Source organism: Megascapheus bottae, chromosome 4 (assembly GCF_031878675.1).
Source record: "Megascapheus bottae isolate mThoBot1 chromosome 4, mThoBot2.hap1, whole genome shotgun sequence".
NCBI classification, from domain to species: domain Eukaryota; kingdom Metazoa; phylum Chordata; class Mammalia; order Rodentia; family Geomyidae; genus Megascapheus; species Megascapheus bottae.
In genome coordinates, this window is record NC_143512.1 from 68,787,710 (window position 1) to 69,076,067 (window position 288,358).

General features: G+C 34.9%; 1 protein-coding gene across 2 annotated transcripts; it reads right to left on the reverse strand.

The window, feature by feature from the left end:
* Nucleotides 1–232,645: 232,645 nt before the first annotated feature.
* LOC150064623 (DNA-directed RNA polymerase III subunit RPC9-like) lies at nt 232,646–233,084 on the reverse strand. Of its 2 annotated transcripts, XM_090331179.1 has the most exons (2): nt 233,046–233,084; nt 232,646–232,955 (listed from the first exon to the last, which is right to left on the reverse strand). In XM_090331179.1, exons 1-2 carry the CDS (start codon nt 233,081–233,083, stop codon nt 232,646–232,648), a joined length of 348 nt encoding a protein of 115 aa, XP_090187305.1. In that variant the 5' UTR covers nt 233,084. The 2 variants fall into 2 exon arrangements, with proteins under 2 accessions (XP_090187305.1, XP_090187303.1); XM_090331177.1 differs by having other exon boundaries at nt 232,646–233,084.
* Between the last annotated feature and the right edge of the window lie 55,274 nt (nt 233,085–288,358).

The window sequence follows — 288,358 nt, forward strand, 5'->3', positions numbered from 1 at the left end:
GGAAAGGGGGACAAAAACATGGGATAGGGTACAAGATTCAAGAAGTAATGTGCCCATTACTTGACGAATGTAACTTTAACTCCTCTAAACATTATCCTGAAAATATATAATAAAAATTTGATTTATTTAAAACATGATGATAAAATATGGTAAATCTTGATTTGGTTAAATCTGTAGCTCTTCGAACAATTGAGGACATTTTGCTTTTTGCTTGGAAGTAATATTGTGAAAAGCTAGCAACCCTGCTGAATTCTGCATATACTGTGAATAGGCCGTGTTTATCTTGCTCTGATAAGGGTAGCTGCTCCTGTAATTTTCTTCTCTGAAAGGGCACATATGGGAAAATAGCATTTATGAACAGTTTATTGGCTTGGCTCGGGAGTTGCATTATTAGTTCTGACGAGCACTAGGAAAAGCAAGCAATAATTGTTTCAAAATTCTGTTGTGATGCTGTACTGGACTGATGTGCTAGTTTTTGTGGGGGCTATGCTTTCCTGAGCTTTCCATGAGCTGTTGGCTTCTATTCATTTGTCCTTGTTTCATTTGACACTGTCATTCATGTCTACACTGGACTGTAAATGATGGTCTAATGTCACTTCTCTAATTACTTGGCATCTTGCACTGAGGTTTAATCCTCCTGGGTCAATAACTGCTCTGGGCTTTGGCATTCAACAAACAAGTATAGATGAGTATGACTATATCTACAGGGGACAGGAGTTTGGCTGGTGTTTTAAACCTTACTAAGTGCACATCTTTGATAAATCCTGAATGAACAAAATGTTATTGATTTATTAAGGGCCAGTTTTGAAAAAAAATTACTTGAATACAATTGAACTAGATTGTGCCACAAACAGATGATTCATGATCACCTAATGTGTTGACACTTTTGGTTAGTTGAACCACACCCAATTCCCTGAAAGGAAGATTTTTTTTATTGTTTCCTTTTAGTAGATGAGAAAAGTGAGATGTTAGGCAGTTTGCCCAGTTCCACACCATAAATCACCAGTAGGGCTGGGATCAGTATTCAGTGAACTTGGACTCTATTCATAAATCCACATTCCTGAGTCCATTGGACTGATGAAGAGCTTTTAGAAACAGTTATTACTATATGTGCAAAGACTGCCTATCCTTTTAAATTACATTGGCTTAAGTTCTCGAGCAAAATAAAAAAGCAACCCAAAGCAGTTGCAGAAAGAATTTTAGATGATCTCTTCCTGTTTCGGGGAACTTTGTTTATAGTCTTTCTTAAAGATTAAAAAATATATGTAAGAGAAAGAGACAAACACACATAGATTACCAGGACCCCTAATACCAGCATTTTAAAACTTCTTTCTTTCTTTCTTTCTTTCTTTCTTTCTTTCTTTCTTTCTTTCTTTCTTTCTTCCTTCCTTCCTTTCTTTCTTTCTTTCTTTCTTTCTTTCTTTCTTTCCTTCTTTCTTTCTTTTTACTTTAAATACTTTGTTACATGTTAGCTAATTTTCTTTCTTTCGTTCTGTTTTTTTTTTTTTTGTTGGGGGGGTTGGGGTCAGACTGGGGCTTGAACTTGGCTTGGTCACTGTCCCTGAGCTCTTCAACTGAAGGCTACAGCCCTACCTTTATCTAAGCCCCACTTCCCTTTTTCAAGAGGTTAGTTGGAGTTTCAGGTGCTTTTGTTCCCTGGCTGGATTTTAACCTTGATCCTCAGATCTCAGCCATCTGAGTGGCTAGGTTTACAGGCTTGAGCCACCACACCTGGCTAATGTTAACTAATTTTCTTTTCTTTTCTTTTCTTTTCTTTTCTTTTCTTTTCTTTTCTTTTCTTTCTTTCTTTCTTTCTTTCTTTCTTTCTTTCTTTCTTTCTTTCTCTCTCTCTCTCTCTCTCTCTTTCTTTCTTTCTTTCTTTCTTTCTTTCTTTCTTTCTTTCTTTCTTTCTTTCTTTCTTTCTTTCTTTCTTTTTTTTTGGCCAGTCCTGGGCTTTATTGTTTGTCTCTGATCATTTCAGTTCCATTCTGAGTTGGATGCTAGAGAATGGTAAACTGAGATGCTAAAAGTACTTCTGTTTGTGGCAGGAAACACACTCCTGATGGAGTGGTGGTGATGAGTTATTAGAAATCTTTTTGTGGGATTATTACAGCTCAGAATTTGGACCTATTTTCTAGCAAAACATATAATTTCATATTTTATGGGCTGAGTAATAGTCCATAATAGACAAGTACTATATTTTCCTTATCTTTTAATGAGTGTTTGGTCACCTCAACTGTTTCAGAGTTTGTTGCTTGTGAACAAAGCTGCAGGACATATGCATATCCAGGTGTCTTTCTTGTGTATTGATTCTGACACCATTGGAGATATGCCAAAATTTGGTTAGTGGGGGTCACATGATTTTCACAACGATAGTACTGAGTAACAGTCCTACATCTTTCTCACCGCCTCTATAGCACATGTTTTTTTTTTTTTTTTCTGTTAAAGATGATGGCTTTTCTTACGGAAGCAAGATGGAATCTTAGTGAAGTTTTGATTTGTACTTCCTTTAGGGCTAATGATATTGAAGGTTTTTTCATATATTTATCAGCCCCTTGAAGCAATTTTTTGAGAACTGTTTTATAGAGAGAAGAAGAAGCAGATGCTCAGGCCCATACCAATTATACATAATCATGCCTCAAAACTTCTGTGTAAATTGGATTTTCTTTTTGAGAAGTTTATCTAAACTTTCTCATTCTCACCTTAACATCAACAGGAGATAATGTTGAAAGGAGAACTCCATCATTTGTTCTTCTGGAACGACAGAATACTTTTGCATTATAATGATTTCAGCCTGATTGAATTGGAGAACGACCTATTAATTCAGCACAGGTTTATTCCAAGATAAATGATGGAGAGCATCATTTATGTATGAAAATTAAGAAAGCTGTTTGTGTGTGTTAGTGTGTGTGTGTGTGTGTCTATGTGTGAAATGTAAAATATGCATGACAAATAGTGACTTTCTACCACAGAGCAGATCATAGTCCTATATAATTACCCATATAAGTTTTTTGAATTGTTTAAGAATCTATATTCAGAGAATATAGATTATTTGTAAAATTTGAGATTCAGTACAAAAACATTTTATTCAAATTTGAAATTTTAAATGTTTGAGAGATTTTCTTGGAAAAATACTTTTATATGTTTTGGAAAGCATTGGTGTTGCTCTCAAATTGGGAAAGTGATATAAAAAGCATTTCATTCCAGTATGTAAAGGTTTAATTGAGTTCAGTAGGCATTGAAACCTGCAGCTATTAATAATACTCTCATATTGAAAGTGGTTTATGTGTAAGCTGAGGTAAGTAATTTGCCAAACTGATCTTTTTCTGTTTGTAGGCAGGAATTTTAAGATATTATATTAAAATTTTCCCCTGGAAGGTACCTAATTAAAAATCTATATAAATATCACCAATAGCTTAAAGAATTTGACTCAAAATCACTAATTTCTCACCCTTATTAATGTTTCTTCCAGATTTACCATTCTCCAGACAAAATTTTACAAACTACTATAAAGTATAATTTTAGTAAAATTTTCATTTCCTATAAAAATATATGCCTTGTATAACTTTATCCACAAGTCTAAATTTTCCTTGTTATGTCTGATTTTAAATAAGCTTTTATCTAAAAAGTATAAATATCTGTCACGAATGTTATTTGGATTTTTTTCAGAAAACAATAAAGAGCTATGGCTTCTTTTCTTTTTTGTCTTCTCTTCTCTCTTCCTTTCTTTTCTTTTGCAGTATTGGCATTGAACCCAAAGCCTCTTGCTAGGCAAGTTTTCCATGCTTGAACCATGGCCAGGAATACATACCATTATGTTTCAATCTTCTTAAAATGGAAGTGGCACTGTGGCTCAAAGGGTAGGGCTGTAGCCTTGAGCTGAAGAGCTCAGGGACAATACCCAGACCCAGAGTTCAGGTCCCACAACCAACAAAACAAACAAAAAAACTCAGCTTTCTTAAAATTCTTGTGATAACAAATTATTTTTTTTCTTTAGCTCAGTTTTTCTCTCATTTCCTAAACCTCACTTTGGCTTCATTTAAGTTTGAAAATGTAGTCAATGAATTAATTTGGGGAAGTTTTAGATATGACTGTTATAAGATGAATGTGATAAGTGTACACTTGTTTATTATGAAAATGTCATAATGAAACCCATTATTTGTACAATTATATACACTAATAAAAGTTATAATTCAAATATTAATTCTAAAATCATTATTATTTCAGAAACGTCGAGTAATATTTGATGTTGATAGAAAGGATGCTGAGATCTGAGGCTTGTGGTTCAAAGCCAGCCTGGGCACAAAAGACTGAGACTCTCAAATTGGCAAGTGGGGCTATGGTTCCAGGGGTAGGGCAGTAACCTTGAGCGGAAGAGCTGAAGAGCAATAGATCTGAAGAGCAATAGATTATCAGAGATTATCATAGGTTAGCATAATCTCCTGAACTATGTGCCAATGAAGGTGGAAACATTAGCTAAGAAAAAAGGGAAAGAGAATACACCAACTATCATGAAGAAGGTCAATGAGTCTCTAAGAGAGAAATATATAAATTCCAAACTCAGTTTTAGAGATTAGCCAGTGAAGTATGATGAAAACATGGTTCAAATCACATACTTCATTTTTTCATGCATTTATTGTGTGCATAATCATACCTTTTGCATTTTGTTATGTTTTTCTCTTTGCTATTTTATGAATGCTTTTTAGTTAATAATTTAAAGGTTTTTAAATTGATGATATATGGCCTACCAAATAAACATTGAAATGTGAATTAAATTAAGATTCTTCAAAGCCATTGTATTTTGTAACTGCAGAAGAAAAAAAAGTTTATCCTCTTCTTTGCTGAGTGGAAGTCATATCTCTTCTAGATTGTTCCTTGCAGGTTACAACCTCAGCACACTGGGATTTACAAATGTTGAAGAGGAACGATAGCATCCGAGGAAAGACAATATCACAAAAGATTAAAAGGGATACTGGGACCAATGCAGTAATGGCAAATAATTATAATAGTAACAACAATAATTTAATAATAATGATGATGTTAATGATAATTATGCTAATAGCAGTTTCTGTTTATTGTGCAGAATGTGAGACAGGCATTTTGCAAGGCCTTTCACATAAGTTATTTGATTTAATTATCAGAGCAGCACTGTGCAATAGCAGTTATTGTCATCATTTTGTATATGAGAAAACTAAACCTCAAAGTAGTGAACTAAGTTTTATAAGATAACACAATGGATTCGGAAGTAAGTCACATAGGAGCCTGGAACCCTGAAGAACATAGTACTAGAAGTAAGATAGAAATGCCTGAATGATCACTTTGAGGTTAGAAAAAATATTTACCAAACATATAAGAAACATACAGATGCATTTTTAGCAAAAAATTAAGATAATGAGCATTTTAATGGAGTTATAATTTTCCATCCATGTAGAAGACAAGATAATATCCTTTGTTTTATCACAGAAAAGTATTTATTAACCTTGCTGTTTATGTCTTCTTACTATGTAAATTTACGTACCATAAGAAATAAGGTTGGAAAGTTAATTAGGACTGTACCATTTAATAGAATTAATAGAAAGTTTTATGTATTCATGTATATTATCATGAGTGCCACAATAATTCTTTTGGGAGAGCTCTTTTTGGAGTTACTAACATCAGGAAAAGAAATGAGAGCGAAAAATCACCCCTGAGTTAAAAAAAATATATTATTAACCACTATGCAATGAATTCAATTCTATCTTCCTGCCAAGAGTTTGTTTGTTTAGCGACATGATCTTCATTTTTGTTTTTTGCCAGTCGTAGGCTTGAGCTCAGGCTCTGAGCACTGTCTTTGGATGTTTCTCAAGGCTACCACTTGAGCCTCAGCACCACTTCTGGCTTTTTACTATGTATGTGGTACCAAGGAATTGAACCTGGGTCTTTGTGCATGCTAGGGAAGCACTCTACCACTAGGTCAAACTCCTAGCCCCTGAACTTCATTTTTAACAGTAGTTTTCATGTCCGTAGAAGAAACATCATTCTAATTATCAACTTCAGAATCTGATCTCAGGTTCTAATATAACAAAGAGTTTGATGTAATATTAAATGTTGTTAATTTATTATTATGGGATAAAAGAAGGAAATGATAAACTCATAAGGGAAGTAAAACATACTTGTCAAAAATTAATCAGTCTTAATTGAAGCCAATGGTTATTGTTCACATAGAGGCATTAGGAGAAAGCTATATCCCTTACTGTCATTCAGAATATTAAGCCTTTACAAAATGACTCATTAAGAAATACTGATTTCAAATACATTTTTTTCCTTGAGGTTGTGCAGTGTTGTTTATCATGAAATTCTTGAATTCCTACAAGTGTGTGTGAAATGTAAATGATGAAATTATCACTATTTATTATATAATTTTACTTAGGAAACTACTCAATAAAATAAAGGAAAAGCAAAATATGTAATAGTCTTTTAGGACAATTCTGATTTTATTTGCCCTTCTTGGGGTTTTACCTCAGGGCCTAGGTACTGTTCTTCAGCTGCGAACACTCTATCACTTGAGCCACAGTGTCATTTCCAGCCTTTTCTGTTTATGTAATATTGAGGAATCAAACCCAGGGCTTCCTGCTTGTTAGACAAGCATTCTGCTGCTAAGCCAAATTCCCAGCCCCTAATGAGCTTTTTCTTTTTAAATGGGGTCCTTGCAGAATTGCTCATGGTGATTACCAGCACAAGGTTTCAGCCTTCCACCTTGCTGAGGATCTAGGCATGTACCATCTCCCCAAGCTTGATATGCCTGTATGCCTTCTTGGGATACCAATTTGTTTCAGATGGAATTTGATTCTGTTCAATCCATACTCTTTCATTCATAGGAATGAAATTCTTTCTCAATATATTTCTCTGGAGAACTCAACTTGAGATACCATTATAGAAGAACATACAAACTAACTAAATGTGATGCTTATAAACCTACCCTTTTAGTCAGGCCACTGTGTCATCTTCAATGATTTGCTATTCAACACACACAGATCTACTAGAAGCATAATGGTACATTTCTTTGGGTTATATATTTAGAGGTGGGAATGTTGTATAAAAGGGTATTTGCTTTGCTATAATAAACCTATAGCAATGAATACTAAAATGAGCTAATAAAATACATTGAAGTTGTTCAACTTATTCACCATTTTTAGTCCTGTATTTTGTGTCCTTTTGGTGATTGGATGGTGCTTTCTTACTGCATTTTAGGGGCATTTTTCTGATGAACAAGAATACAGTAAGCTTTCAAGTGTATTGGGTTATTGAATATTCCCATATCCTTTGTGCATGTATGTATGTATGTGTGTGTGTGTGTGTGTGTATGTGTGTGTGTGTGTAATAGGCCACTAAGACAAACATTTTGAAATTTTTAATTAAGCTGCCTGTTTCTTTGTTTGATTTTTGCACACATACTGGCACCTGAACACTATCCTTGGGCTTTTTCAAGGCACTACCACTTGAACCGCAGCATCATTTCTGGCTTTTCTATTTATGTGGTACCAAAGAACTGAACCTAGGTCTTTGTGCATGCTATGCAAGCACTGTCACTAGGCCAAACTCCGGGCCCCAATTTGCCTGTTTTTTTCTTATCAAGTTTAAATTCATTTTTTTCTACATGCAAATCTCTTTACATGTATGTTTGTTGTAATGCCATCTGTCATTTACTTTTACATTCCCATAATGATAATTTTGTTTAAAAGTAGTTCTTAATTTTATTCTTTTTTATCTTTTTATTTTTGCCAGTCTTGGGGCTTTTACTCAGGGTCTAAGCACTGTCCTTGGGCTTTCCTCAAGGCTAGAGCTCTGTCACTTGAGCCACAGTGCCACTTTTGGCACTTTCTGTGTATCTAGGACCAAGGAATTGAATCCAGGGCTTCATGCCTATTAGGCAAGCACTCTTCCACTAGGCCATGCTCCCTGCCATATTTCTTAATTTCAATTGGGTTAAATAACTGTGTTATTTTTATGCTAATTGTATTTATGTTCCTTTAACAAATGTTTCTTACTCAAGGCAATGATGGTATTGCATTGTTTCCTATAAAATGGAGAATATTTAGTCTTCTACACACTGTGAGATCAGCAGAGTCTGCATTTTCTCCATGTGGAGAAGTTCAATAATTTTCTTGAACCAGTTGACAGTGCTAAGGTAATCAATAACCTGATCTCCAGGTAAGGACATTCCAATTAGGAAATTGAAATAAGAGGACTGGTGCCAAAAAATGGTACTGGTTACTGTACAAATATGTTAAAAGAAGGTAACCAGACTAACCCCCCCAAAAAAGATCAGATACACACACATATATATTTAAAAAGTGCTTTACAATTTACCTTATCGTAGCTTCAAATAATAAAAGCAATCTATACTTCACTATGAATTTTTCCCACAAGCATTCACCAGATACTCAAAGGAAAGTTTGAAGGAAGAATGCTGCTGTGAAAAGAACAGACACAGGTTCTGTAGGAAAGACATAAAATAGAGCACCTCTTTCTAGATATTTTTTTTTCTTTTTCTTTAGCTTCACTTTTTATGTAGAGGAAAGAAAAACTCTGAAACCACTGGCAGAGCGACAGCAATTATGCCCAATATTGAACATAGATTCTGGCTAAGAGAATGATAGAAGAAAAAGATATAGACGTATTACCAAAATGGAATTTTTTCCTGGAGGGCTATAAAACTAAGCTTACAGCCATGATCTCATATACTCATCATAAGAAGACACTCTGATTGAAATAATGTCCCACTCAATAACTGACACAGAAACAAATGAAGGTTCACTGTGGAGGAGTTGTAGAAATGTTATTGAGAGTATTGTCCAGGAGCCAAAGTTGGTTGACTGCATCCATGAGGCTGGAGAAAGGACAGAGGAGTCTTGGAAGCCTGTTTTGTATTGTCCTTAGCAATATTGTCTCAGATTTGCCTTTCCTTCTTTCTACCCAACTGGCCAGTCAATGCTCTCATGCTGTACATCACTACAGCAAGCCACTTCTCAGTCATGGACCAGCATATATTCCAGAATGAGGCAAATAAGTGGCATGAGGGCAATATGTATGCATAGGGCATTAGACCTCATCGTGTTGTAATTATAGATGACAGAAGTTGTTCCCTGTATTGACGGGGACTGAGCCTTCCAGACTGCAAACTAAGAGCTTTGGTACTGTACTGTATCCAGTGTTCTTTATCCATTACTCTGAGGTAGTTGCTATTCTTTTTTGGCCATGTATCATAGTCTTATTTTTTCTGGAGAGTTAGGAAAGAAGCTCTTTAGTCCATCATTCTCAGGAATGGAACTTTTATTATCATTCTAATGCCTGAAATGACTAGAGCAATTCAATTCCTCATGTCTAGGTTCTATGATGTGATTCTCCAGTTTATTATATCGCTATATTCATTCACATTTAGTTTTTTTTTACTCATAATGTAATTTCTTGGATAGTTTTAATAAAAAAACTAAAAATTTGAGGACATTTTCTTTAGAAATAATGCTTAAGGAATTGCTTTCATCCAAAATTTTTCCATGTTCTCTCATCTCTACTCTTATTTGCCTTAAATTGGGAAGCAATCATTAAGGGATTTACTTTTCAGCAATTAATTTAGCAAATGGCCCTAGGTAATGCTAGTAAGGAATGGGGGATGGGAGGGGAAGGAAGAGTAATATGCAACACACAGCTGCACTTCTGGGTGATGTCCCAGCTTCTGTTCAGCTATATAAATCATACCACACTTTTTCTTCCATGTTCTGGCAGTGTGATCTGGATTTTTACTTCTGCATTTATCATTTATTGACTGAGGAGTATTTCTGCTCATTGTGCTTGCTCAAGCAAATATATGCTAGTATCTAAAGGGTGGCATTTTAAAGTGTTTCATCTGAGGGCTTGTTTGTAAAGTCATGATCAAGGAGAATGTCACATACAAAAGGAATGAAGGCCATGAGATCTGCCCTGGCATTGTTAGTTTCCCATTACACCATTCATAGCCATCCAATTTCCTCTACATTGAGTTTGATTACTCAAATGCTAGAAGATCATTTTATGGCTATTTCATCTTTCATAAAATATATGTAGAATACTGATTTCAAAAAAGTCTAGTATATCCTGGTGCAGTGGCTCACTCCTATAATCCTAGCTATTCAGGGGGCTGAGATCTGAGCATCAAGGTTCAAAATCAGCCTGGGTACAAAAGGACCTGAGACTCTTCTCTCCAATTAACCTCTATAAAACAGGAAGCAGGACTTAGCTCAAGGGTAGGGCTATAGTCTTGAGCTAAAGAGCTCAGTGACCGATCCCAGGCCAAGTTCAAGCCCCATGACCCACGAAAAAAAAAAAGTCTAGCATATTTGTAAGTATAAGTATTTGAATTGCATTATAAGTATTTTTAATAGATATAATGCCATGCATGTTTATAATACAATGTGCAAATATAAAACTTGAAATAAATGCCAATAATTTATAAAGTATTCTGTAATATTTTAGCTGACATTGCTGCCTAATAAGGCACCCAAAATACCCTAATATTTTCAGTTAAACAAAATTAATTTTATTTTAAATAAAATGAAAATTCAAAGATCTAGAGCATTTGATAACATGCCTCTGAAGAGAACAACTGATTAGTATTAAAGTCATTTTTTAATTGATAGGATTATGTAAATTTAGTGAGCAATTTTATCCGATGTTTTCCTACATTCCAAATCTCTTTTTTTCAACTGTCACCTCCTAAAATTCAACCAAAGAAGGTGTTTAGTTGGTGGGGAGTGGGGAGAGTGACACATAGGAATCAATGACAAAATATGCTGATCTTTAAGACAGAAGTCAGTTGGTTTATTGTATTTTGATTAGAATATTCCTATGTTTTAGTTGAGTGAAGAAGAACTTTATGTTATCTATGATGTTCCAGTCTCCATTGAGATTTTTGAAATAGAAGCAGTAGGATTCGCTGGAAGTATTAAAATTCTCTAGCCTACTTGGAGTAGAGTTTGATAACTCAATAGCAAATAAGGGAATTTTCCTGTTAAGATAGTAATCATTGAGAATTTAACTGAATTTCACAAAACTATGAAAACTTTTAATTTTAAAAGTAGGCCAAGAATGTCTCAAGATTAGATTTTAATAAAAGACTGCAAATGCCATATTCCTCTAAATTTTGATGCAGCTAGCAAAACTATAGGAATGTGAAAATGAAGAATAATTCCAAATAAAGCTATCTGATTATTTTCAAAAGTATAAGTAAAGAAAGTGTTGCCCTGAATACATTTAAACTTTTTGGGAAGAAACTTATTTTTACCTACACTACTCATGTATTTTCAGTTTTTATTGGATATTACTCTTCCTAAGGGAGAAATAAATTTATCAATTTTTCAAATGCTGATTTTTACTCATTTACCTGATTTTAGCCTGGGTTAGAATAATAAATCCCCAAGTTTCCCAAATGGTGATGGTCCAATTTAACTCACTTAAACGGTAATGAAGAAGCATATTTTTAGTTCTATCAATGAATTTTTCTACTCTTTAGTTATTGCCTCTGAATATAACTGATGAGAATCTTTACAAAGTATTTTGGTTATTCATGCTGACTATGGACCCATCAGTTGGAATACTAAGAATTCTACCATAAGTGTTTTCATCATAATCTTGCTGACTTGAGCTAATTAATTCTGTTAGCAAATCAAATCTATTTGAATTTTCATCATTTTTCCCATGAATTATCATCTTAGGTCCTTCTTTCGGCCATTCCACAGTTCATATAATACAGCATTCAAATTTCATTATTTATTTCAGAAGGATGAGAGGCTCTGTCCAATAATTCTGAAGAGAATGACCAATATGTGATAGATACTTGTGATAGAAGAAATTACACAGTAAAATGTGTTACATTTTAACCAAGTGTGTAGGAAATGAAGCACACTCACTTTACTGGTTATGGAAAAGGAGAGAATGCCATATTTTTTAGGGATTCACATAGGTGATCATGTTGAACAGATGTCTGCCTAAGATTAAGAAAGGAAGAAAGAAAATCTCTTGGTTTTGCCTCAGTCTCCATTTTCATTGCCAAATAAATTTTCTACAAAAATATTATCCAAGAAAAATCAAAACTGAAAAGAAGAAATGTGAAACAAGTTGCATCATAAGGGAAAATATGAATAAATTTATATAAAGTTTATCAAAACAGATGAACATAAAGGAAAAATCATAAATAAGAATATTCTTATTTGGTTTCTTGTGGAAATTTTTGGAGCAAAATTTTATTAACAATGAAAAGACCATGAGACAAAATCAAGCTATGTGAAATAAAGAAATAACTAGAAAAAATCCCTCAAAAGAGAAGAAATCCAAAGAATAAGTAGTTGTGTAAAAAGACATGGAAAGGAAAAGAATAAAGAGTAATCTGCAGGCATAGCCAATATCTATAAAATCCAAAGAAGTAAATTATAATAGTTGAAAATAATAATTTTTAGAATAATTTTAAGGTTCTTTTGAAGTTTTACAGAAAAATTAATTATTGACTTGGATTTCCACTTTGTTCTCTAAAACTCCACAATGGGATATTTTCATGAAAGATGATGTTTCTCACACCATTTCACTGAAGTCGAGCCAACGGGAACAAATGTAAATAGGCTGAGGATTCCTGCCATGTGTTCTTGTATCACTTGCCTAAAGCTAACATAACGCAACTGAGAATTCAGCACTTAGGAAGTAGTTGTATGTCCAAATAAAACATATTTTTATAAAAAAGAAACCTAGTTTGGCTCCTGAATGGGTTCTCTCATGATGCATTAGAAATGTCTGTACAAAACGATATTCATTGCAGCACTATTTACCATAGGAAAGATATGGAACCAACCTAGATGTCCCTCAGTTGATGAGTGGATCAACAAGATGTGGTATTTGTACACAATGGAATTCTATGCTGCTGTCAGAAAGAACAACATCACCCCATTTGTAAGGAAATGCAAAGTCTTAGAAAAAATCATATTAAGTGAAGTAAGCCAGACTCAAAGGAACTTAGGCTCAATGGTTTCCCTCATTTGTCATAATCAGTAGAAACCTTGGTTTCTCCTAGCAGAGATTTACAATAGATACATAAGGCCATACAGTATGATGCTAAATGAAAGGATCTCTAGGATATAGAAACAAAAGCCATATAATGAGTGATTGTTGTCCTTAATGTATTATGTTCTCTCTCATCTCTTTTGCTGTCCCTTGGTTATCTCATATTGTTACAGTATTTCACCTTGTTATCTGATATATTTTATATATGTTTATTTGGTTATTTAAATAGGATAAGGAAGGGAGGAAAACAAGATGAGGGGACATGAGAAAGGGTATCAATGCTTGTGAAGTAAATGCACCTTTTATCTGTGAATATAATGTAATCCTTCTATTATTTACAATAAAAATATATTTAAAAATGTCTGTGCATGTGGGAGTCGTTCTCCGACATCTAGGAGAGGGGTAAAATGGCGACGGAGCCCACGAATAATCCCAGGGACACAGACTCCGGAGACCAAACTCTCGGTGCAGATCTAACTTTATTTTAGAAAACTTGCTCCGTAAAATATGGATTGAGCAGTGGCCAACAAGTCAGCAAATAGGGACCTCCCTGAATACAACTGTCAGCCAATGGTGTCCTGAGACATGCCCCACTTGCTTTGAGCTTCCTAGAGCTCCTGCTCCAGGCAGGAGGAGCCAGCGCTCTCTGACTCCAGACTGCTTAAGTCACTGGGTGAGTCCAGGAGAGTAGGTGCTGAAAGGCAAGGAGTGGGGGAAACATAGATAGCAACCTGGGCTATTTCGCCACTACTTAGTAATCCCCACATGTGCAAGCAAGTAAAAATACATGATAGACCTGGAGGAAATTAGGAGGGGAAGAAAATGGTGGAAATTAGAGAGTAAAAAAGGCAGGGCTTTCACTAGATACTTTTATTGATGTTTACATTTTCTTAATATGTTACTTACACCCTCAAAATATTTGTATAGGTTTTGTGATTGAACTCATACCAAACTATCAACTCAGTATCATTAGTGAATATCAAAGCGTATGGGAACATGGATGGGTACATGGAGACACACACAAAGGATGGATCCATCCCTAGTATTTAGGAATATCTAGTGGTGGAAAAAAATGACTTTAAATTTTTCTCTTACATTTATCATTTAAGTAAGTTCTATATTCTCATTTTGCTTTGATATGCAAATATATGGTATCTATTCAATCAGAAAACATGAGAAAAATTAAGATAATGAAACTTTTAAGTCCAATGTAGTACTAATTGTGTGACCACGTATGGGAACTGACAAGTGACTTTGTTGTGATCTCTGCTTTAGCCTAGCTTTGTGAACAAGATGAACTGGGCTAATTGTTATTCTCAATAAGTATGGCCACTGGGGCAGTGGGAGCAGATTTCAATTCTTTTATTAATACAATGAGACTAGCCTCATTGTTTTACATTCTCAGTATTCCCTTCATTTTAGCAAGGAAAACAGATTAATAGCATATGAATTTCTGCAAAGACATGAAAGAGAAATACACCATAATATTTTATCAGCAGTTGCATGTATTTAAAATCTGTGCTGGATATTTTTGTGTGATAATTTGGCTACGCTGTATCATTCAGATGTCTGTTCAAATAGCAGTCTGCCTGTTGCAGGGAAAGTATTGTTTAGATAAAATTCACATTCACATGAGATTTGGGTGTTAAGATTTAACTATTCTTCATATTGAAGGTGAGCCTTATCCCATCCGCAGAAAGCCTTGAGAAAAAACAAACTAAAGACTTTTGAGCAAAACAGAGTATCTCTGCAAACACTGTTTGAATTAGAGCTACCAAGTCAATTCTTAATTGTATCATCAGTCTGGTATCCTATCCTTTAGATGCTGCACTTGCACTTTCTATAATTATGTAATCAATTTTCTTAAAATAAGTCTCTCACTCTCTCTGTCTTTCTCAAAAAGCAAATACTTTACAAGTAGACTCCTCATTGTTTCTGTATCTCTAGAAATGGCTTATAGAATGCATAAATACTTATATGAGATCATAAGAGAAGGAGGAGGAGGAGGAGAAGAGGAGGAGGAGAAAAGATGAAGACAAAGATGAAGAAGAAGAAGGAGGAAGAGGAGGAGGAGGAGGAGGAGGTGAAGGGTAAATACAAAGCTGAGATTTATGAAATACTTTCTTTAAATGGACATATTCTATATTTAAGTCATTTTTATTTTGTCTTCAATTTTAATGAATGGAAACATTCTCTACCCATGCTTAAAGTCAATTTAATTTATCCCATTGTAGACAAGAAGATAATTCATTTTTTTACAATTCCGTATCCTTGAAATGTGATTGGTATGCTCATGGTACTTCTGAGATCTTTGGATGATCTGATATTTCAACTCCACCTCACTTCTAATACAACAAAAGCCACAACTGAAAAGATGGGGCTTGTTCTAACAATGTAGAGTTTTCTCAGAGCAGATATTAAACTCATGAAAAGAAGTGAAGAATTAAATAACACCTTAGGCCTCTTGTCTCCAAACATTATTATTTTTTTGTAAGAAAGGCACATCTTTGGTTTGCATAATTTTTAGACTCAGAGAAACCTTGAGTTTATTGAGAGGATTTTTAATAAAAAATAAATGACTTTTAGCTCCACTTAAGAAAGGCAGGATATTTTTGAAGAAAAGAGCTTTAGGAAGGCTCTGGGGGACCGTCAGTACCTGCCCGTGAGCAATGGAAGTGTCGTTTTGCATTTAAAAAACCATGATGATGGCTTTGCTGTGAAATTCACAAAACCTTTTCTGGCTGGGGAAAACTTTACTTGATTAAGTGGCACCAGGCACAAATGTATATCAAATTATAACTATAGTGCCTACCAGAGAAATGTTCTTTGACATCAGAGAAGGCAGGCCCCTTAATACTGTAGTACGCGGCGTGCTCGCTCTTGAGTGGGAACACTCAGTAAGGACCCAGCCATTAAATGCTGTCAGCTCCTGAACTGTAATTGTCTGCATGTTAAGCAGTGTTTCCTAATAATAGCTCAAAAGAAAGCCTGTTTTTATTTGTAAATGCTTTTCCTTTTGATGTCAATACATTATTTCAGTCCTAAAGGAATATTAACACCCATTTTTAAATTCTGTTCTCCCCATGGTATCTCAAGGCTTCGATTAGGAACAAGAAATTAAACAGTTTGATGTAACTCTGTGTGCCCAAAAGAGAGTCTTTCTTCTCCTGGACACAGAAGCCTAGCTATTGAGTATATTAATGACTAAATTGAGTACATTTTAAACAATTTTTATTCACATATTTTGATTTTCACTAATGTGTTTGTTGTCAATATTTAGCTTAATGCTAAATACATCTCGTATTGTTTTGAAGACCCCCTGTGGTTTTATTTAAGGAGTATCATGGGGTGCTAGAGAAATGGCACTCACTGTAAAATTGTAATATTGGTTAACAAGAGGTTAACAGTCAGTGACAAAAGATGGGTTACCATTTTCTAGTTGACAAGTATAGTAAACTTTATAGAATGATCCAACATTGGGATATGGTCCTTTTTTTTTTTATTCTAAATAAGAAACGCAATAGGCCTTTGGTGCTATTTAAAATAAATGACTACAACTTCTTATTCCTTGACAACATTTTTCTGTGCTTATGGAAAAAGACTATAAATTTAAGAAATTGTCAACATTTTGTTTTCTATTCTCGCCAATTAGGACTCAGCTAGGACTAAGAAATCTGGACCGGAAAACCTGGCTAGTTTAATGCTTACTTCCTTCATTCTCCCTTCTTTCCCTCTCTCTGTCTTTCATTCCTTTCTTCCTTCACTTCCTCCACTTCCGTTCTTCACTTTCAATACAGGGATATGAACTTAGGGTTTCTGCCAGGCATGCAGAAGGCATTCTATTACTTGAGTCAGACATCAGATGTCTAACTCTCTTTTTGCTCTATTTACTGTGCAGATACAATCACATGCTTTTTTCCCTACAAATCTGGCCTTCATATACAATCTTTCTACCTCTACCTCCTCCTACCTAGCTGCCTCCTACTTTGTTTCTGGTTTTACTGACTTGCGCCTGAGCCAGTCTTAATAGTTTTTAGATCTCAGTCTCTCCCGTAGCTGGGATTAAAGGTATGTGCAAACTCTATCGGCCTGGAAAATACAGTCTGTCTTTCCATGGCTTCCCAAATGTTGAGTTAAGAATCTATGTTGGTTCTGGAAGAGTGAGAGGACATGAATTTCTTTGGAATAACTTGGTTTTCTGTTAACAGTTTCTATAAAGTTATTGGTGATACTTTATGATGATCACTGCAATGATGCTTTTTTTAAATCAGTTCCCCACAATTCTGTTTCTTAAAATCTTGTGTGTCCCCCAGTGCCCATCCATGCATGCATGCGCAAAAGTCCACTGAATTTAATTGATCCTTAGTACTGACTTTGAAATAAAAGGTTCCGTAAATAGTTGATGGAACATATTTCAAACATTTTAATTAATAAATGGAAAGTGGGACATTTATTCCATCAGTAGTATGGAGAGTCTCTAACAAGAGTGCTATAACAAATAATGTTTAACTCTTCCTAATTTTTTGATGATTTCTACCATTCCACATGAAAAATGTACTGAAATCCCTAATTCTGCCCCCACCTCATTCTAAGCAAATAACACCAACAATAGTTTATTTAGTTTTATCCTTTCTATGAATTCTATTGATACTATACCTCATTTTGCAAGGAAAAATTCCTGTTTGCAGTAGAGGTTAGTGGTAAAGATATTAATTAAGTTCTGCAGTAGTAAGGAAAGAAAGGACCAGAGGAAAAGGTGTGATGAAGCATTTATTTATTTGTTTGTTTATTTATTGCCAGTTCTGGAGCTTAAACTTAAAGCTAGAGCACTATCCTTTCAGCTTTTTTGATCAGGGATAACAACATACCACTTGAGCTGTACTTCAATTTCTTTATGTCCTTCATCTGGTTAATTGGCGAAAAGAGGCTCATAGAATTTCTTTCTCCAACTGGGTTCCAAACATATCCTATATCTCAGTCTTCCAAATAGCAAGGATCATGGCAGGCATATGAGACAATGGCAACTCAACCTGTCGTGAAGTCTTGACAAAGCCCCTTGATATGTGCAGCTACGAGGGTGGAACAGTCTCCTAGAGTCTCTTTCTAGATAGCACTTTAAAGTATAGGTTCCTTTCTTCAAATGATGTGTTGAGTGATGTTTGGCCAAGGGTGTGGTGGGGTTTGATACCTCTGAAGGCTAGCAGCTGCATTCAATCCTCATAGTGAGGCCAAGGAATTTTTCACCACTCAGGCAGAATCAAAGCAAGGCCCCAGACAGTCCACAAAAAATATTAAATTATTTCATTTCAACTTCAAGTAGATGTTCTTGTATTAGTTAAAATTTAAAAAAATACCTTTTTAACACTTGATTGTAATTTTTTGTTGTCGTGGACTATGAACTTTTGTAAGCTAAAAAGTGAATTCTCAGTAGAAAATGTGAAGTATGCAAGTTTTCCAAGAAAAGGGATGAGCCAAATAAAATGTAGAGTAAAAAGATAAAAACTAAGAATCAAAGTATTGAAGGAAGGATTTCTCCAAATATATGAAAGGCTTTGTGGAAGGATACTGATCAATAGTCTCTCCTACTGAAAATAGAACAAGAGAAATGAGGCTCCATATTAAGTATGACAGATTTACATTAAGAAGTAATAAGACACTTTTTGACAGCGCTGTGAATCTCTTCGAAGGTCCTTTAAGAATGGATTCTTGCCACTCTGTGACTCTTTATACTTTACCCAAGAGATGATTCAGAACTTCAGCGAATGAGTCCATTTCTGAACACGTGATTTCCAGTTAAAACATGGGTTGTGTATGAAATATATCAATAAAAACCCTCTCCAAAAGTTAAATTAATCTTTTTATATGATGTTTATTTTACAATGATTTGAAAGCCGATCATTCTGGTTGTTATGATTCTATATGTATGCTCTTAAAATTTGGAACATTAAAAGAGCTGTGAAGAGACAAAAATAAACATGAGCTCAAAAAGTTGGCATTGTTTAACATGCACGATAATAAAGAAATATGTTAATAATTTTAGGGAAGCAGTAGAAATATATTCATGAGTTTCTTTCTTACTAAAAAAGGAGTCAATATAGACTACCAATAGGTCTAATGACAGTGAACACTTCCATGTTTTAGATAGAATATTGAACCTTACCCCTACCCCTGCTTCCTGTGTGGCTGGGATGAAAGGCAACAGACTGTAAACAATTTTAAACAACCAAATTAATTAAACATAATAATAAATTAGTAGTGAATGATTGTAGAAGCTAGCCACAGAGTTGGGGACTTGTGGCAAAAACTAAAAACTGAGGATAAAATCAGTTCTCTGAGAAAAGAAAAACAACTTTAATTAAGATTTTAGCCAGGTTAGGTAGCCTATCAAGGTCATGGAATGTCACAATGAAGCAGAAAATTTATAAAGTGGACCAAGTTCCACGTCAGCCAGCAAGAGCTTCAAGGAATGAACAATGTACAAGTAACTGGTCCTCGGGCTGATAAGTGAAGCATGCAGAAAAGCCAGCCGGAGTTCTAGGGCAAAGTGCAAAATGTGTGATGCATGAAGGGCTTGACTAACTCCATGACTGGTCCAAAAATCCTCTTGAGACCTCTGGCTGCCGGTGAGTGTTGCTTTCCTTCTAAATGAACTCCAATACTTTGTTCTCCCTTCTCCATATTTTCCATTCTCCCAGTTCTTGAGAAGAGTTTTTGAGTACTATTCCCCTAAAATTCAAAGCAAGCTGTGTCAATGAATAGTTCTAACAAAAAGAGCTTAAGTTTACCTAGGAAGCCTAGAAAGAATGCATTAGCAGTCAAATATAATTCAGTAATCCCAACCTATTGTGGAATGGCAACTGTGCCTGAGTAGTCCCAGAAGGGACCAAAATACTCACATACTCACATTTCTTTCATTTTCTCCCCCCTCCTCTCTTTCTTTCTCTATCTTTCTTTTTCTTTCTTTCTTTCTTTCTTTCTTTCTTTCTTTCTTTCTTTCTTTCTTTCTTTCTTTCTTTCTTTCTTTCTTCCTTTCCCTTCCTTCCTTCCTTCCTTCCTTCCTTCCTTCCTTCCTTCCTTCCTTCCTTCCTTCCTTCCTTCCTTGCACTGTAATACTGTAGCCACAGCTCTACGGCTGGCTATGGGGGTTAATTAAAGATTACAGTCTCATGGACATTCTTTCTTAAATTCACTTTGAATGACAATCCTCTTATGTCAGCTTCCTGAAAAGCTCGATCAAGGATGAGAATCACCTGTACACCTGGATGATCCTCACAGTTCAAGAGTATTTTTTTTTATCAAAATAAAACTTTTTTTCTATTCTTTTTATAGAGATGGGTCACTCTCAGTGGGTCCATTGACTCTAGGCCTTCTTTTCCTAGTAAACTTTCATTTTCATTTTAGTGTATGAATTGCAAAAGACCTACATTGATTAGTTACACAGACTTTCTGGAAACAATATGATTGTGTGAACTGAACTTTTAAAATTCACCCTTCATAAAGAAAGATTCTATAGATTACAAATGTTAAAAGTGTTGGTGACATATAATGAAAATCTGTACCTCTTTCCAGCTTGTTCAAAGCATATCGTTCCATGTTCCATAGACACACTCATGAACTATTCTCAAGAAACAAAACTGGCTTTCTCAAAGATCTTTCATGTGCATCCACCCACATAAGCTTCCAATGTTGATTAAACTTTCTAAAAGCAGGATATCCCTGAGCTGCCTTTATAGCCATAAGTTTCAATAGTAAAAAGGACAGGATGAAGCTCATCATTATTCATCCAACTTAAAGCATAAATGATTCTTTTTCATTGAATTTTCCTCCCAAAAAGAAAATATATCTTTTGGTCCAAGGTCACTGAGAACAAAATAGGCAGGATGGATATAAAGAACAAGAAAATGATTCTTTTTAAGGCTAATAGTTAAATTTAAACTCATAATGAATTGCAAGACTTTCTAAAGTGAAGTTAGAAGACTGTAAATTGAACACTTGAAATATCTTTACATATCATAATTGCATGGAACATATTTCTCAGACTGTCTACAAAGAAAAATCATTTTGTTTATCATCCTCAGGCTAAGATTGTTTTTTTATATTTCCCTTTTGTTAGGAAAATTCTCATAAGCTTCCTATTCTGACTTAAAGAGCTTTCACAAGATTTAGGCTTTAGGAATGATCGAAGATGCTTCAAGAAACTGGATTTCATCTGTCCTTATAATTACTTCTGAAAAGCAATGACTAATTATATCAGCTTCCCAAGAAGGTAGAAATCATACTGCTATCAATAGTCTGGTGCAAAAACTTGAGGAAAGTAAAGCAAAGAATCTACTTTTGGTTTCCTTAGAGTAACTTACTTGCAATCACTTACTCTCTGTGGTTCCTGGTCTATAAACGTTAGTTCAAGTAACAAAATCATTTTTAAAGTAATACTCAAAGTAGTTAGGCAAGAACTTCAAGATAGATCGAAAGTGGATCATCTTCAGGGAAATTTCTAGCCTGGCACAAATTAATATCGAAAGTATAGGTGATTTGCTGGGTGCTCTGGCTCATACCTGTAATCCTAACTACTTCAGTTTATGCCTGCCCGGGCAATAAAAAGTCCATGAAACTCTTATCTTCTATTAATCACCAGAAAACCAGAAGTGGAGCTGTGGCTCAAGGGGTAGTAGCCTTTAGCTGAATGGCTCAGGGACAACACCCAGGCTTAGAGTTCAAATATATATAGCGGACTTACCAACAGCTAGTTACTCTACCCAAACAATTTTCCTCACTGCAGGACTGGAGCCCTTGAAGAATTTTCCCTTTTAGATTCACTGTGCATGTCAGTTATAGCTAGTTACCATCATATACTCTCAAGAATTGGGCATATTGAAATAATTTACGGAACTAAAAACTGAAGTCAATCCCACGTTAACATAAAGGGCACAGAATTTTTTTTCTGTTCTGTTGATTTTATCAAAAAATTTTGATCCCTGAGGAAACGGAGTGCAAGTTCATTTGCTTATATTTAGACCTTTTAGGTAACCATGCTTTATAAGCCTTCTGGAATGCAAGTGTAAAAGGACCAAATCAATCTATTGTCCTGCAAGTTAAAATTGTTCATGATGCTAACCCTGTGACATATTCCTGTATTACTGTGTTGTAACAAGAGCTTAATGATACAGTGCTGTCCATCTTGTCATTGATCGCTTTTAATTCTAAGCCCTTACAATAAAACTACAATCACTGGCATGTAAAAAAATCTCTAGAATATGAAATTATATAGAAAAAAATTTCTATCAAAATCCTGTGAAGACGCACTAAAAATGGAAATAAGGACAATATAGCTATTATTGTTAAAAGCATGTGAGGAAAAAATTAAGGAAATAACTATCTTTCACAGACATCTGTCTGTATCCACTTTGGTTCCTTTGGAGCAGCGAAGACCTTGTTTAGCTCTAAAAGTGCCAACACAAGTCTAAAACTCCATGTTTCCTACATTTGGATAAGGGAAAGAGGGCATTAACTGAACAGAAACTGGGTTGAGCATTCCTTTGCTGTCCCTCATGCAAGGTGGCTATTGCACAGATGGATCAAGTTTGTGCTAATTTCTCAAGCTATATGCTTTGATTTGTTCATGAGTGGATGATCTTGACTACATAATTTATGCCTGCATAAAACGCTTGTTAAGCTCTCAGTATCGTGATTTATACCCTAGTGAAGAATTATTGAGAGTAGGAGAGTAGCATTTGTGTGCATTCAAGAAAAAATATCACTTTTAATTATTTGATTTGCAAAATTTAGTGGGATTAACTTTTTATTCATATGAGCAGTGAATTTCATCTAAAGAAGCATTCAGTAATACAGTTACAAACTAATATAAATATAAATTATTAAAAGTAAAGATTTTTTCTATCTCACAGTACATTATTTTTGGTATGTAAACATAGTCATGATTTTATGTGACATATTCATGAGTTTTTGAGCTTTGATGATATTCTATTGCTTAAATGTATTGAATCATCCATTTGATGAATGATCAGATTAGAATATTGCTGGTTTTGTCTACTGTGAAAAAAGTGTCTGTAGACATTCTGGTATTTCATAGAGAAATATGAAATGCTTCAAGCCTGTGAAATCTTTTGCTAACATTAAAAGAGGTCAGTCTAATGAGTAAGTGAAAAACCACCGTGAAACTACTTTGCATAGTTTACATACACTTAGAAGAAAATGAATGAAAGGATTGTAATACAGATTCTTATGAGCTGTGAGTTCCACCAGGAGGAGAGTGTACATTTTGTGCATATACAAACATTAAGTTTCTGGCAGTTAATAGATGCTCATAAAAATGTGGAAAATGGTGGATATTTTCCAAATGATTGCTCATACTTTTAGTGTTTTTGAATTCCTTGTGCTGTCTTTTCTGATACTAATATTGTCAAGAATTTCCCACTACTTTGTCAGTACAATGTCAGCTGTATACCTTTTAATATTCAGTGACTGACTCAAGATTATTATAAAAAATTTTCTATAATATCCTGTATGCTTCATGTAATTCATGTACTATCCTGAATTATTATATGATTTTATTTAAAATCAGTTTATTTAGCTATTTCCTTGTAGGAAAAATTACTTTTTTCTTCAGAGAGTTTAATTCTTGGGGTTATTTGTACCTAATTCCAAACTTCAGTAGATTAAACTAGTACAGTAAAACAACCATGCTAAACAAAACTTTTACCAATAATAAATGCATTATGACTTAATAACCTGGATTGCTCCCAACAAAAGAGCAGGGCAGAGCTCTGCCACACGATATAGCTCCTGTACGGCAGATTTCTGCTGATTGTCATTATTCACAAAATCTTACTAACATAGCAAAAATATTTTTAAAAGTGTATGAGACCAAAATAAAATTAAATATATTAAGTGCATATATAAAAAAAAGTCTCGATTATTACAAAGGAAATCAGAGTAAAGTAATAAGACTACCTGGGTTGATTAAGTGTGTCACTCAGGGGAGAAAATCATTGTTACAATGTTAGAGATTTCTTTGTCAGTAGATGCTAAAAATAAAGACTTAAAGGCTTTTAATAAGAGTGTTTTACATAAAGACGTGTACAACAAATATTATAAATATGTCAACAAATTTGATGTGTAATGGAATACCATGACATAAAGTAGGAAATGATGCCTTTTATATTTAGCTTTTTTTGAAAGAAACCAAATAGATATGCTTGTGTATAATAAAGTTATAGAAATTTAATGCTAATGGGTAATGGAATAACTTCAGTACATCTGAATATACATTCTAGTTCATTCTAAGGCGATGATAACTCCCTTGAAGCCAAAAATGTCTTCAGTGTCTAAACATGTACACATAGCCTGGAAACTGTATTCTTTCATTTTTTATTTATTTATTTAATTTTATTTTATTATTATTTTTTGTAGGTCATAGAACTTGAGCACTGGGCCTGGGTGTTGTCCTGAGCTCTTCAGCTCAAGGCTACAATCCTATCCCTGTGCCTCAGCTGCACTCCGATTTTCCAGTGGTTAATTGGAAATAAGAATCTCAGGAAATTTAGTCCCAGGCACTAAACCACGATCCTCAGATCTCAGCCTCCTGAGCAGCGAGGATTACAGGCATGAGACCCAAGTTCTATAATAGATTTTTCCCATATCATGTGAATTTAAGCAATTAATATAGCATATGATCTCCCTGTGTCACCTGCTGTTAATCAGGAACTTGCAGAAATACCAAATGATATTAGACAATAAGCTGTAAAGCCATGACTGCATATCATAAAATTCAGATACCTTAAAAACTCCACTCTGACAAAGAAATTTTAATTCTTCAAGTTTATATACAATGAGTGCATTCACCACAGCATAAACATAACCCAGAAGGCATGTTTTCTCAAATTTTTGCCATATGATCAATGAAGTCGTTTCACTTATTAGCTACAAATTATGTGAAATTTCTTATAGTAAAAGGTGTATTTTATCGTTAGTAGTCTTTGCTTTTCTATTTTTGTGTGGAGCATAAGCTTTTCATTCCTAATTATGACTTTGCTGTAGTATTTACACATTACTATAGATTCTTAGGACCAGGCAATAATTGGAGCTATAGTTTGATTCAATTATTAAAACAGGTGGGATAATGACAGAAGTTAATCAGCACAAATAAGCTAATCAGAGATATTCAACCTCTCATCCTAATGTTTAAAATTCTTCTTAAAATGACCCTGCTACCCTACAAATAATTTCCTGGCCAATCAGATATTTTCATGTTTTAAACTAGGCAGACTAACTGCTTTTTTTTTTTTTACTGGAACTTGTGTTATGTGCATTACATTTGCAATGTTAATTTCCTCTTGCTTGTCTTTTCCATCTTCCATTTCATAAAATATGCTTAAAATGTGCCTGGGACTCCATGTCACAGAGGTCTGCTATGCTTCCTGCAGTCTGTGCCTTTGAGTTGCCCTGTTCCAAGAATGAAAGACTTGATAGCTGATGCTGATCAGCTTCAGTTGTCTTCTCTGTAGATTTGACGTGTTTATCACTCACTCTTCTTATATCTCAGGAATTACCAAGAAAAACAATATGTGTTAAATTAAGTTAAAGATAGAAATAGTGATTTTTTTGCCTATTCACTGAACAAGCATCTTTGCAAATATAGTAAGATGACTGGAGTGCCTCTATGTGGTGTGTGTGTGTGTGTGTGTGTGTGTGTGTGTGAAGTCCTGGGGCCCTGGGTACTGTCCCTAAAGGCTAAATGCTGGCACTGTACCATTTGAGTTTTTCCTCTTTCTTTTGTTTCTTCAGGTAATTGTATTGAATGGATATGGGGAAACTGAGGTACAGAAGATAAAGATGCCAGACATGTCATTTGTGAAGGAAAGACTAAGGCTAAAAACTGCTTCAATAAATACTTTTTTCCAGATAAAAAAATAGCATGTTTACAATTCAGTAATGTATTATCAAGAAAGATGTTTTACAATAAAATATGGCTGGCCTTGGGTGAGTAAACTACTTTAGACTCATGAATTTACTCAGGGATTATTCACAATGGTGTTCATGTTTACTGGAAATTCTATTCCCTGATTCCTTAGGGGTGAGTCAAAATTGATTACCCTCATTTAGGGAACAAAAAGCAATAGATTTGGAGAAGCCATTCTCTTTTTAGAAGCATTATGTCTTGGCTGAATAAGGAATTCACGAACACTGTTAAGGTTTTAGACAGCTATAGCATGATAGACCTGCTACCTCTATTTTTCCAACAAACAAAAATGCTTATATCTTTTTTCAAATGGCTTCAAAATTTAAACAAATTTTTAATCTAATACATACTCTATACTTATATGATTTTTGTGATACTTTAGATTAAAAACAAGTTTCATGAGTGCTAAGTAAAGCTGAGTTATACTTTAAAGCTCTTGATATCTTTATATCTAATATGATATGAGGTACTAACTTCATATCTTATATAATAGAATGTGTTATGTTATTCTTAACAAAAATAAACACAAACAGCTTTCATCTTTTTCTTATGTACTTGTAAACTAACTAAACAAAGCTTTATTTTTTCTACTCAGAGATTTAACCCAGTCAGACTGTTGTAAAATATGCTTCCACCAAACCACAATTCTGACCTTTGTTTTGATTTTGTTTTTGTTGTTGCTGTTGCAGCAGAATCTATGAAGCCCAGGGCTGTTCTTACACTCATACTTCGCTTACCTCTGTCTTCTAGGGTGTGTGCTGTCAGACTTGGTCTAACCAAAATTTGAAATGACAAATGATTATCAATGAAAAGTTACCAGCAAACCATGCAAATGCCTCTGTACTTTACTTAGCAATAAAAGTTGCTTTCTTCAATATGTTCTTTATTACACTGTAATAAAAATCTTTCCTGCAAACCAGATGGTAGATGACATGATAAATTAAAGCCTCACATATGTGTGAATAGAAAAAACTAACTTGCTGCTGACATAAATGACATTTACAATATCACATATGTTTTTCCTAATGAATATAAGATGATCTTGATATTGCAAAAGACCTTTATTACAGAAATTAACTACTAGAGAAGAGAGAAAAAAACAGTAAAGCAGCACCTTGCATTTCTATACAAATAAAAAAATGCTGTGACCTATATTCCAAGCTGAAAAAGAATATTGGAATATAATGAAAAATTGGGACAACGAGAGAACACTGATTACTTTTCAATTAGGCTTTTTTTCTTTATCTTCCATTCTTATTTGTCAGGCATGAAATTGAAAAAAAATTAATTTATGTCTAATCTACTTACTACCTGCCTAAGTACCTGAACCATGGCAAAATGTGTTCTATGTTATTTCATTATCATATATGTTTGTATTACAGTTTTACTTAACAACTTATGAAAACTCCCCAGTAAGTGTTTATTAGAGTATAATATTCTATGCTAATATAGATGTAATATGAAATATTTTTCCATCACATTGTAGCTATGTGACTTTTGGCTTGTTACTGAACTATATGAATATTTTGCTTTCTTTTATTTTAAAATTAGAGACTTTGCTGTCCTGTAACATGATGTTGGTGAATGGTTAGAAAAGAAGTAACCAACTCGTAGACTAATTCTTGTCATATATTAAACCCTTAAAGGATCAGTAATTATTAGAGTTCACAAGTTAAAAAGAACTCAGACCAATGCAAATTAAATTCTTCAATGCTAATTGAAGGCCATTTACTCACTCAATTGAAAGTCTCATTTCCTCATCTGTACTGCAACCAGCCTTGGCAAATCCTTAGAAATTGTTGCTCTCCATGCTTCACGGTAAAAACATTACTGAACAGATCCTGGTAAACTGTAAACAAAATATATGAAAATTTCAGGAATTATTTTTCTCACAAACAGACAACAAACTCCTTATTGTTTTGCAAATATTGAAGCCAGGACATTCATGCTCATGCTATATTTGCAACACACTTAGGGAAGTGGCAAAGGCCCCTTGAATATATAAAAATGGAAGGATGATAGGAAAGACTGATGGCTTGCCAAATCTGCCTGTTGACATGGACATGACAAGCTAGAAAACTGTGGAGAGATTCTGAAATGAAAGAATAACCTAGGGGCCGGGAGTTTGGCCTAGTGGTAGCATGCTTGCCTAGCACGCAAGAAGACTGGGTTTCGATTCCTCAGTACCACATACATAGAAAAAAGCCAGAAGTGGTGCTAAGGCTCAAGTGATAGAGTGCTAGCTTTGAGAAAGTCGAAAGACAGTGCTAAGGCCCTGAGCCTAAGCCCAGGACTGGCCAAAAAAGAAAAAGAATAACCTATATATGCTTTGATAAGTTTCATTATCACTCTAGAAAATTTCATAACTACAGAAATAAAAATACCTCAATGGAAATCTCCTATCTACTTCATCAGATCTCAGTGGTAACTCCTTTCCTCAGCTAGGCATGGGGGCAAATAGCTAAATTTAGTTGTAGTTTGCCTATGTGTTTAAATACTAGCACGATTGAACAAGCATTGTCATAAATTCTTGACTGAAGAGTTAATAATATGGCCTAAGCCATCATGAAAATTTGAACTCAACGCCTTCACAAAGTAATTATATACTACATTGTAATTAGTGCCTGATGAGTTAAGATAGAAGGGGTTTTAGCCTAGAAACTAATCTCACATATTATATTTAGTCAACAGTTCATTTGTTCCCTAATTGAATACCATTTATGTCTCAAATTGTATATTAAAGACACATAAAAGAAGCCAATTCATAAATCTGTATGGATGATGTACCAGTTAAGGTCCCAGCAGGAAACAGATGGCTCTTAAAGTATTTAAGTGAAATGAATTTCAGAGAGAGCAAAAGAGAGGTGAGGATGAAATTAAGGACATCACCAAGGAATAGAGAAATAGCTGGAAAATAGCAATCACAAAAAGCTTGGACAACCTGACCTGAAGGAACAAGGAGAGGTAGAAACAAAATTCAGTGGAGGAGAAGCAGCCTACAACCCATTGGTGCTCAGGAAAGCAATCATTTCCAGAATAAACAAGAGCCTGCTAAGCATTAGCACACAGACATTTTTTCGTGGCCATCTCCATCAAGTGCTGAATGCAACAGAAAGGGAGAAGACAAGGATACCATAATGATCCAATCACCAAGGTTCAAACTCAGAGCTACAAACTAGGGTAGAGAAAAAGTGAGAATAAATAAAATGGACTGGGGTGTGAAAAGGCATAAAAAGACAAAGTATAAAGGATGATTGAATAAAATGTAATTGCACTGCAAACTTCACTTTTAAAGGGCTTGAGACTGATAATATAAAAGAGATGGTAAAACTTCTGTTTATGGGGGCTGTTCACTAGATGCATGAAACTGTTTCATCCACCACATTTCAGCTTTAAGTATTTTTTAATTCATACAAATGCATGCAATAAAGTGCAATTACAACTCAATTAAAGTTCCAGTGCAATCAAAGCACACTGAAAATAAATGGAACAAAACAAATCTTTCGTGTTGTTTTTGTTTGCATTCACTGGGATTTTGGCTGTGTAAAATACCAATCTGTTATCAGAGATAAAAGGAAGTATTTGTGTTTGTTATGTAGCTTGCCCAATGGATAAATTATAATGTTATCAGATTATTTGCACTATTTCAAATAGTGGAAGCTGAATGACAGAGAAAGTAAATAACAAAAATGTAACTCTTAACGGAGGGATATGTATAAGAGTAGATAGATATGTGGGTGGTTATATGTGTGTGTGTGTGTGTGTGTGTGTGTGTGTGTTTGTGTGCATGTGTGCATATTGACTTCCATAGTGGTTTAGGGAGAAAAATTAAAAGAGTTGTAAAACCCTTAGAATGTTCAAAGTTGTCCTGAAAAGCAAAAATCTGTAACTGAACTCAAGAATGAAAAGTAATATTCACTTTCATTTGCTACTGTTTTATGAATGTTACTGGCCCATTTATCTTCTACATTCCACTGTATTTGAATTCTAAAGAAAGTCAGCAAAAAAAACGCATCCTACAAAAATAATTTTTGATTCCTGCTAAGAATCAAAAATTGATCTTTAAGAACACCAGGAAGATTGCATTGTTGGCTTCTATTTTTAATATTTGTACTTTAAGGATGTGAGACTTCAAGATATACACACTTTCAGTTGTACACAGGTATACACACTACATGTCCACAAACAAGAAGTATGAGTCTTTCAGAACCATAAACTAAATAATAAATAATCACAAATCATTTTAAAGTGTCATTTTTATATCAATCATTAGCTAAGAAGAGGAAGAGGAGTCTCAATAAATGGAAAATAGATTAAAAATAAAATTAGTTGAGACACATGCATATATGAGTATCCTAGACATCCTTTCATTTATTCTCATCCTATATGACCTTATGGAGCTAGGTTTTCAGCTATTGTAATCCTTTCATAGGAGAGTCCGAGATGTGTACTAATAATAACAAATGAAGAAACCAGAGCTTTATCTTATGTGATTGCTGTTCTTAATGTACTATGCTATTACTCTTCTCTTTTTTTGCTCTTTGGTTAATCTCATATTGTTACGGTATCTGACTTTGTTACCTGGTATATTGTACATAAGTTTATTTTTTTATTTGAAATATGAAAGGGAAGGGGAGGATACAAGAAGATCAAGGGATGGAGGAAGGGAAATGGGGACAAAAACATGAGAAGGGTTATCAATGTTTGAGAAGTCAGGCACCTACTACCTGACAAATGTAACTGTAACCCCTCTATACATTACACTGACAATAATAAAATAAAATAAAATACTTCTCAAAACTTTACGCCAACAAATTTGAGAATCTAGAAGAAATGGACGAATTCCTAGCCAATATTAACATACCTACACTGAACCAAGAAGAACTAACTCAACTAAACAGGCCTATTTCAAGCACAGAAATAGAAATGGCAATAAGAGAACTTCCACCTAAGAAAAGCCCAGGGCCAGATGGATTCACAGCTGAATTTTATAAGGTCTTCAAAGCAGCGCTCACACCAATACTCCTCAAGCTCTTCAACGAAAGTGAAAACGAAGGCTCTTTACCAAACTCATTCTATGAAGCCAGTATAACCCTCATCCCTAAACCAGACAGAGATTCATCAAAGACAGAGAACAATAGACACATTTCTCTGATGAACATCGATGCAAAACTTCTCAACAAAATACTGGCCAACCCTCTACAACAACTCATCAAAAAAATTATACACTATGATCAAACAGGATTCATCACAGGGAGGCAAAGCTGGTTCAACATACACAAATCAATTAATATAATTCAACACATCAACAGGAGCAAGGACAAAATCACGTGATTGTCTCAATAGACGCGGAAAAGGCATTTGACAAGTTCCAATACCGTTTATGTTAAAAGCTCTGGAGAAACTAGGAATCCATGGAACATTTCTCATTATAATAAAAGAAATCTATGACAAACCCACAGCTAGTATTATACTTAATGGTGAAAGGCTAAAGCCATTCCCTCTAAAATCAGGAATGGGATAAGGATACCCACACTCTCCACTCCTCTTTAACATAGTATTAGAATTCCTAGCCAGAGCAATAAGGCAAGAAGCAAGCATAAAGGGGATCCAAATAGGGAAAAAGGAAGTAAAACTTTCCCTCTTTGCAGATGACATGATTCTGTATTTAAAGAACCCTATAGACTTCACTCCCAAGCTCCTTGAGCTGATTCAAAACTTTGGAAAGGTAGCAGGGTATAAAATTAACCCTCAACAATCAACTGCCTTCCTCTAGGCCAACAGTGAGAAGAATGAGGCAACAGTCAGGAAAGCAACTCCTTTTGCAATAGGTTAATTATCTTTAACCTTTTTGGTGAAAACTTTAAAACCCTGAAAAAGGAAATTAAAGCAGAACTGAGGAAATGGAAAAACCTCCCATGCCCCTGAGTTGGAAGAATCAACATCGTGAAAATGACAATCTTGCCAAGGGATATCTACAAATTCAACGCAATACCCATCAATATCCCTATGTGATTCTTTAAAGAAATAGAATAATAAAAGACCCGTAAAACAAAAACATTGCTTAGCAGAAAGAACAGGCAGGAGGAATTTCAATGCCAAACTTTACACTCTATTACAGAGCTATAATTATCAAAACAGCTTGCTATTGGCACAAGAACAGGCCTGAAGACCAATGGAATAGAACTGAGGACCCAGATATTAAACCACAGACCTATGCCCACCTAATCTTTGAAAAGGGAGCCAAAAAAATAGAATGGAAGAAAGACAGCCTCTTCAACAAGTGGTCCTGGCAGAACTGGTTAAGCACCTGCAGAAAATTAAAGTTGGATCCTTCTTTGTCACCTGCACTACAATTAACTCCAAATGAATCACAGACCTTGAGGTTAAAAGCTGACACACTGAAAACTTTACAAGAAGGAATAGGAGATACACTAGGCCTCCTTGGCACAGGTCGAAACTTGCTTAATAAGGACCAAGAATCACAACAAATCAGAGAAAGGCTGGATAAGTGGGATTGCATTAAACTGCAGAGCTTTTGTATGGCAAAGGACATAGCTAGTAAATTAATTAGGAAGCCTACAGAATGGGAGATCTTCACCAACCATACAACAGACAAAGGCCTCATATCAAAAATATATTAACAGCTCAAAAATTGAATCACTCCAAAACTAATCTGCATAGAAACAACCATCCCATTCAAAGATGAGCCAAAGACTTAGAGAGTCTTCTCTGAAGAAATAATAAAAATGGCCTACAGACACATGAAGAGATGCTCAACATCTCTGGTCATAAAAGAAATGCAAGTCAAAACAACTCTAAGATTCCACCTCACTCCAGTTAGAATGGCCAGGATCAAGAAAACTAATAATAGCAGATGCTGGAGGGGATGTGGCCAGGAGGAATCACTACTACACTGTTGATGGGAGTGCAAATTCATTCAACCACTATGGAAAGCAGTGTGGCAGTTCCTCAAAAGACTAAATATAGAGTTCCCCTGTGACCCAGAAATTCCACTACTTGGCATTTACCCAATTGTCCAGAAACAAGGACATACTAAATCCACTAGCACAATGATGTTCATTGCAGCAATATTTACCATAGCAAAGATATGGAACCAACCCAGATGCCCCTCAGTTGATGAGTGGATCAACAAGATGTGGTATTTACACACAATGGAATTCTATGCTGCTGTCAGAAAGAACAACATCATCCCATTTGTAAGGAAGTGGAAAGACTTAGAAAAAAATCATATTAAGTGAAGTAAGCCAGACTCAAAGGAGCATAGGCTCAATGGTTTCCCTCATTTGTCATAATCAGTAGAAACCTTGGGCTCTCCTAGCAGAGATTTGCAATAGAGCAAAACCTATATACATAAGGCCATTAAGTATGATGCTAAATGAGAGGACTTCTAGGATATAGAAACAAAAGCCATGTAATGAATGATTGATGTCCTTAATGTACAATGTTATCTCTCATCTCTTTTGCTGTCCCTTGGTTTTCTCATGTTGTTACAGTATCTGGCTTTGTTACCTGATATATTGGATATATTTGTATTTGGTTATTTGAAATTGGATAGGGAAGGCGAGAAAACAAGATGAGGGGTGAGGGGAGGGGGGAGGGGAATGGGGACCAAGACATGAAAAAGGTATCAATGTATGTGAATTAATGCACCTTCTATCTGTCGAATATAATGTAACCCTTCTATTCATTGCAATAAAAATATATTAAAAAATAAAATAAAAATATACTGAGTAGATGCTTTTTCTAGAATAAGAAATTTTAAGGGATGCTGTTTAGCATATAGAGATTCTTTTGTATTCTCTAGGTCCATTCATACTGATACAGGGGCAATAACTTCTGGTGTTCTGAAAGCTATAACACCCAGTAAAGTAAATGAATCTGAAACAAAAAGTAGTTTAACCCACGTTCATTGATTAGAATCATTACTATTGTTTGGAAGTCAATATTATTGAAAGAAATCTGCAGACAATGCTATCTTTATCAAAATTCTAATACACTTCTTCACTGAAAATAGGAAAAACAATTATAAATTTCTGTGGAACCCGAGAGGACCTTGAATAGCCAAAATAATATCAACTTCAAAAGCTAGAGGTATCATATTACTAGATTTCAAAAAATATAATAAATCTGCCATAATTTAAAATGCACTGAAATTTTATTAAAATATACACATAGAACACTGAAATGGAGTAGACTAAAAGAACTCATATGTCTACACTCAGCTGATTTTTGAACAATAAACCAAGAATAATCAATCGTGGAAAATACTATTCCATACTATTGGAAAAAATGATGCCCATTAGCATAAGAATGATAATGAAGCATCGTGGTATCTTTATATAAAATCCAAATAAAATAGATAACATCTGATCACCAGTGGCTAATGCCTGCAATCCTATTTAGAAGCTTAAGATCCAAAGGATCATGATTTCAGAAGAAGAAAACACAAAAATAATCAGCAAAACAAAAACAAAAGAAAATAAAACAAATATTATTGGAGGCAGAGTTCAAGCAGTAGAGCTACAGCATAGGAAGTGGGAGGCCCTGAGTTCAAACTTTAGTAACACCAGGATGAAAAAGATAACAAACAAGTACAAAACCCAGGAAAAAGTTCTATTGCAATGCATTCAGTCAATATTCTTTAGAAATATGTTTACACTTTGATTCTGTTAATCAGTGTACTGATTCATAGGGCTAGGTAATATAGAAGAGTAAAGGTAGTGGTGGTGACGGTGGTGGTGGTAGAATGTGTTTTACAGATAACCTTATTCAGAGTTTTTTATATCCTGAATATAAATCAAACATTCAAATTTTCCCTTATATTATACCTAAAAGTTATCCAAATTTATAAATTCTGGAAAGAAATCTTTTAATAAAATAAATGGCTCTGTGGCCAAAGGCTAAGTCTAATATAAAGACTTTCAATATGGGTAGCAATTATGAATCTGAGGACTTTAAATGTTTTAAATTTCACTGCTTTGAATGGATACAGGCCAAAATGAAGACTGAGCTAAACCAAAGACTGTCACAGGAAATCACTGGCCAATGAATGTGAGTCTAAACAGGTAGAGATTCAACAAGAGAAGTTGGTTTAGCAAAGCCTGGGCTCTGGGCCCCTGAAGTTGCAGGTTGGGTATAAAGACTATGGAATAAAGAGGAAAGATGGAGTGATATTGAGAGTTGAAGCCACTGAAGAAATGCAGCCAGTGCAGAAATGCTGCTTGAGGTGGAAGAGGTGACGAGAGAAACACTGATTTTTTCATTCTTCTTTATTCATTTTTTATTAAAGTTTGTTAGCAATGATGTATACAATCATATCTTAGGAATCAGCCCAAACACAAAGAGAAGGTAGAGACGAGGTGAACAGAAGTTCCCATCATAAAGGGGTATTGGATCTTGTCAAATGCCTTTTCCGCATCTATTGAGACAATCACGTGATTTTTGTCCCTGCTCCTGTTGATGTGTTGAATTATATTAATTGATTTGCGTATGTTGAACCAGCTTTGCCTCCCTGTGATGAATCCTGTTTGATCATAGTGTATAATTTTTTTGATGAGTTGTTGTAGAGGGTTGGCCAGTATTTTGTTGAGAAGTTTTGCATCTATGTTCATCAAAGAAATAGGTCTATAGTTCTCTTTCTTTGAAGAATCTATCTGGTTTTGGGATGAGGGTTATACTGGCTTCATAGAATGAGTTTGGTAAAGAGCCTTCATTTTCGTTGAAGAGCTTGAGGAGTATTGGTGTGAGCGCTGCTTTGAAGACCTTATAAAATTCAGCTGTGAATCCATCTGGCCCTGGGCTTTTCTTAGGTGGAAGTTCTCTTATTGCCATTTCTATTTCTGTGCTTGAAATAGGCCTGTTTAGTTGAGTTAGTTCTTCTTGGTTCAGTGTAGGTATGTTAATATTGGCTAGGAATTCGTCCATTTCTTCTAGATTCTCAAATTTGTTGGCGTAAAGGTTTGAGAAGTATTCCCTCATAATACTCTGGATCTTGGTAATTTCTGTCGTGATATTACCATTTTCGGCTGTGATTTTGTTTATGTCAGTCAGTATGCTCCCTTCTTTTTTTGTTAAGATTTGCTAAGGGTTTGTCAATTTTGTTAATTCTTTCAAAGAACCAACTCCTTGTTTTGTTGATTCTTTCTATAGTTTTTCTGGATCCCAATTCATTTAATTCTGCTTTGATTTTAATAATTTGCTTCCTTTTAGTGGGATTAGGGTTGCCTTGTTGCTGTTTTTCCAGGAGCTTAAGGTGACACATTAAATTGTTGGTTTGCGATTTTTCCAATTTGTTATTTTAAATTTTCCTCTGAGTACTGCCTTTGCCGTGTCCCAAAGGAGCTGGTATTTTGTGTGCTCCTTTTTGTTAAATTTCATAAACTGTTGGATTTCTGTTCTGATCTCTTTGATGACCCATTGGTGATTCAACAATGTGTTGTTCAATCTCCATGAGTTACAGGGCTTTCATTCTTGGAGTTGAAGACTTAGAAAAGATCATATTAAGTGAAGTAAGCCAGACTCAAAGGAACTTAGGCTCAATGGTTTCCCTCATTTGTCATAACCAGTAGAAACCTTGGGCTCTCATAACAGAGATTTGCAATAGAGCAAAACCTTGATACAAAAGGCCATATAGTAGGATGCTAAATGAAAGGATCTCTAGGATATAGAATATAAGCCATATAATGAATGATTGTTGTTCTTAAGGTACTATGTTATCTCTCATCTCTTTTGCTGTCCCTTGGTTATCTCATATTGTTACAGTATCTCACTTTGTTACCTGATATATCGGATATATTTGTATTTGGTTATTTGAAATTGGATAGGAAACGGGGGAAAACAAGATGAGGGGTGGGGGTGGGGGGAGGGAAATGGGACGAAGACATGTGAAAGGGTATCAATGTATGGGAATTAATGCACCATCTATCTGGAAAATATCATGTAACCCTTCTATTTATTACAATAAAAAATATATGAAAAAAGAAGTTCCCATCAGACAACGGAAGTTGTCTGAGGACACATTATCGTATATTGAGAAAATAACTGGGATGAATATAAACAGAACCTTAAAATCAGTAATATTATATTTATCTACCTTGTTTAAATACATGAACAGCCCTAAACATAAATAAGACCTGTCAATAAAACATCCGTATAATTATGAAATTCTCCTTAATCCTTGCAATAATTCTTTCTTATTTAGAATTCTATTTTATTTAGATTTAAGATTTTAGTGTCCTAAACTCCTTCATATAACAAAAACCACATTACTGCTAAGTAAAGAAATTCTTTAAAACTAAAATACATTTTTTATCAAAGATTTTTTAGAGACTTTAAATTTGCTGGCCTTTTTGTAGACTGTAGGATTATAACTAAAATACTGAGAAGGCAACTCATATTTCCATGAACTGCAATATGAGGAGTAAACAATAATCCAATCAGAAAGAAATATGTATGGGTTGATAATTCATTGTAACATCAAATGTATCTTTCCTACCATTTACTTTTTAACTGACCTATAAAATCATATTTCCAACTGTATTTATGAGATACAGATTTTGTTGTGTCCAAATCATAGTAAGCATAAGAACATACTAACATCATTTCTTTTTAAGAAAAACATTCAAAATCCTTGTAGTTTTTTAACTAAACAGTATATTATCATTTAACATGTTTTTTAAAAAATTGCAGCCCACACAATAGCATTGTTAATCAGGTTAGCTTTTGATTATCTGATATAATTGTAACTCCTATGGTCCTATTGAAAAATGTATAATAAAATTCTATAATAATAAAAGTGTTACCAATTGCATGTAAACAAGTCTTTTAGTTAATATATATCATGCCCTACAGTTAACCAATTGCTAAATATAGACAGTTTTATGATCTAATCCCACAATAGTCACAACCTAATGAAAAAATATTTAAAGCAAAATATAATAAATTTTTATGGAGGTCAGGTCGGTACCACAGTTGCATTGTGAAAGAGGAATTTATGAAGAAGAGGGAAGTCTGATTAGAACTGATGCCAAATTATTAATGTTTAACAAGAGGCAAGAAGAGAACTTCAGGAAAGAAATAACATTGAAAAAAAGAGTTGCCAACAGAGATGAGAGCCTGGGGTAGAAAGATCTCAGGCAAGCCAGGCACTGTGGCTCACCTGTAATCCTAGCTACTTTGGAGTCTGTGATTTGAGGATCAAGGTGCAAAGCCATCTTGTGCAATACAAAGCCCAGAGACTCTTATCTCCAATTAATCACTAGAAAATGGGAAGTAGGGCTGTGGCTCAAGGGTAGGGGGGTGGTCTTGAGCTGAAAAGCTCAGGGACAACACCCAGGACAGAGTTCAAGCCCTATGTCCCCCCCCTCCCCCAAAAAGAAACAGAAAGATCTCTGGCACAGAGCACACAAGGACGGTTGATGGGGATGTAGCATTAGGAGGACAATGAGAGATGGGGCTGTCGACTTTTACACATCTCCCTAGATGTTCTCAAGTATTTACAGAGCCATAAGGAATTCATTACAGTAGTATTAATTGCAGATAGCTTGATGTATAGTGACAAAATAAGACAGTAGTCTTGTGGTCACCTAGGCTACATGTAAGTGGAATAAACATGTCAATTTGCTAGAACTCTCCACCCCCTGACAGAAGTACACAGTGAGCTTAGATGTGGACCTTGTTCTTGCTCAGCTTGTTTGCACACATTGGTACTCACATTGATACTTGATGGATTCATGACAGATTCCTATTACATAGTGATTCATTTATATATAATTCTGCCATATATATATATATACATATAATTGTATATTTATGGCTACATATATATTTTTATGGTTTTAAATTTTAATAAAATAGATAATTTCATATTATGTAGCAAGTCATCCACTCATTGTTGATAAAATTTTAGAAATGTTCTCTATAAAAAGCTTAGTATTTGAGTTATTCCATTTCTATAAGTACAGAGCTCTCACCCTCAACCTTATTCTTACTAATTTGGAGAAAAGTTAAAAATACAGAAAAGTACAAAAAATAAGACAAGGTTATTCTTATACCACAATCCAGAATGAGCCACAATGGCCATATATTTACTTGCAGTCTTGAAAGAGAAATGAATGAGTCTATGAAAACTGAGGCCCTCCCCACCCAAATTCCCATACTCCTTCACAGGCTGACACTAACAAGCTTGGCTGTATCCTTCTAATTCATTTCAGCAGCATTTATATACATACATACATACATGTATCAATTACCAATATAAAGAACTAGATTTCATAAAGGAATGTAGAATTCAAATTTACAGTCACTGTGTGTGTGTGTATGTGTGTGTGTGTGTGTCTTTGCAACATCATTTCAGATGACTTTGTTCCTAGATATATGGATGTCATTTGTTGCATTGGTGTATTTTGTCCTGATGCCATTTCAGTTGTTCCTCCTATTTGTCTACCATGTAAAGTCAAGCCATAGTAAGTTTCCTGGTATATAAATTTCCTGAGCATACAAAGGGAACTGCAATAGTATTCTTAAATGTTATAAGGAGTTATTTCCTACTTCCAAGGTCCTATTTCTGTTTTCAATCTCCATGGATTTGACTTATGGCTACATATATTTTGAAAAAAGGTATATAATAAAATTCAACTCTTAGACAATTTTCCAGGAGAAACTACTGAGATCTAGTTAGGGTTATTTAAAACCTCTGTACAGAATCAGAGGCTCTCATCATACAAAGACCACATTTAACCTTTCTGTTATCTCTAACAAAGCTTTCATAATTTGAGTAGAAGAGATTTTCACAGCCCATTGCCTATTCATTTCCACCAGTCCTTGGATGATGATACCAAAAACTGTAGATTTCAACCAGCTGAGTACCATACAAGCACTCAATGCATTTTGGCAAATAAATTTTGAATGCTCAAAGCAGCTGTCCAGTTGTATTTTGAATGGGTCTATTGACATATCTACTGGATGACCTTGACCAAACTGATCAGATGTTGAACAGTGGCAGATATTCTAAAATACTCTAACATACTCATATATTCTCACTGCCTTAGAAAGCAAGCAATATTCATGTCAAAATACCTTTATTTTGTTTTAAAGTACCAAGATGAAATTAATGAATCCAGAATGGCCTCAACATTACTATTTGAAAAGATACATCTTGAGCATTACCTCATACCAGGAATTTTAGCTACTTAGGAAGTTGAGATCTGAGGATCATGGTTCAAATCTAGCTCAGGCAGAAAAGTCCATAAGACATTTATCTCTAATCAGCCACGAAAAAAGCTTAACTCTCCTTGTAGAGTGCCAGCCTTAATACCCAGGGTCCCAGGACATACATACACACACACATACACACACACACACACACACACACACACACACACACACACACACACACATACATGCACCCCAGTCATCTTGCCATATTTGCAAAGATGTTTATTCAGTGAATAATCAGTGACCCTGACTTTATTATTGCTTTGTAAAGGTGAAATAAGGGAAGAGAAAGCTCCATGTTTGAAATTTCTGACAAGTTTCCCTACTTCTCATTTGGTTTCAGAACTGGAAGACCTTGAGACAGTTGGACAGACACTGGTGGACCTTTGATCTCACTATATTGGGAAACCAACAGAATCTTTTATGTTTGGAGGCCAGTCGCATGTAAAAAGCCATGTGTACTGAAAAGCCAGACAAATTCTGTTGAGTATTTTTGGACAACAGATCCAGCAGACCTTTTGTTGTCTGTATACTGTCAGCTTTTGACTCAAACAGAGTGGATAAACATAAAAAGAGAAACCTCTGTTCTTAGGACATGCCTGCAAAGCATGAATCTGCTTCTTTTGATTTTTTGGAGTTTTTAGGGTTTTTTTTTTAGCTATGTCAGATAAAATATAAAGCCATCACAATTTGTAGGCTTCATTTTAAAAAAAGGCATCTGATAGCTATCTAATCAATGCCTTTGTCCCTAGTGTGAAACAATATTTAACATTTTATACATATAGTGCTCTTTCCAAGATTAATAATCTAATTCTCTGAATTTCTCAATTATACTATGGATTATAACATATTACATTTTACTCACATAAAATCTCCAAGAGAGACATGAAAACTATATTGTACAATCTTACTAATAATACTACTAAATACATAATTTTATGTAGCTTTCTATAGGTAAAAAATTGGTAAGCCGCTTCTTCTTCATGATTTATCCTTTAAACAAATTGCCTCACGATTTCATTATAACCAACCATGGCCCAGCCTTCTGTGATGTGAGAAATACAAAAGTTTTTCAGGAACTTCTTTATTAATTTTTAAAAATTAAGTAGTGTTACAAAGGAGTTGTCATTTAACAAAGCAGTTTAGGAATAAAATAAATCTTGACCAGTGTCAACCTTGTCAGCATTCTCATCCATTCCTCTCCTGCCCACACCTTTCTTCACACTTTTTAATTGTTTAGGGTGTACCTTGGATGTTTTTACTGCTTTTTCCCTCTGTTCTTCATTCATTTTTCCCCCTACATATCAACTCTCCTTGTCAAGTATCTACTTTCTGGTGTTTTGTTTTGCTGAACTTTAACTTTACCTTTCCAAGGAATAATAGTGTTGGATTCTCTTGAATCTACCATGCTTTAGTTAATATGTTTGTATACAATTGCATACTACCTAACATATTTACTTAGAAGCTAAATCTAGTTTCGACATATAAGGGAAACTGTGCAATGTTTGTCTCATTGGGCCTGACTTACTTCACTGAACATATTTTTTTCTACGTCTCTCCATTTCTGTACAAATGTTACACTATTATTTTTTCTAATGAATGAGTAACATTCCACTGTGTATATGTTGCCCAATTTATTGATCCTTTGAATGGCATCTGGCTGATTCCATATTTTGGCTATGGTAATACTGTTGTGATGAATGTGGTTGTGGCTGGTGGCTTAGCTCTATCCTGGTTTGTACTCTTTTGGATCGATTCCCAGGAGTACTCCTAAATTATTACTTTCAGAATGCCAAACATGCTCATGCTTACCACCTTATTTTGCTAATTGCATCAAAAAAAAAACAACCCAAGCTAAGTCATCCAAGATTTCTTTTTTGACTTCTCCTTACCACTATACCCAAGGCACCATTAATGCCTAATCTTTCTTGGTATATTTCCCTTTTGTGTTTGCCTCTCTTTATCAATGCTATAGGTTTTATTTTCTCTAATTATGTGAATGATACTCTTTCTCATCTTCCCTCATCTCTTCTTTTTCTTAATCTTGACTTATTTCAGATTTTCAATATTTTTAAAAAAATATTGGGGCCGGGAGTTTGGCCTAGTGGTAGAGTGCTTGCCTAGCATGCACGAAGACCCGGGTTCGAATCCTCGGTACCACATGCATAGAAAATAAAAGCTGGAAATGGTGCTGAGGCTCAAGTGGTAGAGTTCTAGCCTTGAGAAAGTCCAAGGACAGTGCTCAGGCCCCAGGACTGGCAAAAAAAGCATCAACTCTTCTCATATCTTTCCCAATGAGATGTTATTTAGTTCAATTCAAGGCAAGTTTTAAATTCTCAGCCCATGACAATTGATTTCCTGTGCTCCACAGAATATCTCTAGTAGTTCAAAGCCCTTCTTTGATCTTGCTAACCAACTAAAATGACCTTATAGATTCTTTTTAAAGTTTTTCAGTCTCCAAATATGTTGAAGTTCAATGTTCAGTATTACCGTTAAAACTCAACCCATTACTCTTGGAGTTTAGGTCATACCATCAGGAAAAAAAAATCTGCTGAAGTTCAGTAATGAATCAGTTATTATTTTAATTATCTGTACTTCACATGATACAAAAGTTGTATATCGCACTATTTTTCTTTCAATTGCTGTGAAGGTTACATTGTTAGATCTGTTGTTATTGCACTAGTCATTCATTTTAAGCTTCTCTAATTTGTCATTTTCACAATTCTCCTTGGGACTCATTTCCTCACAGGTCTCTGTCCCTCTGTTGCACTGATTTCTTCATCTAAACTGGTTTCTCTAGTTTGATTCCTTCCTTTCTTCCTTCCTTCTTTCCTTTCTTCCTTTCTTGTATCCTTCTTTCTCTGCAGATTGATGTTACCCATGATAGGTGCATACTCCTGTTGTGTTTTTATTTATTAAACAAAACTTCTCTCCCCAGTTACTGAACACTAGTTTTGTTCTTTAATGATATCATGAACTCTTAAAACTATAGGTCTTTACTTGCAATTTAATGGCATTTTAAAATCCTGCAAAAATTACATTCTTCAAATATATAAAGATGTATAAGATTATATATTATAAGTAAGATTATACATGTTAATATCATTATGCACATAGCAAGATGTGGATGCTATTATAGCAAAACAGACAAGACAAAAGATACTTTGGATTCGGGCAGCATTTGAATTCTGACCCTAACACTTACAAATTGACCATAAGGGAGCAGCATGATAATGGTAATTTGCTAAATGGCTTTCTATTCTTTATTTTTCAAAATATTGTACACATTAGCAAGAAGAAACATACAAAGATCTAGCTATGCTTTGTTATTAAGAATATAAAAGGTACTATAAGGAGGTATCAAAGAAAGAGGAGAAGGAAGAGGAGAAAACAGAAATATTGTTAGTTTATGTGGTCTCTTGCACCATTATATCTTAGGGGAAAATTCTTGTTTTTTCTTTGGTTGGTTGTGGAGTTTGGACTCTGGGGCTGGGTGTTGTCCCTGAGTTCTTCAGCTCAAGGCTACTGCCCTACCCCTTGAGCCACAGCACCACTTCTGCTTTTCTGGTGGTTAATTGGAGATAAGAGTCTCACAGTTTTTGGTATCCGAGCTGGCTTTGAACCATCATCCTCAAATCTCAGCCTCCTGAGTAGCTAGTATTACTGGCATGAGCCACAGTGCCTGGCTAAGGGAACATTCTATTAAGATAATTCTAGTAGATTTTAACAGTCTAGATATCTCACTCTGTTTGTAATCATCAGTAACCTTGAATGAGAGAGCATGCTCATGTGGCAATACTGAGGTGCAAACTCAGGAAGTCATGTTGGTTATGCAGGTGCTCTACTATTTCTTGTGTTACAATTTTAGCTCTTTTTGCTTTGGTTATTTCTGAGACAGGGTTTTTGCATTCAGGCCAGCTTAGGCTTTATCTTCCTGTTCATTCTTACCATTATGTCTGGGATAACAGGAGAATACCACCACACTTGGCTTTTTCTGTCAAGATGGGGTCTCAGTTCAGGTTAGACTGGAACAGATATTCTCCAGGTCTGAAAATCTGAGTCTTCTTTGTGGCTGGAAGGACAAGCATGTCTGTTAATATGCCCAGCTATAGTTGAGATTGAGATGTTGTTCCACAGTCTGTCTTTTTGCCTAGACTGGGTCTCAAGCTTCAGACCTTCTGATTTCTGCTTCCTGAATAGCAAAGATTACATTTTCACTATAGCCTCTGTGTGTGTGTGTGTGTGTGTGTGTGTGTGTGTGTGTGTGTGTGTGATGTGGTGCCAGGAAACAAAATCCAGGGAACATGTTTTATGGAGATATGAATCTTACACTGTATAACATACAGTGTGTACATAACTGGTGTTTTAATATTCAGAAATGCAATTAGTACTGACTGGTTCAGATAAAGGAGTATGTTTATCTTTTGGTTGTCTTAAGAAGAAGCTTGCACCAGAAGATCAGCATTTCAGCAAACACAGTTGGAAGGATTTATCTTCTACATCACAGCTCTGGCTCTAGATTTCAGGAGTAAAAATAAGCTGACCATAAAACAGGGGGTGTCTGCTCTACCTGTCCTTTAATACTGATCCATAGCTCTTAGAAAATGTATTTCTTAGACTTCTTAAGGGAGTGAAATAAAATACTGACTTGGATTAGTAAAATCTACCCAAACTAATACTTGAAGAAAAAATATGGAAAAATAAATCCTTTAGTTACGTAAGTTTCCATAAACAGGATTACTTTTAATGGAATAAGTTATTGCTAAATCTAGATTTAGGTTACACTTACTTCCTGCAAATATAATGGTATAAGACTGATGCATATATAATATGAACTTTGATATAAGAGTGTGACATTTTTCTTGATTGTAATATTCTTATATTTTTATTTAATGAAATTGGATTTATAGAAAATAGCTGTGATTAATGCATAGATCTCATGTTTAATACCTTCAAAATTTATTATGTTTAAGGAGAAATTGACATATAATTTGAAATATAATTGTGTTACATGGATTAGATTTTCCCATTTACAATCTACTTGATTTCTGTGTGCATTTTAAGGCTTCCAATGTAAAGGGAGATCATTAAAATAATTTCACCTAAGTTAAAACATATTGAATTCCAAATTGGTTATGCTCTGAAAGCAGCATATTTGTTGAATACATTATGGGAAATCTGAATAGATCATATATAATTAGATACATGCATATGTATGTATGTATACATACATATGCAATATTGGACATATATGTGTATGTATGTATAGTAAATACTGCCCAATACATCCATATCTATAATACTATGCAACATATGTACTATAATACATTGGGCAAGTCAAAGACCTGCTCTTTTTTCCATATTTTTAATTAGTATCAATTAGTTGTAAAACACAATTTCATCTTGATATGTTGACAACACTTCCCAAACAACACTTCCAGAACACTTAGTTCTAAAAATGGAAAAAAAGTGATTGAATTAATGATATGTTTAGTTGCTAATTTAATTTTACATTTCATAATTTCAGTTCTATTTAGTCAGTGAAGACTTTCAGCTTCATTGTGAGTATTCATATTTTGGAAACATATCCAGATTAACCTTTTGTACATGTTTATGTAGGATTAATTTTAAAAGCATGATTAATGTTAAGTGAATATTCTTAAACAAAATACCAATAGTTATTTTCTTAACTGATTTTTGTAGTTTGTCCATTATTTTCTCAGTTATCACCTTAATGTATGTGAATTAATGCACCTTCTATCTGGCAAATATCATCTAACCCTTCTATTAATAACAATAAAAATATATGAAAAAAAAGAAAAAAAAAGAATGCTGTGAGACTTGGTATTGAGGGTTGTTGGAGGCTAGCTGTGAAGTGAAAAATTCAAGATACCCAGTTCTCAACCAAGAAGTAGGCACAGTGGTGACCACCTCTCATCTCAGTTACAATGGAGAGATGCAAATATATATATATTGTGATACAGGCAGGTGTCTAGGCAAGAATCAAGCCCCTGTGTCAAAAACAGGAATATAAAAAAAATGGTTGAAGTCATAGCTTAGCTATATAACCTACTTGCCTAGCAAGTCCAAGGCCCTTATTTCAAACTCTAGGACCCTCCATACCTCCCCCAAAATAAAATATTCTGAAGAAATATCTCTATAAATAAAGTATGAATTCTAAGTCCAGGCTGGTTAAATGATCTGACTAAAGCTGTGTAAGCAATATGTGTCAAAACTCAGACTTGAAATGCGAACCCATACCTTAATGGAACTGATTTTTTTGTCAGTATTTAATTTATTCAACAATTCCTTTTGTGAGCCAAGAAATACTTTAAACATTGGAACTCTATAAAGGAAACCAAACAGATGAGGTCAATGCACTCATGAAATTTACATAAGAGCTAGGGCAAAAGACAATCAAAAATACTTTCAAGTGGAAAACAATTCTACAGAGCGATATGATACAATACGACTTGCAGAGAGGAGAGTTATTCTTGGATAAGAGCCTTTAAACTGTGCAGCCATTAATGGAAAGGAAAAAGCCAACTACAGAACATTCTAGAAGCAGGAAAAGTCCCTGCTTTTGCACAGATAAATATTCTGTAAACCACTAGCATATTTTTCTTTTTCCTTTTCTTTATTTAATCAATATGAAGGTAGGTTATACTTGGTATACACATGGGCAATAGTATAGAGCACACACCTTAATCTTGTGCTGAGATAGGATCTCTGACAAAGCTTTGCTGCATGTTAGTGACAACTAAGTATGGGAAACCCCAAAACTGAATTAGTCTGCTTTGTGTCAAGACTCCAACATGCCAGAGATATTTAATTTTACAGAGAGGTTAAGTCTGTTTAGATCACATTTTTGGATATTTAGGTATTGTTATTTCTACCCCAGATCAGTACTAGTGGAGCACAATGACAAAAGTGCCTATCAGAAACAAAGGTATTAACGTTTGTTAATGAGGTTAATACCTCATATATAGATTTACAAAGACTCCTTTCCATGGACACATCCTCAGCAGCCTATGACCTCCAATGAGATTTCATTTCCCACAGGTTCTACCCACCCTTTAATCCTTGGGAAACACTTAAAACATTCCAGAACATAGTACAGGATTCTCAACAAGTGTCTCTCATTCCATTTATATTTCAAAAGTAGTAACTCCTAGCTTGGCAGCAGTGGCTCACACCTGTAATCCTAGCTATTTAGGAGGCTGAGAACTGAAGATTGCCATTCAAAGCCAGCCCAGGCAAAAAAGTCCTGTGAGACTGTTATTTCCAATTAACCACTCAAAAACCAGAAGTGGCTCTGTGATTCAAGTAATTAAGTGCTGGCCTTGAGCACAAAGAGGCTCAGGGACAGTATAGAGCTCAAGCCTCACATCTGACAAAAAAATGTGTTAACTCTGAATGTGAGTAAGTGAACAAGGGAGCTAGAATAGATTTGGAAATAATGAGGGCTAATGCATTAATTTCTAAGGATTATAAAAAGTGTAGAGGAATATGGGAGCTGACAACAGATATCGGTCCATTACAGAACATTTTGGAGGGAGATGCAACAGAATTTGATGTTTAATGTAAGAATCAAAATTTACCAGACAGAAACTCCTGACTACAATCTTTAGTAAAATAATGGTGGTATTGGTGTTCACTGAATTGCCATAATCCTACTTTTGGGGGGGTCAGTACTGTCTTCAACACGAGGTTCCATGACCTTCCTTAGCTAGCGCCCTACCGCTTGAGCCACACCTCTACTTCTGGCTTTTTTTGCTGGCTAATTAGAGATGAGAGTACCATAGGTTTTCCAGGAAGTCTGTCCAGGCTAGCTTCAAATTAGGATCTTAAGATCTCAGCCTACTGAGTAGCTAGAATAATAAGCTTTAGTCACCTGCACTTCCCAATTTCTGAATTTCTGTACTGGTATGTTCTCAGAAATTTCAATGGAGAAACTCATAATTACATTGCAAATTGTACAAATAAAATGTTCTTTGTATTTTACAAATTGAAAAAAATTATGTAGAGATGTTAAGTTTGTTTCCCAGTTGAATTCTGCTGAGAAGTATCAGGGCTTGGTTCAGGATCCAGTTATTTCATCCAGATCGAAATCTCCATTTTCACGGCAGTCAAAATGAGGTATATATTTCTCTTAGTTACTTATGGTGGCTGTTTGGAACTTCACACGTTTTAGGAATCTCTCGTGGCTTTGAAATCATGAAAATGGTATACAGAACCTGGGATGTATGGATACTGTTTATAGTGGTTGGCATGTGAAAACAAATAGTGGTTTGGCTTTAGCTTTCATTATTACCAGTATTTCAAAATACATTTGAAATTTGGGCTCTCATTTGAAGTGAAATTTGGGATACCACAGGGTGAGTTTAATAAATGAATATGAGGAAGCTGATTCATGGGGTGTCCGAAGGAATGAGATATCAAGGGGAGGGGCAGACAAATGAAGACAGGAAGGCAGATGCATGCTGTCATAATATTTGATGTAAATGTGAAACTGGAACAAGGCAAATTGAGAGAATGGGTGGGGTTGGAGAGGTGGGGGAGGATGATGAAAAATGGGGTGACACTGATCAAGATTCCTGTGCTCCTGTACTGACGTTACATTATCACCCCCTTTTACAACTACTTAAGGACAATAGATTATAATTGAAAATGCAAAGGGTGAATTAAACAATGTATAATTTTTCTCTTTAGCCCCAAGCAAAATAAAATAAAGTGGAAGGATGTTGATTTAAAGGTCTTATCTGAAATATATATTTTATTCAAGCAATTATATGTTCACCTTACAAAGAGAAAAAGCAGAAAGAGTGAGACAGGGGAGAGAGAGAACATGACATTTGTTTTAGCTGAAAAGAATGGTTTTAAAAGTTCTATGACTTTGTCCATTAAAATTGTGTACACACACATACACATACATACACACACATATATGCAAACACATACACCATATACCTTCTAGTATGATAAATATTGTTTCCTTTTATTGGAGAATATGCTAAGGTAAAAGAAAATGTAATCTGTTTTCACTTTGGTCATCTTTGACCAAATTCAAGACAAGTCATCTTTGAGCAGCTCTGTTGTGTTGTTGTTGTTGTCTGATGGCTTCCACAACAGCTCAATGGTCAAACTCAATACCTTGATCCAGACTTCGTGACTTCCTTATTGCTCAGTGAAACCTTTGAAAAATAGGCAGTCACATCCTTCTCTGTGTGGATTCTTGAAACTTGACTCCTAGTGGCAACCTGAGGACTGAATGAATTTTCACTAAAGGCTGACATATTGTGACATAAAGCTGGATCTCAGAGGCAATATCATCAGACCTAAAAAGGAAACACATTGTTTGGAAGAAAAAGCTGTGTTCAGTACCTACAGAAAGTGCTGGGCAGTTATAAGACTTATCAGCATGCTTGCAATTCAATTTTGAGACTTCCGTGTCAATGAAGACTGAGAACATTCCATATCAATGCCTTCACTGTGGAAACAGAGCAAAAACCTTTCTGTCAGTCTTTTCAGATCATTGTAATTTGGGGGTGGGGAGGAAAGGGGGAGGATGATGATTTTGTATTTATTCATCCCTTGTGATATTTAGACTAAAGCTTTTTCCTATCTATATTTAGATAGCACATAGAAGTATGGTTGAAATGAACATCTTTATTTTTCCATAGAAAGATAGATGTCCACAGCGTATTGATTTTTCTGTGAATGTAAAAATGTCAAATATTCTCAAGATGTATATGTTAAGTTTGAGATACACATGCTTTGAGCTACACACATGGTACACATGCTTTCTTTGTGTACCAGTTGTCCCTACTTTCAAGAAAAATGTCACTATATGTTTATTTTACACTGAAACAAGAATCAATCGAAGTACATGCAACTTAGTGAAAACATACTTAGAACAAATATATATGATATATGTATATAAAACTAGTATATATAACAAATAGATAGCATATGTACTACATGCATATTTGATATATACATATATAAGACAGACAGACAGACAGACAGACATAGATAGACTCTTTAAGTAATCCGAAGCTCAGTATAGACATTTAGAAACTGTACAATATTAAAACCTCAAAAAATTGAAAGTCTATAACTTATTACAGCTAGTATTTATTTTTCTGGCTGGCAATGACATAAAACTTGTGTTTGTGATGGACTTAGAGACCAATCTAGGATTATGTAATTTTGTATACTCATTACATTGCTTTGTTTCATTTTTCTTGTGATGTTTTATCTCTCTATATTATGTCTGTGCATATATCAACTGTATCCTACTTCACAGTATATGTAAAAGTTATTTGCTACAAGATAATCTTCATTACTCATTCTGGTTTTTTTTAGGTCTTATATGATAGTCTCCAGTGAGATCCATTCATATCTCCAATACTGTACTTGAGGCTGTTAAAAAGACAGGGCCCAGTATGTGTTTTTAATAATAACTTTCATAGAACGTCAACACATTTTTGGATAAATTGTCTCATTGAGACTGTGCAAGTGTTATTAATTCTAAGTATTTGCTTATAGATCTAGATGGGACCAGGGATAAATAAATGCCATGAACAGCTTTTAATCTTTGTTATCTTATTTTTGTCTTTATAAAACAGAAAGAAAAATATTAAATGTGGGGTGAGGATTAAGGGGCTTGAAGGAATATGAAGGGAAGTAATAAAGTTTACTGTTACATTGGGCAGCATGAACTAGAAGAGAATATCAATTCAGTTGAGTTTGGTTAGTGTGTTTTGACAGATTTAATATTTCAGGTCAATATATTGGACCATGAGATCTAAGTATCCATCTAAAAGTTGTAAGGCAGCCAAAAGTTATATCAACTTTGGTGGTGATATTTCATTCTTATTTGAGCAGAACAATTACAGGGCTACAAAGATAAATTACAAAGCATTCTTATATTAAACTGTTTTCTGGCTGGCTGTATGGCATAAACTTTTGATTTGTGTGATATGGTTTCTTTTCTCAGGAATCTTACAACAATGTGCCAAGGAGCTTGATAGAAGTTGAAGGTTAGCTGATGCTACAAATCTCACACATTCATGATTGGGCCGGTTCAGTCTTATAACCATAAAGTGACAAGGGAAATATCAATAAAAGCAGATATACAAAACTTATTTTCTGTCTTATTTAAAAGCAGCAAAGGAATTTATTATGTACTTGTTTGGTTCCACATCCTATTGATAACTTTCCATATATTTTGTTATTCTATTAGTAAAACTGTGATTAAAGGAGTCAATGTCTTTCAAGAACTGAGCTAAGCATCTGATATATGAAAAGGAATATCCACCTAGTGTTCTCTTCTGTTTGCTAGTGTTGTTAGTTTATTCAATGAAAGAAGATATTGAAAAGCACAGAGTTTAAGTAAGTTCCCATAGATTGAATTGTTAATGCACTATAGTAGGAGCATACATGGTCACGTATACTTTTAAATAATTATATTGGAATATCTCTGTTAGTAGGTACATTTATATAGCAGTCCTATGAAACAGCAATGAGAAATATTATCTATGCTTTAGAATGAGAGAAAACAGCCACATTGCTTTGTAGTTTTTCTTTTGTTGATAATGTGATGTTAGGAATAGTGTTTCAATAGTGTTTCAGGGCCACAGATTTATAATGAAGATACATTTACATTCATGTATTCATCTATCAACTAGTGGCTAAGCCTGCTGCTGATCAGCTTGTGTGCAAGCCTGACTAACATATGATTTGTTTTTTATCATGCAGCACACTGACAATCATCTGAAAAAAATAAATTCAAGGTCTAGAAACTTGGTTAGAAGAGAGAGGGTAGGATATAGTACATGACAGATTGGCACTTTGCTTCAAGCAGGAGATTGATTAACCTACAGATTTTACTCAAAACACTAATGTGCAATGCTGCAGGCATAGAGAAGCATTAAGTTATCAAGATGGATGGGAAGGGAGTACTTAATTTCCTTAGACCTACTTTCTTCAAGATAAATGTAGTAGTGGAGAGGAAAAGAACAATGGGCATTGAGCAGTTGAAGGAAGTTGAATTTGTCAGATTTTAGTTAAGAGAGCTCCACAGGCTGACTTCTGAAACTCCATTTTCCTCTACACCTGTAAAGAAAGTCTTTGATATGTATATATAATTGTTTTCCTTGATATCCTAAACGTTTTACAAATTGTTTTGAATATGAATATTCCTCCATCATGTAATAGCTGAATTGTAGATGGTAAGGGGAATTCTATGTTGTATTATATTATTTTGCCAGTCCTGGGCTTGAATTCAGGGCCTGAACACTGCCCATGGATTTTCTCAAGGCTAGAGCTCTGCCACTTGAGCCTCAGCACCACTTCCAGCTTTTTTCTATGTATGTGGTGCTGAGGAATCGAACCCGGGTCTTCATGCATGGTAGGCAAGCACTCTACCATTAAGCCAAACTCCCGGCTCCGTATTGTATTTTTTGTTTTTTAATAATTAAGATGGATCAGTTTAAAAAAATAGTGTTTTCATTGTCTAATAATATCAACTATCACAAAACCTTGAACTGATGATTTAAAGCAGTAGACGGAATATTTTGCTTATGAATGTATGGATGAGGTAGAATCTTCTTGTCTCATTTGAGATCACACATATATTCACAGCCAGCAGAGTTAAAGTCAGTGGTTTTGTTTTACTTGGATAGACTTTCTTACTTGCATGGGTTCCATTGTGAGATTCCTGTTCATGCATTATCTCCGCTTTGCAAGACATCATGTTGCATTATTCAACAGACAGGTTGAAAGCAAGAATCTATTAGGGTAAGTGTGGAGACATTGAAGGCTCCGAAATCCACTGTAGAAATGTCTACATAATCTCTTCTGCAGCTTTCCATTGACTAAAACAATTCACAAATTCCTCCCAGATTCAAGGAGGAGAAAGATGCCTTCTGGTGGATGGAATGTTAGAGCCTCATTAAAAGCCTACATTATGAAAGAGTAGGCTGGAGCAGATTTTATAAATAAATATTTCATATAATTTAATTTTTTACTTGATTGTTGATAATTATCAGCATTTAAAAAGTAGTAATAGGGGCCAGGAGTGTTGCCCAGTGATAGTGCTTTCCTAGCATTCACAAAGACCCAGGTTTGATTCCTTGGAATCACATACGTAGAAAAGCTGGAAATGGTGTTGTGGCTCAAGTGTCAGAGGGCTAACCTTGAGGAAAAAGCCCAAGGACCTGAATTCAAGCCCCAGCACTGGCAAATTTTTTTTAAAGTAGTAATAGTAGGAATATTGTCATATTTGTCTAAAAATGATAATGATATTTCATTATTATGAATAATGAAAACAACCTATAACACATAATACAGCTTATTTTTATATTTATCTATTTTATTGATTTGTGTTTTTAAATATTGATCTATGCTGTTAAAATTTTTATTGCAACTGATGTCAAACATTTTTTCATGTATCTACTGACTATTATTATTTCTTGGTAGGAAAAATCTCTTTTTAAGTCTTTAACCCATTTATTAGTTGGGTTGTTGTTTCTTAGCGGATTTGTTTTGGGGAGATCTAATATTTTGATCTCTGAGTACATTTGAAATATAAGGCCCTTGTCTGATGCACAGCTAGTAAACATCTACTGTTCTGTGGGCTTTTTATTTACCTTGCTAGCTATGTTCTTTGCCATGCAGAAATATTTCAGTTTGATATCTTTACTTGCAATTTTTTTCTGTCAGTCATGGGACTTGAACTCTGGACCTGAGTGTTGTCCCTGAACTCTTCAGCTCAAGGCTACCACCCTGCCCTTTGGGCTACAGACCCACTTCCGGTTTTCTGGTGGTTAATTGGAGCTAAGGGTCTCACCTACTTTAGTAGTGCCGGGGCTGGCTTTGAACCACAATCCTTAGATCTTAGCCTCTTGAGTAGCTAGGATTACAGCCACCATGTCCGTCTTTATGAAGTATTTGACCTGTGCCAAGGGGTCTTAGTATTTCCCTAATCCCTTTCTATAGCATTTCCAAGGTATATATGGTCTTACATTGAGGTCTTTGATAGACTTGGAGTTGATAGTGGTGCAGGCAGATATATAGAGATTTTCTGCACATATATTGCCAATTCTGCAGCACCATTTGTTGAAAATGCTGTCTTTCTTGCATCCTGTGTTTGTTGATCATTTGTCAAATATAATGTGGGGTACGGTAGTTCGTTTCTGATTCTTCTATTATTTTCCATTGGTCCTTAGGCCTATTCTTGTGCCAATACCAAACTGGTTTTTTTGTAATAGAGTTTGAAGCTTGGTATTGATATTTTTTCTGTACTGTTCTTCCTGCTAAGGATCGTTTCTAGCTATTGGGGGTCTTATATTACTCTGTGTGATTTTTTTGGCTTGCTTCTGTGAGAGAAGTTGCAAGTGGAAAACCTGGGAGGAATGAAGGCAGGATGATACTGTTCATTACCTGACTCCTGTAACTGTCACCCATTTGTATATTGCCTTTACAATAAAGTTAAAAAAACAAAAGAATCATTTTAATAGAGTATCTCTCTTAGAGAATAAAATCTGAAAATAAGTAATCTCTCAGGAGTCAGACAACTCTGTTTCCCAATATTGGTCTTCCTTGGTAACTTATCTGACCTTGGTCAAATTACTTCACCACTGTCAATTTCAATTTCCTCTTTCATGAAACTTCTCCTAGCTCAGAGAATTGTTGTTATAATTAAATGTGACAATATATGTTTATCGCTATCCTGCTATCCTGGTTTGCGACATGGAACAAAAATCAACAACAACAACAAAAATATCCTGCGCTGTCCGAATCAAATGCTTTTCCTCTGCCTTTCAAAAACAAGTATACACATTACAAAAAGTACCACTGGATTGAAATAAAGGCATGATTCTCTCACCAAAAAGTAAATGTTATGTCCTCATTATTTTCTTTATTAGCTTACCATTATAGACACAAATTTGGTACCTTAACTAGCACAAACATATTACCTTAGATTTCATAGGTCAAAAGCCCAGTACAAGTCTCAGAACGCAAGGTCAAAATCTACATTTCTTTCTGAATGCTCTATAGTATCTGTTTCTTTATCAAGCATGTCTTTGCAGTTATGGGATTAAGCTTGCCTGCCTGCCTGCCTGCCTGCTTGCCTGCCTGGTTTCCTTCCTTCCTTCCTTCCTTCCTTCCTTCCTTCCTTCCTTCCTTCCTTCCTTCCTTCCTTCCTTCCCTCCCTCCCTCCCTCCTTCCCTCCCTCCCTCCTTCCTTCCTTCCTTCCTTCCTTCCCTCCCTCCCTCCCTCCCTCCCTCCCTCCCTCCTTCCCTCCTTCCTTCCTTCCCTCCTTCCTTCATTCCTTCCTTCCTTCCTTCCTTCCTTCCTTCCTTCCTTCCTTCCTTCCTTCTTTCCTTTTTCTTCCTTCTTTTGCCAGCTTCAGAATCCTTAATTGACTCCTGGCACCTTTCCTGAATTTTGTAATCCTTCTCAATTCACATATCTGTACTTTGGCCAGCAAAGATTCTATGTGATTATACTGGAAAATAGCCAGTCAATCCAGAACAATCTCTTCATTCCTAAGTCCTTAAACACATCTTAGCTTTGAAGACCTTTATAACAAATAACATTTTCACAGGTTTGGGATGACTACCTTCTTTCCTTTCTGTCTACCTCATCTGCCTAGAGCACAGTCACTTGCTCCTAATATATTGATCTGCTAATATATTCTGTTTTGGTTTTTGGATCTATGCTTTGTAAGAGAGATTGGTATTCGTATTCTATTTTATTTTAAGCAACTGTAATAAAACACATGTATTAGTCATCTTTGCTTCACTGAACAAATACTTGATGAAATTTACTTCTAAAAAGAAAACTTCTGTTTTGAACTCACAATTTTGGTGTCTGCAGACCAAAACCAAGGGCCCAAGCTTCCTTTGACTGTGACAATGGAAGATAGAGTGTGGTAAAATGAAGCCTCTTATTCGTGCCTGAGAAGCAAGACTGAAAGGGGCCAGGGTCTTATCAGTTCTTTCCACTGGCAAGAATCTTTTATTTTCTGAGAGGGACCAGAAATAGAGGCAGACATGTGCAATCTCTTTGTGGACCATACAAAATTATCAACACATATAGAGGGCCATGGGCATACTACAAGAAGCATATGGGAAGCATATATATCTGTGGTCATTCACCTACTAAATTAATTTCAAGGTCTTATATCATCATTGGTGTGGAGATTCCTATCTCTGCACACCCCTAGTCACCTGATCATATCCCAGAAGGCCCCACCCTGAAAAATTCCCATCTTTCTGAATTCCAAGTAATTTTATTTAAAAGGCAAAAGTCATTCAAGAACTATACAACTAGTACAATATTTTGATGATGTGATTAGATTGCTCTGTCCTCACAAAGAAAGAAACTAAAATGAAATCAATATGTGTTGAGAGGCTAATGTAGTTTTAAATTTACTTGGTTAAAATTTGCTTGGCCTTAATTTTATGGATCTATGGAAGAGTCCATAGGTCTTACAAATAACATAGAAGGACATGCAAGTTATTTAATTGGAGTGCAGGCACTAGATATTCATCAATGGAAAAAAATTACAACAATTTTTAAATCCAGTTTTATCATGGATGTATACAATATGGACTTGAATATGTTATGAGTATAATAAGTTTTGGTAGTTTTCTATAGATCTTTCTAAGATCATTTCCTCCACTCACTACATGTTTTTGACTGTCCCACATATGGGTTCTTAAAAATTCCTTTTACAAGAGGAAACTATCATGTCATTAAAACTCAGATCAGAGAAAATTATTTAATTTAAGAAATGATAAACTAGAGGGCCAGGAGTTTGTTCTTGTGGTAGAGTGCTTGCTTAGCATGCAGGAAGTCCCAGGTTCGATTCCTTGGTACCACATGCATAGAAAAAAACTGGAAGTGGTGCTGAGGCTCAAGTGGTAGAGCTCTAACCTTGAGAAAGTCCAAGGACAGTGCTCAGGCCTTGAGCTAAAATCCAGGTCTGGCAAAAAAAAAAAGAAATGATAAACTAGAGAAATGAAAACATGAGTGCATTCCTGACAAACCTTCAGCTTAAGGTGTTAGATAATCTTTTGGATTATGAAAAGTGTTTGTAGATTAATATTCTAACTATTTAATAAAAGAGCCACTCAAATCAGTAAATAGTGGATCCTAGCTTAATGAGAGCACAACCAAATACACAAAATTAATTTCAAATCTCAATTTCCTTTGCTGATGGCAATGGCAAAGCTAAAAAAATAAAATAAAAATTACTGACATTGAGGCTTGGGGAAAATAGGAGCTCCCCTTAATTGTTAATATATTGATAGATAAGACACATGAAAGAGATATAAGAAAGAGCAAGTGTTGATGTAAAACTTTCTGAATATAATCTATTTACATAAATAATGGACAAGTGATTTCAAGTTAGTATGACATTCACATGGCATGTCAAATTGTGTGCATTCTCTGCATGTTGATGACTTGTATGTCTGGAAGCTCACATGCCTTTGAAAGAGGAATTATATTATATATGTATTTTAGAAGTAGCTAAGATTTTGACTATTAATAATCAGCAAATAAAATTTAGCCAAAAAGTTCAAAATTATTTTTTCTTAATCTCATACATGTGAAGAAACTTTTTTAAATTAGAGCTGCCAACCAGCAAACAAAACTGTTACAATCATTCCGAAACTGTGGAATTGTTTACATTTCAATATTCAAGCTGGAAAAAAAATCTTATTTCTCCTGTATAATAACAGGCAATAAAACAGAGATAATCATTGGCAATGTAGTAATTTTATGTCCTTTCTCTCGGTAAGGAGATACCGAAGAGACTTTGAGGGAAGAAACAATTTCAATTGACTAAACATAAGCTATCATTGTTTTTGTTCCAGTCTTTTCTTGAGATCTACTTTACTGAGCTGTTAAATTCCATGTGGCTGACTAGGTAATGGATACAAAATATAGAAACTGAAGGTAACAGGGGTTTGCAGTTGTCAGCATGGTGATAAGCTAGTGCTTTATCATCAGAAACTCAAGAGCACTTAAATGATACTGGCTGCAGTGGTGGTCATAATTTATTGGCCTCAAGCATTTCTTTGCATGTCTGTCTAGCTTTGTTCCTCTCAGTTTCAGTTTTGTTGGACTTTGCACTATAAAATCCCAGTGACCCTCATGTACTGACTATTTCTCTAACACTGAAAGAATCAAGAGCATATGGCAGGACTCTGTGGAGAAACAGACATTTCATTTTAGAGTTTGCATAAATAAAATGCATCTAAAAACGCTATTATGAATAACCATTCAATAGAAAATTTGTCTAAAGTAAAACTGTGAAAGAGATGCTTTTAACTAATAATCTGGTTTTAGGTTGCAGCAGGAAGGAGTTAAAAGGGTCATTCGAAAATATTTTATTTATTTGTAAGCTACATAGTAAAGGAATGGATTATAAAATCTACATTTAGCAGGTCAAGGAAAGTTTAAAACCTTTAAACTTTAAACATTAATAATGAGATGTTCAAAAATTCTTTCATCCTTGCAATAAAATAATAGCTACAAGAGCTGATTTATTTTCACTATGAGTCAGATTTTTTGCTCACATTCTGAAGTCCTAAAATTGCCATGGAAGGAAGTGATTTCTGAAAAATAGGAATGAAGGAAAGTGGAGTGAAATACTTTTCTATATAAAGAGTAAATATCCTCATAACTCTAGTGCCCTCAGAACATGTGTCCCTAACAAAAACAATGCAATGGTTATATTGTTCTTCCTGTTAAAATTATGCCAAATAAACACATTATGCTAAACAATAAGAGAAGAGTCAGAACTGGTGACCATGGTAAAAGAATGGCTAAAACATGATGTTAATTGCAAGAGTGCACATGCATGTGTGATGTAAGAATTTAACAATCATGAACATTCTCTGAATGACTCATTCTCCAAAACCTTCTTTTTTTGTTATTCCTGGGATTTGAACTCAGGGCCTGGACACTGATATTGGGCTTTATCAACACTAGCATTCTAAAACTTGAACCACAAACGCCAGTAACTGCATTTTCTCCGTATGTGATTCTAAGGAATTGAACCCAGGGCTTTGTGCATGCTAAGTGAGCACTCTTCCCACAAAGCTATTCTCCCAGCCCTCTCCAGAAGATTCTTATTACAAGTTGTGTAGCTGAAGAGTTAGAAGCTATAGGTCAGATTGCCCCAGAAACAGATGCAGAGATGGAGATTATCAGGGTAAAGTTTACTGGGGGAAGGATGTCATTAAGCATCCCCTGTATTATTTCATATCAGCCAACCTAACTGTAAGCAATTCTGGTCTTCACTATGCTACTGCTCGTTTAGCAAGCCATATTTAAAAATGTCATATTGGACCATGTTCAGTGGCATATAGCTATAATCTCAGCTACTAGGAAATCAAGTTTGGGGAAACCATAGACCAACCCTGCCCAGGGAAACTAGTTTTAAAGATTTATGTGAACAATGGCTAGACCTGGCACACATCTGTCATCTCAGCTATACAGGGAGACAAATTTGATAATCACCATTCAGGCCACCTCAGAATAAAGTAAGACTTTATAAACCCACCACAATAGTAGTCCCCAATTTCAAACTCTGGTACCACTGAACTCCAAACAATCTAAAAGTCTGGTCTCAATCAACAAGCAAATCATGGTGGCTGCAATACCAACTAAATGGGAAACTATGCACATAGGTAAGAAGATTGTGGTCTGTGGTCAGGAAAGATTGCCAGGAAACATAACGGATTGGAAATGTGGCTCAACTGATAGAACTGGTAGAAGCTGTGAGTTCAAGGTCCACCCCAGCCATCTCTGATGGGATTCAGATTTCTCTGAATCCTTTTATGGACACAATTCTCCAGGGATTCTTGCGCTTTATCTATGTAAGACAGATTACTGTCTGAAGATTGTTTTCCTGCATGGTAGCAAGCTTGGGGAAGAGAGCTACCTGGGGAGGGACTCAGGATTTGTTGGCGAGTAACATGTTCTGCTTGTAGGGATTTGAAGGGTGGACCACAGTCCTGGGCACCGGGTTCTAAACTCACCTAGGCAGAGATATCTCTGTTTTATCGTCTATCGTCCATTCTGCTTATGTGCATTGTAAATATGGTTTATATACACAAGAGAAGAGGAAAACAGGGATGTTATTACTACTGATCATATTTCAGTGTGGCTTTGATGGTGTTTCCAGCTAATTTTTTAGTATATACATTTTGGAAGGGACATGGAATAGAGTGGGTTTTTAAAAACTATCTAGACTCTTATTGAAAAATAATTGATAATGGAACATCTGTAAATAAATTGTCTCATTAAACAAATGGCAATCTAGGTTTCCCATGGGTAGATGATTATGAATTGCAGTAGGCCTTTCATTAAATTTAAGACTCTTCCTCCCATCTTCCTTCACTTTCTTCTCTCTTCCTGTTTTCTTTCCTTCCTTTTTCATTCTCCCTTTTGTCCTTTCTTCCTTTATTCTTTCCTTCCTTTTTCTCACTCTTCACTTTCCCTTTGTTCCATTGCCATTGCTCTTTCAATCTATTTTTAATTTACCAATATGCTTTTCTCCATTCTCGTTTGTTTTTCATATATGTCAGAAGCAAGGTTATATTGTAGGCACATTTATGTTTAGATCTGTAGTTCAGGTTTACTTGATCCAGAATTTTGATGCAATGATGGTAGAGTAACATGAAACAGAAAAACTTACAAAGTAGGTAGCTATTTAAAAACTGGGAACAGTAAAACTCTAATTTTAATTAAAAAAGCATTTTTTGTAGATTTGTGTATGGACTGGAAAACTAAGGAACGAATGAGAGAGACTTTCAACAGGTGCTCCAGCTACATTCAGTCCACAACAAGCACTGATGACCCCGTGGTGACAGAACTACTACTGCGCTGCATAAGGCTATCCGTGCCTGTACTGGTCATCCTGAAAACCCACAGTTTCATCTTACAAAGGAAAGTCATCAATATGCATACACTAAAGAACACTTAGAAGAACTGTGTGATGAGAAGTCTCCCCACAGGGGAGACTTAGGATAAAGGAAAGATCATGGTATAAAGAAAAACAATCATATTGTTACAATATTTCATCCTGTTATCTGATATATTTTATATATGCTTAATTGGTTATTTGAAATTTGATAGGGAAGGGGGGAAAACCAAGACGGGGGGGTGGGTGGTGGGGGGGTGGAGGGTAATGGGTACCAAGACTTGTGAAAGGGTATCAATGTATGTGAATTAATGCACCTTCTATCTGGCAAATATCATGTAACCCTTTTATTAATTACAATAAAAATATTAAAAAGAAGAAAAACAATCAAAAGGCCTCAAATACTGGAAAAAATATAGGAGGATTTGAGAAAATTTAGGAAACATTATTACATATTGTAGTGTGAGGCTCTAGATTGATAGCTACAACACATAAAGGACAGTAATGGATAACAGATCATTTCTAAATGGAATCATTATTACTGGTAATGTAATTCTAATTGCTAAGTGTTGAGCACAGTGCTGAGGGTATGTAAAATGCCACCCTTATGTCACTAGTCACATTAGGGTCTATTCCTATATTATGACGTCAACTCAGTTAAAGAGGTAAACAAATGGTGGCTGAATGTGATATATTCCAGTAAAGGTTAAATCAAAGAAGTTGATCAAATAGAGACTAATAGATGGTAGATGGATTACAATAATTAGATAAGGCATTTATAAAAACCAAGCAGTCTTTTCAAGATTATCTCCATCATTAGGACAGGAATGCAAGCCCTAAGTCAGTCCAGTCCAAAAAGGAATATAATGAGCAACTGGTAGTCTGTGAGCACAAGCTGATAGTATAATCTACAAGCAAAGTCAGTACTGTGAGACTAGAAGTGGAAAGGAAAAGGTAAATGATTGTAACCCATGCAGGGATCTTGCATCTTCTGTATGGGAATGAACATACATTCCATTCAGCCTACAAAGTCAGAAAGAAGTAGGAAAGTGCTAAGAGCAAGCAAAAGAATTTCAGGCCATGAACTATGTTTCTGGCAGCTAGGGCAGTTGGTTGATCATTTTGTTTTCTTTATTTCCTGCAGACTGGCTGTTAACTTCCTTCTTGGTCCCTTGACAACATTATTCAACTTTAGTTAATAGACTGTTTACTTAAATTCTGTGCTGTCTCTTTGCAACCTTGTTTCATTTAGCAAATGTTTAGTTTCTTGAGTATTCTGCATTTGTATCTAAATATATGCACCCCTTTCTAGTTTCAGTCTGGGAAAAAATAGGATAATGCAAGTCATTTAATTACTCTAGCAATTTGTAGTTTGCTTTTTATTAGATGGAGCAAGGATGTTAATAGAGCCCTTGATATGCTTACTCCTTTCATTAAATATGAAATGTATATTTATAAACATAAATATCTAGCATAATGTGTTGAATATTTATGCACCGCTTTGCTGCCAAAGTCCATATGTGTATATCCATGGATTGGGAGATAACTTTCCAAATTGATGTACTTTTTCTTTTAACCGAGAGGAGTCTCTGAATTCCCAGTCTTTTAGCTATGAAATGCTCTCCTTTATGAAGAAGGAAGACTTAACTCTCAGATAAATTTTCCACAAAAAGAAATGCTACTACTTCTTTTGTTCATATATTTTTATTGTAGTTAATAGAAGAGTTACATTATATTCACCAGACAGAAGGTACATTACTTCACAAACCCTTGTTACCCTTTCTCATGTCTTGGTCCCTATTTTCCTCCCCCTACCCCCACCCCACATCTGGTTTTCCTCCCTTCCCTACCTGACTACAAATAGCATATATACAATATATCAGATAACCAGATGAAATACTGTAACAATATGAGATAACCAAGGGACAGCAAAAGAGATGAGAGATAACATAGTACGTTAAGGACAACAATCACTCATTATATGACTTTTGTTTCTATATCCTGGAGGTCCTTTCATTTAGCATACTATATGGCCTTATGTATCTAGGTTTTGTTCTATTGTAACTCTCTGCTAGGAGAGCCCTCTCTTTTGCTGTCCCTTGGTTATCTCACATTGTTACAATATTTCACCTTGTTATCTGTTATATTGTATATATGTGTATTTGGTATTTGGTTATTTGAAATTGGATAGGGAAGGGGGGAAACCGAGCCAAGGAGAGGGGTGAGTGGAGGGAAATGGGGACCAAGACATGAGAAAGGGTATCAATGTTTGTGAAGTAATGCACCTCCTATCTGGTGAATATGTAACCCTTCTATTAATTACAATACAAATAAATGGAAAAAAGAAAGCAGGATTTCTTTTAAAAAAAAAAAGAAGGGATTTAGGGTTTGGGTGGAGAGATCTGCTGTAATTTGAGCTACTCAGGAGGCTGAGATCTGAGGATCAGGGTTCAAAGCCAGCCTGGGCACAAGAATACCTGAGACTCTTATCTCCAATTAACCTCTGGAAAACAGGAAGTGGGGCTTGGTTCAATGCTAGGGCAGTCAGTAGCCTTGAGCTGAAGAGCTCAGGGACAGTGCCCAGGCCGAATTCAAGCCCCATGACCCACAAAAGAAAAAAAAAAAAAACCAAACCCAAACTATTCATTGAAATGAACTCCAGGAAACAGAAACATGGGATTTTTGTTGTTATTGTTCTTGGTGGCAGTAGTGGTTGTTTTGCTTTGGTTTTTTGTTAGGGTGGGGCAGAAAGATAGGGAGGAAGGGTGAACAAATGCAATCCTGCTATTTAGTATACACTATTTGGAAAGTGAACTGTGTAACTTGTGGGCAGGGACAGAAGGGGAAACTAGGGTAAAGCAAAAGAAGGGTTGATATTGTTCAAAAAAAGAAATGTACACATCACCTGACTTATGAAATGGCAGTCTCTCTGAGCTATACCTTAATAAGAACAATAAAATAATTTTTAAGGAAAAAAAGAAGGGAATGCAGCTATAAAGCTACAAAATCTTAAGATTTAGAGCACATAGATTTTTAGTTTTGCTGCCAAAGCAAGTATAAATTTTTATAAATATTCCATTGATATATTCCAGCAGAAAGTTATTCTTACATTAAAACTTGAGTAGCATAGAACAGATCTGAATTAAGATAAGTATTCTTATTCAAATATCTTACATGTAGTCATAATAATGGTGCCTTGCAGTCAACAGTGATATTTTAATCCTAAATGATGTCTCACGCCTGCTTCAAAGGCAAAGACTAAAAAAAATGAACAATGAACATTTTCTATTTTTATGTACTCATGTGAGCAAATGTAAATAGTTAATTGTAAAGTTTTTGGTATTTTTGATTACACTCGGTTCTAAGCTTATAGTTAATGCTACTATTAGTTGTTAAGGACACATAAACATTATACATACAAACAGTATACAAATGCATACCAGTTTGTGTGTATATTTCATTGCATAAACAATTTCAAATAGATGACAGAAATGGCAATTACAGAGGCCTCCCACACTTATCAGGGAAGAGTGGTACATTAGAAAGAAAATAATAAGGAATATTTTCATAATACAATATTCAAAGTTATTGTACCTATGTATGCTGTACATCACAGGGAATCATATATAATGATACCCTTGATTAAAAAGACATACATTTTAAACATAATTCTATTGTCAAAAATAACTAGTTTGGGACTAAGAAAATGAATTCCGTGAACTTTAGATAACTGTCTGAATTTTCTGTAAAGTGTCAGAATGAGGATAACTTTAAACCCATACAAATCGCATTGACCTCACATACAGTTCTCAGAGATTCTGACCGTAATACTACCTACTGTCTAGCTCAAATCGTTCCTTCCAGCAATAGTCCTCTACCTGTTAAAAACTTGATTTCTATTTCAGCTAACCATTATACCATTAATATTGATAGTTGCCTGAAGCTCACCTGGATAACACATTTTATTAGCCAAAATCTGATCATTTCCAACAATAAAATTATGTTTAAAATATGTAAGTGTATTTTAAAAGCAGCTAGAACAAGGTAAAATAATTTTTCATGCATTTATCTCCTCCTCAGTGACCCACCAGTCTCATAAAGATACTTTTCTTGTTATACTCACAACTACATTACCAGTATCCAGATTGTACACTGGTACATACTGGGATCATGAATATTTTAATAATAATAATAATAATGATTATGATGATAATAATAATAATAAATACTTGGAATTTATTTTCAATAGTAAAATTTGAAATCAGGACCTTGAGAGGCATAGCCACAGACACTGATACTGATTGAACAAAACAGTAAAGTGAGGAAAAACAATACTGATAATGCAGAAGTACAAAATTCAACAAATGTAATTATCTCACTTTCATGTTCACTTTCCCGTTTCAATTTTACATGTTCAATTCTGTAGTAATCTTGAAATATGGTTTTTATTACAAACCTTCTTTACTCAAGAGAAAGGGCATGATAAAATTAAAACTCCTCATTTTGCAAGGCTTGCTAAAATTGAAATGTGAATTCCTATTTTCATTATATATTAGGTTACATAACCTCAGGTTACATTCTTGGCCACATTAATTCCTTCATTGTTTCCTTCCCATGGTTCTCCTCCTGGATTATTGCTTATTTCTCATACCAAATGTAGTTTTAATCTGATCATGTGAAAATTCTTCCGTGGGGAAGGACTTGAGGTACTAAGTATGTCTAAAAGTATCTTTCCTCTGGGTTCAATTCCTAGAATGTGTCCTGAAATAGACAAATACAGGGTGAAATTAATGTCAATATTTTTAAGCTTTACAAGTCTAAAAATGTGGTCAAATTACTTTGTTGTGACTGGTTTGGGATGAGAGGAAGGGAATGAGAAAAAGAGAGAGAAGTGGTGAGTTTGATCAAGATGCATTGTGTGCATATATGGACATGTAAAAGTGAACTTGTACAATTAACTGATTCTAATTTTAAAATACGATCAAAAATCTGAGGATATAATCATAATACAGAACAAAATTTTGACCTTTTTTCTTGCTACTTCTATGTTAGCCATCTTCAGAAGCCCCATGAAGTTTGGTTAACTTCCCATTCTACCAATTTCTATCTACCCTGTAATCAAAATTATTATTGTTTACAACAATTGTTTGCATTATTCATTTCCTTTTAGACACATTTTTGGAATATACCATTCCTTTCTGTATTCTAAATTGAGTCTCAGGAATAATAAATGCTGAATGATTTGGGTTAATTGGATGAATTCCATGTCACCTGAGGAATGCCAATTCAATTGTTTAACCTGTCTTTACAAGACAGATACTGATCCCATTAACAGAATTGCCTATGTGGCAATTAGTATCATTAAGATAAATTAAATGAATGGATCAGATGTCCATTTCTTTAGATTTTACAAAGGTGGCTTTAATGAATAGAAAACTGCTTTCAAATTAGCAGACTTTATTAAATTATGTTTGCATTTCTTCAAAAAACAAATTTATGTAAAATAAAAGATTAGGTCAGTCTAAGAGATTTTGCGATTGTTTTTATTACTATTACATATATTTTAACAAAAGCTTCTATAAAATTTTTAAATGAAATATTTCCAGAAATAAAATAATATGCTTATATTATTATTAACATGCTGAGTTTTATTTACGTAATTACCAATTTCATTAGTCATATTTCACTGTGGTTAAACAAATATAAAAAAGAACCTCAAAGATAAGGCAACAGAGGTTCTCTCTTTAATTTGACCTATCTATTTTAGATGACTCTGTATTCTCTACATCATACATGGTGAAAATATGTGACATCTGAAGGAAGGTGTGAGGAGGGCACAGAATCATTGGAAAGTGGTTGAAAAAGTACAGCACCAGACCCGTCTGCTGCAGTAGACATCGATGAAAGTGAAATAAGCAACCCCAGGGCAGCAAGGTGAGAGAGGAAATGGAAGATAAAACAATGACAGAAGCTAAGTAACAGGAAAGAAATGTACATAACACCTGATCAAGAAGAAATGATTTTATCATTAGCTTTCAAAGAGTTATAAAATTTTCCTAAGTAAAACTTGAAGTCCTTGTTTTATTAGTAAATTTTGTAAATCAGAATGATGATCTTTATCAGTGTGAATGTAAAAATTATAATTTAATAACTCAACATCAATAAAGGAATATAATTTTATATACATATATATGTATATATAGACATATATTTCATAAGCCAGACACTGGTGACTAATCTCTGTATTCCTGGCATTTCAGGAGGTTGAGATCTGATGATGCTACTTTGAAGTCATCCTGGACAGGAAAGTTTGTGAGATTCTCTCTCTCTCTCTCTCTCTCTCTCTCTCTCTCTCTCTCTCTCTCTCTCTCTCTCTCTCTCTGTGTTTTAATATTATTGTCTGGGGTGATGTAAAGAGGAGTTACAGTTACATTCATCAAATAGTGGTTACATTACTTCTTGAACATTGCTATCCCATCAAGTATTTTTCTTCTACTTCCCCTCTTCCATTCCCTACTACTCATCTTGTTTTTCTTTACCATCCCTATTTCAAATAAACAAATTAGATACAATATTCAAGGTACCACAAGATACAGTGACAGAATGAGATAAACCATAAGGGAAAAAGAAAAGAGATAGCTTCACATAGTACATTAAGAACAACAATCACAGAGACAACCTCTTATTTCCATATCTGGGAGTTCATTTTGTTTAGTCTCATCTTCTATAGTGATGCGTATATAGCTTTTGAGCTATTATGATCTTCTGCTAGGAGAATCTTAGACTTACATTAATTGTTATAAATGAGAGAAACCATGGAGCCTATGTTTCTTTAGGTCTGGCTTACATCACTCAATATGGTGTTTTCCAAGACTTTCCATTTCCTTACAAATGGGACAGTGTCATTCTTTCTGATGGCAGCATAGAATTCCATTGTGTATGTATAGCACATCTTCTTGATCCATTCATCTACAGAGGGGGATCTGGGTTGGTTCCATATCTTAGCTATGGTGAATAATGCTGCAGTGAAGATGGTTGTGCTGATAGGTTTAGTATGTCCTTGTTTCTGGACATTTGGGTAAATGCCCAGTAGTGGGATTGCTGGGTCATAGGGGAACTCTATGTTTAGTCTTTTGAGGAACTGCCATGCTTTCCAGAGTTGTTAATCAATGGCATTCTGTTTGCCAGCCATGAAAAGAGTGAGGATGAAATCAGGAAACAACTCCTTTTGCAAAGTAAAATACTTAGTAATACTTAATCAAGAAAATAAAGTACCTCTATGATGAAAACTTTAAAAACCTGAGAAAGGAAATTAAAACAGATCTAAGGAAATGAAATAACCTCCCCTGCTCCTGAATTGGAAAAATTAAAATCATGAAAATGAAATCCTGTTAAAGGCTATCTACAATTTCAGTGCATCAGTATTCCAAAGTCATTCTTCAAGGAAATAGAGATTCTTATTTCTAATTAACCATCAAAAGGCTGAGGTTAGACCTTTGGCTCAAATGATAGAGACTCTAGCCTTGAGCAAAAACAAAACAGCAATATGAAAAAAATAAACAACCAAACAAAATAGTTTCCAGGCCAAGGTTAAATACACACACACACACACACACACACACACACACACACACACACATTCGGGTATATACGTTTCATGTTGGTCATTGCTATTATCTTTTCTTTACTAAAATAGTAAAATTAAGATAATTACCAGAAGTTTTGTTCCATAAGTAAAGAGCCAAATTAATTTTAAGTTACTGATAGAGATTAAGAGTTTCTCTACCATTAAAATTATTAACAGCAGGAAAACTATTATGAGTTTCAAGCATATGAGGCTGGAAATTCCCTTTTTCCACTGAGCATTTTCACAAATTTTCCTACTGTGTTGTTTAATTTCATGAGTACAATAAAATTTAGTATTAGCCAATATACAAAACCAATCCAGACCATATATGTAATGTTTAATTATACAAATATTGTTCTTTTTTCATTTCAGTTTCTACTCAAGAATTCCTCCTGGGAAGATAAAATGGATGGGATTCTTCACTATCTGACTTTTCCTTGTTGCTATCCAGAATCCTTTAGATCTTGTAGCAAAGATTTGGAAAAGAGGCATTAACTTGCGTGTTTTGTCTTCATCTTCTTTTCTTAGAAAATGTGGCCCTGAGGTCATACTACAGCTTTTGAAAAGCATGTAACTATTAGTTCTTTTACAAAGTACTCTTGTTCTTAGTCCTACTTCTCCTCAAAATCACAGCAAGGTTTGATCCACTGTCCCTGCCCCAGGCAGCAAAGATTTCTTGACAGAGCCCTTCATGCTGTGCTGCTTCCTCCTTTCTCTGGCACAAAGCCTCACAGACCACTGTAACCTAGTTTTTGATGTTATCAGGGCCCAGTTTGTTTTCTTGAATTAGTTAAACATAATGGCTCTTTTCTTGTTTTCTAGAAACTGAAAAACAACGTGGAATGTACTTGAAATTTTGTCTCTTATGATGGACATAATTTATTTGCACTCCATCTTTGTGGGATTATTTTAGTTGTAGTAGTACTATTCGTTTTTAAAGACAAAACTGCGTTCCTAAATCATTTGGTGGCTGCTCACGGTATTTTCTTGAGTTACTTTTAAGTAATGCACTTGAAATTATTTCATATGTATAATAAATTCAGAGAGAATTATTCCTGCTTTCCTGAGAAAACTTTCATAACTCATATTTGAATGATATTTTGGCTGGTTATAAAAGTTGACGTTTGAAGTCTTATATGTTGGAAATACAACTAATTTGTCTTTCTACCTGATTAAAGTAACTGTAACCCTTCTATATATCATCCTGACCACAAAACACAATAAAAAATTTAAAAAATGAAATATGGCTGAAAATATATTATTATCATTATTCTATTATCATTGAATTTTTACCCATTCTTTCTCTCTGAGAGCATTTAAAATCTTCTTTATCTTTTATATTTGCATTCTTAGCATTTCCTTTGTTATTTATGGTCACTTTTAATAGTATTTGATACATCTAAGAAGTAAATCCCTATTATGTCTTTTCCAAATATTTCTTTTAATTTCTATTTTTTTCTGAGATATTCATTGCTTGGTCATTAGTATTTCCCTAACTTTTGAAATTAAATTTGCTATGTGTTTATTCTTCTCTTCTTTCTTCAGATGACTATCACAATATTTTTCTTCCAGTGATCTAATTTGCTGCTCAATTGCATTCAATCTCTAATTTACCTAACCTTTAAACTTAGTGGGTTAAAACATCACACACAACAATCTGTGCCAAGTTAAGTTTGAAGGAAGATGGTCAATATCCCCTGAGATCTTTCCATCACATTGAAAATTCTCTTTGTACCTAGAATTTACATATGCAGCAATAGGTTCCAAGAGTCACCACAGGGGAACCACCTAAGATGTTTTGTAAACACTAGAAAATTAAAATCTATGTCACAGGATTACTTCACTTAGTTCTTGGATTCTCAGAGCCAAAATATTCACATAAAACTTTGGGTTTCACTGAATGTGGATTCAGCATCTCTCAGGGATATCTGCAGCCAAGACACAAGTATCAGTGGCAGACAGAGAGAGTTGTCTTTCCACACCACCGGCTCCTTTACCTATTTTTATTTCTAGCAACTAAAATTTGTATTCCCTGATGCTCTGTTATTGCTATCATTTTTAATATTATTTCATTGCTTTCAGTTTATTAAACTAGTTTACTTCTTTGCTCTCTCTATTATAGTGTCTTGCTTCAGATGGCATACTTCATTTAATGTTTATCACTTGAAAATATTTAGTTCCCCAGATTCAGCTTATTTAGTTATGTGAGCTGAGGGGTCTGGGAACTGGATGAATGATCCTCAGGTCAGACTTCTCAGTGAGTTGTACCCCGTGTACTCAAGTTTAATAGGTTGCAGCCCTACAGTGAAAATCTGTAGACAGGACGCCAATTAATCTATCCTCAAGCCAAGGAAAGAATCCATTCAAAGCTTTACCCTCCACCATAAAGAAGAAGTAGAGGTGGAAAAAAGACTCTGACCTTTTTTCTTCAGTTGTGGGTATTCAGAAAAGTAGGCTCAGGAAAGAAATTCCAGTTGTTCTTCAAGCCCACAAATGGTTTTATTATTGTTGTAGTGGGGGGTTTTTTCCTTGCAACATCCCCACAGTGTGCATTCCTGTCATTATCTGCCTTTAAAGTCTGACACTGACAATCTAGACATAGGATAGGTATGAGGGAGGAATCACAGAATCTATTTTATGTTATCCCAGTGGTTGCTGTCTTCCTCTTGTTAAAAGCTGGAGCCATGAAAGCAAGTCTTTTAAGTAATGACAAACATTCTCCCAATAGGTTTTCTTAAGTTGGTGTCTCAGATACTAATTCCTCTTCAGTTGTTTTGGGGAAAGTTGCCAGCAAGTTTTGCTAGTTCAGCATAATCACAAGGACTCTTGATTCTTAAGTTTTTAGATTAAGAAATTTATTGAGGTTTGCTTTTAATATATATATATATAATATCAGCTGAAACAATTTAATCTCTGTCATCAGTATTTGAAGAGCACTCTAACTTGTCACTAGACGTTTGGAAAGAGTGAAACATTATTATCTGAACTTTAACAGTCAGTTAATTTTTTCCTATTACTGACTCAATGCTGAATTTCCCTTGAACTTCCTTTCATCTTTGCTTTATAAATTTTGATGAGCGTTTATTTGGTGAAGAGAGATTTATGGTACTGGCATACTTGGGGATTTTATCCCTTTTTATGATTTATAAATGTTAATGTTTGAATTTATATGGACCTGAGAGTCATATTGAGGTCCAAGCTTAATGTCCGTTACTTAATCATTTGAACCCAGTTTTATGAATACTTCCATGAAAAATTAAGTGTGGTCAATTGTTTACTAATTTTTACATGATATTCTGTGTTTCATGGGTTTGGTACAGTGGGTTATACTTATGTATTTATTTAATATTTTATTATTATTAATATTGTTGGCAGTTTATTCACTTTAAAAACCAAACAGGTGCTTCCAAGTATATTGCCACTAGCCTACTTTTTTTTTTACTTCTCAGTGACTATTTCTAAAATACATATCAGATCAAATGGATAGAAGCAAAAAATCAGCTATATATAGCATGATTATTAAATAGAGGCCCATCAATTTGAGGTACAAACAAGTGGACAGAAATGTATATGAGATTAACATTTTATGTTAACATTTTTATAGTTTGGCACACTAGTATACATAATATATAATGTATAATGTTAACTATTACTAAATTTATAGACTGTAGCTCTATAAAGTCATCATTAATAAGATCTGAATTCTATTTTGCCAAATGACAAGGGAAGTACTTTTCTTCTTGATTAGGCTAACTCTTTGAAAGTCAGTGTTTTCTATATAGTTTTAGTTCATAAAGTACTACAATTTTCAAATTTGAGTAAAACCTATTTATGTACCTTTTGGTTAGGATATATATTTTTCACAGTTTTAATTACCAAATAATTAAGAGTTTAATTTTAAAATTTCTGTATATGTGTATGCTGTGTTTTGTTCAAAAAAATTATTGACCAAATTTACCAAATATTATTGTTGTATCTCCCAATCCTGTTTTAAAATAATTTTAATGTTTTTATTTTTTTCATATATTTTATTATAATTAATAGAAGGGTTACATTATATTTGCCAGATAGAACGTGCATTAATTCACATACATTGTGTTTTTAATTTTTTATTTTCATACATGAAAAAAACATTTCCTTACTCTTAATTTTCCTGTCTTAGAATTTTATAATTTGGTTTGATAACTTCATTAATGTTTTTAGTTCCAATTATTGACATGTTACTAATGTCAATGGGGTTTGTTTCCTGAACCCCCATAGGTATGAAACTCTAGTGATGCCCACGTTCTTTATATAAAATTATGCCACATTTGCATTGAAACACCCACATGTGCTTCTGCATACTTAAAATTATACCTAGATGGCTTGTAATATCTAACAAAATGTAAATGTAATGCAAGTGTCATATTTTATGTTGGAGAGAAAAATGGCAATAAAAAGTAGACTGTACTGTTCAGTAAAAATTAAAGTATTTCCTCATTTATTTTCACTCTGCCATTTGTGGATGGCCAAATACATTGATGTGGAACACAGAGATATGATAGATGTAATTCTACTCTTTTTTTTTTTTTTGCCAGCCCTGGGCTTGAGCTCAGGGCCTGAGCACTGTCCTTGGACTTTCTCAAGGCTAGAGCTCTACCACTTGAGCCTCAGCACCACTTCCGGCTTTTTTCTATATGTGGTACCAAGGAATCGAACCCGGGTCTTCATGCATGCTAGGCAAGCACTTTAACCACTAGGCCAAACTCCCAGCCCTAGATGTAATTCTAGATGGCATTTAAGAAAGTAGAAAACATTTAAAACAGCTAAATATAAAACAAAACTGTTTTAGTGAAAACTGCTTATGTTTATTGCAGTTTAACATATCCATAAAAGTAAAAATATTATATCAAATGGACAGAAGTTTAAGTTCTTGCAAAAAAAGACTAATGTTCATGCTTCAATTCTCACTAACTTTTAAATTAGTGGGTTCTATTCAGCAAGGAGATAGTGTTTATTTTGTATCTTCGTAATTTGTTAAATATGAGAATAAAACAATAAAATAATATGAAAAAATCAAAAGCAGAGTAACTGTGAATCAAAAGCAGATGTATGCTGCAAGTAGCATTTTAAATCACTGTAGGTAATTTCATACTCATATACATATAAATATGTAATTTCATCAACAAGAATTACATCTCTATATTCACCTTAGTTTCATTATTGGCTCAAGAAACCAGAAATTTGTCCTTATAAGATTTTTACCGTCTAGATTTAGTTGAATTTTTGTTCTCAAAATGTCATTGGTCTTGTTTCTTTCTTTTCCTCCTCACTGGTAGGCAATAGAGCCTTTAGTAGACTGAGAGCAAACCATTGAGTAAAATTGCTGCTTTCTCAATGTTGCTGTGTATTTCCCATTGTGTTACAAGGCACACAGGAAAATAGTGAAGTCTTATTTTTTTCTTATTTCAGTAATGAGGTTGGTCAGTGAATAAACCTGGTTAATTTGTTATATATAGTGTCACTGTTTCTCCTAATGGTTTTATTATTGTTAGTAGGGTTTGAATGTAGCCAATTATTTAGTTGGGTTTTTGTGAGGTGGTCCGTGAGTATACACCCACTTGTTCATATCTTTATGAAATAAATTGTACATCTTTTGCCTTTGTATAATTTATAGCTGCGTAATGACTCTCCCAAGTGAGCGTCCCACTTCAGGGTTCAATCATTCTGTACAACAAAATAAATACAAGCAGTTTAAATGCTTTCCTTCAACAGGTTTCCTAACTTTTTCTTTGATACCTGAAATTGAAGCAGGGCCCCAAACCACGGTTTCCAGTTCTTACCTCTGACTCATACTTTATTCTACTTGTACCATGTGCACATAGATGAACTGCCACTCCCAGCCCTTGCTTTTGCCTCACCCTTGCTTTTATCTAGTGAGATTTTTCCCTAGGGCATTTCCATGTAGGGATAGCCCTGGTGCAGCTGTGACAACCTCCAGTTTCCCACAAAACTCCTCACAGATTTTGGGCAGCATCTTCTGTCATCCCTCTCTGATTGTCTTTCTCCCTTGACTTTCTCAATCCTTTTATTGAGACCCCAATTTTTGTATGGATCTGGATTTCTTTCTCATTTTTTGCCTTCCTTACTAGAAGTATGTAAGCATCTAAGGTGAATTTTTCAGTAGGGATTGCAAGCCCCACAGGGCACCAAGTACATTCTCTCTCTCTCTCTCTCTCTCTCTCTCTCTCTCTCTCTCTCTCTCTCTCTCTCTCTCTCTCTCTCTCTCTCTCTCTCTCTCTTTCTCTCTCTCTCTCTCTCTCTCTTTCAACTTGTGTCTATTTGTCTCTGTCTCTCTCTCTGTCTCTTTCTCTCCCTCCTTCCCTCTCCTCTCCTCATCTTACTATCCATCACAGCACACATTTTGAGAGTTATATGCTTTTCCCCTACACTTCTTGCAGGGCCAGATTTGGTTTATCTAGATTTTTGATTAATGGGTTAAATCACTGAGTATGCATATCGATACTTCAGATCCTCATTCTTACAATAAGTGACCAAACAGGTACAAACTTTAACTGACAACTCTGAAGCTAGTAAGATATTGCTAAGTGTACTACGTGCTTGTTTCCAGCAGAACATGCAGTGGGATCAATGACTGAGTGGCTCTCATACTCATCATCATGGGAGGCCTCATGCATTTTTACCAAGGGCCTGAATAGAGCAAACAGGCAGAAGGGGGACACATTCATCATTCTCTCTGGGACTGTGGTTCTGCTAGTTTGGAAGAGTTTGATATCAGACTGGTAGTTATACAACTGGTTTCTCTGGTTTTTCAGGCCTTCTAGTTGAGGCTGGAAATGCATAACCAGAATGGCAGATGGTGGGACTTCCCTGCCTTCACGATTATGAGTCAGCCTGTCTTAATAAATCTATTATCTGTCTGTCTGTCTGTCTATCATCTCAATTATGTTGGTACTGTTTTGCTCAAGAATTTCAACTAGAATCCTCTCCTTGTAGTTCTGCTTGTTGAGAGAAACCCTCCTACCATCTTAATGCTTGAAGTTTCTCTCCAGATTATGCTTTTGCACAATCTAGCTTCTGCAATTGCAGAATGAGAGAATGAGCACATCTCTTATTTATTTATTTATTTATTTATTTATTTATTTATTTATTTATTTGCCAGTCCTGGGCTTGAGCTCAGGGCCTAAGCACTATCCTTGGACTTTCTCAAGGCTAGAGCTCTACCACGTGAGCCTCAGCACCACTTCCAGCTTTTTTTCTATGTATGTGGTACCGAGGAATCGAACCTGGGTCGTCGTGCCTGCTAGGCAAGCACTCTACCACTAGGCCAAACTCCTGGCCCAAATGAGCACATCTTTTAAGATTGAAGTGTTTTTTAGTCAGCAGTTGCAAAAACAATTTTAAAAAGTACATTACCAGCCAGCTATTACGTAGTGGCTCCCACTTTTTTGGGGGGGGAGGGTCATGAGAGCTTGAACTCTGGGCCTGGGCATTGTCCCTGAGCTCTTCATCTCAAGGGTACCACCCTACCTTTGAGCCACAGCCCCACTTCCGGTTTTCTAGTGATTCATTGGAGATAAAAGTCTCTCAGCTTTGTATTGCCTGGGCTGACTTTGAACCCTGATCCTCAGATCTCAGCCTCCTGAGTAGCTAGGATTACAGGCATGAGCCACCACTTCAGACTAATGGCTCCCACTTTTAATCCTAGCTATTCTGGAAGCTGAGATCTAAGGATTGTGATTTGTTGCCCTGGAAAAAATTGTTTATGAGATTACTATCTCCAGTTAATTGTCAAAAGAAAAGAATGGAAAAGTGATCTGAATGGTAGAGTTCAAGGACAGTGCCCAGGTCCTATATTCAAGCCCCAGAACTGGGATATGCACGCATGCGCACGCATACACACACACACACACACACACACACACACACACACACACGTGCTCTCAAGCACACACAAATACATTACATGTATATACAGAAATACCACAATAGAATCCATTAGTGCAAATTAATATATGATAACAATAATAAATAAAAGTAAATTACATGAACAGTATTGGAATTTTGGGGAAAATAATTCACATGGCATAATTATAAGTGATTTATTGAAGATAAGTTTGGGAAAGCATTGAGGGTAGTCACTTTAGATGCTCAGTGAGGAAAAAGAAAGATATTGATTATAAACATATGTATGAAAGGGCTGACATTTTAACAAAGAAGTCTTTGTTAATTTCAGTTGAAAGATTTTATAAAACTTGAAAACATACATAACAAGGAAGCATATTCCAAATGAGGAACTAGCACTTAAAGGAAAAACAATGAAAACTGGGGATCAGGAAAGGTAATTTTAGTAACACTATAAAACAAAGCCAAAAAAATCTGTCAGACAGGTTCTTTAATGCATAATATTAATAATGAGACTTGAGAAAAAAATCTCCTCAGGTGTGAGTTTCTAGTGAAAGAAAAATACTTAACACAGTATAGGAAGTTTAGCACTCGCTATTGATACAAGCAAATTCAAATCCAAAATAAAAGGAAATTGTAAAAGAGCAATAATATTACATTTCATATCTAACACTGTATGAATTAAGTTCCAAAGTATTCAAGACATGACAGCTAAAATCCAGAACCATCATGCTTATAATTAGTAGAGATGTATTCGACCGTCAAAAGCATTTACAAGGTTTGAGGCCAAAAATCTAATTCTGCAAACTAAAGATCTTGGTGTTAGCTTTGAAAGATTGTTCAGCATCTATTAATAAAAGAATAATGTTGGAACACCTATAAAGGAGAGTGGTGATGATGAGGAACTAATATAAACTCATTAAATAAGTCACACAAGGCCAGTTCTATTGTCTTTTTTGATATGGTTTTTTTTTTTATTATGAGCTCAGAGCAGTGCTGCTGTCAGGGAGAAAATGACTTGCAGTGAGCTGTTTGACAGAGTTTCACATGGCCTCCTGCTGTGTAAAATGGAGAAATGTACACAGCATGGCAAATTGCATAAATGAATATAACCACAGAGCAATCAGCGGGGCTCAAGTTCAAGTTGCTTTGACAGGTTCCATGATTTTCCACTGAATCTCATCTTGCCTTATGTCTATGAATTTGATGCAAGCTTTGATAAGATCCTTATTAAATCTGGATGCACATAAAGTTGGAAATAATGACAGTAGATACTCTGGAGAACAAATGCAGCATTTAGAAGGATCTCTGCAAGACAGAAAGAGGAGTCCAATACAAAAGTGTTTTTTTTTCCTAGAAGAACCAAATATTGATAAGCAGACAAAAGGAGCTGAAAACACAGAAAGAAGGAAGATGGGGAAGATGGGACAATGAATATAAACTATAAGAGAAACAGTTTCAATAATGTATTGATGAAAAATAGAAATTTTGCACCTGTCAGAGGAGTCATAGCTATATAGGTGAGGCAATGAATACTGTTTTTTAATATATTTTATTGTAATTAATAGAAGGGTTTCATTACATTTGCCAGATAGAAGGTACAATGTACGTGAATTAATGAATACTGTTTTTAAACAGAATTACCCAGTGACATATAGTTTCCAATACTTAATAGCTAGCTCCCTCAATTTGGTCTTGGGTTGCAATTGATAGATTATCAACAATGTGGCTATGAGATGACTTCTAAGTATAGCCAGGGAAAGCATTTCAGATCCTGCCTTACTCTTCTGAAATGTTCTCTCAACGGGTAAAGTTTCTATGGAAATCAAACCACCCTGAGACACTGTGCAGTAGGGTGTGCAAACTAGCCACACTGAGAAAGTAAGAGGTGACAAGCCTCACCATGCCCCAGATGAACAAGAAGTAAACTCTAGTTGATACCTACAAGCCTTAGTTTCTCTCTGACGCAGCATTCAGTGAGACCTCATGCATAAGGGTTCCATCATGTCTGTCAATCCTCAAAACAATATATAAAGAAAACAACAATCAAATGTGCCAGAACTAATTGCACATTTGTCATAATCAGTAGAAACCTTGGGCACTACTAGCAGAGATCTGCAATAGAGCAAAACCTTGATACATAAAGCCATATAGTATGAAGCTAATTGAAAAGACCTCCAGGATATAGAAATAAAAGCCATATAATGAGTGATTGTTGTCCTTAATGTACTATGTTATCTCTCATCTCTTTTGCTGTCCCGTGGTTATCTCATATTGTTACAGTATCTCACTTTGTTATCTGATATATTGGATTTATTTATATTTGGTTATTTGAAATTGGATAGGGAAGGGGGAAAACCAAGACGGGGTGGGGGGTGGAGGGGAGGGTAATGGGGACCAAGACACATGAAAGGGTATCAATATATGTGAATTAATGCACCTTCTATCTGGCAAATATCATGTAACCTTTTTAGTAATTGCAATAAAAAAGAGAAAAAAATAAATATAACTATACAAAAAATGTGCCAGAACTAATTGTACAGTTGTTTTGTACACAGCAAGAGATAACTGACCTGAGCCAGGATTTGACTGAAACTAAGGTTGCGTATGTATTTATTTATTTGTTTATGTATTTGTTTCTCTTTAGAACAAATGCCACAGGGAGAAGAGCCCTTCCCCATGCTACTTATTGTAGATAGTCCAATATCTGGACTGTGGTATTGCATTCTGATGGCTATGGCTTTACTGTAAAGTTTTCTCACAAGGAAATTTTGCTGGACTAGATGAAGATGATTAACATGAAGAACTGTTTGGTGAAAGAATGTGAAGCAACTCAAGGTACTTTCAAAAGAACAAACACAGATGAGGTCAAAATATGCCTCCTGACTTGTCCATGACAGTTTTGCTTTGCATTTATTGACTAAGTGTTTTTCTATATATCATTAAACCAATTTATTATTCATTATTTAATTTTCTTACCTTGCTATTCTGGTTTCTGCTGTGCTTTTATTTAGTAGTAGGTAAGACTACTGCATCTGACAGAAATCTTACTCTAACAAGTGGTTTAAATGGAAAAACAAATCAGCCAAAACTGGAACCAGGTCCCAGCCAATTCAAGATAAAACTGAACATATATATATATACATATATATATGTATGTATATATATATTGCTTTCTAAGTGTAGTATGCCACTTTCACCATGAATGAGATAGTGAAGTGTTCTCAGATGCAGAAATCTATGGAGAACTAAATTATTTAGTCTTATATTGGAATAAGAGAAATACTGAATGTACATGATGTAACCAGGAGTACAGATGTAGTCTCAGAGTTCAGCTAAACAGCAGGTAAGCAGTCCACAGCTCTGATTAAAAACAAAGGCAATTACAGACTATGGTTTGTGGAAAAGTTTATAAAATGGGTAACATTATGGAGAAATTAAATATAGAAAGAATCTAATGTGCTTGATAGTATACTTTTCTATTTATTTCTAGTATGAATAAATAAATATGTACATATTTTAAATGGACTAAGGTAAACACAGTTGTCAACAATATCTTATTAAATTATTTACCCTACTAGTATATTGCAAATTAGATGTCTGTTTCTTTGTCTCTCTGTTTTTGATGTAGGGGGTAGTGAAGTTGGAACTCAGGATATTGTGCTTTCTTGGCAGATGCTGAGCCTAAAATAGCGTAAAATATTTGTTTTAAATGCTTTGGTTTGAACGTTTGTTCTCTCCAAATCTCTGTTGAAAGTTAACTGTTGATATGATGATGAATGAAGTGTGACTCTTAAGAGTTTTCTGAGTCAGAAGGGTCCCACCACCATAAATAGTCTAATATTTTATCTCACCAGTGGGTTTGCCTCTCCCTGCTCTTACTTTCCCAAATTCTGTCCCATGATGACTCACATTACAAAGAATTACCCCTAATGTCACCATCTAAATCTTGAACTTCTCAAACTATTGAACTGTGAGACTGTTTTCTGTGATATAAGCACATTATAGAAAAATGAATTTCATTAAAAATGAAGGCATTCCTTACAGGCCTTATCAAAATTTATTGTTCATCAACACGTGAAAAACCATGGCATAAAAATCAAGAGAATGTGTTATATTTAAGAAGTATTGACAGCACTTTATAAGTAAAAAATTACTGCAGGAGGACCTTCTTCTCATCATGGTGTCTTTGTATAGCAGATTTGCATTTGCATGCAGCACTGCAAAGCTTGACCTCTAATCTACATTAGGAGCTGAAAGCTTAATAATCTTTCTCCTTTTTCATTCCATGATATTTTTTGTATAAAAAAAAGAAGGCATATTTTGGTTTTGGTAGAGGAACAGAAACAATTCACTGTCATTTGTTGTAATTGGTGATAGCAGATTTTCCAAAACTAATTGTAGTAAGATTTTCAGGTCCCTTTTATAGAATCAGAGACTTCAGATTACTATCCTGTCAGAAAAATATAGAAAAACTATAAGTGCTGCCATAAATTCAGTTTATATTATGTTGAAGATAAGGGCCATGACAACAATAAAAATAAGATGGTATGAGTAGCTGGGGTTAAAACTATATCCTTACATGATAAAAACAAAGAAAAATACCCAGCCAAATGACTAAGGGAAAAAAGCAACATTGAGACAGAAATGCATGTAAATTGGCTAAATGCTAACCCATTCTATAAATATACCCATATACTCTGCAAGATTCTATCAATTCAAATAGAATCAGTCTTTCAGTCTTAACATATAAAGATCTTAGCTATTATTTCCTCTTGCAGGTTGTCAAACCTGCAATCCATTCAATATAGTAGGAGCAACCAGATTTGACCCTGCCAGTTGGCAGTGGAACAGTTTGTTTTTTTCCATGACTCATATGAGCACTGGATTCAGTGGCACTGAATCTAACAATGTAGAGGTGAAAGGCCATTGGCTAAATTTGGGTGCACCTGCTCATATTACTTCTCATGAACTTATGAACTTCTCTATCCAAGTGATTTGATTGGCTACTTAATTGGGCAACAAAGTCAATTACACCCACCAAATCTCTGAAATGCTGATGAAAACCATAATCCAAGTGTAAGATTCTACTGGTAAGAACGATATATCATCACTGAATCTATGGCCAGCACTAACCTGCCTTGGTATGCTCTCAATATCAGGCTTTCTTTAATGATGAGTGACATGAGGAAGAGCAAAAAAAAATGCAGATTCATCCGTAATTCCTTTCTGCCAGTAACCACCACTACACAGGGTCCATCTGTCCAGTTTCTTAGCAGAGAGTAATTCCAGCTTATGTTTGTCAATTAAGACTTTTTAGTTCCTTTCTCTGTTTATTCATTAATACTGAAACCATATTGAGTTTTACAAGCTTTTCAATGGTCATTATTTGTTGTTGTTTTTGTCTTTTTCTGGTTTGTAAAATTCAAGAATGAAAAATTAATACTTTCAGTTTAATTTTATGATACCAGAAATATGCAGAGGAAATTGACAGATATATTGGAATGATTTTTGTAATGAAAAATTTGTAATTAGTAATCAAGTCAAGTAAGTTTATAGAATACTTGATGGTTTGGCAAAGGCAATGCTTCTTATATACCATCAATATAGATTAGGGTTGTAAAAAATGTAAAATTTTCCACTTACCATAATAACAAAAATCATATGTTATATATGTAATATATGCCAAGCTAAAATATCTATAAAGGACATTCTGTATTATTTTTAAAGTAGATATATAAATTCAAATATTTTGTAGTTATAATATTTCTAAGTAACATGTGCATTGATTCAGTTTTGTGAGAATCAGAAATCCAGAATGCCTTTTGTTACATAGTAACAGGCTGCTCCTATGATGAGTAAGAAAAAGAAGTCTAGATAAACCTAGGAAATAGTTAACAAAAACAGAACACACAAGCTACTTTCAATTCTTACTGTAAAGTTACAGAGGAACAAGGAGCAGATTGTTGACAATGAACAAGCATGTAGAAGAGAACATGAGAGTACCAGAAAGAGACACTTATAGTTGCAGTTCACTGATTTTGAGAATATTGCTAGTATATGTTCATTGTAGAAAACAATGATTGTAATATGTAAATTTTACATGCGAACATGTATATGTAAAAGCAGTGTGTGTATTACATATTCTATATCTGTTCATCTACTGACGACCATTTGGGCTGACTTCACAAGTTGTCTGTTGTGGGTAGATTATTATTATTTTATTTTTTTACAACTGTGCAAGGACATTCAGCCATAGTGCTGAAACAGTAGGATGTACTCATGCCAAGGAAAATATTGATCTCTTTCTTTGCGTACCCTAACTTACACTGTTGGTTTGATTTATTTTTGGTGACACTGTCTTTGAACTCAGGGCTTCACACTTGCTATGCATGTGCTTTACCACCTAAGATCTGCCTCCAGCTAAAAAGTACAATTTTGACAAGAATTAATTCAGTTGGACCTAAAAAATAACACCTTGGCTTTCATCAAGAAACATTAACAAGGTAAAACTCACAAAATGACCTTTTATCTCACCATGAATTTCTTCCCTCAGAAATATGAAAGTTCATTTTGCTCTTAGTAATAGAACCAGACACATCCCAGTGTGGAAACTCTGTAAAACGCCTGACCATCACGCCTCAGGTCATAAAAGGGAATATATTAAAGTCTATAGATTAGTGACAGTTTTTATTTTTCTCTTTAGGCCAAACATTATAAGATAATACTAATTCATTACTTGCAACAAATGATGTGTACACATTTAAAATATTGATCATAATACAAACTGCATAAGACTAATCTTTATCAGTACTCTCTTAGAACTTTATCAGATCTCTCTTAGAACTATAAAAATATTGAAGCTTCAACTCTGAATATTTATAAATATGTCAGTGATGTTTTAAATTTTAATAGTGTCACTGTGAAACGCACATCATAATATGAACACAGTCCGTAAGGTTTCCTCCTCTAAGCAGTGTTTGCTAGCTGTTCACATTTTTAATCTCAAACTTGGGGGAAATATTTTTTGAGTGAACCTAGGAATCCTATTAACAGTTGAAAATAATTTTATGCATTCTTGAAAATTTGATTGTAATTCTTAAAAATCAGTTTGGCATACTTTAATCTCTGAAAGAAAAGACTAGCCTTGAAGCTTTAGGTATAATAATGGCTTTTGAAAATTGCAATTAATAATAAATCTTGAAAATTATATATCTATATACCTCTACAATATCAACGAAAGAATCAAACTAACTGGCAAAAGAATTAGATCTTAATTTGTTTTTTTTTTCAATAAGGGATTTTTGTTGGTGAGTTAAATTTATACAATGTCATCTCAAGGTTATTCAAGAATAATTGACTTTGAGTACCGTGCAAAAAATAGTATGAATATATTTAGTTGAATTTGTCATCTAATCCATTTAGACTAATATTTCATTTACTAACGAATCAAGCAAATGTCAAATCACATTTTTACCTAAGTAAATCAGTTAATTTATTTTACAACAGTAATTGCAGAAACTTTATATCTAAACTGCCAGAGAAACTGTTGCTGTTGTTTATCATAGTGATTGTTATTCTCTTGTTCCATTCATATCAGAATATTGCGTATAGAGATTTATGTGAACTGTGTGTTTTGTAAGCATGTTTAGCTATATAATCCTGGCCTCCTTCCCTGCTGTGAACACCACTAGAATTGAGAAATTTAGTGATCTCCTCATAAAACCTTCCACCTGTTTAAACATCTTAGTGATAGTGATAAAAAATCAGACCACATCATAAGGTCTAAAGAGTTCAACATTCTCATATCCAATATGTGCATGCATACTAGTGTCCCAATGTCAAACTGTTGGCATGGTTTTCATAAAATTATAAATGTTTATATGTAAGTTGTAAGCAGACCTTAAAGATATTTGCTGATCTATTTTATAGTACTCATATTTTACATGGCAGTCATCAAATGCAATGTGCTTCTTTCTGATTGGTATATTAAGCACCATTTTCTTACCATTTGGACACATACAGTTAAGTATAAATGTTACATATCTTTTCCTTTACTTCTGGGATTCCTCGTGGGACACATGAAACAGATGGCCATATAATTCATCATTCATTGGAAGATTTAAAAGCAAGACATGCAATTATTTCTATGTTCTCATGGTGTCTTCTGCCTTCATTTAAATAATTTTAGTGAACATTTTGAAAGGAAAAAACTATTTTTGTTTCTTCTAATGATTTCACTTAAAACTATATAAGAAAATTATATATTTTCCAAAATTCTCCTACATTATATGAATTTAATTTGTCAACAAAATTTTCCTAACTCAATAGACACATTCAAATTTAATTCTTCGGTTTCATTCCTTCACTAGTATTGCAGAGATACATGAATATATCATTTTCAAGATTTATTATTTAGTCACGAGGCATTGATGGCCCAGGTCTGTAATCCTGGCTACTCAGAGGATTAAGATCTGAGGATTGTGGTTCAAAACCAGGCTCGGTATGAAAGTCCATGAGACTCTTATCTCCAAGTAACAGTAGAAAACTGGAAATGGTACTGTCCCTCAAGTGGTAGAGTGCCTTCCTTGAGCTGAACAGCTCAGGGATAGCAACCAGGCCCAGAGTTCAAGCCCATGGCTGACAAAAATAAAGAAGATTTATTATTTAATCAATTGTAATTTTCAATTGCTGTTATTTAGTATCAAAACTTCAAAGCTATGAGGATCTTTAATTTCAAAGAGTAAAATGTGCCAAACTGATTTTTAAGAAGTTACAATAAAAATTTCAACAATTCATAAAAGTAGGAGCCAAGAGTATGGCCTGGTGGTAGAGGGCTTGCCTAGTAAGCTCAATTCCTCAGTACCACATGCACATAAAAAGCCAGAAGTGACATGCTAGGCGAGCACGCTAGTACTAGGACAACTCCTGGCCCTTGTGTCATGTTTTGAAACTATTATAATGCCACCAGTTTTGTTTTCCTCATTTGTGGTTAATTGAACTTAAAATAAATATAAGATTCATGAAGAAACATGGAAGATACAGCATTTTTAAAGTTATCAGTATTCAAGAAGAATATGATTGCCTTATTTGTCAACTTGAGCAAATTCTCTAACTGCTAAAATTATTTTTCTATAGATCTGAATGCTGTCTGTCTTCTTAAGGTTTTTTAGAAACTCACAGTTTTCTTTCTTTCTTTCTTTTCTTTTATTTACCCAGAAGTTCTGGAGATTGCCACGAATTCAATCCTGGCATACCACAAGGCAACTCTTACAGAATGAAAATCAAATACTAATCTTTCTGTAGTGGATGTTTTGAAAACACATTGAAAATCAGGTCACCTGTCAAAGAACTAATAGAACTGCACATTAGATCTGTGGAAAAGGATTTTATATAATAGTAAAGGGAGAACCAGATGAACAAAGTATTGGAAGCAGTGGAACTGTTTGGGAATACAAAAGTGATAATGATTTTTGAACCTGCAAAAGAAGAACTTAATCATGTAAGTGTGAAAGAGCAGAGTCAACCGATTGTCTTTTCAATTCCTCCTGCATTCTTTTTTTTTTTTTTTTTAAAGAAATCAACTGTAAGAAAAAGTTTCAGAATTGGAGAAGACCTAGTGGTAGGAAAGAGAATGAACTGAAGGTATATCAGTAAGTGAGATAGCAGTACATTACATGCATGTGTAGAAGAATCACAGTAAAAGTTTCTCTAAAATTAATATATATTAACAAAAATCAAATTAGTAAGAAGCCATTTTTATTTTATTTGTTGCTCAGTTGATAGTGGGCTCTAGTGGAAATTTCTATTTCGTTTTTCTTGTATGCTTTACTTTTAGATTCCTTTGGAATGATCTTGAACTTTCTTTCTGTGAAATGCTCTTTCTGTGAAAATGCCTTTTACGTCATTTTACTTAAAACGAGTTGGTACTTCCTTTTCCTTGTTTTGAGGTTTCTGTTTTGCAGCTGGAAAATTGAGAATTCTGTCATGGGAACTTTCCTTCTTTCACAGTAGAATGGTTTTAAAACTGATTACAAACGGGAAACTGACATGTAGTTGAGTAGACATAATTTTGTTGATAGCTTCTGGAATGTATTCTTTCACACTGAATTTGTTCAAGATTGGTTGATACTGGTTTAATGTATCTGATGCATAACTTTGTTGCTTTTTTTAAACATTTAGATTGTATGTATATAAATCGAGGCAATGGAAACATTACTAAGACAAAACCTTTCTTGAAACCTCTTTGATAGTCTATCTTACATTTTCAAGAGTATGCATGTAAAAATACAAAATAATTTTTAAAAGGCATCCTCCCAATTTTGGTTTCTATTATTTATGTGAGTAATTGCATGAGGAGAAGCAAATGCTGTGAAGAATGGGAGAAACATGCATCCCATTAAACTGTTGGTGGAAATGTAAGCTACTATAACCACTAGGGAAATCAGTATGGAATATTTTTCAAAATCAAAATACTGAGCTACCATATGATACAGAGATACCATTCTTGGGTATTTACACAAAGATCCCATCCTAAGATACAAGAAAGACAGCTTGTTTTCATTGTGCCACAGGCCACAATAGTCAGTTATAAAAATAGCACACATTGCCCTAACAGATGAATGGATTAAATTTGTTGTACATTTGAAATACTATGCAGCCAAAAGGAAACATGAAGCTACTAGGAAATGGAAGGATATAGAAATTATCTCCAGAAGATAGGAGGTTCATATTTTCTCCCATATGTGGATTTAAGATATCAAATAGAACTTATCTTTTAAACACACACAGAAGCTTATGTTTACACATACGATGTAGCTGACTCAAGTATCAAGGAGTGAAACTGTACAGAATAAACTTTTCTTTTTTTAAAAAAAATTATTTCTTCCCTGCATTCTCTCAGACCACAGGGCATCAAATTTAACTGAACACCAATCTCCACAACAAAATCCCTGTAACTCATGGAGATTGAATGACACATTGTTTAATCACCAATGGGTCATCGAGGAGATCAGAACAGAAATTCACCATTTATGAAATTTAACCAAAAGGAGCATACAAAATACCAGCTCCTTTGGGACATAGCAAAGGCAGTACTCAGAGGAAAATTTATAGCCCTGAGAGCCTACATTAACAAATTAGAAAAATTGCAAAATGACAATTTATTGCTGCACCTTAAGCTCTTGGAAAAAAAGCAACAAACCAACCCTATTCCCAGTAGAAGAAAGCAAATTATTAAAAATCAAAGCAGAATTAAATGAATTGGAGTCCAAAAAACTATAGAAAGAATAAACAAAACAAGGAGTCGGTTCTTTGAAAAAAATAACAAAATTGACAGACCCTTAGCAAATCTTACCAAAACAAGAAGGGAGCACACTCAAATAAACAAAATCATAGATGATAATGGTAATATCACAACAGAAATTACCAAGATCCAGAGCATCATGAGGGAATACTTTTCAAACATTTATGCCAACAAATTTCAGAATCTAGAAGTGGATGAATTTCTAGCCAATATTAACATACCCACACTGAACCAAGAAGACCCAATCCAGCTAAACAGACCTATTTCAAGCACTGAATTAGAAACGGCAAGCCCAGGACCAGATGGATTCACAGCTGAATTCTATAAGGTCTTCAAAGCAGAGTTCATACTAATACTCCTCAAAATCTACAATGAAGTTGAAAACAAAGGCTCTTTGCCAAGCTCATTCTACGAAGCCACTATAACCTTCATCTCAAAACAAGACAGAGATTCATCAAAGAACGCAAAACTTCTCAACAAAATACTGGCCAATCATCTTAAGCAACTCATCAAAAAATTATACACTATGATCAAAAAGGATTCATCACAGGGATGCAAAACTGGTTCAACATACACAAATCAATTAATATAATTCAACACAAAACAGGAGCAAGCTCAAGAATCATGCGATTCAGGGAAGTCGTTTGACAAGATCCAAAACCCCTCTATGTTAAAAACTCTGGAGAAGCTAGGAATCCATGGAACATTCCTCAGTATAATAAAGGCTGTGTATGACAAACTCACAGCTATAATTACACTTAATGGCAAAAAGCTAAAGCCATTCCCTCTAAAATCAGGAACGAGACAAGGATGGCCACTCTCTACTCTTTTTTTAACATAGTATTAGAATTCCTAGCCAGAGCAATAAGGCAAGAAACAAGCATAAAGGGGATTAAAGTAGGGAAAAGGAAGTAAAACTTTCCCTCTTTGCAGATGACATGATTCTGTATTTAAAGAACCCTATAGATTCCACCCCCTAGCTCCTTGAGGTGATTCAAAACTTTGGAGGGGTAGCAGGGTATAAAATTCACCCTCAGAAATCAACCGCCTTCCTATATACCAAAAATGAGAAGAATGAGGCAAAAATTTAGAAAGCAACTACTTTTGCAATAGCCTCAAAGAAAATAAAGTACCTAGGAATTAACTTAACTAAGAATGTAAAGGAACTTTTTGATGAAATCTTTAAAACACTGAAAAAGGAAGTTAAATCAGAAATGAGGAAATGGAAAAACCTCCCATGCTCCTGGATTAGAAGAATTAACATCATGAGAATGACAATCTTGCCAAGGGCTATCTACAAATTCATCAAAATACCCATCAATATAACAAATCATTCTTTCAAGAAATAGAAGAGGAAATCCAAAATTTCATATGGAATAATAAAAGACCACATATAACAAAAACAATTCTTAGCATAAAGAACAGAGCAGGAGGAATTTCAATAACAAATTTTAGACTCTATTACAGAGCTATTACCAAAACAGCTTGGTACTGGCACAAGAACAGGCCCGAGGACCAGTGTAATAGAACAGAGAACCCAGATATTAACCCACAGACCTATGGCTATCAAATCTTTAATAAGGGAGCCAAAAAATAGAATGGAAGAAAGACAGCCTCTTCAACAAGTGGTGTTGGCAAAAATGGTTAAGCACCTGCAGAAAACTAAAGTTGGATCCTTCTTTGTCACCCTGCAACAAGATTAAATCCAAATGGATCAAAGACCTCGAGGTAAAAGCAGATACACTGAAAACTTTACAAGGAGGAATAGGAGATACACTAGGTCTCCTTGGCACAGGTCGAAACTTTCTTAATAAGGACCAAGAAACACATCAAATCAGAGAAAGGCTGGATAGGTGGGACTGCATTAAACTGCAGAGCTTCTGTACTGCAAAGGATTTAGCTAGCAAATTAACTAGAAAGTCTACAGAGTGGAAGAAGATCTTCACTAACCATAAAACAGACAAAGGTCTCATATGTACAATATATGAACAGATCAAAAAATTGAATCACTCCAAAACTTATCCCCAAAGAAACAACCATCCCATTAAAAGATGGGCCAAAGATTTAAAGAGAGTCTTCTCTGAAGAAGAAACAAAAATGGCCTATAGACACATGAAGAAATGCTCAACATCTCTGGTCATAAAAGAAATGCAAATCAAAACAACTCTAAGACTCCACCTCACTCCAGTTAGAATGGCCAGGATCAGGAAAAGGAATAACAACAGATGCTAGAGGGGATGTGGCCAGGAGGGATCACTACTACAGTGTTGGTGGGAGTGCAAACTCATTCAACCACTATGGAAAGCAGTATGACAGTTCCTCAAAAGGCTAAACATAGAGTTCCCCAATGACCCAGCAATTCCACTACTTGGCTTTTACCCAACCATCCAGAAAGAAGACATACTAAATCCACTAGCACAACAATGTTCATTGCAGCATTATTCACCATAGCAAAAATATGGAACCAACCTAGATGTCCCTCAGTTGATGAGTGGATCAACAAGTTGTGGTATTTGTACACAATGGAATTCTATGCTTCTGTCAGAAAGAATGACATCGCCCCATTTGTTAGGAAATGGAAAGTCTTAAAAATAAATCATATTAAGTGAAGTAAGCCAGACTCAAAGGAACTTAGCCTCAATGGTTTCGCTCATTTGTCATAATCAGAAGAAACCTTGGGCTCTACTAGCAGAGATCTGCAATAGAGCAAAACTTTGATACATAAGGCCATATAGTATGAAGTTAATTGAAAAGACCTCCAGGATATTGAAACAAAAGCCATATAATGAATGATTGTTGTCCTTAATTTACTATGTTATCTCTCATCTCTTTTGCTGTCCCTTGGTTATCTCATATTGTTACAGTATCTCACTTTGTTATCTGATATACTGGATATATTTGTATTTGGTTATTTGAAATTGGATAGGGAAGGGGGGAAAACCAAGAGGGGGGAGATGGAGGGGAGGGTAATGGGGACCAAGACATTTGAAAGGGTATCAATATATGTGAATTAATGCACCTTCTATCTGGCAAATATTATGTAACCATTCTATTAATTACAAAAAAATATATATTTAAAAAAAAACAGGAAAAAAAGAAAAAAAGAAAAAATCCATTTTAAACTAAAAATATAAAATAATATACTATGGTCAACTTATTTTTAATTTGTAACTGTCTTTAAGAAAGCTCATCATTGCCTGGCACCAGTGGCTCATGCATGTAATCCCATCTATTAAGGACAATGAGAACCATAATTTTGTAGTTTGAAGACAACCAAGGAAGATATCTGTATCTAAATTTACCTGTATAGCTCAGGTGGTAGCTCACCAGGAGGTCAAACAATCCAAGCAAACCTGAGATGAAGAGCTAAGGCTTCAGTACTAACAACAACAAAACAAAACAAAATGAGGGGGAGTGTAATGCCTATACTAACAAAGTACAGTGGAATCATCACACTAAAATTACTTCATAACAACATTCTAGCTAATTTCTCTTCAAATTTTTGTCAGAAAAGTACTAAATTAAAATAATTTATATTCAGCTAGTGTTTATAAAATGTTTACAAAAGTTTATTTTAAGGTTTGATATATTTCTAATCCCAATTATTAGTAAGTTTCACTAAATTGGGGACATATGGATGTATATATGTATAAAAATATATTTCTAAATATACTAGTGTGTATGCATAGAGACATGTAATACATATGATATATGTAATATGTATATAATCTATCTATATATTTATATATTTATATAGATTCACATTCATATTCAGTCAAAATAGTTTAAAGTGAACCAACATAATAAGAAAGCAATATTACAAATCTGTGTGTTTCACATACATTTTGGCGGATGAAATATTGTTTTAAAATATGAGCTATAATTTTTATGAAAGTATATTACTATTTCACAAATTTCAGATATGAACTTCTGAAAGAAAATTTAAAGTTTTAAAATTAAATTATTTAAAAAGGACACTAGTTAATGCAATCCCTAAGTACATGCACTGTTGGCTAGAAGAAGTTATACTTATCTGTAAATTAAACCCTCATTTGTAATATGAAGGAAACTCGCTTCTTTAAAAAGAAAAAGAAAGCCTAAATAATTGACAATCAGACTAGGTTTAGGGTCTTCTTATACTGGGGCTTATATACTACTTACTTATGAGAAGTATTGTTTTTAATGGAGAGCTTTAATTCCATTATTTTTCAGATTTATTTATTGAATTATTAAAATTATGACATTATCTATTTAAAATATAGTTAGGATAAAAACAATCAGTTGTAGGATACAAAATGACAATAAATATGAATTAATTAGTATTAAGACTTAATTGAGCTGACTGCAGGGGTTAGATATGCATCTCTACAGGAAATATATTAACAATAATACGCAATAGGCTTAATGGAGATGAAAGTACACCCCTCTGAAAGCAAAATCATTTGCTGCTCAAATAACAAAAATAATTAGGCATAGTTTGGTTCAATTGGAATTTTCATAGTAATAAAGTAGAGTAACTTGATGTTTAAATTCTCTTTCAAAGATTCTTGTTTCCCTTTAAAAAAGTTATTTTAAGAGTTACAGAGAAAACATAGAGACATTGAGTTAGCCTTATAAATATTTCGGAGAGTTAGTACATGCATCAAAAAAATCGATGGTATGAATCTATGTGTGCCTGTTCTTTCTAACTTCATTAAAAGTCAGATGAAAATCTCAAATTAGAGTATTTCCATTTCCTAACAAATGGGGCAATGTCATTCTTTCTGACAGCAGCATAGAATTCCATTGTGTACAAATACCACATCTTGTTGATCCACTCATCAACTGAGGGACATCAAGGTTGGTTCCATATCTTTGCTATGGTAAATAGTGCTGCAATGAACATTGTTGTGCTAGTGGATTTAGTATGTCTTCTTTCTGGATGATTGAGTAAATGGCAAGTAGTGGAATTGCTGGGTCATAGGGGAGCTCTATGTTTAGTCTTTTGAGGAACTGTCATACTGCTTTCCATAGTGGTTGAACGTATTTGCACTCCCACCAACAGTGTACTAGTGACCCCTCCTGGCCACATCCCCCCAGCATCTGTTGTTATTAGATTTCTTAACCTTGGCTATTCTACCTGAAATGAGGTGGAATCTTAGAGTTGTTTTGATTTGCATTTCTTTTATGACTAGAGATGTTGAGCATTTCTTCATGTGTCTATAGGCAATTTTTGTTTCTTCTTCAGAGAAGACTCTCTTTAAATCTTTGGCCCATCTTTTAATGGGATGGTTGTTACTTTGCAGATTAGTTTTGGATTGATTCAATTTTTTGAGCTGTTGATATATTTTAGATATGAGGCCTTTGTTGTATAGTTGGTGAAGATCTTCTCCCACTCTGTAGGCTTCCTAATTAATTTACTAGCTATGTCCTTTGCCATACAAAAGCTCTGCAGTTTAATGCCGTCCCACTTATCCAGCCTTTCTCTGATTTGTTGTGATTCTTGGTCCTTATTAAGAAAGTTTCGACCTGTGCCAAGGAGGCCTAGTGTATCTCCTATTCCTTCTTGTAAAGTTTTCAGAGTATCAGCTTTTACCTCCAGGTCTTTGATCCATTTGGAGTTAAATCTAGTACAGGGTGACAAAGAAGGATCCAACTTTAGTTTTCTGCAGGTGCTTAACCATTTCTGCCAACACCACTTGTTGAAGAGGCTGTCTTTCTTCCATTCTATTTTTTTTGGCTCCCTTGTCAAAGATTAGGTGGCCATAGTAAGCCAGACTCAAAGGAACTTAGGCTCAATGGTTTCCCTCATTTATCATAATCTTGGGCTCTCCTAGCAGAGATTTGCAATAGAGCAAAACCTTGATACAAAAGGCCATATAGTAGGACATTAAATGAAAGGATCTCTAGGATATAGAAACATAAGCCATATAATGAATGATTGTTGTTCTTAAGGTACTTTGTTATCTCTCTTCTCTTTTGCTGTCCCTTGGTTATCTCATATTGTTATAGTATCTCACTTTGTTACCTGATATATCGGATATATTTGTGTTTGGTTATTTGAAATCGAATAGGGAACGGGGGAAAACAAGATGGGGGGGGAGGGAAATGGGGACCAAGACATGTGAAAAGGTATCAATGTATGGGAATTAATGCACCATCTATCTGGAAAATATCATGTAACCCTTCTATTAATTACAATAAAAAATATATGAAAAAAATAAAAAAATTATAATGCTGTACATAAAATAATGGTGAATTATTTGCCATTGTATAGCCATTTGTCTTAATAAAGTAGTCTAATTGTTGTTTAAAAAAATCTCAAATTATATTGGTTGCTTACCAATCTTTAAAAATTCATTTTGAAGCTCTCAGGGACAACACCCAGTCCCAAAGTTCAAGTTCCCATGACCAACAGAAAAATAATTAATTTGAATTTAACTAAATTTACTTTCAGAATTAATATCAATTGAGTTATACCTAGAATTTGAGTTTCACCATCTTGCCTTTGGCAAGATACTACATTTCCAAATAGGAATATTGTTACTGCTCTATCAAAGTTAGCTTATAGCTTATATTAGGATAGCTTGTAATATGTCTGAAAATAAAGGATGTTCCACTCACTGTCTTGCAGGTACATGATACATGGTCTATACCTCTGTTGAGTTTCTTCCTGTTCTGTAGGATCGTGCTTTGGTCTCATCATCAAAGGGATACATGCAGTGATTTCCTATAATGTGATGTATAGTTTAGGAGCAGATAAGGTAAAGAGATGTCCTCAAATATCTCTGAATTTCCAGCTGTATTTTCACACTTAAAAAACTTAAAACTTAAAAAAGCATAATAAAAGTAAAATTTCACACCTGAGAAAACAGATTTTTAAACCAAAAAAAACCCCATCATTTCTGAACAACCAAAAATGTTTCTATTTTTTCCTTTAAAAATACTGATCCACTCATAACATCCAGTGCAATGAATGTGTCATTATCCTTGCAGTGATTTACATTGACAGTTGTGAGTAATGCCAGGTAATTTGAAGAAAGTTAGTTTTAAATGGGCATAAAATCTTAGAAAACCAAGAAATAGTTTATTTATTAAGCAATAGGTTTAGGGACACTTGTGTCCATTTTCTGAAAGGTACTTACATCATATTTATGATGTGCGATGGAAAATGAAAATTATCTTGTCTAACTTAAAACCGGTGTGAAATATCCACATTAACATTGGGTGTTATGGCAGTTCTATTATTTCAGTTTTTCACTGGACAAATAATTGTAGGTAGTATAATTAAGAATGTATGACTAAAATAAGATTCTTTAATGATTTCTGCAAATTTCTGAAATATTGTCATACAAACTCATCCAGGTTTAAAATGTTATATATGTTTACTTTTCCTTTAGTTCATTTTATTTTTATTTCTATGATCTTTAAATAGTTATAAAAAGGAGACGTCATTTAACAAAACAGTTTATGAAGACCATGCATCCAATAGGCATGACTTTTATTGCTCTTGAATCAGTATTATTTCCAACTCCTCTCCCATATCCAAACACACAGATCAACCTTTCCTTAGTATTTTTTTTCGCTTTGAGATGTTTATTCTCTCTTCTAAGTTCTTCAGATAACAGATATCCATTCTTCCACAACTTGATTCATCATTCACAATTCATTTAAATTATTTTGCTTTAAGTTAAATAAATTATATTCAGTTTTACAAAGGAATGTACAATTCAACATGAAAATTTATGAATATGATGCACCTTGGTCAATGATACCCTTTCATATTTCACCCACATATCTTTCAACCCCACTCATCCTCTCAATTTGTTCACTTCCATTTTCACACATTTATATTAAATATTATGACTGCATTCACCTTCCATTGCTTACATTTTAATAACTTATAATTCTGGATTTTATTTGACATGTCACTCCACTCGAATGGATCATTTCAAAATATATAAAGGTTCCTCTTAGGTTTAAAAACAATCATAGTATATTTTCTGATTGAAGTTTTCTCCTTAGGGTTTTATTACTCTGTAAAATCATCTACCTTCTACTGAGTTAACTATTGATTCCAATGTGTTTCACTAGTCTTCCCCCATGAGGCTGGTTTCTAGGCACCAGTGTCTAATGAGATGCACAATTGCTGACATCTTTACTCCTCACAGTGGAGAACTGCTCAAATAAGTCCAGCCCTTTCACTATGGACTCAATGCAATCTTTGCTCAAGAGCAGAATTAACTACCAGGATCCACCCCTCTGTGTAATTTTTCAATGAGTAAACATGTAGGGAGAGCTCTTAAAAGGTTAAGTGACCTGTCTTTGGGGCTTAAGTTTCAACAATGAAAAAGGCAGACATATATCTGATCTTGTAGACATATAAATTTCAGAAAGAGGGATGTTTAGCAAGAAATAAGTTGAAAGTATAAAAAGACTCAAAAGGATGTACCCTAAATCTAATCCAGTGAGTTTAGAATATGAATTCGGTTTATGAGTTTAGAGTTTTCCTATGAAAGGCCATGAAGTGGGTGATTTTAATGGTGGAATCATCTCATTAACATGGAAGCTAGGAAATCGAGGATGGCGACATTAGTTGATTTGGTTCCCTGCAGGACTTTCTTCCCTGTTTCTCTAGTTCTCTGTAATATACTTTTATCAGTGCATTCTTTCTTCCAAACTAGGAATCTATTGTACCACATGAAATGTTCTTTTTTTTCTTTTTTTCATGCATTTTTGTTGTAATTAATAGAAGGGTTACATTATATTTGCCAGATAGAAGGTACATTAATTCACGTACATTGATACCCTTTCTCATGTCTTGGTCCCCATAACCCTCCCCCAGCCCCCACCCATCATCTAGTTTCCCCCCCTTCCTTATCCAATTTCAAATAACCAAATACAAATATATCCAGTATATCAGATAACAAAGTAAGATAATGAGATAATCAAGGGATAGCAAAAGAGATGAGAGATAACATAGTATGTTAAGGACAACAATCACTCATTATATGACTTTTGTTTCTATATCCTAGAGGTCTGTTCATTTAGCGTCCTACTATATGGCCTTATGTATATAGGTTTTGCTCTATTGCAAATCTCTGCTAGGAGATGTTCTTTTTTACTTAGTTGATTTTCAGATTATTTTTCACATACCGTCTCTGTGGGTTTTGCTGAGGGGTGGCTTTGGTCTGTGATAGTACTGATTATGCTTCTTTCATAGCTGGAATTGTAGGCCTCTGCCACCACAATTGGCCTTGTTTTTTTAGGAGCATTAATCCCATATTAGGAACTCTATTCCCTAACCTCATCTAAACCTAATCATAAGTACCATCACATCAAGGGTGAAGGCTTCAACATATGAATTTTGAGGAGATATACATATTTCTCCTTAATAAATATACATTGGAAATGATATGCAGAAGTGAATAGATGAAGTGTGGTGACAAGGGCAAGACAGAGGAAAATTATTTCTTCTTCTCTTTTTTTTTCATGCGGTGCTTGAACTAAGTGACTCATGCTCATGACAGAGGCTCTCCTCTTCTTGTGTCATGATCTCAGAACACTTTTATTGTTTTTCTGTTTATAGATAGAAGCATATACTTAACCTCAGGACCCCACTTGAATATGATCCTTATTGTACTATCTACTTTTTAACTGAGAATACAGGTCTAGGTAACAGGCCTCATTTACTTCTTGAGATAGTGTCTCATTAATGTTTGTTTTTTTCATATATTTTTACTATAATTAATAGAAAGGTTACATTATATTTACCAGATAGAAGGTACATTACTTCACATACACTGATACCCTTTCTCTTATCTTGGTCCCCATTTCCCTTCCCCCAACCTCACCTCTCATCTTATTTTCCTCCCTTCCCTATCCACTTCAAATAACCAAATATGCATATATACAATATATCAGATAACCAGGTGAAATACTGTAACAATATAAGATAGTCAAGGGACAGCAAAAGACATGAGAGATAACACAGTACATTAAGGACAACAATCACTTGTTATATGGCTTTTGTTTCTGTATCCTGGGGGTTCTGTCATTTAGTATCATTGTATATGATCTTATGTATCTAGGTTTTGTTCTTTTTTAAATCTCTGCTAGGAGAGCCCAAGGTTTCTACTGATTACGACAAATAAGGGAAACCATTAAGCCTATGTTCCTTTAAGTCTGGCTTACTTCATTTAACTTTTTCTAAGTTTTTCCATTTCTTTACAAGTGGGGCAATGCCATTCTTTTCGACAGCAGCACAGAATTCCATTGTGTATAAATACCACATCTTGTTGATCCACTCATCAACTGAGGGGCATATGGGTTGGTTCCATATCTTTGCTAAATAGTGCTGCAATGAACATCATTGTGCTAGTGGATTTATTATGTCCTTCTTTCTGGAAAATTGGGCAAATGCCAAATGGTGGAATTGCTGGATCATAGGGGAGCTCTGTGGTTAGTCTTTTGAGGAACTGCCATACTGCCTTCCATAGTGGATGAATGAGTTTGCACTCCCACCAAAACTATAGTTGTGATCCCTCCTGGCCACATCCCCTCGAGCATCTGTTGTGATTAGATTTCTTAATCTTGGCTATTCTACTTGGAATGAGGTGGAATCTTAGAGTTGTTTGATTTGCATTTCTTTTATGATAAGAGATGTTGAGCAATTCGTTTTTTATCTCTTTTTTATATTTTTTATTGTAATTAATAAAAGGGTTACATGATATTTGCCAATAGAAGGTGCATTAATTCACATATATTGATACCCTTTCAAATGTCTTGGTCCCCATTACCCTCCCCTCCACCCCCCCACCCCGTCTTGGTTTTCCCACCTTCCCTATCCAATTTCAAATAACCAAATACAAACATATCCATTATATCAGATAACAAAGTGAGATACTGTAACAATATGAGATAACCAAGGGACAGCAAAAGAGATGAGAGATAACATAGTACATTAAGGACAACAATCATTCATTATATGGCTTTTGTTTCAATATCCTGGAGGTCTTTTCAATTAGCTTCATACTATATGGCCTTATGTATCAAAGTTTTGCTCTATTGCAGGTCTCTACTAGTAGAGCCCAAGGTTTCTTCTGATTATGACAAATGAGGGAAACTGTTGAGCCTAAGTTCCTTTGAGTCTGGCTTACTTCACTTAATATGATTTTTTCTAAGACTTTCCATTTCCTAACAAATGGGGCGATGTCGTTTTTTCTGACAGCGTCATAGAATTCCATTGTGTACAAATACCACAACTTGTTGATCCACTCATCAACTGAAGGACATCTAGGTTGGTTCCATATTTTTGCTATGGTGAATAATGCTGCAATGAACATTAACTAGGAATCCATGGAACATTCCTCAATATAATAAAGGCCATGTATGACAAACCCACTGCACTATTACACTTTATGGTGAAAAGCTAAAGCCATTCCCTCTAAAATCAGGAACGAGACAAGGATGCCCACTCTCTCCACTCCTCTTTATATAGTACTAGAATTCCTAGCCAGTGCAATAAGGCAAGAAGCAAGCATAAAGGGGATCCAAGTAGGGAAAGAGGAAATAAAACTATCCCTCTTTGCTGATGACATGATTCTGTATTTAAAGAATCCTATAGACTCTACTCCCAAGCTCCTTGAGCTGATTCAAAACTTTGGAAGAGTAGCAGGTTATAAAATTACCTCTCAAAAATCAACTGCCTTCATCTACGCCAACACTAAGGGGAAGGAGGCAATAATCAGGAAAGCAACTCCTTTCGCAATAGACTCAAGAAAATAAAGTACCTAGGAATTAGCTTAACTAAGAATGTAAAGAACCTTTTTGATGAAAACTTTAAACCCCTAAAAAAGAAAATTAAAGCAGAACTAAGGAAATGGAAAAACCTCCCATGCTCCTGGATTGGAAGAATCAACATTGTGAAAATGACAATCTTGCTAAGGGCTATCTATAATTGAGCCATTTTTTATGTGTCTACAGGCAATTCTTATTTCTTCTTTAGACAAGACTCTCTTTAATACTTTGGCCCATCTTTTAATGGGATGGCTGTTTCTTTGGGGATTAGTTTTGGAGTGATTCAATTTTTTGACCTGTGGATATATTGTAGAAATGAGACCTTTGTCCATTGTATGGTTAGTGAAAAACTTCTCCCACTCTGTAGGCTTTCTAGTTTATTTACTACTAAGCCCTTTGCCATAAAGAAGCTCTGCAGTTTAATGCCGTCCCGAGAGACTTTCTCTGAATTGTTGAGTTTCTTGGTCCCTATTAAGAAAGTTTTGACCTGTGCCAAGGAGACCTAATGTATCTTCTATTTCTTCTTGTAAAGTTTTCAGTGTATCTGCTTTTACCTCGAGGTCTTTGATCCATTTGGAGTTAATCCTGGTGCAGGGTAACAAAGAAGGATCCAACTTTAGTTTTCTGCCGGTGCTTAATCAGTTCTGCCAACACCACTTGTTGAAGAGGCTGTCTTTCTTCCATTCTATTTTTTGGCTCCCTTATCAAAGCCATAGGTCTATGGGTTACTATCTGGGTCTTCAGTTCTATTGCATTGGTCTTCTGGCCTGTTCTTGTGCCAGTACCAAATGGTTTTGGTTACTATAGCTCTGTAACAGAGTCTAAAGTTTGCTATTGATATTTCTCCTGCTCTGTTCTTTCTGCTAAGAAATGTTTTTGCTATACGGGTTCATTTATTATTACATATGAAATTTTGGATTGCTTTTTCTATTTCTTAAAACATAGGGATATTGATGGGTATTTTGATGAATTTGTAGATACCCCTTGGCAAGATTATCATTTTCAGGATGTTGATTTTCCAATCCTGGATCATGGGAAGTTTTTCCATTTCCTCAGTTCTGCTTTAATTTCCTTTTTCAGCATTTTAAGTTTTCATCCAAAAGGTCCTTTACATTCTTAGTTAAGATAATTCCTAAGTACTTTATTTTCTTTGAGGCTATTGCAAAAGGAGTTGCTTTCCTGATGCCTCATTCCTCTCATTTTTGGCAGAGATTTTTGAGTTTTTTCAAATGAAATTTGCTTTTAAGCATTATTATCCTATCTTTACCTCTAAAGTGGCTGTGATTACAGGCATGAGCCACCATGCTTAGTTATGGCATGTGATTTTAATGGAAGCTTGGATTTAGGATACCTAAAACATTTGATTAATGGAAAATTATGTCCAATAACATTGAACCTTAAGGACAAGACCAAGACACAGACAAAAGAGATTCAGTAGAGAGAACAGACCTGTATTAAGACAAATTTATAACTTCAGACTTAATGCTAAACATTAGAAAAATAGTGGTGAGCTTTAAGCAGGAGCCACATAATCCTCTTTGTGCTTTTCTAATAAATTAGTGTTAAGTAAGTCTGAAGGCATATTAAGGGATTATTGTAGTACATCTAGGAAATAGTTGTGTTTTGTGCTGCCTCACTGGTAAAAAAAAGAAACAAATAAATCAATGAGACATATTCATGGCTAAGCACAAATTATTGACCCCTAGCCAGGTAGATGTGTCACTACACAGAGCTTAGTGTAGCATCCATACTTCTGACTTGACTATCTTCCAAAATACCACCTCCAAATAGACAGGGATCATTCAGTGGAGCAAAATCCCGAAGTCCATTTCTGGACTTTTTTTCTGGTTCTACGATAACATCTGTCTTTCACTTAGGTAAGTAGAGTATTGTGGATTACTTCCTTATATTCTGTCTGGATTAACAAATTGATTTGTTATTAATATTTTTTTACCATTTCCAAAAAGGAGAACTAGAGTTCTTACCCTACCAAACAGAACTAGAATTTGGTTCTTAATCGTCAGCAGAGGTTTCAGAAATAAACACATAGCATAAAATTAGAAGTGGTGACAAGGAACATAGGATATCTATTTAATTTGGAGTTAGCTAACCCTACGGAGCTCAGGTTTGAATGATATTACCTTATCATATTGATACAAACTTTCTCTTGTTGAGAGTCTATACTTCCTGGCATATGCTCTTTAGGGATTCTGAGACAGTAGTGTTATACTTACCAACAATGCCCTTATGTTACATTTTGGAAATTTCAATAGACACATCATCTTTGTTCTTTGTTCCCTATCAACCTCCTCAACAAAATAAAACAAAACAAAACAAAAAACAAAGTGAAAACCAAACTGAATCACCACCTCTCACACTCTACTCTAAAACTGGCTATCACACTGAAGATAATGTGGTCACACAAATTCCTATTTCTGCTGATTTGTTTTCTGCATGAACCTGGCTGAGATAGAGGACTTACTTAGCCAATCATGTACTAATCTAGGTGCTGTAAAGGTATTTTGTAAATGTAATTAGCACTTACTATGTCAAGTAAATAAAGTTAATCTTGATATGATATTGGGACTGATAGAATGGATAGCATTGTCCCAAGAGAAAATACCAGGTTTTTATAAAAGAAGATGAAATTCTGCCTCAAGACTTCAGATCAATGTTTAACGAAGAGTTTCCATTCTGCCCGCCTGAGCTACTGGATTAGAGATTTGAGGGTTGTCAGCCTCAGCAATCACAGAAACCAATTCCTGGAAATAAATCTCTTTTCTTGTCTCTCTAAACCACACACACACACACACACACACACACACACACACACACACACACACCCGCACACGAGTCGGCCATCTATATCTGTGGGCTTAACAAATTACAGAGAGAAAAAGTGGAAAAAATTATTTGTACTAAGCTGGGACAGGCTTATCCTTCTTGTCGTTATTCCCTAAATGATAATGTGCACTAATTGTTTACATACCATTTTAATCCTGAGATGGCTTCAATTATTGAGGAAATGTTTAAAGATGATGTGTAAATACTACAGAATTTTCCAAAAGAAACTTTTAGAATGTCCTGAGATTTGGTTATGTGTGAAAGAGGGATTCCAGGAGCCAAGCCCCTGGTGCTAACTACTGATGGTCATGCAGCTGTACCCATGTTTGCTCATGCATGTACACACGCACATGATGTCTTCACATTCTAATGTTCTGCATGTGTGTCCCTTGCATACCATGCTAAGATAGAAATGCCTAAGTTGCACCATCAAAAGTTGAGGTTCATTATTTTTTAGTTCCACGTGAGGGAGAATCCTGGAACATCAGTCAACTTCTGAAGTCCCACTATTATCCTTTAGCCAGTTTGAATTTCACATTACATTAGTACACTCACAAAGGAGTGATTATGCTGATAGTGTTGTTCCTGTTTACTTATTTATACAAACAGAAATTTCACAATATTGATTAAACTTACCATAGTCTGCACAAATACTTCCACAGGCACTCACATGAGGGTGGCGGGAGTAAAGCACTAGACAGACACACTGATTACCTCAAGTGAAATTTATGATAAGGCCTATTGACATTATTCGCCTACTCATATTCCCTGTGGTCTAAATAGCTTTGGTTTTCTTTTCTCTTCAGATATCCATGATTTCCTTTCCTTCCTTCACCATAGAAGAAAAAACTGGAGTAATAGAAAGAAACTTGCCTAATGTCAAAGTTCCTGGAGGCTCACATGAACTGATGAGTCCATCTCAAGCTGCTATAATGATTGGCTACTAATTGCTCAAGATGTCTCCAAGTGATCTCCACATGGCCTATGGTAAAATGTACATAATGGTGGTACTTCTTCTTATTCTGTTTTTTTTTTTTTAATTTTAAAAATTTATCTTCAGGGCCGGGAGTTTTGCCTAGTGGTTAAAGTGCTTGCCTAGTATGCACGAAGACCCGGGTTCGATTCCTCGGTACCACATACATAGAAAAAAGCCGGAAGTGGTGCTGAGGCTCAAGTGGTAGAGCTCTAGCCTTGAGAAAGTCCAAGGACAGTGCTCAGGCCCTGAGCTCAAGCCCAGGACTGACAAAAAAAAATTTATCTTCAAGTATTTGAGCAAAGAAATTGACAGTTTATGAAGCAAATTGCGAATACAAGGCATCTTGATCAATGTCATCCTTTTTGACATTCTAACCCATTATTTTCAGTATGTACTTATTTTTTCTTTCTTTTTTTTTCCAGTCCTGGGGCTTGAATTCAGGGCCTGAGTGCTGTCCTTGGTTTTCTCAAGGCTATAGCTCCCCACTTGAACTATAGCACCACTTCTGGGTTTTTCTATGTATGTGGTACCAAAATATTGAACCCTGGTCTTGGTGTATGCATGGCAAGCACTCTACCACTAGGCCATGCTCCCAGCCCTCTTATTTTTTAAACTCAACACTCAGCTTCCCCTTAGTATTTTTTCCCATCTCTGTGGTCTCTTCTTCATTTCCTGGTTCTGAGAATTTCTATTTGCATCTCCTATCTTTTCCATTATACTCAGACCTTAAATAACACTATCTGTTGTGATGATTACCAAAATGTTTTCCTCCCTAAAGTCCAGGTTCCTGTTCTCTTTCTCTCTTTCATGCTCACCTGTCTTCAGTGAGATATATCCTGATTGAAAAGTAATGTTAGCAAGCATCATATACTCAATCATTCCACCTGTCTACTGGGGACTAGCTGTGGTAATGTTTCACATACTCTTCACTCCGAATTGGAAGTTAAAGGATTGTCTTTAGTGTAATCTTACTGTCCTTTGCTAAATAGAACTAAGCAGGCAAAAGTGAGAAGAGCCTGTATAACCCTCAGTCCATTGCACTCACAGATGTTGCTTTAAAGTATGTCATCTGTTATGGCCTAGAATTGTGTTACTTGAATACTTCCAGCTCTGAAAAGATCCAGGAAGTGAATAAGTTCTAGCATTGCTACAATGAACGAGTGCAAAATTTATTGCTTGTTTGTTTGAAAAAAAGAGAAAAATGAAAATAAATGCTAGCCAACAGTGTAACAGCTTGTAATGTCCTATACATTTATAAATATTAACTTTTCTAACCACAATAATGAGGATATTAGTTTGCTAAAGAGGAAAGCACATAAGAAATATCAACAACCTTTTATGATTATTTAAGCAATTTATAAAGTAGTCAGATGTGTACTAATAAAATGAGCAATAATAAATTCTATACATTAGTTGTCCTTCTGGTAATCCTAAAGAAAATACACAGTTTTTTTAATAAGTAAAGAATATTGTATAAGTTCTTCATAGCTATTTCTAAAGTAATAGGGGAGCAAATTTAAGACTTTTAAATTTGAGTTAGGTATTACTAAAATTGTAATGATTTATTATGTTTGAGAGGAAAGAAAGAAGAATCATTTAAAAAACAAACCACTGTAAATTACTCAGAACACAGAACAGGAGAAAATCAACAAGTAAAATTCCAACAAAAACATATAATGCTAAGTGACCTTGAGATATTATAACAAATTATCAAATTAGAATAGTCACAATAAGTGTGGTTGCTCAGCTAGCTCAGTTGGTAGAGCATGAGACTTAGAATAGGCACAATATGTAAATCTATGTAACATCATAACAAAACTGGAGTACAGTATTTATAGAGTATTCGGTGTCTAGAAGATGATGAGACAAAGGACAAAGGGTGAACTAGTGTAACAGCGATATTACAAGACAAGGCAATTCACAGCTTTGGAGGGAGTGGGGGAAGAGAAAGTGGGAGAAAAATATTGGGAAGGGGTAACAGTGTTCAAGTAGTAATATACTCATTACCTTAGGAATAAACTGTAAGCCCTGACAATAAAATAAAATTTAAACAACGACAATTTTCAGTTTGAGTTAAATTCGAAGTGTAAATTGTAACATACAGTTTTTCCAAAGGTAATCGCATGTTCATTACAATGGCTCATGCCTATAATCTTAGCTCCTCAGGAGGCTGAGCTCTAAAGAAAACTGTCTCTTATTTCCAGTTAACCACCATAGATGGTGCAAGTTGAATTAGCCTCAAATGACAGAGCAGTAGCCTTGAGCAAAAAAGCTCAGGGAGAGGGCCTAGGCTCTGAGTTCAAGTTCCAGGATCAGTAGAAATATAAAGTAATATAAAAATAAATAAGATGTCTCTATGAATTAAATGATTTACATGGAAGTTCTTGATCACTCCCACATTTTCAATGAATTTTTGACCATATGCTGCCTTTACCTATATTATATAATTATTTACTGAATAATAAAGGCAGAAACTTCAGATTATTGACAAGGGGACAATTATTTTGGTTTAAGGAGCAATTCAGTAAAAACTGTAAAAAATTATGACAGCAACAAATAACAAGGTTCATTACATGTAGGGAACTATACCTTTCATATATGGACATGTCATAATGACATACCTTTTTTCTGAGAAATCCATTTCGCAATACACAGTAATAAAAAGAAAGGCATGATGTGCATAGAATTTGAGATAAAATTGATTTTTAAAGAAATCACTTCTAACTATTTCACTGTAGTTTTCTTACACTGATGTATATTCCTACAACAAAGTACTCTATTGATTCTGTTATGTTAAGAATAAACTCATTATTTTTCTCATCCTTAAAAAAAAAAGAAATCACTTCTAAAAGGCAAAATAGCAGAGAAAAGATGAAAAGGGGAGAATGACTATAGTGTTTTCTTCCCAAGCTGGCCACAGGTACCACTACTTCTGATTAGGCTCTTGTTTACATCTGACTATAGGGCCGAGCCTTTGAATTCCAAAAAATTAATTATTGACAACTCAACCTTACATTTGTTTTACCTGAAGCATGTCTCTCTGCTGCCCTCACCTGGTAAACACCAATTCTACCTCTATAGCCAATGACATGTATCTTGGGGGAGGGGTGGAGGTTGGGAGCAAATTGTTCTCATCACATGCTGAGTCATCAAAAATGGCCTAGAATGGTAGACTCTTTGCATCAGTCCTGGAAAGAAGGAAAATATGTGGTAAATAGACATGGCAAAATGACATCAAATGTATCTTTCTGTTACTATGAACCAGGAACGTGAAAATTTTTCACTGATATCATAGTTTCTAAACCTAACCATATCTACTGCATTTTTTCTTGTAAAAAAGAAGAGCAATTGTAGACAGGAATTGCATCCATGTTTTCAAGTTATGTCTGTGTAGACATAATAGCCATTCTGTACTTCAGTATGCTGAACGTACTTTGATATGTTATATTTCTGGTAGCTGTTTTTCTGACAAGAAGTATCATTTTTAATGCAATGAGCATCAACCTAAATTTCATTGCAGGAATGTGCACTATTCTCACTTGCCATGTTTTCTTTACTTGGCTATTGATTTCTGTGGATTTTATTGCATTGCACCAGTAACATAAGGTCTAATTTTAACTACATTTTTGAAACAATTAGAATGAGAAGCCCTCAAGTTTTAGAGTGCAAATATGTGGTTTGGATACTCAACAGTACTAACATCTCTTAAATCCAATAACTCTTTTTGAGAAAAATAAAACTTCATATATCAAAATATTGAAATACTTTTGGACTTTCTTACTTAGACATCTCTGAAATAAAAGTTGGGAGACATCAGGTTATATTGTGTTGGAATAGATGTTGAATTAAGTGATTGCTATTGTTGTTCATATGCCTCTGGGGAGATTTGTTTTTATAAAAAACGTCTTTTGGGGATTATGATCCTAAGAGCAGCTGTGATCTATATCTTTATTATTTTCAATTAAAAACTTTCTGGAGTTAAAGTTGCAAAGTTCTCAACTTGAATACTTTATTTCAGTAGTATTTGAGAATGGATTTATTTTTTCAGCTTTAGCTTTAGTAGAATCATGCTGATCCCTTCAAAATATTGTATGTAGGATAAAAAAGAAATCCTTGAGCATCTACAAAGCCTTGTAGTACAAAATATTTTTCTCCCAATTCATCCCTAAATCATGAAAGTACCCCTCTATGGATATTCCCCATGAGGGATCCAAAGTTCTGATATAGGAAGAGCTGGTGACAACAACAGCAACTGGGGAGACATGCAGAACACAATGTGTCAGATATATGAGCACGAGAGAGAGGGATGCAAGTCTTGGATAAGCATTCTGGGAACATATCTTGACTGAAGGATAGGAGGCCAATCAAGTGACTAAATATTTCCAATTATAGAAATATAAAAAAGTCAAGGCACAGGGGTATGGGGGTAGGATAGACAGAAAGACAGAGAGGGAGATGAGTTGAAAGAGAGTGAGAGAGGAAGACAGAGAGATCAAAAGATAGAAAGGGAGGGAGAGAACTAGGGAAAGGGAAGGGAAGAAAGGAAGGTAAAGGGAGAGGGAAATAGAAAGAAAGAGAGCAAGAGAAGAAGAAGAAAGGAGAGGGATTGTAGGAAGTGAGAAAAAACAAGTAAGGGACAAAGGAGATGGAGGAGAGAGAATGGGGGCGACAGACAGACAAAGGGAGACAAAGACATAGAGAGAATAAAAATGTTTCTGGAACATCTCCAGCTCTAATTAATATTACCTTTTTGTCACCGGGCTCATATGTGTTTGTCACATAATTAAGTATTAGAGATTTTGTCCTTGTCCTTCACGTTTGTCTTGGTTGGCGAATTCTTCACTTGGATAAGGAAAGTAGAAGTGCTAGCATGCCATTTATAAGAACATCAAAGAAGGCCCTGCAGCTTCCCATTGCTTTCTGGAAACAGTCAATCCAGGAATCCTAAATCACCTTAATCACAAATCTCTCTTCTGGCAAGAAAGCCAACTCCACTGAGAAAAGCCCTGTGAGTTTTCTCTCACCATTGACCCTATGGGGCGGGATCCCTCAAGTAACCCATGTGTGAGGACCTGCAAGTGAGTTCAGTTTTCAGCTCAGTGAAATCAGCAGCTTGTGTTGCTGTTGTTGTTGTTGATGTCACTGTTTTCTTTCCAGCAGAGACTCCAAGTAGTACAAAACATTGAGAAGCTACATTCTCAGTCCTGAGGACTGTTGTTTTATTCCCCGGTATTGACTTGCAGTTTGGGATGAAACGGGATATAACTGAACCATCCTGAATCTGAGGGAAGCTATTTAAATGTTGTTCCATGTATGAGCTGCATTCCTTGGAATCACTTCTTTGAATGGAAATCATGTTACATTTGAAAGTTGGAGATCTGATTACTATTCATCATCTTTAACAATTTATTGAACTACTACTACCCTAAGCAAATTAGATGTTTTCTGTGAGCCTATACATTTTTCTTCTCCCTTCACTTTGCTAGCATGAACGTTTAACTTCTGCCAGCTGACCCTATTATACACCTCAGCCACCACTAGGTGCCATGCCACCTATTTCACTTTAGGTCACTATGGCTTCCCTCCTCATTTCTCCATTCGAGTGGATCTGATTTATTGAGATTTTCTTTTTTTTTTTTTTTGTTCTTTCTTAAATCTATTACCCTCTTGGATCCATTTCCTAAAAGTATTAAGTGAATTGTAGGTGGCAAGATTTTGGGGTCCTGTGTCCACTTCCAGTGCCTGGCTTTCTAATAAAGACTCTTGATTCAACCTCTCCAACAAAGAAACAAAGGAACTTCTTTTATTTTGTTGGTTAGTTTATCTGTCTTCATGATGGTAAAGGGGAATACGAACGTGCTGAACAAATTCAAAAGTGTTACTCACTAGACAATATGTTGAAAATTAACTATACAACTTGTGACTGGATACAGGAGGGAAACTCTGGGAGAGAAACAAGGAATGTGTCTTTCCAAAAAAAAAAATGTGTCTCTAAGTGACTTATATTAACTATAACCCCCTATACATCAACTTTCCAATAAAAATTTAAATAAAGAACGTGTTTCTTTGGGTTGACGAATAGTATCTGAATAAAGTGACCTCTTCCAGGACAAACAGGAAAGGCTAAAATGCTAGAGACCGAGGGAAGAGAAAAATGAGAGTAAATTTGAAAGCAAGGGTTCTGAGTTTATGCTTCTTCTCATGCCTTCAAGGAAATCTTTCTTGAGATAAGAGGTTAGATTAGTGATATTGTGAGAGAGTTTAGGTGAGATGATTAGAATACAACCAGATAAACTGATTAATGGGAAACTATAATTCAGTGACCAAAAAGTGAAACATTGAAAAAAATCTGTTTTCTCCAAATTGTACAGGAGGGGACTATTAGAAATATATCTTTTTATTTTGCTGAGGAGGGAAATTTTGACAGGTGTTTCAAATGAAGAAGAATCCAAAACAAGAATAATTTTGATACATTCATTTATGTGGCTATCACAATTATACCAACATAAAAAGAAGCATGTATGGCATAATAAAACACTTAAACTTGCCAAAAAGAAATAAAGTAGGCCTGCCAATCAAAACATTAACTACATTCTCTGATTTTTTTTTTTACTTTCTGCGTTAACAGCAGTGTTGCTTTTGAAGGACAAATTGTGGGATATAAGGGACAGAGAAGACTTTTTTAAAAATGAAGCTTGACACTCAGTCTCTGAAAGTAGTAGTAATAGTTTTTATCAATATATAAGAGAATAGAAGCTTTGAACTGGAAAAGGCTTTGTACTTAGAGATATGTCTTTTTGTCACTGACATCTAATTCCTAACACAAGAATTTTAAAAGTAAGTATAAATGACTCAATAATTAAGGTGATTAACATGACTAGTTCAATAGATATACAAACAAGAGATTTTAGTTTTAATATACATTGAATGTTTTTTTCATATATTTTTATTGTAATTAATAGAAAGGTTACATGATATTTGCCAGATAGATTTGCATCAATTTTGAAACAAAGATGAAATAAAAATAAGGAATCTGCAAACAATTTAGACATTCAGATTGGATTGAAGAGTAACATATATATTTTTTAAATAAAAATGATTAACATATGATAAAAGGTCACAAGGGATCAAAATTCTCCTGGTATTTGTGCCACTAGTGATAATTACAAGCACTTAACCCAGTGACATTTGGTTCAAATGAACCTAGTCTGGATCTAGGCACATACATAGATGAGGTCTTCTCATCTTGTCATCATGTGCTTTACAGATGGTTGATCTAGATTTGCTATTGTTATTATTATAATATGTCAGATTTTGATAGAACCACACTAAATCCAATAGAAAAAGTATGTGACAAATGCCATGTCAGTCAAAATCTGATTAACACTATGCATGACAATCTTGTGAAGCTGTCTCATCTCTACTTACATCAACTCATTTACTGATTGGTTTACCAGTAAATAAGAAGTATGACAATAAATTACCAGTGGGGTTTTTGCTCCCATTTTGGCAAAATATTGAAAAACAACATAAGGTATTGAGAAGTGTAAGAAAGTAAAAACATAGTGACCTCATTTTGAAAGGTAATAACTAGAATGCTTTGACCCATTGAAGGAAATAAATATGATTTCTTATTTTGCTTTGCTGTAGTGCCATTAATATTGCTACTAGAATTATTCTTTTTTTCAATAATTGAAATTGAAGAAGCAATAGTAATAATGATAGTAATCGCAGTAGCTAAAAGTAGTAATGGTTGGGCTGGGAGTTTAGCCTAAGGTGGTAGAGTGCTTGCCTAGCATGCACAAAGACAGGGGTTCGATTCCTCCATACCAATACATAGAAAAAAGCCAGAAATGGTGGCTCAAGTGGTAGAGCTTGAGCTTTGAGAAAGACCAAGAGCCCAAGAACAGTGCCCAAGCCCTGAGTTCAAGGACCAGCACTGACAAAAAATAGTGGTGGTTTTCATAGTATTAGACGTACTTTCCCGTATTGGTGGTGATAATGGTGGAGGGAGCTATTATTATCGTTGTTATTGTTGTTGTTGAATTATTCCTTAATGGATCAGGTGACATATTTATAATACTTGATTAGAGAGAGAGGTTAATGAATCATTACATGTAACTTGAATAAATCATGATTAGAACTAAAAACATAATAGAATCTCCAGTTGTTATGACAGCAGTCTTGACCTGGACTGAGAGAAGGAGATAGCATATGCTGTGAGTGAGGACGACAGCCATACAGGAATCATCCACAGGGGCTGTAGCTCAGGATAGCCGGCATCAGCATCTTCAAGGAGCTAAGAAACACCTCAAATATTTTCACTCAGTCTTTTCTGCCCTCTGATGCCTGGTAGACTATCCTGTGGGAATTTAGAAGGGATCCAGAAATAGTAGTGCTATGGAGAGAGAGTCTACAAAGAGCAGCCACCAATGACATGGAAAATGGCAGATGCACATAGAAAGTTAACTTTCAGATGAAAAAACAAAAAAACAAAAATCCAAATTGGGCAAATTACATATAACAATTTGCTTTAATTTTATGTTTATTATATACCATAGGCTGTTCAAGATCTTCTTAAATACATTGTCTGATTTTCAGTACTTATATTTGCTACTATTTCTATTTTCATAAAACAAAATTTCATAGTAGGGAAAGGGCAGGTTTTGTATAAAATGGAAAGAAAAATGAAAGGAATAGCATATTGTAGATATATTTCAAGCATAGCAGGGTAGAGACAGGATTTACTTTTCTATATAGAAAGAGTATACATTCCAAATATTCTCTTCCAAAGTGGTCTAAAACCTGTAGTAGTCTAAAAATAAGATGAATATCAGAGCACAAAAGCATCAGTCGCAACAGAAGATCAAGACACAAAATTCAGATAAAATCCCAGTCACCTTTGCAATGCACATTTCTGATTTCCAGAGCTATATGCATTTCTGGTGTCTATAGCCCTGGGAAAGAATCGCCTTCTGTATTTTCCTTTGAACCCAATGATTCATCTTTATCTTTATTTTCTTTATTGTGTTTATCTTTGATTTGGGGTACCATGAAAATGAACTCTAGTGAACTGTGATGGTAACTTGAACTGGTACTTATCAAATATGATTTGGTAGGCAACAAACCAAGAAAAAAGAAAGCATTAAGAGAAAAGGCAGTAACATTGAGGGTATCTGACCTAGCCACCACACATAAGCAGTAACTAGCTGTGGGATTTAAGTAACATCTTTCATTCTCAGACTGTTATACGAATTTTACCTCCAGGCTGTCCCCACCCAGAGACTAAGTTCTATTCCACAAGTTCATTTGTTTGTGCTTTCAAGAGTACAGAGTACATTTTCCCATAGCAATACTCAAGTCATAGAGCATTTTGATATATATTGAGGCAGCTTCTTTCTTGTATTCAGTGTGCTTCTTGAGGGATGTTTACTCTGTTTAGTCTAGTGATATGAAACATACATCAAGCTACCTAGAGTGTAATTACCTTTAATAATACATGCCCACTGACCAGAGGCCTATACTTACACACAAAAATGTGCTGTGTTTTGCTCAATTTTGAATAAAGATCGACCTTGAAACATCAATATTAAATGAGGAATTTAGGGACATCTGAGTGCTGCTTAAAAATTAGCATAATATCTAACCAATGTAATATCCCTCTTACCAAACAAGTGAAATAAAATTGTATTTACTGAAGAAAACATAAGAAAAACTTATTAAAAGTCAAGGGTAGGTTTTAAAAACTTTTTCCAATAGCAAAATGTGAGAAATACCCAGCAAAGTTTTTTCACAGAGATGTCAATAGCCAGGTGATTTAGTAGATTTTTATAGACACTCAGGAAGAGGGAAGATATAGAGCCAGATTTGTGTAATCCAGGATTCTTTTATACTTCCATTCCCATGAGATTCCCCGTCTGTGTACTAGCTTTGATTTGTAGTCACAAATACTTGCCTATTTATTCAAGAGAACAAATGTTACTTCTGGTGGAGACCCTAGGGAAACTGAGAAAAGGGACATACGTTTTGAGAGTACACTAGTTTTCCAACTCCTGATCTCAATAATCCCCAACATATTTAGTTTGTTTGACTGTTAGAGATGAACAAGAAGGTTATGAACTTACAGGACTTTTCTCACCACATAAATCTCTCTTTTCCCTTTGCACTCATATTCTTTATAGTAATACAGAATGACACTCAAAACAGGAAAAAAATTGCAGCCATGCATCTATTTCCCAGTAATCTGGTAAATGTTCTGAGAGGGTCCTTGAATTTTCAGTTTAAGATTAAAGGAACAAAAACAAAACCCAGATACGTATATTGCATTGTAGCTGATCGTACATATCATGCAATCAGATAATTACCCTATAAACATTTTTAGCAGGATGTATTTATTTTTAGAATGTGCTTTATTGTTTAGAGCAGTTTCAGCTTTATAGAACAATTGAGCAAAAAAATATAGACTTCCCATAATCCACACTGTTACCTACAATTGCCTGGTTGTTCACACTTTACACTGGTGTGAAATATTTGTTATCACTAAGGAGTCTGATATAAAAATTTAGACACATAGATTTCTTAGGGTCCATTCTGTACTGTATAGGTCTGTAAGTCTTCACAAATGTATACCATGTACCCATGGCTTTAGAATTTTATAGAATGATTTCACTGCATCCTTCCCCTAAAGCAGAGTAATTTTGCTATTTCTATATGCTGCTGTTTCAGTTTCCATGGATTCAGGTGCTCATGGTTGGCCATAAAATACTTAATAGAAAAATTATTAGGGCCAGGTACAGTGGCTCACACCTGTAATCCAAGCCACTCAGGAGGCTGAGATCTGAGAATCACATCTCAAAGCCAGCCCAGGCACTAAAGACGGTGAGAACTTATCTCCAATTAATCACTAGAAAACAGGAAATGGAGCTGTGGCTCTAGGGCTAGGGCAGTAGCCTTGAGGTGAATAGCTCAGGGACAGTGCCTAGGCCGAGTGCAAGCCCTGTGACCCACAAAAACAAATGCTGGATGTGATGGGACATGATTATGACTCCAGTTATGTGGGAGGCGTAAATAGGCAAGCCCAGGGTTACTTTGCTCTACTGGCAAAGTAATTGTAGGCTGGAGGCATGACTCAAGTGTTAGAAGTGGTAGAGAATATTCCTAGACAATATGAGGCCCTGAATTCAAACTGTAATGCCACCAAAATGAAAGGAAAAGAGAGGAAATATGATAGTGCAAAAAAGTTTTGACTGTAGTACAAGTGTAGGGAGCCTACCTTGCAAGAAAACAGTTGGAAGTTCAAACTCTAGTAGTGCCAAATAATTAAATTAATTATTAATTTATTAAATTAATTAGCCAATTAGTGGATAGGTAGATATACAATACATGGAGGAACATATTGACTTGTAATTCAGGACAATGCTTGTTATGAGTCAATGCAGTTAAGACAATTTCGATCCTTCATTGATGTTATAAAGGATCAGTGGTTCCCAAGATGAACTGGGAAATTTCCAACATGTTTTCTGTGAATTAAGGAATACTCTAGCTTTATCTTTTCCATAATGGCATATGATTGATATTATACAGTACTTTTTTAGACTGACCTTATTCACTTTGAAATGCTCATTTTATATTCTCCTTGCATTTTCACAGTTTACCACTTTTTGTTTTTCTATTACTTCTGAAAATAATATAGTTTATAAATGTATTAAAATAGAATATTTCATTGTCAGAATATGTACCATTTATATTCCTTCTCCTGTTAAAAGACATCATGGCAGCTTTCATGGATAGAATTTAAGAATAAATCCACTAAAAAGGTCTGTATGCAGGTTTTGGGGGAAGGTACATACTGATGACTTGATTTTTATAAACAGGACCAGTTGCTAAATCATGCAGTAAGCTTGTTTGGCTTAGAAAGAAATTGCTAAACTGTCTTCACAAGAGCTTGTGCGCGGAAGCCTCCCACCAGAAGGCGGTGAATGTTTCTATTGCTCCACATTCTTGCCACAATTTGATAAGGACAAGGTCTTTGTGTTTTATCAAAAATATCACAGAGGTTTCTGCTCAAATTATTAGCTTTACACTTTCATTATTCTAATTGCCTCATTTACATGAAGAACAATGGAACTATAATAAACTCTAACTTACCTCTTTTACTATAAGTCGTTTTTCTGTTTCTAAAAAGACTTATGAGTAAACCTGAAGTCATCTAGCTTTCTTCTATTTTTTTTTTTTTTGCCAGTCCTGGGCTTGAGCTCAGGCCTGAACACTGGCCTTGGACTTTCTCAAGGTTGGAGCTCTACCACTTGAGCCTCAGCACCACTTCCGGCTTTTTTCTATGTATGTGGTACCGAGGAATCGAACCCAGGTCTTCATGCATGCTAGGCAAGCACTTTAACCACTAGGCCAAACTCCCGGCCCCAAGCTTTCTTCTATTTTGTCTCCTAGAAGTTATAGATTCACATTTATATTTGGTTTATGATCCAATTAGAGTTTAGTTCGTGTTGAAATCTGTTACTTTACAAATGGCATCATGTCTCTGTCCTTGGCTGAAAAGGTGGTCATTCGCCAGTAGATGGCTTTGCTCTGCTACCATGCCTCAGTGAATTGTTTGGATAGTTCAGATTCTGAGCTGTCTATTCTGTTGTGTGAAACCATTTGATCAATCTTACCAATACTACATTGTCTTAATTACTTTATCTTCAGTGAACTTGTGCAATATCAATCCTCCAGCATTCTTCTGTTGCAATATTGTGTTGGCTATTCTGGATCTTTTACTTTTGTGTATAAACTTGAGAATCAGATTGTATTTACAGGAAAAATTATATATCATTTTATTTAAATGTCAGCAGCCAACACATCAAAATGTGGAGTGATTTTTATACAGTTGTAAATAGTCATGATAGAGAGGAGAACAAGGTCAGTTTGTTGGTTAACTTGTTTAACACTACAATAATCATATTTTCTAATCATCAATTTCTGTGTAACTTTTAGGTACTTTTGTGTTCCTCAGTAATCTTTATCCAAAGTGGCACTTATATATATTTATACATATATATGTATATATGTGTATTTATATGTATATATATTTATGTACTCTCGAAAGGAAGTATTTAGTCAGTGGTATAATTATAGTCTCCTCATTTTAGTATCTTTGGAGGTCACAAATGTTTGCTCTTAACATCTTTGACAAAAATTTGTGAAAACACTGACATCAATTAAAATTGACTTGAAGGCTTTGAACTCATTCTGCACATGCTCTCAGAAAATTAATTCATGGAAGCAATTGATGAGATAAAGGGACTGAAGGCATGTACCTCACCCAAAATATTGAAGTGTCTGAATCTTTCTCAGTGAATAATATTCTCAATCAAAAGAGGTCCGGTTAATTCATACTAGAATACATTCCAGATGCCAATAATACTACTCCATTAAATCTATTGTTAGAAAATTGCACTTTACATATCTGCCTGCACACACATTGCACAAATGGCTAGACTTTGAGTGACTTCTCTACTTGTCTTTTGTAGTGTTCTATAATGCTATGTTAATGGAATACATTGCTTTGTCTGTCCAGCTCTGTATTGAAAGGTTGATTTGATCAGATTCTAGGAGAAATGGCTTGTGTAGCATCACATGTGTTTCCTCAGTGTACTTAGAAAACTGTACTTGCAGTTTTACTTGCATACTTCTTACCCACTTTCCCTTCATATAGCACTGGCATACCTCAGAGAAAAGACAGCTTATAGTGTATTTGATTGCACAGTTAGACATAACAGTTTTGCACAATATACTGTAATCAGGACTACTCGGTAAAGCAATTTAGTCCTGATCTTGTCAAATTAAGTGTGTATTGAATATATAATACACCCTCTCCTTTTGGAGAGCTATTTTGAGGCAGTAGAGAGAAAGACGAAAACTATTACTTGTTGTTATAATTTTCTTTTAAGGAATAGATTGGTAGAATCAGCTGAACTGTCATGGGACTAATCTTTCAATAATCCATTTTTGTGAGTATAGAAAAGGCAGGAGTGTGGAGAATGCTATCAAAGTGAGATGAGATAAGCTTGAAATGAAAACAAGCATAATGAAAAGAGATGATATATAAATAGAGGGTTATGCATGCAGCAGGACTGACTGTTAAAAAATGAAAAAACTGAATAGAACAGTCAATAGAAAGAAATATATTCTGTCCATTTCCTCTTAGATGATGATTATACCAAAATCTGACTGTATAATATCCATGCCTTCACACTTATGAATTAGAATCTCTCTTGATCTACCAAGGGTGTGAACTGACAGTGCTTGCTCTTTGAACACGAATTCCCAATTATATAATATGGCTATGATCACTGGTTGATAGTCTGGCTTCACATCTTCAATTGGGATTTACAATTTATCTTTTCTTCTTATTATTTATTTCTATTTATATATTTGCTATTTGAAAATTAATAAAACAATAGTTTAAAAAAGTAAAATGTTTATTTAGTAATATAGCACTGACATCCTACCAGATGTAACTTGCGATAGAAACAGATAGATATATACTTAGCATTTTCCTATTCAAACTAAATTGACCTTTGTGGATTATCTGAAATACCAATGGTTTTGAAAGGAGGAATTCTGGTATGTTTGCAAACTTTTTGGCAGTTTGTCAACTTCTACCCAAACTGGAAAATGGAGCCATGACTTGATAAAATAGCCACATTAAATTTACCCACAAAACCAAAACACCCATAGAATGCATACAACACTAATGGATAATGCTATTGCATAACATAAACCAATTTGTTACAACAAAGCCATCCATTAGGTACTAGTTATGTGAATGATTATTTTTTTCTTATTCTGTTTTTCTTCAAATAAGTGAGGAAAATCCAGAAACACTATTCAGGAAAATGTTCAAGATAAGGTTAATCTGTGAAAAAACAGTAGGCCCAACTCATTCTGAAATGATTTGACCTTTTGATATAAATCTTTAGCAATCATTTTGGAATCATGATTACATGCAAATCTGAGTTTTAACAACATTATCTCAACATTTGGTTGCATCTTACTAAGATAAGTCAGTTTAATATGCTATGTAATGTGTTTTTTCCCATAAAATAAACAAGTAAATAAATAAACTCATAAACATTCTGTGAACCAGGCCCCAGTGGCTCATGCCAAAATCCAACTAATCAGGAGGATGAGATCAGAGGATTGCTGCTCAAAGCCATCCAGGGCACAAAAGTCCCCAGAGACTCTTATCTCTAATTAACTACCAGAAAAACGGAAGTGGCACTGTGGCTCAAAATGGTAGAGTACTGGCTTTGACCTGAAGAGCTCAGAGTCAGCATCCAGGCCCCACAACTGAAAAAAAAAAATCTGTGAAATGAAGGGCTGAGCGTTTGGCCTAGTGGTAGAGTGCTTGTCTAGCATGCATGAAGATCCGGGTTCAATTCCTCAGTACCACATACATAGAAAAAAAGCCGGAAGTGGTGCTGAGACTCAAGTGGTAGAGCTCTAGCCTTGAGAAAGTCCAAGGACAGTGCTCAGGCCCTGAGCTCAAGCCCAGGACTGGCAAAAAAAAATTGTGAAATAAATTAATATAATTGAGGAAGAGACCCGGAATTATGCTTAATCCATAAACTGTTTGATTCATTAGCAGACTCTAATGAGAGTTGTTGTAGGAATAGGATAATGTAATTGGTTTTGATATTGGGCACTTCCCAGTATGTCTTTTCTCCATTTAGCACAATTAATTTATTTTAATGAGGAATATAATCTTTCATAAAAAGTTTCGTTTTAATAACTTTTTATCATTAAAAATTTCCTATGAATTTTTGTTGCTAAAATCACTATAAAATGAAAGGATAGGTAAATTGTTTATGAATTTGAGACTGTCATTTTTCTAATTTTTTTTCTGGTCCTGTAGATTGAACTCAGGGCCTGGACACTATCCCTAAGCTTCTTTTGCTCAGGGCTAGCACTCTACCACTTGAGCCACAGCACCACTCTAGCTTTTTTTTTTCTGAGCAGTTTATTGGAAATAAAAGTGTCAGTCTTTCCTTCTGAGCGTGCCTTCAGATCTTAGCCTCAAAATTAGCTAGGATTCTAGGTATGAATCTCAGGCTACTGGTTTAGATTGTTTCTTTTCTTGAAAGCTTCACACTACATTCAATATCCTTGCCAGTATTCTGGCGAAGACGTTTTAGATGATTAAAAATAATGCCCAGTACTATTGCGGTGCAAATCTTTTGTTAAAAGGATCAACTTTAAGTTTAGGTCTTGCAAAATTCTTTCCTAATATTGCTTAGGAACAAGTCTATTTGTTCACTCATTGTAAGCTGTATTGCTTACATTACTGAAGAGCTCTTCATTTATTCTACACACTGAGTACCCTGTTAGGTGGCTGGTCCTAAATTTGACTCTGCAGATTTCAATGTCTTCCATTCTCATCATTTTTCCCAGAGCATCTGTTTCCTCCTATTCAATGGAATGCAGGACATTGCAAAGCCCAGGATACTTTCCTCTGGTCTGGACATATAGCAGCACACTATGCTTTCCAGAAGTGTACAGCCAGGTAAATGGAAGTCTGATTTCTTTGTTGATTATGTATTTTCAGTTTCCACTGAGACTTCCATGAAACCAGCCAGAACCTTCCTACTTTTTGCCTAGGACAGAGCTGAACTGCCGGGGACTAATAATGTTCTGTGAGTTCTGCTAATCTTTCTCTCAGTCAGCTTCTCAGTGGTAAGTGATTTTCTAAGAGCAAGTTGGACCATTTAAAAGCTGCATAAACTATTTTAGGTGACAAGTGGAGCATTTGGTGCACTGAAGTAGTAATTTGCCAGTGGCCTAAAAGGACTAATGAGGCTTTCAAAGGCATATGACAGACTTGAAAGGATTATATACCAAAAACTATTTTACCATAAATGAAAACATCAACTAAAAGAGACATATGGTCTGTTGTAGGAAGCAAATGAAAAGATAAAAGAAATCCAAGAGTAAAAGTAGATTATTGAAGAGTTGAGAACCAAGACAACAAATTTCCAAAGAGAAGGTAGAAATTTTATGTATCTACATATGTATAAATGTTTACATATAATATCATATGTAGCAATACATATTGTGACATATGATATATAACAGAACTTATAATACATTAAATATGTAATCAATGTAATCTATATAACCTCTCCTTATACTAAATTCTTCTAAACTCACTAATATGAGAGAATAATACAGCATATATAATTTAAAGATATTAGAAAATGTAGCTGGGTGCCAGTGGCTCATGCCTGTAATCCTAGCTAATGAGGAGGCTGAGACCTGAGGATCATGATTCAAAGCCAGCCTAGTACTAAAGTCCGCGAGACTCTTATCTCCAAGTAACCACCAGAAAACCAGAAGTAGTGCTGTGGCTCAAGGGTAGAGAGTTATCCTTGAGCTGAACAGTTCATGGACAGCTCCCAGGCTCACAATTCAAGCCCCACAATGAACAACAACAACAAAAATTGAGAAGGATAATTTCTACTAACTAAATTGATGAATGATAAAAGCACTTTTATATTTAAAAATATAAAATACATATTATAATAAGCTATACAAACATTAGTTTTAAGTAAATTACAAAGGTATTTTACTACTTAAATTGAGCAATCTAGTACCAGGCTTTTCTAAGTTTGGTGGTTTTTCATTCACAGTAGAAGTATGTAAAACATATTTCCCTTTGAACCAGGTTCAAGCCTGAAAGTGCGGATTATCTAACTAAAACTATAGAGTTCCTTATTTGCTTGTCTAATGAAACAAGGAAAAGAAGAAAAAAATCAGCCATTCCAGTATACTCCTATTCTATGTGGTGAGATCTTGCACCAAGGAGCCCTCTATCCTCAATAGATGCTATCCACACATAAGTCTTCCCCAGTGAAGCTTCTCTTTCCACATAAACTGCTGTCACCACAAAACTGACTCCTGCCCAGACCACCTCTGCATCTGGGAAACACATGGCTGCTCTTTCTCTTCTTCACAGAAGCCCTTACTGCCCCATCTTTCCTCAGACCTTTCATCACTCCTGTTTCATGCTTAATCTATTGAAAAGATTTATTTGGTTGGGTATGTTGGCTCATGCCAAGAATCTCAGAGAATAAGAGAGCTCAAGTTCAAGACTAACCCAACATTCATCTCAACCAAGAAACTGGGTATGGAAGGGTAAATACGAGCATCTTGAATAAGAGGCTCTACTGGGCAAAAATTTGAGATCATATGTTAGGTTAAAAAAATAACTGAAACCGAAAGGGTTGGGGGTATGGCTAAAGTCATAGAACACTTGTGTGATAAGCATGAGGCCTTGAGTTCAAACTCACTACCATCAAAGAGTTAATAATCTGCCATTAAGTTCTCACCAACTGAGTCCCTCATTCACTTCTTGCCAGGATTCAGACCTGAATAAATTAGGTTTCTTTAACTACAGTGATGAAGGAACCATAGGGAAAGTAAGGTCTCATAGGGATGATAGATCAGTGAAGAGAGACCCATGGAAGCCTTAAGAATTAAATTCACTAAACTGCACACTAAAAGGAACCTCAGTGAGATTCTACTACTAAATGTGTCTGCAGTTCTGCTCCCATTCTAACTTATCCTTTGACACAATCATAAGAGCAGTGCTTTAATTCTTACAGAAAAAAATCGAGATGTTCTTTGTCTGAATGGCTAGATATTAGCATTTCTTCAATTCTGTTTTGTTCCTTTTTATACTGATTAATCCAATCTGCCTCCTGTTGGAAAACCAATTTCCCCTAACTTTGTTCTTCCTTGTGTCATTTTTGCAAATGTGCTGGAAAGGAGTTCTACCAGTACATTAGATCCTAGCTCCTAAAAATCTGGTATTTAGCTATAATTTTCCATTTTTCTTCTTATTCCTAATCATCATTTTCATGATAGTTAATGAGGTTATTTATTTTTAATAAAGTTTATGGAGATTCCAAAATGTTATTCGGAGTGAATTTTAAAATATTTAGATTTTTTTGTTATTAGAAAAGTCAGAATTTTAAGTGAAATTAACTGGCCCAGTGGCTCACGCCTGTAATCCTAGCTACTCAGAAGGCTGAGATCTGACGATAACAGTTCAACGCCAGTCAGGGCACTAAACACAAGTGAGACTCATCTCCATTTAACCACTAGAAAACCGGAAGTGATGCTGTGCCTGAAGGGTAGGGTGTCCCCTTGAGCTGAACTCAGGGGCAGCGCCCAGACCCGCAGTTCAAGCCACCCAACCAAAAAAAAAAAATTAAGTGTGATATATTTGAAAAATAACTTTGATAATGTTGGGAATAAATGAGCTTAAAAAATGATAACAACAGGGTATTTATTAGAGATACTTCTGTTAAAACTGGCTGACGGTAAAGACTGATTCACCTTGATTAAAGGTTCTCTGAAAATAAATAAATACAATTATTTATGAATCATATCATAGAGGAATGACCATGAGTAATAGAATATGAAATAAAATAATATGAACCAGAACGCCCAGTATTTTGGATGCCTTATTTAGTTATGCCACTATTTAATCTAAGATTGGGTTAAATACGCATTTGTGAAATTTCATGTTAAATCACGTTTGAAAACTGACAGGGTTATTACATCTTTAGGATTGCTTTGAAAATTTCAATGCAATGTGTGTGAGTGTTTGTGTGTGTGTGTATGTTCTTCTGGGGATCCAAACCATGTCTTAGCGCTCCAAAAACAGCACTATAGCACTAAAGTATATTCCCTAGCTGAAAGGTTTACTATGTTGGCCTTCACTGTTTATACTGTTATACAATGTTAATATTGATCTGGTTCCTAGAAAATTTAACAAGCTTAAAAACAAAGGTTCATTTACTACTTTTTCCCTTACATTGCTGTAGTCATGTATTATGTTTATTATGTTTGTTTACACAATTGCACAAAACACTTTATTGCACGAAACACTGGTACTTGAGCGGTTGGAACTCAGGGACTCATGCTTGTTCATTGACTTGCTTGCCTGATGCTCTACTATGTGAAGTATGCTTCTATGCCTACATTTTTGCTTGCTATTGAAGAAATGAATCTTTTGAACTTTCCTGCAAAGGTTGATTTCTTACTATTATCCTCCTATCTCTTCTGAGTAGCTTGTATTATAGGCAGAAGGCATGAGCAGCTAGCCCAAACTCTATTATGATCATCAGTATCAATTCTTTTTGATATTAAATAACTCATTATATGTTAAAAATTATGAAGAAAAACTTATTAGATATTTATTATTTCTAGACTTTACTTTATCTGGTTTCATTTCTCATCTTGAGCCCTCCCCTTTAATGTTTCTAGGCTCCATGATATTATCTTGGTTTTATTTTATCTGAAAGTATCTTTTTACTGAAGGCTATTTTAACTCAACAAAGAGTTGTCAGTGAAATCATTTTACTCTGTTTCCACTAACAGGAAATAGATCATGTATACCCTGGGTTTTGTTTATTCTAGTTATTTATTTTATCTATTCTTTTAATCAATTTAACTAAGTGGTAGAGTTCTAGCCTTGAGAAAGTCCAAGGACAGTGCTCAGACCCTGAGCTCAAGCTCAGGACTGGCAAAAAAAAGAAAAAAAAAAAAGAGATAACAGCATCTTTAAACTACTTATTTGCTAATTCTACATTTAGATCATATAATAATTCATATACATTCATGGCATTCTCTACTACTATAGATCAAGTCCTATAATGTATCTATTAAAATTGAGTTGTATTCCAAATTCTGTAAATTCAGACTTTTTGGATTTTCCTCTATCCTTCTGATTACTATAAACTTTTCTTTGTACAAAGATTTCTTTTTGGCTAGAATCTGGCTTTGCTGCCTTGCTTTTTCTGCCTCTATCCCCATTCAATGAATATGAACACACAAACTAATTCAGTAACTTTAGTTTTAGATGGTTTTCTCTTTGCTGATTGCTTGCCTAAATTAGGAATGAGGTAAAATTCAGAAAGTACTTACATGAATAGCTCCCCCTCCTGGTCAAAATGAAAAATTCAATGTATTTTGCTTATTGCTCTTCTCAGATAATTCACACACTGGTTTAAAGCAATACACCTGTATTTGCTTACCGGTGGGCTGGTCAGAAGTACAACAAATTTATGATGGGGCAAAATGACTATGTCATCACTGCTTAATTTCTTCTTGGGGATGCTAAAAGAAGACTCTATTTTCTACCCTTAACCAGTTTCTATACCGTAGGATTATAACTGCTTTCTTTTCAAAGCCATATGGGGCAACTATCTGAACTTCTTTTATATTCCTACATACACATTTCTCTAATTTTAGCATAGAATGGGTCTCTACTTTTAAGGGTTTGTGTGATTAGTTTGAGGTCACCTGGATAATTCAGGTAACAATCCATCATCTCACATTCTTTAATATAGTAACATTTGCAAGGTCTTGACATTATAGATGGAAACACATTCACAGATCCTGGGGTCTGTTATATGGGCTTGTAGTAGTACCAATTTTTCCATACCCCACTACACTCCCATTTGCAGAGTCGTGACTAACCAGGTGTTATTCCTTTAATTAAGTGTAAGGTCTCCTTGAAATTGTGTAGATTTTCATACATTTTTTTCTAATAGGTTCTAGTAGGTTGCCTTTATTTATAAATGCATTCAAAGTTTGTTACTGTTGCTCATAAGACTCCATCCAGTGGGAGTTATCTAAGCCATTGAGAGAAACAGAATCTTGATAACAATAGGTTTAAAACGTATTCATTAATTAGGGCAGTCTGTTTATTGGATCATTCCAGTTATTCACAGGCATAAATTATTTTTTTTTAGTTTTTCATTTTATTTTATTGTCAGGGTAACATATAGAGTTACATCCGTCACGTAGTGGGTACATTACTTCTCATACATTGATACCCTTCTCTTGTGTTCTCTTTCCTTCTTTCCCAAACCCATCCCAATCATTTTGCTTTTCCCTTTCCCTTCCCTATTTCAAATAAACAAATAAAGGTAAAGACAATATACCAGGTAACAAAGTCAGACATAGTAATATGAATGAGAAAAACCATAAGGGGGAAAAAGAGAAAAGAAATAACTTCACATGTATTAAGAACAACAATCACAAACTTATACCACTTGTTTTCATATGCTAGAGTTCATTTCAATTAGTCTTATCATATATAGCCATAACAGGCATACATTTTCTAATATGTCTTACAAAATAATATCTTCATTTGTTTGTACTAAATAGGCTTATCAGATATAAACTATATTGATGTATTTGATTCAAGTATCTTTCAGTTGAAAAATTAATATATATATACATATATATGAGGCTTTATAGACTTTGTGGCCACTTCGCTTTGACTATTTTTAGCATATATCTGTTTACTGTATTAGAAATATATAGTGTTACATGAAGGCTACTATGATAGATATTTTTCATTAATATTACAGGTTAGAGACACTTTAAATTTCACTGATATGAGTGTATAACTACATAGTACACTCTCATCTCCTTTGCTATCCCTTGGTTATCTCATATTGGTATAGTATCTCACTTTGTTATCTGATATATTGAATTTATTTGTATTTGGATATTTGAAATTTGATAGGGAAGGGGGGAAAACCAAGACGGGTGGGGGTGTGGGGGGGGAAATGGGTACCAAGACATGTGAAAGGGTATCAATGTATGTGAATTAATGCACCTTCTATCTGGCAAATATCATGTAACCCTTTTACTAATTACAATAAAAAATGAATGAAAAAAATGAGTGTATAACTAATTGACTTGTTACAGAACAAATTCAAAAATAAATTACCTAATTTCATTTTTCTCTAAATGTATTACTTTTCCAAGGTTTAAACACTACTTTTTATTTTATTTTATGGGTATTTGGTATTTTATTGTGGGAGTGATGTATAGAGGGGTTACAGTTACATTCATCAGGTACTTCTTGAACATTGATATCCCTTCCCAAGTTTTTCTTCCATTTCCCTTCCCCAACCCCCTCTCAATTATCTTGCTTTCCCATTGCTTTTCCTACTACCAATAAATAAATAAACATATGTACAATCTACCAGATATCAAAGTCAGGTACAATAACAACATGCAAGAAATCATAATGGGAAAAAAGAGAAAAGGAATAATTTCATGTAGCACATTAAGAACAACAATCAAAAATAAACCTCTTTTATCCATTCATTTTACTTAGCTTCATCCTATATAGTCATATGTACATAGTTTTTGAGCTATTGTGATCTTCTGCTAGGAGAATCCTAAATATATACTAATTATTACAAATGAGGGAAAACATTGAACTTATGTTTTTGGATCTGGCTTACTTCACTTAATATGATTTTTTCCAAGTTGCTTCATTTCCTTAAAAATGGGAAGATGGCATCCTTTTCTAACAGCACACGATTCCATTGTGTATAAATACCACAACTCCTTGATTTATTTAACTACTGAGGAGCACCTGGGTTGGTTCAATATCTTAGTTATAGTAAATAATCCTGCAAAGAACATGATTGTGCTAGTAGCTTTAGTACATCCTTGTTTATAGACATTTGGATAAATGACTAGGAATGGGATTGTTGGGTCATAGGAGAGCTCTATATGTAGTCTATTGAGGAATCACCATATTGCTTTCCAGAGTGGTTGAACAAGTTTACACTTCTACCAACAGTGTAGTGCATTCCCTCCTGTCCATCTCCCAACCAGCATTTGTTGTTATTAGATTTCTTGATCAGGCCATTCTAACTGGAGTGAGGTGGAATCTCAAAGTTGTTTTGATTTGCATTTCTTTTATGGCCAGAGATGTCGAGCCTTTCTTCATGTGTCTATAGGCCATTCTTATTTCCTCTTCAGAGAAGTCTCTCTTTAAGTCTTTAGCCCATCTTTTAATGGGACTGTTGTTTCTTTGAGGATTTGTTTTTGAGAGATTCAATTTTGTTGGTCTTGAGGTTTGAACTCTGGGCCTGGGCATTGTCCTTGAACTCCTCAGCTCAAGGCTACTCCTCTACCCCTGGGTCTGGGCATTGTCCCTGAGCTCTTCAGCTCAAGGATACTGCCCTACCCCTGCAGCCACAGCACCATTTCTGGTTTCTAGTGGTTAATTGGAGACAAGAGTCTCACTTCTTTAGTGCTTGGGCTAGCTTTGAATGGCAATCCTTAGATCTCAGCCTCTTGAGTAGTTAGGATGACTATTGTGAGCTACTGATCCTGGTGAGATTCAGTTTTTTGAGTTGTAGGTATATCTTAGATAAGAGGCCTTGTTTGCTGTATGGCATGTGAAGATATTCTGCCACACCATTGGCTTTCTGTTTAACTTGCTAACTATCTCCTTTGCCATACAGAAGCTCTGCAATTGAGTGCAGTCCCATTCTTTCAAATTTTCTTTGATTTGTTTTGCTTCTGGGCCTTTATGAAAAAAGTTTCAACCTGTGCCAAGGAGCCCTTGGGTATCTCCTGTTCTTTCCTGTAAAGTTTTCAGGGTATCTGCTTTTACCTCAAGGTCTTCATTCCATTTGGAATTAAGTCTGGTGCAGGGTGACATATAAGGATCCAATTTTAATTTTCTTTTTTTACCCCAGTCCTGGGGCTTGAACTCAGGGCCTGAGTACTTTCCTAGGGCTTTCTGAATGGTACAGGTCCACCATTTGAGCTATGGCACCACTCTTGGTTTTTTGTATGTATGTAGTACTGAGAAACTGAACCCCGATCTTTGTGCATGCTAGGCAAGCACTCTGCCATTAGGGAAAACTCACAGCCTTCAACTTTAGTTTTTTACTGGTACTTAACCAATTCTGAGAGCACCATTTATTGAAGAGGCTATCTTTCTTCCTGCCACGATACTGGGCACCCCTTATAAAAGATTACGTGGCCATAGGTCTGTGGGTTAATTTCTGGGACTTCAGTTCTATTCCATTAGTCCTCAAGTCTGTCCTTGTGCCAATACCAAGCTGCTTTTAATAGAGTCTGATGTTTGGTACTGATATTCCTCCAGTGCTGTTCTTACAACTAAGGGTTGTTTTTGCTGTATTGTGTCTTTCATTATTCCATATGAATATTTTATTCATTAAAGAATTTATTAACATTGATTTTTACATCATATTTCAAATGATGTGTTTATCAAACAGGTATTCAAGAAGGGAATCTCTATATACAATCACTGGCAGTTAGATTTTAGAACATAATCAAAATTAGGCTGAGGATAATACATTGAAAACTTTACAGGAAGGAATAGGGGATATGTTAGGTCTCCTTGACACAGGTCGAAGCTTTCTCAATAAGGACCAAGAATCACAACAAATCAGAAAAAGGCTGGGTAAGTGGGACTGTATTAAATTGCAGAGCTTCTGTATGGCAAAGGACATAGCTAGCAAATTAACTAGAAAGCCTACAGAGTGGGAGAAGATCTTCACTAACCATACAATGGACAAAGGCCTCATATCTAAAATATATCAACAGCTCAAAAAATTGAATTGCTCCAAAACTAATCTCCAAAGAAACAACCATTCCATTAAAAGATGGGCCAAAGACTTGAAGAGAGTCTTCTCTGAAGAAGAAACAAAAATGGCCTATAGACACATGAAGAAATACTCGACATCTCTGGTCATAAAGAAATGCAAATCAAAACAACTCTAAGATTCCACCTCACTCCAGTTAGAATGGCCAGGATCAAGAAATCTAATAACAACAGATGCTGGAGGGGATGTGGCCTGGAGGAATCACTACTACATTGTTGGTGGGAGTGCAAACTCGTTCAACCACTATGGAAAGCAGTATGACAGTTCCTCAAAAGGCTAAACATAGAGCTCCCCTATGACCCAGCAATTCCACTACTTGGCATTTACCGAATCTTCCAGAAAGAAGGACATATTAAATCCACTAACACAACGATGTTCTCTGCAGCCTTATTTACCATAGCAAAGCTATGGACCAACCCAGATGCCCCTCAGTTGAAGAGTGGATCAACAAGATGGGGTATTTATACATTATGTAATTCTATGCTGCTGTCAGAAAGAACAACATCATCCCATTTGTAAGGAAATGGAAAGACTTAGAAAACATCATATTAAGTGAAGTAAGCCAGACTTCAAAGAAACTTAGGCTCAATGGTTTTCCTCATTTGTCATAATCAGTAGAAATTTGGGCTCTCCTGGAAGAGATTGACAGTAGAATGAAACCTAGATACATAAGGCCATATAGAATGATGCTAAATGAAAGGATGTCCAGGATATGGAAACAAAAGCCATATAATGAGTGATTGTTGTCCTTAATGAACTATGTTATCTCTCATCTCTTTTGTTGTCCCTTGGTTATCTCATATGGTTACAATATTTCATCTTGCTATCTGATATATTTTAAATATGCTTAATTGGTTATTTTAAATTGGATAGGGGGAAAATCACGATGAGCAAGGGGAATGGGCGGAATGAAATGGGAACCATAACATGAGAAAGGGTATCAAAGTTTGTGAAGTAATGCACCTTCTATCTGGTGAATATAATGTAACCCTTCTATTAATTACAATAAAAAATATATGGGAAAAAATTAGGCCAAGGGTTTGCATGTCACAGATACTTATTAATCTATGTAATAAAATATTGTGTCTATAGAGTGACAAGTTTTTATGACTATGTACTTGTATTTATATTTCCAGTACCATGACCATAGCATTGGTTATGCAAATATTGATTCCTCGCTCTTGCACTGTTTGGATCAAATAGCCACATATTCAGGATCCCATGTGCCTTTTGTTCCTTTGGTCTTGACTTGTCTCACTCAACATGATTTGCTCTAGATTCATCCACTTCCCTGCAAATTCCATTATTTTATCTTGTCTGTTGGCTATGTAGAATTCCATTTGTTTTATTTATATACCACATTTTCTGTATCCATTCATCTGCATTATGGCATCTAGATTGTTTCCATTGCCTGGCTATTGTGAATAATGTGAAATAAACATAGCTGAGCAGGTGTCCTTATCATATCTTGGGATATGACATTCAGGGTAGATGCCCAGAAGTAGTATGGCGGGGTCATAGGGAAGGTCAATTTTCAGTTCTTTAAGAGACCTCCACACTGCTTTCCAGAGTAGCTGAACTAGTTTACAATCCCACCAGCAGTGTAGTAGGTTCCTTTTTCTCCACAACCCTGTTAGCATCTGTCATTATCTGACTTCAAAATCTTGGCCATTCTTGTTGGGGTAAGGTGGTATCTTAAGATTGATCCTTTATGACCATGGATGATGAACATTTTCTCATATGCTTTTCTGCCATTTTAATCTCTTCTTTTGATGAGTCTCGCTTTAGTTCCCTTGTCTATTATTACTATTATTATTCTAACATTTAAGTATTTTAATTTCTTATTATTTTTCTTTGAATAATCTTTCACTTTGTCTAAAAATAATTTTATGCTAATATGTCTGTTTTCCTGTCTTCTTTACATAATTTCTTGTTTTAGTCCCACATATGTGATGTTCCTTTACCTAAAGATAAATTTGCTTAGAAATGGACTTATACTTCAAAAATTGAAGAGACATAAATGGTTTTTGTTGCTGTTGTTGTTTTGGCAGCCCTGGGCTTTGGGCTTATGGCCTCATCACTGTCCTTGGACTTTCTCAAGATTAGAACTGTACCACTTGAGCCACAGCACCATTTCTGGCTTTTTGCTATGTACATGGTACCGAGGAATCAAACCCAGGCCTTCGTGCCTGCTAGGCAATTACTGTACCACTAGGCCAAACCATACTGTTTTAATATCTCTTGAAATTCTGTAAGTACAAAATTTTATTCACATAAGAAATGCTGTATTATACACTTTACAAATTCTTGTTTACACAAAATAGTATATGATGTGTAGAAAAATACTGACACCATAATATTAACTTGCCCATTATAACATATAATTACCTTTATCTTTGTTCTACCAGAGCACATTTTCAAACACTGTAAAGTACACTGTAGTCATTTAATAATGTAGATAGGTTAATTTAGATAGGTTAATTTTTCCTCATTAATACATAATTATGATAATTAAAGGCCTGTTAGTGGAGCTGTTCAGATGTCTATCAGTTTGGGAAGAAATGCAAATTTTACATGGGAATGATAGTTGAACCATAATAAATGATGAGTGACATTATTTAGAAGTTGTAAATATTTAAGTTAAAACACCTTAATGTTGAAGTTAATATATAATTCAAATAATTATTTGATTATTATAATATCATTCTTGTATTTGATTATTACAATATCGTTCTTGTAGTTTTATTGTGTTAGAAACATGTGATCCATTTTGCATATCCTTTTCTTTGCTAAAACCTTGCGATTCTCTTTCATGAATAATTTTCCAAGAGGTCCCATTATCATATTGTTCCTGAATGTTTTTGTGAAGCATTTCATTTAGAAAGCATTCTCTATCCCCCGCCCCTGCACATGCACAAGCACAAGCGGAAGTCCATTGATACTGGTCTTGAACTTAGGGCCTCATGCTCTCTGTGCTTCCTCTGTACAAAGATGGCACTGTACCATTTGTTAAACATCTCACTTTTCAAATTTTAGATTTGTCTGTCTTGATAAATCTGTCTTTGAATTTCAAATCTTGATTTTCAGAGTAGCTAGGTTAAAGGAATGAGCCAACATCGCCCACCTATGAACTATTCTGTTACAAACAATAACCTTCTATTCTCCTCTTTTGAGAGTTATGTTTTAAAGAAGATAAGCATTGCCAGACACTGTTGGCTCACACCTGTTATCCTAGCTACTCAGGATGCTAATATCTGCGGGTCACAGTTCAAAGTCAACCTGGGCACTAAAAAACCTGAGACTTATCTCCAATTAAGCACTAGCGAACAAGAAGTTGGGCTGTAACTTATGGGATAGGGCGGTTAGCCTTGAGCTGAAGAATTCAAGGAAAACGCTCAGGCCCCATGACCCACAAAGCATTGATAAGATAGTGTATGGGAAATGAACCTTACAACTGGGGAAAGAGGAGGAAAGGGAGGGGGAAGAGGAAGGGGTAAAGTGGGAGAAAATGAGGGAGATGGTAACACTCTGTCAAGAAATGTACTCATTACCTTACTTATGTGACTGTAACCCCCTCTGTCCATTACCTTTGTAATTAAATTAAATTTAATTTAAAAAGAGAAAATAAGCATTGATGGTTAAGTCCTTGCTTTCTATAGCAACTGACTTTATTTTTTCCCAAGTTGAAGAAAGGTAGTGTCAACACTTGAAACAATATGTGTATTCAATGCCCCTTTCAGACTTGAATCTCTTAAAATTTGGTGGTTTTGGAAGAAAACTTCTCATATTTGGGTCCAAATTTTATCTAAAGTTCACTTATCAAGCTAATTCACTGGAGGTGAAATGGATTCAGCAAATGAGTCATCGCATATTAGATGGATACTGTGAAAACATTAACAGTGTCCACCCTATGCATTGTTTTAAAGAGTAGCAAAAGAAAAAAATGCCCAAAGAGGAAGTATTTCTTTGAATAATGTGGTGAAGAGTATTATAAGGACAATGCCTGTGGTATGCCTGTGATATTTATTTGCAATGCATATTTCTTAGGACATAAGGAAAACAAAATTATAATACTTGTCTTATACTATTAGTTTATTGAATTGAATCCATAAAAAGTTATAATTATGGTTTTTTGTTTTGAATGGTTTATACTAACACTACAAATGTGGGAGTTTATGACATTTTCATATGTGAATATAATATATTTAGACCATATCTACCCTCTATTGCCCATTTACATCCCTTTTCCCATTATGTTCTTCCATTAACCCAATAATCTTTCTTTTATACTCACATTCTCAACCTCCCTCTGTATCCCTCATATTATGAGAGACAATTTGCTGTACTCATCTTTGTGAGACTGGCTTGTTTCAGTTAAGGTACTTATTTTTATTTCCATCTATTGTTCTGTATATTATAAAATTTTATTCTTTTTGATGACTGGATAAAACTTCTTTGTGTGTATATGCATAGGTTCTTCTTCCATTAATCCATTTATGAGAATGTAGGTTGATTCCATAGTTTTTGACTGCTAGGAATAATACCATGAAAAATATAGCTAGACAAGTATTGGCATACCAGTCGGGTTTTAATACTTTGAAATTTCATGGCTTGATCATACAGTAATTACATTTTCAGTTGCAAATACATTTATATTAAAATTTTTATAGTGTTTTCCTTAATAGATGGACAGAATTAGACTCTCATCAGTAGTGTACATGGGATATTTTCCCTCATAACTTCATCAGCATTTGTTCCGTTTAGCTTCTTGACAGCCACTTAGACTGGGAAGAGATAGAATCACACTGCTTATTTTGCAATGAAGAAAGTTGTTAGCATCATTCAATCTATGTTGTCAATACATGCAGTAATTTCTTCATACATTAGCATCCATTCAGTAAGTACTAGTCTATGATTATAAACTGAACCAATGTTGCAATATCCTAATATTTTCAAGTAGTTTCAGTCTTTCATTAAGCTGTATAATCCATTTTCCTTTGATTTTTGTACAGAGGAATAGGAGCTAGTTTTAGTGTTCTGCTCATAGATGATTTTTTTCCTAGAACCACATAGAAAAGAAGCTGCATTTTCTGTAATGAATGCTTTTGCCGCTTTTGACAATGAATTAAATGGTGTTGCTGTATGAGCTTCTCTATGGGTGTTCTCACCCATTGATCTATGTATTCTGCAAGTACCACTCTGTCTTTGTTACCATGACTCTCCAGTATAATTTGAAGCCATGTATTGTAATAATACCAGAATCTCTCTCTTTGGGCAAGATTGCTTTGATTTGAAATATTTTGTGTTTCCCAGTGGATTTTATAATATTTTTTCTATTTATGTAAAAATGTCACGTTATTAATTTTACTGAATCAGTAAGGTCCTTTTAAAATTTTACAATCATATTAACTATTAATTCTACTGATCTATGAATTCAAGGTGGAAGGATATCTTTACAATTATGAGAGTTTTCCCTTTCTCCTGGTGATTTATCTTTTATTATACAAGCCTTTGGGTGAATTAATGCCTAGGTAATGTTTTGAGATTATTCATAAATGAGATTGTGTTCCCAAGCTCTTTTCTAGTAAGTTTGATGTAGTGGGGAGAAAGGGAGAACAGGAAGAGAGAGAGAATCTATCTAGGAAGTTTAGAGGCATCTTCTAAAGCATCTGCTTTTCATGAGAATTGCGGATAGCCTGTGTTGGGGGATATTTTTGTCCAATTTCAGCATATGTAGAGCTTACCATGGCTGGCCTTTGTTATTTGGCTTAAAGCCCCATTGATTGTTGATTTCCCTCCTTCCCTGCTGTGTTGTAGCATTTTCTTTTCCTTTTACCTAGTGTCCGTGTGTTTTGTTTAAGTTACAAATCTAAGTTTCAAAAGTTCCATAGTTCACCTACTCTCTAGCCACACTGCTATTTACAGTTTCCCTCCCATGCCTCTAGCTGCACCACACTACCTGTGCTTTGTGGCAGAGTCAAGGGGACACAGAAACAGGCTGGCACCTCTAATCACTCTTTTCCCTTTCCAGTACTGCATCTTCTTTTCTCTCTCTGGTGTAGCAATTACTAGTAAAAAAATAAATAAATAAACAATGAACAAGCAACTTATCATCAATGCAGTTTTAAACACGATTTAAAAAAAAATCTCTACAATATCAAGTTTGGTAAAACGTATTCCCTTGATTTGTGAAGTACAATGATATAGAGGGAGATAAAAATCCTACATATCTAGAAAGAAGCCTCAGTAAGTATAAGAATTTTCTGCAGGAAGTGTAACAAATATATCTGACTTAGAAGACTATGATCAGATGAACTGCTTTTTTACATAATGAACACAAGAAATGGAAGCAATAGATTTTATGTTATTTTACTTATTTTTTATTTCTACTTTGTTGCTGTTATTTATTTCTTTACCTTTTGTCTTGCAGGCAAATTTGTCTGATTTGGGGAGGGTAAGGGGAAACACAGAAGTGATGGGACAAAGAGTGAACTAATTCAGCAGTGACACTCACTAGACACTATGTTGAAAATGAACTGTACAATTTTGTGAGGGAGTTAGTGCAGAGGAAAACCTGGGAGAAAACAAAAGAAGAGGTAACACTGTTTAAAATGAAATGTACTCATTATCTGACTTATGTAACTATAAATCATTTGTATATTTCCTTTGAAATAAAGAAAACCTTTTTTAAAAAAAACTATTAGATATTTTGTTTCTCTGTCTTCACGTAAAAATATTAAAAATAATTTTATAAAGTGTTTCTGGAATTATTATATCTGATTGTTCATTCATCACAGCTACCCATTATCAATGTCTAAATGATAATATCCTCCATTAATTATTAGATGGTTCTAAGACTTTTATTCATTTGTTTGCTTTAATATTTTTCTTAAATGTTTTGACATTCCTATTGTTTAGCTACAGAGTACTTCTTTTGCAAAATTATTTTTGTGACAATATTTGTGTCAACGTTATGAGTATACAGACTTTGGTTTAAGGGAGATATGAGTGATTATATTAGCATGTGCCATTTGGTTAACAGACCCCCTATAGTCACAAAGATGTAAATTATGCAAAACAGAGTTATTTGATATCACATGAGGGATAAGAAAACATTCCCAGGAATTTTTAACTCATATAACTTGGAGCGTATCTTATAAAAATGCTAATAATATCTCAAACAGTATTGTGTGTAAACAGTTAATGTGTACAATTAAAATATCTATTGATCCAGCTTCTTTCTGGTGATTACTTTCTATGTACCCATGTGGTGTGTATTTACTGCTGCTTCTGGTTGGGGACCTGTGTTTGCAGCTATATGACTGTGAGCACAATGATATCAAATCATTTCTGCACACACATTGCAAGAAAGATGCCAAGAATATAACTCTTGCATATGCAGCTTCACTCAGATTCAAAGGCTTTATGTCTATTTACTTTGCCATTTCTGATTTAAATGATAAATTCCAAGCAATTCTCTGAACTCTGATTTTACTGAATGCTGATAACTTTCCTTAGGAGGAATCCATGATTTATGGAGCTTAGCACCAAATAAAATTTCCTAGGAGCTTGAGAATTAATCATTTTTGGTAAAATTATTTTTGGGTATAAACTATAGAGGTCTTCTCTTTCGTATATCCCCAGGCAAATTCTCATTTCTATCCATTAGTCACTCCTGTGAACAGGTGCCTCTTGGCTTAAAAACTTTCACATCATTGGCCATAAAAATGGTTAGTGTTCTATGACTGTTGACTGAATGTGATTGTGGAAAAGTTGACTGGAATTATTACAGTAAGGGAAAAGCATGAAATATTTGCTTTCATTCTGATCACTGAAGTATATCACTTCATGATACTTCCCTATTTTAAGGGCTAATATTTTTGCAATAAGTAAGATTTTTTCCTTTTTGCTACGTCCTAAGACATGAAACTTCCCTCATTTGTAAAGAATTGGTTGTGTCATACAGCTCAAGTTCTACGTTTGGTAGTTAACACTTATGTAATTTTTGTATTTCTAGCAATACTTTTCACACAGAGTAGCTAAAAGATTATCACAGTAGGTGTTTTATTTATCTAATTCTAACTGTGGGCTGTAAAAATATTATCATGCTCAGAAATATTTTTTCTTCAAGCTTATTTTTGATCTAATTTTTAATGATAAATAATACAATGTAATACATAATGCAGAGAAGTCATTTACCCTAATCTTGTCAGTCAATAGAAAAGATTTGAATGTTGTTCACATTAGAAGAGTGTAGAAAGTAGTAGAAATTGGATTAAAATCAAATTCACCCAATCACCAATCAGGCTTTGATATAGTTTTTCATAGCTTTTTAGGTTTACTTTAAATCAGCCAATCAAATTTCTTCACATGATTTCATGCACAGAATTTTAAATAGGAATCCATGGTTATATGGTATGAGAATCATGCTAGCTGTAGTGAGCAGATGCACAAGAGGGGGACGTATGGCACTAGGTGATAAATGGATGGTTGGATTTTAAAGAAGAAATTCAAATAAGAAACTGTCTCCTTATGAATAGAAAAGGAAAACTAGAATTAGAAATGATTCCCAAACATTCATTTTTGTAGCCTGAATGGTATATAGTAGAAGTACTCACCAAATAAGGAACAAAGAGAGGGATTATGTGTGCATAAGGTAAAAAAGAATTCTGCTTCACTGTTAACTATCTTTGTGTAATCCCAGGGCAGATGAGAGCCAATAATCAATACAGGTTTACAGCTCCATAGAGATCCCTGGTTTTATATTTGGAGACACCAGGATTTTCTATTGTATATACTTCCTTCACCAAGATATTATTAAAATCTTGGCAGTGAAAAATAAATTGCTCATGGGGTTTCGGCCACATTCTTACCTTGGTATTGTATGGCTGCAATGGTGCTTCCTGCTACTGTGAGTTGACCTTCCCTTCAAGGTCACAAGTTCATCTTCCCAATGTGGCAGGCAGCTAGACAACAAGACTTTGCTTCTCTTATGCTATCAGGAAGTTCTCTTCATTTTGATTTACTTCAATTCACTTCAGGAGGGATCACAAATGTATCTTCAAAACTCAACTGATCTAATGTAACCAACAAAGTTTTTTTAATCAGTTTATACAAGTAAGACATATTTAATTGATGACATGTGAGTTTAAATATTGTATACAGTTGTGTGTCTTGACTATTTGCACAAAATAGAGTGTGCATTTCATTCTTAGTTATCCTTTTGTGCATGTATCTAAAACAATGTCTGCACAATGTCAAAAACTATTGTTCAAACATAAGTAAGGTAAAAATAAGACAAAATATTTTTCCATTCTTTAAAATATTCTTTTGGTAATTCAACAATATAATTTCAAATTTATATATAAGCACTTTATATTTTATAGATTGTACCAGTGGAAATTTTTTGTCAGTCCTGGGGCTTGAATTCAGGGCCTTGCCTCTATCCTTGAGCTTTCTCAAGGCTAGTGCTCTACTACTTGAGCCATAGCGCCACTTCTAGTTTTTACTTTGTTTTTGGTACCAAGAAATTGAACTCAGGGCTTTTTGCATGCTATGCGAGCACTCTACCACTAGGCCACCCTCCTGATCCCACAATTTTTCTTCAGTTTGTAAGATGAATTTGTAAATATTTTTATTATTGTTAAATAATTGTGCAAAGGAGCTGCCATTCACCAAAGGAAAATATGAATACAGTATACCTTGTTCAATGTCAGATGAATTTTGAAGGACACAGTGTAGAGTTGTTTCTTGAGAAGTGTGGCATGATAATGATGAACATAATAACCCAAGGTCTATATAACATCAAATCTAGGAAAGAGAAGACATATTCAAAGTGACAGAAATTAGTGGCCTAAATTAATGAGATAAGGTTAATTCTAAATAAAGTTAAAATACACAAAAATTTATAAAATGACATTTTAGAAGAGAGAGAAAAATAGAGACACATTTAAGCCAAAAAGACCATACAACTGAATATAAAAACTTCAACTTTTATAGGAACCCACAAACAAAAATTTCATTATATTTCCTTCAAAAGTACAAAATAATCACATATAATGTAGGTGAAGTTAACTAGAGGTTTTGTATAAGATAAATATCTCAAATTCCAAAACACTAATACTTATTTTGCAACGAAATAAATTAACAGTTGTGCATACCTAAGCAAGATATAATAATATGCATTTGCAGTTTAAAGAGAACATAATTGCTGAGATTATTCAAATATAATGCCAAAGAACTATCAGCAATGGTTACATTATTACTAATTACCCTGTAGTTATATGATATTCTAGTGAAAGTACTTATGTAGCAGGTAAAAATAATCATTACATATTATTCACATATTTATGCTCTCCATACACATTTAATTTATGAGCAATTTAAATGTATTTAATTTAAAGATATATACTAGTAATGAATAGCAAAGTTTTTAGGGTTTTTAGATTACATTACTTCTTTATGAATTGCATCATTTTGTTCTCTATTGCTGTTTTCTGTTGCTTGGTATTGCATTACAATATAATTTTATTTGCCTATCACTAAAAAGAAAAGAATATTTTACTGACTTTTAAGTAATTTCAAATAAATTATGATATTGTATTTAGTCTTATAAGTATTCTGTATTCCTACCCTTATATATTTCAGAAGTTTATGTTCCTTTAAAAATTTATGGTAATTAAAATATTTATGAAACTATTTTTGATGTTTATTTTTTCTATAATTATATGTAATTTATTTTTATCCAGGAACACATTAGCATTATCTCATACTTCATTTAAGATTTGTTATAAAATGTAGCACAGATTAATTAATGCTAAAGATACATGATGTTTATTAACAGTGGCTTACAGAAAGTTTTATCAAGTAGTTATTTGTAGGACAAAAGTTTACAATTTCATAAAAAAACAAATACTTTCAACTCAAAATGGCTTTTAGATAATCTATCCTCAGAGTAATGACCCAGTTGTGTGTTAATAAAACTATGAAAATGAAAAGTAAACTTCTACAAATTCAATGTAACAATGATCATAACAATCCTACAGCAAAAATACATTAATATCAACAGTTAGCCCACTTTATGTATAGTCATATTTAATCATATAGAATGTAGACCCAGAAATTATGTTTTAAGTGTGAAATGTATATTAAATTCAGATTCCTATTAACTGAAGATAGGACTTTTTATACTATTTATCTATAAAGAATATGATAAAAGTGGTCATTAGAAATTTTAAAATACAGCATGAAGCAAACATAAAAGGAATTCAAATAGGGAAAGATTAAGTAAAACTTTCCCTCTTTGTAGATGACATATTTCTGTATGTAAAAATCCCTATGGACTCCATTTCTAAGTTCCTTGAGCTAATACAAAAGTTTTTACAAAGTAGCAGGTTATAAAATTAACCCTCTAATCAATGACTTTCTTTTAATGCCAACAATGAAAAGAACAAGGAACTATATGATAAAAACTTTCTAAACTTGAAGAAGGAAACAAAAGCCAATCCCAGGAAGTGGAAAACACTCCCTGCTCCTGGATTGGGAGGATTAACATTATGAAAATGGCAATCCTGCTCAGGGCTATCTATAAACATAATGAAATTCCCACCAATATCTCAATGTCATTGTTTAATGAAATTGAGGAAGCAATCCAAAAATTCACATGGAATAACAAAAGACCACAAATAGCAAAAACAATCCTTAGAAAGAACAACGCTTGTGGAATATCAATACCAAATTTCAGATTCTAATACGAAAATAAAGTAATAAAAATAGGTAGGTACTTGTACAAGACCAGCCCGGGGTATCAATGGAACAGAGCTGAAGACCCAAAAAATTAACCAAAAGACCGATGATCATCTAACCTTTGATGAAGGAGTCAAAAATACTGGTGGGAAGAGAACCAGCCTCTTCAACAAATGGTGCTGTCAGAAATGATTAAGTACCTGTAGAAATGTCACCCTGCACCAAATCAACTCCAAATGGGTCAAAGACCTTGAGGTCAAAGCAGATATGCTGAAATTTTCCAGTATGAAATAAGAGATACATTTGAGTTTCTTGGCACAGGTGGAAATTTTCTTAATACATACACAACTCAAAGAGTTTGGACCAACTGGAGTGCATTAAATGGCAGAGCTTCTATATGGCAAAAGACATAGCCAGCAAGTTAAATAGAAAACCCACAAAGTGGGAAAATATCTTCACTAGCCATACAACAAACAAGGGCCTCATATCTAAAATATACTTACAGCACAAAAAATCAAATCCCTCCAAAGCAAATCCTCAAAGAAACAACCATGACATTAAAAGATCAGCTAAAGACGTAGAGAGATTTCTTGCAAGAGCAAATAAAAGTGGCCAATAGATACATGAAAAAATACCCAACATTTCTGGCCATAAAGAAAGTGCAAGTCAAAACAATTTTGAGATTTCACCTCATCCCAGTTAGAATGGCCAGGCTAGTGAGTATGTGGCAAGCAGGGATCACTAAGTCACTGTTGGTGGGAGTATAAACTTGTCCAACAAGTCTCGAAAGCAGTACAGAGATTCCTCAAAAGATTATAAACAGGAGTGGTAGGGCCGGATCATAGGGAAGGTCAATTTTCAATTCTTGAAGAAACCTCCACACTGCTTTCCAAAGTGGTTGTACTTACTCACAATCCCAGCAGCAGTGCAGTAGGTTTCCTTTTTCTTCACAACCCCACCAGCAGCTGTTATTGTCTGAGTTCAAAATCTTGGCCATTCTCGTTGGTGTAAGATGGTATTTTAGGATTGTTTTTATTTGCATTTCCTTTATGAACATAGATGATGAAGGTTTTCTCATATGCTTTGCTGCCATTTTAATTTCTTCTTTTGATAAGTCTCTCTTTATTTCCCTTGCCCATTTAGTGAATGGTTTGTTGGGTTTGGGGGGGATTAGTTTCTTGAGTTCCCTGTAGATACAGGATATTAAGCAATTTTAAGATATATTATTGGTAAATATCTTTTCCCAGTTGGTTGGCTGTCTCTTTATTTTAGTGGCTATGCTTTTATCTGGCAGAAACTTTTTATTTTTAGGTAGTCCCATTTATCGAGTCTCTCACCAATCTGTTGTGACCCTGGGATTCTGTTCAGGAATCTTTTGCTTGGGCCTAAGAGTTCCAGTGACTCTCCAATTCTATCATGTAGTAGCTTCAAGGTTTCCGATCTGACCTTGAGGTCTTTGATCCATTTTGAGTTAATGCTTATGCATGGCAAAAGGCTAAGGTCAATGTTTAGTTTTCTGCATGTGGCTGCCCAGTTTTGCCAGCACCAATAATTGAATAGACTGTGTTTGTTCCACTGTATATCTTTGGATCCTTTGTCAAATACAAGTTGACTATAGGTATGTGGTTTTATTTCTGGGTCTTCTATTCAGTTCCCTTGATCTTCTGCTCTATTTTTGTACCAATACCATGCTGTTTTTGTTACTATGGTTTTGTAGTAGAGTTTGAAGTCTGATATTGTAATATTACCTGCATTGCTATTTTTGCCTAACAATGTTTTGGCTATTCTGGGTCTTTTCTTGTTCCATATGAATCTTTGGATTGTATCTTCTATTTCCGTAAAGAATGTCTTTGGGATTTTGATGGGGATTGCATTGATTTTTTATATCAGTTTTGGCAGTACAGCCATTTTCACTTTATTGGTTTTCCCTACCCATGAGCATGGGATGTCTTTCCATTTCCTGGTGTCCTCTTTAGTTTCTTTTTTTAGGGTTTTATAGTTTTCATTAAATAATTCCTTTACATCTTTGTTAAGTTAATTCCTAAGTATTTTATTTGGGGGGGGCTATTGCAAATGAGAACATTTTCTCAATTTTGCCTTCTGTTTGTCTATTGTTGGTGTACAAGAAGGCTACTGACTTATGCAAGTTAATTTTGTATCCTGCCACTTGCTAAAGTGGTTTATTAATTCTAGGAATTTGAGAGTGGAGCTTATTAGGTCACTCAGGTAGAAGTTCATGTCATCTGTGAATAGGGATAGTTTAATTTCTTCTTTCCCTGTGTGGATACCTTTGATTTCCTTCTCTTGCCTTATTGCTCTGGCTAAGGGTTCCAGCACACTACTGAAGAGAAATGGAGAGAGTGGGCAGTCTAGTTCCTGATTTTAAGGTAAATGGTTCCAGTCTTTCATCATTTAGTATCTCTGCACTATTCACAATAACCAGGCAATGGAAACAAACCATATGCCCTACTGTAGATGAATGGACACAGAAAATGGGATATATATATATATATATACATATATATATACATATATATATATATGAATTCTACATAGCCAACAGACAAGATAAAATAATGGCATTTGCAGGGAAGTGGATGAATCTAGAGCAAATCATGTTGAGTGAGACGTCAAGACCAAAAGAACAAAAGGGGCATGGTATCCTTATTATGTGGCTATTATATCCAAACAGTACAAGAGTGAAGACTCAATATTTGCATACCCAATGCTACGGACATGGTACTGGAAATATAAACCCAACTACTTAGACATAAAAATCTATGACTCTATAGACATAATATTTTATTACATAGATTAATATGTATATATGACATACAAACCCTCAACCTAATTTTATGTTCTAAATTCTAAGTGCCAGTGATTGTATATAGAGATTCCCTTCTTGAATACTTGTTTGTTAAATCTGTCATTTGAAATATGATCAATGTTAATAAATTCTTTAATAAAAATATTATAAACATAGAGATTTCTGTAACTCAGCATTCCCACTCCTGGACATCTACCCAAATATCCAGAAGCATGTCTATACTAAGCCTACTATCACAACCATGTTCATTGCAGTACTTTCATCATAACTAAGATATGGAACCAACTCAGATGCCCATCAGAGGCTGAATGGATCAAAAATATGTAGTAATTATACACAGTTGAATTCTATGCTACCATCAGAAAGAATATTTTCCTGTTTGTATGGAAATGGAAATACTTGAAAAAATCATATTATGAAAAAGCAAGCCATCCAAAAGGCACATAAGCTCCATATTTTCCTCATTTGTAATAATTAGTGTGCTTCTAGTGTTTTCCTAGCAGAGGCTCACAATAGCTCAAAAGGTATATGGCCCTAAAGGAAGAGACAAAGCAAAATGAACTATAGGTTAGAGACACAAAAGATTTATCCTTGTGATTGTGTTTTTGTATGTTCTATGTGAAGATATTTCTTTATTCTTGTTTTTCTTTTTTCTTTCCTTTATGACTTATCCTCTGTTGTTCCTGTATCTGACTTTGGTTCCTGATGCATTGTATACACATTTATTTGTTTATTTGAATCAGGGAAGAGAAGGGGATAAACAAGATGATGTGCCAATAGACAGAGGATGAACCAGTTTAACAGCGATATTCACAAGACAGTATGTTGCAAATGAACCCTACAACTTGAGATGGGTAAGGGGAGGGAAAGTGGGAGAAAACACGGGAAGGAGGTCACAAAATATTCATGAAATAATGTACCAACTATCATATAAACGTAACTGTTATTCCTCTATACATCACTATGATAATAAAAATAAATTTAAACAAAGAATATTTAAATACAGTTCCATAAACATGGATCAGTTTATATATTGGTGGTGTCTTTAGTCTTCAATGGTGTCATAATAAAGGCTTTAGAACTGAGTTCTATATATAATCCATATTTTCTACAATAGACTATTCATAGCTCATCCTGATTGATTATTGCTGTATTATAACAGCTTTGCATTCAATTTAAACAAATATTAAAACTTTTTTCTTTTTTTTGCCAGCCCTGGGCTTGAGCTCAAGTCTTGAGCACTGTCCTTGGATTTTCTCAAGGCTAGATGTCTACCACTTGAGCCTCAGCATCATTTCCAGTTTTTTTCTATGTTTTACTAAGGAACCAAATCTGGGCCTTCATGCATGCTAAGCAAGCACTCTACCACTAGGCAAAGCTCCCAGCCTCTACTTTTTCTTTTAATAGGCCAAATTCCTGGCCCCTACCTTTTACTTTAATAAAAGTAGGTCTTGAATCATTTACAAAATGGATGGAGTTGAATTTACTTCTATTTATTCCTTTGCCATAGATTTCTCTTTGTTTGTGTAGTATTGTATAATTTTTCAAAACAGTACATGGTAAATTACAGATTATAATCCAGATTGTAAAATATAAAATGTGGCCATTATTTTATGCACTGCTAAGAGAGAAGTGATCGCTTTTCTTTTTTTATTTTGCATTTAATATTATGCTCATTGGAACATCTTCAAAGAAATTCTTTCCCCTCCTCTAAAGCTAGATGATATTTTGTTTCAATTATTTCAAAGATAATTGAGATATTGAATTAAATCTTCTATTTCCAAAGTTATAACTGATTTTTAGACTGAACAATTATTATTTTTCCAAGTTAATTTTTGATCTTGCTCAAAAAATTTTGTTTTATTGAAGCTGAAATTTTGTTATCCCCTACCTGTTCACTTACATTTTTTCTGAATGTTTACTTACAAGAAATTACTTTGCTTTATTTTGTCAGCCCTCAACCTCAAATTACTCTCTCTCCCTCTCTTTTTCTTTCTCTCACAAAAAAAGTTACCTATTACTTATTATGAATGGTAAGTTCATTTGGTTAATGTTAAATTAATCCAAAAAAATTCACTTACTTTCTCTCCCATTATTTCTTTCCCTTGTAAAAGAGTTATTTTTCACATATACAAGAAAAATCCCTATTGTAAAATTTCTGTTTTAAAATTAATTTTAAGCCTTCCTTTTTGTTAGATTATCCTATTGTTCCCTTCAAATGAATTGCTTTCTTCCTTGTCTAATCAAACCAAGTACACTCACCTTCAACTCACTAGTACTTTCTTTCTTTGAAGCTTACATTTATCCTCACAGCTGGAAAAGTTCTTCATATTCCTTTTTTGTTGTTGTTGTTGGTCATGGGGCTTGAACTCTGGGCCTGGGCATTGTTCCTGAGCTCTTCAGAACAAGGCTACTACCCCACCCTGGAGCCACAGCCCCACTTCCATTTGTGTGTGTGTGTGTGTGTGTGTGTGTGTGTGTGTGTGTGTGTGTGTGTTTTAGAAGTTAATTGGAGATAAGAGTCTCAGGTTCTCCTACAGACTCCACTCTCAAGCTGCTTGAGCTGATTCAAAACTTTGGCAAGGTAGCCAAAATTCAACTGCCTTCCTATATGCCAACAATGAGAGGAACGAGGCAAAAATTAGGAAAGTAACTGCTTTTGCAATAACCTCAAAGAAAATAAAGTACCTAGGAATTAACTTAACTAAGAATATAAAGGGTCTTTTTGAAGAAAACTTTAAAATGCTGAAAAAAGGAAATTAAACAGAACTGAGGAAATGGAAAAATCTCCCATGCTCCTGGATGGGTAGAATTTACATTGTGAAAATGGCAATCTTGCCAAGGGCTATCTACAAATTCAACGCAATACCCATCAATATCCCAATATTTAAAGAAATAGAAGAGGCAATCCAAAAGTTCATATGGAATAATAAAAGACTCAATATAGCAAAAGCAATTCTTAGCATTAGGAATAGCGCAGGGGAATTTCAATACCAAACTTTAGACTCTATTACAGAGCTATAGTGACCAAAACAGCTTGATACGAATAGGCCTGAAGACCGATGGAATAGAATTGAAGACCCAATAGTAACCCACAGACCTATGGCCACCTAATCTTTGATAAGGGAGAAAAGAACAGAATGCAAGAAAGACAGTCTCTTCAACAAGTGGTGATGTCAGAACTGGTTGTGCCCCTGCAGAAAACTAAAGTTGGATCCTTCTTTGTCACCTTTACCTCGAGGTAAAAGCAGATACACTGAAAACTTTACACTAGGTCTCCTTAGCACAGGTTGAAACTTTCTTAAAAACAACAAAGAAGCAACAAATAAGAGAAAGTCTGGATAAGTGGGACTGCATTAAACTGCAGAGCTTCTGTATGGCAAAGGACATAGCTAGAAAACTAACTAGAAAGCCTATAGAGTGGAAGAAGGTCTTCACTAACCATACAACAGACAAAGGCCTCATATCTAAAATATATCAACAGCTCAAAAAGTTGAATCACTCCAAAACTAATCTCCAAAGAAACAACCATCCCATTAAAAGATGGGCCAAAGACTTACAGAGAGTCTTCTCTGAAGAAGGAATAAGAATGGCCTTTAGACACATGAAGAAATGCTCGACATCTCTGGCCATAAAAGAAATGCAAATCGAAACAACTTTAAGATTCTGCCTCACTCCAGTTAAAATGGCTAGGATCAAGAAAACTAATAACAACAGATGCTGGAGGGGATGCAGCCAGGAGGGATCACTACTACATTGTTGGTGGGAGTGCAAACTCATTCAACCACTATGGAAACCAGTATGGCAATTCCTCAAAAGACTAAACATAGAGCTCCCCTATGACTCAGCAATTCCACTACTTGGCATTTACCCAATCATCCAGAAACAAGGACATACTAAATCTATTAGCACGACGATGTTCATTGCAGCACTATTTACCATAGCAAAGCTATGGACCAACCCAGATGCCACTCAGTTGATGAGTGGATCAACAAGATGTGGTATTTATACAAAATGGAATTGTATGCTGCTGTCAGAAGGAATGACATTGTCCCATTTGTAAGGAAATGGAAAGACAGAAAAAATCTTATTATGTGAAGTAAGCCAGACTCAAAGGATCATAGGCTCAATGGTTTCCCCCATTTGTCATAATAAGTAGAAACCTTGGGCTCTCCTAGAAGAGATTTACAGTAGAAAAAAAACCTAGATACGAAAGATAAGCCTTTAATGAAGCTGTACTAGGAGACAGTTCTCAGGATTTAAAAAAGAACAGTTTCAATAAAAAATATTTTTCCTTGCCCATATTGCTTTAGTCATGACAGGAGGAACCCTAAATACTCTTGAGCTTTGTCTTAAGACATTCTTTGAAATAAAAAGCAATTGGTGATTCTACTTGTGCATTAGACAGTTCACACCATTATGCTCCCTGTGATGGTAAAATGTTTTGAGTGTCTCCAGTAACTCTGTATTCTATGTAATCCTCTTCTTCAGACTATGTCTTCTCTGTACATTATGGAGTGCCACTCCCCCTTGATTATCTTAATTCTATAGCAAAAGCACATAGATTTTGAAGATGCAATTAAATAATATGTATCTGGAGGTGGGGCTACATTCTATTAGACTTAGGAGATAGATGCAAGACGATATTTATTTAATAACTGGATTAGCTTTGGGAGTTCTTCAAATAAGATCATCATAATATTCAAGTTCTTTCTGGATACCCTAATGTGGTGGTAATTTGCCAAAGACTTTTTCTTTCCTTTTTCACTACTGGCTCTATTCTTTGTCCCTTTCTGTTTTGGATTCTCTGTTGTTTGGTGCATCTGAGATCCTTTGATTTTAGTGGTTATTCAATGACTACCAGATGGGCAGGCACTTGGGAAGGAAAACTGTTCTCTAGTCTGGAGTACTTTCTTTCTTGTTTCCTGTTATTCTCAATAATCCTTCACTTAAGGATGCAACATGGCAGGTAAGGATATTTTAATGCTCTAATCCCTTGGTGTCTTTGAGAGTCCCACATTCAGACTGATCTTCTCCTGAGTGGAGAGTTGCTTGTTACTTGTCCACTATCATTTGATACAAATGGTTTCCATCAGTGGCCGTAAGGATGACCATATTTTAAAACTCTCTTCAACAATATAAGGCTTTCAGTTTGCCTGTGTTTTAATGAATTGTTCATGTAAACTCTGGAAGGAACATTTGATAAGAGTTACAATGATCTTGCCACTCAGAAATGGATAATAAGAGTGTTTCTACTGTCCAGATCAGGGCTTGCTCTGTTTTAAGGTAATTAATTTGTGATTCCTTATAACCAATTCTTATACTGAAGGGAATACATGCGCTTCAGCTGACATCCTGTTTTTTACTCTTGGGCATAATTCTAAGAACTGTCACATTTTCAAATGCCTTTCTCTTTAATAGAGCTTATCTTTAATTCTAAATCCAGATATGTCATGTAAGTCAGCAAGATGCTGCCCACATACATCTGATCTTTATAAATTGTATTCATGGTTTCATCAGCTTTTATCCAAACAAATCTCTAACTGTTAGAGAAAAGAACTGATAGTTACTTTTCTCCCAAATCTTTCTAACCTTACCTTAATCTTGAATGTATAATGGATAAAGCTCATTCTACTATAGTTTTTGTTCTTTGAATTGTAGGAAAACGAAAAAGTCTTTCAGTGGTACTACACACCAGAGTGATGAACTAAATCCTGTACTGATGCCTTAGGCTACATGCTAAAGATATTCTTGTTGGCATGCCTTAGGAGAAAATGAATTTTACCAGAAGACCAGTGGTAGCTTTAAAAATATTACAAAGTTGCTAAGGAAATCATACTTTTAATCGAATTTTCCTTTTGCCTCAAGAAAGAAAAGAAAGGATCTTCTTTCTATTTCTGTGTTAACATCTGGGTATTATTCAAATCTGTCTTGTTGGCAGATAGCTGCATTATTGAAGTAGTTCTAAAATAACAATTGCAATCAAGAGTCTGTGAAATGTATTTTACACGTGTCAACATCTTGGTTGACCTTCTTGTCCAGGTCCTGTCTTCTGTAATATCAATAAACTCCTTACACTTCTGGGTTCATGAGATAGTTAGTTCTGACAGTCAAATGGGAATATTGACCGAAGAGCCCCAGGGACATTGGGCAAATTTCCCACCTTACCACATAGTTCAATGTATAGTTTCCCCTCTAAAGCTAGTGAAAAATAGAATGAGTTCAAAAATGGATCATTAAGTTGTCATTTCCCTAATAAAGCTATCTACCTCATAATAATTAATATTAAATTTTCTCTTGTAATTTTCCTCTAATGTTGTTCAGACTGGTGAGAGATGGAGTCAATGAAAAATTGAAGTGGAGAAATAAATAGTGATGATGAATTTAATTTAATTTTTTTTACCATTTGAATTTTTGTCCATGTAATGCAAGGTTTATATTTCAATCCCTACCATGTTTTACTGCATTGTATTGCTTCATCATTTACATATTTCCTCAAGTATTTGCAGAGCTCAGAAAGACTATTTTGAAAGAATATGTAGGTTTTGCATTTCCATATATTAAATGTAAATGTTCATTGATTCATATTTGTCATGAAAATATATGGCTAAACAAAGTTATTCAGATTGCTCTACTTTATCATCATGTCTCCCAATATATACATATTTTTTATATCCAAGGTTATTACCACCTTTATGGTTCAGCAAGTAGTTGCATCCTTATTGGGAATTTCAATAAGGACATCAAGGGAACATCTAGACTCACTTGAAACTGTAACCGCATTTATCTCAGAGTAATAGCCAATCCATCATAAAGGATTGTCCGACGTGACCTAAACTGTATCTTGTCTTGGGAATTATAGATTGTCCTGGTAGTACTTCTGAGTCATTCGGCCATTCTTAAAGCAATGAAGAAAATTAAACCTCAGTTCCAGATTTATTTAACATAATTTAATCTTTACCTAATTATATCTTTCTATAGTATAATTTCAGAAAAGACCACTGTGACAGGCAACACATATCAGGCAATGAAACAAATAGTAAGATAAAGTTTAAGTGACTTAGTTGATGCTAAACTGTGTTTTATTTTTGACAGAGTTACCAGAGTTCATCATTTAATCAAAGTAGAATTTTTGCAGAAGATTTGTGTGTGTGGCTAGGTTCAGTATAAAGCTTCAATAATTCTTGAGGGTAACTAAATAGGAAGTTCTGTGAAGTTAAACAGAGTTGATGTCTAAATTATTTGGTACAATCACATCTACTGAATACTAAGTTTATTTCTTTGCATGAACGATTGGACAGAATGCCATTAAGGCCATATAGTTCTAAATGAAGTGGACGTTTGGGCTTCTTTTTAGCAAATGTAATTTAAACTAGGTGATTTAGTAGTGGGCAAACAAAAGAAATAGACAAAATGAACAATTAATAATGCTCCAGTGCTTAAATTAATGTTTGAGGTACTTCCATTTATCATGCTGTGGTTAAAACTATAGCACTTCATTTCATGCCAAGAGAGTTGAAGCACATTTCCTTTACCGGAACAACAATTAGAAATGTAAAACAAGTTCAGGCCCTGCTATAGAACAATTGGTGAAGAATGAAAAAGCAGGAGATAAAATGTGTGTTAGTTTAAGAGAAGGAAATAATTAAATTTATTTGTCAATATAGTGAAAATATTGAATTGTATTTCAATTAATAATTGTATTAATATTTCAAATATAAATGTCAAACACTGAATTGTATTTCAAATATTAAAACACATCTATATACATTCATATAGTGAATCAGAAGAATTTTTGTAATGAATTCAAACAAGGCTTTTAATAAAGAAATAGGATATTCTGTTCATTGATTCATAAAAATCCTTTGTATTCCAAATAATGACTTGGTTTACAATCACTGATGAAATTTTCTGATGTCGATTTCATAAACACTTTAAAAAGAAGTTCCATTTTTTCATTTTGAAAGTAAGAAATTTGAAATGAACAGAAGTGAAATATTCTCAGTCTCACCTTTTAGATGACTGAACTTTATAGCTTTTTATGCAAAAAAAGTTAAATGTAATTGCCAATAAAAGGCTGCCATATTGTATATCTTGGGGGTATTTAATCTCTCAAATCTTCCAGGAGGTCATGTGATAACTTTGAGAAGCAGATGAATAGAGAGTGAAGTTTCTGCAGCAACCAAATTAAGGTCTTGTACAAACTTTGTCAGTTATGAGCATATTTCATCCTCTGACACAGAATTAAGCCTTGTAGAATCATAGACAGGTATGCAATATGTATGGATGAAGCTTGTTCCATCCTATCACTGAGTGAAAAGCAAACACATCAAAATGCCTCCAGGGAAAAAGATAGAGAAACTCAGACACAATAATCAAAATCCTTAATGATTTTATTAACATCTAATCATAGCAAGGTGCCTCTGGTTCATGTCTGTAATGCTAGCTACTCAAGGGGCTTAGATCTAAGGATCAGGGTTCAAAGCCAGCCCAGGCAGGAAAGTCTGTGAAAGTCCAATTTACCACAAAAAGCTGAAAGTGGAGCTGTGGTTCAAGCGGTGGCTAATTCGTGGCCAATTTAAGTATATATAAAAGCTCAGGGACAAAGCCCAGGCCCTGAGTTTATGCCCCAAGGCAGCACACACACAGAAAAAGATTCCATTATAAAAGTTAAAATATTAAATTTAAAAAAATTTGTCTAACCAGGCACTGGTGGCTCAAGCCAGTATTCCTAGCTACACTAGAGGCTGAGATGTGAAGATCATGGTTTGAAGCCAGTCTGTCATGTGAGAGTCTTATCTACAATCAATGACTTGAACTGAGTGCTGCTGCAGCTTAAATGGTATAGCAATACCGTTGAGCACAGCGAGGGGCAGGGACAGTGCCCTGGCCCTGAATTCAAGCCACACAACCACAACCAAAACAAAACAAAAACCAACAAAGAAGCCTGTCTAAACAAAGCTAGGTGAGTTACATTACTCATTCCAGGAAATTATCCTAATGAAGCATGTGAAAATAAATTTTCTTACCCAAGCATGTTTAGGAAACAATATACTAACAAAACATTAATGAGATTCTGCAATGCATATATGCATAATACATACATATGTCATGTGTTATCATTTCATGTGATGCTATATAGTAGTTAGAAGGTTTTTAATGAAGTTATACAAAATCTCAGTTGTATAATTTGGTTCAAAGTGTAAAATAATTTCAAGAACTCTTTATAAGTGACTCTAAAGGAATTTTAGAATATGGTTAGATTGACACTAAAGATATAACACTGTGAAATAATGATTACATGGGAAACTTTCACTTTACCATGTTACTGTCTGCTTCCAAACTGTAGGAGATATATTTTTATATCTATTATTTTTTACTTTGAAAGTTTTGATTTCCTAGGTCAAAAGAGGATAAAAAATACTAAGTAAATAAGATGTTGGTGAATGTCAATTGCTCTCCATTTATTCCCAAGGGTCAAGCTCAGAATATAATTCTAGATATATGTAAAATATTGTTCTGAGAAGAGTGTTGACACAAGATAATATGATTTATGCTTCCCATCCATCATAATGACAGGCTCTAGACAGATGTCGCTGTTTGTCAAACACAGCATAAAACAAGGCAAAACCTCATAATATCATAAAAACTATTTGCCTTTATCTCTTTCTCATTCATCTTTCATTCCTATAAAAATTTTAGTGTTAGAAATAATGACCAATTCAAGAAGAAATTTCTATTTATTTTTATTAAACATTTTTTCTCTGGCATTTGTTTAACACTTGCTACTCAGTTGTCATTGCTGTTCAAGGTGATATTTTAATTTCTGTAAAATAAATATATAGAACACTTTGCATTTCAGTCATGTGAATATGGTTTCAGATATTTTCTTTTAAGTAGATTAAACCAAACAAATGGCTGGGAAATAATGTCAATCAGGTAACCTTTTTCTCTTTGCAAATGTTAAATTCTTGAGACAAAACTTTTAATTCATAATATCTTTTAAAGGTAAATGTACTAAATTACTTTGTGGTATGTGCAAATATCAACAAATCACGATACGTATTAAACTTCTAAGAAAAGTGAGGGGAAACTCAAAACCAACTTATAACAATAGAAAACACCTGCATTATTTATGACACAGAAGACATCACACAAATTACCAATAAGGTAATAAGTAGAAGCCATTTTCCTTCCTCAGTACTCAATTCTAACTCATTTTTTTACATTTGTCTGAGTTTTAATGGTATTTACTAAATCTGAAAGAATCAGACACACGTTTAAAATTTTTGTAATTTTTATATTTTGCATATTTAATTATCTTTAAGTAGTTGTACAAAGGAGATACTTCAAAAAAGCTTTTTATTAATACATTGAATTTTGATCAATTTTTCCTCATTCAACGTTCTCACTCATCCCCCTCAGACCTCCCTTGTCCTTACTCTTCCTAATTTGTAGGTTATGAATTGAATTTATTGCTATTTGACAAAGCAATTTATGTCTAAAATGCATCTTGATCTATGTCATCCCTTTAACATCTTCATTACCTTCAAGTTGTACAAAAAAGTTGCCATTCACTAAAGCACTTTCTGAATATTGTTACTCTTGGTCAATATCAGCTTTTTCAACATTCTCACCCACCTCTCCCAACCCCCACTTCCTTTTTCTTAATTTGCAGGCTATGTATTGAATTTTTTTGTCATTTAACAAAGCAGTTTATATATAAAATGCATCTTGAAATTTCACCCAGCTTCAACCTATCCTTCCTTCATTTTTCTTAATTTTTTGATACATACAGTGAATTCTTGATTGTATTTTTCCCCTTGGCAATTTTATTCTTCTCCCTTTCTACCCTTGGCCCCACTTGCCCTGTGATTGAGATTAAACTAAAGACTTAACACCACTGAATATGGAGAACACACATTATAACTCATGCTCTGAAATTTATCAGAATAAAATCCTCATATACAGGCACATGTAATGCTTTGATATTTAAAATAGTTTTATCAAGTGGGTTACTGTAAAAACATTAAGTATAAATTTTGCTTTGGTTAATAAAGTACAGCTCTAACAAAGCAAAACAAAAAAATTTAAAAAGATTGCTATTGAATGTCAAAGGTCAAAAAGAAAGAAACACATTAAAGAATGTATAGTTATTGACACAAAACCTGAAGTTAGACTACTTCAAATGTAATTTGAATATAAAAAGGAGATTCTATAATCTAATGTAGAAAAATTCAAAAGAGAACATGAGTTTTGGTATAAATGAAATATTAGCCATGCTACATTGTTTGGAAGATACAAACTTCAGAAAGTAACAAAAATATAGAAATTAAATTTTAAGATATATTTATAAATTGTAGGTATATACCCTGTGACAAAAAACATCACAATGAATAATATTAATAGAACTTCACATGATTTCATAAATAAGATGATATAATAATTATTAATTTAACTTAAATCTCAGTGCATTGAATTTTCATGCAGAAAAATAATGATTATCAAACAGGTATTTATTCAAGTATAAATATTATAATGTAATAAGCTCAGTTTTTATACAGAATGAACACTGTAGGTATTATTTAAAGTATTTAATTAGATACATATGTACATATATGTGAATATGCATACATGTACACATATATATTAATAGTTATATATATGTATGACATATACATAATAAGAGGGTCAATAATCTTAATAGTTCACAAAAGGAGTGGCATATATGGTAATGAAGTTACTTTGATGTTTAAATGCCTTGTTTATCATTGGAAATCCAGCAATTTAAAATACAGTTGCACAGGGGCCAGGAGTTTGGCCTAGTGGTAGAGTGCTTGCCTAGCATGCACAATGACCCAGGTTCGATTCCTTGGTACCACATACATAGAAAAAAGCCAGAAGTGGTGCTGAGGCTCAGGTGGTAGAGCTCTAGCCTTGAGAAAGTCCAAGGACAGTGCTCAGGCCCTGAGCTCAAGCCCAGGACTGGCAAAAAAAATACAGTTGCATAATACCACAAATATTGTAATAAATAACCAAGATTATAAATTCCCTAATACTCATAAATTCCTTTGTTTAATGCTATCTGCTTTGTTTTAGTATTAAAAGATAACAAAAAGTTAATATTTTCTGGAAAAAAATCTTTACAAGTCTTTTGTCATTGATTAATTTCAATAATGGGAAGAAACATAGTCAATCCAAGTACTAATTTTATAGAAATAGTTAGGTATTTTTAAGCAGAAAATTAACAAATCTGACCCCCCAAAGGATCACTTCTTTTATATTCTTTCTCTATCAAATGTATGCAAGTGGGAGGCATAGCTGAAATCATTGTAAAATATTTGTTACATGATTTTATTTTCTTTAACATCCCATTTCATCAAAATAGCTCTCCTAAATATTCTTCACAATATTAACTGCTGCATATTGTGTAGCATGAACTACAGAGTGAGTTAAACTTTACTATCTTATTTTAAAGGAATGTATTAGTTTATGAAGGCTATGGTGAAGGAATTTACAGTGAATATGTCATTTTCCCAGAAGTAACAAATATAGTATTAGTGATTTTAATGTGAATGGCAATACCTTTGTACAACTATTTGAAGATAATGAAAGGCATTCAAAAGAAGAAGACCAAAGAGAGATGATTTTCCCAAAGGCAATTTTATGATTTTCTTACAATATAAGGAAACATTTTAAAAGCCAATCACTTCTATTTGTGTCAAGAGTTTTATTTTTCCTTTGGTATGCCTTGCTAGTGGAAGCAGTTTGTTTGTTTGTTTGTTTGTTTATTTATTTATTTATTTATTGCTAGTCAGGGCCGGAGCCATGTCCTTGGGCTTTCTTAAGGCTAGAGCTCTATCACTTGAGCCTCAGCACCACTTCCAGCTTTTTCTATGCATGTGGTACCCAGGAATCAAACCTGGGTCTTCATGCATGCTAGGCAAGCACTCTACCACTAGGCCAAACTCCCGGCCCTGGAAGCAGTTTATTAAATACTCTGAAGAAAGGATTATTGTTTAAATTACTCTTTCATTGTATTCATCATCAAGGATCTAATTTGGAAAATTATTGTGATAAAAATACGTTAGTTTGTCCTAGAAAGTCAGCAGTAAATTAAGAATGCCTGTTCTATTCAAGGAATTTAGCGTTTTCCTATCAATAAAACTTTTTTACATAACCAAGGAGTCTTAAAATTTCAAACATTAAATTTTTATTCCTTCCAAAATGTGTAGGGCTTTCCATGATTGAAATGAGAAATTCAATTGAATTTCAGCTAAAATAAATTTTATCTCCTTTTTACTATGCTAGTTAAAAATCAAAGTCAGAAATAAAAATTCTAGAATAGTTGTAGCTCCTATTACTGGACAAATAATTATCCCTGCTATGTGAGTTGTGTCAAATCTGCATATTTTGAGACATACTGCCATTGACATTTTCCATTCCACTTAGTTCCATTCATTGAGTTAAAGTGAATTATAACTTCCCTTGTGACTCTATGGTTCATACCGATTCAATGTTTAACTAGTTGAGGAAACAGGAATCAGGGCATTGAAGAAGAGAGCAAGAATACAGAAAGGGATAGACAGATACCAATTCAATGTAATGTGGTACAATTCTGTGATGTTTGAACATTTATAAGAGCTATGAATACCATGATGAAGACATGGTATACTCTAGTAAAATCTCAGACTTGGTTTAGTTGTAAATTGGGGGCAAAGATCTTTCTCATCTGTGCCTGTGATTGGGAGCAGGGCAGAGGTGACAAGCCATTCTCATTGGTTTCTGTTAGTCTCCCTATTAACCATTCTCTATGTTTCATTTATCAGTTGAATGTGTATAAGCTATTAGTCATTATAGCACATTATGGTTAGACAGGGAATCTATTACTACTTTATATGTTCAGCCTCATAGACAACAAAACATAGCTAGCTAGGTAGGTAGATTTTATATACATAATTAACAAAATTTCTTCTTTTTTTGCCAGTACTGGGACTTGTACTAAAGGCCTGAGCACTGTCCTTGGGCTTTCTGAAGTCTACAGCTCTATTTGAGCCACAACACCAATTCTGGCTTTTTTCTATGTATGTGGTACTCAGGAATCAAACCTGGGTCTTCATGCATGCTAGGCAAACACTCTATCACTAAGCCAAACTCCCTGCCCACAATTTTTTTCTTGGTATTAAAAATGCATCTACTGAACATTAGATGGAAATATAACTTCAAGGTAATTATGTGGTATTTTTTCTGAGTTAATAGATATTTCTGGTTGATGATGTGAATGAAACTAGAGCAAATCATATTGTGTGAGATAAATTAAGGTCAAAGGAACAAAGGTGCATGGTCTCCTTGATATGGGGATATTAGATCCAAACAGTAAAAGAGGGATGACTCAATATTCATGGTCATTGGCATGAACTTGGAGATATACATATAAATATATACAACTGTAAATCTGCAATGGGATATGTATTCTATAGCGATATTGATATGTAGATCGGTATGTATGATGCTCAAACTCTCAGTTTAATTTAATTTTGTTCTTAAATTTGTGGGCCAGTGATTACATGTAGAGATTCCATTCTTTTTCATATATTTTTATTGTAATTATTAGAAGGGTTAAATTTAATTTACCAGATAGAATATGCATTTGTTCACAAACATTGATACTCTTTCTCATGTCATGGTCCCCATTTCCAACCCCCCACCCCCACCCCTCATCTTATTTTCCCCCTTCCCTATCTAATTTCAAATAATCAAATAAGTATATATACAATATATCAGCTAACAAGGTAAAATACTGTAAAAATATGAGATAACCAAGGGACAGCAAAAGAGATGAGAGATAACATAGTACATTAAAGACAACAATTACTCATTATATGGCTTTTGTTTCTATATCCTGGAGGTCCTTTCATTTAGTGTCATACTACATATGGCCTTACGTATCTAGGTTTTGCTCTACTGTAAGTCTGCTAGGAAAGCCCAACATTTCTACTGATTATGACAAATGAGGGAAACCATTGAGCCAATATTCCTTTGATTCTGGCTTGCTTCACTTAATATGATTTTTTCTAAGTCTTTCCATTTCCTTAGAAATGGGACAATGCCGTTCTTTCTGACAGCAGCATAGAATTCCATTGTGTATAAATATCACATCTTGTTGATCCACTCATCAACTGAGGGACATCTGGGTTGGTTCCATATCTTTGCTATGGCAAATACTTAAAGCCTTACCTTTTTAATTTTTAATTTGTTATTATTTTTAAAATAATTTTTATTGTGATTAATAGAAGAGTTACATTATATTCACCAGATAGAAGGTGCATAACTTCACAAACATCGATATACTTGTTTGTTAAACCTGACATTGGAAATACGATGTAAAAAATAAGTGTTAATAAAATCTTTTAATTAAAAAACTCCAGAAACTCACTATCATTTCATGACTTCTACATTATTCTTTTTCAAAATGTTTGGACCAATACTCTTAGAAATTAGCAATGAGTTGTTTTTGTTATTTGCTTGAATGTTATTATAGAAGTGAGTGTAATAATGGGAATTTTTCCAGTGTTTCCTCTGAGATTTCTAGTTCATTTGAACCTTCATTTATTTTAGATTCCTCAAAAGGGTTTGAACATAAATCATAGTAACCAATAATAGTCCTTCCTGTTTGACTTGAAACACAATGAGTTAGAAGCAATATGGAAATATACATTATTACAATGATTCTAGTTTAACATCTGTGCACTTCAGATGTACTTCTTGGGATAGGTAAGGAAAAGGGTTTACTGAATATAAATAAATGAATATCATAAAAGTGTTCTTAACTTGTAATAATCTGAAATCTGTGTCATAATGGCCCATAAGTAGCTCAGCAGAGAAGATATGGAAATCAGAAAGAAAAATAACAAAAATAAAAATAAAACTATTCAAATGAAGAATAACTGGAAATTCATCAGTGATCTTTCAAGCAGCATAAAATACACTAAATCAGCAAAGACTAATAAGTCAATTTTCATATGTTATTTAATTTAATAATGTTTGTAATCTTGTGTAAAGGGCATTATTTTTCTAATTTCATAGGTGAGAATGGAGGCTTAGAGTAATCAAAAATGTGTTTATTTTAGCAAGTCAGTTTCTAGGATGTGGCAGAAGTTCTGTTTGACTTGACTCCTTTTACTTACTGTCACATTGCCTTTCCAATAAAAATTGTTTTTATTTTTGTTGTTGTTTGGCTTATCAAATGCTTATTGATTATATAAAGACTATGGCTTGCTCCTTACACTGAAGATGCTCAGAATTTTATCAAGAGAAAGAAACACATACATTCATAGAACAACTCAATTGATGTTCTAACTGGAAATATATTTTTATTTACTTAAAAACTGCATTGATGACTACTTGTTAAATTTTACTCATTAAGGAGATATTAATTTACTGAACATAATATCTGTATCATCCACCATTTTAGTAATCATTTTTGGCAGTGAAACAACTATTCTACTTGGTATGCTTCAATTGATGTATTAATGTTGTTCAAAACTCCTTGTATCCCACAAGAAAGAGTGAGGTAACAAGTGGAAAGTTATAAAATGTTTGGCAAAGCTATAGTAGCTCAATTTGGATTTAATCTACTCTGTACAAGGTAGAAGATAAGGCCTTATTTCCTACATTTGGCATGACAGATAACATTTGAAATTTACTTAGAATATAAATGTTTATTTGGCTTTATATTCTCATTTCCTCTAGGAACTTAAACTTTTATGTTAGCACATTATTCAATTATGGTATATGACTATCCTGAGTAAAGAAGAGTATATCCTTGATCAAATGAAAACCAATTATTCTTCTAATATCAGAAATAATTACACTATACAAAGTGAAGTCATGCAATATGTCTGATTCATCATATTCATCCCTGTAAATAGTTTCAGATATGACATGCTGGAATTATTAATTTATTTGCCAGTCCTGGGCTTGGGCTCAGGGCTTGAGCACTGTCCTTGGACTTTCTCAAGGCTAGAGCTCTACCACTTGAGCCTCAGCACCACTTCCGGCTTTTTGCTATGTTATGTGGGGTACCGAGGAATTGAACCCGTGTCTTCGTGCATGCTAGGCAAGCACTCTACCACTAGGCCAAACTCCTGGCCCCTGGAATTATTTTTTTTAATTTGACAAAGTTTCATGAAATTGAAGAACAATATATTCATGTAATTGACCTCTAAGGAAATTTGAAGTACTTAGACATTTTTAATATAGTCAACTATAGAAAGTATAGCAGAAAATGCAAATAAATTGTAAAATAAAATGAAAATTTATTAAAAATAAAATAGGCAAAAAATTTGGAAATTCTAACTCCTTTATGAGCTATACATATCCTACAATTGTTAGTATACAAATAAGCACACGGAACATGGAGAGGAAGAACAAATTGCTTTAAACTACTCTATCCTCAAGTAGTCACAGTTACAGCTCAGAAGAAAATTGTGGAGAAGTGTGAAGATATTTTCATCTCAGAAAAAAAACATATCTTCTGATTTTATGGGACATTTAACACAACAACCAAAATGTTTCTCTAGAAAGCTTCTTATTTAAAACTCATTGGCTTATACATAAAATATGTAATTAAGCAGCTACTTTTATGACAATGTAAGAAATATTACATGCTTGGTATATTTTATATCATGAATATTAAGAAAGATAGACTATGTGGGCCCCATGTGCTTGGACCTCCAGTAAAAAATTTTTTGTCACTCTTAGGAGATTAACACCATTGCATACTAGGTGTATGATGTCTTTGGACCAGCTCTCTTATTTGCTTTATAATAATGCTAATTACATATTATTAGAAGATTTCCCCAAATTGGAAAAGAATTACAATAATTATATACAATCTTTTCAATTGACAACCATTTAGAAAAAATCACAGAAGCATAGAAAACATCTAGGAATCTTGATATAGCAAATGATAGATATATGTATATAGCTAATGTATTTATATATACTTTTATATATTATGTGTGTAAATATATTTTCACATATATATATTTGAATGACTCTCAGAGTTTGTATTGCTCTTGCTTTGTATCACTGTTTTTTTTTTATTGTAATTAGTAAAAGGGTTACATGATATTTGCCAGATAGAAGGTGCATTAATTCACATACATTGATACCCTTTCACATGCCTTGGTACCCATTTCCCTCCCCCCCCACACCCCCCACCCATCTTGGTTTTCCCCCCTTCCCTATCAAATTTCAAATATCCAAATACAAATAAATTCAATATATCAGATAACAAAGTGAGATACTATACCAATATGAGATAACCAAGGGACAGCAAAGGAGATGAGAGACAACATAGTACATTAAGGACAACGATCATTCATTATATGGCTTTTGTTTCAATATCCTGGAGGTCCTTTCAATTAGCTTCACATTATATGTCCTTATGTATCAAGATTTTGCTCTATTGCAAATCTCTGCTAGTAGGGCCCAAGGTTTCTACTGATTATGACGAATAAGGGAAACCATTGAGCCTAAGTTCCTTTGAGTCTGGCTTACTTCACTTAATATGATTTTTTCTAAGTCTTTCCATTTCTTAACAAATGGGGCGAATCACTCCAAAACGAACCTCCAAAGTAACAACCATCCCATTAAAAAATGGGCCAAAGACTTAAAGAGAGTCTTCTCTGAAGAAGAAACAAAAATGGCCTATAGACACATGAAGAAATGCTCCACATCTCTGGTCATAAAAGAAATGCAAATCAAAACAACTCTAAGATTCCACCTCACTCCAGTTAGAATGGCCAGGATCAGGAAAACGAATGACAACAGATGCTGGAGGGGATGTGGCCAGGAGGGATCACTACTACACTGTTGGTGGGAGTGCAAACTCCTTCAACCACTATGGAAAGCAGTGTGGCAGTGCCTCAAAAGGCTAAACATAGAAGTCCCCTATGACCCAGCAATTCCACTACTTGGCATTTACCCAACCATCCAGAAACAAGGACATACTAAACCCACTAGCACAACAATGTTCATTGCAGCACTATTCACCATAGCAAAGATATGGAACCAACCTAGATGTCCCTCAGTTGAGGAGTGGATCAACAAGTTGTGGTATTTGTACACAATGGAATTCTATGCTGCTGTCAGAAAGAATGTATCACTGTTTTATGTGTTGTTTATTTCAATATTTGTAGTCCTGTATACGATGAACCATTTTCCTGATAGATACAAATGGAGGCTTAGATAGACCGAAAAATTCACTGAGTGTGTGGTGGTCTCCACATGAAATTCCAGCTACATTGGAAGCTAAAGATGAAAGAATCATACTCTGAATCCAGCCTGGGGCACAAACATAAAGACTTACCTGAAAAATAAATAATACACAAGCACACACACACACACACACACACACACACAACACACAACACACACACACACTTAACTGAAGCATAGGATTATTTTGGTAGCAAATTAATATTGTCCAAATTTGGAGAAAATATTCCTAGTAACTAAAGCTTATCTTGCCTTTTAAGAGTCAAAGTGAGTGATAAAAAACTTAAAACAAAATTTTATATCAGGAAAAATATGCAAGGAAAACAAATGTGAGCTGGGAGTTTGGCCTAGAGTTTAGAGTGCTTACCTAGGTTCGATTCCTCAGTATCACATAACAGAAAAAAGCCAGAAGTGGTGCTGTGGCTCAAGTGGTAGCCCTCTAGCCTTCAGAAAGCCCAGGCCCTGAGTTCAAGCTCCAGGGCTGGCAAAAAAATAAAAGTAAAAAATAAATGTGAAACACTCAATATACTGACTGAATATGTATACCAAATTTCTGGTGAGTTTTATGCTTGATCTAAATAATAGAAGAGAATTATTTAGCAGAAAAATGAACTTTTCCTTTTTAATACAAAGAGAAGTATTAAATAATTAAATAATTAAAGTGGCAGTAGATAATTAGATTAACATATTTTTTAAAAATAGAGTAGCAAACACTGAGATTTTGACCAAGCTAGGAAGTGACAGATCTATTCATGTGAGTCAGTCTTCCCATTTTTCATAGAATAAAATTACTTTTCAAGTAAAAAAATTGTTTTGAAAGAACAATGAAAGATTTCCTTCAACTATGTAATTGATTGAAATGCAAAATAAATCTTGAATAGGCTTTGGTAGAGAACTGTATAATTATTTTATTTTCAGTGTTAAAATCTTCAGTCTGATAGTTTGCAGTTAAGTGACATAATCAATATGATCCTCTTCTTCTGACAGATTATTCAACACTTATTAATTTCAGACTTGGAATTCACTCCGAGAAGCCATGCAGATGGCTATATAGTATGAAACATCTTTATTATGAAGCAGTAGAAAGCTCAAAGAATATTTTAACCCCCCACATCTTTCCTTTATCTTCATTTGATTAAAGAAATAAATGTTGGGTTTTTTTGTACTGGGTCTCTAAAATTCCAAAGAAAGATTATCTTTGTTATCCTTATTCAAATATGTTTTATCCAACAGGGAAAAGTAAAATGTAGAGAAGTGTAAAAAATATCTCATATTTATCAATGAGAAATGTATGGTTTAGGAAATAAATTCTTTTTGTTTCTTGATTATAATTTATCTTTAGATAAATATAAATTCTAAATTATTGGTATCTCAAATGCACTATTTTTGCTCCAAATATTTACAAACAAAATGATGTAATTTATTCAATAATGTCTCCTGTTTCTATTAGTGCAAGACTGTATGCCTTTCTATCTGATGGCCTTTTCTTTAGGCAGGAATCTGTTTCTGGCAAAGTTTACGTTTGAGGCAAAGAATTACTATAAATTGTGCCATTTCCTTTGAAGAGACATGAGTGAAGCTTTTACTCCTCATTCTTTAGGTCATGTTTTTTAATGATCCTTTCTGTCATTTTTCTATTCATTTAGAATAATCCAATTTTATATTAAACTTTCAAACTTTTGCTGTAAGAATTTTTTATGAACTTCAGTAACATTACTTTCTTCCTTTCATCATTGCAAAACATTTATGAGATTGAGCCTCTTAAAATATTTTATGAATATGAATCCATATTGTTAACTATAGGCTCAATGCTGAGTATGGGGTCTGCAGAGCTTGTTCACTTTGTATAACAAGTTTCTGGCCATTAATCAACAAATGTCCATTTTGCACTCTCCCCAGACCTGGCAGTCACCATTCTACTCTTTTCTTCTCTGAATTCTCATATTTTAGATATCTCATGTCAGTGAGGTCATAGTTTTTGTCTGTGAATGGCTTATATCATTTGGCATAATCTCCCTCAGATTCATCTCTATAGTCACATCTAAAAGAATATACGTTCAGTCTTAAGTCTGAAGCTCATTCAATTACACACATATATCACGTGTTCTAAATCCAATCCCTTGGAACTAGACATTTAGGATTTTCTATATCTTGACTATTGTGGCTACTGCTGTCATGAGCAAAGATGTGCAGATATTGCTTCATAAATATTGATTTGAATTTTATAGAACCCCCAAAGATCTCTAAATATTTACATCAGTCTTTAAATAGAATAAAAAAATAAAAGTATTAAACCTCATAGTATCAAAGTATAATACAAAGCTACAATAACTTAAATAGCGTAGCAATGGCATAAAAAAGTGTATAGACAAATGTAACAAAATAGTCAATCCAGATATAAAATCATGCAAGTAGGACAAGTAATCAAGATTTCTCAACTGATAGAACCTCATCCCTTTAATGAGTTTCAGTACATTAAATATTCAGAGTCCTGAGAATGAAATTGGGCCTTTTTATAACTAACCACAAATTACAGCCTTTCATGGTCTTTCTTCTTCCTAAAGTCCATTGCTTAATAGATATAAGGGATGTTTTTAACCTTATGCAATATTATGAAATACTATGACATAAAAGTAGCTTTCAGATACAAAAAATAGTATTATCAAACACAAAGAATTCATGTTAAAATGTACATACAAAATTTTTGCCTCCAACTTATTCCCATCAGGCTCAGTTTCCAAATCTCATGAACATATTTGTCATAATCAGTAGAAACCTTGGGCTCTCCTAGCAGAGATTTACAATAGAACAAAACCTAGATACATAAGGCCCTATAGTATGACGCTAAATGAAAGGACCTCCAGGATATAGAAACAAAAGCCATATAATGAGTGATTGTTGTCCTTAATATACTGTTATCTCATCTTTTTTTGCTGTCCCTTGGCTATCTCATATTGTTACAGTATTTCACCTTGTTATCTGATATATTGGATATATGCATATTTGGTTATTTCAAATCGGATAGGGAAGGGGGGAAAACAAGATGAGGAGCGGGGGTGGTGGGAGGGAAATAGAGACCAAGACATGAGAAAGGGTATGAATGTCTGTGAAGTAATGCACCTTCTATCTGATGAATATAATGTAACCCTTCTATTAATTAAAATAAAATATATGAATAAAATCTCAGGAACATAGTAATAATATCTTTCTCTTCAAAACTAGTTGTCTATAGATTAAAAAGAACAGACAATATTGAAAGCTGTGTTACAGTATGTTATCCTTCCTTTTTGATTCTCAAAGCATGCATGATAATTTCCTAGAAGGAATCATGCAATGTCACTGTAATTTTCAGAAATGAGGATAATTCCATTACTGAGTAAAATGGCACACATAAGATTCAAAGGATTATTCTAATTATTGATTGACCAACAATAAAACAGTTGAACAAAATAAAAATTTTATATATTGCTATCATTGGAGTGATTAGAGTAATACTTAAATATTATTTTATTATTATAACTATTACCTATTTTTGTCTCATTGATAGATTCTCCGTTACTTAAAAAAGCATTTGGATCTTATATGGTTAATTTGGAGTTACATTAATATATTCTAAAAATAAATATCCAAGAAAATCAAAAAAGATTTCTGTTTGGACAAAATATTCTAATACAAATTGCGGTGATTATTTCAAGGCCAATTTTCAACTTCTCTAACAAGAGTAACTGCCCATAGTTAATGATCAAATGTACAATCTGAACTGAATTAATCACAGGGTTGCCAACCAGGCCTTTCTATAATGTACAGCAAGTATTATATAGGTCAAAATTCATTTATAATTATATGCTACATTATTGTATTTTCAGTGTATTCATTTATTACCAGTGAGACACATACTTTTTATTTCAACTTTTTATTTGAGTTCTTAAGAAATGATTATTTTAATTTGTTTCAAATTGACATTTCAGTATCATAGTAGGTTATTCATTGTAGTATATGAAAATGAATCAGACTTCAAACATGAGCTGTCTAGACACAAAATGCTTCTTCTAAATAGTACCTGTATCCAACTCCTCCTCCTGGAGGAGGTCCTGACATACAAAACAAGGTTTTGCCAACCTCAAATAACTTTTTTTTGGCAAACCCTTTAATATTTATGGAAAAGAACCATTTTGAAGTCAAATACGTAAAGATGCTGGCTTAGCCAGAGGTATATATTATATTTCCCACTTTTGTTTTGCTCTTGGCCCATCTGATAACAATTCCTGGGTCCTTTGATCAGATATTATTGATTCCAACTTAGCAAATGTGTAAGTTGAAAGCCTGCAGAAAATTGTGCAGTTTTCCAAACAGCAACACTTAAGGTTTTTTATCCTGAATAGATAGATGCATACAAATTTAAATAAATTCATTCTCTCGTGAATAACTGTAATGTAAAAAAGGAAAAAAATCAGTTACTAAGAGATTTCAGTGTCATATTGGTATGGTCTTACAAGTAAATAGTATTCAAAGAAATATTGTATTTTTGTCAGCAGTTATTTATATAAGTAAAGAAATATATGCAGAGGAATGCTATTTAAATGTCATAAACTTTATTACATTAATAAATTCATAAATATATTTAAATTATTGTTTATTAACCCCCCATCAACATGATATTCACAAAACATTTTAAAAAGTATTTCCATACATGATTTCAGTCACTGACATAAATAGATGGGTTAGTCTACAGATGTGAGAGCTACTCTTAACCACTTATTTATGTTAAATGATTGAATAAAGGTCATAAATGGATTCAAAGCACAAGTGAATAGCTTGGTAGAAATACAGGGCACAACTGTGTGATAGTTCACAGGTCAAAGAGAAGAAAGCCAGATGAGAAACCCTTAGGTAATGGAATACCTTCTGTTGTCCTTGCTGATTCAGGAATCTAGCTCAGTTGAGAAAATAATTTACCAGATGTAGGACCTCAGGATAGCATACAGATCTAATTATCACCACAATCAAAGATTATGCATATGCTACTCAAGTAAGAACCTTTCCAGCACTCATTTCCACCAAAAGGTGAATTGTGTTTACTCACTCACTTAGGAACAAACAAATAAACAACAACAACTAGGTTTTATAATGTTTTCAAAAGTATTTTACAATGTTTTAGTATGAAATGTTTATTTTGATCTATTTTAGCCTTTGTTTTGGTTTAATATAAGTAATGATTAACATCAACTGTACAGAGAATTGCTGTTACTCATTACCTAGGTAACAGAATAAAGAAGTGGGAACCAGCTACACCAGTATTAACAGGATATGTTTAATACTAAGGAATTCTCAATGATAACTTACAATCAAGTCTGATGGGTGGACTGAGGATAAAAATCTACTAACACACAGATATCATCCATTCTCTTATGGCTGATACACTAGCTATTGTAATGCTTGCACAACATGGAAAGCATTCTTTAAGGAATTAACATAAAACCTCAAAAAAGTTTATTTTCAAGAATTAACATAATTTTAAATACTTTTGTAGAATGTCAACATCAACAAAATCTTTAAAATGTATTTATTAAATATAAAACTGAAATCTACAATAGTTTCGTTTATATCAAACAGGTTTAGTTTTTCATATTGCCACTCTAAATATTTTCTTTTATTTTGAGCATACTAATATGGAAATAATTGAATCTCCCCAAAAAGGGTTGATAAACTTGCATTTTATTCATGTTAGCTTACATATGTATTTGTATATTTGGTAAACTCCATGTGGAATATTTTTGTCAAAATTTTAATAAAAATAAATTGTGAATCAAATTATACAAATTATATTATCAAGTATTCTTCTGACAAAAGTAAATCGCATTTTCACCAGGTAATTTTGGTAAGAGCTTACTATTCTCCTAAGGTGAGCTGTTATCACTCGGTTCCATCCTTATTCTTCCCTGAACAAACTTGAAACCTTGTGTTGTAATGCCATGAAAGCAGGCACAACATTACTGCAAAGAATTCTGGCAGAAATTCTTGTAATAAAGTATTTAGCAAGAAATTAACTGTAGGTGTAAATAACTAACACCAGTGATATTATAGATAACTCCTCTATTTTATGTTATAAAATATACTGAAGTTACTCCAAAACAAAACTCAGGGAAAGTTTGAGAATGTGGGAGGTTAATATCCAAAGAGATGGGAGTATTTACATATTACCAAGAAATGAATTTACATTTGAAATTGATAGTTTAAAAAAATTCCAAAGCATATGAATATATGAACACTTAAGAAGGGTTCATGCAAGTCTCAGAAAATATTTACAAAATAATGCATTCTAAGGCACATAAATTCAAGAAAATCTATCTTAAATTGGTAGAGTGTTAGTAAAGAAAAGTCCTTAGCTGGTAGCGGGGGCTCACGCCTGTACTCCTAGCTACTCAGGAGGCTGAGGTCTAAGGATCAAGGTTCAAAGCCAGCCCGGGCACAAGGAGCGTGAGACTTTTATCTCCAATTAACCTCTAGAAAACAAATTAACTCAAGTTATAATTGAATATTAAAATCTAGACTTTTTTCTCTGTCAAGAAATATTCTTTCATTCTCCAAGCACAACCAACTTCAATTAAGCTTATAAAAATCTCTAACTAGATATTAGAATGTACTATCAGTATCTTCCATGTGTATGCATACATTTATGTGTGTGTACATGATGTGTGTGTGTGTGTGTGTGTTAATCTCTGAGAATAAGCCTGGTTATGAAAATAATAATGATATAATATCTACTGATTGCATAAACTGTTTCAGGTATATGGTATCAATGACAATGCTATTGCTATTCCAAGAATGGCATTTTAAAATCTTTTACTTTTAAAATTTATTATCTTTAAGTTGTTATACAAGGAGTTGCCACTTAAGAAAGCAGTTTATTAATACAATGCATTTTGATCAATATTTTGATTTTTCATTGTAAACCACAGTATAAAATTGTCATGGAGAAGGGTGGAGGGGAGGGTAATGGGACCAAGACATGTGAAAGGATATCAATATATGTGAATTAATGCACCTTCTATCTGGCAAATATCATGTAACCCTTTTATTAATTACAATAAAATATTAAAAAATTGTCAAGTTATTCTAAGCATCATGCTTTATTCAGCCATTTTCCATGAACATTTTTTAAAATTCCAAACACATCCAGAGATTAAATAACTTAATATACATCAGTGCTATAAATTATTCAACTTATTTTATCTGGTTAGCTAAGGTGCTGGTAGATAAGCAACTTTTCCAGCCGCTTGTTATTTGCCTTAATGCATATGTTTAGTCAGAAGTTGTTCATGTCTTTCTTTGAAGTCTGAATTTTAGCTCTAAATCTCTTTACACATCTTTGGCTTCTTCCTGCTAGCTTATTTTATTGAATAAACCTGCATTTATGTCTATTATTTATCTAATATCTAATTATTATTGGAAATCTGCCTTTAGAATTTAAGTGCTAAATTAAGATGCAATTTGTTCATTTGTTTGTTCCCAGAGCCATTTCTTTTGGTTCATGTTTAATATGTTACCAAAAGAGTAACTCCATAGGGAGCAGATGTTCTGACAAAAATATTTAGGACAAACTCTCTCTGTCTCTGTCTCTGTCTCTCTCTCTGTGTCTCTGTTTCTGTCTCTGTCTCTCTCTTACTCACATACACACACACAAACACACACACACACACACACACACACACACACACACACACACACACACACACACTCACCAAGGGCACAAAAGCAGAGGAGGAAATATCAGACATAGCAATATATAAAGTTTAATCCTACAAAATAAATAGGAACTTTCCCAAGAAAAAGCAAAACTAATTAATTGGATACAATGGGTAATAGCATGTGAAGACACTTGTTACTCAATTATTTAAAGAAAGAAAGGAGTGACATTTAATGTCTAATTATAAATGTACAGAGCTAGCGACAAACATGACCGAGCATTTTTTCAAGATGGAAATCGGATTCATTCTATTGGGGTTTCCATAATTTTGGGTAAAAAACAAAAAAAAACAAAAAAACAAAAACTTATTTTCCTAATTTGGATCGCATTTCTAGGGGTTAAATTGGTTATTACTGAGAATAGAACCTTTATGCTATCTCAGAATTTGTAAACTATAATTATTTTAGCAAGGGACAGAATAGGTTCCTATATTGAAGGTACATTTTTAGTAAGATGACACTAGTGTTACACTAATATTGCTTGCTACAAATAACAATAGTAAATGTCAGGAAATTAAAATGTATGCTAGATTGGCTCCATTGCAGACTCTTTTATTTTTTATTAATGTGAACAACAGATTAAAAGTGGGCAGAACAGAATTAGACTCATAAGAGAAAGGAACCACTAGTATACTGCAGTTGATGTGGTACAAGGTGGCTAGAGGTCAAGGAGAATTTTGATTGATTAATTAGCATAGAGTCAGAACATATTGATTGAGAATGCTAATTTGTAGGGAAATTAAGATGAGGAAACAGAAATGGGGGAAGCAGAGTGTAAATTTCCACAAAAGTTAGAAAGCTAGGCAAGCTTTCTGGAGAAGTGTCATGGATCCCAGAATTGTGACTAAGAAAATCTTTAAGAAAATGACCCCCCTCCACCCTGTGCCTACCCTCACAGAGGGGAAAGACTGAGGAGACTGCATAGAAAATTCATTAACTCTCCCATCCAAGTACTAACCAGGCCTGTATATTTATTTGTTTATTTGAAATAGGAGGTGGAAAGAAGTTTAGGGGAGGGGGTAGAAGGGGGAAATGGGGACAAAAACATGAGAAGGGTATCAATGTGTGAGAAATAATGCACCTTCTATCTGGTGAATATAACTGTAACCTCTCTACACATTAAAATAAAATAATTTTTTAAAAGAAAATTCTTTTTTGTTTTTTTTTTAGTATTTTTTGAATTAGTAACCTTTATTACAAGGATTTTTTTGAGATGGACTTTTTTGGTATATCACAGATACATATTAATTTATGAAATAAAACATTATGTCTATAGAGTCATAGGTTTTTATGTCTATGTAGTTATGTTTATATTTCCAATACCATGTCTATAGCATTGGGTATGTAAATATTGAGTCCTTGCTCTTGTACTCATTGGATCTAATAACCACATATTAAGGATACTATGTGCCTTTTGTTCCTTTGGTCTTGACTTGTCTCACTCAACATGATTTGCTCTAGATTCATCCACTTCCCTGCAAATGCCAATATTTTATCTTGTCTTTTGGCTATGTAGAATTCCATTGTATATATGTGCCAATTTTTTTGTATCTATTTATCTGCAGTAGGGCATCTGGATTGTTTCCATTGCCTGGCTATTGTGAATAGTGCAGAGGTGAACATAGCTGAGCAGGTGTCCTTATCATATCTTGGGTTATGGTGTTCAGGAGAGATGGTCAGAAGTGGTATGGTGGGATTGTAGGGAAGGTCAATTTCAATCACATCTCTTGTTCTGCATGTAAACTTCCACTGAATTCAGGGAAGTATGGCTAACCGGTTTATCATTTCTAAAATATAAAATAATCTCAAAAAAACTTAAAACAATTTACAATTCTATCTGAAGTCAGAATACATTCTTGCATTTCTAACATCAAACAAATAGATCTAGGCAAGATTTTAAATAACTAGAGTTTAAGAAAAACATATAAGCCATGAAGATAAGGAAAAAGAAAAAAATAGCATAGAATGGACAAATATGTATCAAAATTTGTAGAAAGCATTCAAGACAATTATTGCATAGTATGTTGAAAAAGATTACCTCTATGAGATTTTTTAAAGTTAACATTTTGTGGTAATAGCTAAACCTGGATGAAAATATAAATTGAATCCAACTTATGTAAAAGCTACATTAAATAGCCTTCAATTACATGGAAAATAAAGCAATAAAATAAAGAAATACAAATAGGAGCTTTTAGAAGCTTTTTGAAATTGAAAGACTTTAGTTACTTAAAAAATAAAAATCAGGATGTTTCGACAAATATGGCAATGTACTGATAGCTGACATATATTTCCTCTGACTAAACCAAAAAGTTCATGTACTGTGAAAGTCAACTTAGGTTTGACTATAAAGTGTTAACAGACAGAATCTAATGAATATATGAAATCTTATTATAACTAAAGTCTGTTAAAACAGAGAAAAAGAAAACAAACACAGAACCCTGAATAAGAACCTGGATGTTGTCAAATTCTGACAGTACAGGAGACCCAGACTGTTTATTTTGAGGATGAAAGGAAAACTAATAGGTAGACAAGGACAAAATAGAGTAGATATTTTCCATGGCATATAATATGTGACCCATCTTGGTACTTCTTTCTTGCCATAGTGCCTTGGGATCCTGCTCAAAATAATGCTTCTCCTTCCCATAATGCTCTGGGTTCCCTCTCAAAATCCTGTTTCAGTATTCTGGCAGGTTTTTCTTAAAATAAATAATCTTTCTCTAGTCATTCCTGAAATTCTGTTTCTATATATTTACCCAGGATAAAAGAAATCATGTCAACACAAAGTTTTCCATATAAAATTTCTGTATGCTATATTTGTAACTGCCAAATTTTTTGTGGGGGGATTTGAAAATTTTAATCTACATGGGAATATGTATAACATTGTGATACAAACCAACTAGAGCAATAAGATGAATACAAATTTACTTCATGACATTATATTGAGCAAAATACACCAAACACAAAAACATATAACTTCTGTAAGTTTTGTCATATAAAGTGTGTTAATACACAAAACATATTTGTGGTTTTAACTATCATAGTAGTGACTACCAGTGTATTTAGTGTAGTTATCAATGGTTAATTTTTTGAAAAGCCTGAAAAACATTGTCATGATAAAAAAAAATGTGTTCCTTGAATTTTGAGTTGAGGTACATTCATTTAGGTATCTGTCCAGGCTCAACAAATTTTATTACAATCTGATCATTTTCCTAGGTGTAAATTTATACCTGAACAGTTAGAATGTTAAAAGATTCACGTACTTTGAAAAAATAATTTCCAGGTTAGTAGGGGAATATGAAAAGACATGCATGAAAAAATGATGATCAGATATGAAGTTCTAAGTCCATGTGTAGAGACAAAAAAGAAAGTACCATTTACAAATTATAACATTACCATAAAGAAATGTGGCATTAACTGTACTTTCTCATGAAACATTGATTGAGAAGAAAGAAATTCCAATATTTTTAATTATGTAAAATTTATACTTGGCTCCCGAAGTTCCAGGTTAAGAATGGTGGTGAATGCTGCCCGATAATCTGTATTTTAAAATGCTCTTGGATTTATCATTTGAAAGTACAACTTTTAGGATACTAGTATATTTATTGTTGCACAATTTTGAAATTTGTTAGGAAGAGTTAGGTTAGTGGTTAATATATATTTTAGATTGTTTAATTTTAGATTATTATATATATGTATTATATATGTGTGTGTTCAGATAAAAAAGCAGTAATTTTGTTCAGCAGCAGTACTGTATGAAGAAAAGTAATCAATTTGTGGTGAAATGTGGCCATCCCTTCAAATAGCATCACTTTGACAAAATTCAATCTCAAAGTCTTGGGCAGCTTTCAGTGAAAGTGCTCGGAAATCTGTTCAGGAGTGGGGCTAAATAAATATAGGAAAGATATATTTGATTGTGAAGATGACTGTTTGAACTTGGGGTATAAAGAGTAAAGAAATATTAGAAAGGCTTTCTTGCTTTTCTTCAGTTTCATGGGAAGTACAGTGCCCTGGGTGGCTGGAAATGCTGTGAGAAATTAAGACCAAACAATAGCTTTTGAGATTGAATCCTATCTTACATCTTGTCTCTCTCTTGCTCTCACAGAGCTGAATACAAGCTCAGAAGTACTTATTCCTGTTCACCAAGGTAGAAATCACAAGCAATAACATCCCACACTCTCACAGGTATTCTGAACTGCAAAAATGAGCTCTCAGCAATGACAAAAAAAAAAAATCACTGAAGGATGTGTCAGGACAATCAGGGGAAACAACTTGTTGGGCCAAAGACAAGCATAATTAATGAAATAGAGTTCAATGCATTTGTGCATAGATTTAAATAAGAGTGTTAAAGCTATTTAAAAATGTGGCAGTTAATTTATTGTAAATGTTGAAATAAAATTTCAAAAAGTAACCATAGGTGGGATGAGTAACAGAATGTATTTAGCTAAATGTAACAATAATGATTTGGAAATTTAGTGGTAGAGATATCTCCCACTAAAGAACAAAATAGGCTGAAATGGAAATTAAATAGGAAAAACAAAAGAAAATAGGTAAAACATAGATGCAGAGTGACTAAACTCTTTGGCAGTGCTTCAGAATCGGAGAATCAAGATTTTAACAGATAAAGGAATGGAACTCAATGGTAAAGCACTAAGATATTAAGCTGATGGTACTAAATTCACTTCCTAGTATTGAGCATAGAGATAGTGAGTTAATTACTAAAACTGTGAAACTGGAAAATTCCCTACAATAAACGGAAGACATGGTCCTCATATTAGAAGGCTTCACTGAGCACTAATATAACTTATACACATTAAAAAGAACCTCTTGTTTCCAATTCTTGGAGTTCATTTTGATATGCTTCATTTTATGTGGTCCTATGCATTTAGCTATTATGCTACTGTGATCCCCTGTGAAGAATATCATAAACATATTCGTGTTATTACAAATGAGGGAAACCATGCAATCTACATTTATTTGTGCCTGGCTTCTTTTGCTTAATATGACTTTCTATAAGTCTTTCAATTTCCTAGAATGGGGCAATGTCATTCCTTCTGATTGAGGTATGGAACTCCATTGTGTATTTATACCACATCTCCTTGATCAACTCATCTACTGAGTTGTTTCTTATGTTCTATATTCAGCTATTTCTGTTTTTTTCTTTCTGCTTTTATTTTCTATACACCTTATCTTTTATATTGTTAGGGTCCGTGACCAAAGGAATGAGTCTTACACAAAAGCGGAATTTGGAAGTTAAGTTAAACAGAGTTTTATTCCGCACCTAGCATGGAGAATCATACTGACCGGTCAGGGCCGCCTCTAAGATGTGAGAAAGCGACCCCGACTGATCTTACAGGCTACTTTTATAGGCCCCAGCCATGTGGTTGGGTGACCATATACAGGTGGCCAATGGAATTCAGCATGGTTGATTGATGGCTGGGGCAACCACTGACACCTTTGCTGTTTGAACTGACCTATCATTTCGGTGGGCTTCTGGTGCACTGCTCTGACGACAAAGGAAGGGGAGGGAATTCCCTGGCAGGCCAAGGGGAGTGGGGTGGGGAGGAATTCTGGTAACTCCACCTGGTTTGGCTGCTCTTGTAATCTGAGCTGTTATCAGAGATTCTGCAGCCCCTGCCTCAGGTCAAGTCCTTTGTCCATAAAGATGGGAAATGCCTAGAGTGGATGGATTTTGGGAAGTCAATAAAGGGGTCCCTTCATATATAAGATTATCTGATCTATGGAAGGAAAATGGAATCATAAAAACAGCAGAACAAAGAGATAAACTAATGCAACACTGATACTCACTTGATACTATGTTGGAAATGAACTTTACAATCTGAAAGGAGGAGAGTGGGAACTAGTAAGTGGGAGAAAATAAAGGAGGGGTAATGGTGTTTAAAATAAATGTATTCATTACCTTAATTTTATAACTGTAATTCCTCTGTTCACCACTTTTAAAATAAATAAAAAATAAAATAAAATATAAAATGGGTATTAAAGAACACTTGGTTTGCTGTGTAGGTAAAAAAAGTAATTTGTACAAAAGAGAGCAGAGAGCTCAGAACAATCAATAATATACTCACACTTGTGTTTTGTATTTCAGATCAATATATGATTTTGACAAATCTATTGATTTGTTAACAGGTCTTCATTTAATAAAAGGATTTGCAATTTAAAAAACTTAAAGACAAATTCTATGCATTTCTAGACATTATGACAAATTCTTCAAGACAAGGGGAAAAATATCCAAATGCTGGCAGAGTTAAGACATCAATTTATATCTTTATGATTCCAGGATCATTTCCACTGATATATGTATTAAAGAGACAATGAGCATCATCTATCAATACTTAAAAAACAAAGCTTTTGTTAAAATTTATTAGTAGAATATTTTTGCAACAACCTGAGTCTAAATAAAATATTCAGTGAAAGTTGTAGTAAATTTAATTCCCTAGAATGTACCAGATTGGAGCTAGAAAATGTGCTCCACTGATTCCAGAAGGGAGAAAATAGATTCAAGGAACAGTGATTTAAAAAAAAATTAAAAATCATGAATGATCTTTATTCTAAATTAGGCCTGTGACAGAATAAGCATTTAAAAGTATAAATTTTTTATTGTAATATATAAACAAAACATAGCACAAATAATTATAATGAGTATTATGATACTTTTATCTTATGAGGATAATATATAAATGATCTACAAGTTATATATTTGGATGATTTAAATTTGGGAATAATAAAAACTCAAATTACAAAAGACTTAAGAAAATACATATTTGTTCCTCCCACCCCAAATTCCATAACTAATCAATTGAAGGCCAATGTTATGTTTTATTTAGACTTTCATAGGAAAATAGAACCAGTAGGATCTAATAACTTCATATGGAAAGATGTGCAAAGAGCCTGACTCAGGCAGCTTAAGATTTAAGGATGTGCCCCCTGTGAACTACAAGCCGCCAACTATTATTGTTCCAGTTCACACCTACAATTCTATGAACTGGAAGTTCCATGGTGGGATTGGTACCTAGTCTAAACAAGAGTGCCAATGGACAGGAACAGAAGATAACTGATGCTATCCACTAACCAGAGAGCTATTTTGCCATTCTTCTAGTCTATTAATGTATTGAATAACTATGAGAACTATCCTCATTACTCAGTTTATCAATTTAAATACATTCTTGTCTTTGTTTTTGTTTTTTTTGGTTATTTCTTATTAAAGAATTTCTTAACATTGAGTTTTACTTCGTATTTCAAATGACATGTTTAACAAATAGGTATTCAAGAAGGGAATCTCTATATGCAATCACTGGCACTTAGATTTTAGAACATAATCAAAATTAGGCTGAGGGTTTGTATGTCATAGATGTATATAAGTCTATGTAATAAAACATTATATCTATGGAGTCATAAATTTTATGTCTATCTAGTTGTGTTTATATTTCCAATATCATGTCCATAGCATAGGGTATGCAAATATTGAGTCCTCTCTCTTGTACTCATTGGATCTAATAGCCACATATTAAGAATATCATGTGCCTTTTGTTCCTTTGGTCTTGACTCGTATCACTCAACATGATTCACTCTAGATTCATCCATTTTCCTGCGAATGCCATTATTTGATCTTGTCTATTGGCTATATAGAATTAGATTGTATATATATATATATAATTTTCTGTATCTATTTATCTGCATTAGGGCATCTGGATTGTTTCCATCACCTGGCTATTGTGAATAATGCAGAGATGAACATAGCTGATTTGTCATATCCTGGGTTATGATGCTCAGGATAGATGTCCAGGAGTCATACGGTGAGATCGTAGGGAAGGTCTATTTTCAATTCTTTAAGAAACTTCCACACTGCTTTCCAGAGTGGCTGAACTTGCTTACAATCCCACCAGCAGTGCGATAGGGTTCCTTTTTCTCCATTACCCTACCAGCATCTGTCATTGTCTGAGTTCAAAATCTTGGTCATTCTTGTTGGGGTAAGGTGGTATTTTAGGATTATTTTTATTTGTATTTCCTTTATGACCATGGATGATAAGCATATTCTCATATGTTTTTCGCCATTTTAATCTCTTCTTTTGATGTCTCTCTTTAGTTCCCTTGCCCATTTAGTGATTGGTGTTTTGGGTTTGGAAGGGATTAGTTTCTTGAGTTCCCTGTAGATACTGGATATTAAGCATTTGTCAGATCTATTATTGATAAATATCTTTTCCCAGTTTTTAGGTATTCTCATTTATCGAGTCTCTCTCCAATCTGTTGTGACCCTGGGATTCTGTTCAGGAAAGTTTTGCCTGTGCCTATGAGTTCCAATGTCTCTCCAAATCTATCGTGTGGCATCTTCAAGGTTTCTGATCTGACATTGAGGTCTTTGATCCATTTAGAGTTAATGCTTGTGCATGGTGAAAGGCTAGGGTCAATTTTTAGTGTTCTGCATATGGCTGCCCAGTTTTGCTAGCACAAATAATTGAATAGGCTGTGTTTGTTCCATTGTATATCTTTGGATCCTTTGTCAAATACAAGTTGACTATAAGTATGTGGTTCTATTTCTGGATCTTCTATTCTGTTCCATTGATCTTCTGGTCTATTTTTGTGCCAATACCATGCTCTTTTTGTTACTATGGCTCTATAGTAGAGTTTGAAGCCTGATATTGTAATACTACCTGCATTGCTCTTTTTGCCTAGAATTGTTTTGGCTATTCTAGGTCTTTTCTTGTTCCATATGAACCTTTGGATTATATCTTCTATTTCCATAAAGAATGTCTTTGGGATTTTGATGGGGATTGCATTGAATTTGTATATCAATTTTGGTAGTATAGCCATTTTCACTATATTGGTTCTCCCTACCCATGAGCATGGGATGTCTTTCCATTTCCTGGTGTCCTCTTTAATTTCCTTCCTTAGGCTTTTATAGTTTTCATTAAATAATTCCTTTACATTTTGGTTAAGTTAATTTAAGTATTTTATTCTTTTGGGGGCTAATGAAAATGGGATGATTTTCTTGATTTTGCCTTCTGTTTGTGTTAAATAATATTCTTTACAGATAACCATGTACCTGAACAACTCATAGCCCAGTCAAAAAATAATAAATAAAATTACCCAGGAGAATATAAAATAAAGAAAAGCATTTTACTCATGTGGACAACTGGAAATAGATGAAAACTGGAAAATGAAAACATAAATAAAATAATTACTGATGAGCCAGGTGACTGTGGCTCACACCTATAATCTAAAGTACTCAGGAGGAAGTTCAAAGCCAGTACAGGTAAGAAAGTCCATATAATTTTATCTCCAGAATTACCAGCAAAAATCTGGTCTTGAGGTGAGGCTTAACCTGTATATAGAGCACAAAAGTGAACAAAAGGAGAGCATAAAACTCTAGGAATTACAAAGTCTGGGTTCAATACTGATAACAGTAAAAATAATGCTCATAGATATTCCATTTTTCTATTTCTCTATCTCTATACCTACTACCTATCACTATAAAACATAAAACTCACAATGGACTTTAAAATTGGCTCCATGAACGCATCTAAATTTTACTTAAGTCCATGTAATATAATTTCTTTTTTTTTGTGCCAGTTCTAGTTTGAACTCAGGGCCTGGGAACTGTCATTGAGTTTTATCATGGCTAGAACTCTATCTCTTCCAGCTACTTTTTTTTTTGGGGGGGGGGAGGTTGGTCATGGGGCTTGAAGTTGGGGCCTGAGTGCTGTCCCTGAGCTCTTCAGCTAATGGCTACTGCCCTACCCCTGGAGCCACAGTGCTGCTACTTCAGGTTTTCTGGTGGTTAACCTGAGATAAGCATCTCAAGGACTTCTGTGCCCTGTCATGGCTTTGAACAGTGATCCTCAAATCTCAGCCTTCTGAGTAGCTAGGATTACAGATGTGAGCCACCATACCCACCTCCACTTCCAGCTTTTTTTATGTATGTTGTATGTGAGGAATTGAACCCGGGTCTTTGTGCATGCTAAGCACTCTACCACTAGGCAAAACTCCTGTCCCCATGTAATATGTTTTTATTGTTCATTATTTCTTCTGTGAATTCTGAGACAATGTCTAATTTCTCACTTATGTAAGGAAGTGAGGCCTCATCAATTTGAAATCAGCATTAACCCTTAAATCCTCCAGATATTTCTTTAAAATTCAGCTATTGTCTGATACAGCAAGTAGGTTCCAAAAACCAGAACTGAAGGAAAGCTCTCTGAAATTGAGTTATCAGGATGACATTTCATCCACTTTAGCATCAACCATGCTTATTCCATAAAAAAGAAAAGAAAAAGAAAAAGATGACATTATAGCCTAGGATTTAAACATATTCTTTGATTTAAAATTTAAAGTACATGCTGGCTGTCAGACGGAAAGAAATGCTGTTGGGCAACTTTTTTTTCTTAGATATTGTAGTCATGATTTCATATTTCCTGCTGGAGTGTAATATTTTTTGAGGAAAAATGAATAATACATCTTGAAGACATATAATTTTCCATAACTGAATAAAGCAACACATGATAAAATACCTCTCTGTATTTATGATTTATACCAATGAAAAATGATTTTATATGAGTGATCACAATATGTAGTGCAGATACACATGTGCATGTTTACATGTTCCCATCTACATGTAATCTCTATTATGGAGGAAAAGTGAAAAGTTAAAAAAAATACCCACCCATTGTTTTTCTCTGGAAGAATAGCAATAAGACATTTCTAGTAAAAATAATATATCCAAACCAGGCATGGTGGCTCAAACCTATAATCCTAACTACTCAGGAGGCTGAGGATCAATTTTCAAAGCCAGTCCAGGGAATACAAAGTCAAGAGACTTATCTCCAATTAATTTCTAGAGAATAGGAAGTAGGGTTGTGGCTCAAGGGTAGGGTGGTGGCCTTGAGCTGAAGAGCTCAGGGACAGCGCCCAGGCCAGAGTTCAAGCCCCATGACACAAATCATCATCATCATCATCATCATCATCATCCATGATAATCATCTATCCTTCTTAGCCTGATTACTAAAGGAATTTTTGTTTTCAATTAGAACAACCTGAAGAATTGAAAGAAAGTATATAAGACATAGAAACTTGTACAAAATATAAAAGTTGGGGGGAGTCTAGAAATAGTTTTCCTCATAGAACTTGAAGAATGAATATATAGCACACAGATGTAGAAAGTAAGGGGAATATGTTTGTTTTTGTTTCAATTCTGAGTTTGTCACAGTGGTTGTTCATTGCAGTCATAAGATCAAACATTAAATGAGAAGTGGCCTTTTTTATTAAAGAATTTATTAACATTGATTTTTACATCATATTTCAAATGGCATGTTTAACAAACAAGTGTTCAGGAAGGGAATCTCTATATACAATCACTGGCACTTAGTTTTTAGATATCAGTGTGTATCAATAGTAATTTCTTCAGCTGGAAAGTTGGATAGGAGATTTTTAGGGGAATATTTTTGGGGAAAATCCTGAAACTATTAATAGTTCTTGTCAAATATTATTTTCTGAAAGTCATTCAATAAAATGTATATGTGTATGTTAGTGTCATAAAACATTAGCTTGAGTATAGTGTATGAGAATGTTATGAAAACCTTGTACTACATTTAAAATTATACATTTTATTATAATAAAATTAAATTTTCTATTAGAATTATTTTTCTATTAAAGCACAACTGTATTGACTAATAAGTTTATTTAAAAATATATATGTTTCAAAGATTATTTAAGGCAATTCAATAAATTTGAGATTCTGTCCAGCTTCTTCTTAATTAAACTAATTGGACTTAAGCACACTTTGTAAATTATTAATTACAGTGCATTATTAAATATATAATCACCCAAACTGATGAGCTGTTGTTAGATTTTGACTTAGAAATAAACTAAAACATCATAGCCTGGAAGAGTTGTATAAATTCATTAGAAAATGAGCCATAAATCTAGAGAGTTGATTCTCAGGAATCATATCCACTCTTGGAAATGGAAAATACCTTTTTTCTAATGACTACACTAATTATGCTATATGCATCTCATTAATCCATGTCTACCAAAGGTTAATTTTGACCATCTTGCTTATGAAAAATTTGAAAATGTAGGTCAATTAAAATATACCAGTTCCTAGAAACAAGATTATAGTAGTGCTATACTTGGAAGCTCTATAAATTCCTGGGGTTTTATTCTTCCTTTCATTTGAAGAAAGAGATATAAACTTTAACAGATTAAAATATGAAATACTAATTTTATCTAATTCCTAATCAAGTTTTTGAAGACTATCATTTAAAATTTGGATAACCGGGGCCGGGAGTTTGGCCTAGTGGTAGAGTGCTTTCCTAGCATGCAGAAAGGCCCGGGTTCGATTCCTTAGTACCACATGCATAGAAAAAAACTGGAAGTGGTGCTGAGGCTGAGGTTAGAGCTCTAACCTTGAGAAAGTCCAAGGACAGGCTCAGGCCCTGAGCTAAAGCCCAGACTGGCAAAAAATAAAAAATAAAAAAAAGAAAAAAATAAAATTTGGATAACCTTCTTTAGAGAAGTAAATAGACAAGTGGTAATTATTGAAGTGATAGTGTACTAGACATGGGCTGAAAATTCTAAGATCCAGAATCACAGCATATCAAAGAAAGGCTATAGAAATGAGATTACATTAAACTGAAAGATTCTGTATGGGAAAGGATAACAAAATAAATAGAAAGCCAACAAAATGGGAGATGATCATTACCAGGTACACATCAGAGAAGGACCTGATATCTAAAATATACTTTCATCCCCCCAAAAAAACCTCAAAGAAACAGCAACTCAATTAATAAATTGGCTTAAGACTTAAAGAGAGACTTCTCAAAAGGAGAAATACGAATGACCAATATATACATGAAGAAATGTTCAACAAGTCTGGCTATAAAATAAATGTAAATCAAAACATTGGAGATTCTACCTCACACCAATTAGAATGGCTATTATAAGAAAACTAACAATAACAAATGCTGGAATAAATATGGCCAAAAGGGAACTCTATTACATTGTTGGTGAAAATGTCAACTTGTTCACCCTCTCTGGAAATTATGGAAGTTCAACAAAAGACTAGGCATAGAGTTTCCCTGGGACTCAGCAATCCCACTCTTGAGCATTAATCCAAAATGACTACCAACCAGGACACACTAAAGATACTAGCAAAACGATGTTCATTGTAGAATGGATTACCATAACCAAGATAAGGAACCAGGCCAGATACCCCTCAGGAGAAAAATGGATCAAGAAAATGTAGTATGTATACACAATGGAATTCTACTCATCCATTGAAAAGAATAATATTATACTATTCATAAGGAAATGGAAAAATGGGAAAATATTAACCAAAGTAAGCCAGCCTAAGAGAAACCTAGATTGCATAGTTTCCTTCGTTTGTGGTAACTAGAATGTACCTATATTATCTAATTTTATCTTTTGTTTACCTAATTGATAATATTCCTAAAGGAATATTTAGTAGCTCTGATTATACAATATCCTTACAATGAAAACATTTTATCAAACAGAAAATGATTTGGGGATATATGCTAAATGTTTTGGAATATTCATTTAAATTTTAATCAAAAAATTCAAGATAGTATTGTTTTTGTTGTGTAACCTACATTAAATTTCTTATTTTATTAAACTAAGAAATCATTGGCTATATGGAAAACATTAACTTCTTTCTGGCATAGATTTAAGTTTATAATATTTTTATGCTTCTAGTAAACATGATATCTGAAAAACTTCTAAAATATACAATAAACTCAAATTTTAGGTTTATTGGATGGTGTCCTATTGTTTTTAAAGAAAAAAAGTTTGAGCATGGAAAACAAGATTTGAGCATGGAAAAAATTTTGGTTTAGTGAAGATGTTTTCATGCTTTGAAGGAAAACATTTTGATACAAAGAAATAGTTCATGCATGAAAGAAGAAAATCCAAACTCAGTAGTTGGTTATTTCCATACCTTTAAGTCAGAATAGATATAATTTTCCATATACATACTGTTGACTAAGAGTGGAACCACTATCTGTGATGTATAACTCAAACATAAGTGATCTTGGGAAAGAAGGCCACTTCAGGCTCACTATCAATCTCAGGAAATAAGAAAAACCCTACAAGTGAGCCAGGTGGATTTTCATTTGTCTCATTCAGTCCAGATTTGCAGCTGAAGAAATGAAGAAGCTACAAAGGTCACTGAACACAGGTAGTGAAAACCCTCACCTAAGAAATTCATGCTCTAGACAAAGAACAAACAACAGCGGACCAAGCAAGATGGAAATACTTGACATTAACTGCTGTCCACCAGTCAGGTGACACTGAACACCTGCAGGTTCAACTTCATTCACCCTAGCAAAGATGGAAGACAGAGCCCTATCTTTGTCCCTGCCCAGGCTTTAAAGAGATGCCTCAGTCTGCAAATCTCTTTCCTTCTCTGAGTGTTTCACTGAAGCTTTTATCATTAATTTTAAATTGTCAATTACAAAATAAAACATATTCAGCATTAGCAGTGCACTCAATTTTATTTACATATATTTGAAGGTTACTGGGAAAAATCTGCTTACATTCAAGGTGTGGCCAGTTAAACATAAATTTATAGTGGATGAGACCCAATGGGACAGAATACAAAGTAAATGCAATGTGTCCATACTAATCACCAACAATTCTACTTGTTAAATTTATTTTCTACATCTAATTATGAGAAATTTTAAATTAATCTTGCACAAAGGACTAAAGTAAACCTCTTAGATACCTCTCTATTAGGCTAATTTTGCAAAGATGATTTAATTCTAAAAGATTTTCTGCACTTAATCGCCACAATATTTTATTGATCTTAAATGTGGATAATGAAAATTAATTCTTTCACTGATATGATAAAAATTATTTTAAACATATTTAAAGAAGATATCTAAAGTTTGAAATAAAATTTGTAAAATCATTGGTAGAAAGCCATATAAAATAAAATCGATCATCTTCTCTAATTTCATTTTAAGGTTTATTCATTTTATCATTTTCTTGCCCTTACCACTTACTAGTATCAAAATAGTTTTCAAAATGGCGATATTTTAATTCTGTTCATTTCTATAAAATATATAGCTATTAAAATTTGATAAAATTGCAGAAAATAATTTAACATTATATGCTTAAAAGTTGGGTAATTTGCTATCAGTATCTTTAAATATAGTATTGTAAATTAAATCTTATTCTTCACTTGTCCTTGTTTTTTCCCCTTGAATTTAAGGAAAATAATAGATTAATGTGCGGGTCTATGACAAATATTTTTAAATTGTGGACACACGTAATTTTTGAAATGAGAAGCTACAGGTTAGAAAGTCAATGCTCACAAAAATAAGAAAATTCAGAAGATAATTATACATGTAAAAACTAAAATATGCACACATCCATACTTTTTACTGAAGTAAATTTTTATCCTGAGGATAATATTTCTAAGCATTAGAACTCCAAGGATAGAAATTAAATTGTAACAGAAATGTCAGAATGGAATTTTGAATCCTAAATAATAGTGTTTCTAAAAATTGTGATAAGCTAAATAATTTTCAAAAATTATTTATTTATTTATTTATTTTATTGTTGGGATGCTGTACATAGGGGTTATAGTTATATTCATAAGGTAGTGAGTACATTCCTTCTTGAACACTGTTACCCCTTCCCATGTTTTTCTCCCACTTTCCCTCCTCCATCCCTCTAACTCATCTTGTTTTTCTCTTACTTTCCCTTTTTCAAAATAACAAATAAAAGTAAATACAATATACCAGATACCAAAGTCAGATATAGTCACAACATGAGATAAACCTTAAGGAAAAATGAAGAGAAAATAATGAGCTTAACATGGTACATTAAGAACAACAATCACAAAAGACAGAAAACAAACAAAAAACTCTCTTGTTTCCATATCCTGGAGTTTATTTCGCTTTACATATGTACATAGCTTTTGTACTATTATTATCCTCTGTTAGAAAACCCTAGACATTTACTAATTGTCACACATGAGGGAAATCATGGAGCCCATGTTTCTTTGGGTCTGGCTTACTTCACTTAATATGATTTTTCCCAGGTCTATCCATTTCCTTACAGTGGGGCAGTGCCATTCTTTCTGATGGCAGCATGGAATCCCACGGTGTAAATATACCACATCTTGATGATCTATTCATCTCCTGAGGGACATCTGGATTAGTTCCATATCTTACTATGGTAAATAATGATGCAGTGAACATGGCTGTGCTTGTACGTTTAGTATGGACTTGTTTAGGGATATTTGGGTAAATGCCCTTAAGTGGGGTTGATGGGTCACAGGGGAACTCTATATTTAGTCTTTTAAGAAATTGCCATACTGCTTTCCAGAGTAGTTAAAAGAGTTTACACTACCACCAACAGAGTAGTAGCAATCCCTTCTGGTCTTCTGATTTGCATTTCTTTTATGGCCAGAAATGTTGAACATTTCTTCATGTGTCCATTAGCCACTTTTATTTCCTCTTCCAAGAAGTCTCTCTTTATGTCTTTAGCTGACCTTTTAATGGGATGGTTGCTTCTTTGAGGGTTTGTTTTTGAGCGATTTAATTTTTTGAGCTGTAAGTATATTTCAGATATAAGACCCTGGTCTGTTGTATGCCTAGTGAAGATATTCTCCTACTCTGTGGGCTTTCTATTTATCTTGCTGGCTATGTCCTTTGCCATACAGAATCCCTGCAGTTTAATGCAGTCTTGTTTGCTTAAACTTTTTTTGATTTGTTTTGTTTCTGGGCCTTTATTAAGAAAGTTTCTACCAGGGCCAAGAAGCCCAACTATGTCTCCTATTTCTTCCTGTACAATTTTCAGGGCATCTAATTTTGCCTCAATGTTTTTGATCCATTTCGAGTTGATTCTGATGGAAGGAGACAGATATGAATCCAAATTTCTACATGAGTTTAGCCAGTTCTGCCAGCAGGACATAGGTCTGTGGGTTGCTTTCTGGAACTTCAGTTCTATTCCATTGGTCCTTAGTCTTGTTCTTGTGCCAGTGCCAAGTTGTTTTTACTGCTATAGCGTTGTATCAAAGTTAGAAGTTTGGCATTGATATTCCTCCAGGGCTGTTTTTTTTTTTTTTTTTTGCTAAGGATTATTTTTGCTATTTGGGAATTTTTGTTATTCTATAAGAACTTTTGGACTTCTTTCTCTATTTTATTAAAATATGATGTTAGGATATTGATGAGTACTGGCATTTTCATGATGTTTATCCTTCCAATCCAGGAGCATGCAAATTTATTCCACTTCCTTAGATAGTTTTAATTTCCTTTTTCAGATTTTTAAAGTTTTCATCATAGTGGTCCATTACTTCCTTGGTTAAGTTAATTACTATCTATTTTATTTGATGTTATTGCAAAAGGAGTTGCTTTCCTGATTTCAACCTCACTCTTTTACTTGTTGGCATACAGGAAAGCCATTCAGTTTTGAAGGTTAATTTTATAATGTTACTTCACCAAAGTTTTGTATTCATTCGAGTAACTTGGAAATACAGTTCATAGGGTTCCTTACATACAGAATCAAGTCATCTGCAAAGAGGGACAGATTTACTTCCTCTTTCCCTATTTGGACCTCCTTTATGTTTGGTTCTTTCCTTATTGCTGTACTAGGAATTCTGATACTATATTGAAACCCCTTGTCTTATTCCTGATATTAGTCGGAATGGCTTTGACTTTGATCATTCTAACCACACTTTTTAGCCATACTCTCAAGTTAAACATTCTTTTTTGTCTTGTTCCTGATTTTAGTGGGAATGGCTTTGTCCTTTCACCATTCTGCCTATACCTATTAACCATACTTTTTGCAGTTAAACATACCTTTTTCCCCCTAAAGGGTCAGAAACTTTCCATCAGTCAACTCTTGAGACATCAGTATCTAGAATTTCTTTGCATTCCCAGGAGATGAGAATGAATCCCATTTATTGTTGTAAATTCAAATGTATAACAAGGCATCTCCAAAAGTTAAATTCTATTATGAAATAATTTCAAAGTAAAATATTTAGGGCACTTATTCAGTAAAGAACCAGAAACTGTTTCCGGGTTTTGAAGATCAAGAGGAAAAGTTAAGATTATTATGTAGAGACCTACTTGGGAATTCTATAGTAATATGATAACAAAAAACTACAGAATAATTTTTGATTTTTTTCAAGTGTTTTGATAATATTTTAATTAAGTGTAATAATTCATTTGTTCTTATGACTCTTTAATCCTTAAAAAATGTTAAGTCTGTTCTTTGCTTATTTGCTCTACATGTAAATATTGTTGGCAGGTTGTTTTGGCCTGTAGGTTTAATTTTTAATATTAATTGAGAATTCCAGTCAGTAGTGAGGGATCTTTCAATGAGGATGAAAATCAGACCAATAAGACTAAGTTCTAACCATTGCAAATTCACTTGACAAGCTAGGGTAGAACTGAGCTTCTTTCTCATAGATAGAGTCAAAGCATTTGGCTCTGAGAGTTTCTTAAAAACAGAGAGAATTAAATTTTCTCATAACTATTTAAAAACCATTAGTGAAATCACCTTAATAGAAGAGAATTCATGCCACCTTCAGCACATTAAAATGTATACCCTCAAGAAAAAAATCACCAGCATTTTCAGAAAGATCTGTCATAATCTGAAATTACATATTTTGTCTTTATTTATGTGTTGGTTTAGTCAGGGCCTGCTAAAATGTTTTTCTGTATTCTAATTGCTAGAAACTATGTATACTTAATGATTCAGAAGAAAGAATTTTGCAGGTAAGTTAGGGATCTTCTTGAAACAAAACTCGCCTGTGCTTATAGAGCAATTCATAAATCCAATGACAAATGATCTCACATACCACAGAACCTTCTGACAGAAGAGAAGATCTTGGAGTCTGAGACCAGAGTTGCAGCCACAAGCTCTAAGAACCACAAGAATTTGGAGCCATCAAGTGGAGATCCAGCACTACCGCCATCTCAATTTTGGATTTCCCACCTCCAGAACAGTGGTAGGTTAAACATTGATTTAAGCCATCAATTGTCATGAACTTATCTACAGGTTACAAGAAACTACCATAATTACTTTTTGTTTTATTTTTTTTTAATTGGTCAGTCATGGGGCTTGAACTCTGGGCCTGGGTGTTTTCCCTAAACTCCTCAGCTCAAGGCTAGGCCTCTACCACCTGAGCCACAATACCACTTCAGATTTTCTGGTGATTAAATGGAGAAAAGAGTCTCATAGATTTTGCTGCCCAGGCTGGCATTGAACCAGACCACAATCCTCAGATCTCAGCCTGCTGATTAGCTAGGATTACAGGGTGTGAGCCACCTGTGCTTGGCTACCTTATTCACTTTCTAAATAAGAAGGGATGAGGATAGGTCTCAATGAAATTAAAGATAAATTAATGAATACCCTTGAAAACTACTAAATGAAGAAATATTAAAGACATTAAATTGGCATCAATGAATCTCATAAAAAACAGTATTGAGCATGAGTATTCAAAATAAAAGTACCTAAAAGTGCATCTGAAGTGTACAAAATTAGTAAAATCAACAGAATAAGGCATCATAATTTATATATCAAATTTAACATCTTTGAAAGGACATTGTTATTTATTTTCTTATTTTCATCAACAAAGGCAAATGTAGTTCGTCTACCTATTGATGTCTGTTTACACTGGAGTTGTTGAAGGAGTCATACCATGGTCATCACTACGGTATTTATTAGAAATACTGTTTTAACTTAAATCTGTATTGTGGAGGGTTTTACTGATACTCTGTGTTCTCCAGCATGTGAAATGATTTTGGATATGAAAATATATTTAGAAATGGAGTAATGCTAATTATCCTAAAGACCATAAAAGCTTCTATATAACCTTCTATCTCAAACATAAATACATTTCAATTCCTTAAAATATCATCTTTATTTTAGGAGTCTTCAGTGAATTTGAGTTAAGAAACTAAGAACTTTTAATGCATCAAAAGTTAACTTTCAAAAAAAAAAGTTAACTTTCTCATATATATATATACATATACATGTTCTCATATATATGCATATATAATTTTCCATATGTACAAATATAGGTATAAATATATATGAGAAAGTATATTATAGTATATTATAGTTTTATGGTAATAACTGCACTCACTGTTATATAATATCAGAAATTATAACTATTTACCATTCTTTAACTTTTGATATTACTTTAATATCAATGGCCAAATAAAGTTTAAAAAGGATAATTGAGAAACCCATATAGACCATACAATTGCTTTGAAAAATAATAGGAATTTTCTTTTTGCAGTGAGGGGTAAGGCACAGTTGATGTGCAGTTCACATTTGAATAAGACAGAATATTTTAGATGGCTAGGATGATTGTTTCCCAACTGTTAGTTTTAAATAAGAATTTCAAAACAGAAGGGTTTTCGGGCAGGTGCTTTTGTATTCCTAGCTTCTTAAGAGAGTGAGATGTGATGTTCACGATTCTAAGCTAGCCTTGCCAGAAAAGGTTGTGAGACTTTTATTGTCAATTAATCATTGAAAAGCTACAAAAGGAGCTGCGGCTCAAGTAATAGAGAACTCTCCTTCAGCAAAAAAAACCAAAAAGATACAATGTGTTGCCAGGATGTAAGTTAGTTACTTGAGCTGAAACCATTATCATTTCTGTGAGGTGAATATCATGTCTATTGAAATAAAAGAAACAAGTTCAAAACTAAAACTAAAATTCATTAAATCCAGCGGTCCAACACGGATGTTAGAGTTTTTATATAAACATAAGTTTATCTGATTTGCATATATTTGCACATATATGTGAGTCATGGGGCTTGAACTCCACCTGGACGCTGTCCCTGACCTCTTCAGCTCAAGGCTACCGCCCTACCCTGGGCCTGGATGTTGTCCTTGAGCTCTTCATTTCCAGGCTACTGCCTTACCCTTGAGCCAAGACCCACTTCCCGTTTTCTAGAGATTAATTGGAGATGAGGTTCCTCAGGTCCTTTTGTTCCCAGGCTGGCTTTGAACCTTGATCCTCAAATCTCAGTCTCCTCAGTAGCTAGGATTACAGGCGTGAGACATAGTGCCAGGTGCAAAATATATTTAAACGGAGGTAGCATGTTTGACAAAGCAGTAATCAGGAAATTTCAGCCACTAACTGTTTTATGATCTTGAGGAAATTTTTTTTATCATTTCTAAGTTCGGACTATGAATGTCATGAATATTGTGAAAAATAACATATACATTTCTTCCAAATCCATCATTTAATGATTCTTAGAGAATAATAATTCAGATCTGAATAGTTTTAGGGAGCTATGTCTCTATTAAACTCATATTTCATTTATGAATATAAAGGTTATTTTTCCACAAATGGGGGCAAATTAGAGCTGAATTCATTTAAGAGTTAGAATGAAAGTTGAACAAAGGCTCATTTCTAAATTCTTGATAGTTAAGATTGGTAAGATTCTAAAGCAAGTAATATGCCTTTGCTTTGGGCACTAATATCAACAAGGGAGGATTGGTTGGATTTACCATTCCTAATAGCTATACTGGAGTTAGGCCACATTTTTAAAAGTATAAGTATTAACATTAATTAAACATTCCCATGTATCATGAACTTGAAGAGTAATATTGGTAAGAAAAATATTTTGTTTCCCCTTTTATGCATGTATAAATTATAGATTGAAGCTTATAAAATTTTAAAGTCAAAAAAGCAATTATACAAGGGTCATAGGTGCATATTTCTCACACACATAAATGCAATCTACATAAGAACACCAATAATAATTCCTTTGTGAACAACAAAGTATAATTTGTGGATAAAAATTCTCTATGAAAACCTAGAATTTTGTTTTGATGAAAAAAGTATGGTAAAATTCCTTTTTAAAACATTTATAACTAGTTCACTTAAGTTAAAAGAATGAATTAGTATAAGTAAATTGTATAAAAGGGATTTTTACTACAGTGTTTACAATATGCTTAGAATATACTTTGATCAAATTCAGCCCATCAATAACTTTATTTCTTAACCCATTTTCATCCTTCCCCTTCTTTGAAAGAGTTTTAGGTGGGCTTGATTTTGCTAGCTTCATACATTTGTTTACTATATCTCTGTATTATTTACTTCCCATAATCCTCACTCTTCCCTCCTTTCCCCCTACCTGCTCATTTCCCTCACCAAACAATTTAACTTTGCAATCAAGTCATATTTAGGTTTAGATCCCACATAAAATGATGGATACTTTTAGAGCTTGAATTATTTTGCTTAACATGATGATCTCTAGTGCCACCCATCATATAATTTTATTCTTCTTTTTCTCTACTGATACCATATTTTATATACGTACCATAGATTGTTGGAATCTATGGCTATATCCTATTTTGACTATTGTACATCATTGTGCTATAAGCTCAGATGAACAGGTTGCTCTTTACATGCCTTTAAATCTATGGTTAAGTCTGCTATTGCAGGATTATAAAGTTTTTACTTTTATTTTCTTAAGGAAGCTTTATCTTGATTTCTATAGTAATGGGACTGGTTTACAATATCATATATTACACTAGGGTCCAACATTTATTGAAATTTCAGGTCAGTTAGGAAGGTGTATTCATCAAATGAGTAATTTTTTTCAAAAGCATTCACAGATGATCAGATAAGAATTACAGACAATCAGAGAACTATTGGGGAAGTTGTATAGAAATATGTCCATTGGGTTTTGCAAAATTACTCTTTTGAATTCCTTTAGCATATGATAATATTTGAACCCCTTCAATCCAGGTCTCATACTTCATTAACTTCTACATCCTACTATAATTTCTGTCTTTAGTTACCTCAGATAGAGCATGAGTTACACTCTCATGGATACATATTTATTTTAGGAAGCTACAGGAATTAGACCTATTTCACTTATTGATAAAAATGGGTAGACAAATGAAGCCTCATTATATTCCCTTCAGTTCAACTTCTCCCACATGTGACTTTTCTTACCTATTTTTTTTCATTTGGTGCTATTTTCTCTCTGAAGTCTATGAAATATTAAGCTTCTTTTTCAACCCAGTCCAAGTTTTAGTGGTAGGTTCATGGATTCTATGTATTCTTCTTCCCTGAGCCATGCTGACCTAAATATATTCTCAAAGCAATATTACCAATATCAATATCCTAATAGTTAAATAAGATAAAGCTATCAGTTAAAAATACGAGTCTATGAACATAATTGTTATTAAGAAATATCTTCAATATTGATACCCTTCTAAGTCTTACTGAAGATTAATTATCTATTTAATGAAATATGGTTCACTAAAATCTCTTGATCTCTTCAGAAACCTTTAGTAAGCTTATCAGCCACTTATTTATATTACAATATGATAGCTTAACAGACAAAGTTTCTAGAAAATAAGGTATTGGTGATGTTTTCAGTATTAATTGACTAATATCACAAACTATCATGGGAGTAATACAAGCTAAAATTATACAATTTGTATTAAAACAGAAGGTCTGGAAAGAAAAGAAAATCTACAGTCTATATCAATTTTCTAAGTTGCTCCCTACTAACTTTCTGAGAACTGGTCAGTCTCCTGCCAAGAAAGAACAATTTGCTGAGGTAAAGGCAGGATAAACATGATAATATAGCTAAGTATTTTAATAACACATTGTAAACTTCCAGGGGGTGGAACGAGAGTAGTTGTAATTGCTCCACAATTACTGGAGCAAATAGGAAATGTGGAATTATCTGTGGTAAGTCATTAAATACAACAAATGAGGAAAATAGACAAATTGAGGTGGAAAGGAAGGCCCATACTTACTTCCTTTGAGTCTCAAGAATTAATAATTATCTGATCATTGAGTTTTTGCTTCATATACATTTCCTGCTATTGAGCCTTAAAAATATTACAATCCAAGAATATGGCCTACTGGCAGAGTACTTGCCTACCATACAAGACTCTCTGTGTTCATTCTTTGGTATCACATACACTGAAAAAAGTCAAAAGTAGTGCTATGGCTTAAGTGGTAGAGCACTGGCCTTGAGGAAAGCCCAAGTACAGTCCTCAGGACCTGAGTTCAAGCCCCAGGACTCGCAAAAAAAAAATACTGTAATCAAGACTTGAGAGCTTTTTTTTCCTTTTCATGATGTCTTTCATAGCTTCAGGAAGTCTGAGGCTTTGTTCAATTGCTAATAGTGCTCACATCTTCCCTTTGGGCCAGTTAAATAAGATACAGAGCCATGTGCTTAGTTCCACAAGAGCCAACTATTACCACTCTCTCCTATCCCCAATGAGAAGAACTAAAACATTGTGGACTTGTGAAAATCACTTTCCCTGATTCAAATCAGAGAAAAAAATTGGCTCTGATGCTCATTATTAAGTCTTGTCTTTCCATGAGGAGATTGCTAATTTTGTTTCTTCCTGACAAATAATGATTAGCTTTCAATGGAAGGTAAAATATCCCAATGGCTCAATCAAGGAAATGGATCTCAAAGTCCTGGGAAGAGAAGCTTTCTGGATTTAATCTCTGTGGTACTAATGCGAAGGAAAAAAGTATTATATTTCTAGCACACAAATGGTGATTTCACTAATTGGTTAAATCCAACCTCCACTTGGCAGACAGCAGTATGCTCTGGGGAGACTTCTCTTATTATGGGCAAACAATGTGTTATGCCAGATGAAATTTGAAATGTCTCCATCAATTAGAATTCAAATCAAGAGTATCACTTTCCCTGATAAATACAGTTTATCACATTAGTAGTAAAGATGGATTTGGTCTCATAAAAAGATGTGATAACATGCAGAGGAAGACAGCAAAATGCTGGGATCAGCTTTTATTTCCCTGTAGAGAACAATCTCAGAACAGGAATGAGAATAGAAGAAAGATAACCTGCAAGTTTCCTGAACTAATTGAGGTATGAGGAAATTGTGTAAGTCTAATGATGAATGTCTCTGTGATTATATACTGTGAAGATATTTTCAAGCTTTCAGTGTTCTGGAAAAATCAAACTTTTACTTTTACTCATTGATTACTTCATCAACATTTGTGTTAGCATCTCATTTGACAAATCAGAAAAAAAGTATGGCTTTGCTCTATGTTATCTTTCATCTCTTTTGTTGTCGCTTGGTTATCTCATATTGTTACAGTATTTCACCTTGTTATCTTGTGTATGGTATATAAGCTTATTTGCTTATTTGAAATAGGATAGGGAAGGGGGAAAACAACATGAGGGATGGGGGTTGGGGGAGGGAAATGGGGACCAAGACTTGAGAAAGGATATCAATGTTTGTGAAGTAATGCACCTTCTATCTGGTGAATATAATGTAACCCTTCCAATAATTACAATAAAAATATATGAAAAAGTTATGGTTTGCTACTTATTAATTTTAACAATTTTATATAAAATTATCTCAGATTTAGGCTTTCTGCAAGCAAATTTGACATTGCTCTTTTCTCCAGCCTTTTTTCCCATATATTTTTATTGTAATTAATAGAAGGGTTACATTATATTCACCAGATAGAAGGTGCATTACTTCACAAACGTTGATACCTTTTCTCATGTTTCAGCCTTCTTTTTGCCAGTTGTGGGGCTTGAACTCAGGGCCTGAGCACTGTCCTTGGGCTTTTCTCAAAGCTAGAACTCTACCCCTGAGCCACAGCACCACTTTTGGCTTTTTTTTCATGCATGTGGTGCGGAGGAATCAAACCCTGCTTTTCGTGAATGCTAGAGCAAGAACTCTATCACTAGGCCAAACTCCGGGCCCTCTCCTGCTTTTTTATAGGAATTTCAAACTAATATTCTAGGCAACTGGATGCTGAATAGTAAACACAGACTATAGAGATAGATATCTCTCTATATAATTATATATACAGTCTTAAAATACCTACAAAATATATGACATATGTTTATATACATATATGTTATTTCCAGATAATGAATCTGCGTGTATATAAATTCATTTTAAAAATAAGAAATTCATTTTTAAAAATAAATACTCTCATGCACTTGCTTAATATAATTTTCTGATGTGAAATGTAATATTTCCACAGGCTATCATTAGGGGATGTGAAAGAAAAACAGCACATGTCTTTCTGTATTGTGTTTTAGTGTGCCAGTATTGCTCTTTGGTTTAATGTCTACCTGCCAATTTACCCACATTCCCATTTATTTTCTCATACCCTGTCAACTTCTCTCTGGTCTATTATAATATAAAGTCCTAACAGTCTTCTCATTGTTCTATGGTCGTCAACCTGAATAGAGTTGGTTAGATTCCTATTTCTTTTACTGTCTGTCATAGAGAAGTCAAATAATATCAAATATGAATTATCAGACCTGTTAGAAATCTTTTGATTTGTAGAAAGAATGCTAATGCATAATAAGTCTAATGTTTATGTGTGAGGATCACATCAGAATCATGGCCTCATTTCCAGTTAAAATTGAGCTTCAGAAGAACATTACCTATTTTGCGATGTTGTGTTTTATGCCTTTCATGAATGATATAATCAATACTGCTACTGTGGTCCAAATTGGTGTGTACTTAAATTTAATGGGTAATAACCTAGGATCTTTTATCAAGTTCTTGAGGGTGAATAAAATGTACATGTGCATATGAGTGTGCTCACACACACAAAATTGCTTTCTTGGTGGGAGGGATGGAACACAGGGCCTGTATGGAACCCAGACAGTGAATATTTTATGTTTGGTATTTATGTTTGGTATTTAGTCCCAACCCATGATAACAGAGCATGAGTTGGAATCTAGTGGGAACTTTGAGGTCAACGGATTGAGAAGGATCTTGAGACTGTCTCTCTTTGACATCACGACCATGGGGCCAGTGTCTTGCCAGATCTTCCCATCATATTGTGCAGTGTTATCTCAAGCCCCGAAATAATGGTGCCAAACTCAATCTCCAACTTCAAGCCATGTGTTACGGAAATAGAACCCTGACTAACACAGATTCAAATTGTGTATTGTCTCGGTGCCTTATCTTTTCATTTCTGAAATGTTAACTAAATCTGCTAGTAGTATTACTGCTTTGGTCACTTGGACACAAGGAACAAACAGAGTGCTGTGTGTGTGGATATGTACTGCCAGTCATCATGGTAGATGTGATGGCAGTGGCCCACAATGAAAGATTAGAAGAGCAGTACAATTGAATCTACACTTTTAACAGGGCATGAAACATATGTTGAATAAAATGCAAACATAGTTTGAAAGTGTATGAGTTGTGCTGTACAGACAGGTTAATTAAATCAATAAAACACAGAAAGACATTTTTCTAGAGTAGGGTGTCATCTGTATTCTTAGATGGCATGTTTCTTTACAAATGGCTAGAAAATGACTAATGGTATGTTAACATTTTGAAACTAATTCGACTTAAAGGCAGTTTTAGTTGTATACTTAGAGCTGCCTCAGTTCTGATGTAAATCACCTTGTTGTTTCTCTATGGGAGTGCATGCACATATATGCTTGTATATGTGCATAAACTGATAACCATTCAGCTGGACTAATATTTAAGAGAGAAGATGACATGCATATTTTATAAGAAGAAGAGCATAGAGATTTCATTACATATCATCAACTTTCAATTTTTGAAGTACTAAAGTTACTAGAGTAACGCAATGATGAAATTATATTTCATGAATGATAAGTTGAATAGAGATATTATTGTATTTAATAATTAATTTTCCTCCCATAGACCAAAATTCTGACCACAGAAAGTATCATTAACCACAAATAATGGAATGCTCTTGTAATTTTTACTGCTGAATGACTTTATTAATGTAGCACTTTATGGATTTCATTATTGGCATCAAATATAAAGAACAAGCTCTCATATTTATTTGATTTGGGGAAAATGAAAGCTATTGTTTTGATCTCTTCTAGTAACATATAGGACTTTGTTATTTCGAACTGCTCGACATCCCACATCTTTCTAGGTTTTCACAAAATTTAAGATATAAATCCTAAGTGAAAAAAGCTTCATAGTTATTTCCCATGGAGAGGCTTGCAAAATGTTTTAGTCATCACATAAGTCCACTCCCCACCCCCAGCCCCAGGCTGTAGCTGCTGTGAGCTGGGTAAAAGTGTCCAGCAGACAAAATGCACTTGAGAGTTGCATTTTGTTAGCATTTTCCTTTGTGTTTGAATGACAGTTATATCTGAGTACAAATTTTCATTCTTGTCAAGAGATATTCTCTCAGTTAAATTTATTATTACTGTTTTTATCATATTATAAATACACAATTAGTATACATTTGTGAATCCTGGAGCCCACTGTCTTTTAAACTATGCAGGTTTTCAAAATCAGCAATAGTGATGTAGCTCTGATTTCGAAATGATTCTTTATAAGCGTATATCCAGTAGGCTTCTTTCACAAGCTATCTTAGAGTGTGTGAGTTGTAAGCTACAGAAATTTAATGGTCACAATTGTGTAAGAGAATATTAAGATCAAGATGGCAGCAGCCTTGTTGTATAGTGAGGGCTGCACTCTCTGACCGGAGATGCCATCATCTTGCAGCATCCAGTCATGGAGAAGGATGCCATAAGCTGCCTTAGCAGGGTTTACATCCATCTGTCACAATCATCACCAAGATCCTCATTCTTAAAGCAACAACATTCAAGAAGTAACCATATAGGCATATTTAGAGGAAAAAAATTCAGATCAAAATACATAAGAATTCTATATTACTTTAAAGACTGAAAGATTATTTTAAATTTAAAAACATTTACCCTAAAATATTCCCATGTGGAACTCAAAGAGTACTCTCAGATACTAGCTGGGAAAATCTGGCATTATTTTTTAAATCTCTTACACAGTGATATTACAATCTGACATCTGAAGTTATTATCTTTTTACAAGATCCACCTCAAAGTCTAAACTTAGACTTCTGTATTTTACTCTTACGCCTGGAAGTGTGATCTGGGGCAATTATTGAGACCCTTTCTGATCTCCTTTTTCTTGTCTACTTAAAGGAGCTAAGAAAACAAACACTTTTGCATTTGAGGTAGGGATTATGACACAGAATAACAAAATTAATATAATAACATAACTTGTGAAATTTGTACATATGTTTTGATTTGTCCATCTGTGGCTCTTATATGGATGCTAGTGCTTACCATTATTTTTGTCTTCATATGTGTCTTACTTGAGTATTTTTAAGTGTACTACTTCTCCAGAAAGTCTCAGCCTACTCATGATTCCTGGCAAGGTTTTTAGAGTTGCTGAGTCACTACTTCCAGCATAGTTTTAACAAGGATTTACCAGAAATATCAAGCAATAATGGGGCAGTTATTTTTCCCCTTATACAATAAGCAAATTAAAATGTTTCTACCGTAAACCATTTCAAAATAATCCCACCGTCATTAATGAATAAATGAAACAATATGTGAATGTCACTCTGATGGATAAAGATATGAAATGTTCTCAAACACTCAAATCTGGCTGCTCACTTCATTTGTTTGAAATACATAAAGCTATATCTTTTGTTTTCCCAGTATTTGAGGCTTTAACTTGGAGCCTCTTGCTCATTAAGCCATTTCTCTTTTTTCTGGATTCTAGCTGATTCAATTGAGATAAGAGTCTCCTGGATCTAGCCCAGAACTTTGATTTTTCAGACCTAGTCTCCTTAGTAGATAATCATGAAATCTACACTTCTCTCTATACATTCATAAATGTTAAAAAGAGATCAAGTAACATTACTCTGCAAGTTCTGATATCATGAAAGCTTCAAGATACTTTTATTAAGTGAAAAAAGCAAATCACATAAGTTGACAGATTTTGTGCAAGGAAGGCCAGTGCATAAACAGTGTGAAGCAAATGCTTCTTATCACTACAAAAACAGCTGAAAGCATTGGTGAGACAGTAAATTCATCTTACCATTGAATGTGAATAAGATTGAAATTTGGACATGCTTTTCATTCTGACTGCAGATCAAGCAGTTTCTTCACATAAATATTTGTTTCAGATTGCTGATTTTAAATAAATCATTAGATACTTTTTCCTGAATTTGTTTACCTAGTTAGTCAGTAATTATACTAAATTTATACTAATCTGCTTATATGAAATACCAAAAAAATTACATTTTTCAAAATGAAATGATAAGATCATATATTGAGCAAGAAAAAAGAAGAAAAAATCAAGCAATGTTTACTTGGATTTTCTAAAACTTAATTTTTGAAATAGAATATTAAAACAGCTCTCATACAATAGTTAAGTTCAGTAAATGATGTCAGGTTAAGTGTACATATTTGAAAGTCATCCTGTAAAAGTATTAGTGTATTCATAGAGTTATTAGAGTTAGAAGCTGGTGCTCATGGCCCTGACTGATGTACAAATCCTGCCAGTCAGCTGCTTGCAGTGACTCATGTTTGTTATCCTAGCCACTCAGAAGGTGCTGACATGGAAGATCATCACTCAGTGCTGGTTTGATGACAACTCAGGCCAAAGAAAGTGCCAATGTTCATGTGTACCTGTCATATCAGATATATGGAATAATAGGAAAAATAAGAGGGTCAAGGTTCTTGGCAACCAGAAACATATATGCGAGAAGTTTGAAGGCCTTGGGATACAGCTCAAGTTATAGAGCAACTACAACCTCCTAGTAGTTGTGAGACTATGAATTCAAACTCCAATACTGCCCAAAATATGAATTATTTACATTTCTGATGGAGTTGTTTGAGAGAGGTAGAGCATTCACCTGTGAATGTGCTGTCACCTTCTTTTGAGGTCTGATGGGGATGTGGTCAAAGGTGACCAATACCACACCATTGGTGGGAGTATAAATGTTTCCAGCCACTCTGGAAAACAATGTGGCAGTTTTTCAAAAGACTAAACATAGAGCTCCCCTATGACCCAGAAATTCCATTCCTGGACATTTATTCAAATGTTCAGAAACAAGGCCCTACTAAACTTACCAGCACAACCACGTTCATTGCAGCATTATTTATCATAGCTAAGATATGGAACCAACCCAGATGCCCCTCAGTAGATGTGGAGCTTCCTAGCTAGTGATGTAGGAGCCCACGTTGCTACTTTTGCTCCCATGACTCCATGCCTTTCATAAGCAGTGGGGAGCTAGAGGGTGCCTGGCTCCTCCCACCTCCAGCAGGAGCTCCCGAAAGCTCCTGGTAAGTGGTGTGTGTCTCAGGACACCATTGGTTGATGGTCGCATTCAGGGAGGTCCCTATTTCTGACGTGGTGGCAACTGCTCCATCTGTATTTTAGCAAGCACGTTTTCTAAAGTAAAGTTAGATCTGCACTGACGGTTTGATCTCCAGAGTCTGTGTTCCCAGGATTATTCGTGGGCTCCATCACCATTTTACCCCCCTTCTAGCTATCCAAGAAGGACCTGAACAAACTGGCACCCAACGTGGGGCATGACTGGCAGGTAAGTGGACCTCTTCAAGCTGTTATGTGGAAAGGGATCTTGGAGAGCAGGCACCTTTACTTTTCTGATAAAAACCTTGAGTAATTTTAGGAAACTTCTGTCTCTCTGCCTCTGGGAGATTGCAGGCAGGATATGGGATGAGTCCACGTAGGAAATGGTAGCCCGGTGGGCTCAGAAAGAGGAGCACATTAGTGATTTGCTTCCTTATTTCTTCTCTATCATGGCCACCATTTTGAGTTGCCTCTGGGGTTTGGCCACCTTGGTCCTGGTGCTTGTCGCCATGACTAGGGGCCCCCTGGGAGAATGCTCTGCTGCCCCTGTAGACAAAGGTGCAGGCCAGCAAATTTATCCATCTCTGAATGATCTCAAACTCAAAAATGAAAGCAGACTTCCCCCACACCCTGGTGGGTTCTCTGTGGCGTTTCCCTTATGCCCCTTGGCCTCCTCAGGAATCTCCTGGGGTGGGGAGCCCTTCCCTCAGTCTACCATGCTTCCTTCACCCTCAGTCAGATAGTAATCCCCCCCCCACCCCCGGGCAGATCTGGAAACCACACATCCTAGAACCGCTTCAATATTGGAAGGCAGTTTACTTTCAGGGATATGTTTTTTATGATAGAAATCCACCTTTTATGATGACGCTGAGGTCACGGGTAACACCAGTGCCTTAATAGATACTGGAGCTAAAAGAACTTGCCTTAGGAAGCAGGAAGTTCCCGCCCCCTAGAAACTCTGCTTCAGGCCCTGGCTCCAGGGCTTAGGCAGCCTAGCAGCATCTTCGCAAGGGCATGCCCTCTGCCCTGGCAAGAGCTGTTTAGCCACTGGTCTTAGAGGACCTGCCCAATAATCTCTTGGGAGAAACATTTTATGAATGTTGCAGCATTCTATGATGACTGCATTATCTAAGAGAAAATTGGCATAAAACTGCTCCCCCAATTGGGTCACAGTCTCCCATGGTTTCCATTTCCTCTTGACTTGGAAATCACATGACCCTGTATGGGTGGAGCAGTGGCCTATTTGGTGGGAAAAACAATTGGAGTTACTAAAATTAATAGAGGAACAGCTTCAGAATTCCCCATTTTTGTTCAAATACAGGTTTCTTCATGATCTCCCTACGGTAAATATGCCCATGGGGGCCAACCTACGGCTCCCAAGTCTTTCATCATTTCCTAATAATTTGTATTTTTATGCTATTGAGATAAAGGATTGCTTTTTTTCTATAAACAGTGGTTTTCCTTTACCGCCCACCTCCTATAACAACCCTTTTTGGAAAAAACACCCAGATTAAAAGCAAAGGCCTCCGGAGGTAAGCAGAAGTCAGTCGATCCCCTTGTATGTCTGCGTTTTTTTGTTTTTGGTTTTTTTTCTTTCTAGAAAGTGTAACTGTGGGCCTAAAACAGATGAAAAGCTGGATGCAGCAAGCTCTCTAAGGCCTGGGTGGCCAAGGGACGCCTTGACCCCCTTCTGGGGTTCTTGTTGATAACAGGGCATGTCTGAGAGGACAGGTGAGTTTGAGTCCCACCGGCAAAACATGGCTAAATCTAAATAAGCTGTTTGCTGAGAATATTCATCTGAGTTCATGTTTTTGTGTTAAGTGTATCTGACTGAACCCAATTTTCTTGTTATGAGTTCTGAATTACTATCAATGTTTGGTTTTGCTTTCCCTTTTGCTTGAGAATAGTCTCGGTCAGCCGGCTACCAGGCAACAGAAATCCCCAAAAGGGAGGCTCCTCCTGTGTTCGGGGCTCCATGGTCTTTCTCTCACTCTGATAGTTTAAGGCCAGGCATGCCATCAGAAGTTTGAAGGTTACTTAAAAGACTGCTTCTCTGTCTTGTCCATGTTACATTTTTTCCCTTGGGTATTTTTTCTGGTCCGGTTTTGTCTTTGAAATTGGAACCAGTCCTAAATATGGATCCTTGTGGTTTTTGTGTGCATGCATGAACATTTTGTTATCTATTTGAATCTCTTAAAAAATTGGAAAATGTATGGCTGATATTAATTTTGAGAGATTTAATATGTTTGAGTGTGAATGTGTGTGAGCAAATATGTTCAAAATTAAATAATGGTGAGTTCATACTTGAAACAAAAAAAGGGGTAGTTGGTTAAATTTAAGTTGAAACTCTAAGAAAACTCAAATGTCTTAAGGGATTATTGTATTGTTTTAAAGAACTACTTTAAGAGGTGGAAGATGGTGCCAAGACAATAGGGACGCTGCCTAGCTCTCTCTCACAAAAAGAGAGAACCAGGGAGTCCCAGGAGCCAAGTACCTTAAGAAATCCACAACAACAAACTCAAAAAGCAATAGAGAAGGATTCAAACAGGAAAAGAAATCCAGATAAAGCTTACATCCAACTTTCTCAAAGAAATCGGAATGCGAGGACCCCTCCCCCACCCCTCACCTCCAGCTCCAAGCCGCGAAAAGCGGCAGTGAGGGCACCGGGCCAGGCAGCCCCGACCGCTGCAGAAATCAGCATAGGACGGGGCCAGCAAGCCGCAGAAGCAGCAGAACCCAGACGCAGAACCAGAACAGCAAACAGTGGAACCCAGACGCGGAACAAAGGCGGTGGCAGAGATCGAGGGGAGTGAAAGACTCCCATGTAGCACCCACAGCCAAACGCAGAGGCGTGAGTAGCACAGCGGGTCCCCAAACACATCGGGAAAGCAGAGCTGGTTCCAAGCAATAGAACTTAACTCAGATCCCTCCCCCTCCTGAGAAAGACTGGCAGGAGCAGGGGGGCAAGGAATTTAGAATCCTGTCCCTTCCCTCAACAGCCTCCTCCCCCAGACCATTGACTGGAGACTGACAGGCAGGCAGCGCTAAGACCCAGCACACCCCACCAAGGGAGGTGGAGCTGTGCCAGCTCCCACCCACCCAACAGGCTCCTCTCCCAGGCCTCTGACTGGAGACTGACAGGTGGGCAGACTAAGACCCGGCACCTCACTAGGGCATGCGAGGTGTCCCAGCTCCCACCCTCCCAATAGGTTCCTCTCCCAGGCCACTGGGGCTGGAGAGTGGGGGGCACAGAGACTTTGCCTTACAACAGCGGGTGGGGTGTGTGGGAAAATAGGTGCCACCAACTGACCCCCTCAAATCTTGAGCCAGGCATCCTCCAGCTGGGAATCCTGAGCAAGACAGCACTGCACCCAGCTAAGCTTTCATTCATAACTGAAGGAACAATAAAAAAACATTCCATTCCAAGGAAAAGCTTCAACATTATGTAGCAACAAAACCAACACTACAGAAAATTCTCAAAGATGTTCTACACATAGAAAACCAACACAAATGTAATACAGAGAAAGACATGGCACCTAAAACTCATAATATCTAAGGACCACAAAAACTATCAAGACACAGGCCCTAATGAAAGCTTGTAAAAATGGCAGGAACTAATAAATATTTCTCAATCCTGACTCTCAATATCAATGGACTTCACTCTCCAATTAAATGGCATAGATTATCTATTGGATCAAAAAACAGGAACCATCGTTCTGCTGTCTTCAAGAGACACATCTTACCCCAAAAAACAAACACCTTTTGAAAATGAGAGGTTGGAATAAACTATATCAACCTAAAGGCCCCCATAAACAGGCTGGAGTTGCCATCCTCATATCAGATAAAATAGATTTCAAACTAAAATTAGTGAGAAAAGACAAAGAAGGTTACTACATACTACTAAAAGGATCTTTCCTTCAGGAGGACATAACCATCCTAAATATTTACATACCAAATCCCAGAGCACCGAACTTCATCAAGCAAACTTTACTTTCACTGAAACCATACATAGATCGAAGCACAGTGATTTTTGGTGACTTTAACACACCACTCTCAACTTTGGACAGATCAACAAGGCAAAAACTCAACAGAAAAACCTTAGAATTGAACAACTCTATAGACCAACTAGATCTAACAGACATCTGCAGATTATTTCACCGAGCAATAACACAATATACGTTTTTTTCAGCAGCACATGGAATATTTTCCAAAATAGACCACATTTTAGGCCATAAAACAAACCTGGACAGATTCAGAAACACTGAAATTATTCCCTGCACTCTCTCAGATCACATGGGCATCAAATTGGAACTGAACACACAACTCCACCGACGAAAACCCTATAACTCATGGAGATTGAACAACACATTGTTGAATCACCAATGGCTCATCGAAGAGATCAGAACAGAAATCCAACAGTTTATGAAACTGAACAGTAAGGAGCACACAATATACCAACTCCTTTGGAACATGGCAAAGGCAGTACTCAGAGGAAAATTTATAGCTCTGAGTGCCTTAACAACAAGTTGGAAAAATCGCAAACCAACAAGTTAATGTCTCACCTTAAGCTCCTGGAAAAAGAGCCACAAACCAACCCTAATTCCACTAGAAGGAAGCAAATTATTAAAATCAAAGCAGAATTAAATGACTTGGAATCCAAAAAAACTATAGAAAGAATCAACAAAACAAGGAGTTGGTTCTTTGAAAGAATTAACAAAATTGACAAACCCTTAGCAAATCTTACCAAAAAAAGAAGCAAGCATACCGAAATAAACAAAATCGCAGACAAAAATGATAATATCAGGACAGAAATTACCAAGATCCAGAGTATCATGAAGGAATACTTCTCAAACCTTTACACCAACGAATTAACTCCAAATGGATCAAAGACCTGGGGGTTAAAGTTGACACACTGAAAACTTTACAAGAAGGAATAGGAGATATACTAGGCCTCCTTGGCACAGGAGAAACTTTCTTAATAAGGACCAAGAATCACAACAAATCTGAGAAAGGCTGGATAGGCTGGACTGCATTAACCTGCACAGCTTTTGTATGGCAAAGGACATAGCTAGTAAATTAATTAGGAAGCCTACAGAGTGGGAGAAGATCTTCACCAACCACACAGTGGACAAAGGTCTCATATCTAAAATATATCAACAGCTCAAAAAATTGAATCACTCCAAAACTAATCTCCAAAGTAACAACCATCCCATTAAGAGATGGGCCAAAGACTTAAAGAGAGTCTTCTCTGAAGAAGAAACAAAAATGGCCTATAGACACATGAAGAAATGCTCAACATCTCTGGTCATAAAAGAAATGCAAATCAAAACAACGCTAAGATTCCACCTCACACCAGTTAGAATGGCCAGGATCAGGAAAACTAATAGCAACAGATGCTGGAGGGGATGTGGCCAGGAGAGAATCCATACTACACTATTGTTGGGAGTGCAAACTCGTTCAACTATTATGGAAAGCAGTATGGCAGTGCCTCAAAAGGCTAAACATAGAGCTCCCCTATGACCCAGCAATTCTACTACTTGGCATTTACCCAACCATACAGAAACTAGGGCATACTAAATCCATTACCACAGCAATGTTCATTGCAGCATTATTCACCATAGCAAAGATGTGGAACCAGCCTAGATGTCCCTCAGTTGATGAATGGATCAACAAGATGTGGTATTTGTACACAATGGAATTCTATGCTGCTGTCAGAAAGAATGACATCGCCCCATTTGTTAGGATATGGAAAGACTTAGAAAAAAACATATTAAGTGAAGTAAGCCAGACTCAAAGGAACTTAGCCTCAATGGTTTCCCTCATTTGTCATAATCAGTAGAAACCTTGGGCTCTACTAGCAGAGATTTGCAATAGAGCAAAACCTTGATACATAAGGCCATATAGCATGAAGCTAATTGAAAGGACCTCCAGGATACTGAAACAAAAGCCATATAATGAATGATTGTTGTCCTTAATGTACTATGTTATCTCTCATCTCTTTTGCTGTCCCTTGGTTATATCATATTGTTATAGTATCTCACTTTGTTATCTGATATATTTGATATATTTGTATTTGGTTATTTGAAATTGGATAGGGAAGGGGGAAACACCAAGATGGAGGCTGGGGGGGAGGGAAATGGGGACCAAGACATGTGAAATGGTATCAATGTATGTGAATTAATGCACCTTCTATCTGGCAAATATCATGTAACCCTTTTATTAATTACAATAATATATATATATATATAAAAGAACTACTTTGAAATCCAGTATTGTATTGGATAAAGCTGTTTACTATTGTAAATTCTGTATTCTGTTTAGCAAAAGGCATCGTGGAACTTGGAATTTATTTCCTTGAGTTTAAATTTGGAGATAAGTATCAGAAATTTAAATGTGAATTTATCAGTGTCAATAACTTTGCCTGTCTGATTTTTAGAAAGGACAGGGCTTCATCCTGTCTCTTCCTTGCAGACTGACACTGGAAATCTGATGGTAAAATGGGAGAGGTGATTAGCATTTCTTAAACTTGCCCCTAAAATGTATTAAATTGGGGAAAAAGGTTTTAAGAGAAATGTTTAACCAAAGTTTTACGTATTAAAAGTTTTAACGAAAATTAGAGCTGAGTTTCTGGACAAAATTTGGAAGTGAGGTTATCCTAAATGTTTCAAAAAAGAAAATAATGGAAATTTTGGGCTAACGAGATGATTGTTTAATTGTTTTTGCAGTTCCCCCTTGTAAGTTTGTTTGTAACAGTTTCCAGCAAGAAAAGAACAGCAGATCCTCATTCAGATGTAATTTTGTCCTTTACCAAGTTCCAGGTAAGATCATGCTCAGATACTACTTTTGTGTTGACCACCTTGTTGCTTTAATTGGAGTAAAGTGGCCTTTTAAAGGACTCCTTGATCTGAAAACTGCAGTCTGAGCCAGCAGAGCAAAGTCCCCCTGAGACTGTGATCTTGAATCTGCCAGCAGAGTGCTGATGAGGCAGAGTTGCTTTGCAGCTCAAGGTGGCAGAGTTTGAGCTGGAGAGCTGAGGGATAGTGCTCAGGCCTGAGGAGCTAAGAAGCACGCCCCACTCTGAAGCAGCAACCATCTTGTTGTTTGCATTAAACTATGCACCCATAAATTAAAGAAACAGGATTGTGGTGTCCATAAGTTCCAGGAACTGACCTGTCTGTGTTAAAATTAGAATTCACGTAAAATCCAAGGATAGCATTTGTTTTCCAAGCCATAAAACTACCCAGGACTCAACCAGCGTGGGAACTTCATGTTAACTCCCATCGCCCTGGAATGACCCTGACCCCCACCTTATCTCACTCAAACACCTGGTTGTTGTGTTGCTATAAATCTGTGGTCTTTGCCTTTAAAAGCCCTGTACAATTTCAGCTTGGAGTTTCCTCCTAAGCTCCTCTGTATGGGTGTGAGGATGAAGCCTGAGCTGCAACCCACCTGAATAAGGCCTTGCTTTTGCATTTCGGAATGTCTCACTCTCCGTGGTCTATTGGTGGTCTTGCAGCGTAGGCATTACAAGGCCCTGAATTCAAGTCCAGCAACCAACCAAATGAAATGTCCATGGGACATATATCCCTCTGTCGGAGATGGTGCCAGATCCTAGATTCACTTGTGCTTGGCAATCCAAAATTATCAGGGTCAGGAGGTCATAAAACAGTTTATAACCATGCCTTACTAATGCCTGTGCCTACTGGGCAGGAACTTGTCAGTATAATAATGGGTAGGTAAAACTTAAGATTGTCAAAATAATGGGTAGTTTACAATCATAATTTTGCTCAAAGCCCTAACTGAGCAGATTTTGGGTTGACACCAGCCACAAATTCAGGAAAGAAGCTTGTAAACCGTGTTCCTATCAATCTGTAAAATAGGCTAAGGTTTTAGGGTGCCTGGCCAATATAGACACAACGACCCTGCGTCAGCCTGAAGAAGTTACAGAAGATAGATCTTCACCCAGATTCCACTCCTGGGACTTTGCCCATAGGCCCCTTAAAAAAACAAGTATGGATGGGGGGATACAGGTACCTAAGGCATGAGGCCTCAAGATAAGCTTGTTGATGTTTTATTTGCATTAAACCTTTTAAATTTTGATTGCTTATAAGCATTGGGGCACCATGATACCTCGCCCGAACCTCCTGCCCCTTGTCTGGCAGGAGCCAGCCCTTCTCTTAATAATAGGGTGAGGGTTTTACTCATGTGTGCCATTATAACTGCTAACTCTCAAATTTCAGGAGCAGGCAATCTACAAGTTCCTGCCACCAAGAAGTGACCTTTCACCGACACCACTGCCAGCTGCAGCCAGCTGGCCTGAGCTCTGCCTCCACCTTTGCCACCTAACCAGTACGGCATAGGACACTGACCTATCCAGAAAAATCACCCTGCATGACTGCTCTGCTGAATATGGATGCCACAGATGCTTCCCCCACACTCTCCTCAAAGCTACCTCATCCTATGTCTACCCTGGCATGGGAATCAGAAGAAACAGGAAGTGTGGAGGCCCAGAGTAATAAATTTGACCCCAAGCATGGAACCGTGATATGATTATGAACAATACAACCAGAGGAACTGTAACCCTATTATCCTCCCTCAAAGCATGCTGGGGAGGACCTGGGGGCTGTGCCTTTAACAGGATATGATTCTCGTTTACTCCAATCCCATCTGAAAACCCTAGTCCTCTTTGGCCCACCACGCTCATTTCCACAGCAGCAGGACCCATGTTTGGTTTAGCTAAGTTGGTTAAGTTTATCCAGCCTTACATGGATACCATCCAGCTAATGTCTTTGTGCACCGTTTGAGCCCCATCCTGCAATCCGTTATGAGTGTCCATAAATAACGAAAAAGGGAGACCTGTGGGGCTTCCTAGCTAGTGGTGTAGTAGCCCAGGTTGCTACCTGTGCTCCCATGACTCTGTGCCTTTCCGCACTTATGCTCCTGGGCACACTCAGTGATGTAAAAAGTCCGGAGCCAGAGGGCATCTGACCCCTCCCACCTCCAACAGGAGCTCCTGGAAGCTCCTGGCAAGTGGGGCCTGTCTCAGGACATCATTGGTTGACAGTCGCATTCAGGGAGGTCCCTATTTGTAGACGTGGTGGCCGCTGCTCAATCTGTATTTTAGCGAGCACATTTTCTAAAATAAAGTTAGATCTGCACTGAGAGTCTGGTCTCTGGAGTCTGTGTTTTTGGAATTATTCGTGGGCTCCGTTGCCACTTTACCCCCCCCTCTTCTAGATGTCTGAGAAGGACCCCAACAAATAGATGAATGGATCAAGAAGATGTGGTATTTATACACAATGGAATTCTGTGCTGCCATCAGAAAGAATGGCATTGCTCCATTTGTAAGGAAATGGTAAGACTTGGAAAAACCATATTAAGTGAAATTAGCCAGACCCAAAGGACATAGGCTTCATGGTTTCCCTCATTTGTTATAATTAGTATGAGTCTAGGATTTTCCTAGCAGAGGAACATCATAATTCAAAACTGTGTGCATATGGCCATGTAGGATGAGGCTAAGTGAAATCAACTCCAGGATAGGGAGACAAGAGATTTACCATTGTGGTGTTTTTTATGTACTATGTGAAGTTATCCTTACTCTTTTCCCCCCTTACAGCTTATCCTCTTTTGTTGCTATATCTGACATGGGTACCTGGTATATTGTATTGTGTACACATATATTTGTTTATTTGAATCAGGAAGGGTAGGGAAAAACAAGATAATGAGACAAAGGATGAACCACAGGACAATATGTTGGAAATAAACTTTACAACATAGGAGGGGTAAGGGGGGGAGTGGGAAAATAGGTAATGTATTCACTACCTTATCACTCTAACTGCAATCCTCGGTATATCACCCTGCTAATAATATATATATATATGTATATGTATATATATATATATATTAGAAAAAAACATAGTGACTCCATAAAGCAAAACAAAAATAACAGTATATTTATTTAATTTAAATCCTTTTGGAAAAATTAATACAATATGAAATTTACTATTTCTCATTATCTGATAATACTTTCACAATAGATAATGGTAAATAAATGCTGATATTTTCTTTTATATAAAAATCTAGGAGAGGGCCGGGGGTTTGGCCTAGTGGTTAAAGTGCTTGCCTAGCATGCATGAAGACCCGGGTTCGATTCCTTGGTACCACATACACAGAAAAAAGCTGGAAGTGGTGCTGAGGCTCAAGTGGTAGAGCTCTAGCCTTGAGAAAATCCAAGGACATTGCTCAGGCCCTGAGTTTAAGCCCAGGACTGGCAAAAAAAAAATCTAGGAGAAAAAAACTCCATTTAATTGAATTTTTCAATTTAATAAAGTAATCTAGGAGAAAATGCTCAACTTAATCTGATTTCTTGGCTTTAATTTTGATAAATGATTTCCAAATCACAAAAGTGTGGATACTACCCTCTTACAGAAATTATAAACACTAAAGTTTATCAGTCAGAAACTATACTCACAATGGTACATGAGTAGTGACTGTATTTTTTATGTTACAATAGTTTTAGTTTGAGCTAAGGCTCTATGTTTAAGTTACATTATTCCTCTGAAACAAAAGGAATTTAAAAATGTCTTTACTTTTTTACGTTAAGGCAAAAAGAAAGAAAAGACTATAGCAACAAAGGATGAGTTCAGAAAGTCATCAAATAGCAAGATTAATGACAAAAAGAAAAGTTCTTTTCTGAACAAATAAGAGGTACTTCCCTTTGTGGTAATACAATTAGAGGAAAGACTGTATTTAAAACATGGATTTTGAAAGACTTGAGTGCTTTTGTTTAAAGAAATAATCTTTTCTTTGGTCAAAGAATAGCAGAAAATGTAAGCAATTTCTAAAAGGACTAGAAAATAAGACTGGAGAGGATTGAATTCTTATCAAACACTTCTGACTTGATAAGAACTGCTTTCTTAACAGATATATGTTTTGTTTATTTTCATGTTGATTACTATCTTTTCGGGCTGTTAGGAAGTCTGCCATAATCTGTCAAAATTATACCTCACTCAAATGTCTATAATAAAAAGAGTTTGAAAGAGTCTAGTACTTCCCTGTTTTTCTACCAGAATCCGGTATTCCTGCTATGAAGAAAACTGTGGCCATATTTACCCAATTGTCCAGAAACAAGGACATACTAAATACACTAGCACAACGATGTTCATTGCAGTGCTATTTACTGTAGCAAAGCTATGGAACCAACCCAGATGCACTTCAGTAGATGAGTGGATCAACAAGATATGGTATTTATACACAATGGAATTCTATGCTGCTGTCAGAAAGAATGACATTGCCCAACTTGTAAGGAAATGGAAAGACTTAGAAAAAGTTAAATGAAGTAAGCCAGACTTAAAGGAACATAGGTTCAATGGTTTCCCTCATTTGTCCTAATCAGTAGAAACCTTGGGCTCTTCTAGCAGAGATTTACAATAGAACCAAATGTACATTCATAAGGCCATGCAGAATGATTCTAAATGAAAGGACCTCCAGGATATAGAAACAAAAGCCCTATAATGAGTGATCATTGTCCTTAATGTACTATGTTATCTCTCATCTGTTTTGGTGTCCCTCGGTTATCTCATATTGTTACAGTACTTCACCTTGTTATCTGATATATTGTATATATGCTTATTTGGTTATTTGAAGTTGGATAGGGAAGGGAGGAAAACAAGATGAGGGGCTAGGGTGGAGGGAGGGAAATGGGGACCAAGACATGAGAAAGGGTATCAATGTATGTGAAGTCATGCACCGTCTATCTGGCGAATATGATGTAACCCTTCTATTAATTAGAAAAAAAGAAAACTGTGGCTATGCTCTGAAGAAAGCTGTGGCATCTGATGGCCAGCCCCTAAGCAATACTGTCCCCCCAGAGATGTTGGCAGAAGTTATCTTAGAATTCTTGTTTGATAAGACATACTCATTACCTTATGTATGTTACTGCAATCCCTCTACATCATCTTGAAAACAATTAAATTGATGAAAAGGAAAACTATCAGCCACAAAAAAGAATGAAAAGTGTGACTTTTCCATGAATGAAAGACGGAGTAAAAGATGGAGGTCCTGTAGGAATATTCAGAGCTGAAACTTCTCCATTTTCAAGTAGTCATGAATTGTGTAAGCCAACATATTACATGCATACTTGATGATGATGATGGTGGTGGTGGTGGTGGTGGTGGTAATGGCGGTGAAATTAGTCACATGGAAATATAGCATTATACAAGTAGGGATAATATACATTACTAAATAATAATAAGGAATGACTTGTTACTGGTTTACATATTGTATAAACTTCAGATTATGATATCATGCATTCCATTTACTTCTAAAACATGCTTGTTATGAAACTATATCCCATATTAACATCAGTAACAAGCTTGCATATCTGTATAAATGTCATTTACTGCATCGAGTCAAATAGATTCATTCAACAATACCATCTATATTTCTGTAATTTAACTTATATATTTTCACAATGATAGTTACATATGCATATATTTTTCAGAATAGGTACCTTATGCCGAGAAGTATATGACTGTAGATATAACAGTTCGTAATCATATATGCATGAATATGGTCTTTTGTGTGTTGCTCTATTTATGCAAAGTTTTATATGAATAGAGTCCAGATAAAGAATCTTTTCAGATTTGTTTGGTATCGCTAACTAAAGGCATATAAGGTAGTAGTAATACAGATTTAGGAGGAAGTAAAATAAAACAAAAATATAAGTAAAACATATTTCCAAGTATTTCTCCAATCAGAATCTTTCCTTTCTGCTTATGACCCAAATCAAATTGCTGAAATCTTTCGATAAAAAATTATTTCAAGAGTTATGGAATTTTTTCTGTAATGTGCTGATTTTATAGAAGGGCACTTTACTTTGTCTCATATAATACCACCATCAATAATGTTGAAAAGCCATAGTCTATGAAGTATATATTCTATTAATTAACAACATCATTGATTTGAAGGAATGTCAAAGGAAACTTTAATGACATATTTTTATGCATTGTTATGCTTGGCTTTTTCACCCCATTTTCTTAGAAGCATATCCCTCTTCCTTTTATTCCACAGGAATTCATATTTCTGTAGTTCCTGTTGATGATGTTGAATATGTGATGATGTTTTGACTGATACTGAAGATCTAGTGATTACCTGCCTGAAAATTTGAATATCACTCTGAAGTTATTATCCACATGTCTCGGGAAGATAAAGAACCTTTTCCACTTATTCAGTTTGGAAAGACATTCAGGCTCACAAAACTTCATTGAGAGAAAATTATCCCTACAACTCCTTGTCCCTTTTGTGCCAGTACTGAGACTTGAACTAAAGGTTTTAGTCTCAATAGATTGGCTTTCTCAGAACTGACACTCAACAAGATGTGCTACAATTCTTGTCCAATATTTCCCTGATAGATTGGTTATGAACATTCAAAGAATTTTCTTTTTTTATAATATTTTGTTCAGATTTATATTTTCCATATATTTTTATTATAATTGTAATTAAAATGGAAGGGTTACATTATATTCACCAGATAAAAGCTTCATTACTTCACAAATATTGATACCATTTCTCATATCTTGGTCCCCATTTCCCTCCCCCAACCCCCACCCCTCATCTTGTTTTCCCCCATTCCCTATCTGATTTCAAATAACCAAAAACGCATATATACAATATATCACATAACAAGAATTTTCTAACTTGGTTGATCTCATTTTGTCATCTTCCAGGCTTATCCTATGGAATAGCTAAGATTCCAGGCATAAGCACAACTGCCAAACTTTCTTTTTTTAAGTAGCCATCAACTACAGTCTGTGATTTCACTTCTTTTCGTCCAAGATTTTCTTTTCTTTTTTTTGCATTTCTAAAAATTCTTTATTTCCTTTTTGGGGGAGTAATAATTCGTAATTTTTTAAATTGTAATTAATGAAAATGTTACATGATATTTGCCAGAGAGAAGGTGCATTAATTCACATATATTGATACCCTTTCACATGTCTTGGTCCCCATTACCCTCCCCTTCACCGCCCCCTGTCTTGGTTTTCCCCCCTTCCCTATCCAATTTCAAATAACCAAATACAAATAAATCCAATATATCAGATAACAAAGTGAGATACTGTAACAATATGAGATAATCAAGGGACAGCAAAAAAGATGAGAGATAACCTAGTACATTAGGGACAACAATCATTCATTATATGGCTTTTGTTTCAGTATCCTGGAGGTCTTTTCAGTTATTTAAAATCATATTAAGTGAAGTAAGCCAGACTCAAAGGAAGTTAGGCCCAATGGTTTCCCTCATTTGTCATAATCAGTAGAAACCTAGGGCTCTACTAGCAGAGATCTTCAATAGAGCAAAACCTTGATACATAAGGCCATATAGTATGAAGCTAATTGAAAAGACCTCCAAGATTTTCTTCAGGAGTCAAGACTTATCCATATATTTTGTCATGTTTTGTCTGAATAGTTTCACTGCTGAAACTGTGACTGTAATGTCACAAATGAGTTTCTACACAATACTTTGGTAAAAAATAAAAGAAAAATCTTAGTTAGATATACGAAGATTCTTCTAAATATGTCTTACATGCTCATGTGCACAGTCTACTAATTTAATATTTGGACACATCATGTTTCTGCACAAATTCTATTTTCTGTGGAGTTTTAAGCAGATTAAAAAGTCACTAAACACTATATTGAAATTGAACTATACAATTTGTGGGTGAGAATGTGAGGGAAAAACTGGGAGAGAATGAGAGAAGGAATGGCATTGTCCAAAATGAAATGTACTCTTTACCTGACTTATGTAACTGTAACCCATCTGTACATAACAATAGAAACATCAAAAATTTCTACAAATTACAACATGTAAAAGGGACCCTAAAATTGTATTTTAGTGTATTTGAGACTGTTTTAATGAATGGCTTTCTATTTTGGAGAATATTCAAAATAATTTGCACATAGTAAATATATCTGTAAGTAAATATATTATGAGAAGAAAATCTTTTTAAAGAATATAAGAATGTAAAATTTTTAATCATATTAGAAAATGAATACCTTGTGTATTCATTTAATTATGCATTTATTTGTTCTCAACAATTTTTGACAACTTATTGGGGTCATTTTTATGAGAATACTATGAAGTAAAGAATGAAAATACAAGATTCTTTGTTCTTAATGTATTACATTCGCTTTGGAGCTGGAATAAATGCCCATATATTCTTGGACAAATCTACCAACTTATTTTGAAAGTGCCTAAACAACAGATTGTTAAACCTGTTATTTAAACCTGCTTATTTAAACCCCAACTTTAAATAAGCAAAACAAGTCTGAATAAATAAAAACAAATTTAGAAGAATGAGATTATATGCTAGAAAGTACCATGGCTTACAGACAAGGAAGCAAGCAAAGCCCGCCCTGGTTTTTACTGATTTAAAGAAAATGCTTCTGTAAGAACAAAATATCAAAGTGGTATAGAAAGTAAGGAGCATCAATTGAACAGATCTGGAGACAGGAAATGGATGTATTAATTTTGTCCCTTCTACCAAACTTGAGTAAGTCTTTTAGTGTTCTGATGGTCTGGAGACATTTTGCTTTAGAATATATAATCTTAATACTACAAGGGACACATCAAAATTTGATTAATGTTGTTATGTTTGAACAAGTCCACTAGAAGTCTATTATATGAAATGAGTTTGAAGCTTAAAAGTCTAATTAAAATGAACCGTTCTGAACCTGGATGAAAGATGAAGAAATGATATTCATTATGCTCTGGGATCAAGAACAAACTCTGTTGACTCTTGGGGCTAACGAGTCCAAGAATGTAAGAACTGTGTTTAAAGAGTTGGGGTTTCTATATTCACTTAGTGAACATCACCTTTGGAATTTATGACATATAATTGTGCTAGAAATACGCATAAAATTAAATGTGCAAAATATAATTTAAAGTAAACAAGTCCACTTCAATAGGACTTATTCAAAGTGAATGAAGATAATGATTGATAGCCACTGTGCTAAAAAAATAACGATAGAAAACGAAGACCACAGAAAATTGTTTTAGGTCTTTCCCACAGAATTATATTTAAATTTAAGAGACATTTAATAAACATAATTTATTACCATTTATATATGACTGGAAGCACAACTAGTCTTTTATTTATTTATTTATTTATTTATTTACTTTTTTCTAGTCATTGGGCTTGAACTCAGGGCCTGGGCACTGTCCTTTTTGCTCAAGGCTAGCACTCTGCCATTTGAGCCACAGTTCCACTTCTAGCTTTTTCTGATTGTGTGGTACTGAGTAATCAAACCCAGGGCTTCAGGCATGCTAGGCAAGCACTCTACCACTAGGCTACGCTCCTGGCCCCTACGTTTTTCTCTAAAATCAATTTTTGTTTCACTTGTTTCAGTTGTGGATCTTTCAATATATATGGACAAGTACAGACAGTATCTTTATTATTAGGTATAAACCAAAAGGGGTTTAAATGCTTGATCTATTCACCTGGCCAAAGAGCTCATAGAAACAAATTGCTCACAATCTGACTTCGCTGCTCACAGCACATGCATTTTGGTCATCCAGGTTTAATTGTATTTTCCACATAAATCAATTGATCAGAATTTGTTAAGACTGTCAATAACAGTTCTCTCTGTGGCACTCTTTATCCTACTCTTGCATTTATGGCCTGTTAAGCTTGTGCTCAAGCTGGGCTGACTGCCAGACTCTGATTGTACAGAACAAACTTCTCACCCAATCTAAACAAAGCAGAAATGTTGTGATGACTGCATTTGAAATATTTATTTTTCCTTTTCTTTTTCCAAATAAATTTGCTGGTGAAGATTTAATTATGCTAAGATATTTCTGAGTTGTGATGGGCACACTTTGGGGGAATTATTTTTTATTATATTTTTATTTTCCTTAAGTAGTTGTGTGGTGGACATAGCATTTGACAAATCAGTTAAAGACATGTGCACCTTAATTGATGTCACTGCTTTCATTATTCTTCCCCTTCTTTCCCAACCCAAACCCTCCTCTCAGTTTTCTTAATTTTATCAATTATGCATTGAATATTATATCTACTTTTCCACCTAGTTCCTCTCTTTATTCATCTATACCCCTCCTTTTGAGCTCCCTCACACACCTTTTAAGTAGCAGTTTGCTGGTATTCATTTTGTTTGACCCTGTTAGTTTCTCTATAGAATTACACCATTTACATTTCCCTATAAAATACCACACCAGTAAATATATTGTGAACACTTCCATTAACCAAACTTTTCTTGATTTTTTTTAAATTCAGTTTTGCTTTGCCACCTGTAAAAGAATTTTACATGCTTGCCTTTCAGGCTGTTAATGATTTAAAAATATCCAACTCCATTTAAATAAGCACTGGGTGAATACTAGTTCATCTATATACTTGTTTGAAGTCTACAGTTTCCTTCCAACAAATGTGTATTCTCACTGATTCTTTTCTGAAGGTGAGGACTGAATCCAGGCACCTGCATTTTTTTTTCCAGTCCTGGGCTTGAGCTCAGGGCCTGAGCACTGTCCTTGGACTCTCTCAAGGCTAGAGCTCTACCACTTGAGCCTCAGCACCACTTCTGGCTTTTTTTCTATATGTGGTACCGAGGAATCGAACCGGGTCTTTATGCATGCTAGGCAAGCACTTTAACCACTAGGCCAAACTCCTGGCGACACCTGCACTTTTTAAGCTAGCTTCTTTACTATTGAGCTGTATTCCTAGTCCAACTTAACTGCATTTTAAATAAAAAACTATAACACCATTGATACTTATAACAAAATATTAAGTTACATTATTAACAAAATATTAAGATCCAGAGCTTTTCTGTATTTCTGCATATGTACATGGTTCTCAAATTTGTAAGTACAAAGATATTCACAGCTGAATAAGGGAATCACAGTTCAAGCCTGGCTGAACAAAACTCGTGACATCGTATCAGACACCCTATCTAAAAATAAAGCAAAAAAAAATAAGTGTGATTCAAATAGGATCAGTTGTCTAGCAAGTGCAAAGCTCTGAATCAAACCCTCACCTTCGAAAAGGAAAAAAAAATAAAAATTCAGACCAAATCTCAATATTTCCTTTTTTTGAGAAAAGGTTTTTTGTTCATTGCTATTGACTTTCATAGCCATGCAAACAGCAGGAAAACTATTTTTTTTCTACCTGACCCTTCACTACTTTTTAAATGAGTTTAAAATAATTGAATATCTATGAAAAAGAATCTGAAATGTATGAAAACATAAATATACTCATTATAGCTAAATTCATTCTTTATAGTCACATAAAACAAAACATTACAAAACATATAACCTCTCATCTAACCTTCTGCAATTTAGCACTGGAAAGGATAGCGAAACAAAGTCAATGAGAAGTTAACAAAACCATAGTAAAAAAATATCATTAAGAACATTTTAACACATAAAACATGCTCATTGTACCACTGTAGCCTTTCTTGCCAGCAAACTGAAAAAGAAATGTAACTGTCAAAAACATAAGAGGAAAGAATAGCAAGATTGCTATTGTCAAATCCAAACTCATGTGGAGTGTGAAATAAAAATTTGAGAAACAAAGATACTTTTCATAGAGAGTGGATAACTCTAAAATTACCACTGACAGTAATAGCATTTATATAGACATTACCAAGACAATAGGTACTATCTCACTAGAGTAATTCATTATTTTCTCAGTTCTGGAAGTGCAGCTATTCTTTACATGAAGTTACTATTAAATCAAGTCAGAAGTGAAAACTTTGTTCAGAAAGAATATCTATATTTTACTTCAACACAATATGCTGTGCTTATTTGTATATTTGCATCTAAAACCAGGACACTTACAGCCAACATAGTTAAAAGATTCAAATCAGATTATTTTACAGTTCTGAGAAGCTGGCTCCTCTCTTACCAAGTAGCATGAAGATAATAGTTAGTCTTTCCCAATTCTGCAATCTATATCTATCAGATACCAACACCAACTCGATTACAGTGTGTTGTAAAAGCAAAGGATGGAAATGTATACAAACTGTTGATAGGCACTGAGCAGTTGTAAAATGAATTATTCATTCACTAATCACATGACAAAGAAGGAAGTATTGTAGGCAGAATGAATTTCATGTGTCATTCCTAGTTTTTTTTAAGTGAGACAACTGTCTACTCCTGATATCTTTTACAGTTCTTCGCTAGTTTTTGACTTTTCAGCTTCAAATACAGACTCCTATTCTTCAGATTGTACACTGGTTGCTTTTTATCCTATGCATTTTCAAGTAATATTTGATTTAATTTTATTTTGAGTATTTTCCTTTCCTCAGAGCACTGATTTTTTCTCAGCAATCTATGCTTCCTAAAGGAAGTAGCAGAGATTTGAGTTCTTCAATTCATGTTAATCTGTCAACACAAGCACTTGGGACCAGAGACATTTTAGGTTTAATTTAGTTTTGATATTTGCATTTACATAATCACATATATTGTACATTACCCTCAATTAAACATAAAATTAATTTGTTTTTTGTATACATTATACATGCAATATTAAGATAATTTTACAATGTAGTTCAAGTCATGTTTATGAAACAAAGTTTCATGACTGAAAATTTTCTCCTTGTATTATATTAGAACTGCAAAGTTCACATTCTGTAGTACTTTACATTTTACATTTTTTATGTGTGTTAGGGATTCACAATTTGTATTAATTTCTCTTTCCTTTTTGTTTTTGCAAGTCATGAGGCTTGATATCAGGGCCTGACCACTGTCCTTGGACTCTTCTCAAGGCTAAAGCTCTACCACTTAGCCTCAGCACCACTTCCAGCTTTTTCTATGTATGTGGTACAGAGGAATCAAACCCGGGTCTTGCATGCTAGGCAAGCACTCTACAACTAGGCCAAACTCCCAGCCCCAATTTATAATAATTTCTATTGTGTTGTTTTTTCTTTAAATTTAAATATTTTCTGCATTTGGAGGTATATTTTTCTTGATTCCATGCTATATATTGATTATTTTAGTATGAGTGTTAATTATTTTTATGTTAGAATTAGCTTTATATTTAAGAGTCTTCAGCCATATTACTAGAGGAACTGTGAGTCAATAATCTAAATGAGAATGTTGATTTCTTTTTGAATTTACGATAAATGCAAAATTTAGGATATAATTTTGCAATGATAACAGAAACTAACCTTTTATTTTCAGGAAATCACAGGCTTTTTCCCTTCTGAGACTACATTTAGAAATAGTAAGTTTGTTGTAATATTGCCATATATACACACAGTGCAGTTTGAACAAATTCACTTCAACTCCATATTTCTATCTCTTCCCTCCTCAATCTTTTTTTAAGAATACATTTCAGTGAGTCACATTATTCTGACTTCATATATGTGTGTGTAAAACTCTCAGGAACCACTTGATTCCTCATTCCCCTTTTTTTTCCTCTCCCCATATTAATAGTTCCTCTTTCATATTTATGTCCCATTATTATCATCATCCTTATCCTCATCATCCTCACCATCATCCTAGGACTATGCTGCACACATGAGGTGTGAATACACTGTGTTTGTCTATTTTCAGCTTAACATGTGTCTGTGTATTGATTGTTGGGTACCTGAGCTGATTCCATGGCTCGGCTATTGGAATAGAGCTAAATTAAACATGCTTATGAAGGTATCTCTCTTAAACATTGATTTATTCTCATGTAGACATATCCCCAAATGTGAAACTGTGGGCTCTTGAAGGAAGTCTACTTGTAGTTTTTGTGAAAACTCCATTCTGATTTCCATAGACATTTTTACCAGTTTACATTCCCAGCAATATATGGCTGTTCCTTTTCAGTTTTCACAGTTACCAGCTTTCATTATTTTCTTTCTGATTGTTATTCTTTATTTTATTACTTAATTTATTTATTTATTGTTGTGGGTCATGGGGCTTGAACTCTGGGCCTGGGAAGTGTCTGAACTCTTCAACTCAAGGCCTACCCCTTGAGCCATAGCCCCACTTCACCTTTTCTAGTGATTAATAGGAGATGTGTCACTTGGTTTTTAGTGCCAGGACTGGCTTTGAAATGCGATCCTCAGATCAGAGCCTCCTGAGTAGCTAGGATTACAGGAGTGAGCCACCACAACCGGCCTTGGATTGTCATCCTCACTTAAGTGAGATGGAGTTTCAGTGTGGTTGTGCCTTGCATTTACATTATGCATAACGATACTGAACAATTCTTCATGCATTTGTTTTCCAATTTTTACTTCTTCTAAGGAATATATGTTACATTAATATGCTCAGTTTACAGTTCGATTGTTGTTTGGCACTTTGTTAGGTTCTTTGTGTTTGTAGGGTATCAATCCCTCACTGGATGGTGGATTTCCACAGTGGTCCTCCTAGACTGCTCTACCCCACTGAACCAGTCACAGTCTCCTAAACCCTTCCCTGTTTGGGCTCTGTTGTTGCTTGGAATTCTCAGCTTTCTCATGTCTGTCTTTTCATCTTGACTTCTCTTAGCATTCTTCCTTCCTTCCTCTTCCTCCTCCTCCTCCTGTTGTTGTTGCTGTTTTCCTTGCTGTTGTTGTTGCTGTTCTTCCTCCTTCTGTTGTTGTTGCTGTTGTTCCTCCTCCTTCCCCTCCTCCTCCTCCTTTATTCCTCCTCCTCCTTCTTTTCCTTTTCTCTTGTTTCTGTGTTCATAGGATGTGATTGGGTATTTGGCCTGCCTGGACACAGAGCAGTGACAAGCAGCTAATGTATATTTGTCACTTGGTCTGAGTTTTCAGCCAGCAGAGGCTAGCTGCTTCTGTTTTTGGAAATGCACTTTAGGCAAAGCTGCTGTGATCCCTGGGTGTGGCCTGGACTGCTCATTGCTGGGCTCTCAGGGAGTTTTCAGCTTAGTGGAGTTGAAATCTCTCCCACTCTGTGTCTCCTTCTGGAACGCTGTGACCCAGAACTCCCCAGCCCCCATCACAATTGCTCCTTGACTTCTCAAGCCTATATCACCCTCCGTGGAGGCTTAGTTTCAAACCTACCTGGCTACAGGTTGCTTATCACCCAGAGACTAGGTGATTTCTTTTCTTGGGATGACACTCAAACAAGAAGTTGCTCTCACTGAGCCTAGTTGGGGGCTGTCCTCTCCTTTGCCTTTCCTGCTTCTGGAGCTCACCTGACCTAAGCTGATGCCCCATTGCAGTTCTGTGAGATATGGAGAGCAAAAGGTTGCTTTATCAGAAGCGGGCCTGTCACATGGGAGGACTCACTGTTCAGCCAAATTCTTTATACTGAGTTTAATGCATGTGGGAGGAATGGATTTATTCTATAACTAGATTTGGTAGTCCATTGTAAGGCCACCAGGCTTTCCTTGTCCATGCTTTAGCTTCTTCCCCTAAAGACACTAGGGAGAGATGCACACTTTTCAACTATACTGGTCCTCTGGTAAGTGTTCATATTTTTCTCACATTTGTCTGTCCTCTTGATTATAAGCACTCCTTTGTTATCCAGAGTCTTCGTTCATAAAATCCTTCAGTGGAAGCTTCTACTCAACCATCTTGCCACCTTCCAGAAGATGATAATTAGTCCCAATCTTTTCATATTACATTTTCTGCCTCAACTTGTTATTTGGAGTCTCACCACTGTGCTAATTTCTAAGCCCCCTGTCCAGTAATAGCAGAGGAGAGGAGGACTCTGTCTGTTCTTGCAAGACTGCAGGTTTGTCTCTTCTGGATGCCCTTGCGTGTGATTCTGATCAGAGAAATTATTTGTGAATTCTGAGAGAGAAAATTTATCTTCTCATGTTTCCACCTCTGTCTACATTTATGGGTTCTCTCACCCAGCTGGTGATTTGTCATCAGTTTTATACCTCCACAAATTATTGTTTTCCTCCACCTTTGGAGCTATTGCTTCTTATTTTTCATCTCTGGTCTATCTACTTTCCTTCGTTATTGTACTTGTAGGTGTAATCCTTTCTTTTCTCATTAAAGTAGAAAGGTGCAGCATATCTATATAAGTGAGTAAACAATTGTATGTAGTCAATTACACACACAGAGCCAGAAGATGATGGTATGGAAACATTCCTTGTTGCTTTTTGGTTTTTATGGTTTTCTCACCACATCTAAACATCCCTATTGTCCCATACTGAGTCATCAGGTGCATCTCCATAATGCTTTCCCTATTTTTAATCTATTCACAGTAATCTACAGCACATACTTGAACATTTCCCCCTCACACTGGGCTCCCATTTCTTCCTCCAAAGCCTGACACAGTAATGGATTTTTCTCTTCAAACATTTCAAGAGGAAACACATTCGAGAGTGTTATGTCTGTCACTGAAGTCTTGAGGAGTGAGATGCAATGTCATCAGCCAACCTGAATCAATGTGCAAATACAGGTGAAATATTTCTATCACTCATCTCAACAGCAACTACTGTTGTCAGCATTGCTTGTCTTGTATTAATTCTGACAGAATTTTTGTTGCTTTTTTCATCTTAATTGAAGACCTTTAGTTATTTTCCTGGTTCGGTATGAATCATAGTTGTAGAAGTAAAAACAAAACAAAAAAAAAAACTACCTGGCCTAGAAAGTGTGTGAGAAGTTAACAAATTCTACCCCGACACGTATGTCATCTCAATGAGATTCTAGAAGAATGTGAGTGAAAGCATTAGGCGATTTATATAGTTAACTTTATAAGGCATGATATTTCATCTTGAAACAGAAGTTGTAAAACAGAAAGATAACATGAAAAATCATAGAAAGTTTAACCCAAATAGTAAATATTGACTAGGTACTATAAATCAGTTGTTGTGAGGCCTGTTATAAGTACTGAAATGATTTTATTTGAAAAAATAAAACATGTTTACAGTATATTGTGGTATCAAATTTAGCTACCAAATTATTTGATGGTATTTTTTTATATCCTATTACAAACTCTAACTTTGCCCAGCCAAAACAGAAAACTAAGAGTATTTTAAGCAAGTATAATAACATTTAAAAATTACTTTTCAAAAATAGGTGAGGAAAGCTGGATGATGGTGGCTCACACCTGTAAACCTAGTTACTCAGGATGCCTTGTTCTGAGGATGGAAATTTGAAGCTAGAAGAGGCAGACAAATCTAAAAGACTCTTCTCTTGTTAGTCAACAAAAAGCCAGAAGTAGAAGTGTGGCCCAAGTGGCAGATTGCCACTTTTCAGCAGAAAAAATGAAGCAAATACACAAAGATTAAGTTCAAGCCCTAGTTTGGGGATATACATATATATGAAATCAGTACAGGAGTCCCTCATCTCTCATATTCTTCTATGTAACTGCTTATTTCATTTCTTCACTTACATAGACCATTTTATATTAATTCAGAGAGCTGAATTAATCCAGCTGTGCTGGAGAGCACAAAAGCATCAGAAAGAAATTTATTCACTTAAATATTTCAAATGAAAAGACTCATCTATTTTTCACACTTAATTTTTAATATATTTTATTGTAATTAATAGAAGGGTTACATTATATTCACCAGATAGAAGGTACATTACTTTACAAACATTGATACCCTTTCTCATATTTTGGTCCCCATTTCCCTCTCCCCACCCCCACCCCTCATCTTGTTTTCCTCCCTTCCCTATCCTATTTTAAATAACCAAATAAACATATGTACAATAAATCAGATAAATCCACTAGCACAATGATGTTCATTGCAGCACTATTTACCATAGCAAAAATATGGAAACAACCCAGATGCCCCTCAGTTGATGAGTGGACCAACAAGATGCGGTATTTATGCTGTCAGAAAGAAACACATCCTCCATTTGTAAGGAAATGGAAAGACTTAGAAAAAATCATATTAAGTGAAGTAAGCCAGACTTAAAGGAACTTAGGCTCAATGGTTTCCCTCATTTGTCATAATCAGTCGAAACCTTGGACTCTTCTAGCAGAGATTTACAATAGAACAAAACCTAGATACATAAGGCCATATAGGATCACTTAATTTTTCAGACAGTTGCTTGATTTAAGACATACAGATTTCTCTGTAGGATAAACTCTCAGAATAGTGTCAGTCTCTGTGTCACCTTTTGTCCTGTCTTGTTAGGACCACATTATAAAGGCTCTCATACTCTGTGTACCAATACCAGGGGACTAGCTTTACATTTTATTTTTTTTTCTGCCAGTCCTGGACTTGAGCTCAGGGCCTGAGCACTGTCCTTGGACTTTCTCAAGGCTAGAGCTCTACCACTTGAGCCTCAGCACCACTTCTGGCTTTTTTTCTATATGTGGTACCGAGGAATCGAACCCGAGTCTTCATGCATGCTAGGCAAGCACTTTAACCACTAGGCCAAACTCCCAGCCCCTAGCTTTACATTTTAAAGTACCAAAGAGGAAAAGCCTCCCCAACAATTTATTGTTTATAGGAAAGATTTGATTTGTTAAAATTATTGCCAGTATAAACTATGAGTTTGGCTACTGAGTTATATTCTGTTTGCTTTATGTTTCCTCAAAAAATTAGTGAGAGTTACTCTGTTGTTGACATTTGAAAACAGATTAGTATGCTCGATTTCTACACCTAGTCTTTTAGATAAGAAAATCACATTCTGCTTACATTTTTTATAACTTAACTATCATTCATTTGAATTTTGTAAGCCTTCTGCTTGTTTGAAACACTCATTATTGTTTGAAAGTATGTAAGTTGCATACAAAGTAGTTCAATATCCAATCTTTTAATTTTATAATTAGGATACATTCAAGCTATGCTTCTGAGTTTTCCTAATGCCCTAAACACCAAATTGGAATGTATTCTGAAATAGTATATTAAACAAAAAAAATTTTGAATTACTAACTTAAAGTTTAACTTTATACACCTAGGAGTTTTGCTCATTAGCAGGTAATTTAAATTCTTTCCTCTATGCACTCCTTTTTACCACAGGGAATGTTAAGCTTGTTTTCAAACCCTTCTCAAAGAGGAGGGGCAAAAACAGTATAGAAATCACAGTTCCAGGACCACAAAACATGATTCAACAACATATATTTCTCTACTTAAATTCTTTAAAAATATTCATTGTTCCATGTAAGAGCCACCTGATTGTTTTTGGGAAGACAGAAACAGAATCTTAGAAATCAGTTCTACAAAGAGCCTACTGGTATATTATGGGTTGTTTTTTTCTTCACTTTGAGTTACCAGTCTACCACGAAAATGAACTGTGGACTTTGTCTTAAAGAAAAACAAAATAATATTTTTCTTATTACAAAGGCTAGAAGCTCAAATTCAAGGTGTCTGTTTGCTTGGATTGTGCACTGCCACCTTTTTGTGTCTCTGCATTATATTTGTTTGTTCATTTTTAATCTGTGTGTGGCTGTATCCTTATTTCTTTTTGCTATAGGTATACTGTTCACATTGGATTAGAGCCTAGTTCATCTCCTCATTTTAACATGATTATTGCTTTAGTTGCTCCATATACAGTTATATTCTGAGATATAAATAATTGAAGTTTCAATGTACAATTTTTTGTGGATCAAAATTCATCCCCATATACTGAAATCACTTTAAGATGAACCCAATGCAACCAAACTCTATGAGGGATGGCAGTTTTCAGATCTCCAGGCACTATGATTCACTTAGGCAATAGAAAGATTACCTTTCTTTTAAGACAGGGGAATAATTATCAAAAACTCCAAACACAGAACAGCTTGTCCAGTTATGGATAGGATTCTGACATTTAAAAGTCCCTTAAAAGTTTGAGATCCGATAACCTTTCATTTCAAAATGAATGCATGATTCATAAGTAGTTACATTTTCTACGAGCTCAGGCTGGATGAGGTCTGACATAGATGATATAGAAAAATGAAGACTACATTTGAATTGTGAAGTATTCACGGGCTTTCCTATCAACACAAAAAAATGATGAAGTGCTTTTCCAAATTTTGGGTAAGACAGATATCTGAAGAATGTTGATAGCTGTTTTACTGATCTATAAATGCTTTGAGTTTTGCTGATAGAATAGCACACTTTACATAACTAAAGCTCTTGCACACAAAGTCACTCTATTCTGCTTTTCTTTTCCCCCACCTACTAGATGTTTTTGCCAAGTATATAGTTGCATGGGCTTTTATGGGCTAATTTATGTATATTGGCTGCAGATATCAAGTTGCTGAGATGAGCATTAATCCCAAATTTAAATTTACAAACCAAAAGGTAAAATATGATGAAATTCTAAAAATGTTTCAGAGTATTTAAGACTTCTATACATGCATTGACTCATTCCTTGAAAAAACAAAAAATCTCTTGAAGATATGGAATGTTTTCCTTGGGCTCAGCACAAGTGAAAATGCTTTTCAGTGGCTTTGAAGTATGTTCACCTCTGTGAGAGTAGAGGTGTGCACATACTCTTGTTATTTGAGATGATGTAATTTCTCACCTCACCTTTATCTTAAAATAGCCTCCAAATTTTAATGGTATAGCAAAGCAATGACAAATGCAAAGAAATCAAGAGTCATTGGTAATCAAACCCTTGCTATTTCAAAAAAATATTGCATTCAACTTTCCCTGAGACTAATTATTTGGGATAATATCTCTCTAGATCCTGCCAAAATACAAAAACTAGCCAGGCTTTAGTGGCCTATAGTTCTAGCTACTCAGGAGGCTGAGTAGCCAGCCTAGGCAAGAAAGTTGGAGAGTCTCTTATTATCATTTAACCACCAAAAAGCCAGAAATGAAGCTGTGACTCAAGTAATAGATTCCTAGCTTTGAGTAAAAAAAAACCTCAGAGGCAGCATCCCAGGCCCTGAGTTCAAGCCCTAGGACAACAACAATAACACAATGTTGGAACTACTTTGAAGGAGATCTGATTCTATGTAATACTAGCCTTAAACTTTCACTTGTCACATAGCAAAAAAATATATTGTATTCAGGCTGAGAGTTTAGCCTAGTGATAAAGTGCTCATCTAGTATAGACGAAGCTTTGAGTTCTATTCCTTGGTACCACATACACAGAAAAAGCCAAAAATGGCACCGAATCTCAAGTGTCAGAGAACAATCATTGAGCAAAAAGTGTCCAAGGATAGTGCCCAGGCACTGAGTTCAAGACCCAGGATTGGCAAATGAAATAATGCTTTCTTATTCTTGCAAAAACATGACTGCATTGTGGAATCCCAGTGCGTCAACCCCTACTCTATCAGATAACTGGATTATACTAGAGTCTTTGCCAACTGAATATTTAACAAAGTCATGCCATGGTTAGAGGATTGTATCATCATTTGAAATGATAATTTGGCTATGTACTTTATCCAAAGCTTCAGTTTTCATTGCATCAATGATTTATAGCTCGCATGACTATTTTACTTATACAGCAAACTTTCATATCACACATTTAAAACTGTCCTGATCTAAAATTGATCCTTAGTTATATTTCCCTCCCATTTCACTTGCTCAAAAGGCCACTTGAATTGCTTAATCATTAAAACTCTCATTAATCAGGGTAATATTATATGTATATTCCTCTTCAATAAAAATTCATACTTGCAAGTCCCAGTTAACTTCCATCTCATTACTTCCCACTTGGGGCCATGCCTTAACATTAGAGAAACTACTAGAACTTTCCAACTAATGCTTGTGTCTGAGGTGATAGTTCTCTCTCATCTTTTATTATTTCTAGAGCACCCATCCCATTTCTGTGATTTTTTTTGCTCTTGAACCCAAAAGAATATATTATCTTCCCGGTGTCTCCATTATATTTTATTCTGACTATTAAAGACTGATAGTACAGGTATGCTGGAACCTTATTTTGTCTTTTTTTCAAGAAAATTTCTATCTCGGTACTTAATAACTTACATCCTTATTTTTTCTTTCCTATGAAGATCAACAAGCTCTTCTCTTTGTAACAGTTTAATTCTATTTTCTTCTATACGTTCATCATTCTTCCCTCTTCTCATTATTCCCATTATGCTTTTTAAAATTTACTTTTGACTCCAGCTACATTTTTTTGGTCACTGAACTCCATCTTATATGCTCTGAGTTTGGGTACAGGTAAGTGCCAGTTTCAAAGGCCATTTAAAAATATTCATGTCCAGTAGTTCCTGTGTAACAGTGTAATTGACATACATTAGCCTGTTATCCTCATTCTGTTTTTCTGTAGTTTTCTCTTTCATTTTCCCCCCCTCATATCTTGCCTTTAAGTCAGATTTCATTTTATTTTGCTCAATCCACAACCAATATAGACTTTACAAGGATTTGTAAAATAGCTCAAGTAGGCAATCATCTGGTAAGCAATTAACTGCTTTAAATATTAAATCTGTCGAGAAAAACCATGTAACACATTCTGGGCACATGTGTGACTCAACAAATCCATCACAGTTTATGATCAAATCCCCAGTACTCAAGGGAGATTAAGGAACAAAACCCACCTATTGTCTCAGCACTGCTGACCCCATCTACTCCTCAGAGGGCCAGACCAGAGAGGAGGCCATAAGGGAAAGGCGATATAGGTGACTTGAAATAAGCTGGGAATTACAAGGTCAGAAGTAATTCAAGGTCCAGGAGTTTGGCCTAATGGTAGAGTGCTTGCCTTAGCATGCCCCATGATTGGCAAAAAAAAAAGAAGTAATTCAAGTAATAGTAGCACTAAGAATATATAGTCCATAGCAAAATGGGCAGCCACTAAGAAAACTAATGTTTATGGGCATTTTTTTTCCCAAAGGAACAGTGTAAGTCAGCAGTCAGATTTTCATATGTAAACCTTCTAAACTTTGCAAAGTCTAAATATTAAAAAGTGTTCTCTTAATATTTTAAATTCTTTTTAACCAAGCTCCAGTTTTCACATGTTCTGTTCCTAAGAGCCAGAAGAGTGCCCTGTTTCTGTTTAAGGAAGCTCACTTTCTCACAGCAGACAATGAAGCCATTTCTCAGGACAGGAAATACAGGTAGTCAGTGGTCAGCCAGCATGCATTTGCCTGTCTGCAGTGCCTCCTCTTGAGCTGAGTGAGCTAGCTCAGTAAAATGAATTAGTAAGCCAGTCAACAAAGCCTATGCCAACCGAAGAGGGAAAGGCTGTTCAGGACCCGGGAAGCGTGAGCCAATCCATTCTTTGCTTATCCCTCTTTCTTATCTCCCCTCTTGGAATTTCTTGGGAGGTAGGCCAGCTTCACAGCAACTGGTTGCCCTTCTGGGCCTTCTAAGCATGGAACTAGGGTTTTGTAACTCCCAATTCCACTCTCATCCCAACAACACTATAAGTGCCTTCCCCAGGAACTTCCTGGAGAAGAAGATGAAATTCATTACAACTTAGTTCAGCAAAGGCAACCCCAGTAGTTTACCAGCTGTGTATTCAGCTTCCCCACGGCTGTGGCAAAAGCTGTAAAAGAATCTCTACCATGGGGCTAGGTGCATGGTGTAGTGGCAGAGTGCACACCTACCATGCACTGGATTCAATTTCCTCCATACCACAGACAGAAAAAGCCAGAAGTGGTACTATGACTCAAATGGTTAGCATTGAGTGAAAAACAAACAAACAAAAAAGCTTTAGAACAGTGCCCAGACCCTCAGTTCAAGCCCCAAGACTGGCAAGCAAAAAAAAAAAATCTCTCAGAGGATCCAGTCATCATCTTCCCTTTCTTTCACTGTCAGCTTGCCTTCCACATGTTTCTTTTCCCTGAGGCATTGATGCTTCCTTTCAGCTCATTTTTGTAATTTCTTTCCAACCCACCAAGAAATCAGGGTAAAAACAAACAACACTCTCCATGTCCAGGAAATGGCTGCTGGACCCTAGCTCCACCAAGGCCTGGGCCAGCTGTGTGTGCTCTTCTAGGCTGGGTCCTCCTCCTCCACTGCCACCTCATTACTGTGGGCTTTCTTCTCCTGGGCCTCAGGGCCTGCAGGCAGGATACTGGTGACTGTGAGGAGAAGGGCCTCAACCTGCTCTTCTGTGAGTTGCTCTTCACTCTCTTCCACCATCAGCTGGATCTCCACCGCAGTTGGAGGCCTGTGATTCACCAGCTGAAACTTTTCTGCTTTGGTCAATTTGTGGCTTTTCCATGCTGTGAGAAATTCTCTGACAATCTCAGGACTCTGGTGTCTGCATGGTGTTTTTGATATATATTTTAATGTTTCATAGGTGATGGTATTCAAGTTTTGTTGCCCGGAAGAGTGCTTATTCTTTCCAGGCTGTTCTTTCTGATCTGTTAGTAACTGGAACACCTCATACTTACAGAGCAGAGCAAAATTTGCATCTTTCACTTCCATGTCGTCCCTATCTGGTCGCCAGGAGACAACACGCTTCACCCCACAGCAATCCATGGCAGCACTCTCACTTTCATTTTTCTACTGGCCTCTGCCTTCTCATGTACCTGTTCCTAAAAGATCAATTTTCACTCTATCCTACCTTTTAATTTCTTACATACTGAAGCACTATAACCTTTTGTATTGAATGCTAGGAATCAAAGTTAGGGCCTCATGTACAATAACCAAGTGATCAGCCGCTGAGCTACATCTCAAGCCCCAGTGCACAGTCTCAAACTCATCTATTGTTCTCTCATTCCATGCTTTCTCTACCACCTGCTTACTGGAAATTCTAAAATTTTAACCCTATTTTCTAATTCTACTAACTCTCAGTATTTCATGATTGCACATCACTTTCACGTCTAAGGCATCTGCTTTGTGACTGTCACACAGATATTAGTGTATCCATCTGAAGTCACTTTACACATCCCAAAATACTTCAGTCATTCAGTAAATTAGAAATTAGGAAAAGCATCCTGAGGGTTATGTAGTAAAGAGAGTTTATGTGCCAGGTGGCAGGAAAGGCCTTCTAGGCTCAAATATTATAGAAGTTTTATTTTACCATTCTCCTGTTTTCTATATGTAAGGTGGATGACAATATTTATCTAAGTTTGCTTGCACATTCTGAAGACAAAATGTATAAGACAGTAAAAATACTTACAATATAGCCCAGCATGCAATTAATATTTAAGTAAAAATTGTGTATTTCCCTATTATAAAATAATTATTAACACTACACTAGTGGTACTTATCACTTATTCCAGCTAATTCGAGGAGATAGAGCCTAGAGGAATATGAATTTGAGTGCAGCCTAGAAAAACTTCAGAAAGACTATTTCTAAAAGATCAGATTAAATCAAGGAGAGGAGATCAATTCCACTACAGAGGATCAGTAAATGAATATAAAAGAGAAGGGAAATTTACATCTGTTTTCCTCCAATTCTGTAATTCCAATAATCTACTTCTCCTGAACTAGTATACTTTGACTCTTAAATCTTTCTTAATAGCCAATTAGTATCATATGATTAGGGGCAGGCCTTTAATAAATGCACATTCCCAATAGAAACTATGGCAACTGCCATTTACTACACAGTTTTCCATGTGATTTCTCATAACAGCAATAAGTTAGAAAATCACACCAAATTTAACGAATGAAATCCCATCAAATCAGAAAGCTTTGGTACATTATAATAAGCAAATAACACAGTAATGAGCCTACAGAATCATTTCCAAATATTTTTCCAAATATTCTTACAATACAAAGTTTATATGCATGTAGTGTAAATAGCTAAAAATAAATCAATAATTGGCAATTGAGCTAAATAAATGCCTTTCAAATTAGGAAAAAAAATGTTCCACAAGTGGCCTATAAAAACATGGGAAGATGTTCAACAAGTTTAGCAACAAAGAAATTCAAATTTGGGCCAGGTGTAGCCTAGTGGTAGAATGCTGGCCTAGCATGCCTAAAGCCCTGAGTTTGATTCCTCAGTACAACATATCTAGAAAAACCTGGAAGTGGTGCTGTGACTCAAGTGGTAGAGCTCTAGCCTTGAGCCAAAGTACCCAAAGGCAGCACATAGGCCCTGAGTTCAAGCCCTAGAACTGCAAAAAAAGAAATGCAAATTAAAATTGCATTGACTGTGAAAAAGAATAGGATGATGATAGAACCTACTTTCTTTATAAAACCTTTAAGAGAAAGTTTGAGTGAAATACTAAATGATGGAATGATCTCTCATATTTACAGATTGGCAAAATTAACATTGCAAAAATGGCTCTACTACTAAAAGCAATCTACAGATTCAAGGAAATCTCATTTTTATCCTGTTATTTTTTCACAGAAATAGACAATCCAGTCCTAAAATTCATATGCAAATAAGAAATCATGAATATCAAAAGCATTCTTGAGCAAAATCTAGAACAGTGCTACAAGTATCATAATACTAGACTTCAGATTATATTGAGTCATAGCATTGAAAGCACATGGTACTGATGTCCAATTAGAAATAAAAGGCAAAGTAGAGTATCCAGAAATAAATCTAAGCAGCCAGTGCTATTGACCTTTAATAAAGGGACTCAAAACACCTATTAGAGAAAACATAAATTCTTCAACAAATGATTCTAGAAAACTGGATGTGCACATGCAGGGAGGTAAAAATAGATCTGTGACTCCAACATGGTATTAATAATCAATTCAATTATTCAATACTTCTTCAGTTATCAGATAAGTATTCTTTATTATTAAACATTCTTAGTTATTAAATATGTCACATAAAATTAGTCAATAAAGCACTAAAAATTATCAGCACTCATACATGTTTATTATTTTAGTGTATATTATATACATCATGCATTTCCAATGCAAGTTTTTAATAAAAGACTATAAACTTAAAGAGAACGTTAAATCTGGGAAAGAAATGCAGGTACATTTAAAATATTCTTTCTTTTATATATTGTGAATCTGGGGATAGTAGAAGAGAGAGAAAAATGAAAGAAAAGATGTATATTTTCTGCTAAGTGGCAATGATTTAATCAACTGGGAACTCTTCTTCCAGATGGTATCCTGGGACCACATCTGTTCACAGTTGTGCATATTTTCTTACTTCACAGGAGAAGCAGAAATGTCTTCCTTTTAACTTGCTTCTTTTCCCAGAGACAATATTTCCAAGTAGAAATGGCTCCCTGACTATGGCTGAATGCACAGCTTTTTAAAAGTACAATATGAAAGGGGAAGCAAACAGTAGTGTTATAACTTCATAACAGTTTTCAAGAAATCAAAAGTGAGGAGTTAGTGTATCCACACAACTCTAACTGTTATTATCTTCATTCCCTACTCAGGGTTATAATAAGTGTAGTCTGTCTAAAACAATGTGAGTATTTTCTATGGATTTTAGAATGATGTTAATGACATAGCAAGCTAAACCCCGGGACAAGTTTTTCTCTAAGAATAATAGTGGTACAGGACAAAGTCTTCTCCCTTGTTTTCCACACATCTTCTTTATCCCTGCCCATTTGCCCTTGATTTTTATATACCATATGGAGTATCATCTATATTTGCTCAACAAATCTGCTCACAAAAATACCAAATGTTATCTCTCTAAAGTTTATTTGCATTTTAAACCTTATCTCTGACTACGGAAGCAAAGAATTTAACACCCTGTTAAGGGGATTTTAAGCATCACTTGGCAGGAAGGAGGAATTTTTTTTTCCAAAGAGCAAATCCTTTTTCTGCTCCACAGAAACTATATTCTCTGTGGTTGCTTATCCAGGTGGGAAGGCAAAATGGCTTAGAAAGAAAATCACTAGGTTCAGGGACAGGCACACATGAATTTAGGTCCCTGTCCGCTACAAACAACTGGAATGATCTAGAGTGGATTAAACTCTCATTTTCCATTTCAGATTAAGTGACCTCAGCTATCAAGCCCACTTTATAAAGCCATTGTGAGGATTGAGTAAGTTATTGACTAAAGCATAACATTAGTAAATGGTAGCTATTATTATGGCATTATCTTGTTTAGGCTGGGAAGTTCAAATATTCAATTTATATTCATTTAATTTGTTTTAGGATAGATAAAATGTGTGATTTACCTACTTTTATAAGATTTAAAAAAATCTTAAAATACCTGTTTCCCTCAGATAGCTACCTGTGTCAATTCCAACATTGTTCAAATTCTCTTCAACATTTCCACAGGAGTGCATGCCTGTCACATCACATTCAGCACTTTCTTTAAGTCTGTTTGCGCTAGGATCAATATTCACCTCTAGCAACTTGGCATCCTTCTGACAACAGATAATGTCTGAGAACAAGACTGCATACACTCAGCAAGAGTGAAGGAGATTAGACAGAAAGAAGTGTCATCTATCAACTCATATGTTCATCTATGCATCGATAGTACAGGTATTTCAATTGCATGTGTTGTGAGGATTGAGATTCTAGGATTAAGACGAAGATTTGTGTCAGCTGGCTTTCTGGACATGAAGGACTAGGGATAGTCAGTGATAATGTTATCCAAGCTTTAAATCAGAGACCCAAATTCCAGGTCTTTACGCATATCTGTTTAGACCATTTGCTCCAATATGAAAAAAGGAGATTAACAATGGTGAGGAACAGAGAGAAGAGACTTATTCCTCATCAATGACATACCACAAGAGGGAAAATAAGCATTTTGAGTCATCTTCAAGATATAGACATTAACTTTAGGTTTATGCAAAGGGAGAATAAAAGTCAGGGGTTGATGAATTTATAAACTAATACAAATATACACTGATTTATTAACTGAAATATGCTAGATTCAAAGGGAGGATTCAAATAGTATAATTTCTTGAAAGGCAAAGATCAACAAACTAAACAAAAGGAAGCAGTTTCATCAAAGGGGTGGGGAGGGGCCAAGGGTGATGTTAGAGGAGTGAAGAAGAAAAAAAGGGCAAGAATGTAGTGAATTAAAAGTACTTCAAAATTATGAAGGGTGAGGGAGGAATGTGTAGGGGGGAATGGTTTAAGGGATGATATTGATCAAGATGCATTGTATTCATAAATTTTTTTCATAAGAATTTTCTTTTTTTGATATTCTTATTGTAATTAATAAAAAGGTTACATGATATTTGCCAGGTAGAAGGTGCATTAATTCCCATACATTGATACCCTTTCACATGTCTTGGTTCCCATTGCCTCCCCCCCACCCCTGTCTTGTTTTCCCCCCTTCCCTATCCAATTTCAGATAACCAAATACAAATATATCCGATATATCAGATAACAAAGTAGGATACTGTAACAATATGAGATAACCAAGGTACAGCAAAAGAGATGAGAGATAACATAGTACCTTAAGGACAAAATTATTCATTATATGGCTTTTATTTCTATATCCTAGAGGTCCTTTCAATAAGCATATACTATATGGCCTTATGTATCAAGGTTTTGCTCTATTGCAAATCTCTGCTAGGAGAGCTCAAGGTTTCTACTGATTATGACAAATGAGGAAAACCAATGAGCCTAAGTTCCTTTGAGTCTGGCTTACTTCACTTAATATGATTTTTTTCGAAGTCTTTCCATTTCCTAACAAATGGGGCAATGTCATTCTTTCTGACAGCAGCATAGAATTCCATTGTGTACAAATACCACATCTTGTTGATCCGTTCATCAACTGAGGGACATCTAGGTTGGTTCCATATCTTTGCTGTGGTAAATAGTGCTGCAATGAATATTGTTGTGCTAGTGAATTTAGAATGTCCTTGTTTCTGGATGATTGGGTAAATGCCAAGTAGTGGAATTGCTGGGTCATAGGGGAGCTCTATGTTTAGTCTTTTGAGGCACTGCCATACTGCTTTCCATAGTGGCTGAAGGAATTTGCACTCCCACCAACAGTGTAGTAGTGATCCAACCTGGCCACAACCTCTCCAGCATCTGTTATTAGTTTTCTTGATCCTGGCCATTCTAACTGGAGTGAGGTGGAATCTTAGAGTTGTTTTGATTTGCATTTCTTTTATGACCACATATGTTGAGCATTTCTTCATGTGTATATAGGCCATTTTTGTTTCTTCTTCAGAGAAGACTCTTTAAGTCTTTGGCCCATCTTTTAATGGGATGGTTGTTACTTTGGAGATTAGTTTTGGAGTGATTCAATTTTTTGAGCTGTTGATATATTTTAGATATATTTTAGGCCTTTGTCTGCTGTTGTGGTGAAGAACTTCTCCCATTCTGTAGGCTTCCTAATTAATTTACTAGCTTGTCCTTTGCCATACAAAAGCTGTGCAGGTTAATGCAGTCCGGCCTATCCAGCCTTTCTCTGATTTGTTGTGATTCTTGGTCCTTATTAAGAAAGTTTCTACCTGTGCCAAGGAGGCCTAGTGTATCTCCTATTCCTCTTTGTAAAGTTTTCTGTGAGTCAGCTTTTACTTCCAGGTCTTTGATCCATTTGGAGTTAATCCTGTTGCAGGGTGACAAAGAAGGATCCAACCTTATTTTCCTGCAGGTGCTTAACCAGTTCTGCCAGCATCACTTGTTGAAGAGGCTATCTTTCTTTCATGTTATTTTTTTGCTCCCTTGTCAAAGATTAGGTGGCCATAGGTCTGTGGTTTAATATTTGGGTCTTCAATTCTATTCCACTGGTCTTCAGGCCTGTTCTTGTGACAGTACCAAGCTGTTTTGATTATTATAGCTCTGTAATAGAGTCTAAAGTTTGGTATTGAAATTCCTCCTGCGCTGTTCTTTTGCTAAGAAGTGTTTTTGCTATACGGGGTCTTTTATTATTCCATATGAAATTTTGGATTGCCTCTTCTATGTCTTTAAAGAATGACATTGGGATATTGATGGGTATTGCATTGAATTTGTAGATAGCGCTTGGAATGTTTGTCATTTTCACGATGTTGATTCTTCCAAACCAGGAGCATTGGAGGTTTTTCCGTTTCCTTAGTTCTGCTTTAATTTCCTTTTTCAGGGTTTTAAAGTTTTCATCAAAAAGGTCCTTTACATTCTTAGTTAAGCTAATTCCTAGGTACTTTATTTTTTTTGAGGTTTTTGCAAAAGGAGTTGCTTTCCTGATTGTTGCTTTATTCCTCTCACTGTTGGCGTAGAGGAAGGCAGTTGATTTTTGAGGGTTAATGTTATACCCTGCTACCTTTCCAAAGTTTTGAATCAGCTCAAGGAGCTTGGGAGTAGAGTCTATAGGATTCTTTAAATACAGAATCATGTCATCTGCAAAGCGGGAAAGTTTTACTTCCTCTTTCCCTATTTGGATGCCCTTTATGCTTGATTCTTGCCTTATTGCACTGGCTAGGAATTCTAATAATATGTTAAAGAGGAGTGGAGAGAGTGGGCATCCTTGTCTAGTTCCTGTTTTTTGAGGGAATGGCTTTAGCTTTTCACCATTAAGTATAATACTAGATGTGGGTTTGTCATATACAGCCTTTATTATTTTGAGGAATGTTCCATGGGTTCCTAGTTTCTTCAGAGCTTTTAACATAAAGGGGTGTTGGATCTTGTCAAATGACTTTTCTGCATCCATTGAGACCATCATGTGATTTTTGTCCCTGCTCCTGTTGATTTGTTATATTAATTGATTTGCGTATGTTGAACTAGCTTTGCCTCCCTGTGATGAATTCTGTTTGATCATAGTGTATAATTTTTTTTGATGAGTTGTTGTAGACAGTTGGCCAGTATTTTGTTGAGAAGTTTTGCATCGATGTTCATTAAACAAATAGGTCTATAGTTCTCTTTCTTTGATGAATCTCTGTCTGGTTTGGGGATGAGAGTTATACTGGATTCAGAGAATGAGTTTGGTAAAGAACCTTCATTTTCAATTTCATTGCAGAGCTTGAGGAGTATTGGTGTGAGCTCTGCTTTGAAGACCTTATAGAATTCAGCTGTGAATCCATCTGGCCCTGGGCTTTTCTTAGGTGGAAGTTCTCTTATTGCCATTTCCATTTCAGTGCTTGAAATAGGCCTGTTTAGTTGGGATAGTTCTTCTTGGTTCAGTGTGGGTATGTTAATATTGGCTAGGAATTCATCCATTTCTTCTAGATTCTCAAATTTGTTGGAGTAAAGGTTTGAGAAGTATTTCCTCATGATACTCTGGATCTTGGTAATTTTTGTAGTGCCATTACCATTTTCGTCTGTGATCTTGTTAATTTCGGTATGCTTCCTTCTTTTTTTGGTAAGATTTGCTAAGGGTTTGTCAATTTTGTTAATTCTTTCAAACAACCAACTCCTTGTTTTGTTGATTCTTTCTATAGTTTTTTTGGATTCCAATTCATTTAATTCTGCTTTGATTTTAATAATTTGCTTCCTTCTAGTGGAATTAGGGTTGGTTTGTTGGTCTTTTTCCAGGAACTTAAGGTGACACATTAAATTGTTGCTTTGCGATTTTTCCATCTTCTGGCTATAGGCACTCAGAGCTGTAAATTTTCCTCTGAGTATTGTCTTTGCCGTGTTCTGAAGGAGCTGGTATTTTGTGTGCTCCTTTTTGTTAAATTTCATAAACTGTTGGATTTCTGTTCTGATTGATGATTCAACAATGTGTTGTTCAATCTCCACGAGTTGCAGGGTTTTCGTTGGTGGGATTGTGTGTTCAGTTCCAATTTGATGCCCATGTAGTCTGAGAGAGTGCAGGGAATTATTTCTGTGTTTCTGAATCTGTCCAGGTTTGTTTTATGGTCTAAGATGTGGTCTGTTTTAGAAAATATTCCATGTGCTGCTGAAAAAAACGTATTTTGTGTTGTTCTGGGTGGAATATTCTGCAGACGTCTGTTAAATCTAGTTTGTCTGTATAGTTGCTCAATTCTAAGGTTTCTCTGTTGAGTTTTTGCCTTGTTGATCTGTCCATAGGTGAGAGTGGTGTATTAAAGTCACCAACAATCATTGTATTTCGATCTATGCATGGTTTCAGTGAAAGTAAAGTTTGCTTGATGAAGTTCAGAGCTCGGATTCGGTGTGCTGGTATTTAGGATAGTTATGTCCTCCTGGAGGAAAGATCCTTTTAGTGGTATGTAGTAACCTTCTTTGTCTTTTCTCACTAATTTTAGTTTGAAGTCTATTTTATCTGATATGAGGATGGCAATTCCAGCCTGTTTATTGGGGCCATTAGCTTGATAGAGTTCATTCCAACCTCTCACTTTCAAAAAATATTTGTTTTGGGGGGTAAATTTGTCTCTTGAAGACAGCAGAACGATGAATCTTGTTTTTGATCCAACTAGACAGTCTATGCCATTTAATTTGTGAGTTAAGTCCATTGATATTGAAAGTTAGGATTGAGAGATATTTATTAGTTCCTACCATTTTTAAAAGCTTTCATTATGTCCTGAGTCTTGACATTTCTTGTGGTACTTAAATGGTACGATGTCTAGGTGCCATTTCTTTCTCTGTATTGCATTTGTGTTGGTTTTCTACGTGTAGAACATCTTTGAGAATTTTCTGTAATATTGGTTTTGTTGCTACATAATGTTGGGTCTTTTTCTTGGAATGGAATGTTTTTATTGTTCCCTCAGTTATGAATGAGAGCTTAGCTTGGTACAGTATTCTTGGTTGATAGTTATTTGATTTTAAGGGCATGGCATATATGCTTCCAGTCTCTTCTTGTTTGCATGGTTTCTGCTGAGAATTCTGGGGTTATTCTGATTGGTTTGCCTTTGTAGGTGATCGATCCCTTCTCCCTGGCTGCCTTTAGGATCCTTTTTTTGGTATCTATTGATGCAGTTCAGATTATAATATGGCGGTGGGATATTCTTTTCTGGTCAGGTCTGTATGGGGTTCTAAAAGCTTCTTGTATCTGCATGGGCCTGTCCTTCTGGATATTTTGGAAATTCTCTGAGATGATTCCCTGAAGTATATTTCCAATACCATTGACCTCTTTCTCCAGACCCTCCTCAATACCAATTAGCCTTAAATTACGCTCCTAATTGTATTTTGATCCTCCTGAAACACTCTCTCATATTTCCTAGTTTTGGATTGACTCATTTTCTGTTCTTTCTCTATAACAACTAAATTATCTTCAGCTCTGGAAATTTTCTCTTCTGCATTGTCTAACCTGCTATCAAAGCGATCTACTTTATTCTTCATCTCCCTTGCTTCTAGTTGCTCATTTTTGATGCATTGCATCTCTTCTTTTGGACCATGTATGGATATCTTTAGCTCCTTTATTTCCATTTGAGAGGTTAGCTCAGTAGCTTTATTTTCTTTGGACATTTGCTGGAGTTCAGTCACCTTTTTGTTTGTGGATGCTATGAATTCATCCATTTTTCTTTGGAAAACCTTTATTATGGCCTCCTTTATGGCTTCCCCTTTTTCACATATCACCTTTTTTATGGTTTCCTCTTGTTTAGCTATGGCTAATACTAATACAAATATATACCGATGTATTAACTGAAATATGCTAGATTCAAGGGAGGATTCCTTGAAAGGCAAAGGTCAAGAAAATAAACAAAAGGAAGCAGTTGCCTCAAAGGGTTGGGGTGGGGCCAAACTGTGAAGAAGAAGAACAAGCCAAGAATGTAGTGAATTAAAAGTACTACAAAATTATGAAGAATGAGGGAGGAGTGGTTAGGGGAGAATGTTTTAAGGGATGGTATTGATCAAGATGCATTGTATTCATAAATTTTTTAAATAGGAATTTTCTTGTACAAATACTTAAGGATAATTTATCAAAAAATTTAAGAAGACCGTCTATAGGTGACAAGTGTGGTCTGATGGTGAGAGGTGAACCTGCCACTCACCATATCATCTGGAATTCTGGTATGTAGTCAGACACAGTGCACTTTCCTGATATGGCAGAAGAAATTTATCTAAGACAGAAGACAATGTCTCAGGTCAAATACATGCAAAATAATGATCAAGTAATAAGTTTTCCTCATGCTTTTTTCTGATTTATTTTTTTAAATTTTTTCCAGATATTTTTAATTAATTGAAGGGTTACATTATATTCACCAGATAGAAGGTGCATTACTTCATAAACATAGATACTCTTTCTCATATCTTGGTCTTCATTTCCCTCTCCCCACCCTGCCCATCATCTTGTTTTTCCCCCTTCCCCATCCTATTGCAAATAACCAAATAAGCATATATACAATATATCAGATAACCAGGTGAAATACTGTAACAATATGAGATAACAAAGGGACAGCAAAAGAGATGAGAGAAAACATAGTACATAAAGGACAACAATCACTCATTCTATGGCTTTTGTTTCTATATCCTGGAGGTCTTTTCATTTATCATCATACTATATGGCTTTATGTATCTAGATTTTGCTCTATTGTAAATCTCTGTTAGGAGATCCCAAGGTTTCTAGTGACTATGAAAAATGAAGGAAGCATTGAGCCTATGTTCCTTTGAGTCTGGCTTACTTCACTTAATATGATTTTTTCTAAGTCTTTGCATTTCCTTACAAATGAGGCTATGTGGTTCTTTCTGACAGCAGCATAAAATTCCATTGTGTATAAATACCATATCTCGTTGATCCACTCATCAACTGAAGGGCATCTGGGTTGGTTCCATATCTTTGCTATGATAAATAGTGCTGCAATGAACATCGTTGTGCTAGTGGATTTAGTATGGCCTTGTTTCTGGACGGTTGGCTAAATGCCAAGAAGTGGAATTCCTGGGTCACAGGGAAGCTCTATGTTTAGTCTTTTGAGAATGCCATACTCCTTTGGGTTTTTTTTCCTTTTTTCTATTTTTTTTTTTTACATTTGCATGGTCAAGTGGGAATCAGTTCTTTTTACGAAAAGCAGACACTATCCTCTTATGTGTTGCAATCATTTCAAAATCATCATTCTGAAGATAATATTATCTTGTAATTTATAATCTCATTATTGTATTCAAAGGCATTTTTGTTGGCTTCTATTTGTCCTAGATAGGAGAATGTCATCATTTAATTTCCACACACATTTGTTATTTCTATCTTATATTTTGTATTCATTACTCCATTATTTCCTGGACTCCATTAAGGTACATGACATGAATCAAGTTAATAATGAATGTATTCATGGAAAATTGTCCTTTCATTTTAATAACTTAACTAAATCTAACATAGGAGATTGAAATTTTTTATTGTTACTTTCTATCATTTCTTTGCATGCTTTACCCCACCATTACATCCAATCACTCATCCTCTAATAGCAAGTTATAATGCCCATCTGACTCTCCTTTGCTTTGGATCTACTACTTGCCACACTATTTTAATTGAGATTATTCTTAACTAATTCAGACTCTTATCATCCTAATCTCAGCTATAGTTATTAGTTCAATCTTTCATTACAAAGTCATTTAATTTAAGTGGAGATCTGATGAACATTTCGCACACAAATATAAAAAACCTCTCTTTATGTATATCTTCTTAATGATATTATATACTATCCAAAAGATAAATTTCTAATAGTTAATGATCTAATTGGCTTTTACATGATTCTTAGATATAGGTCTCCGTTATGTAATAGAGAATGGCAGTTTCCACGGAATAAGAACAGAGCAATGGGTATTATAAGTTGATAGCAATAAAATCAATAGTAGAGATAAAAAAGATAAAAAACATGCTTATATGAAAAGGCTGCTTTGGGCTATTTCTTTTATAATAATTAAAGCAGAAGAGACACCTTCTGATGCTGAGAATTAATCACAGGGTTTTTAGGGTATGCCCTCTTTCACTAAACTACACACCAACCAAGGGAACCAGATCATCGTTCATGGATGCAATTAAATATCTCTTTAGCCAAAATGACAATGGCATTGGCAATCAATAATGACAAAAAATGGTTTAATCAAGTATTTAGTTCATAAGAGAGGTCTAGTTAAACACTTGATCCCATAACTGAAGAAAAATAATAGTGAATGATTTCAAATATACCTACTTGAACATATTTGTCTACCAATTCATCCATTTCCACTACCTTTTCTCTATTTCAGGTTTACAGTTGACTTATTAATTTAGTGAAAGTTAATTATAAAGTTTTGTTTTCTCCACATATATTAAAAGTTTTAAATATACTAATTTCATTGGATATTTCTATTTGTGAAGCTGTTATAAGAACAAAGATTCAATCTCAAATCATTGCATTGTTATAAATAACATAATTCTATAAAACTTTATTTATTTGGAATAATGGGACAAAAAAATCCTACCACTGTCCCTCTCTCTGTGCTTTGAAAGGTGAAGCTAGAATTAGAAGTCTGGAACTAGACAGACAAAATAGATCAAAGGGGTTTTATCGAAAGTGTCTTTGAAGCTGGGCACGATAGCTCATGCCTGTAATACCTAGCTACTCAGGAGGCTGAGATCTGAGGATAGTGGTTCAAAGCCAGCTCAGGTACTAAAGTCCGTGAGAAACTTATCTCCAATTAATCACAAGAAAACCAAAAGTAACCTTGAGCTGAAGAGTTCAGGGACAACACCCAGGCCTAGAGTTCAAGTCCTACAACTGAAATAAATAAATAAATAAAAATAAAGTATCATTTCTATCAGAGAGTATTCTTTATAATACTTGATCTTACAGATCATTAACTCATGACCCACTATCTGGATCTGATAAAACTTATCTTTACTGCATTCTATATCATTGCTATCTAACATTTCTTGATACCACAGTCAATAAAGAGGTTGATTTTGTGCATCATACTGGCTAGCTAAGCACAGTGTTCAGTTCAGTGTCACTCATGGCATTTCTGTAAGTAAAATAAAGAGAATAAAATAAAATCTGACTTCCCTAAAAGAGAAAATTCAGTGATCACACATTCTTCTGACACCAACTACAATTCTCCCCTGCACCTCAGGCCAGCACACCTGTTCTGCAGATGGCTTACATGTCAGAACCAGTGTCCTGCTTGATTTACTTTTCTCTAGAGAACTGGGAGTACTAAAAAAGTTTATACCAGTAGTTTTTTTTTAAATAAATATCTTAATCATGAGTCTTCTGAATGATTCTGAGTTTCTTGGATTAATATTCTAAATTAATTAGATGTAAGACATTAATAGTTTGGTGGATGAGGGGCTGTAACTAAGGGCTTCCTTGCTCATGATTGATGCTTTACCACTTGATCCATGACTCAAGCCCAGTTTTTTGCTAGTTAAATGGTGTTGGAATCTCAGGGATGTGTGTGTGTGTGTGTGTGTGTGTGTGTGTGTGTGTGTGTGTGTGTGATATGGGATTTTGAAAATTAAACTGAAAACCTCTAGATCTCACACTTCTCAGTAGCAGGTGGGCATGAAGCACTAGTACTTTGCTAATTTTGTACATTATTTTCTTTTTTGCCAGTCCTGGGCTTGAACTCAGGGCCTGAACACTGTCTTTGGTCTTTCTCAAGGCTACAGCTCCACCACTTGAGCCACAGCACCATTTCTGGCTTTTTCTATGTATATGTGGTACCAAGGAATTGAACCCGGTTCTTTGTGCATTCTAGGCAGGCACTCTACCACTAGGCCAAACTCCCAGCCCTTGTACATTATTTTCTATTATCAGAGCTTAAACTCAGGGACTCATGTTAGCTTAGTTTGCTTGCTTGACTAAAATACTGTTACTTGAGCTACAATTCTTGAAAGAAATTAATGCATTTTATTTACAGTAGTGAGGAGAATAAATATAGCAATGGAGAGTGATAAAAATCATGTTCAGAAACACCTACCGAATTATGGAGAAGAGATATATATTCTTGGGGGTCCTTGTATATGATACTTTGGCAACTTCTTGGTTCATTGCTCTCCATACTGCTTAACAAAGAAGAGAAAGAAAATCTTGAGCTCAGATTCCTATTTCCTAGTCAAGTACTATGTAAAAATTATTTTTAGGTAAGTAAAAGTATTTATATTTTATGGTAAAATCTTACAGGTAAAGAGTAATTTTTAATCTTGTCTATAATAATCATAATTGTCTTAAGCACATAAAGATATACACAACATCTAAGTGAACACATAAACTGTGGCTTGAAAAGGATTATTATGGAAGGGTTTTATGAGGATATAATTGGATAATAGATGGAAAAGCATCTATTTTAACATATATACTGGAATGTTAGAAAGTGCTAGAGAAGGAGTGTGTAGGGGAAAGATATGGATGAGAATGTTGAAAAGGTTTGTATTGATTACAATACAATGTATTAAAAAAGATAGAATGTATTCATAAACTGCTTTGTTAATTGGCACCTCCTTTTTATGACTATATAACTATAGTGAGAAATGAAAAAGAAGAAAAAGATTCTTAGGTAAAATACTACTTTTTTAAAAAAGCTATTGAGTTTGTCTGGAAAGAAACCTTATAAAATCTTAGTGTCTAAAATGTCAGAGCTGAAACTGCTGAAATCCAAACTCAGCATCTCATCTCCTTTGTGATACAATTTAAACTAAAAGCAAGATAGGGAATAAATGATATCAAGAAAATTTGAATGGGAATATATGAAAGACTCTGATTAAACTTGAAGCACTCGAAACCTAAATTCTAAAGAGGTTTGCTTTTTTCTTTCAATCAGAGAAAGTTTTCTATTTATATCAAGAGATAGAAACTTTAAAGGCATAAGCAGTGGAGATGAATTATAAGGAGATCTCTACTACTTTGTTTACTTTGTTGGCTAAAACATAGGTCAAAATGTGGCTAATTCTTGGGAATGTTCAGAAAACCTTAGGATGATTGCATGGCTTTGAAAATCTGACTAGTTCCTTGTTCAGTCTGCTTCCTGTCCTCCATCAAGTGCAGAACAACCTCTACCACTCTGTCCACTGCCAGCCCACAGTTCTAATGTGCAGCTCAATTGTATCGGGCCCCACCAGCATGAGTTACAACCCCTGAAACTTGAGTAAAAACCAGCTGTTCATTAAGTGCTCTCTAATAGCAGCACAACTCTAATTAATGCAGCCAGAAAACTAAGATATCTGGTTTAACTTTGTCCAGGTAGTTCTGAAAAGCCATTTTTGTGAGAGAATAGCATTTAAATCAATATACTTTGAACAATAAAGATTATCATCCCTAATGTGAATAGACCTCATTAATTTGACTGATTTCCCTGGAAGAAAATGTCATGAAAAAAAATCAAACAGAAACCTGGAGTTTGGCCTTATGGTAGAGTGCTTGCCTAGCATGCACGAAGACCCGGGTTCAAGTCCTGGGTCCACATATATAGAAAAGGCAGAACTGGTGCTGTGGCTCAAGTGGTACAGCACTAACTTTGAGGAAAGCCCAAGGACAGTGCTCAGACCCTGAGTTCAGTCCCCAGGACTAGCAAAAAAGAAAAATGAAACATATTGTTCCTTTCAGTGTGGTTGTCTGTTTCCACATCCTGCTACCCTTGTCTGAAGATTTAGGGTTTGCAGAATTTGTTAGGCAATTCCTAAAATGAGGTCATTAACTTTTGTGTGTATCTGTTTGTGACCTATTTGTCACTTTGAGTGATGTAGGGTTTCCCTTTGCTTTCTCTCCCACACCAATGTGCACACTCTGTCTCTCTATCTATATCTCTATCTTTATCTCTATATACTTTTTCAATTTTTGGCCTTCTTCTGTTAAGAACACAGGATATAATAAGACAAAAATCTGTGAACTGCCAAGATTTACAATATTAGGAATTCCTTAAAAATAACTAAGTGGGTAAAAGACCATTGTACAGATGTTCTGTAAACCAGTGTGCTAGCAGAATTATGATGGTGGTGGCAAAAAGCAGCTAAACCATGTGACATTTAATGACCTAAGTGCACCTAAGGGCACAAGTGAGCCATTTAACTGCTTTTACTGACTGTAGCTTCCATATTGATGGAGCAAAGGTGAAACAATTTTCCTGGACATTTCCAATCAGTATAGAAAATGTTAACAGTAACTTCAGGAAACACACACTAACTCTTAATGAACCTTTCTACCATGTTTCACAGGTCTTATTATTGGCTAGAGCAAGTCAAGAGATCAAATTTGAAGACACAGAGCTGGGAAACCATCTTTCCTTAGTAACAGGATTATTGTATGTAGAACAGTCATTGGGTCTAATTCAATCATTCAGCTTTTAAGTACATTAATATTACAGATCCCCCACTCTAGTATAGTCCAGTCATAGCTGATGAGAAAACTTCCAATTTGGAAGGCTATTATAGTAGTTCAAACAAATAATGACAAGTGATAAATTAAGTAGAAGTGTTAGAAACAGAAAAAAATAAAGAAATATTTTAAGTCATGTATTCTAAAGGACATACCATTCTTTTGGACAAATGATTATGAGTTTCACATGAGAAGAAAGAATCAACCATGACATAGTAAATAATAAGAAAATAAACAGTTTAATGTTTTGTTTTACATAGAATACCTTTGTGAGATCTGACCAAAAAGACTGGCCCTTTCTAAATAAAAATCATCTGCATCAAATAAAAGAAAATTTTAATAGGTGCAAAATTTTGGTTACTGTCTATAATAATCAGTGCCCGCTGATGTGATACATTTCTGAAAGTAAGAAAGTTTTTTGGCATACGATTTGGTCTCATGCAGGGAATGTGGGAAGAGAGACAGAGAGACAGAAACAGAGAGAGGAAAGGAAGGTGGGAGAGGGGAAGAGAGAGAAAGAGAGAGACAGAGAGAGAGAGAGAGAGAGAGAGAGAGAGAGAGAGAGAGAGAGAGAGAGAGAGAGAGAGAGAGAGAGAGAGAGAGGCTAAGAGTGGAAAGCTTCAAGGACAAGATACAACCTCTACTCAGATCTATCTCCTAGTTTCCCCAACTTTTCAGAAGTATCATGGAAGAGTGAATCTTTCAGTTAACAAACACATCAATTAGGTAAGATCTCTCCTGATTTAATCACTTCTCTTTACCAAGCTTTCAGCACAGAATTTCATTGGAGGACAATTCACATCAGAATCATAACTTTGTCATGCTGTATTTATGAAACTACAAATTTTCCAGGAAGTGCCAAATAGCCAAAAAAAATAGCTGGAGCTACATTTTGGGGGAGCACCCAAGTATTTTGAGTGATTTTGTTCAAACACAAGCAAACATATACCAAGAAAATGACAATGGAATATAAATTCTTGGGCTTGAAATTCCCCAATTAGAAGAAAGGCAAGTTAGGGGAAAGAGTGAAAAAGAGCATGACATAAAAAAAATACGAGCTGACTGTCAGTGTAGAAGAAAACAGGATAGAGAGCAGCTGACATTATACCCAGAAAATCAAAATGTGCTTATGGAAATAGAAGAGAAATAGTTACATTTATTCTGAAATAAGAAGTTACTTTTAATTATTAAGAAAATGCCAGAATAATTTTCAGTTCATACCTTTTGCATTATCATGGCTATTGGCCAGGATTTCTTATTAAGCTAACTGCTGTTTAGTAGTTTCCCTTAGCTAGATTACTGGTTAGGTTATAAACTTGGTTCTTAAAATAGCAGTGTTGCTGACTTTACCAAACTACTGTGTTCTTTTGACATATATGACTAGACCCTCTGGGTATTAGCTGACAAGCCGCACTGTGTTCAGGAACATGCCCTTGAGAGAGACTTTAGTGACAAATTGATGGAAATTCATTGTTATAAATTATATTTATGGCTACAGTTTGCAGCATTTAGGGAGTATAACTTATTTACAGGGATACATATCCAGTGGTTGAGAATAGAGCAAGAAGGAAACTTTTGACATGGAGAAAGTCTGTTTATGGAACAATCTACAGAGGGGGAGATATAATCAACTTCTATTCAAAAACCAGAATTTCAACTGTTGCATGAAGTGAACTTCTGTCTAACCGAGCAGAATTTTCCCATGACATTCTTAAATGCAGCATTATGTGAAACTATCACTTGTGTAGACATATAATATTATCATTAATATATACTTACATGTAAGTGATTGTGTGTGCACTGCATAGGTACAGATTTTTATATGACGAAAAAGGGATAAAGGGAGATAATTGTGTAAGTGAAAATAAAGAGATATGGTTGAACTCTGCGTTCATCTCAATTTCTTCTATAAAAAGAAAACTCTAAATTTATCGAATGTAATAATATGTAGGTGTATAATCTATAATAAATACATAATGTATAGTAATACATGCATTAAATAAAAATGAAACATAATGTATGTCCATATGAATGAACAACTTGTGGCTCATTCATCAAATGGCATTTGATTACTATATAATTTATGTTCTCAACCTTAAAAATTTATTTTATTCAAATTTTAAGTTAACTTATAAATTTTAGAATGCTAACCGCTTATAAATATATAGGATTCACTGACTTCTCCACACTCATCAATGGCTGACAAAGAAACAGTTTTTTTAGAGAGGAGTTTGTACTGAGATACATTTTCCTTTCATATTACTAATGTAGAAAATTCCCCTTTATTTCACTTGATCCCGGAATCTGTTACTATTAAAGAATAAGCCATTTGCTGCAGTGACAAGGACAAAAGAAATAAACAGCAAAATGTATTTTAATGGGTAAAATGCAAAATAACAGCCCCTCAAGTTTATTCTCATTGTGTGTAAATATCATATGACATCCATATGGATAATATTTGTTCTTTATTCTTCTTAAAGGAGTAGGAAATAAATATAAGAAAAAAATAAAGAATGATGAGAAGAGCTACAAATGGGCACTAATGGTTTTTTGTTTGACCTTGGGCAAGTCACTTAACCTCCTGGTGACTCGGCTTTCCCATCTGTAAAACTGAATAGTAATTACCTCATTTATTCTGAGCTCAATAAGTATAAGCTTTGTTCTGCATCAAGGACATTCCTTCAAGGCTTCCTTATTTTCAGAAGCTGGCATCTATTTTTCACCACTTAAACAATGACTTATATGAACACAATAACAAAAAATGATAGCAGTAGGATAATTATCCACTTTTTTCTATAAAATAATTGATAGCTAAGCTACAAAACATGCATTGTATAGTTTCATTTTCGTAAAATATTGTAGATAAGCAAAGAGCCAATGTCCAAGAAAAAGGCAGATGTAATCAGATATCACCTCTCCATTATTTGTTGATAGTTTTTGCTTTGGATTCAGCAAGCTTAAAATGAAAAATCATCCAAAGAAGACCGAATGATCCATTTTACAGAAATATTTTCATCAAATCATTCCTATGTATATATTGATGAAGTCAAATTCTCATACTTGTCTTTAGGACAAATTATTATTATTATTATTCTCACACTTATCTTTAGGACAAATGCACTGTGTACTTTCCTCCTGCACATTTTTGGATCTGATAAAAATGGTCGTGTTCAAGTTGGTATAACTTCCTTAGGCTGCATTAAACCTCCCAAATAACTGACTCTCACTAGTTTCTTGGTATCACTTTTATCACTCAGTAAACACATTGATTACTTGACAGAGAAGATTTCAGCTAAATTGAACATTTTGAAGATCGATTTAGCCACTGTCTTACTATTTGAAGAAGTAATGTGATTTTGAGTACATTTATTTTTCTCACATCCGGGATATTATCCTAAAATTGCACTTTAAAACCAGAGCATTGAACACCTTCAATGATTTTTTTAATCTTGTATCCATAATTACATTGCAAAACTAATATTCATGATTGCCCACAATAAAATTGCACAGGAAAGTATTGTTTATTTTAATGCATAGGTTATATTGCTAAATGATTGTGGTTACTGATTTGTAAACTGAAGTGAAATAATGAAGTGTTTTAAGTAGAAAATAATTTAAAAAAGAGAAATTATTGAAGACTGTTTTAATAATAAGTAATTATTACATGGAGGTTCATGAAATTCCTGTTCTGCTAAGGAAATATTATCAGGATATATACAGTTTAGCGTATTTATAGTTTTATTGTTAACTATTTATTCTTGTAAATTCTGCACTATGACTTTCAGTCTGCCCTGCGGTGTGACAAAATGATCCTAAGGTCAAAGCCTTCTAAATGAAGTTTGAAAACATGATCACATGATGTAGTGAACTTCCAGCCACTCTTTCAGTTTTCCACATTTTTCCAGTTTAAGCTTTTAAACTCATAGCTGAGGTCTCCTTTTCTCAAGGCTCCTTTAAGTTTGCTTTAATTTTTGTTTTCTTTTATTATTATTATATGTTGCTAATATTTTTTGCCAGTCCTAGGGCTTGAACTCAGGGCCTGGGCATTCTCCATGAGTTTTATGAAGGCCAGCACTCTTATCACTTGAGCCATAGTACCATCTTTATGTGTGGTACTGAGGAATCAAACCTAAGACTTCCAAGCACTAGTCTACATTCCCAGCCCCAGTTCTAAGCCCTAATCAAGTCTTCTTGTTTTTTTTTTTTTGTCTTTTTTTTGTTTCTTAAGATTTCCTCCTTGTGTCCTGGGAGTACTTGGTTTCCTATCACACACACACCTACATAATATCTTTAAATAACAGTTTCAGAAATTATGTCTAAGCATTTTATAGACCATGCATTTTGGTAGAATTTGGCTGGATAATTCTTCTGTATTATGTGATGCCATCTGAGAAAATTCTGTGGCATTCCCCAGATAGGTGGCCTCAGACAGCAGATATGTCTCCATTCACTTGTGTAATGAGGAGGAATGCGGGGAGACTGGAACCATCCAAAACTAACTAACAAGATTCTCCATATGAGTGGAAGATATAGAGTCCCTTTATTTCTACAGGAGGAACTCAATGGTCCAAGTGAGGTTTTAGAAAATAACAGTGGGAGAATCTTCCCTATGACTATAAACATAGTCATACGTTTCATGTGCCAGAATTTAGCTCACTTTAATGGGCATAGGGAAGAAATGCAATGATACGGATTCACGTGGAAGCTGAATCAGTTATGTAGAGAAGATAAATAGAAAGAGAAACAATCATGGCTATGGTGGCATGAAAGATGCATAAATTAAAACGAAATGAGGGTGTTCTGCTAAAAATTGCAATAGTAATCAAACTGTCATTCAGCTTCCTGAAAAAAATCAACAATTACCCTGAATGAAACAATAAAGAATTTGAAGAAGTAGGTAAAATGTGGACAACTTGTCTTTAACTCTTAGATTTAATGTATGTCACTATTTCTGTGTTTTAGTATGTTGAAACTATTCCCACTTATCAAGCATGGAATCAAAGGCAGTCATTCATTCATAGGGTCACATGGAACTAAGAAGAATACTAAAATTGTGCTTAGAAGTCTGTAGACTTCATTATCCTTTAATCCTGTTTCCTAAGAGGAAAACAATTCTTTTATGTATGTATTTATTTTTGGTAATACTTGGGTTTTGAACTCCATGCCTCATATTTGCTTTGTTTTATTATTCAGTTGATGCTCTATCACTCGAGACACATTTCTAATTTTTTTATGCTTGTTATTTTAAAGATGACATCTTATAGATTTTTTTCTTCACAAGCTGGCTTAAAAAAAGGATCTTCCAGGCTGGGCATGGTGGCTCATGCCGGTAATCCTAGCTATTCAGGAGGCTGGGATCTGAGGATCAAGGTTCAAAGCCAGCCCAGACAATACAAAGCCAAGAGACACTTCTCCTAATAATTACTAGAAAAAGGGAAGTGGGGCTGTGGCTCAAGGGTAGGGTGGTAGCCTTGAGCTGAAGAACTCAAGGACAGCACCCAAAGGCAGAGTTCAAGCCCCATGCCCCCCCCCAAAAAAAAGTTAAAATGAAAATAAAATCAGGATCTTCCCGATCACACAGTACCTACGATTACAATTGCAAGCAACCAGTGCTGGGCCAAGACATCAGATTATCACTGCCAATTTACTAAATTTTAAGTATTATCAGCAACAGAGTTCTCCTTTTCTTGCAATTTCCTAAATAACAATTACATTTTTAAGACATGGTCATGAATATCCATCTATTACAATTTGTTTTTTTACCAAAAATACTTACAGGTTGTCCATAGAGTGAAATTCCACATAACCATAATAGCACTATAAATTAGTAAAATATCCTAATACTCACTGCTTTACCGTGGTATGAATATGTATATATAAAACTGTCTAATATTCTCATCTGGATTAAATTTATGGTTGATCTTCAACTCTGGAGGTTAAGAAATTGAAATATATTTCAAGTTTCAGATCATCCTATAAGCCCTACAAGAATCATTAGCTACTTAAGTAAGTTCCTCTGGATTTTTTTTTTTTTGAGTTCCTAAACTCATTAACATTTACCATCTATTTTATAAAATTATTGATGCTTATTCTTGTTTCATAGGTCAGTGTTACCCAGAAGATGAAAACAGGTGATATAATGAAAACACTGATAAAACAAATGCAGCATTATTGTCACAACCTCATTATTCCTGCACCTTCCCTGAGTCCCAGGAGTCCTAAGCTAATCATTATGATTTAAATATTCTCTGTCCAAGTTTTAATCTTTTAGTAGTTGTAAAAAGGAAATTTCAAATCATATTTAAAAATATTTTATAATTAATTAATATTAAAGGGAAATTCTCTCAAAATGATCAAGGGTTATTCAGGGAAAACCTGCAGTTTATATCAATCTAATTGTAAAAGTTTTCATTATTCCATTCTAAGATTCAGGGATAAGCAATATTGTCTTCCTTACTCGAGTATCTAAGTGATGTGACAGATAGTCAGTGCATGGAAGAAATAATTTAAAAATAGATAAAATTGGGAAGGAATAAGTGGAACTATATCTGGTGTACTCAAAGAAACTATATATGGTGTACTCAAAACTTTTTTCATAATCAATACACAAAAATAAAGTGAATGTGTGCTTCTATCTTAAATTCATAAAATGAAAAAAGGTTCAGTTGCATTACAGAAACAATCCAATAAATGCGAAAACATGGTATGGTGTTTATTATTTCAGAAATAATGAATATATTTGATGTCATTTCAATTTAAATTATAGCAGGATATTTTGCGTGGGTGTAGAATTAAAATCATTGGAGATTTTGAAGAGACTTCCAAACTAAGAATACTACCTGAAAATTAAAATCCTGGATAATGATGACAGTATTTTATGGGCATAGATACAGGCATATAAATTATTGAATAAAATCTAATCTCCTTTGGATTATAAGCATGTATCATTTGTAATTCAGAAGGTAAAACCAGGAGAATGGCAGTTTGAGTCCAGTCTAGGAAAATGGTAGTGAAACTGAAATAAAAATAAAAACATGGGCCTGGAGTTGGTCCAGTGGTAAAGTGTTTGCCTAGCAGGCACGAAGACCTGGGTTCGATTCTTTGGTACCACATACATAGAAAAAAAAAAACAAAAGCAGAAATGGTGTTGAGGATCAAATGGTAGAGCTCTAGCCTTGAGAAAAGTCCAAGGACAATGCTCAGGCCCTGAGCTCAAGCCCAGGACTGGCAAAAAATTAAAAAAAATTAAATAAATAAAATAAAAGCAAAACAAACAAGCAAAAAAAAAAACAAATAAAAAAGGGCTGGTAGTTTGTTCCAATTGCTAGTTTTCTTATTAGCATGTACAAAGACCTAGGTTTTAGTCTCAAAATTCTTAATAAAGAAATAAAAAACTTCAGAAACAAAATAAAGTTTAGGAAACATCCTTAGGGACATATTTATTATTTGCAAGGAATAATGTGAGAGAAATGAACTTTGTATTAAAGTAGTGATGTTGTACACTTTCATATGGAAATATCATTAACACATTTATTTAGCTCATTGAACATTAAAGTTATTTTGAAATAGAATATAAATCTCAACCTAAAGTCTTACTTCTTAAAATTCCCAGAAAATGTACATAAGGAAAATATTTCCTATTTCTATTTTGTAAGTAATATCTAAGCTGACTTCTATAGTATCTGAACTACTATGAAATTCAAATCTATGCCTTCTTTGTATATACCTGAAGGAACCAAAGGAAACATACAAGAGACACCTGCTCGTCACCCGCGCTCTGTCCTGTGTACCCAGTGAACAGTCAAGTTATGGAATGAGCTAAGATGCTAAATAGACTATTAGGGAAAAACAGCATGTGAGTTCATGTGAACTCATGCACGCATACACAGGACACACCACACACACCCACACCTACACCCCCACACACACTATCTATAAAGAAGTCTAATATCAAGAAAGTCAATGTAGATAGAAGATACTACATTAACTGAAGGAAGCTTCATTCTGAAATACAAAATACCATGTTTCCTCTCTTACACAGAATCCAGATTTATTTTATTATATTTTATTTATTTTATGGGTCATGGATCTTGAACTGGCCTGGGCACTGTCCTTGAGCTCATCAGCTCAAAGCTACCAACCTGCCCTTGAGCAAAACCCCACTTGCCATTTTCTAGAGGTTAATTGGAGGTAAGAGTCTCAGGTCCCTTGAACCTTGATCCTCCGATCCCATCCTCCTACATAGCTAGGATTACAGGCATGAGCTACTGTGCCCCACTGAATCCAGATTTTTTAAAAAAAAATTAGCATGACCTCACAGTAGAAAGATGAGCTTTTGGATAGAAGAAGGATACCAAAGAGAAGAAATCAGGGGAAAAGATGACAACACTGAGATGTGAATATGATCAAAATACACTACATGCATGTAAGAAAATGACACAATTCTATTCATTATTTTATGCAATTAATGGCATGGTAATAAAAGAGGGGAGAAATGCCTGTGATTTTAAGACTACCAAATATTATAGCTAGGGATTATGCTGATTCTGGTTCTTCTTAAATAGATCCAGGAAGAACCAATTGAAATATAATTTTAAAAAAGTAGAACTAGCCAGGTGTGTTAATCCTAGCTGCTCAAGAGGCTGAGATCTGAGGATCAAGTTTCAAAGCCAGCCCCAGCACAAAAGAACCCGAGACTCTTAACTCCTAGAAAATGTGAAGTGGGGCTTGGCTCTAAGGTAGGGAAAATGCCAGGCCCAGGGGTAGGGCAATAACCTGGAGCTGAATAGCTTGGGGACAGAGCCCAGACCGAGTTCAAGCCCCATGACCCACAAAAAAAAAAAGAACGAAAGTAAAAGAAAAATATAATTCTGCAAAGAAATGTGTGTGTGTGTGTGTGTGTGTGTGTGTGTGTGTGTGAAAGAGAGACAGAGAGACAGAGACTGAGAGACAGAGGGAGGGAGAGGCAGAGAGGAGAGAAAATTATCATGTTTCTCAATTTTGTGGCTACACAGTATATATACATTGTTGAAATCTAACAAACTATTTTATACATGAAAATAACTGAATTATGTCAGCATAAAATGTGATTAAATCATGTCTCTTACACATTCATTGGATATGTCGTAGGATAAGCCCTTACTCCTGTCTTCAACTATATTCAGAAAGTTTTGCCATGATGCTACATCTTAAAAGGATACTTTAAATCAACATTTATATGATCAGGTTTTTTTGTTGTTGTTTTTTTAACATTCCTTCTCCAGCTAAACCCATGTGGCCATTTAAGTATATTATCAAATAATTGAATATCTCACATTTGTGACCCCCCCCCAAAAAAAAAGAAAAGAAAAGAGAAAAAGAAAAAAAATCAAACAAAGTAAAACCAACCATGTTTGCAATCACAAAAAATACTACCTTGGGAGAGACACAGCAGAAAGAAAAGCCCCAATACTTAAAATTATTTCATTCCTGCCTAGCTGTTTATAAAAAGTAGATTGGATTTTATTTCCTTTGTGGAAGCTTGAGGTGAAGTTCTAAAGTGGTGGTTTAACTGCCTTGATGGACAAAATGCTAGACTAAGGAGTCACAGGGGTGCAACCTTCCTTTCATTAAATAACAACTAGGAAAAGTACAAACTCACATCTACCTCACTCCCCCCATCCCACTTCATTGAGTCTTCCCACCATTACTGATAAGACAGGTTAACCTACTGAGCTATTCTTATTTGGCTGAATTTTCTAGCTAATTGATTTCTTGTGAACGGACTATAATTAAAAGTGAATGCTTTTAGAGAAATGTCATACCATGGTGTAGTTTACATGAGGAAGTTGATGGTTGGGAAACTGCTTTACATCTAAATGAGTTTGTGTGGTATGTGTATGTGTGCGTGCGTGTGTGTGTGTGTGTGTGTGTGTGTGTGTGTGTGTGTGTTTCCTTATTTTAATTGTCTGACTCAAAAGAGAAGAATCCCTTGATGATTTTTGTTTTGTTTTCCATGTTCTATTTTTATAAGATTTTAAAGAAGAGTTTCAATTTCATGTCAGAATAGGTTCAGATTTCTTATAGCCCAATTGTTATCAGAGGTGCCCATCCTCTACCATTACTGATGGGTCCACTAGCTTGTGTACTCTATCTAACCTAAGAGAAGAAATGAAGGCATTGTCTTCACCAGCAAATTAAAAAGTTTAGATGGTTACAATGGATCTGAATCTTTGTGGGATTTATTCCATAGGTTTAGAAAAAATGCATTCTAATACACACATCACACTATAATATAGATTAATTTCAAACTCAGTGATGTATTTCAGTTTTATTGAACAGGTCCTAAAAATCATTGTATTGATAAGGTTGATAATGTGATAATTTGTATGTGTGTTTGTTTACTGGTCTTGCTCAAGCCTAACTCTACTTCCAGCATTTTACTAGATAATTGGAGATAAGAGTATCAGTGACTTCCTTTCTAGTGCGGCATTGCAATTACAATCCTAAAATCTCAGTCTCCTGAGTAGTGGGCTTGCAGACATAAGACCCAAGCACCTTGCTTTTGGATAATGCTATTTTTTTTGTCAGTTCTGGAGCTTGAACTCAGGGCCTGGGCACAGTCCTTGAGCTTTCTCAAGGCTACCACTTGAGCATTACCACTTGAGCCACAGCACCACTTCCAGCATTTTCTATGTATGTGGTATGTGGAATTGAACCCAGGGCTTCATGCATGCTAGGCAGGCACTCTACCACAAGGCCACACTCCCAATCCTTGAATAAGGCTTTCATTATCATTTTCAACAAGATAATTAGAAAATACCCAGTTGTGTGCACATATGTAGATACAGTTTAAAGATCTACATTTTTATTCTAGAAGGAATTTATGGTACAGTAGAGGATACAGTGCAAGTATAATACCCAGATGAAACTACAAAATGCAAAACTAACTTGAATAAAAATGATAGATAGTATAATCAATGGGCAAATAGTGCACAGGAAATTTGGGAAGCAGAAAGACATGAGGATAAGGGAATGTCTTAAATAAGAACTGCAGTGAGGGATTAAGAAGTGTCAGAATAGTAGATACTCACAAAGGAGAAACATGAAATAAAAACGTACAATAAAAATGAAGGCCATAAATATCTGTGGTGCATACATTTGCACATACAGTATTTAAAAGAAATTTTATAGGAAGTGTATTTTCAGCACTTTTTATGTAGGTACAAAATAATGAAGCCATTGAAGTTAGATATTTGAATATTGAATATTTTAGAGCTTGCAAGTTTCTTATCAATGAGTTAAAATTTGATATCATTGCTGTATTCAAGGGGTAGTTTCAAAAGTTGAATTAGAAAATTGCAATCTTAATTACTTTCTTTACATTGGTTTGGCTTCAGTATAATAAAGCCAACAATAGATTTCTTTATCAGGGATAAATTTTAAAACAAAATAAAGATGAAAATGATCAGCATAAAAAAAAGAAGCACCAACATTTTAGATTGCTTCTTCAGTACCTTGGAATATAATTTAGATAAAAACTTATCTGGAAAAAGTCAATCCTGGAGATCCTGGGTAATTTATACATTTAGCACCTATCTAGGTAACAGCAGAAATCAATAGGACATCAAACTAATATATTCTGTTGAAATGCAGGGTTTTTTTTCCTTCATTTCACACAGTTATTATTTTCTTACCATAGTGTGATGTCATATATGAATGCTTACTTATGAAGCCCTAAGTGATCTACTGTGATTTATGTTTGCCCTTCTGTCATTTAGTTTAGTGTAATGCTTCTTATGTTAATTGCAAATTCATGGCCCTATCTCGTAAGGAAAAATTAATTTTTCATAAATAAAAACATCTATAAAGGCAGGCCTAGTTTGTATGTGGACATTCTCACAAATTCTGTTACTCTGTAACACAGAGGTGAGAGGACACATGGAGGCTAAGTAACCAGTGAATTACTCCACTATTAAAAATAATTGCAATTCGCTGCAAAGACCATTGCTTTGTATGTGTTGTGCTCTTATCCAGCTAATGTGAAAGGAAAAAACTGGAAAGAAAATAGCATTTATTGTGTGAATATTGCTATTGGCTAGACATAGTAAACATGTCAAATTATGATCTTTCTAATGTTCTTTGAGAATCATTTTACACATGAGCAAAGAGATCTCTATTGAGGTAGGAAATGTGTAGTACATGGTAGTTTTGCATTTTGTACTTTCATATAGGTATTATACTTGCACTGTGTCCTCTACTGTACCATAAATTCCTTCTAGAATAAAAATGTAGATCCATAAAATATATCTCCATACGTGCACACAACTGGGTATCACACTCAGGAGACTATGAATATACATGAGATTCCTTTTGCAAAATTTAAGAAACAGTGATATTCTAACATAAATGATCAGAAACAAATGACAAGCAATCTTAGTGGGAGATTATGCTCTACAGCAAATATGCTTCCCATTATGATGAAAAATGAATGTATGCAGGCCACTGGAATATTTCATTTTGCATAGAATTATGTAATAGAGATGGTTCATTTGAATAGAAAAATAGGGGAACGATGAGGTTGGTAGAACTTGCTGCCGATTCCTTTAGGCATAAACTCAACTACATGTCTACTCACCATTTGTCTCTGGTTAACTCAGTGTGAACCACCTGGCTTCTTTGAGTAGTTGTCATTCAAGAAGACCTACAGAAAACTACATCCAAACTATTAACCAGCTGCCCACCTTTAGACACAATTTAAAGGTTTTGGATTGTTTCAATGAGGATAAATTATACGAGTTTCCAAGATTTCAATGATATAAGGAGTCTCACATATCTTTAAGGCAAGAATAACCCCAAGGAGGGTCACTTTTCTCACTTAATTCCTTTTTCCCCAGCAAAATAAACCACAGACTTTGAAAAATGTGTTTTCCTATAGTGAAATCATCCTTTGGTAGAAATTTTGTGTACATACATTGAAATTTCCTATTCTAAAATCCTGAACACAAAACATTGTTATAGTGAGCATTAATATTCTGGGAAGTCTGCAGTATCCCCTCAGGGAGAGAAATTATATATGCATAATAGCCATGGCTTTTAGAGTGGGGAGCCACAGATGTCACTTCTGGCTTGGAAATTAAATCTCAATTTTATTAATTCAAGAAAATTCAGACAAAAAGAAGAATATTCTTGCCATAAAAGAGTTAAATTTTCAGATTTTCCCTTTGTCTGTGAATTGACACCTGAAGTAGAAATTTGCTAACCTATACCACAGATGGCTTACTTATTAAATTAACTCTTTGTTTCCAAGTGAAATTCTCCCTTCACTTTCTATCATTTTTGTTTTTACTGTGCATTATGTCATGTGATAGCATGAGAAAGATTGAACTTTTAAAACTCCTTTATTCAAAATTTCAGATTATTTTCTCTGTATGTTTAAATATTATAATATGCTTAATAACTAACAGCTCATATATCTCAGTTCTTTTGAAGTAACAAACTGACATTTTTCATTATAAATTATCCTCTGTTGAAAGCTCTTGTTGTTTAATAATATGTTTCCTTCTCCCTGTGAAACTAGCCATTTAAGGGCCATTAGGTTTGTTTTTGTTTGTTTTTAATGTAATTCCAGGCGGGCATTGCAAGTCCACTGCCCTTAGCTTTCTGAAGTATTCAATCTCAATTAACTTCTCCCAAAATATTAGTGTTGACATCAACTCCCATATGAGCTTCAGAGTCGTTTCTTGCTTTCATCAAAGGACTATTTGGATGCATGAGAACAGCATAGCTGCAAATTCCATGGTCTCTATCTGATGAAGTAAGTTTGTGATATGGTGGAGGCACCTCGCTTGTGGCTAGTTCCCTCAAGTCATCTAGAAGGTTGAGAAGAAACATTATTTGTTTAATACTACAGTAGCAAAAGATGTATGTGGAGAAATCTTAAGCAGAAGAAAGAGCTAGTATAATGCTCATTAAGTTAGAACAGGTTGGTATGTGTATGAATGAGTTCATGTATCATATTAATGTATGTGGTGGATTATAATTGCAATGGGAGAATTCTAATTTCAAAATCTATTGTGGTCTACTAAAACCTCCATAAGAAATAATACACAATGAAATTACAAGAGAGTAACCATGTGATTAAAATAATTAGTAACATTTTGTGCTTAGCAAAATAAGGAAGTTCAGGTAAGTAGTTGAATGCCAGGAAAATTCTTCAGTGGTTACACGACATACATAACTCACACACATATTCCAGAGAAAAACAACAAGAGACTATGAGTAAAATTGGAGTCCAGAAACCATTTCTTCCTGCTAAAGGTAATGAGACACAAGAACAGGTTCCAGTTCTGTGCGGATAAGAGTTCTAATTTGCAGTACTAAATCAATGATGTGGATAAAAGAAGGGAATATATTCAGAGTAAACAATAAAAAATTTGGCCTAAATTCAAGTTTGCATCCTGAGGTGAACAGAGATACACTTTTCTTTGAAGTGATTGCACATATAGATTATAGATGTGGAATGAATGCAATTCAGTTATTAGTTACATATAAAATTTCTGCCTTGAAAATAGTCTCGCAACATTAAGTAATAGAAATTTACCTTTTATAAAAGGCTATCTCAACTAGTCACCTGCTAGGCTCTTTCTTCTCGGAATATGTTCATTGTATAAAAAAGCAAATATTTTTTAATGTCTAAGATCAGTCTGTGCTGACAAACTCATGCAGACAAAGGTCTTTGTATTCTATGAACACAGTATGGGTAGTATTAGAATAAATTAAGACTTTTGACTCTTTTTTTGTTTTTGTTGCCATGTAGTACTTTGGTTAGTATTCATACAATTAGATAAGAGTTCCCCTGCTGTTCACTCACCAAACCCAAGCACAGGAAGTAAACAGTGAAATTGGTTATCTATTCTGACATACATTTAACAGCAACAATGAAAAGTAACGGGAAAAACAAATGTTTTCTTTCTTTCCAAATATCTTCCTTTCATAGCACAATGCACCTCAGAACAAATTCACCAGAGAGACTATTAGCAGGAGGTATGTATGAGCAGCCGGGAGCATGGGACTTCTTTATTACTCTGCTCTCCCTGTTCCAATTTCCTAAAGCATGGTAATTACAGGGCATCAGAAATGTCAGCTTCCTGTTTGCCAAGGTGCATGATAATCTTATCCTCTGTGGGTCCATATTAACCAGCAGAAAAAGCATGGAGCTAAAAACCAGACCTAAAACCTGCTCTGAGTTCTCTCACTAGCAAATGTATATAAAAGATTTTCTCCCTTTTATAATCATAAGAATTTAGTAAATAATATAACTGCCTCTTTACATTTCCAGCCCCTGTAACATCCATGGGCCAGAAAGTAAAAATCAAAGTGGCTTCTTATTTGTATTTTTTATTGAGTGGGGAGACAAATAAATGAAGGTGATTATAGACAAAAAAGCAGAATAGAACTTATGTATACTGGTCATGAGTTCCCAGGTATCCTAGGGTTTTTCTGCTGTCTTCCATTGTCTCTTGTCTCTGTGTCTTATATGATTTTTTATATGTAAGAGAAACTATCAGGAGGTTAAAACAAAAGCAACTTGTCCAATGTCATATTACCCTAATAGAAAAGAAAGTTTATTTCAGGCTCAGATTTGACTTTCACGATATTTATTGTTCTACAACACTATAAATATGAAGTTTTAATTAATTAAGTTGATTCCTATCTGCAAAATCTGTGAACTGCAAAAGGAAAGGGTTAAAATAAATTAGGTTTACTATGATAGGCCTCTATCATTTTTATGTACAATATTAGCTATATCAACAAACATAAACATAAATAGCCTCAAGAGTTTTTGCTTTTTGATGAACTTTTCCTATGGAAATAATTTTTAGATGAAGCACTAAAAGATTAAAAGAATAAAAAAAATTCACATATGAAAATAGCTAGAACACTTCTAAGAGTAAATGATTGGATTGAATGCAGTATTAGTTCTTTCTGATGTGTGATTAGAATAATATTTCTTTTTTATATTTTATTGTCAGGATATGGAAAACTTAAAGTAATATTTCATTTGATAACAATTAGCTTCCAGCATGTGAGTTTATTCTGTTTAATGTGTTAGACTTTGACAGGTACCTACTTTTCTTGTCTTGGTTCACTCGCTAAATTCTGGCACATTAAAGGTACTCTAAAACCACAGTCCACAGTAGTAACAGTAGTAGTTATAAGTACTGAGAGGGCTGTCATAATTTCCTTCATTGAGAAAAAGTCAACGGGGGGGGGGGGTATTGTAGTCAATATTCAATGCAAATTCCACAAAATAAAGAAAATTGATGGATAAGAAGGTTGAAAGGGGTGATACTGATCAAGATGCATTGTGTGCATAAAGAGCTTTGTTAAATGACAACTCTTCTGGATAACTACTAAAAGATAACAATTAAAAAAATGGAAAACGAGAATGAGAAAACAGAATAGTAATGTGAGCATTAAGCAGTTTGTTTTTGGCACAAATTTATCCCTTTGGGAAAGACATTTTTCCTTTACATATTTTTTTTCATTTTAAGTAGTTGTACCAGTGAACGTGTTGTTTAACATGTTAGAAGCACATTGCATCTTGAGCCACACCACTTCTTTCATCATTTCTTTCACAGCTCCTGTTGAACACCTCCCTTGAGTTTCCTAGACTATATTGAACAGTAGAACTGCATTCTTTCCCTTTTTTTCTATGTATCCATCTACCATCCTCCTCTTGATCTACCTCCATTTCAAAACATGATTTTCAGTATAAGATATATGTTGAATAATTATTATGCGATATAAAATAGAAGAAAAATGAAGCAATTATATCTATTGATATCTATTCTCATTGCCTAGAGTCTGAATATTACAAACCTCACAACTTGGAAGGGATGAGGGAGGGAAAGGGAGAGAAAAACATGGCATGGGGAAACAATGTTCAAGAAGAGTTTGGCCTAGAGGTAGAGTGCTTGCCTAGCATGCACAAAGACTCAGGTTCGATTCCTCGGTACCACATACATAGCAAAAAGCCAGAAGTGGTGCTGAGGCTCAAGTGGTAGAGTGCTAGCCTTGAGAAAGTCCAAGGACAGTGCTCAAGCCCTGAGCTCAAGCCCAGGACTGGCAAAACAAAAAAAAACAAAAACAAAAACAAGAAGCAATGTACTCACTACCTTACGAATGTAACTGTACCCCCTCTATACACCACCCTAATCATAAATTTTTTAAAAAGAAATTGAAAAAGGAGAAATTGAAAAATAATTTAAAATTGAAAAAATGATTTTCAGTAGTGCAATCTTATAATTCATATAAAATTCAATAGAAGTTGATTTGAATTACTTAACATTTGGATTTTCTAATTTTCCTTTTTTGCTGATATTTTCATCAAAATGGATTATTTTGGGGCTATGCTTTATTGACAACTTCATTATGAGGATTCTATACATGCATACTGTGTACCTTGAACAATTTTTGCCTCCTTCTTTGGGTCCAGTTCTATTCCACCCTCATCACATTTCTCTAGCTATTTTGTTGTTTTTCATTATATTATTTGCACATATAATATTTTGATCCTCTCTATCTCTCAATGTCCTTTTCTTTCCCTCTTCTAGAGAGCCTCCCACACAAGTCTCCATTTTACTTTTGTTTCCCATTATTATTATTTTATTAATATCAATATATGATTACTTTCATCATCATTATGTTATCACCATAACAATAATAACAATGAAATTTTGTCGTCAACACTGCAGATCTAGATTATACAAATAAGTGAGAACTTAAAATATTTTGCTTCCATGTTTATATAAAAGGTTTACCTAATACAATGCTATATTTTTATTTTGAATTTGACTCTATTTTAACTTGCTTCTGAAATTTTAGTTGATATAAAAATTTGGATGCTAAACTAATGTTTCCTAAATTTCTTAAATTCATTTATATTGTTACTAAAATGACAATAGGTAATTGCCAATATGTTTACCTTGACAATAATTTTCACCAAATAATAAAATTCTAAAATATCTAGAACATGCCATCATGAAGATTTTTTTTCCCCAATCCTGGTGCTTGAACTCAGGTCCTGGGCACTGTTTTTGGACTTTCTCAAGGCTAGTTGCTCTACCACTTGATTCAATGACCCACTTCTGGCTTTTTCTGTGTATGTTATACCAGGGAATTGAACCTAGGGCTTTGTGCATGCTAGGCAAGCACTTTACCACTAGGCCACACTCCCGGCCCCTACCATGAGGTTTCTAAATTATAAAAACAAATAAAGAAAAGAAACCTTCCTGCTACAGAAATCTAGCTTTTCTCATAAAACACAGAAATAGCTATTTTCCAGTCTTGTTTTTATCATCATAGGAGATAGGAGGTATACTGAAACAATGAATTTGACAGTCTCCTACAGAATTAACTTATGCTGTCTACTCTTATATATCACTTATAAATATCAATTAAAACTATCAGAAAGACAAATCTCCTATATGAAAATTTGTAACAGGTTTATTACTAGTCCCTGAAAAATTAAAGAAAATACAAATGTCCTTCACCTCATAAATGGATTAACAAGCTGTTATGTAATCCTACAGTGGAATGACACCTCATTGTAAATATGATATGACAGAACATGAGTAAACTGAAACTTGAGGAGTCCTGACTCAAAGCTACATGGCATATAATTCAATTTATATGATCCTGTAGAAAGGTGGAACCATGGCAAGCTCATCAATGGTGGTTTGAGATTAGAAGTGATGGGATAGCAAAACAACAAAATGGCAGCAGGAAGAACCTTGAACCTTGTGTTTTTGCAAAGACTTTTGCTTTTAAGGTGGCAGAAACTTGACTGAGATGTTAATTGTGTGTGTGTGTGTATGTGTGTGTGTGTGTGTGTGTGTGTGTGTGTGTATGTAATTCCAAAACAAAACTGAACAGCAAAAAAATAGATTTTTACTTCATGTAAATTATAATTCCATAAAGTTTAATAGGAAATAAATAATCTAATCTAATCATTTTCTGTTTGCTCAAGAGAATGGTTTGAATGTCTTTAACCGGCATGTCAAAAAGCCATTTTGCAAAAATTATTAGTAATACTATTGGAACACTGAGTCAATTAAAAATTGCTTCAACTATTCTCAAAAGTTAACTTTCAAAAGATTACACAGAAAATGTTTGAAGTATGTGCATTTTATGACATCATATCAGTGAAACACAAACTGATCTTTAGGGTATATGTAAGCAACATTGTGTAAGAGTAAAAATTGCAGATTTACTTACAATGCCAAGAAGTCTCATTGCACAAACTTATTTTATTTTTAGATATTTAGTTTTTAAATAAAGCACAAAGGTATCTTTCTAAAAGGAAAGCAAAGTTGGAAATTATTTTCACATTACTCAGTGTCACTCATTTCATAGACTTTGTTCTGCAGATATTAAAATAACTGAAAATCTCTGGGCTTGAAGATATTCAACATGGAGATTTTCTTTGTCTCTTTTCTAAATAGTTTTGTTTGAAGTGATTTCATTCCTGTGGAAAGAAAAAGCAGGGATAATTACAGTAGTGTGCTTTACAAGCTCATGGGGTTTCAACTTTTCCATAGTTACTTCTTGAATTAGTTCTATTATAAAAATAAAACCCTTCATAGTTCATTGTCACTAGTGTTCCTGCTTTAAATGAATCTCTTCACATGTTTTCTTCTTAATATTTGACAAGGTGCAACTGTTTTCAATAAAAGCTTTTCAGATCAAATGTTGAAATACCTTTCTTTAAAATAAAACCTCTCACTGAGAAGAAAGATAAAAAAGACAACTATCTTACAAACTATGCAAATGGTACTGAATTAAACTTTAGCTTCACAAGAAAAGTTTTGATGATTAATCAACTCTTCTTTATGTGTCACATTGTCACATAATTTTCCTGATTATCTCAATGAGTATAAGGCTGACCCATTGTTAATTGGAAAATCAATTACCCCATGAGAATTCATAAATTTTAAATTAATAAGAACATATGAATACTTAACATTTAGTGCCTACGTTTCTATAACATTAGCTATCTTACTACTTGGATGATGAACTTTATCGCATGGTGTTTTAAAAATAATTCTTTTGCTTTGCTTATTATTATTATGTTTTCATTCATTACTCTTTCAAATTTTGAAATGTGTTTTTAAGCTAAGAACAGAAATGGAAGCATAACTCAAAGTTGCACTAGTCCTTCAGTCTTGTTTCAAGCAACATTCATGCTAGGTTAATTTCTTCAATTATTTTATGTAATTGAGGAAATACTGTCCCTACTGGAAAAGATAGTTGGGGCCTGTGGTAATTTAGTGGGTGAGCCTTTGGCTAGTATGCACAATACCCTGAGCATAATTTCCAGGAGAGTAAGCAAAACAATCAATAAGAAAGATGGTTTTTATGTTTTGGGGTCTTGTATTAAGATTTTGGTTCAGTCAAATGCTAGCACCTTATGCTTGTACTCTTTGAACTTCCATTAGCCTCCTTAGTGGCTTAATCTCTGCATATAGTTTTATTCATTATTACTTATTGAAAAGGATGCCTGCTCTCCAGTGTGTGTTTTTGGATCTTTTGTCAAATATCATGTCTGTAATTGTGTAATTTTAGTACTGTGTCTTCTATTGCATTCCATTAGTGTGCATGCCTGTTTTGAGCAAGTACCACCTTCTGCATTGGGGATTCATATGATGAGATCATCTTTTTACCTAAATTCAATGTGTGATCTTGTCCCTGAACTTCATTCCTTGTAGGCAAAAAAATGGTTTCCAGCTTCAGGCTTGGTGTTACATCTACAGTAATCCTCATGCACCAGGCTTGCTCTGACCAGACAGATTGAGCCCACTGAACAGTAGGCCCATAATTATCTAAACTCCTAAATGTAGCTTTAATTTCTCAGCTCAAACCAAATCTAAGGTCTTCGCTCTCTACAGTCATTTCCTCTGTGGACAGGTACATGCAGAGGTACTGAGTTGTGTTGGGTGTTTGAATTATAAGTCCACATTAAACTGTCAGAGTCTGTCTTAGGCTCTGCCTGGCAGTAGGTTGTGTGCAAGAATTATTGTAATGGATCATCCCAGATCTAATTGATCTCCAAGTGGAGGCTCAGAGATCGGCCTCTGAAATCATCCTCAGGCAATTTCGCCAGTCAGGGAGTACCTGTTTATCCCTCTGTCTGTCTGTCTGTCCATCTGTCTAATCATCCATCCATGCATCCATCCATCCATGCATCCATCCATCCATCCATCCATCCACCCATCCATCCATCAGGCTCTCTTTCTGTCTCTGTCTCTCTCTTCACTGAATTATTTGTCTATCTTGTACATCTTCTATCAGTCATTTATCTCAGCAGTTTTGGTTAGATTCACACACAGCCCAGCTTGCTTGCTAAGCAAATGCTCTATCACTTGAACTACATATCCAGCTCATTTCCTGAATTTTCCTTATTTTAATAAATCCTCCAAGCAATTACAAAAGATGTCATCAAAAGTGTCTAAGTAGTAAAAGTATAATGTGGTTAATTTGAATTTTTTGTAGGATTTTTATAGGATTTTATTATATTTTAAGTAACTGCTTTATAAAAGAATATTTTCAATTATGTGACTTAATTAAAATGTGTATTACAACTGGATAAAATGTTTAAGATTAAAATTTTCAGTTAGTATATTTTTAAACAAAATCAGGTTTTCTGTTGCTAATGGAAGCCTTATAAAATGAAAATAGATGAAATTAAGTATTTCTGTTTTCAATTTTTAATATTTCAATTCCCAATATAATACCCTATAAACTGGACATCTGGATAAAGGAATATTTACAGTTTTTAATAAAGCTGAGAAGGGGTGCTTCCAAAGTTGCAATGAAATTATATATATATATATGTACATATTTTTTTTCAGATGTAGGGCTTGAACTCAGAGACAAGGGCCTGGACACAGCCCCTAAGCTTTTCTGCTCAAGGGTATCACTCTACCGCTTTGAGCCACAGTTCCACTTCTGGTTTTCTGGTGATTAATTGGAAATCAGTTTCACAAACTTTTCTGCTTGGGCTGGCAACATCCCAAGTAGCTAGGATTACAGGCATGAGCCACCAGTGCACAGCTCCTATGAAATATTCTTGTACCCATCTCGTTACATTACCAACTTACTAACAATCATAGGCATTTAGTTTGCATCCAAAAGTTTTAAAAAAAATCCTTACTGAAAAGGGAATTAATCCCTCTTCTACATTTTTCAAGATACCTCTGTCATCATGTAGTCAGTAAAAGTCATTGTCTAACAATGCAGAAAAATGCTTATTACTCCTGTCCTCTCTTCAACTTGAAAGAATTTTATAAAATGTCATCCTTCTACTTACTACTTCTTTAGTAGTAAGCCTCTTTGGGATGTTATGATTATCAAGAACTTGATTGAGAATCATGCTGCTGATCATTTTAAACTTTATTTACATACTTTCCCTCAGAAAGAATGAAGAATGTGACTCTCTTCTTCCAGTAAATCATTTTTTCACAATCATCCTGAGTAAATCCACCAAAATATACATGAACTTACCTGAACATTTTTTTGAGTTGTAGGAAGGACTTATCTGAGGTTTCTCAAAGGTTCTTATTCAATTTGACAACCTGTAAAATTTTCCTTGAGAAACTCTTGAATACAGAATCAAAATTCTGAAATTTGTTTGGGATCAAGACTTTATGAACCACTGATAAAGATAGATGATCATCAACAATTTGAATAATCACTACCTGTGGCAGTGGTGTTCACTGGAGAATGGAAGGTATCATCTTGTACCATTACTCTGTGAGTCATGGGGCTGTGTTTCTCAGGCTGCTGTTATTACAATCTCTCAAGATGTCTCCGCCCATCCCTCTTGATGCCAGAATAATATTGTGCATCTCTTCCTTCACTTTCTTTTCTTGATTATTGTTCTCAAACATTAACTGAACCCCTCTTATTTTCAAATAGTACCTTTACCTCTACCTCTACTTCCTAGCTATGGTCCTGCTTTGGCACATGCTTCTGTATTGATGATTCAAACTAGCAGTCTCCAGACAGGACACTACTGGATATCACCATCAACACAAAACCATACTCCTAGTTTATAATATTTGTGGGGATTAGAATATTTTAAAATAGTCTTTGAGAGATGTATTTACTTACAGCTATATTCCTGATTGTAGTTCTGCCTACTTCCAGGACCCTTCCCTAATGCCTAAACTATTAATAGCTTGATGAAGGATATGAGTGCATACTTGGTTTACATCTCACAATGCATTTTTCAATCCCAGTTGAATGGTAACTTATTCATACAATTGCTTAGAGTTTAGAAAACTGTAATTAAGAAGAAAGGTACATTTTCTCTGATAGGAAAGTTAAAACCATAAATTTTGAAAGAAAATGTTGTTAAAAATGTTCAAAATTGCTTTGAAGTTATCTCAGCAAATTTGCTTATTTTCAGTGTAGGACTAATCCAAAAGAAAGGACCATGTCCTGAGGTAGAGAGTTTGACCTAGTGGTAGAGTGCTCGCCTAGCATGCACGAAGACCCGTTTCTCAGTACTATATACATAGGAAAAGCTGGAAGTGATGCTGTGGCTCAAATGGTAGAACTAAAGCCTTGAGAAAACCTAAGGACAGTACTCAGGCCCTTAGCTCAAGTCCGGGACTGGCAAAAAAAAAGAAAACAAAAAGAAGAAAAGAAAGGACAATGTCCTTAAAAGTCTGACTAATGAGAAGAGCTTGTGTTTTATATACTGTGGTGAAACTTTTGACAAAAAAAATCAACAAAAATTTCCACATTTCAAATTGCTAAGTGGTGTGACTGTTTTTCACTCATCATCACGTTCCGAAGGTGGCACATGAAAAAATGTTAACGTGTGTGTAAAGGTATGGTATAGTGCTTGTCTTGCCTGTATGAGGCTTTTCCATAACAATGCAAAAAATAAGTGTTATGTTTTCATCTATTATGTCTGCATATACAATTGATATTAAAGCTAGTTAACATTTTATTTTCCAGAGAAGAGAAATGTCAATAGTATCGTCCAACTTAATGCTATTTGTGAATTAAAATTCTAAGTTATTCAAACCCAGCTTAAGATGAAAGGAGAAATTATACTCAAATAATTCTATGCAAAATATTTAAACTCATTTAAACTAAATTATAAACAACAAATATAACTTTTTCTTTTAGTGAAGCTAGAGAACATGTCAAAAGACTTTAAATGTCACAACAAATGTTAAGGAACTAATTATTGAGGTATAACCTGTGGTAGAAAGAGAAAACTTCAGACAATTTACCTTTTAGGTTTAGAGAAAATGGAAAATTAGGAAATAATGACACAGCATAAAAGTTTTTAACATATAAGTATTACACACATGAGAATTAGTTTTGCATCACAGATATATTATTTGGTGTTCATATGTCAAAGGCCCATGCTAAGCCCTTTTATACTGAATCCTACAGAGTACATTTATTTTCATAATTTAACTGCTCTTGCTGTCTAATTCTGACAATAGATATGAATCATTCTCATTCAAGAAATTAATCAAATGAACATTTCTTTCCAAGTCATTAATAACCCTTCCGCACTAAAATGAAGTAAAATCAATATTTTTGATTAATTGATTGAATTTTTAAGTTGTCCAAATAGTAACTATGATATCCTGACCATTATTCCTGTCACCCGGTCATATTTTCTCTGATTCTATTATACACATACATGTCTCTAAATTTTACTATAAATCCAAATCAAAAATAATAGACTTATAAGACATGACCAGCACTATTTACCATAGCAAATATATGGAACCAACCCAAATGCCCCTCAGTTGATGAGTGGATCAACAAGATGTGGTATTTATACAAAATGGAATTCTATGCTGCAGTCAGAAAGAAGACTTAGAAAAATTCATGTTAAGTGAAGTAAGCCAGACTCAAAGGAACATATGCTCAATGGTTTCCCTCATTTGTCATAATAAGTAGAAACCTTGGGCTCTCCTAGCAGAGATTTACAATAGAGCAAAACCTAGATACATAAGGCCATATAAAATGACACTAAATGAAAGGACCTCCAGGATATAGAAACAAAAACCATATAATGAGTGATTGTTGCCCTTAATGTGTTATGTCATCTCTTTTGCTGTTCCTTGGTTATCTCATATTGTTACAATATTTCCCCTTGTTATCTGATATATTGTATATATGCATATTTGGTTATTTGAAATCAGATAGGGAAGGGGAGGGGAAACACGATGAGGGGGAGAGGGAAATGGGACCAAGACATGAGAAAGGGTATCAATGTATGTGAAGTAAAACACCTTCTATTTGGTGAATATAATGTAACCCTTCCATTAATTACAATAAAAATATATGGAGAAAGAAAAAACAACAGAGATACATCAACTACCTTTTTGACAAAAAGTCACTAGTAATTACATTTGAAAGCTGATTACTACTTTCCCAAAACACTTTGCCCTTTTGCTACATAAATATATCTTGTTGATAGTATGTGTGTGTGTATCTAGATGATGGATGTATATTGATATATATATACACACATATATATGTATATATATATACACACATATATATGTATATATATGTATATACATATATATGTGTGTATATATGTGTATGTATACATATGTGTATATATATCAATATACATCCATATATCTCCAGATATATAATATATATAGAGAGAGAGAGATTCTTGAATTTTCAAGGTCACTCATTCATCTGGAGTTGGGTTCTTTTTATGTTCCACTACACCTGATATCTTTTCCATTCTTTCTCAGAGAATCAGAGTTGTTAAACTATGATTTTAATGTTTTTCATCTCCTAGCCTTTGGTGAATGATTGGATGTACCTATAACTTCATAATACAACTTCAACATATCTTTGAAATAACATAGGACTCTGGGAAGCATGTGCCTGTGTGTACCTGGAGTTTTGTGCACAGTATTTGAGAATTTCATTATTCCATCCTTTTCCACACCAAAGTTATGTTAAAGACAGCATTTCAATAACAACAAGTCAGAATTGTGCTTCCCAGTTCTCCACATACTATTGCCTATTTTACGCAATATTGTAACATTTCTCTGTGGAAATCATTCCATGGAATGATTTTTATTTGGCTTCTTACTTCTACAGTCAAATAAGGAAAATAAAAAACTGTCTGAATTCCTTTAACTTGAGAGAAAATACATCAAACTCCTTGACAAGAGGATTTCAAATGACTCATCTCACATATAACTTTTTTTTTATTGTAATTAGTAAAAGGGTTACATGATATTTGCCAGATAGAAGGTGTGTTAATTCACATACATTGATACCCTTTCACATGTCTTGGTACCCGTTACCCTCCCCCCCACACTCCCCACCCGTCTTGGTTTTCCCCCCTTCCCTATCAAATTTCAAATATCCAAATACAAATAAATTCAATATATTAGATAACAAAGTGAGATACTATACCAATATGAGATAACAAGGGACAGCAAAGGAGATGAGAGACAACATAGTACATTAAGGACAACAATCATTCATTATATGGCTTTTGTTTCACTATCCTGGAGGTCCTTTTAATTAGCTTCACATTATATGTCCTTATGTATCAAGATTTTGCTCTATTGCAAATCTCTGCTAGTAGAGCCCAAGTTTCTACTGATTATGACAAATGAAGGAAACCATTGAGCCTAGGTTCCTTTGAGTCTGGCTTACTTCACTTAATATGATTTTTTCTAAGTCTTTCCATTTCCTAACAAATGGGGCGATGTCATTCTTTCTGACAGCAGCATAAATTCCATTGTGTACAAATACCACAACTTGTTGATCCACTCATCAACTGAGGGACATCTAGGTTGGTTCCATATCTTTGCTATGGTGAATAGTGCTGCAATGAACATTGTTGTGCTAGTGGGTTTAGTATGTCCTTGTTTCTGGATGGTTGGGTAAATGCCAAGTAGTGGAATTGCTGGGTCATAGGGGAGTTCTATGTTTAGCCTTTTGAGGCACTGCCACACTGCTTTCCATAGTGGTTGAACGAGTTTGCACTCCCACCAACAGTGTAGTAGTGATCCCTCCTGGCCACATCCCCTCCAGCATCTGTTGTCATTCGTTTTCCTGATCTTGGCCATTCTAACTGGAGTGAGGTGGAATCTTAGAGTTGTTTTGATTTGCATTTCTTTTATGACCAGAGATGTTGAGCATTTCTTCATGTGTCTATAGGCCATTTTTCTTTCTTCTTCAGAGAAGACTCTCTTTAAGTCTTTGGCCCATTTTTTAATGGGATGGTTGTTACTTTGGAGGTTAGTTTTGGAGTGATTCAATTTTTTGAGTTGTTGATATATTTTAGATATGAGGCCTTTGTCCGTTGTTTGGTTGGTGAAGATCTTCTCCCACTCTGTAGGCTTCCTGATTAGTTTACTAGCTATGTCCTTTGCCATACAAAAGCTCTGCAGTTTAATGCAGTCCCACTTATCCAGCCTTTCTCTGATTTGTTGTGATTCTTGGTCCTTATTAAGAAAGTTTCGACCTGTGCGAAGGAGGCCTAGTGTATCTCCTATTCCTTCCTGTAGAGTTTTCAGTGTGTCAGCTTTTACCTCCAGGTCTTTGATCCATTTGGAGTTAATTCTAGTGCAAGGTGACAAAGAAGGATCCAGCTTTAGTTTTCTGCATGTGCTTAACCAGTTCTGCCAGCACAACTTGTTGAAGAGGCTGTCTTTCTTCCATTCTATTTTTTTGGCTCCCTTGTCAAAGATTAGGTGGCCATAGGTCTGTGGTTTAATATCTGGGTCCTCAGTTCTATTCCATTGGTCTTCAGGCCTGTTCCTGTGCCAGTACGAAGCTGTTTTGAGGATTATAGCTCTGTGATAGAGTCTAAAGTTTGGAATTGAAATTCCTCCAGCGCTGTTCTTTCTGCTAAGAAGTGTTTTTGCTATACGGGGTCTTTTATTATTCCATATGAAATTTTGGATTGCCTCTTCTATTTCTTTAAAGAATGACATTGGTATGTTGATGGGTATTGCATTGAATTTGTAGATAGCTCTTGGCAAGATTGTCATTTTCACAATGTTGATTCTTCCAATCCAGGAGCATGGGAGGTTTTTCCATTTCCTTAGTTCTGCTTTAATTTCCTTTTTTAGGGTTTTGAAGTTTTCGTCAAAAAGGTCCTTTACATTCTTAGTTAAGCTAATTCCTAAGTACTTTATTTTCTTTGAGGCTATTGTGAAAGGAGTTTCTTTCCTGATTATTGCCTCATTCCTCTCACTGTTGACATAAAGGAAGGCAGTTGATTTTTGAGGGTTGATTTTATAGCCTGCTACTCTTCCAAAGTTTTGAATCAGCTCAAGGAGCTTGGGAGTAGACTCTATAGGATTCTTTAAATACAGAATCATGTCATCTGCAAAGAGGGATAGTTTTATTTCCTCTTTCCCTACTTGGATCCCCTTTATGCTTGATTCTTGCCTTATTGCACTGGCTAGGAATTCTAGTACTATGTTAAAGAGTAGTGGAGAGAGTGGGCATCCTTGTCTCATTCCTGATTTTAGAGGGAATGGCTTTAGATTTTCACCATTAAGTGTAATACTAGCAGTAGGTTTCTCATACACAGCCTTTATTACATTGAGGAATGTTCCATGGATTCCTAGTTTCTCCAGAGCTTTTAACATGAAGGGGTGTTGGATCTTGTCAAATGCCTTTTCCGTGTCTATTGAGACAATCATGTGATTTTTGTCTTTGCTCCTGTTGATGTGTTGAATTATATTAATTGATTTGCGTATGTTGAACCAGCTTTGCCTCCCTGTAATGAATCCAGTTTGATCACAGTGTATAATTTTTTTGATGAGTTGTTGTAGACGGTTGGCCAGTATTTTGTTGAGAAGTTTTGCATCGATGTTCATCAAAGATATAGGTCTATAGTTCTCTTTCTTTGATGAATCTCTGTCTGGTTTGGGGATGAGGGTTATACTGGCTTCATAGAATGAGTTTGGTAAGGAACCTTCGTTTTCAATTTCATTGCAGAGCTTGAGGAGTATTGGTGTGTGCTCTGCTTTGAAGACCTTATAGAATTCAGCTGTGAATCCATCTGGCCCTGGGCTTTTCTTAGGTGGAAGTTCTCTAATTGCCATTTCTATTTCAGAGCTTGAAATAGGCCTGTTGAGTTGGCTTAGTTGTTCTTGGTTCAGTGTGTGTATGTTAATATTGGCTAGGAATTCATCCATTTCATCTAGGTTCTCAAATTTGTTGGCATAAAGATTTGAGAAGTATTCCCTCATGATATTCTGGATCTTGGTAATTTCTGTCGTGATATTACCATTTTCATCTGCGATTTTGTTTATTTCGATATGCTCTCTTCTTTTTTTGGTAAGATTTGCTAAGGGCTTGTCAATTTTGTTAATTCTTTCAAAGAACCAACTCCTTGTTTTGTTGATTCTTTCTATAGTTTTTTTGGATTCCAAATCATTTAATTCTGCTTTGATTTTAATTATTTGCTTTATTGTACTGGGATTAGGGTTGGTTTGTTGCTCTTTTTCCAGGAGCTTAAGGTGGGACATTAACTTGTTGGTTTGCAATTTTTCCAACTTGTTGTTGTAGGCACTCAGCGCTATAAATTTTCCTCTGAGTACTGCCTTTGCTGTGTCCCAAAGGAGTTGGTATTTTGTGTGCTCCTTACTGTTAAATTTCATAAACTGTTGGATTTCTGTTCTGATCTCTTCAATGACCCATTGGTGGTTCAACAATGTGTTTTTCAGTCTCCATGAGTTACAGGGTTTTCGTTGGTGGAGATGTGTGTTCAATTCCAGTTTGATGCCTTTGTGGTCTGAGAGTGTGCATGGAATAATTTCTGTGTTTCTGAATCTGTCCAGGTTTGTTTTATGGCCTAAGATGTGATCTATTTTGGAAAATGTTCCATGTGCTGCTGAGAAAAACGTATATTGTGTTGTTGCTGGGTGGAATATTCTGCAGATGTCTGTTAGATCTAGTTGGTCTATATAGCTGTTCAGTTCTAAGGTTTCTCTGTTGAGTTTTTGCCTTGTTGATCTGTCCATAGGTGAGAGTGGTGTGTTAAAGTCACCGATAATCACTGTATTTCGATCTATGTATGGTTTCAGTGTAAGTAAAGTTTGCTTGATGAAGTTTGGAGCTCCGGGATTGGGTGTGTAAATATTTAGGATCGTTATGTCTTCCTAGAGGAAAGATCCCTTTAGTAGTATGTAGTAACCTTCTTTGTCTTTTCTTACTAATTTTGGTTTGAAGTCTATTTTATCTGATATGAGGATGGCAACTCCAGCCTGTTTATGGGGGCCGTTATCTTGATAGAGTTTATTCCAACCTCTCAATTTCAAAAGATGCTTGTTTTTTTGGGTAAGATGTGTCTCTTGAAGACAGCAGAACGATGGCTCTTGCTTTTTGATCCAACTAGACAGCCTATGCCGTTTAATTGGAGAGTTGAGTCCATTGATATTGAGAGTTAGGATTGAGAGATATTTATTAGGTCCTACCATTTTTAAAAGCTTTTATTTGGGCCTGTGTCTTGACAGTTCTTGTGGTCCTTAGGTGGTATGCTGTTTAGGTGCCATTTATTTCCCTATATTGCCTTTATTTTGGTTTTCTATGTATAGAAAATCTTGCAGAATTCTCTGTAGTGTTGGTTTTGTTGCGACATATTGTTGCAGCTTTTCCCTGGAATGGAATGTTTTTATTGTTCCCTCAGTTATGAATGAGAGCTTAGCTGGGTACAGTATTCTTGGTTGGTAGTTGTTTGACTTAAGGGCATGACATATATGCTTCCAGTCACTTCTTGCTTGCATGGTCTCTGCTGAGTAATCTGGGGTGATTCTGATTGGTTTTCCTTTATAGGTTACTGACCCCTTTTCCCTGGCTGCCTTTAGGATCCTTTTTTTGGTTTCTACTGATCCAGTTCGGATTACGATGTGGCGGTGAGATGTTCTTTTCTGGTCAGGTCTGTTTGGGGTTCTAAAAGCTTCTTGTATCTGGATGGGTCTGCCCTTCTGGATATTTGGGAAATTCTCTGAGATGATTCCCTGAAGTATATTTCCAATACCATTGACCTCTTTCTCCACACCCTCCTCAATACCAATTAGCCTTAATTTAGGCTTCCTAATTGTATCTTGGACCTCCTGAAGCGCTCTCTCATTTTTCCTAGATTTGGATTGACTCATTTTCTGTTCTTTCTCTATAATAACTAAATTATCTTCAGCCCCAGAAATTCTCTCCTCTGCATTGTCTAACCTGCTATCAAAGCTATCTACTTTATTTTTCATCTCCCTTGCTACTAATTGCTCATTTTTGATGCCTTGCATCTCTTCTTTTAGATCATGTATGGATTTCTTTAGCTCCTTGATTTCCATTTGAGTGGTTAGCTCAGTAGCTTTATTTTCTTTGAACATTTGCTGGAGTTCGGTCACCTTTTTATTTGTGGATTCTATGAATTCATCCATCTTTCTTTGAACAGCCTTTATTATGGCTTCCTTTATGGCTCCTTCTTTTTCACTTATCACCTCGTTTATGGTTTCCTCTTGTTCAGCTATGGCTTCCTCCCTTATCTCTTTCTTTATATTTTCACATTTTTCATTAATGATGTTTATCAATTGCATTTGTACAGCACTTGGAAGACTCTCCTCTAGGCTTGCCAGTGACTGTTCCATTGGCTGTTTACATTGGGTGGGGGAGGTGGGAGGTGTTGTTTCTTGATTTGACATTTTTCTTGAGTTTCTTGTTCTGCCCATTTGAAAATGGGAGCAAGATTAATACTAAACATGATTATAGTTTTTCAGATATAACCAACCTAGACCTCTATAGCTGGCAGACTCTAGATGTTCACGAGTTTTGATTGGTGTTATCACTCTTTCTTTTCGTGCAGTTACCGACTAGTCTAATTTTTCACTGATAAGCAATTTATATTCAAAAAAATAAGCCTCTCAATCCAATCTCTATTGTCTTTAAGTCCCTCTGAGCCTAGAGGATAATTAAACACCTAGATATACAATGTTGCTCAACAGCCATCAAGTGTAGATCCATGCAGTATAAGGGTTGAAAGAGGAGCAGAGGTCCAGAGATAGAAAAATAGAATGAGAGAGGTCAGGGGGTAAGTAGGTAGAGTATTTGGAAAGTATTAGAATAAAACTTATGTGTTGCTGCGCGACTAGCTCTTAGCCCAACCAGTGGCCTCACTGTGGACCATGGGATGGATCTGCAAGCTTCCCTCTGAGCGCGGTTGGCGGAGGTTTTCCTGTGCTGCTTCCAGGGGCGGCCCCAAGCCAAGGGTCTGGGGATTGAGAGTTTCAGGACCTCTCAGCAGGACCAGCAGGAGGCCCCTCTGTTCCCAGGGGCGGGGCCCAGCTGGGGGCGTGGGCTCCAAGGGCGGAGCCGCACCTTTTTGGTTCTCAGAAGGGGAGCTTGGCTGCTGGTCTGCCCTTCAGATACCTGCTGTGTTTCCACTGCTTTGTCAGAGTCTGTGACTGTGGGGGCGGCCCTCGGTGGTGTTTTGCTCAGGGTTTCCAGCTGGAGGATGCCCGCTCGAGAATTGAGGGGGGGCAGATGCTGGCTCCTATTTACCCGCACCCCATACCCACTTTTGTAAGGCAGGGTCTCAAAGCCCTCCACTCTCCAGATCCAGTGGCCTGGGTGAGGAGCCTGGTGGGCGGGTGGGAGCTGGAACAGCTCCGCCTCCCCTGGTGGGGTGCTGAGTCTTAGGGTCCGCCCGCTTGTCAGTCTCCAGTCAGAGGGCTGGGGGTTGAGCAGGTTGGGCGGGTGTGAGTTGGGACAGCCCCGCCTCCCTTGATGGGGTGCTGGGTCTTATGGGTAGCCCTCCTGTCAATCTCCAGTCAATGGCCTGAGGGAGGGGGCTGTTGAGGGGAGGGACAGGATTCTAAATTCCTTGCCCCCCTGCTCCCGCCAGTCTTTCTCGGGGCGGGGTGTTGGGGTCTGAGTTAAGTTCTATTGCTTGGCACCCGCTCCGCTTTCCCGATGTGTTTGGGGATGCGCTGTATTACTCACGCCTCTGCGTCCGTCTGCGGGTGTTCCACGGTGGTGGGGAGTCTTTCACTCCCCTTGGGTCTCCGCTGCTGCCTGTGTTCTGCGTCTGGGTCCCGCTGCTTGCTGTCTGGTTCCGCTTCTGGGTTCTGCTGCTTCCGCCATTCCCTGGCCTGGTTCTGTGCTGGTTTCTGCAGCCGTTGGGTTCCCAGCCTGGTGCCCTCCACTGCCGCTGCTTTTCGTGGATTAGAGCCCGTGCCCGCCCCCGCTTTCCCCGCGTGGAGCTGGTGCCAGCTCAAGCCGCTTTTCGCAGCTTGGTCTGGTGCGGCTTTCCGCAGCTTTGGGCAAGAGGTGGGGGAGGGGTCATCGCGTTCCGAAATCTTTGAGAAAGTTGGATGTGAGCTTTATCTGGATTTCTTTTCCGTTTTGAGTCCTTCTCCGTTGCTTTTTGAGTTTGTTGTCGTGGATTTCTTTAGAAAGTTGGCTCGTGGGACTCCCTGGTTCTCTCTTTTTGTCAGAGAAAGCTAAGCAGCGTCCCTATTGTCTCGGCGCCATCTTCCTTCCCCCCCACATGTAACTTTTGTAATGAAAAATTAGTTGATTATTTGAAAGCTTTGTCCCCTAAATCTGTACCACATTGAATAAAACCCCTTACCAATATCTCAGCTAACCAAACCAGACAACATTCCTTCTCACTGGCTTTAATATCTATCTGTTCAAGCATCAGAGATAAGACTTAAATAGATATGAGTTGCCCTCTTGTTTTGTTACTCTTTTCAGGATATAGTGAGTGATCTCACTTCTGAGCTTCTCACTTTTTTGAATAACAGTCTGTATGTTATTCAGAGATATAATTAGATATAAGGACACATGCTTTTGTTACAACATTCTAGTTACTTCTGTTACTCAGATATGTTACAGCAACGTGAGAATTAATACAGTTTATATTTCTAAAATGACTGTGTCAGGCAGTTTCACAGTGGTTTAAAATTATACCCCCCAGGAATTTCAGTGATTGGGTTTTTCGTATCTATTTAGGTATGTTGAGAAAAATCAATGAATTTTAGTAGCAAGCCAGGTGTTAATGGCTCATATCTATCATCTAAGCTATTTGGGATGTTGAGACATAGAAAAGCACAGTTTAAAGACTGTCTAGACAGCAGACCCCCACGATTCCTTCTCCAAAATAAGTAAAAAGGAAAGAGTGCTAGAGACATGGCTCAAAAGCTAGAGCACCAGCTGAGCAACAAAGCTGAGCATAAGTAAGGTCCTGAGTTCCAACCTTACTATTTCTCAAAATTAAAATTAGTATCATATGCTTAAATACTTATGTTTTGGCAATGGCAATAACAGTACACTATTTGAGGTATGTTCTTGAACTTCATAAGGCTCTCAAAGAACATGCTTTACAAAATGTGTTCTTAGCTCACAATGGTTTCCCTCATTTGTCATAATCAGTAGAAACCTTGGGCTCTACTAGCAGAGATCTGCAATAGAGCAAAACCTTGATACATAAGGCCATATAGTATGATGCTAAATGAAAGGATCTCTAGGATATAGAAACATAAGCCATATAATGAATGATTGTTGTCCTTAATGTACTATGTTATCTCTCATCTCTTTTGCTGTCCCTTGGTTATCTCATATTGTTACAGTATCTCATTTTGTTATCTGATATATTGGATTTATTTGTATTTGGTTATTTGAAATTGGATAGGGAAGGGGGGAAAACCAAGATGGGGGGGTGGAGGGGAGGGTAATGGGGACCAAGACATGTGAAAGGGTGTCAATATATGTGAATTAATGCACCTTCTATCTGGCAAATATCATGTAACCCTTTTATTAATTACAATAAAAATATTAAAAAATGTGCTCTAAGCTGAGAATGTGGCCTCATGATAGAGTGCTCACTCACATGCAGGAAGCCCTGGGTTAGATTCCCTGGAACCACATACACCGAGAAAGCTGGAAGTGGCTCTGTGGATCAAGTGACAAAGGGCTAGCCTTAAGCAAAGAGTATCCAAGGGCAATGCTCAGGCCCTGAGTTGAAGCCCCAGGACTAGCATAAAAAATGTGTTCTCTTCAATCAGTCATCAAATTCCCGCTTACTAAATATGTCAAAATCTTACCAACAGTGAAAAATGAACTTTTCTATGAGAAAAAAGAAAAAAATTTATCAACACTTTAAGTCCAATAAAGAAACATAGGTAAATTATATAGCAGTTATAAGGATTTTTGCCTATAACACTAGCTACTCAGGAGGCTGAGATCTGATGATAGTGGTTCAAAACAAGCTTGGGGGAGGTATGGGTAGAGAAGTTCATGAGACTTTTATCTCCAATAAACCATTCAGTAAAAGGTGGTGGGGTTCAAGTGGAGGAGTGCCAGCTTAGAACACAAAGAGGCTCAGGGATACACCTAGACTTTGAGTTCAAGTCCCAGGACCCTTCCCCCCAAAAGATTTTGGTTTCATAAAAGGAAGTTTTAATTCAATCTTTTATAAATTTATTCCCAGTTAAATCACCATGTATATCTCTCCCCATCATTTCTATCACTTCAAAAATTGTTTGTAAATTTAAGACTGAAGTTGGTCTCTAAAAGATGATCTAGTTGTAACCAATTAACTTAATAGTGCATTCAAAATGGGAACAGAAAAGCAGCTCTCTCTACCCTCAAATCATACATTATTGTCAGTATTGATTATTGTCAAGTTTACTTATCTGTCTGTTCAATTGTCTATTTGTTCAACTGATGCTAAAGGCTGCATCTTCAGCCTATCTCATATTTTCCATAACATCCCACTCACCAAATATCACCTGAAAATAGAATATTCACTTAAAATAAATATGTGTAAAATATAATATAATCCCCAAACACTATCACTAGCACTATCACTTTATAAAATAAACCAGAAACTAAAAGAGAAAACTACAAACTTTTAGGACCATGTGATTAAAAACATCACACACACACACACACACACACAAAATGCACACACACAATGTACACACACACACAACGCGCACACACACACACACAACGCACACAGAGGGACATATAAAAGATTTTTATCTGAGTAAAATATAAAGCATTCTAAAAGTAACTGCTTCTGGTGTAGTCTTTGTGATGTTCACACTAAGTTTAATATAAGAATGCATTTTTGTGGGGAAGTTACAATCACCTCTAGCAACAACAATCTACTTTTCCATTCACTGAACATAGCTTTTATTTTACTTTTCAACACATCAGTTCTATCATCTGCAGAGTGAATCTTTTCTTGCTTTTAAATAAATGTTTACTAGCCATTTATTTAAAAAAATGTATCACAGCTGCTGTGTTTTATTATTCCACTTCCTACTATTATTTACAATAGGATGTGAATATTTTCATTGGCAGAAATTTTCTTTTGAATTAGAAAGCAAAATCCCTTTTTATTTTCTCAGAGAAAACTGCAAAGCAAGTAAAATTGGAGGTGTTACAGATGGTTGTTTTATTTGAATTCACATAAATATGGATCTTACATTGATTATTTTATCAGAAAATAAGAGTACCTAGGAATTGTTACCGTCCACTCTTTGATACTATTTAACGGACTTTATGTTGTATAGAACTACACTTATTTATAAGGAATAATTCTACTCTCCTAGTTCTACTACTGTTATCCACATTCTAGACTAACACATAAAATAGAGTTCTTTTTTTTCCTTTTTCATGAAGAAATACAGTGTCTGGAAGTGCTAAAAAAATGATTGTTGTATTTCTTTATCTGTTGGTAAGGTTCTTATTGCTGTCCTAAGTCCCAGTAACTTATAGATGGTTTATAATGTGAAAAAAAGAAAAGAAAAAAAGATAATGGTTGTAGTACAACCACGTGAAGTTCACCTCTCTTGGAAGTTAAAACTTAGCTTCCAAAGCTTTTAGAAGGCTGCTGCCCTTTTCAAACTGCATTCCTAGTGCATCCATCTTATTGATTTATTCCTAGCAAATGCTATACGCTCATTCTTTGTGTGTGAACCTGCAGAAGGACTCCATAAGTGCTTTCTAAACCCTGACAACCTTCTTGGATGCAACTTGGCTAAATAGCAAAAACACATTCTTTCGGGTGAAGACAATGGACAGATGGGAGAGGGAAAATGGAGCTTTCAGTATCGTTGAGGAGGGCTATAAATTTAAGTTTACTAGCAATATCAAATGGGAAACATTTCACCATTCCAGGAACTATTACTTCTAGAATGCCATAGAGTCCCTTTTGTAGTAAAAGCATTGATCCTGAACTGACCTGTGAGAGTGTGACAGAAATCGGATGACTCTTTTTGGAGAAATCCATTTCTGTGGTCTCAAAGTTCATCGGATTAATGTAGGTGAATGCATAGCAAAAGAAAAACATGAGCCTATTTAACTTTAGCATTCAAGTTAAAAGCATACAAAGGCAAAGTAAACTTCTTCCTTATAATTAAATGCCTCTTTTTGTTCACACATTTACTAATTTGTTTCTGCACTTTTGTTATTTAATATTTCTATTGTCTGTTATTTTATCATTTATTATATAAACAGCAATTCATTTCATGGGCCAAGTCATACTGAAGGAAAATAGTCTTATCAAGTAAAAGTTTGTAAAGAAGAGAAAAAACTTGTAAAAAGAAATCCAAAACATTAATTTTTGATCTGAAGTAAAACAAAATATATGATAAGCTAGTTTTCTTTTAAAATGATTGCCATTGACTTAAAGGAACTTAGGCTCAATGGTTTCCCTCATTTGTCACAAACAGTAGAAACCTTGGGCTCTCCTGGCAGAGATTTGCAATAGAGCAAAACCTTGATACAAAAGGCCATATAGTAGGATGCTAAATGAAAGGATCTCTAGGATATAGAAACATAAACCATATAATGAATGATTGTTGTTCTTAAGGTACTATGTTATCTCTCATCTCTTTTGCTGTCCCTTGGTTATCTCATATTGTTACAGTATCTCACTTTGTTACCTGATATATCGGTTATATTTGTATTTGGTTATTTGAAATTGGATAGGGAAGAGGGGAAAACAAGGTGGGGGGGAGGGAAATGGGGACCAAGACATGTGAAAAGGTGTCAATGTATGGGAATTAATACACCATCTATCTAGCAAATATCATGTAAGCCTTCTATTAATTACAATAAAAGTATATGAAAAAAATAAAATGATTGCCATTATTTATGGATTTGACACAATGAAATACATTCTCTAGTATTAAGTAGGAGTTACATTATCTGGACTCAGTGGGTGACCCTCAGAACCCATTGTGTTGTTCAGGACCTAGAAAAGTAACAAACCACATTTATGATGGATGCAATGATGAAGTTGTTTCTCTTTGAAAGGCAACTATAATTAAGCAATTGCCCTATGATATCATCTGGTTATTGTCCATTAATTTGGTGATGATCCATTAATGTGGTGAGCAGAGTTTCTGAGCGGAATTTTAGTGTCTCTCCTCTTAAATATAAATTGGCCAGATGCCTGACATTTTCTTGTGAGCATTTAATACTAAAAGACAACAAAGCCTCTAGGCTAAAATAAAATCAAAGTTGATAAAGTAAGGAAAATGTAAGACAACTGAAGGGAAAATACAGATAAAGAAAGATTGTAGAGCCATGACAGTAGGAAAAGAGAAATAATAAACTCATAAGAGAAATTCAGAAAATAAGAAAAAGATCTGGAAAAATGAGAAGTTATAGAATTTCCCAGAAATTAGAAATTAAAAATTAAAGGTAACAAAGGGAT

Bases quoted from the DNA above. Each gene is read 5' to 3' on its own strand.
- LOC150064623 (XM_090331177.1), bottom strand. From the start codon at position 233,083: ATGGAAGTGAAAGATGCAAATTTTGCTCTGCTCTGTAAGTATGAGGTG.